The sequence below is a fragment of the Sminthopsis crassicaudata genome, chromosome 2, assembly GCF_048593235.1.
Source record: "Sminthopsis crassicaudata isolate SCR6 chromosome 2, ASM4859323v1, whole genome shotgun sequence".
Lineage (NCBI taxonomy): Eukaryota > Metazoa > Chordata > Mammalia > Dasyuromorphia > Dasyuridae > Sminthopsis > Sminthopsis crassicaudata.
In genome coordinates this window covers 462,220,524-462,493,977 of record NC_133618.1, presented here as the reverse complement: position 1 = coordinate 462,493,977, position 273,454 = coordinate 462,220,524, and the positions used below count along the sequence as shown (strand labels likewise).

The following is a 273,454-nucleotide window of genomic DNA, read 5'->3' as shown; positions in this document are numbered from 1 at the left end:
TTTCCCCCATTGTTTTCTTCTAATTTAAAAAAAAGAAAAGAAAACACAACTCATGCAGACCCCTTGTCTTGAATCACAAATATTTCTTACCCCATTCCTTCCATATTGGGTTTTTTTTCCCCCCTGAGGCTAGGGTTAAGTGACTTGCCCAGGGTCACACAGCTAGGAAGTGTCTGAGGCCAGATTTGAACTCTGAATTCAGGGCTGGTGCTCTTTCCACTGCGCCACGTAGCGGCCCCCATTCCTTCCATATTGTGACAAAGAAAAACAATTAAGCAGAAACATCTAATACAGCAAGGTGGTGCTATAGATAGAGAGCCCGCCTGGAACAGGAAGAGCCGAGTTCAAATATGACACTTTCTAGCTGTCTGCCTCAGTTTCCTCCTGTGTAAAAGGAACTGGAGAAGGGAATAGCAAAGCACTCCAAAGCTTTGCCAAGAAAACCCCAAATGGGGTTGTGAAGAGGGGGACGTGACAACATTCTGCCGCATTAGTTTTTACCACTTCTCTGAAGTGAGGAAAGAATGTGTTGTTTTTTTTTTTTAATCTACTCTAGGACCTTCACTGGTTTTTAAAAATAACTTGGGCTTTAACTTCCTTTTAGTGCTTTTTTTAAAACGTCGTATTTGTATGTGGTATTCTCTTGTTTCTGCTTTTTTCACTTTTCTTTAGCTCATACAAATCTACATCTCTCTGAATGCCTCAGAGTTTGCCTGTCATTTTCTGCTGCCTTAATAGATTTGATTTGATATTCTAAAAAGATGAACAGAAATTACACTATTCTTCCTGATTTTTCATGGTAATGCTATGTTGTAATCCTTTCTGCCTTCAGTCTTTGCAAGATGATAAACTATAGTCTCTCCTATGTATGGGTACCATCAGATCTCTATTCTGAGTCCTCTTTTCCATATGTTTTTGGTAATCTTAATTCCCATAGATTCATTGATCATCTCTATGCTAATGACTCCCATGTCTACATACCCTATCCAAGTCTGTCCTGATATCTAGTTTTATATTATTAAGTGCTGGATAATTTTGTCAAGATGTGTGATAGGATCTCAGATTCAATGATAAGAATGAAACATCTTTCCCCTTAAACCCATCCCTCCTCCTAACTTGCCTAATAAACTTTGGGACCTGATTGGATATTGGGAGTTAGGAAAAGTGAAGAGACTGCCCTTCCCCAACCATAAACAGTTCCCAGATTTCAACAGCTTCACTTCAACATTTCTCACAACTGTCCCTTTTTGGGAAAGGGTCCTGTATGTGCCAAAATGTTTGTGGCAGCCCTTTTCATAGTGGCTAGAAGCTGGAAGATGAATGGATGTCCATCAATTGGAGAATGGTTGGGTAAACTATGGTATATGAATGTTATGGAATATTATTGTTCTATAAGAAATGACCAACAGGAGAAATACAGAGAGGCTTGAGACTTACATCAACTGATGCTGAGTGAAACGAGCAGAACCAGAAGATCATTATACACTTCAACAATGATACTGTATGAGGATGTATTCTGATGGAAGTGGATTTCTTCAACATAGAGAAGAGCTAATCCAATTCCAATTGATTAATGATGGACAGAACCAGCTACATCCAGAAAAGGAACACTGGGAAATGAATGTAAACTGTTATTTTTACCTTCTGAATCCAATTCTTCCTGTGCAACAAAAAATTCGGTTCTACACACATATATTGTATCTAAATTATACTGTAATATATTTAACATATATAAGACTGCTTGCCATCTGGGGGAGGGGGTTGGGGGAGGCAGGGAAAAAATCTGAATAGAAGTAAGTGCAAGGGATAATGTTGTAAAAAATTACCCATGCATATGTACTGTCAAAAAATGTTATAATTATAAAATAAAATAAAAAATTTAAAAAAAAAAAGCATGAAAAAAAAAAACAACTGTCCCTTTTTTCATTCAATATACATTATTCAACATAATGTTATTAAGTGTCTACTTTGTGCCAGTATTTTTCTAGGTGCAAGAGAGTTTCAGTGAGTTTACATTCTATTGGGATAAAAACTACATTGACAGAGATGAATATATTTTCCAGGAAGAGGGCTATGGTGTTAGGATAAACTAATTATAGAAGATAGAAATTGATCAGAGCCTTGAAGATAGTGATGTGTATGAGATAGAAGGCATGGGAAAGAGACTGTACAAAGGCATATAGGAGATAGAATGTCCTATATAAAGAACATTAAGCAAACCCGTTTGGTGAGAACATAAAATATATATAAAGGAGAGTGGTATACAACAGGCCTGGAAAGGCAGGAGTCAAATTGTGAAAGTCTTCAAAAGTCAAAGGAGTTTGAACTTTATCCTAGTTGCAGAAGAAACTTGAAACTTCTTGAGGAGAATAGTGTAACTGTGTAGAGAGCATGAATTGGAAATGCCAGGAAATGCCTAGACTATTCTAATAGTCTAGGCAGAGATGATGGGAGTTTAAACTAGTATGGTGGCCAAATGCAAGATAGATTAAGGAATTAGAAATGGCAAAACTTGGTAAATCTATTCACCTTTTGATGAAGAGATGATGAGCCAAAGGTGAAGAATGAGATATATTTTTGGGACCTGACAAATTCGCCAATTTGTTTTGCTTGATTATTTTTTATAATCATTATGATTATAATTTGGGGGGGATGAGAGGAGAGGGGAGTTGTTCAGAAAAGGGAGATAATTATAGTGTAGCCAAGAAAGGAAAAGGTCACTCAAGCATTTTTTTTTTAAACAGAAGAGAACAGAAGAATATCTAAGAAGAAATATGGATAAGTAAAACACCTTTGAAAGTAACATATGGAATCTATTACATCCTTTTTTTTAAAAAGCATAGTACGTAAAAAGATTCTCAGTTTCACATGTAATTCCCTTTTTTCTGTTCTACTTTTTCTGTGGATCTTTGTTAAGTTCAGAATAAAAAAACACCTTTTAAAAGGATGTCTTTGGGTATCATTTTGAAAGAACAATTTCAGTAGCACTGTGAGATTGGAAGGAAGATAAGAGCTGAGAGTGAATAGTGAGTCAACATTATTATGTGAGTGTAGATTTAAAAGTATGTGTTGGTAACATGTCTATAAAAACCAAAACACATTTATCTTTTTAAAAAATTTATTAGTTTTCAATATTTATAAGACTTTGATTTCCAATTTTTTCCTCTCTCCCTCTCCATCCACCCCCATAAAGAAAACAATCTGATATAGGTTATACATACAAAGTACATTTATTTTGAAAGTGATAATTTCATACTTCAAAATGTGGAGGAACAAATATGTGGAAATTTTATTCTAGATCTGATTCTTAACAACAGGGAAACACTAATTGCCTGAGTGGCATAGTTTGACCCAGATCCTACATTTTGACAAAGCTGACTTTAAAGGGTTTAGAGGAAAGATAGAGTTCCGAAGGACTAAAATGCTACGAAGTGACCTCGTGGAGAAATGGAAGATGTTCAGGAAGGAAATTTGAAAACTGCAAAGGGAAATTATTCCATTGAAAAGGAAAAATGGAATTTGTCCAAAGAGATATATGTAACTAAATAAAGAACTCATAACTAATTTAGACTATTAAAAGAAATACGAAGGGGACAGCTAGGTGGCGCAGTGGATAGAGCACCAGCCCTGAATTCAGGAGGACCTGAGTTCAAATCTGACCTCAGACACTTAACTCTTCCTGGCTGTGTGACCCTGGGCAAGTCACTTAACCCCAGCCTAAAAAAAAAAAAAAAAAGAAATATGAAGAAGACAGAAGTAAGGCCAAGTGTCTGAGGATTAATATAACATGATAAAGTCTTATAAAAACCATCAGGATCCTAAAGCTCTGAATCAGTTGAAGCCAGCAAGGAAAGATAAATATTACCCAAAAAAAGGTGGTTTGGTTGTTTTGTTTTCTGTTTTTAAAGCTCTATTGGGAAATAAAAGAATCACAGAGACCTTTTAAGAAAACAACTGATGGATTTTTATTTTACTTCTGTCAAGAAAGATGACCTTTTTCTTAATTTCAAGATTCTATTTTAAACTTCTAAAAGTTGTTGTTTTTTTTTTTTTTTTCCCAATAAAACTATTTATTTCAATGGCCATGGTAAAGTGGAAAGAGATTTTGACTTAGCTTCAGAAAAATGGCATTTGATGCTGTAACTCTATCATCTGGCCATTAACCATGTGACCATATAGCTTCCCTAAGTCTGCTTCCCATCTGTAATTTGAGGGTGATTATAACTTCCAACCCTATCTTCCAGGACTATTTTGTCAGATGAGATTATAGATGTGAAAGCACATTATAAACTGTAATATTAATAAGCATATGTCATACAGGTAACACATTCTCAGAGGATTGTTGTGAGCCACAAAAGGGACTTGCAAAGTGATTTGCAAACCTTAAAACACTATACAAATAGTAGCTATTATTGTTATTAGAAAGAAACAAAAATTTTAAGAGCCCCAACCGTAGTATCAGAAGACTTGGAGTATAGTTCCAGTTTAGCCACTTATTAACTGCATGATTTAGTTTTTGTCACTGCTCTAGGTTTCTATTTTCTCATTTTTAAAATGAGGATGTGGTACTAGATGATCTCAAAGTTCCTTTCTAGCACTTGTATCATGTGATTCTTGTACATCCTGCTGCAATTACAGAAAATTAGTCATACTGAAACACCTACAAATACAGGATTAATGTTGTACAAATGTATATAAGTAAAAATCATCTTATGCCCTATGAAGTTGACATTTTAAAAAATTCTAGAAATGGGTCAGTCAGAATAAGTCTAGAAAAGATTATTTTAAAAGATGCCTCAAATATTTAGAATTGAAGTCCTGTCAGAGAAGTTTGATAAAAGTATGCTTAGCATAGTGTAATCTCTTGTATTTATATATGTGTGTGTGTGTATGTGCATGTGTATATTTATATACACACATATATATATTTATTTGTTTATATATTTAGAGTACATATCTTATTATATATACACATATGTATACAAATATATATTTATAAATACGGGGACTTTCAATTTCACTGGTGCAGAGATATCCTGGTAAATTAATTCCCTGTACCAATGTAGGTTAGCAACTGCTTTGCACCTCTGAATTAAAACCCCAACTGAGGTTTTAAGAACTTAGGTGATTTAACTAGAAACAGTATTTGTGTTAGAGGCAGGATTTCTTCTATATTATAAGGCTAGCTCTTCATCTAAATTATGCTGCTTTTTCTAAAATATAATAAATTTATATAATAAAAATTTATGTAAATCCTAACATGTATACAAAATATAAAATTATGAGCATAATTTGTATTTCCCTATGCTGTAAAAGTCTCAGCACATTTCTGGCTTGTCTTGTCCATATGTACGTGGATGTATGTGTAATACATTTTTTTATTTGCTCAGCATCCTGCGTAATCATAGGAATAATTCTAATTTATATAATGTTTTATGGTTACAAAGCACAATATAATCATTATCTACTGTGAGATAAATAGTATATATCTCTTTATCTCCATTTTTACCCTGAGGAAACAGATTCAGAGAAGTGATGAGACATTCTATTTTTTTTTTTAAATTTCAAAATGGGTACATGATTTATTTTTATTTATTTTTTCTTTAAATTAAAGCTTTTTATTTTCAAAACATAGATATGGATATCTTTCTTTTTAAAATTAATTTTATAATTATAACTTTTTTTTGATAGTACATATTCATGGATAATTTTTTACAACATTATCCCTTGCACTCCCTCTGTTCCAAATTTTCCCCTCCTTCCCTCTATCCCCTCCCCTAGATGGCAGGCAGTCCCATACATGTTAAATATGTTATAGTATATCTTAGATACAATATATGTGTGCAGAACCAAATTTTTTTGTTGCACAGGAAGAATTGGATTCAGAAGGTAAAAATAACCTGGGAAGAAAAACAAAAACACAAACATTTTACACTCATTTCCCAGTGTTCCTTCTCTGGGTGTAGCTGATTCTGTCCATCATTGATCAATTGGATCTGAATTAGATCTTCTCTTTGCTGAAAATATCCACTTTCATTAGAATATATCCTCATATAGTATTTTTTAAAATTAATTTTATAATTATAACATTTTTTGACAGTACATATGTATAGATTTTTTTTTTTTAAACATTATCCCTTGTACTCCCTTCTGTTCCGAATTTTTCCCCTCCTTCCCTCCACCCCCTCCCCTAGATGGCAGGCATTCCCATACATATTAAATATCTTATAGTATATCCTAGATACAATATATATGTGCAGAACCGAATTTTGTTGTTGTTGTTGTTGTTGCAAAGGAAGAATTGTATTCGGAAGGTAAAAATAATCTGCGAAGAAAAACAAAAAAAAATGCTCACCGTTTACACTCATTTCCCAGTGTTCCTTTTCTGGGTGTAGCTGATTCTGTCCATCATTGATCAATTGGAATTGGATTAGCTCTTCTCTATGTTGAAGATATCCACTTCTATCAGAATACATTCTCATACAGTATCATTGTTGAAGTGTATAACGATCTTCTGGTTCTGCTCGTTTCACTGTCTCTCCAAGCCTCTCTGTATTCCTCCTGTTGGTCATTTCTTACAGAACAATAATATCCCATAACATTCATATACCATAATTTACCCAACCATTCTCCAATTGATGGACATCCATTCATTTCCAGTTTCCAGCCACTACAAAAAGGGCTGCTACAAACATTTTGGCAGATACAGGTCCCTTTCCCTTCTTTAGTGTTTCTTTGGGATATATAAGCCCAGTAGTAGCACTGCTGCATCAAAGGGTATGCACAGTTTGATAACTTTTGGGGCACAATTCCATATTGCTCTCTAGAATGGCTGGATTCATTCACAACTCCACCAACAATGCATCAGTGTCCCAGTTTTCCACATCCCCTCCAACATTCATCATTATTTGTTTCTCTCATCTTAGCCAATCTGACAGATGTGTAATGATACCTCAGAGTTGTCTTAATTTGCATTTTTCTGATCAATAATGATTTGGAACACTTTCATATGAGTGGAAATAGTTTTAATTTCATCATCTGAAAATTGTCTGTTCATATCCTTTGACCATTTATCATTTGGAGAATGGCTTGATTTCTTATAAATTAAAGTCAATTCTCTGTATATTTCGGAGATGAGGCCTTTATCAGAACCTTTAACTGTAAAAATGTTTTCCCAATTTGTTACTTCCCTTTTAATCTTGTTTGCATTAGTTTTGTTAGTGCAATTTTTGTTTTTAATTTGATGTAATCAAAATTTTCTATTTTGTGATCAATAATGATCTCTAGTTCTCCTTTGGACACAAATTCCTTCCTCCTCCACAAGTCTGAGAGGTAAACTATCCTATGTTCCTCTGATTTATTTATGATCTTGTTCTTTATGCCTAAATCTTGAACCCATTTTGATTTTATCTTAGTATGTGGTGTTAAATGTGGGTCCATGCCTAGTTTCTGTCATACTAATTTCCAGTTTTCCCAGCAGTATTTGTCAAATAATGAATTCTTATCCCCAAAGTTGGAATCTTTGGGTTTGTCAAACACTAGATTGCTAATTTTATTCACTATCTTGCCCTGTGAACCTAACCTATTCCACTGATCAACTAGTCTATTTCTTAGCCAATACCAAATGGTTTTGGTGACTGTTGCTTTATAATATAGTTCTAGGTCAGGTACAGCTAGACCACCTTCATTTAATTTTTTTAAATTACTTCCCTTGAAATTCTCGACCTTTTGTTCTTCCATATGAATTCTGTTGTTATTTTTTCTAGATCATTAAAATAGTTTCTTGGGAGTCTAATTGGTATAGCACTAAATAAATGGGTTAGTTTAGGGAGTTTTGTCATCTTGATTATATTAGCTTGGCCTATCCAAGAGCACTTAATGTCTTTCCAATTATTTAAATCTGACTTTATTTTTGTGGCAAGTGTTATGTAATTTTGCTCATATAATTCCTGACTTTCCTTTGGTAGATATATTCCCAAATATTTTATACTATCGACAGTAATTTTGACTGGAATTTTTCTTTGTATCTCTTGCTGTTGAATTGTGTTGATAATGTATAAAAATGCTGAGGATTTATGTGGATTTATTTTGTATCCTGCAACTTTGCTAAAGTTCTGAATTATTTCTAATAGCTTTTTAGCAGAGTCTTTGGAGTTCTCTAAGTATACCATCATGTCATCTGCAAAGAGTGATAGTTTGATTTCCTCATTACCTACTCCAATTCCTTGAATCTCTTTCTCGGCTCTTATTGCTGAGGCTAGCGTTTCTAGTACTATACTGAATAGTAATGGCAATAATGGGCAACCTTGTTTCACTCCTGATCTTACAGGAAAGGTTCCAGTTTATCACCATTACATATGATGTTTACTGACGGTTTTAAATATATGCTCCTGATTATTTTAAGGAATAGTCCATTTATTCCTTTACTCTCAAGTGTTTTTAGTAGGAATGGATGTTGGATTTTGTCAAATGCTTTTTCTGCATCTATTGAGATGATCATATGGTTTTTGCTAATTTGGTTATTGATATAGTCGATTATGCTAATAGTTTTCCTAATATTGAACCAGCCCTGCATTCCTGGTATAAATCCCACTTGGTCATAGTGTATTATCCTGGGGATGATTTTCTATAGTCTTTTTGCTAATATTTTATTTAAGATTTTAGCATCAATATTCATCAGGGAAATTGGTCTATAATTTTCTTTCTCAGTTTTCAGCCTACCTGGTTTAGGTATCAGTACCATGTCTGTGTCATAAAAGGAATTTGGTAGGACTACTTCAAACCCTATTTTTTCAAATAGTTTATATAGCATTGGAGTTAGTTGTTCTTTAAATGTTTGGTAGAATTCACATGTAAATCCATCTGGTCCTGGGGATTTTTTCCTGGGGAGTTGGTTAATAGCTTGTTCTATTTCTTTTTCTGAAATGGGATTATTTAGACTACTTACTTCTTCCTCTATTAATCTAGGCAAGCTATATTCCATTTCATTTAAGTTATTGAATTTATTGGCATAAAGTTGGGCAAAGTAGCTCCTAACTATTGTTCTAATTTCCTCTTCATTAGTGGTGAGTTCTCCCTTTTCATTTTCAAGACTAACAATTTGCTTTTCCTCTTTCCTTTTTTTAATCAGATTTACTAAGGGTTTGTCTATTTTGTTGGTTTTTTCATAAAACCAATTCTTAGTTTTATTAATTAATTCAATAGTTTTTTTACTTTCAATTTTATTAATCTCACCTTTTATTTTTAGAGTTTCAAGTTTCGCGTTTGTCTGGGGATTTTTAATTTGTTCCTTTTCTAGCAATTTTAGTTGTAAGCCCAATTCGTTGACCCTCTCTTTCTCTATTTTATGCAAGTAGGCCTCTAGAGATATAAAACTTCCCCTTATTACTGCTTTGGCTGTATCCCACACATTTTGGTATGATGTCTCATTATTGTCATTTTCTTGGGTGAAGTTATTAATTATGTCTATGATTTGCTGTTTTACCCAATCATTCTTTAGTATAAGATTATTTAGTTTCCAATTATTTTTTGGTCTATTTTCCCCTGGCTTTTTATTAAGTGTAATTTTAATTGCATTGTGGTCTGAAAAGGATGCATTTACTATTTCTGCCTTACTGCATTTGATTTTGAGGTTTTTATGTCTTAGTATATGATTGTGATGAGACATTCTTAAGTTTTTGTCCTTCTTAAAGAGGATGACATCATAGATCATGTTTTGATTTGAGGATGAATCAGATTTAAATGAAGTAGAGTTGCCCAGTCTTTAGTCTTACTATTTGTTTCCGATTCGATGAAATCTGTACAAATCCCAAAACAATTTTCCTAAAGTCCAGTCCTATCATTTACTTATTCAAGAAACTTTGATGACTTCCCATTTACTCTAGGGTAAACAAACTCCTTACTTTTCCATTTTAAGTCTATCACAGGCTCAAGATTACCCTTTCATATTTATTGCATTTAACTTCATTTCACAAATCATACATTCTAGCCAATCTGGCCTATTTGCTATTTCTCAAACTCAAAACTTCATTTCTTGTCCCATGGCTTTGTAGGGACTGTCTGTCCTTCATGCCAGGATACATTCTCTCCCTCAGGTTCCCTCTTAAAATCTGTAGCTTCTTTCAAGTTTTCTATAGATATTTTTCTTGATCCCTTGGCTATCAGTGCTCTTTCCCTCCTCTCTAAATTAGCATGTATATTTATATGTGTATTTGGATTCTGTGTGTCTCAGAAATGGTGAGAGGTCACCATTAAAAAAAAAAAAAAAGCTGGAGAGATCTCTAGGAGCAAAACAAAAGTTTATTGTCCATTCTCGAAAGATCGGTGTCCCACCCGTGGAGCAGGTAATAAAAGGGAGGAGGCACCTTTCAGGATAGGTTTGACACTTAAATCCCTAACACAAATACCCCACTCACCACTGACCCTCATCCTTATTGGCTGAGGGTCTTACATTCTAAACTTGGGAGCTACCCAAGAAATTGAACTTGACCAATAAGTACATAGTAGCCCATATTTGATTGAAATAGGGAGAAAATTATGTCATGGGAGGATAGCAGGAAAGGAACTTAAGTATGCCCTTGAATCAATGCTCAAAGAGCTTTAGGCCTACTCCAACTCTGAAATAGATGAAGCCTTACTGGATTTTCACAACTGTCTTGAAAGATCTCACCTCATATTGTTCAGTTCTTTCCCCCATTAGCTTGTAAATTTTGAAAGACAAGGGCTGTATTTCATTTTATCTTTGTATCCCCAAGGCCTAGCCATACTGTCTTTCACATAATAGGTGCTTAATAAATGCATATCTGATCAGATTAGATTGGATGTTATTCCAAATAACCTGGAAGCTCAATTAAAAAAAATTAATTCTAATCTTAGAAATGAAGCGGGTTGTAGTCCCTTTAAGAAACTGTATTTCCTATTGATCTATGATTCCTTTTAGATTCCCAGCCTCTCCTGGCTGAGGCATATCCTCCCCAGACAAGTTGTCTTTCCAGGATGCCAGAGCCTTTGGTTCAATTACAAATCCTGGTCAAAAAGCATTCCTTTGAATTCCAATAGGAGATCTGGGCTTGTCCCAACCTGCATTCTGACATTGCTGATCTGCTTAGGCTTCCCAACCCTCACCAAGACACCCAATATAATAAGCTTCTATCAACTAAAATCTTTGCAGATGGACCTCTATTTTCCATAGATCTGCCATTATAGAAGTCAGTTTCTGGGTAAACTGATTTCTAGCTAACAATAAACTTTCATTTTGCAACTAATATTTGGGAATGAATGAATTATTTCACTCCTAAAACCTGTGGCCAATTTAAAGAGAATTCTTAATAACTTACTTATAGCCACTAACCTCTAGATCACCAGAAATCTAGACCACTCTAAACCTCATAAGAAAAATAAATTCTAATCTTAGAAAATACTAAATTACACAAATATTTCCGTATACATTGCTTTTCACTGTTTTGAGAGTAAGACTGCTTATAGTGTTGAGAGGATTAGTTTTAAGTCCACCTCAAATACTTAATAGCTGTGTGGTCATCAGCAAGCCACTGAACTTCTTAGATACAATGTCAGTTTCCTCATTTATAAAATGGGAATACTTCAAAGGGTTATTGTGGGATGACTGATATTTGTACATGTCAGATAAATGGCAATAACTCACCAGACATATACACATATATCTGGTGAGCTATTGTTCTTGTTAGTATATAGGCATGGCTGTGGTTTATGTGCATTTACATATGGCATAGTATATAGAGACATTGCCTTGGAGTGTGAAAGACCTAGGTTCAAGTCTTTCAGTTACATATACATATATCTGTCAGAGGTCGTGAAGAAAGTCATGGAGAAGACTTTAGTCACTTAACCTGAGTGCTCCAGGAAATCCTCATAAATTCTAAAAATTGAGCAAAAATGGCTATACCTGGAATTCCCTACATAAATCACAAACATGGACCAAAAAATACACATATAATTAGATTATCTGAATATACAGCGTCTTGGAAAAATAGAGTATAGGACTAGCGGAATAAAGGAGATAATGTGCTAACATCATCTTTTTATTATATTACATTATAAGATAGGCCTTAGAAGCTTTGACTAGAGACAACATGGAGATAAATAATTCTATCCTAGGAGTCAGCAAACCTGTTCATCTTTAACTACTAGCTTGCTCTATATCCTTATACCAGGGCACTTCTGCCCAAAGTCCAGGAGTCTGCAATGAATCAAACTGTGTCTCAATAATTTTAATTTTCTTAGTCATTAGTTGTTTTTTCTTACCAATTGCTATACCTCATACTAACAAACTTTTTTTTTTTGAGTGTCATTTCCTCCTTATTTGTAATTCTCTATGATTTTGTAAAAACAAAATAAAGAATTGAGGCAATTATTTACATAGTTGCATAGATACTTGTATATGGATATAATTCAGGAAAAATATTGCATTTGGCTTATTACATATATCTCTCTCCATATAACTTTTTATAGATATAACTTTAATGTTGTATGATATGGTAACTTTTGTACCAGTTTTGAGGTTTCTTTGATATGCAAGACTGGGCAATATGTCCATGTATTTGGTATTTTGCCACCAGGTAAAAGAAAGAACTGGAACTAGATATTTCTGCTTTCAGCCCAAAGGGACACACCAGTGAAAAGATTACATAGTTCCAATTAGTGTTCTTTCCAAGCCAACTCTATATGGTAGCCTGGGACATTCAGGAATGGGGAAAAACAGAATGCTAATTAAAACTTAAAAATGTTCCCCCCAAAGAAATGGGACTACATACCTTCAGATATGATGCTTACCCTTCCAGATTGCATCACTATGATAATGCTAATTCTAAGGAACACTGTCTGTAGATGTTCAAAACTGATTTTATTTTGCTTTATATAAGTCCTTACATATATTAAGCTTTCTATCTTTTAGCTCTGAATTAAAAAATGAATGGTTAACAGAAGCATACAAGTCACATTTAACAGTGTAAAAGCTAATCAAAGAAGACTTAAATTCTTTATATTGCTTTAACAATTCTAGAATTAGGAAATAAGGACTGGTCTTTGTTTTTATTACTTGGATAAAAGAAGGATCATCTAGACACCACAGAGAAGTCTTAAGAAATGATATTAAAGACATGTATAACCAAAATAGGGTACGGGGTTATCATTAATTGAGAACAGGGAGTAACAGATAGTGTTGCATTGTCCTTGAAATATTAATAAACATAGGGGAAAATGTCCAGTATATTGAGTGGTTCCTTTTTGTAAGATTTATGGAAAGACACAGAATCACAGTGGATAAAGAGATCCCAGGACTGTGGTTCTAGAGGTGGAAGGAATCCCAGAGATCATCTAGTCCAGTCCCTCCTCATTTTACAGCTAAGTTCACTGAGGCCCCCAGAGATTAAGTGACTTGTTAAAAGGTCACAGATCACACAAGTAGTAAGCATCTGAGGTTAAATTTGAATCCACAGCCATTAATTCAAAAGCCAGTTTCTACTTTACAATGCTTGTACCACAGCAGAGTGCCCATATCAGTAAGATCAACAGATTCACTGCTGAATCAAAGGATAGAATCTATATTAATATATTATTATGATATAAAATGGTATTCAAAATCCTAGCCCCCTCCTACTTTTCTAGTCTTCTTTTACATTACTTCTGGACATATACTCTATGATCCAGTAACAGTCGTCTCCTGGCTGTTCCAAAAAGGACATCTCATATTTTGGTTGCAGGATTTTCTCTGTGCCCTATTCCCAGTATGCTCTCCTTTCTTCTCTCTGGCCTCCCTGACACTCATTAAGTTCCAACTAAAATCCTGTCTTCTTATAGGAAGACTTCCCCAATCCCTCTTAAGTCCAGTGGTTTTCTTATTTCCTATTAATTCTGTATTGTGCTTTGTATAAATTTGTTTATATGTTGTCTCCCCCATTAGAATGTAAGCTCTTTTAGGAAAGTGAATGTCTTTTCCCTTTTTGTAGCACAATGCCTGATACATAGTATGTCTATAATATTTATTGACTAATTGGTGGTGTAGTTAATACAGTCCCCCTCATCAGGCAGGTTGAAGTCATTTTGGAGAGGCAGATAATTTATAATGGAAATGCTTTGCTCCCCAAGTAGGATTGTGTGGCAATATTCCATAACTGATTCCACTCTTCTAACCTTATGGTGAGGAATCGGACTTTTGACTGATAATCAAAACTATTTAGTCTTCTTTTATATAATTCAAATAACAGTGAAGTTCATGATTTATTGCTTACTCCATCCTCTCCTGGAATTATTGTACATTCCCATTTTGAGAAATAGTAATTTCCTCCCCTTTTTTCCCCATTTCTTCTCCATTAAATTCTTCAGTCCCTTGAGGACTGGAACTGTATTTTGCCTCTTTTTGTGTCCCCCAGCAATTAGTAAAGAGTCTGGCACATAGTAGACACTTAATTAATATTTATTGATTGGCTGACTGACTAGTATGTTTCTTTTCCCCTTTCTTTTCTTAAAGTCAGCAAGATAAAACAAAACCACACCAAGCTTTGTGTTTATTTTTCTTTATTTCTCTGTGACCCTTTGAAGACAGTGGAATTCTCAAGGGATACTTGATTCTTCTCCCTTTATTAGAATGTGAGAACTTTATCATTATTTGGTTTCTTCTAATTGATCATTTGTAATTTATCTTTTAAGGTTTCTCTTTGTCTTCTATCTACACATTTAAAAGATTCTACCAGCTCTGGGCTTTTTAATCAGGATGAGTTTACTAGGCTTTCTCTTTGGTCTCCTTGATCATAGTTTTCATTTGGTGCCTTTTTAGATTTTTACTAAGGTATTTGTGGAAAAGTTGGGCACCTCTAGGATCTTTCACATTGTCATGTAAAGTAGAAGTCTATCACACTATAAATTTTCAAGGTTTGGCTTCAAGGGAGAATTTATCTCCTACTATATAATTAAGACACTTATTTCTACCTAATTAAATTATTTTTTGGTGGTTGGGGAGAGTTTTAGGAGATGGTAAGGGAATTTAGGATTCTATATGTTTTAAAAGAATCAACCTAATTCTTTAGATGAATTTCAACTATTTTGACAAACAGGTATTGGTGAAGTAGTCATGCAACTGCTTCCTAGTAGGGGTTGTGGTAATTTGAAATACAAAATCAATTAAAAAAAATCAAGAGAAGACACCCAAAGAGTGCCAAAAGAACATCACCAATAGTAAAGATTTGCGATTAATCTTCCATCTATTATGACAATATTAGAGCTTCATGTATGTAGAATTCTAACAGCTGTGCTTTCTTAGTAGAGGCATGTACTTTTTGACTGCTTTTTTTTTTGTTTGATATAACACAGACGGGAGAATGTTAAACGAGCAAACGGCTCTACTATTTTATATTAAACATTTGGGCACGTCTAGCACAATTTATTTGGCTGAACACAGTCTGAAGTTTATACATTTATTACTTTTTGCTTGATAAATTATTTCTTGTCAGCTCCATTCCATGTTAGCCAGTGATGGGGTAGGGGAAGAGACAGAAAAAAGAAAAACAAAACCCAACAACTAGTCCATCATAACTCAGCTCCAACATACCTTAGCAGTCTTATATATTTTTTTTCTCCTTGATGCACGCTGTGTTACAGACTGTTCTTGCCATTCCTCACAGACAACATCTCATCTTGTTTCCTTTACAACAACCACCCCAATATACAGAAGGCCCTCCTTCCTCCCCTCTGCCTCTTAGCTTGCTTCAAAGTGAAACCCAGCTTCTATATTTGATTTGGCTTAATTCTCCAGCTGCTAGTGTCTATGTTTCCAAATTATCTTATATTTGTTTTTTGTAATTGGCAAATGGGCTTAGATCTCCTAGTAAAAGGAATACTTCTTGAAGGCAGGGACCATATAATTTTTGTGTTTATATTTCTAGTGTATAGCTTAGTCCTTGATCCACATGATCTGCTTAATAAATACATATACATATATACAACCCAAATAGAGGTACTTATACATAAAGACACACACACACACACACACACACACACACACACACACACACACACAATTTACATGGAGAGGCATAGCAGATGACAGAAAGAACATTGTGGTAATGAAATTAGAATATTGTTGGCATGATTTTAAGTGGAAGGCTTTTTTTCTTTTAGCAATATCTTTTCAGCATCTGAAAAGGACCCAAAGGATTAAGTCTCACTTTTTCCTTTAGAATGAGCTGTTCTTTTGAACTTGTTCATCAACAGCATGTGACATATACACATACAGAACGCCATATACTCGAGAGCTCAGTGACTATCTAGTCATAGGTAGTTTATCTATGCTACCAAATGCCATATGAAAAAATGCTCTGTCACTAATAAGAGAAATGTAAATTTAAAAATAATTCTGAGGCTCCACAGCCATCAGATAGGCAAAGATGACAAAAAAGGAAAATGAAGGAAATATGGGAAAAGGGGTATTTTAATGCTTTCTTAGTGGAATTATGACCTTATTTATCCATTCAAGAAAGCAATTCAGAGCCATAACCCCCTAAATAACTAAATCATACTTATCTATTAATTCAGTTATACTACTACTTAAGCTTATACTCCATTGAAAGAACAAAATGACATGTGTGTATTTATATAAATTTATAGTGGCACTTTTTGTGGCAGCAAAGAACCGGAAACAAAGTGGATGCCCATAATTGAGAAATACTTGAACAAATTGTGGTATATGAATTAAAGGGAATATTATTGCATTGTAAGAAATGATGAAAAAGACAGATTCTGAGAAATATTAGAAGGCTTGTGTGAACCTGGCCTCCTCAACATTTCTATGCCTTCTCTGTATAATATTACTTATAATCTTGCTATCATTCTGTCTTATACTCTACCCCTGGGATGCTATTAGCTATAGCTCTAGGAACTACTTCATGTCTTTTTGTCAGTAAGCCTACATCTACTGTCTCCTGGATTTTGTTATTAATTGCTACATAGAAATAATATAGATTTTTGTGCATTTATTTTGCACTCTGCTACTTTACTAAATTTATTGCTTCAATTAGTTTCTTTGCTGCTTCTCATTTTTTCCCCTAAGCAAATCATCATGCAGTCTGCAAATTGGGATAATTTTGTCTTCTCTCTAAATATATTTATACCTTTAATTTCTTTCTCTTGGCATTGCTATCACTAGCAATTTTACTTTTAGAAAAATATCAGATAACAATGGGAAAGGGATCACTCTAGATTTATTCCTTTACTAATTTTTGAAAGCTTCCTATGTTTCTCCATTTCATAACATGAAAGCTACATACACATATACATATACATACAATTTTTATGATATTAACATAGATCTAAGCTTATGCTTTATAAGTTTCTTTTCTTTCTTTTCTTTTTTTTTAAAGCATAAATGAGTGTTGTACTTTGTCAAAGGCTTTTTCTGCATCTATTGGCTTAGGATGTTTTTTAATATGATTAATTATATCATTTTCCTATTTTTGAACCACTCTTGTATTCCTGGAACAAATTCTACTTGGATATATTGTGTTTTTCTTAAGACTGTATAAAGTTACATATTTTCACCTATAAGAAAAAATAACTGACTGATCGAGTCCAACTACTCATTTTATAGATCAGGGAATTGAAGCTTCTTGACTACAAAGACTTTAAAAAAATTGATAAATAGTATTGTTGCGTTTTTACCTTGTAATACATGGAAGCTCAAATTCCTTCTCTTTTCTACTTAAAAATAAAATATTAGCTTTGTTGAATTGATTGATTTCATTGTCATAAATTTCTATTTCCTGAAAATCTTGGCAAAAATAGCTTGGTTTTAACTGGACTATCTTGTGCAACTCAGTTTAATAATTTTACAGATTTGTTTTTGAAAGAAATATAACTAAGCTATGATTTGTCTAGGAGATTATCCTTGTCATTTTTCTTTTGAATTTCCCTGAGGAATTAAAAAAACAATTATACATGTACAGAACAAATTCAAGTCAATTAAAATTTATTAAGCACATCTTATATGATGAGCACTTTGCTATGTTCTGGAGGAGAAATATAGCTTAAATAAGACAAAGTTATGTGAAGTAGTGTTTGATGTCCAAAGAATGAAGAGCATTGCTAACTGAGAGGATTCATGGATGAAATAAACTTTGAATTGTTTTTTTTTTCCTGAGGCTGGGGTTAAATGACTTGCCCAGGGTCACACAGCTAGGAAATGTTAAGTGTCTCAGACCAGATTTGAACTCGGGTCCTCCTGAATTCAGGGCTGGTGCTCTATCCACTGTGCCACCTAGCTGCCCCTGAATTGGGTTTTTAAAAGAACTGAAATTTAAGAATTGTTTAAAGAACTAGCCTGTATCAATTGACACATTGCATTTTTTTTAAATCAATAAGGCAAAAAAGGTATAGTAGGATGAAAATTTTTTGCATCAATTTATGCACATGATCTTTCTAATTATAAATTGGAATACAAAAGGTGGAGTAGAGGTGATTGCAGACAAAGGGCATTCTAACCATAGCTATCAGAGTAAGCAAAGGAATGGAGACAGGAAATTACAACATATAGTTTATGAGAGACAACCAGTAGTCCTGTTTAGCTGGAAAACTGAGAACACTAAGAAGAATAGAGTGATAAGTAGTATAATTATCTTTCAGAAGAAATGCCAGTATGACTTAACAATCCCACTCACTTCCTGGGGATATTGTAGAAAAGATTCTTAGTTAGGGATGAGTTGGACTCAGTGGTCTCTTAGTTACCTTATTGCTTTCAGATTTTATGAATTAGAGAAATTAGTTTGAAAAGGATATAACAGATCATCTACTAGTCCAATGCTCTGTATTAAGTACTTGTTCCTTTTATAATATCCCAAAGAAGTAACTATCTAGTCTTTGTATGAAAATCTCCAGTAATAGGAAACTCACTAGGGCTTTTTTTTTTTTCATTTTAATAGCATTTTATTTTTCCAAATAGATGCAATGTTGGTTTTCAACATTCACTTGTGCAAAACCTTGTGTTTCAATTTTTTCTTCCTCTTTCCATCCCTTTCCCATCCCGAAGACAACAAGCAATCCAAGATAGCTCAAACACATGCAATTCTTCTAAACATATTTCCATATTTGTCATGCTAAATAAGAAAAATCAGATCAAGAAGGAAAAAAAACACATGAGAAACAGAAAAAAAAACCAAGCAAACAATAACAAAAAGGTGAAAATAACTATGCTTTGATTCATATATAGTCTCCATACTTCTCTCCCTGGATGTGGATGGCATTTTCCATCACAAATCTATTGTATTTGCCTTGAGTTATCTAATTGTTGAAAAGAGGCAAGTCTATCACAGTTGATCATCACATAATCTTGGTGTTAGTGTACAGTGATCTCCTGGTTCTGCTCACTTCACTTAGCATCAATTTCTATAAGTCTTTCTAGGCTTTTCTGAAATCAGACTGCTCATCATTTCATAAAGAATACTAATATTCCATAACCACAACCTATTCAAAAATTCCCCAACTGTTGGGCATCCACTCAGTTTCCAGTTTCTTGCCACTACAAAAAGGGCTGCCACAAACATTTTTGCACATGTGGGTCCTTTTCCCTTTTTTATAGCCTTTTATTGACAAAATATATGCATGGGTAATTTTTTAACATTGTCCCTTGCACTCATTTCTGTTCCAACTTTTCTCCTCCCTCCCTCCACCTCCTCCCCTAGATGGTAGGCAGTCTCATACATGTTAAACATGTTAAAGTATATCTTAAATACAATATATATCTACAATCCATACAATTCTCTTATTGCACAGGAAAAATAAGATTCAGAAAAGTAAAAATAATCTGGGAAGAAAAACAAAAATGCAAGTAGTCCACATTCATTTCCCAGTGTTCTTTCTCTGGATGTTGCTGGTTCTGTCCATCATTGATCAATTGGAACTGAATTGGATCTTCTCATTGTTGAAGATATCCACTTCCATCAGAATACATCCTCATACAGTATTGTTGTTGAAGTGTATAATGCTAATTTCTGCTCATTTCACTTAGCATCAGTTCATGTAAGTCTCTCCAACCCTCTCTCATCCTACTGGTCATTTCTTATAGAGCAATAATATTCCATAACATTCACATACCACAATTTACCCAACCATTCTCCAATTGATGGGCATCCATTCAATTTCCAGTTTCTTGCCACCACAAAAAGGGCTGCCACAAACATTTTGGCACATACAAACTCAGTAGAGAAACTGCTGCTTCAAAGAGTATGCGCAGTTTTATTGCTCTTTAGGCATAATTCCAAATTGCTCTCCAGAATGGTTGGATCATTTCACAACTACATCAATAATGTATCAATTATTCATTATTATTAATAATGAATTAATTTGCATTTCTTAATCAATCTCACTACTGTATTAAAAGAAATATAGTTTAATTACTTTTCTATATATTTTTAAAAATAAACCTGTAGCTTCATTGGTATAGAAATTAAAAGAACAAATGCAACACTCATGTATTCATTCCTAGTTTCAGAAAAACTCAGGGGAAGGTATGAACTCTATTAGAGGGTAGAGTCCATTCTATATCCTGGGATAAGGAAGAAGTGAAAGAAATTTGCCTTGACCCAACAGTAGTTCAGTGGAGGACTTTCAACTGGTTAAGTCAGCAAGTTGACAGTGTCCTGTTGTTGCTCCTTTCTGCCAGCCAGGTAAGGCTGTGCTAACTTGCTTAATAAAATCGAATTGTCCAATGCTAGAACAATAGTTCCCTGGCTAGAAAAAAACAATAGCAGTAGCAGTAGCAGTGGCCTCAGCAAATGACAGCCAAAGAGCTAAAGAAGAAGAAATAAGAGCAAAAGTGAATAGAATTTTAGCTGATAAAATCTATAACTATACAGCATGGGTCCTGAAGGCTGGGAACCAAAGTGGATATGAGGTACAGATGAGAGGCCAGTGGATGGATGGGTAGACAGACCATGTAGCAGAAGGATTGTATAATTGCAGATAGATAGACTTCTGAATCATCTAGGCCACATGCTTCAGGCAGAACTCTTGTTAATCAAACCTACATATCTGACTGGCCAACATATAAATGGACAGCTTGGGCAACAAGATTGAAAACTTTTGGACCCTAAAATGGAAAAAAACCCCAACATTTAATTTCTTGAACTCTTAATTTGAAAAAAATTCTAATTTAGGATGAAAGATTTGAATTGGAAGGGCCCTTAGAAAATCTAATCCAACAACTTTTTATAGATTAGGAAACTGAGAACCATCAATTCAAATGTGTGCTATGAAAGCAAGCACAATTCTAAACTCCAGAAAGATCTGAAGTCCAGTAGAAGGCTAGGGATAGTCTTTCTACATTTTGTTTTGCTCAGATTATATACTAATATTTTGTTCAGTTCTTGGCATCATATTTAAGAAAAAACATGAACAAGCAAGAGCACATTTAGAAGACAGTGACCAGAAAGGGGAAGAGGCTGAATACTATGTCATTCAAAAAATGATTCATGGAATTGGGGATACTTAGTCTAGAAAAGAGAAGATGTAGGGTCATTGAAATGACATAAAAGATGTCTAGCTTTAGGATCAATGGAAGAGGAAAAAAAATTCTGACAATTAGAACAGTTCAAAGTGGAAATGAACTATCTTGTGGGAAAGTAGTTGCTTTCCCTGTATGTCTTCAAGCTGAAGCTAGATGATAGCTGTTGGAGTTGGTGTAGAAAGGACTCCTAGAAAGGTACAAATTTAAGACTAGAAGACCCTGTGGTCCTTTCCAGATCTGAGATGTGGCTAGATGATTCCTAAAATCTCTTTTAGGTTTATGTCTTATGAATCTACGGTCTAACATTCCTTCTTCTAAAGACTTTCCATCTTTCACAATCTCCAATTCTTTTAATTCTTTTTTATACCCAAAATAGGAGTCACACAGTGGTTTTTCTTTAAACCTGTCTTCTATTCACTTGCCTTGATTTTTACTTTGCTCATTGGCTCCAAAGGAGAATAATAAATGCATACCACTCCTTCAATACCTCTTTCTTTTCTCAATAATATGGGCTAGAACTATTAAAACCTAACAGAAAATATGTCTACAAATGGATCTAAACTATTTTAACTTCCATGGATAAGAAGCCTGTGTCTGACTTTGATTAAATCTATTTGGTACCAACTTTCTCAGCCAAAATAAAGTTTCCCAAATCAAATATTCATTCATAGGATCATAGTATTATATTTAGAACGAAAGGAGTGTTGGAAATCATGAGTCCAATCTCTCTATTTTACTGATTAGGAAACAATCCTTGAGAGGTTAATTGACTTATCTGAAGTCATATAGAGAGTAAAGTGACAGAGGTAGGATTTGAACCCAGGTATCTTCCTGACTCCAAAACCAACATTATCCACTACACCTATTCCATCATTGATACTAAAATGAATTTATGATTTAACAACTATTTTCCAAGCCTCTGCTCACTTTATTTTTGTCCTCACATTCTTCTCCCAGAAGTCTTCAAACTTAAATCTTTCTGGTAGCAATCTAAAAGTTTCTTATATTTAAAACCAAATTGATTCTGATAATAGCAACATTTATGGAGTGTTTTACATATGTTAGTTATCTCTTCGGATCCTCATAACAACTGAGGGAAATAGTTGCTGTTGTTATCTTTATTTTACAGATGAAACAGGCTTATAGAGGTTAAATGACTTGTTTAGGGATACACAACCAGCAAATGTGTGAGGCAGAATTCCAACTCAGGTCTTCCTAACCCCAAGTCCAGCACGTTATCCATTGTGCCACACTAGGTAGAATGACAAGAAAAAATAAAAAACAATTCACATGACATGAAGAGAATGCCTTGATTTTGAATATCTCTAAAAGCAAAAAAAGTTTCAAAGATGTGAAATATACAGTAGTTGACCTGTCATTTCTATTCTTTCAACAGATAAGTTGTTTTGGCACCAAAAATAATTAAGAATTTTATAAATCAAACTGGTGAATAAACAGAAACATCTGATACTATCATCTCTATAAAAGTTGGCAAAGGACTTAGTTTCTTGTCTTCCATTGTGAATCTATCTCTAGAAAATAAGTTCCAGAACTCCACAATTGTAATAGTATGTATTCAGAGGATAGCTTTTCATTTTACATATACAAAATATTTCAATAACATCTAATTTTGCTAAAGAAGTACAAATATCAAATGGGGCTAATGATGGAGCAATATAAATGAATTTTAAAGTATACTTTGAAAATAGAAAATGTTACTGGAGTACAAAGTTATTAGAAACTTGCATTCAAAATTAAATCACCAACAACTGGAACTATTTCAGTATACAGTGGTAAGCAAGGCAGAAGTAACTTTAACACTCATTTGCCCAGAAAATAGAAACTTATATTTGTTGAACATATTACCTTCACAATTAGCCTCTCATAATTATTTCTTATTTCACCTCCACAACAAGCCTAGGAGGAAGTATATCATAATTACCATTTTATAGATGTAGAAACTGAAGCTCAGCAAGATGATACAAAAGGAAAGAGAGCTGTAGTTCAGAATCAGAGCATTTGGGTTCGAATTCTATATTTAATTTAATTCTATTTAATTAATTAATTAAATTAATTCTATTTAATTTTTCTAAATTTCAGTTCCTCATCTATAAAATAACAGGATTGGACGAGAGGCTCTAAATTCCCTCTCAAATCTATATCTTTGAATCTATATGGTATCGTGAAGGTAATAAGCATCAGAGCAAGTAGTAGGATCTAGGTCCCTTGATTTCTAGTTCAGTGCTCTTTCCACTATTCCATCAAGCTTCTTGTTATAATTACTATTAAAACATATACATTCTAAAATTGTATTTTATTTTTTCCATTTATATGTAAAGAAAATTTTTGGCATTCATTTTCTGAAAAATTTTGAGTATCAAATTTTTCTCCTTCCTTTCCCTTTCTACCTCTTCCCAAGACAGCCAGCAAACTCATATAGGTTATATATGTACAATAATGTAAAACCAAAACATACACGTTTTTAAAAAGTCTTTGAGGATTCTTTTTTTATTTTCCATATTTTTAAAAATCAAAAAATACAGCCCATAGATTTATCTGGAAAAGGAAATTCAGTTTCACATATACAAACTACACACACACACACACACACACACACACACATACATATATACATATATGTATATATGTATAAGTTGTATCTAATCATTTTACAAAAGAGAAAAGAATGCCATTTACTACAAGAATGGCTATCCCTTCATTCAATCAGATAAGCCTGTTTATTCTTCTGGATGAGTCAAACACAGTGTTAAACAATCTTTTCTCAGTGGAAAAAAAAATATACAGCAATTCAAAACCTTCAATTTAGAATTTTGATTTAATTTACTGATTATTTCCAGAAACTCTCATTTTTATAAGTAAACATTGTAAGATAACTTTAGAGCTTCGCTTGAAGTTTGTGTTTTACTTTAAAAATAAAAACAACTTGGACTTCCTGTGTGAGAAAGCTAGCCACTAGATGGTGTAAGAGCAATTCATGAAGAACTTGTATTAATTTATGATGGACTATGGTCTACATATATTAAGGTCAGGAGTTTTTAACCTTTTGCTGTTTTGTCTAAAACCAAAAAACCAATCCTTTGGCAATGTGATGAAATGCATAGACTCCTCAGAAAAAGAAAAGCCTTTAAATGTTGAAATAAAAATGCAATTTCCTCCCCATCCAATTTCATTTCCCTCCTGAAATCTATTCAAAAACCTCAAGTCAAGAACTCTTGGTTTAAAGAGTACTTAAGCATGCCTATGAAAATAGTATCTATTCATTTCAGTGAGAGAAAGTTTAATGAAGATATTAGTTGAATTTCTTGTTTGTTTTTGTTTCTTAATTAAATAAGTATAAAATACAATGGAAGTGTCATTTTTAAGAATATCATAATAATAAGAAAAATAACATTGAATTTTAAGGATTACAACCTCCACAAAATTGTATTCTGATCCCTCTTTGTGGCATGGAAGCTACCTTTAGTTCTCAAAGGCAAAATAATTTTTTAGTGTCAAAATTCAGGCATTTTCCAACATGCTGGAAAGTCTTTTGATATAGTTCTGGCAGCAGACTGAATCTGCTTTCTGAGGACCAGCCTAGCTAGATATGGAGAACATCAGCTCAACAGACTGGTCATTTGGTGATGATTGCTTTAGCCATGGTAATCCATGAAACAAAGAAAAATACAAAATGATGCTTCCACATTAGCAAGAGAAATAGCTAAGTGTGAAAGAAGGGGCAGATGGTTCTAAAGAATCTATTTGTTTTTTTAATCTATCTATAATCTTTAATTTATCTAAAATTGAGAGTCTCATTCATTAAGGAATACACATATTAATGAAGGCTATAAAGAGAAAATAAGGAAGTTCATTTTCCTTCCCTTCACTCAGTGTGTTAGATAGAATTTCTGTGGTGAATTTGTGGGAACACAAGGACAATTTTGGTCAGACATGGGTGGTTTGTAATCTGCATGGTTGAAGATCACATGCACATTCACATAATTGAGATCACAATTACACATGAATAGGCTTATATTTTATTCTGAAAACAACTTCATGAGAAAGGTATTTTTAGTATGTCCATTTTATAGACCATGAAATTCAGTTTCAAGATAGGCTAAATGTTTTATTTAGTTTTGCAGAAGTAGCAATTGAGACAAGATTCTGGAACCTCAAAAATCCAGTACTTGACTGAACTCTCTCTATTGCTTCTCTAGGTAGTACTGACACTCATTATTAAATTATACTTACTAAAACAACAACAACAACAAAAAACAACCTCATGCTTTTGTATCTGGAATTCATCTTGTAATTCTTAATATGAAACTAAACATATATTCCATATCTCTAATCTAACTATTTCCAGCTCAACATTCCATCTTCTACTTTCCTACCTTCATTCGCAGTCTCTCTGGAGATGAAAACCATAAAACCATAGTGTAAAGCACTAATTATCAAGACTATCTGGTACTAGCTTAGAAAAAGAAAGGTAGATCAATGGAATAGAGTAGACATACAATTTATAGCAGCAAATAAATATAATAATGTATTTGACAAGTGTAAGGACTTAAGATTTTGGGATAAGAATTCATTATCTGATAAAAATTTTTTGGAAATAAGGCAGAAACTGGACATAGACCAATATCTTAAACCATTTTCCAAGATAAAGTCAAAATGAATACATATTCTAGATATAAAGAGAGATTTAACTAGAAAATTGGAAGAACATGGAACATATCAGTCTTTTGGATATGCAAACAATTTATGAATAAAAAAGAGAGAAAATAGTGTGAAGTATAAGATGGATACTTTTGATTACATTAAACTAAAAAAGTTTTGTACAAATAAAGCAATAGCTAAGATCAGAAGGAAAGCAGAAAAATGGAAGAAATTTTTCTAGAAAGTTTATCATAGAGAGGTCTCATATCTCAAATATATAAAGAATTTTGTCAAATCCACAAGAATACAAACTATTCCTCAATTGATACATGGTCAAAAGTTATGAATAGGCAATTTCCCAACGAAGAAATCAAAACAATTTATAGTCATATGAAAAAATGCTTTAAATCATCATTGATTGAAGAAATGCAAATTTTAAAAGATCTTTGAGACATCATTTTATACCTACTAACTTTGGTTAATATGATAGAAGGGAAAAGCAATAAATGTTGAAGAGGATACAGAAAAATTGGGAGACATTCATTGTTGGTAGAATTGTGAACTTATTCATCCATTCTGAAGAGCAATTGGGAATTATGCCCAAGTTATTAAACTACTTATACCCTTGGACCCAGCTATACCACTATTTGGTCTGTTTTCAGAGATGATTGGGAAAAAAGTAAAAGAACCAATGTGTTCTAACTATGTTCTAAAATCTTTATAGCAGCTCTTTGTGATTGCAAAGAATCATAAACTGCAGAGATGCTCATTAATTGAGGAATGACTGAATAAGTTGTGGAATGTGATTGGAATGGAATATTATAAAAATTGGAATGCTATAAAAATGATGAGCTCAGTAATTTTGGAAAAACTTGCATGAAATAATAAATAGCAAAATGAGCAGAACCACAAAAATGTTGCTTAAAGTAATAGCAATATTGTTTTAAGAGCCACTTTGAGCAAATAAGTTATTTGATTATTACAAATATGCAAATTAACTATAAAGGATATATGAAGAAAAATGTTATCTGCATCTAGAGAAAGAACTGATAAATAGAAGAATGTATAGAACAATGTACATAGATGTATATATAAGAGGGTAAAATATAAATAGAAAAATAATTGCCAATCATCTCCTGAAAAAGACTGCCAAATGAAAACTCTCAGGAATATTATACACAAATTCCAAAAGAAATATTGCAGGCAGCCAGAAAGAAACAATTCAAATGCCATATAGCCACAGTTGATCACACAAGATTTAGCATCTACCACTATAAAGGAGTAGAGGGCTTAAAATAAGATATTCTAGAACCCAAGACAAACATTACCTGCTCAGCAAAACTGAATATAATCCTATAGGGAGAAAATGGATATTTAATGACAGAAGATTTTTAAGCATTCCTGATGAAAAGGCCAGAGCTGAATAGAAAATTTGACATTAAAACACAGGATTCAAGAGAAACATAAAAAGGCAAACATGAAAGAAATTATAGAGGGTTTAATAAAGTTAAATTATCTCTTTTCCTAAATGGGAAGATGATATATATATATATATATATATATATATATATATATATACATATATATATATATATATATATATATATAATCTTTAAGAACTTTTATGAATATTAGGGCAGTTAGAAGGAGTCTATAAAGGAAGAGGGCATAGATGTAACTATCATATTGAAATGATCTCAAATGAAGAATGGAAAGGTGTGAAAGAGGGATACCTTGGGAGAAGGGAGACATGAAGAAACAATGGGAAAAATTATGTTATGAAAAAGATGCACAAAGGGAAGAGTTTTTAAAATGGAAGGGAAAATGGAGGTAGCAACATTTGAATCTTATTCTCTTTGTAACCCTTCAAAAAGAGTTATCTTTCTATCTTAAGTATCTATGTTCTTTTGAATGGACTTATAATGTGCTACACAGAGGAAAGGGCAAAGGAGAGGAGGAAAGGAAACAAGCATTTATAAGTCTTACTATGTGCCAGATATTTTACAAATATTATTCAATTTAATCTTTACAGTAACTCTGTGGGGTAGGTGCTATTATGATTTCCATTTAACATTTGAGGAAACCGAGGCAGACAAAAGTTAAGTGATTTGCCCAAAATTGTATAAATGTAAATATATGAAGCTGGATTTTGAACTCAGGTCTTTTCAACTACAAGTCCAGTATTTTATCTATTCTTATCACCTGCCTGCCTCAGGATGGCCCCAGAAGAAAAAAAAATGTTATCAGAGTTTTAATAATAGTCTAGGCAGAGTTTTTAGGTTTGCTATCTTTGGCTCTGAAGAGGAGAGCTGGACCAGTAACTTCTCAGAAGGTTTTCAACTCATTATAAGAACTAAACCTGTCAACACAATATAAGAAATTCCAAGCAATTAGACTTATTCAAAAGTGAAATGGATTATGTTTATAATGATCTGCCTATAAATAGAGATTTTAAAACAAAGAGACTAATTGATCATTGATTCTTGCACTGGGTGAGTGGATAGGACAGTTGGGTTAGATAATTTCAGGGATACTTTTAACTCAGATTCTGTAATTTAAAAATAAAACCTTCTAAATAAAATGTAAAATCTTTAAAGTAAAAGGGATCACTTCCTAACTATATATATAGTCCATATGATATATATATGTATATATATAACTATAATGCTACCGACTGATGCAAGCTTAATATATGAGAAATCATTTGAGTATCAAAATATAGTCAAATATGTATTTTGCTAAATATTATGTGAGGACTCAGGGCAGCTAGGTGGTACAGTGCAGAGTTCACTGTCCCTGAAATCAGGAGGATCTATGTTCAAATCCAATCCCAGATACTTAATACTTACTAGCTGTGTGACCCTAGGCAAGTCACTTAACTCCAATTGCCTTATCCCCCTCCCCAAAAATGTGATTACATTGGTTGATGACATTCCTGTGTCATAAGGAAACTCAAATTTCTGTTCTTTTCTACTTAAAATGCAAATATTAGCCTTGCTGATTTGAGTGCCTTCTCCATCATAGAGGTCTTTTCCCGAAAATGATTGCAAAGCTAATCTATTTGTTTTAACTTGCTCCACCTTACGCAACACAGCTTAATCATTCTACAGATTTGTTTTTGAAAGTAAAGTGAACATTGTCAGACAGCTTAAAGATTTTCCTATAACCATTCACATAATACTGTGTAATGTAAGGCATTTTCTGTCTTTGCTGACTAGGGGCTTCAGGTAAGACTTTATGTAGGAGGTGTCATTTTAATTAGGCCCTAAAGAATGTCAAAATCTAACACAGAGGATTGGGAGATGTAAGGTCTGAGGATCAGTGTAAGTCAAAGTAAAGAGGCAGAAAAACATGTGGAGAAGCAAAAAGCCCAGTTTGGTGGAAGGTAACAGTATAACCTCATTATTTAAAAAAAAATACTGGGATATATCTAATTTTAAAAAATTTGAATCTGTGATTTCATTGGTATATAGAACTTCCAGGGAGGAAATTCCTTATACCAACTTATATCAGTAACTATTCTGCAATATATCATTTTAGCGTATTGCATGGGGCAAGTTTATCTACTCAGGATTAGACAGTTAGTATGTGTCAGAGGTGGGAACTGAAGTCAGGTTTTATGATTATGATATGTATTCTGAGATGAGAGTGTCCAAGTGACCAGTGAGATTGCAAATCCATTAATTGGAGTTCTCAGGGGGTTAGCAAGATTGAGAGATCCATTGTGGCCATCTCAGGTCCTACTCATGACTGTAATCCTGAAACCAATTGTAGTAGTAGCCAAATGCAGTAAACAGACCAAAAAGTGGCCCTGAGGAATGATATACTTGAACCAGCCAAAAAGGAGCCACCCAGTTGAGAAAAGAAAGTGACCTATTTATCAGCTTTTCCACCTCTCAGATTAACATTATTTGTACTCTGCATCGTGGTGAAGAATATGTTAAAAACCACTTTGAGTCTATTCTCCCCAGTGGACTATGTGGAAGGAAAAATATATTTCCTGGTTTGGAAGAATATTGTTGTTTTTGGTTTTTGCTATACTCTCTCAGTAAATATCCCTTTGTAAAAGCTAATTATACCAATCAATTGATTGATATCAGGTTGTTAACTGATTAAATGGTATTGGGAAGGACTTGGTAAGGGCTTATGAGAAAAAATAAACTCAGAGTGTTTTCTATCAATCAGTTCCTAACAACCTTTATTCCAGTTCTTCTGAATTCCTCATTGATTATGCAATGTAGTCAGCTTGCATTTATTATGAACTTTTCAATTGTCCTCTGTAGAATACTCATTTTTAGTTCTTCAAAGGTAGTGATGTCACACTACTATATAGCAACAATGATAAAATGTTTATATTTAAAAAGATGAACCATTTTTTGCTGTTATGGAAAGTTTGGCATCAGTAAAAGTGTTTTGCAATTTCTCCTTAGTAGTCCAACTCACTCTTCTTTCTAGTTTAACTCTGAGCCCATCTCATTGTCCATCTTTATCATCTGTTCTGTATATGCCTACTTAGATGGTCACACTTTGTAGAGTATCCATTCAGATGCTAAAATATGGACAATAGTCACTTCATCCATTTGATTTCCGCTGTATGAATGGGTGAGTCAGATTTCTCTGAGTGATTACAAATCTCTTCCATTAGACTTTTCAATGTCTGGAGACTTGATACAACATGTCATCCACAAAAAGGAGCATCTAGAGAACTTTACAAACCACAGGAATCCCTCAGAATTGTGGAGTCTGTGCTGGATCTACTCCATCTTTTTGTGAGCATAAGTCTTTTTCTTTTACATCATTTTATAATGTGCATTATCAATCTTAAATCAATGCAGGTTGTCATAAAAATAATTTTATTTATTTAAAATTTTAAAATAATTAGACCCTAACATTAAAGTAATTTTTGAGAAATAAGTTTGAAATCAAATCAATTAGAATTTAGTAATCCCTTGCCTAATTTCAGGCCAGGTGCTGAGTACCGGGAACACAAAGAGCTCACATTCCAATATAAACAACATTAGAGGAGAAACAACATGGATATAGATGATATAGATAGATTGATAGATTGCATATTGTCCTCCATAAAGACTATTTCTCCTTTCTGTTCTGATTGGCCATAAAACTATTTACTTCACTAGATTTGGTTATATGCTTATTTTAGCTGGGGATGTGGTGTGGGTTTAGGAAAAAACCAATAGCCATACATGTTCAATGCTGGCCTTAGGCATTAATACAGTATTTGAATGAGGGGCTCCCTCAGCAACTTTTCAGCCCTTTGAGTGTGACCACTTTCCAAAATGACCTAAAATTAAGAACCAGAGAGAGATTTTTTAATGTGAACCTTCATCCCCAGACAAGCTATATACAACACAAATGACATATATGTATATACTTACACATATACATACACATACACACATATCATTATTAATCTACTTTGCATCTGCTGCCTTGCCTGTTCCAACTCCCCAGAACAAGGCACCAGTCCCAGGATAAACTCATTACTTCTAAACTCACCAGCCTGGTACAGCTAAGTCCTTTGTTTCTTCTTCCCACTCCCCAACTAGACTTCACCTCTCAAATTATCAAAGCTTGACTCATCATCACCCTCACAGACCAGTCCAAAACAGACCAGTCTTCGCAGAAGTAAAGCCTAGGTCTAATTTTGATCCAGTCTCCTTAGTACTAGATTTTTTTGTTTTAAGGTCTTTCTTCCACACAAAATAAAGTTTCTCAAACTGGAAATTCCATCAGCCCTCCTAATGTTACCTTTGGACATCAAATCAGTTCATGTGGAAGTTTAAGAATCCTCTTGGAGAGTTTTCTCTCTCACATTAATAATTAACCCAATGAATGAGGTCTCAAACACTAGCAGCAGAATTGAGTCAAATCCAGGTTGAGGCACTCTCATGAAGAGCAGCACCAATGGTTTTCTGTTACTCACCAGTATGGACATTTTAAGAATAGTCTGCATTTTAGTCTGCTTTGGAAAAAGCTGGGGACAGGAGCAGACGTAAGTAAAAATAATGCATATTGATTTGAAATGCTACTTGATGGTGAAACCTGGGTTCCAGGTCCAACCTTGCTACTAACTCTTTAATTGTGACCAAGAACAAGCTGCTTCATATGTTTCATTTTAATTTATTAATTATATAGAGTCTGAGATGATCATTATCCTTCTAGCTTTAGATTTCTATGATTTTGTCCTGAGCCAACAAGCAAAACTAACATATTTATAGAAGTAGAAGATTTGTCTTGGTGAATGAGGGGGAAGTATAGAAAGAAGAGATGGGATTTATGGGCTGAATGTTGACTATGAACCTCAGGTATGGTGGGTTGTCATTAAAAATATATATACTCTCCTTGCATAGAGAGGGATAGGTGGAAGAGAAGATAACCTGAAGCATGAATTAGAGTTCAATTGCTACACTCTAGATACAATTTTTGTATAGCAGTAAATTAAAATTTATTTTTTTCAGAATATTTTAAACAATTGTATAATGTCCTTTAATAATAACTAGGATCCTTATTTGAGGTAGTTAAAAAAATCCCAAGTCATTATATTTAATTAAAAATAAGTTTTTATTGATGTCTTAGTTTTTATGTTGTTTGCAATAATGCTTCCCCATCCTCATCTAGAGAATTATCTCAGGTAATGATTTTTTTTAAAGAAAAAAAGGAAGGGGGGGAATCAGTATGACTGATTAGTACACTGAAAATGAAATTGTAAAAACTAGAACTGGAAAGTTCTATATTTCAATGTTTTTTAAGGATATGATGCAAAGTCACACAAAATCTATTTCCATATGAACTATGTTGCAAAAGAAAAAATATGATACAAAACAAGAAAAGTTTTAAAAATATGTTTATTTATACTCAGAATTAAGACAATATATTGATTTTAAATATTTCTAATATTTAAAAAAAATCAGAAGCTTGGACTATACAGAAATTGACCCATTTGTTCTATTGTTCTAACAGATACATCATTGCAGCAGCAAAAGTATTTCATGTTGGAGCATCTGAAAATGTTGTAATTCAAGCTCATGGATACACAGAAGCATTTGACGCTACCATCTCCATTAAAAGCTTTCCAGATAAAAGATTCACTTATTCCTCTGCAAAAGTGAATTTATCCCCAGAAAACAAGTTCCAGAACTCTGCATCCTTAATTGTATGTCTTCAAAGAATAGTTTGTCTACTTTTACAAATATAGAGTGAAAAGCAATTTGACATAGAAGGAGGAGTGCTTGTCTAGGAGACAAAAGAGCTAATTTTAGTCTCACATCCAACACCTTTGTGGGCAAATGATTTAAAGTCTCCAAGCTTAAATTTTCTAATCTATAAAATTGATATGATAATACTATATTACTTATCTTCCAGGATTGTTATTGAGAAAACCATTTTGTAAACTTTAAAATGCTATAACAATAACAATATTTATTTAACATTTATTTAATTAAGCATTTATATAACATTTTAAAGTTTATATAACATTTTAAAGCATTAATAAGCATTTATATAACATTTTAAAGTTAGTAAAGTACTTTTCAAAATCTCATTTTATCCTCACAACAACAATGAGAAGTGGATGTTGTTATTATCCTATTTTACAGATGAGGAAACTGAAGTAGATAGAGGTTAAATGACTTCTTCGGGTCATATAACTAGTAGGCATTTGGAGCTGGATTTTAATTCAGATGTTTGAAATTCCAGGTCTAGTCTCTATAAACTCAACTCCTCTATAAAAATGTTTGTTTAAAAATCAAATTCTGACATGGTTTTAATATTGACACTTGCAAAGAGAAAATTTGTATTTCCATTTGAGATCACTAAATAATTTAAGAAACATGCCATGTAACAACTTATTCTTACATGTCTAAAATAGACTTTCAAAATGATAATTGCATCTTATATAGAAAAAACCTAAATGGATTTTAAAATCTAATTGAGAACTAGAACATATCCATAAAATATGAAGATGACAGACATTAGAATTTAAAATTCAATGCTAATATTTATATAGTACTTTACATAGTAAACATTTTACTTTTATTATCTCAATAAGTATAACCATTTCAAGGTAATACAATAATTGTGGAGATAATTTATTTCTATTTACTTTGAGAAGAATAAGAATTCACATGTATATAATTCAAGTTGCCATCAGACTTTCGAAAATGCATGATTCCTTTTGAGTCAAGTAGATGATGATGATGATTAGATAATAATTGTTATTGTTATTATTATTATTCTATATGAGAAGTAAACTGAAGTTATAGATGTAACCTTTTCAAAGTCTTATAACTAGGAGCTGACTGAGTCAATACTGATTTCTGATGACTATTCTCTTTTTTAGCGCTGTACCTTTCTAGTACTCTTCAAAGTAACACATATATAAAGGTGTTTAAAGAGTCTTTAACCACTTTGATATTATTTTACATTCTCTCTTAACACTTCTATTTCAGATTCAGCCAAGAGATTTATCTAGCAGAGGAAATACCGTTTCTTATGTATATTTAGAAGTTGTTTCTCCCCACTTTACAAGAGAGAAAAGAATACCTTTAACCTATGAGAATGGATTTCTGTTCATTCAGACAGACAAGCCCATTTATACTCCTGATCAGTCAGGTAAAATACCAACTATTCTTTTCTGCCTAGAAAACAATTACATCATTCTTAAAAACTCTTCATTACTCATAGTTCCTTTAGTTTTCATACAAATTAGTCTTATGAGGTCACTGTTTTCATTCTTGATAACTCACAGACTTTCTAAAAGTCAGGAAATGGATTTCAAGGGATGCAAGTCTTAGCTAAACCTGAAAAAGAAAATCCTTTTCAATACATTTTGCAAAAGATTATCTAAATTCCAGCTTTGTAAATTGTAGTTCATGATCCCATATAAGGTCTTGTAACAGAATGTGGGGAGTCACAACATTATGATTTATTATCGTAAATTTTTTATAAACCTAATTTTTATACCTATATATCTGGGCTTATGTAAACATTTCTCAGGCAAAAAGGGGTGGTGAGTGGAAAAAATTTAAGAAGTCCTGAATTTCTAACCCATCTAACCCTGAAGCTTTCAAATGATGAATTCACTCCTTTTGGAACTCATCTGACTTTTAAATGGCTCATATTGTTTAAACAAAACAAAAACAAAACTTCCTTTCTTTATCCTTAGTTCAGCTCTCTGGGATCAAGTAGAACCAATGTATAACTCTTCCATATAATACTTCAAATATTTAAAGACAACAGTATTGTCCATCTCCCCTTTCTCCAGTATCTTTTCTTCTTTTAACTAAAAACCATAGCCTACAATGACATCATCATCAGTATTCTCTCCATGGAGGTCCCATTACTTTTTTTTTTTTCCCCCCCCTGAGGCTGGGGCTAAGTGACTTGCCCAGGGTCACACAGCTAGGAAGTGTTAAGTGTCTGAGATCAAATTGAACTCGGGTCCTCCTGAATTCAAGGCTGGTGCTCTATCCATTGCGCCACCTAGCTGCCCCAAACCAGGAGTTCTTAACCTAGGATTTATGGACTTTAAAAAATATGTTTTGAAAATTGGATTTCAATTTAATTGGTTTCCTTTGTCATCCTTCATATTTTATAAATATAAGAATTTAAAAACATGATTATGAGAAAGGACCCATAAATTTTACCAGATTGCCAAAAGGCCCATGACATATAAAAGGTTAAGAATTCCTGACTCAAATAATTCTGTGACAATATTTATTTCAAATAGTTTTTATTTGCTTATATAGAGAAAAAGAAAGGGTAGATTTTTCAATGAGAGCACTTACTTGTTTTCTAAACAAAATATTCATGCTCATATCTTGAAATTGACTCCTGAAAGGTAGTGATAAAACATGTGTTACACCAAGTGTCAACCTCATACATACCCTGATGTGTATTTGCAAAAGTTTTTGCAATATTTTGCTTATTAGATATGCTTTTCAAAATCTATTCAAGTCAAATTTTGATCAAATATATTTTAAATGAAATAAGTTATATATTTGAGGAAATTTAAAAAAAATCTTTCAGAGATCTTTTTTTTCCTTTCCTTTTCTTTTTTTTGAGCATTGATCTTTCCACTGCTTTTAAGTAGGAATATGTAGTTAAAATAGGCAGATGCCTACATAATATGGTTTCCAGGAAACCCCCAAAGTTCCCTCTATCCCCATATCTGATACCATGTGGGGAATTTAGAATTCCCAGAACATGAACAAGATAGTGCAAAACTTGATAAAAACTTTAATATTATGATTAAATTGCTTACTCTAGGATCTTTTCTCACTTCCCCTTATTTTTCTATTGAGTAAAATATATTACTCTGTCCAACTATGTGTGTATACTCTTCCCTCCTTTGATTAGTTTAGAGAAGAATACTGTTCAAGTATCATTTCCCCCATACCCTTCTTTTTTCTTGTATAGATTTCTACTTGGATACTCTAAAAAAAATGAGGTATTTCCTTATCATTTGGGAGAATCTTTATTCAATGTGAGTGATCAAATTGTCATTCCTAATTTATCTATTTTTACGGTTTTTTCATTGAACTTTTTTTTTCTCAGAATCAATTGTATTTTGAGATTGAAAACTTTAGAAATCAAGCAATCCTAGAATTGTGGTTTTGATGGTTATATTAAATAGAGTTCGACATACTTTGTAATGTGCAAATTATTCTTGCAGTAAAGATAAGAGTTTATTCCTTGAATGAAGAATTGAAGCCAGCTCGGAGAGAAACGACCTTAACTTTTATAGTGAGTATACTTGTGTAAATAATTTAGCAATATCTTTTTCAGAAACAAGAATAGGGTGGAGGCTTCTGTGACTAAACTTGATCAAAAGCCATTCAATTTTGAAAAACCTTTCATTAAAGCATTTATTATACACAGATATACAAGTCACTAAGCTTATAAGCTATTAAAAGTAATAAGACTCATAATCAACAAACCTTTACTGGGCACTTTCTAGAGGCCAAGCATTTGGATAAGTTCTGAAAATATAAAATAAGACACAAAAATGGTCCTTGCTTTAAATAAGCGCCTAATCTAATGGGGAAGACAATATGCAAATAATTATGGACATACCAGATATATAATGTAAATGGAAGATAATCATAGAATGAAGAGACTAGTAAGATCTTTCGCAGAAGGTAGTATTTGAAGTCTTGAAGGAGACCAGGGAAGCCTGAAGGTAGGAATAAGTAGAAAGAACATTTCAGATATAAGGGACAGCCAGTAAAAAAAAAAATTAGAATTGAAAGATAGAGTATGAAGTATAAGTAATAGAAACCACTGTAGCTGGATCTTACGGTTGAAGGAAATAAATATAAAAAGTCTGGCAAGATAGGAAAGACTCAGTTGTAAAGAGCATTAAATATAAAACAGCATTTTAAATTTGATTTTGGAGGTAACAGAGAATCAATGGAGCTTATCAATTAGGGAATTGACACAGATAGACCTAGGTTTTAGGAAAATCATTTTAGTAGTTTACTGGGGTGTGGGTGTGAGTGAGACTGGAGGTAGGGAAACCAACCAAAAGGTAATTTCAATAATCCACATATAAGGTAATAAAGGTTGTACCAGGGTGTATGAGAGAAGAGATCTTATATGAAAAAGAGCATAAAAGTAGAAATGACAAGATAAGGCAATTGATTGACAATGTGAGGTGACTGTGAAAGAGGAGTTAAAGAGGATACCAACATTTTAAGCCTGGGTGACTGGGAGAATTATGATGCCCTTAATATTAAAAGGGAAATTTTTGAAAGAGGGAAGAATTTGGAAGGAAAGATAATTTCTATTTTGGATATGTTGAGATTGAAATGTCTATAAGACATTCAGTTTGAGATTTCCAGAAGGCAGCTGAAAATGTAGCAGTGAACCTAAGGAAAAAGATTAGAGTTAGATATGGGAATCATCAATCTGCAAGCTAACTGAATTTATTGGAGCTTCTGAGATCATCAAGTGAGATAGATGGAAAAGGAAAGAGGTTCTAGAACACAGGTTGAAGGAACATCTACAATTAGCTGATATGATCTGGATGAAGATTTAATGAAGGAACTGGAAAAAGTAAAACCAAGAGAGAGCAGTCACCAAAACCTTGAGAGGAAAAAGTATCCAGGAGGAGTGAGTGATTAACAGTGCTAAATGCATTTAGTCAAGATAAGGATTTAGATTAGTAATTCTCAAAGTGTGGTACTTGGACTCCTCAGGATGCTTGGGACGCTTGCAAGGGATCTGCAAGGTCAAAACTATTTTCATAATAATCCTAAGACATGATTAGCCTAATAAAAATCACCTCTCTTTTCCAACTACATATCTGTGTGGGCTGGATTTTTTTTTCACATATTTCAACTAAATCAATATATGATAATGGATTAAATGAAGATTCAGACATGAGACTCCATGGTCTTTTATTAAACCACACATTAAAAAAAAAGTTGTAAAATATATGTCAAATAAAGCCATTCTTTCTAAATTACTTTAGGGGGAAGATGAAGTTATTTTTCATAAAACATGCTATTTATATCAATAGAATGGGTTTATTATTGTTTTAAATGAATTAATAAATGTTTTTTAAAATACCAGTTTTGATTTCTAATACAATAAATAACCTCCACAAAAAGACTCCTTGAGGTCCTCAATATTTTTAAAGAATATAAAGGCATCATGAGATTAAAAAAATCTGAGAATTTCTGATATAAAGGAAACCATTAAATTTAACACTTAAAAGATCATTGGTAAATTTGGAGAAAAGAGGTTCATTTGAATGGTAAGGATTTAGCCAGATTGCAGAGAAGAAAAGTTGTTAAGAAAAAAGTGAGAAGAAGAGAACTGGGGACACATACTGTAGACAAATTACTCAATTAGTTTTGTCATAGGAAGTAAGAAGGATATAAGATGATAGCTAGAAGGAAAGTCAGATCAAATGAGGATTTTATAAGAATGGGGGATATGTGGACAAGTTTGTAGGTATCAAGGAAGGAGCCAGTATATAGGAACAGATTGATGATAGAGAATAGAGATGAAAGAGGGAGAAATTTACTGGAGATGGGAAGATATGGGATCAAGGATGAATATAAAGGAGTTTATCTTGAGAAAAAGAAGGGCTATCTCTCCATATTGTGAGTGAGAAGGTAGTAGGGATGATGCTTGAATGATGTAGAGAAGGGGAAAAGAGGAAAGTCTCTGTGAATGACCTCAAATTTTTTAGTGAAGTATAAGACAAGAGCTCGCCTAGGGAGACAGAGTACTGTGGGAAGATGGAAGTAAGATGAAAATATTTGGAACAGCTTTTATGGTGAATGAGATAGAGAAATTATTAAGTAAGTTGCAAAAAGTTTTGTTTGCTTTGCTGAGCATATATATATATATATATATATATATATATATATATATATATATACATGAACATATATGCATAAATGTGTAGAATTAGTCTGTATTCTTCTTATTATTCAGTTCTATTCATCAGAACATGAATATGAGTGAAGGTGGTAGAAGGGAAGAACAATTCATAGTTTAATTTTGACACATGGTAAAAGAGGGATCCAATGGATCCCAGAGAAAACAATGTAGAGGTCACTTGGTCCACTTGGTCCACAGGAGGATGGTATAGTTAGGGAAGAGTGATGTCTTATTAAAAGGTATAGGGACTGGATGTCAAGTTGATGAAGATGTTTAGAAATGACAAGGGAAAGATGAAATGATAAAGATTATCATGAGATAAAAAAATTTCAGAGTTCGCAATTGTAAAAGTAGAACACTTGTGGATGATAGCAAGATCAAGACTCTGACCTCGACCTGTGGTGATCGAGGTAGATTGTGGTCATGAAAATGAAGTAGCTTGAGAAATTTGTAGGTTGGAGAGTTTAAGGGAATATCAGTATGTATATTGATGTTCTCTCATATGATGGCATGCCTTGTGATAGAAAGAAATATTGTGAGCCAGTCACTCAGCCCCGATCAGCTAAATCTGGGGCCACTGTGCTCAGTTCTTTGTTTCGTTTTAGGAAAGACATTGATCAGATGGAAAAAGTGAAATAGGGATGATTGCAACAGTGAATGGCTTCAAGTCCATGCCATAAAAGGAGTGAACAGAAGAATTAGGGAGAATAGAAGATTTAGGGAAGATAGGATAGCATTTTTTTCCCAATTAGTTTTACAGTCACTTGCAAGAGGAATTAAACTTGTCATCTTTGTCTTCAAAGAGCAAAATTATTAGGATGATTGGAAGTTGCAAAGAGGAAAATGTGGATTAATGTGAGGGATAATGTGTTCACAGCTGCCTAAAATCAGAATGGTTTTCAACAGGAGGCACTTGGTTTATCTTTCCTAGAAGTATTTAACTGAAGACTGCATGACTATTTGTTGGGCTTTTTAAAAGAGGGCATCAGGGACTAGTTGGACCAGATAACCTTGAAGATTCCTTCCGATTCTATTTCTTCCAGTGCTATGATTCTGTGATCCAGTAGCCTTTTATAGAGTTTCATAGATTTGTGGATTATTAGAATAGGAAATCTGAAAGATCATATAAGTCAAACACTCTGAAGATCAAAAAAATAAAAATAAAAACTGATACAAAATATAAGTGACTTGTCCAAAACCACACAGGTAGTCAATGAAAAAACAGGGATTCAAATCCAGGACTTGTGATTCTTTTCCCAATACTCTTTGCACTGTACCATTTCCTCATATTCCCAAGAGAAGACATTGACCCTTACTGTCATAGACAATGCTTGTTAGCTCAAAGTGCATGGTTTAATACCAATTTAAATAGCCACTGTACTAATGGGAGGGGCACTATTTTCAAAGTTAGTTGAACTAAATCTGTGATCTCTATTGGAAAGAATCAGTTATCTAGTTAGATCTAGACAGTATGACATAATGGCAAGAAAATTGGACTTTGGAGTTAAAGAGCTAGAAACTAATGAGAAGTTCGTCAATTAGTGAGCAAAATGTGGAAGGCTATAAAAATTCTCTCCATGATTTCCTCTGGTACTGTTTAAGAGTCTGAACTAGGGTCTTAAACATAATCGTATTTATTCCCTTTCCATGATCTGAAGGTTTGGTCACATTGTGCCACATCCAAAGAACTGAGAGAACAAGGAGGAGGAAGTTTGGGGGAGATAACTACAGGCAAATGAGTGTGTGTAGAGTGCTTATTCTTTTCTCTAACATGCACTTTCTCTAATGGTTCAATAAACTATGTTGCTAGACATAGTACAATATGTTTAAAACATTCATATTATGACTATTGAATCATGACCAGAGGTAGGAAACCTTATATATGAGGTAAACCCTTTGGAATTCCAGATTTCATATTATTGATATCTGAGCAATAATTCATATCACGCCCCTAGTTAATTTCTGAACCTAACTTGGATCATTCAAGGATAAAGGGGATTGTCAACAGTATCAAATCCTTCAAAAAGCTAGAAATAGAAGTAGAATAAGAACTAAGAAAAAATATAATCAGATTGACCATTTAGGTGGTAATCTTTAAAAGAACAATTTCAATAGAATGCATCAGGTTGCAAATGACTGAGGACTGAATTTGTCTGAAGGAATCAAATTGATCTTTGGAGACAGAATACTTTTTGTTAATATCCCTATGAGATGTAGAAAAACACATATGCTTTAAAAATTTTAATCAAGCTAGTAATTATTAAATCATGGTCATTTACAATAAAAATAATTTAAAATTTTATGATTAAGTAAAAATAAGGAAATATACAATTTTAAGTTCAAGCTTGAAAATAAATAAAAGTTTTTGTTCTTTGAGGTTGTAATAAAGTTTTTTTTTTCTTAATCCAAAGGATCCAGAAGGAGCAGAAGTTGAAATCCTTGAAGAAAATGATTATGTTGGCATTGTTTCTTTTCCTGATTTCAAGATTCCATCAAATCCGAAGTATTTTAAAATCTTTCTAAATAAAATGGTTTCTTTAACAGTGTGCAGTAATATTGGAAAAAGTATTAGACTTATGAATGAGAAAAATGGAAGCACATAATCGATTACTTACTACCCATAGGGGCCTCTTGCAAATTATTTAGCCTCTCTGAACTTCAGTAACCTCATTTGTAAAATGAGAATAACAATACTTGACCTGCCTCTTTCTCTAAGACATCATATTTTCAAATAAGATAATAGATGTGAAAATACCTTGTAGACTCTAAATGTGCTATCGCTGGTAGAGGCAGCTATGTGCTTAATAGACAGAGCACTGGACTTGGAATTAGGGAGATCCAAATTCACAATTATTAGATATGTAAATTTGGACAAATCATTTAACCTCTGTTTGCTTCAGGTTCCTCATGTGAAGACATTCCTCATCATAAAAATGAGGATAATAATGGCACCCACCTCCCAGAAAGTTGTAAGAAACAAATAAGATAGTAATAGTCCAGGTCTTGGCACATAATAGGTCTTTACTTTTCTCTTTATTCCCCCATATAAGTATTAAGTATTTCAGGCTATTTTGCTTGTTTGGATCTATGACTTTATGTAGGGGGTCCCTATGAGAAAGCTTGCTCTAACGATGGAGATCTATAATTGACATCCTGGCCCACTGAGTCAGTGTGGGGGAAATGATAAAGTTCCTCTATGAGGCAAGGAATCCGAAGTTCAAATTTTGCTCATATATACACAGGTTGTACAATCTACAGAAAGTGACTTAACTCTTAGGTTCTTAAGTTGTAGTTATTTTTACATAATTATACTTTAGTTAAAATGGATGTGTTCTCATGTAGCTTGGTATCAGAAGTTGTTGCTGTTCAGTTGCATCTAACGCTTCACGACCCCGTTTGGGGTTTTCTTGGCAAAGATCCTATTGTGCCATTTTGTTCCCCAGCTCATTTTACAGATGAAGAAACTGAGGCCAGCAGGGGTAAGTAACCTGCCAGGCTCACATAGCGAGGAAGTGTCTGAGGCCAGACTTGAACCAGGAAAGATGAGTCTTCCTGACTCCTGGCCTGGAGCTTTATCTATTGTGGCATCTAGCTGCCCTAAGTATCAGAAGATCTGAATTCAAGTTTCACTGGCCATTTTTTGCTGTGTGATCTTGGATAAATCCTTCACTTTTCTAGAGGTCACATGTAAGTTTCCTCATATAAAATGAAGGCGTTCACCTAGCCGATCCCCTCACATCCAGCTCTAATATTTTGTGATTCTTGTGCCCATCATATTACAGAAAGTTAGTCATGTAGAGCCACCTAGAGGGGACACAAAGATAGCGTGGCACAAACACACGTAAAACTACCTTAGGCTGGCCCTAGCAAGCTGACATTTTTTTTGAAAACCATGACTAATAAAAGTCAGTATCCTGGCAAAAACTACAGCTTGCCTTTCCAACTCTCCTTTCCTAAGGGTGTATTTGAGCCCAGAGAAGTGTGTTTGGAAAAGGATTTTTTAAAAAGGTGCTTCAGAATATATTTTTTTAATCAAAGTCTTAGAATCATTCCAGTGTAGGAACAGATGCCTAATATGCCATGATTAGTCTATAAGGTATGTTCTCTGTTTCTTCCAAACCATTGTTTGGAAATATACAGAAAATAGGTGCTGGGATAGAGGGAGAGGAAGGAGAAAGGAAAAGAGAGACATTGAAGAGAGAGGGGAAAAATGAGAGAAGGTGAGAGGGAGGGAGAGAGAAGGAAGGAAAAAGAAAGGGAGAGAGAAAGACAGACAGACCTAGACAGAGAGAGAGAGGGAGGAAAAGAGGGAGAAGGAGATGGAGAGACAGAGGCAGAAGGAGAGGGAGAGAGAGAGAGGGCAGTAAGCCCTAACACTCACTATTATTAATTGAGCAGGTATCATAGTAACAATCTCTGTGACTTACACAACCCTTTAAAAATTATTTAATAAATCATAAATGGTTTTTGCTCTAAGATGATAGGAGGGGTGCCCTACTAGAAGAAAATCAGAGATCCTGTGTACATACACATATATAATATATACATATTATGTATTAGATGCACTTACATATGTGATATATTATCTATTAGGATTAGGAAAAATCCCTTTACTAATGCAAGTCTGCATTGTGTTTACAATTTATAGTCTTAGAGAGCTGTTTAATCATGGAAGTTTAACTGACTTGCCCATTCAGACAACTAGCTCCAAGGCTGATTCTCTATTATGTTATGTTGTTTCACATATATCTAATATGTATGTAAGTATGTAATCTTTTTACATTTACATAGTTTTTAACATTAGAAAATCCATTTTTTAACTTTATTTTTATAATCCTGTGACCCTGGGCATGAACCCAATTCATTAGGATATCTACCCAGAGAATTTTTTTTTTCAGTTAAAAAAATGAATCTTTATTAAGCATAAAATCATAAAGGACATTTTAATTCATCAAACAAAATAAAGACACTAAATTGAATTTTAATAATTGGCATATAATATGTTTAATACAATATGAGATGTTTAATAATTTTTTGAGATGTTAAAGTGTGCTTGGGCATATTGGTTATGTCCTATACCAACAACTATGGTTGCACTTATGAAAATTTTATTTTTCCCCTTTTATAAGAGAAGTGAAACTCAGAAAGATGAAGTGATTTAAGTGGCAGAGGTTCATGATACACAGAGAAATTGGTTTACAAGATGAAGGGCCTTCTTGGAGTACTAGAGAGGTGACCTCATTCTTTCTAGCAATATGTCCAGTCTACACCAAAGGACTCCTTAAGTCCTAAAATCTATATTTTATATTAATTTTTGAGTTTCTTTTTACCTTTAAAATTTGAGGTTTTATGCTCTAATATTTTCTATGTAAGGAATTTTCTAGTTCTAATGTTCTAAGTGCTAACATTTTATGATTATCTTCAGTTTTACTAAGCTGTGTTCAGTGCTCTAAATTCTATTCCTGCTCTAGTGTTTTAACAGTACTAGCCAAATGTGATTTTGTGGAAGTTGGAGGTAAGGGGACAGGAAAGAGTGTTAAATTTTTTTTTTTTTTTGCCTCAGTCCAGCAGAGGGTGCTGGAGTTTCACAGAGTATTCTGAGATTTTCACAACCCTCTCCCCTGTCCCTCCCAGTTTTGGAAATTTGTTGGTGGAGGTAGAGTGGGGTGATAAAGGTCTGGTAGGGAGAGGAGAGCTGGGGGTTTGGTAGAGAGTGTGAAGAAAACTGCAGAATAAAGAGATACTTGGATACTTTGATAATTGTACAGTTCTTTGAAAATAAAGAACACTATCTAAATAATAAAGGTCCATAGTCCAATAATTTCACATAAGGTCTAAATGATCGATTTCTCACAATTCCAGAATTTCACCATTTGGCAAACAGTGTTCTATATCAAGTGTTTTGGGCAACAGCATTATTTATTTTCTAAAGTTTATAATTAATTGTTGAAGTTAGACTTCAAGATTGGCCCACTAATAAAATTTTATTCAATTCAATACACATTTGAGAAGACATTGCTAGGAAACAATGCTACTAGAAAATGAACTTGATTATCTGCAGCTTTTTCTTCTTCCGAAAAATGAATATTTTATTTATTTATTTACTAACTATATTAGCCTCAGAAATAGGTATTGAATAGTTGAACTCTTAATTGTTGAATGAAGCCTGTACTAGTTGAGAAAGGGAATTTGAGACTGTATAAAATTCAATCTCTTGCTTTTAGAGGAACTTGTCTGATAGAATAAGGTAAACTCTTCATATAACAATTATTTGTTATAATAAACCATAACAAATGGAAAGAAGCTATTACTAGTGACATAAATGCAGTACCTTGCAAACACTGTGCTTTCTGAGTTAAATTGAATAAAAAAAAGAAAATATAAATTTCAATAATATGGATTTAATCTCACATAAACTCATTATCACACTCAGTATTATTGCAACTAAGTGGAAGATACAAAATATACGTGTGAAATGTATGGTCATATTGATTTTAAGTTAATTTTTTCCCATCTAAAAATAAAGTGTTTGATATCTTCTGGGTCAAGATGAGAACTATTATTAATTGATGACAACTTTTAAGTAATTTTGACTATTTTGTTTCCTAGATATGGAGTGTGGACAATTAAAGCCAAATACAAAGAAGACTTTACAACATTAGGCCTTACATATTTTGAAATTAAGGAATATGGTAATTTCCAGCAATTGCTGAGATTTTTTATTGTGTTTTAAGGATTTCTTTTAAAATGGTTTGTCTTCCATAAATTGTAAAATAGTAAGCTACTTTGAAAAAAGAAGCAGGAATAATTATAATAATGACAAATCATATGTTTAAAGTAGCATGTTATGGACTAGGAATCAGGATTCCTGGGTTATATAGTTCTTAGTCTGGCACCAACTTTGTAATCTTGGGGGAACTATTTTAACTTTTTAAGTCTCTTATTTAATCTTTACTAAATAAAGATTATTTATTTAATAATCTTTAATAATTAATCTTATTTTTAAAGAATAAACCTTTTCTAATTTTCTAATTTCTATTCTAAATTTTGCTGTAAGGAATAATGAATCAATGTCATTTCATCAAATGGGAGGAATATTAAGAAGCAAATTTTTCCTATCTTAATAGTCCATCCAGCTATACCAAAAAGCTTTGTGCTTTTAAAATAATATTTCAATTATTTTATTCTTTCTTCATTTTTTATTTTCAGTGATGCCACGCTTTTCTGTATCAATAGAACCAGAAAAGAACTTCATTAGCTACAAAGAATTTGAAGACTTCAGTATTACTATAAAAGCTATGTAAGTGAATCAATTTTCAAATTTACCATTTTTTTTAGTATATAATCCTGTGACCCTTTGTTTTGTTTTAAAAAACGGTCGCAGTACAGTACATTTATTAGTACATATTGACAGAAAATATATGATGACAAAAGGAACAAGGATTCAGTAATATTTTTTTAAAAATTTGAATTTTATTGGTCACTATCTACATAGATTTGAAAACTATTAATGTACTATGTAAGATATTATTTATTCTGTCTGCGGAAAGTATGTTTGCTTCAGAGTTCACCAAACTGTTGAGACCATTCATGGAGGGTTTCTTCTTCTCTCATCCCCATCTTCCCTTTGCCATGTCCCCTATTATCTCCTCTTTCACTCTATCTCTAATGAAGTAGTGGCCTTTCTACTTGCCAACGTCACCTCCACTATATGTACTCTTGATCAAGATAAGGCTTGATCTTATCCCCTCTTCTCAGCAGTTTTCCTCCATCTTTCCTTATCTACTGGCTCCTTTCCTGCTACCTACAAACAAATAGATGTCTCCCCCATCCTTAAAAAAATCCTCATTAGTTTCTACCATGCCAATCAGCTATCATTCTTTATCTCTCTTCTCTTTTTCAGCTGAACTTGAAAAAGTCATGTATACTCAGTGCTATCACTTCCTTTCTTTTCATTATTTATCAAACCCTCAGCAATCTGACTTCCATCATTTAACTGAAATTGTCCACTCCAGAATTACCAGTGTCCACGAGGATATATCTTCAATGGTGTCTTCTATATAGGCAGAAAGGGAAAGAAATAACAGTGCTCTCTAAGCATCACTTGTCAGTTTATATGGCCAACTAATATATTATAGCACAGTGGCCAGGTGAAGTCTTGGACTTCTGATTTCATTAGTTGGGAGATATGATTGGATCATAGTATCATAAAGTTAGTTGATTGATTCCTTTCTTGATATGACAGGAGTATATAAGTGAAGGCATAACAAACACAAAGTAATATATATGAGATCTGGGAGTTCATTAATACAAATATGGAGGACCTTGAATGAAGACTAAGATGAATAAACTCTTTCTCCCAATGAAGGTTAGCTCCTTCTCTGAAACTTATACTTGTGGAAAGTTACTACTAAGGACACTGGAAAGTGAAGATCACATAGTTCAGGGTTACATAACCAGAATATGTCAGAGGCAAATCTTAAATCTGGCTTTATTACTAATTGTCCATTCCCTTTGCCAAACAGTGTATAAATTCACATTTATATAGCATTTTGAAGTTTAACCATACTAGCTAAAATTAATATAAAGGATCTAAAGTATACATAATGCTTTACTTTTTCACAATATACCTGAGAGATAAATAGCATTTATGATATACTATTTCCACCATTTTATAGACCAAGGCTTAGAGAGATGGATCTCTTTGCCTGGAGTCAATCAGTGAACAAGTAATTGTGTCAAAAATCCAGGCTCAATGGGAAGGAAGAAGTTCTCTTCATTCATTCACCAGTCAGGATTCTCTAAACTAGGTCTGAATCCTTTTGTGCAATCTTGGGCACATTGAGCTTGGATGGCTCAGTGAAGAGAGTATGGCTAGATTCCAATTAGTGCAAATAATGAATCTTATTAAGTGAGCACATATATTCAGAAAGAGCTGAATTCTAATCTTGCCTCAGATACTTTATAAATAACTTAATCTTTCTTGAGCCCCATTTCTTGTTCTATAAAATTGAAGACTTCTAAAGTCTCTTTCAGCTTTAAATCTATGATCTTATGAACTCTTGGCCTGGATTTTCTTATCTATTGAATAGAGAAAATAATCTCTGCTTTACCTATAACTCAATCTATTGTAAGGATCAAAACTTGATATAAAATTAAATATAGTTTTATTTTATATGAAAATCATTATGATAACTTTTAAGTGGTTTAATTATGTTATCATTTGACAGCTATTTTTATAATAAGAAGGTCTCTGAGGGAGATGTTTATATCAATTTTGGAATAAAAGAAAGTTTAGAAGAAGATAAGAAAGAAATGTTGCATAAATCAATGCAGCAGGCACAGGTAAGATTCTACAATGATATTTTCACAAAATGAAATGTATATTTATTTGTTATACATATTTTTATATATAGGCATGGGTATGGTCTTTATACATGTAATCATATACATAGGATAATAGAGTTTTAGAGGTATTAGAATGGAATGACAGGGGTGTTTGAATAATACTGTAACAAACATGAGATCATAGATGAAGGCTATAGAAAATCATTTAGACAACTGTGGAGGTCCTCGAATGATAACTGTAAGATGCAAGGAAAACTGGAAACAACTGAGTTAGGATATCTGAATTGTAGTTCTGATCCAGATTTTAATTTGCTAGTGTGATTCTGTCCAAATTACTTCCCTTTTCTAGGTCCAAATTCTGTGTATTAGACTAGATTACCAAGATGACCCTTTCAGGTATAAAATTCTATGATCCTTATAAAAGAGAAATTAAGGCAATTTTCAGATAATTCTAGATAATTCTACTTAGAATAAGCCTTCATGAGACTGGTTTTTCACAAATTGTCTCCCATGCAAATGAAAAAATTATACAAAATTGATAGATACGAGGACAGAGTTAATTTTTCTCCATGATCTAATTATTGATATTGTCAGACATGAAACAGAAGGACATAAGATTACTAAAGGTGTTTATCACTGTCATGGAAAATGACTCAGGCAAGTCAAAGGAAAAAGCCATATGCTTTAACTGATGCAGTCCTTCAGATTCTCCCTTTTTCAGATATCCTTGACCAAATTAATCCCCCCAAAACTGCAAGGTCTTCTTTATGTCATTAATGGGCAGTATAAAAAGACTATTGTAACAATCCATATAGAAGACAAAAAAATGTAGAAGAAGGGTACCTATTATTAAGACTATAATATGTAGTTGGATTGACAACATATTGAGTTAATCTACAAATACACATGTCTTAGTCTTAGACATTATAGATAGAGATTGAAGTGGACTCAGAGTTGATAGGAAGAAGAGAGTAAGCTAGATTGCATTTTGTTAGTGTGTAGTGCTCTTGAAGTTCCTAAGATGCTCTCTGAAACAAAACCTGATCTTTTAGTACCACTATGTTTCTGGGAATGTTAAATCACTACAAAATAAGAGTAATATAACATCAAAAGAATCAGAATTATAGGTAGGTACGTAGAACTCATAAATTGGCTATAGAATATAGAAATGAGGGACTGCTAAGGATTTGTTAACAAGTGGCTTAAAATTTGCTCTTTAGGAAATTTTTGATAAGAAAAAGAAAGCAGGTCTCATAAGAAGTGAGGGATGATGAACAGATGGGCAGACTGAGTGGTGTTCCTGTACCTGTGGAAAGTTAAAAGATAAAGAAGAAGGGATCTACTGTAATAGGCAAATTTCCTTTTTTTATTCATGAAATAATGACAAGAATTGGTTGCAAGCCACATCATTGAGATGAGATCACATGTCCATGGAAGTATCAATGTGTTCTTATCATTTATATTTTTAAGAAGCTTTACGTTTGAATATTATAGACAAATCAGACTTAATTATGTATTCACTTTTCCACTTTTTTTTGCTAATGTAGACTTGATCAGTACTTGAAAAAGGAACTACTTTAATTTTCTGTGATATTAACCTTACATTATAGGTTTCTTAAATTTATTCAGTTGCCCCTCAGAACCATTCGATTTCAAAAACAATATCCTAGATTTGCTACACTGTCACTTGGCAGAAAACAGTTATTGAATTTTGGATTCATATTTTAAATAGAAAACAGCAGCTTTGTGGCATCAATTTCAGTTGGGGGAAGGGCACAGGGTCTTTCTTAGCTAACAAAGCAGAATAGTGTGGAGTTGCATCAAGGCATATAGTCTGGTAAGAAGCCAGTATGAGGGCAAAGCTGAATATTAAATAAGTAAAACTTCCACATACACTCACCATATAGAACTGGGGCAGTATTCCTTAATGTTTACCTCTATGTATTGTATTATCATATGACTGCTAATTGTGCTAAAGGCTGCTCAAGATGGACTCTTATTTACCTTTATAATTATATATATTTATATGTACATATAAATATGTATATAATATAATATAAATTTATCTGTGTAATAATATATATGTTACCTTTATAATGTGGCAAATGTTACACACTTTTGGTCTCTTGAAAAACAGATGATAAATGGAATCACAGAAGTCACATTTAACAGTAAAAAGGCAATTGAAGAATTATCGTATCGAAGCCTGGAAGACTTGAATAATAAATACCTGTATGTGACTGTTATAGTCCTGGAGTCAACAGGTAAGAGTTTGACATTTTGTGCCAGAATGAGTGACTGTGGTTAAATATTTGGATATCACATAGGAGTGGCATAAAGCATGACATCAAGGTCAAGAAAAGTCTGTTATGTATTGAGAACAAGCTCTAACAGAATAGTAGAAGAAAGTGTGCTTGTACCCAGAAAATAGTAAGATTTATGTGTTGGGTAAAACTCTCTGTAGGATTTATGAAGAAGAATTTTACAGAATGATTAAGAGAATTTGATTATGAATTGCTCTTGTTCTGAAGGGATTCCAGATGCATAAAATATTAGCATCTATCAATAAACTATAAACATCAATTATATGTGTATATATGCTTACATGAATAAAAGAGAAACAGTATGAACAGATGCTACATTTCTATTATTATTTTATAAATTCAAGAGTCCCAAGATGACATGATTGAAAGGTAGAAGGTGATCTTAAAGATGATCCAGGTTAATCCTCTACTTAGGGACATAAAGATATTGAGGCTCAGAGAAGTACCCAAAAGTACCCAAAGTCATTGAGATAGTAAGTAGTAGAGCCAAGATTCTAAGTAATCTGACTTTAAATCCCTTGTTCTTCCCATGACATTACTCCGTGATCTCTTCAAAATGACACAATTGGTTAGTGGTAGAGCTGTGTTCCAGAAACAACTGTGGCAAAAGTTAGGTTTAATAGAATAAGGAATGCATTTACATAGTATATAGTATTTGTAATATAATAAGCCCTTAAATGCCTGTTGACTGGTTGGATTACATGCTTTCTCTGTAGCTTATAATTAGGTTTTGAAAAATTGGATTTCTGTATCTTTAATATGAAAGAATTGAAGTTGTTCTTTTAGGACTTTTCCAGCTGTAATATTCTATTTTTTAACATTATGCATTCTAAGGTTCCTTCTAACACTAACATGTCAGGTTCTGTGTTCTTACATTCTATGTTCTAAGTTCCCTTCTAGCTTTAGCATACCAATTCTCACTGTCCTTTATTTCACATCATAGGATAAGATCTCTTCTAGTTGTAAGCTAGAAATGTCTTCCCCCACAATCCACACCCCTGCCACTTGTTCCTAAAAGCAATGCATTTTAACTTATGTAAATCAATCAATAAATAGGCATTCATTAATCACCTACTATATGCCAATCATTATGATAAACAGCAGTGATACAAATACATAAGGGAAACAGACCCTACCATCATGAGCTTAAGTTATGAGAGAACCAATACATACATATATGTGTATATAAGCAATATTTTTAAAAATACAAGAGAATCACAGGAAAGAAGACACTGGTAGTTGTGGGAATCAGGAAAGACCAGAAATAATATACAGTTTGAGCTGAATTTTGAAGAAAACTAAAGATATCAAGAGAAAAAGAAAGAGGCGAAGTGGAACTGCATTTCCCAGTATGAGAGACAAGTGCAAGGATGCAGAGATGGGAATTGAAATATCATGTAGAAGGAACAAGTGGGTAAGTTTAGTTGGACTGCAGATTCTGTAGAAGAGAGTTCTGGGTAGTAAGACTAAAAAAAGTAAGAAAAAGCAGTATTGTAAAGAATTATAGATATCAAACAGAGGAGTTTATATTTGATCTTAGAGATACTAGAGCCTCAGTAGAGTTTTTGAATAGGAAGAGGCAGAAAGAGTCATAAGGCAACATTGTAGAGGGCTGGAACTCTGGAGAAGTATATTTGAAACAAGGTGTTAACTCAGTGGAATTGATAAAATGATGGTTCTCTAGTTCACACATATTCAGTGTGCTGTAATGATGTAATTATACTAGGGTATATAAGAGCTAAGAAGGATTGGAAATGAGATGTTCTGTCTTTGACCATCCTCCTGGTGGCTCTCATGCCTCCTGCACTTCTCCACTAAGATCAAAACTGGGCCAGAATAAAGACTCTAGATTCTATTCCTGACCATTCTTGTGGGATCTATCTTGCTGAGACCAAGGCCTGTCAGAAGGACCTCCAGAAAGCTAGCCCAAACATTACACAACACCAATTAAGAGAACATTTAAAGTAGTCTAAGACAGAGGTGCTGAAAGCTTGAACTAGAAGGTGGTTGTGTGAATAGAAGGAAAGATGAGATATGGGGACAGAAATGACAGGTTTGGCCAACTAATTTGGATATGTGGGATAAGTGAGAGTGAGGAGTTGAGGGTGATTTTAAACTCCAAAGATTAGTAAGAAGTGATAACCTAAGCAGTAATAGAGAAATGTAGTAGAATTATGAGTTTTGCCATAAAGATAAAATTAAGAATGTAGAGAGGAAGAAAGAAGGCAGCCAAGGACAGAGCCTTGGAATATACCCACAGTTAGTGGTTGTAACATGGATAAAGAATCAATGAGGAGTCTGAAAAGAAATAGTCAGACAAGCAGGGGAATCATGAGAGAAAAGTGTTATAAGAATCCAGAAAGAAGAAAATAGCTAATAATCACTATCAGATGCTGAAGAGAAATCAAGAAGGATAAAGATTAAGACATCATTACATTTGACAATTAAGAGATAATTGGTAACTTTGGACAGAAAGCATTTTCAGTTGAGAAATTACAAGCCAGATTGTAGATAGTTTAGAAGAGAGTGAGAGGAGAGGAGATGGAGGTACCAAATTAAGTAAAGATGATTTTTTTAGAGAGTTTACCTGAAAAATGGAGGAGAGATATAGAATAATAATAAGCAGGAACAGTGGGACTCAAATGAGTTGTTTTTTTTTTTTTTCAAAAAATGGAGAAACTTGGGCATGTTTTTTATACAACAGAAAAGGAATCACTAGCTAGGGGATGATTGGATAATAAAGGGGATAGGGATGATTGTAAAGACAATCTGCTATAGAGAATAGATGAATACATATAAAGGGTTTAGTCTTAGTCAGGAGAAGAGCCACTTCTTCCTCAGGTCAGAAGTAAAGGAAAAAAATAATTGGGGATATTTTCAAGTAGTAATGAAATGACAAAGAGGAAAAAAAGAGATGTTGAAGCAATTGGTCCAAATTTCTTAAATAAAGCATGAGTCAAGGACTTCAGCTGAGAAAGCCTTGGGCAGTGGTCTATGAAAGACTTTTCTTATTACTCCACTAAAACTGTCCTTGTTAGGAATACCTGTTAGTTTTTCCTAATCAAATCTAGTGACCATTTATCTGATCTTCTTTGTATTCCTAGGATGAATTAGTTTTCTGTGTTTATATCCTTTCTTTTTAATTCCTAATTCTTTTCCCTTGAAGGAAAAAAAAAATACATCTTATAATTCTTCTGCCACCCCGTCACAGAGTCTTAGATATAGTAGGTGCTCAATTAATGTTTGTTAATAGTTATTGTTACACAATTAATTTAATACTATTGGTCACCTTTTCAAGAAAAGGGTTGATCTCTCTCTATCCTATTTGTATTATTTCCTTTCTAAACCCACCCATGCAAGTTTACTCTTTGACTCTGTTCTTTCATTTTTAATTTCATTATTCAGAGAGCTCATTTATCCTCCTTGCTTCAATGATCTATATGTCACTAACTCCTATATTTACATTTTCAGGCATTAATTTTTCATCATTTTTCTCTGAAGAAAAGATACTTGAATGACTTGAAATTTATCATGTCATATTTAGATAATTGCAAGTAGCTTGTCCACCTCAATTATCTTCCACTGCAGTCTATCTCCAACTCAGTCATCAGAATGATTTTTTTCTGAAGCCTAGCTCTAACCATATCATACCCACCCTATATCTGCAATAAACTCCAGTGCCTTCCTTTCACCTTTAGGGTGAAATAAAGAATCCTCTTTTTGTCATTCATAACTTATCCACTCCATACCTTATACTCCTCTTTCTCCCAATCCCCTTTATACTCTGATCCAGTGATCCTGGCCTCTTTGTTGTCCCTCAAATAAGACACTCCATCTCCCTACTCTGAGCATATTTACTGAAATCATTTCCTCCATTGTGGTTTTGGGATGCAGAAATGCAGAACCAACAAAAATAGATCGGTGTTTCAGACTCCCCACCAAAGTGATAGGGTTTAGAGTGTGACCCCAAAAATGTTGGATTATAAGCCAAAGTCACAGGTTATCTCAAAATAATTTATAAGTTTAGATCTTCTCCAAAACAAGAGACAAAGATTTTATTATGCTGCTAACAGCAGGTTAAATCCTTCAGGGTTTTTAGTAAGGAAAGGAGATTTTTAGCAATTAACAAGAGGAAAGACAAGTTCCCTAGCAGAACTCATAATTAACTAGAAGGAAGGCGACCATTAAGAAGGAAACTACCTTTAAGGTGTGACAAGTTCCTAATAAACCTTTTTTTTTTTTTTTTTTTTTTTTTTTGTAGTTGTTTTGTTTTGACTCCATAAAGGCAGGTTAATCCTAAAAAGGATTTAAAAAGTAGGGATTATGCCATTGACTGGCGGTTAAATTCCTAAAAAAGTTTAACAAGCATACTAACCCTAAAAAGGAGGTAGCCATGATAAGGAGAAAGATGTCATAAAATGGGAATTAAACCACTGATTGGCAGGCTAACCCTAAAAACAAGTTAGAATCTTAATAGGCATTAGTGGGGGAATTGCAGTAGAGTAGGTCCTTTTATAGAGGAAATATAACCTTAGGAGTGACATCATATCTTGTCTTTTGAATTGGATACAGTAACAGGGATGGTGGTTTTGTCAATGCAAAGAATTCAGCCAAGAATTCTACCAAAGACCTCAACCAAATGTGTGAGACTAATAAAAATCCATTTAAAGAGCAAAAGACCCAATTAAGATCAAAAGAGCAAGACAATCAGTGCTCCTCCCTTCTTACTTTAGGGAGCAACTTAGGTGTGTAGAATATGGGCTTTCTCTTCATTGTGCCATTCCCTGTGATCTTGCTGCTGTCAAAGATCTGAGATTCTACCCTCATCACCCTCATGCCTACAACTTTCTTTCTCTTCATATGTGCCAGACTTCCCTGGATTTCCCTGGGATTCTTCAAATCTCAACTTCAGCTAGGACTTCTAAGAGAAGCCAGTCTCTCAATCTTAGTGCCTTCTCTGACATTTTCCCTATCTTAGCGTGTATGAGTATAGTTGCTTACGTGTTGTTTCCCCCATTAAACTATGAACTCCTTGAGAGCAGAGACTATATTTTGCTTTTCTTTGTATCCTCAAATGTTAGCACAATGCCCGGCACATAGTAAGCATTTAATGAATATTTATTGAATGACTGATTGTCATTTTCTTCTAAAACTACACCTCTTCTTCCTCGTCTGTTAAAAGCACTACCACTCAGTATGTATTATTTATTTTGCTTGGACGTTAACTTGGAAATGTTTCATTGGTTGTTTCATTCCATTGGTTGGAATCCAGTTGTTTTACACATGTGCTTTCTCAGCTGAACAGTAAAGTTGTTGAGGACAGGAAACTTGTCTTCTGCTTTCCTCATTCATTCAGCTAAATAGTTAATGAATATTTATTAAGTGCTTATTCTCTCAACATTGTGTTGAGTGCATTGAGAGGGATACAAGAAAATAAACACATATGCCCTGCACTGATGGAACTTAAATGACATGACCAAAAAATGGCTGGATTTTTAGTCAAAGATCTAAGTCCAAATCCCAGCTCTGTTATTTATGGTGTGTATGATCTTGGTCTAGTTAATTAACTATTCCTAACTTTAATTTCAACTTTTAAGTGTGGGGATTGAGCTGGAACTAAGGACTCTTCCAATTCCAGATATATGTTCTTATCATTCAGTTGACCAATCAGACAATCAAACATTTATTAAATATCCACTATGTATCAGGAAATATTCTCAATGCTACTATCTTACATCCTATTGGTCCTCTATTCTATGAATAAAAATAATATATACTGAAACAGCTTTGATGCAAAGACTGAATCAAAAAGTCCCAGAAAAGAGGTACAATATACTACATTAATTGAGCAATTCAATAAGCATTTATTGTTGATGATATACAAAACATTGTGTTAAGCTAAGGATACCAAGACAAAAAAAAAAAAAAAAAAAAAAAAAGAAGCAATCCCTGGCCTCCTAGAACTTACATTCTACTAGGGCTCTACAATATGTAAGTAAAATCTGGCATGTGGGTTATGGAAAACTTCATGAAAAGATATGACATTAGAAATGGGTCTTGCCAAACATTGGAGGGGATGTGGGAAAACCGGGGCACTAATATATTGTTGTGGAGTTGTGAATGGATCCAACCATTCTGGAGAGCAATTTGGAACTATGCTCAAAAAGTTATCAAACTGTGCATACCCTTTGACCCAGCAATGTTATTACTGTGCCTATATCCCAAAGAGATCTTAAAGAAGGGAAAGAGACTCACATGGGCAAAAAATTGGAAACTAAATGGATGCCCATCAGTTGGAAAATGTCTGAATAAGTTGTGGTACATGAATGTTATGGAATATTATTGTTCTATAAGAAATGATCAGGAGGATAATTTTAGAAAGTCCTGGAGAGACTTTCATGTACTGATGCTGAGTGAAATGAGCAGAATTAGGAGATCATTGCACATGACAACATTATATGATGATCAATTATGATGAATGTGAGTTTTTCCAACAATGAGATGATTGATGCCAGTTCCAATGATTTTGTGATGAAGAGAGCCATCTACACCCAGAGAGAGGATTGTAGGAACTGAATGTGGATCACAACATAACAATCTCACTCTTTTTGTTAGTTTGCTTGCATTTTGTTTTCCTACTCATTTACTTTCTTTTTTTGATCTGATTTCTCTTATGCAACAAGATAATTGTATAAATATGTTTATACATATTGGATTCAACATATATTTTAACATGTTTAACATATAATTAATTGCTTGCCATCTAGGGAAGGAGGTGGGAGGGAAGGAGGAGAAAATCTGAAACACAAGGCCATGCAAGGGTCAGTGTTGTCAAATTATCCAGGCATATGTTTTAAAAATAAAAAGCTCAAAAAAAAGAAAATGTTTTGCATGACTGCATATGTATATTGAATTATTTTCACTCTCAATGAGGGAGCTGGGGCAGGAGAAAGGGAGAGAATCTGGTATTCAAAGTTTTAAAAATGAATGTTAAAAATGTTTTTTACATGTAACAGGGAAAATAAAATATTAAATAAAGAAAGAAAAGGGAAAAAAGAAATGGGTCTTGCACTAATCATAATGTATACTATAAAGTCATACATTTAATAAGTGCTTAATAACTGTACAAAGTGGTTGATTGGTTGAACAAATGACTAAATGACCAAATAACTGAACCATATACATATAGAAAATAAAGAGAGATAGAGGGAATATCTAGGAAGATCATTCCACTCCATTATACATTATAAAAACATTCAAAGGATGGGAAATAATATTATTTATAAATGCTTATTGATTGATTATTAGGCGGATTTTATGAAGAAGCTGAAATACCTGGAATTAAATATGTCCTGTCTCCTTATGAATTGAATTTGATTGCTACTCCTCTTTTCTTGAAACCTGGGATACCATTTCCCATCAAGGTAAGATGATTTTTTAATAGATAGTTGTAAAAATATGTAAATGTACCTCCTTCTACCTTGATGTGGAAGGCATTGAAAGGGGGGATGAAATAGGAAAAATGAGGCAAGAACATAAGAAATAAAGAGTTTATAAAATAGCTAATTATCTTCTACACAGCGTTTTGTTGTTTGGTGGGTTTTAAGTCTTGTCTGACTCTTTATGTTCCCATTTGGGGTTTTCTTGTCAAAGATACTAGAGTGGTTTGGCATTTCCTTCCCTAGGTTATTTTACAGCTGAGGAAACTAAGGCAAAAAGGTTTAAGTGATTTGCCATGTTCACTCAGCCAGTAAGTGTCTGAGGCCAGATTTGAACTCATGAAGATAGGTCTTCCTGACTCCAGATCTGACAGTCTATCCACTGCATCATCTAAGTGGCCCTCTGCACAAAATATTTATGTGTGTGTGTGTGTGTGTGTGTGTGTGTGTGTGTGTGTATATATATATATAATATATATTATATATATGTGTGTGTGTATACACACATATATGCATGCATATAATGCATGTATATACACACAAAGACACATATACACAATAGTACAATATTCACATATACACAAAGGCAGCACGTATATGCACATAAATACATGCATACTTACATAACACATACACCTACCTTCTAAATGGGATCGGACTAGACGTGGAGCAAGAAGAGAACAAGGAATACTACTAGTTCTGTGTTCTCTAGGACAGGGAAGGGAGAAAGCCTTTATTTACTATAGGAATGGGAAAACTCTGGCCCAGATCCAGCAGCCCCTGAAGCAAATACTAAGAAACAGCATCAGATATGCTGGCAGTTATAAAAATTCCATATCCTTTAAAAGTCTTTAGCAGTCAGTTCCTATAAAGCCATTAAGGTGGAAATGCTTTCAGAAAAAGTACAAAATTTATCTTTCTTCTGTCTTTTCTGTTTCTGTCTTCCCACATATTTCTCTGAAAGTGTCTTTTGAATGTTTCTTTCCTTGTACATGTCTTGCCACACACATATATTTGTATATATTGTCTGCAGGCCTCTTTGTCCCTTTGTGTAACTTTCTGTGTCTTTTAGTCTCTTCTATGTTTCACTACTTGTTTCTCTCACCATGTCTGGCTCTGTCTTGCCTTTCTCTATTTCTCTGTCTGTCTGCCATTCTTTCTTCCTCTCTTCTTCTTCCCTTTGTCCCTTTCCTTTAAATGCTCAGGATATCGAGCTGGCATTTTTATGAATTGAATTTAATTTATTGGCTATAATGTTGTAGAGAATTAGGTGGCACAGTGGGCAGATTACTGGTTCCTAGAGTCATGAAGACCTGAGTTCAAATATGGCCTTCGGTATTAGCTATGTGTTACCCTGGGAAAGTCCTTTAATCTCTGTCTGCTTCAGTTATTTCAACTATAAAGCAGGGATAATTTACAGCACCTACTTCCCAGAGTTGTTGGAAAGAACAAATTAGATAATATTTGCAAAGCACTTAGCACAGTGCTTGACACAGTAGCTCTTAATAAATATTTATTTCCTTTCTTATATTCCCAATCTGTGGGTCACACAGCTAGGAAGTGTTAAGTGTCTGAGGTCAAATTTGAACTTGGGTCCTCCTAAATTCAAGGCGGGTGCTCTATCCACTTCGCCACCTAGCTGCCCTGACCCAGTCTTCATTTTAAAAATAGATGGGTAGAATGTTTTATATTTTTACTCTCTAACAACTCATCTAGTACCTCCCCCCCAAAAATCTTCCTTATACTAAATTGGGGTTTTTCTGAGTTTCTCCCATTTTTTAAAAAGAATGGTAGATTGGGTCTCAATTTCTCATAAAAAGTTTTATACATTTATTCTAGTTGAGTCCTTAGCCCTTTCATGGAAATTTAGTGCATATTTACGAGGGAGTAAGATAGAAGGGGGAAAAAAAACTTTAATTGTTATAATTTTGTCTCCCAGGGATTTCATTCTCCCTATTAATCAAGACTAAATTGGGTAAAAGAAAGACTGCTGCTGTCAAGTATCACAGCTGCTTATCTACTGATCCTCTAGTCTACTCTTTTCTTAGTGTGAAAGTCATGTCATATGGTGACAATAAGTATTTATTAATGCCCACTATGTATCAGCACTGAACTAAGTGCTGAGGCTAAAAACAGTTCCTGCTCTCTAGCTTTCAATCTAATAGAGAAGACAGCAAGCAAATAACCAAGTGAATCAAGGAGAATGATCATAAGTGAAAAAAGTAGAGAGAAAATTAGATGAGTAGTCAAGAGATAGGGGTTCTAATTCTTCAAGCAATTTATTGGCATTTTTTGTGTTCCATCTTCTTAACCTATAACACACAGGGAAGACGTTGGACTAGATGGCCTTTAAATTTCCTTCCAGTCTTACCAAATTGTGAAATATTATTGTGATTTCCTGGAGTTCTCAAAACAGACTGTCTATTTAAGAAGGATTAACTAATTAATTTCTCCTGTTATAAGTTAAGGAGTCTTCTATTTAATCAAATAGTGAGCATTTTGCCCCATGAAATAGGAAGATAGCAGAATAGTTAGAGAACTAATGGTTCTGTATGCTTTAAAAGAAATAGTATCTCTTCAACTGGGTTTTGGTCCTTCTGGTACACAGGTTCAGGTGAAGGATCCACTCAACCAGTTTGTAGGAGGGGTTGTGATAACCCTGAATGCAAAAGCAATTGATGAAAATCAGGAAGAGACGCAAAGAGAGCCCCAGAAAAGTACCACTAATCAAAATAATGGAGTAGCTTTGTTTGTGGTTAATCTTCCATCTCAAGTGACAGCGCTGGAGTTTAACGTGAGTAGAATTCTCCTAACGGTTGTGCTTTCTAGTACAGTATGTACTTTCTGACTGTGTGTTTTGGCTGGTGTGCAAAACAGATGGGAAATTTTTATACATGAGTCAAGTGAACAGCTCTGCAATTTTACATTAAACATGTGGGAATGGGAGCCACAGTTTAGTTGGCTGAACAAATCTTAAGGGGTATAAATTCATCAAATGTACTTGGTAAATAATTTCTCCTCTTGCCATCCCCTGTCCTTACAAGCCTCAGAAGAAGTCTGATGAAATGGTGGTTATGAAGAGTGGAGTTTTAAATTCTAAAATGTTAAATTCTAAGTAGTAGTCTCTATTTTCCCCCATTATTATTTCCCTTATTATGATGGGATGGGGAAGAGGGAGAAAGTCTAAAATGATCTTTCTCTCTCCTCTCCTTTCCTTTTCCCTTTTCTTCCCTCTTCTCCCCCTCTTCCCCCTCTTTTCCTTATTTCTCTTGCTCTCTGGGACCAGTAGCAGCTAGCTTATAAAAGTAATTGTTAAATTTTCAGTGAGAGCATTTACCACTCATAAATCAGCAAATGCTACAAAATTAGGACTTGATTTATTTTTTTCATTAATTGTTTCATCTTAACAAAGTGATGGAGAAAATGTCAATAAGACAGATTAAATTTAAAAGTGTATGGCAGGTAGTAGACATGGTCACTTCCATAGACAATAGAAAATATATAAAATTCTGGGAAAAATTCTTTTTTTATTATAGCTTTTTATTTACAAGATATATGCATGGGTAATGTTTCAGTATTGATAATTGCAAAACCTTTTGTTCTAATTTTTTCCCCTGCTTCCCTCCACCCCCTCCCCCAGATGACAGGTTGACCAATACATATTAAATATGTTAAAGTATATGTTAAATACAATATATGTATACATGTCCATACAGTTATTTTGCTGCACAAGAAGAATTGGACTTTGAAATAGTATACAATTAACATGTGAAAGAAATCAAAAATGCAGGCAGACAAAATAGAGGGATTGGGAATTCTATGTAGTGGTTCACACTCATTTCCCAGAGTTCTTTCGCTGGGTATAGCTGATTCAATTCATCACTGTTCTATTGGAACTGGTTTGGTTCACCTCATTGTTGAAGAGGGCCACGTCCATCAGAATTGATCATCATATAGTATTATTGTTGAAGTATATAATGATCTCCTGGTCCTGCTCATTTCACTCAGCATCAGTTCATGTAAGTCTCTCTAGGCCTTCTAAAATCATCCTGTTGGCTGTTTCTTACAGAACAATAGTATTCCATAATATTCATATACCACAATTTATTCAGCCATTCTCCAATTGATGGGCATCCACTCATTTTCCAGTTTCTGGACACTACAAAGAGGGCTTTCTGGGCAAAATTCAAAGCACTATAGAGATGTCAGTTATTATTAGTTATTATTATTATTCTTTTGCTTACCAAGGCAAATGTTGATCTGGCTACTCTCTCTTACTCTGTGGAGCTTTATTTATTTATTTATTTATTTTTAATACACATTGCTTTATGAATCATGTTGGGAGAGAAAAGTCAGAACAAAAAAGAAAAACCATGAGAGAAGGGGAAAAACAGAAGAAAGAAGTGAACATAACATGCATTGATTTATATTCAAATTCTATAGTTCTTTTTCTGGATACATTACCTTCATATACCACAACTTGTTCAGCTATTCCCCAATTGATGAACAGCTACTCATTTTCCAATTCTTTGCACCACAAAAAGAACTGTAACAAACATTTTTGCACATGTGGGTCCTTTTCCCTCCTTTATGATTTCCCTGGGATACAGGCCCAGTAATGACATTGCTGGGTCAAAGAGTATGCACAGTTTTGATAATCCTTTGGGCATAGTTCCAGATTATTTTCCAAAATGGGTTGGATTACTTCACATCTTCACCAACAATTCAGTATTGTCCCAGTTTTCCCACATCCCCTCCAACATTTATCATTATCTTTTCCTGTCACCTTAGCCAATCTGAGATGGTAGCTCATAATTGCTTTAATGTCCATTTCTCTAATCAATAGTGATTTAAGCATTTTTATGTGACTATAGATAGCTTCAATTTCATGATCTAAAATTGTCTATTTATACCCTTTGACCATTTATCAATTGGGGAATGACTTGTATTCTTATAAATTTGACATAGTTCTCTATATATTTTAGAAATGAGACATTTATCAGAAACACTGGCTGTAAAGATTTTCCCCCACCTTTGTATTTTCCACTTTTAATCTTGTTTCTATTGGTTTTGCTTATGCAAAATCTTTTTGATTTAATGTAATCAAAGTTATCCATTTTGCCTTTCATAATGTTCTCTAGTTCTTTGGTCTCTGTGGGGTTTAATAAATGGCATGACCATGTTTCCTTTGCCAATGCTGAAGAACCATAGGACCATAAAGTCATAGAGTTAGAGAAGAAGAAAAATTATAAAAACTTCAATCCAAAGGTTTTAAATTTTTTTGCATATTATACACACCTTTAACATTCTGGTGAAGCCTATGAACTTCTTAGAATAATGTATTTGATTATAAATGAAGCCAATTATACTATGATATAATTGTTAAGATATTTTCTAAAAATATACAAATTTATAGAAGTCAAGTTAAGAACCATTAATCTAGTTCCCCTTGATTTTTTTTAATAGATGAGGCCCAGAAAAGTTAAATGATTTGTCTTAAGTCCTAAGGCTAAGTAATGAAGCCAGTGTCAAATTCAGATCCTCTAACTCTACAAATAATCACCTATATGTCCATCTCACATGCCCCAAGAATAGGAGTCTCCAATTTAAGATCATAGCACCATAGATTGAAAGCTGGAAAGGACCTTGGAGGTCATTAAGTCTGATCTCTTCATTTTAAAGATGAGTAACTTGAGGCATAGGTAGCAGAGTGATACAGTGGATAGAGCATCAGGCCTGGAGTCAGGAAGATTTGAATTCAAATGTGGCCTCAGATATTAGCTGTGTGACTATTAAGTCACTTAATCATTTGCAAAATGGGTACAGATTGGAGAAATAAATTAGCAAACTTTACTTTCTTTGCTGTACAACTCGACAGCAATAACCACCTACTGCACAGAAGTTAAAAGACTCTTACCCAGGGGCACACTGCTAGTACTGTCTGAGGAAGGGTTTGAATCCAACTCTTTTTGACTAGTACCCTATCAATTTCACCATAATATGCTCCTTTTGACAGTTTGCCAAACTTTATTCTAGGAATTTCTCTTTTTCACTCTCACCTGTTGATGATTTAGATTTCTTGGGCCTCATATTATATTTTTTTCCTCTTCTTTTTTTGGCCTTTGTGAAGTTACTTAATATTACAGTTAGCCCAGCTTTTAAAACAATGAAACTGTTATTTCTCCTCTTTCATATGAGGTGTTGCAAAATCTAAAAATTTAATCAGATATAAATGCTTGCTTAAAAAAATAGATTGGTAGAAAACAGTGATATCACATAGTCTTTTCTCCTTCATATTTTTTCAAATAACAAGTATTTTTAATTACTCTGTCCTTTTTACTGCCCCCAACCTCTGTACTGGACAGAAAAAAACAAAAATAAAAACCATATAGTCTGGCAAACCAAATACTTATGTTAAACATATCCATTAATGTCTGTATCTATCTCTCTGAAGTTTAATTTCATCACTTCTCAGTCAGGAAGTAAGTGGTATGTTTCATCTTTACTCTTTTAGACCCATAATTTATCATTGCATAGATTAGAGTTTTCTCCGTCTTTCTCTCTGTGGATCTATATAGATCTAGATATGCAGCTATAACTATATCTAGGTATCTATCTATCTATCTATAGATTAAAATAATTTTAATCATTTTGCAGAATGTAAGATGAGTCCATGTAAATTATCAACATTCCTTTCTCTATATATCTAGATCTATATGAATAAAACATATATGTAGACATCTATATGTGTATATAAAGAGCTGTATCTAGACAGATCTAGATCTAGAGGGGCAATTTGGTTGAAATTATGAATTCAATTAATTTTAATTGACTCTCTAAATACATCATCATACCATTTGTAAAAAGCAATAATTTTGTGTTCCTCTTGCCTATGGTTTCTTCAATTTCTTTTTCTTGGTTGACTCCTATTGCTAGCATTTCTAGTACTACATTAAATGGTAGGAGTGAAAATGATCGTTTTTGCTTTACCCCAATCTTATTGGAAAAGCCTTTTCCTCCTACTACATATAATATTTGAAATGAAATTTAGAGAGATATTATTAATTACATTGAAAAAAAAGGTCCACTTATTCCTATGGTTTTTAGAATTTTAATAGAAACAAGTTTGGGGTTTGTCAAAAGCTTTTTTCAGTATCTATTAATATAATCATATGGTTTTTATTATTTATTTTATTAGCATGGTTTATTATATTTCTGGACTTCTTTATATTGAACCAAATCTGAATTCCTGTCATAAAATTAGCCAGTCATATTGTATCATTTTTCTAAACTGTTATTTTAGCCTACTTGCAAAATTTTATTGGAACTTTTATTATTGCTAAGTTTATTTCTACTTGTTGCTGAATTTAATTATTTGCTAATATTTTATTGAAAAACTTTATATTAGTATTCATTAGAGTTTTCTTTCTTGATTTGTCTCTTTTGATTTCATTATTAAAATCATATTTGTATCATAGAAAGAGATTGGTAGGAGTTCTGTTTTTCTTACTATTGCAGTTTAAGTATTCCTAGCACTTAGTCCTGCACCTATCACATAATAGGCATTTAATAAATATTTATTGACTGACTAATAGCATTGGAATTAATTATTTCTTGAATATTTCATAGAATTCATTTGTTAAGTCATCTGGTCTTATAGTATTTTTCCCCTTTAGGGCTTTATTTATGATTTCTTCAAGGTTTGTTTTTTTCTTTCTTTCTTTCAGTTATGTTATTTGCATAGTCTATTTTTAATTTTGTTAATTTAACTATTTCCTTAAAAACATATTATTTTCTCTATGTGCTTAGTTTTATTCTTTTTCAGTTGTTGCAAGTTCTCCTTTCTCATTTTTGGAATGAAAATTTTGTTTTTTCTAAATTTATTTTACATCTCATTGTAACGTTCTCATTTGTCTCTTTTCTCCTTTATTAGATCAGAACTGAAGACCCTAATCTTGCAGAAGAAAACCAAGCTTTCAAAGAATATAGAGCAGTTGCATATTCATCCCTTAGTAAAAGTTACCTTTATATTGACTGGACAGAGAATTTCAAACCTTTACTTGTGGGAGACCACTTAAGCATTACTGTTAAACCTAAAAGTCCATATATTGACAAAATAACCTTCTATAATTATTTGGTAAGTATAGTAAATTTCTATTTACCTCCATAGTACATTTCATTACGTTGTTTAGTAATAGTTTTAAAATGGTCCATTATTGGTAAATAGCTTGACTAACTTTTTATCCTACTTTGTCTGATCTGGACCCAGGACCTCTTTGTGTGAGAAGTTACATGGTGATTTAGTCAATTATGTATCAGTAATAATATTGGGCACTTACTTTTGCCCTAACATTTCTTAGTCTCAAAAATCTTACTGTTTCAATGATAAGAATACCACAAAAGGAATTGATACACACTTTTACTACAATAATTACAATGGTAATTAAGAGAACCTGAGTTCATGTAATACATTTAGTGAACCTATCTCTTGGTCATCTCTATTTTAAAAACAAATTAACAAAGGCTGACTCTAACATTTGAACAATTTTACATGAATGGCAAACCTCACTCCAAAAATTTTCATCTTTGTCTTGTTTTTCTTTTAGGTTTTATCAAAGGGCAAAATAATTAATTATGGGACCAAAAAGAGGATTGAACATTTATCTTATCAAAGTCTAAACATTCCAGTAACTCAGGACATGATTCCTTCAGCCCGGCTTCTTGTCTACTACCTTGTAACAGGAGAAGATAGGGCAGAATTAGTAGCTGATTCAGTCTGGTTAGATGTGGAAGAAAAATGTGGCAATAACCTTCAGGTAAGTATTTCTAAGTTTATTTTCTTCAGGAGCCAGCTGTCCACCTCAGTGACCATATGTGTGTTGATATGGATCTCTTTAAAAAATAATGTTTTCTTGTTTCAAATTACCTTTCAGATTCAGCTGTCAAGAAATGAAAACAAATTTACTCCTGGACAAATTGTCTCGCTTAACTTGGTAACACGAGAAAGTTCATGGGTTGCCTTGTCAGCCATGGATATGGCTATCTATGGAATGAAAGGAAAACTCAAGAAATCCATGGATATGAAAAGAGTAATGTATTATAATGCATCATTCACAGGATTGCAGTGTGGCTTAGGACTGTGTTTCAGAAATAATATACTAGTAATAATTCTTATTAAAAACAATGGTGATTAGCATTTATATAGTGCTTTAAAGCTGGTGGAGCCTTTTGCAAGTATTATTTTATTATTTTATTTCATATTCACAGTAACCTAGGAAGGTCTGTAACCTTTTACAGAAGAGGAAACAAATAATGTCTAAGACCAGATTTGAACCTAGATTTTCCTGATTCCAGGTTCAGTGTATCCACTGCACTACTTCTTGTGGAGTCCTTAACATGAAATCATATAATTGAAAAGAACCTGAGATATCATTTAGTCAAGTCATCTACTAAATGTAGGAGTCTGCCCAAGAATTAAGGAAAGATACCTGATAATAAAGTGAGACTTTGGGGGATATCCAATGTAAATGACAATTTAGACAATTTTATGTAAATCATGTAAGTAGATTTATTTGGCCTGAGATATCCTGTTGGTATTTTTACATTGATTAAATTAATCAAGCATTTCTCAAAATTCTATTTTTTTGTGACTTATGTTGACATATATGTTGGGCTTTCCCCAGAAAAAAATTTGCCCTGAAAAAGAACTAAAATACATCCTTAACTGGAAAAAAACCTGAAAATTGTTATTATTATTGTTTATTTAGAAAAGTGATAAATATCATTTTTGCCAATTTCCATTAATTTGATTTCAAGGTATTTTTACATGCTCTATTTAAGTAAATCATCTATTGGACTAAATAAGGTATTTACTAATTCTAGTTTTTTAAACAAACATATTATTTCGTTATTTCCCCAACTCAAAATGTAAATCAACAAATTGTAAGAGAAGTATATTCTCTTTTAGACTAGGGTTTTTACATCAGCCTGAGAGATGATGTAGCAATGGAATGGGAACTAGGGAAGATTTTAGAGTAGAGATGTATTCTGGAAGCTTCTTTTGGGGCAGGGCTCTGGACCTGTTGTTTCATCGTTGTGAAGAACTCCTAATATAAAAACCTATTCTGATGATGTAGCAAATAGGCAACTCATCTATAATTTATAGACCTAGAGAATTGCATGGGGAAATTGATGGGTTAAATTATTTGCCCAGGGTCACACATCTAGTTTGTGTTAGAAATTTGTCTTAAAACCAAATTTTCCTAATGATTGGACCAAATTATTATTCACTTTATAATGCTGCCTCGATGCTGCAAAGGAGGCATTATGGCTATAGAATTTTCCCTAAAATAGCTATTTACCTTATGGCTTTGAGAAGGAATTAATTACCCAAATTAGATTAAGATTCTTTCCAGGACTAAAATTCTGTGGTGTATGTTATGTTATACTACTTTATGACCCACAATTATCTTTAGTTATAATATTTTATTTTTTATAATTTATTATTTAGAAACAGTGTAAATCCCTCAAACGTTAGAAATTCTTGTCTTCAAAATTAAGGAGAACTTTTGGAAATGGTAGTTTTGTTCTATTAACTGACTAATTCAGTTAAAGGCAGGTCTGTGGAAATCATCTTAAGATATATAATACTTTTCTTCAGATTTACTGGTTTATTGAACAAGGAAGACAGTGTCACTAATTATAGAGTATGGGAAAGATCTAAAAAGATCAGAAAGGTAGGAAAGGAGCATGCTATAAAGTTAAACATAGGATTATATGAATCCTAGAAGCAATTTTAGAAATCGTTTTTCAGTCAGATCTGATTCTTTGTGACTGCATTCAGGATTTTCTTGGCAGAATTCCTGGCTATTTCCTTGTCTAGAAGGATGAAGGGATTTCCCAGGGGTCACACAATAAGTGTCTGAGACCAGATTTGAACTCAGGGTCTTCCTTTCTCTAAGCCCAGGACTCTATCCACTGTACAACCCAGGTGTCCTCCCAGAAGTAACAGGGAGGCACTAGAGTTTATTGAATAAGGCAATGATATAGTCAGACATGGGCTTTAGGAAACTTTGGAGAGAGACGAGGCAGGAAGTTTAACCAGAAGGCTATTGAAATAGTGTAGGCATGAGGTAATGAGGGTCTACACCAGGGAAGTTGCAGTGTTAAGAGGAGAAAAGGAAGTAAAGAAAAAAAAACTCTGTTGCCCGTCTTTCCTTAAAAATTTCTTAGGACATTTTGGATCTTTCCTTAACCCCTGTCACACTCCTTGTGTTATATTTATCTGTTTACATATTGTATCTCCCCTCCATCTCCCACCTAGCCAGTGTCAAAGCTCCTTGAAGGCTGGGCCTAGGTAACTTTTCATCTTTGGCTCCTCCATGCCAAGAAAAAGGCCTGACAGAGCAAGAGCTAAAAAATGTTAGTTGAAACTAAAAGTGTCAGAAATTACTCAGTCTTTTACATTTTTCAAGATCTAGTGGGAATACAGACATGAGTACAAATTCTGACTCTGATGCCCTTTAGCCCCATAACAGCAAACAATGCAATTTGTCTAGCTGAGTTTCCATTTTTCTTCATATGTAAAGTGCAGATTTCTCTTCATGAGTTATTGTGAGAAAAGGGTTTTGTGATTTTTTAATGTCCCTGACACTATAGAGGGATTTATTTTTTATATTTCTATTTTTGGATCTTATATAAATAGAAATTATTTTTGTTCTGTCCAGAAGCCCTGAGGGTCTTCCCCTCCTAGTTTGATTTTATTTGTGTGTGTGTGTGTGTGTGTGTGTGTGTGTGTGTGTGTGTGTGTAGGCCATATTTTGCCTCATTTCTTACCTAGCCTAAAATCACTGAATGGTGTTATCTCAGACAAACTGAGACCTAGGAAAGATTTTAGTTTTAAAAAGTCAAGAGCTCCCACTGCATCAGGGATCATCTCCAGTCTTCCCACTCAGTCTTACCACTGGATTCAGATGAACTTGCAGGAGAGAGTGAGATTTTAAGCCTTTAGGATCTCATGTGAATAAATATATTTGCTATGAGGCTTTAGGAGACAATGAAAAAAAAGTACACTGGCCTGGAAGTCAGAATATCTAGATTCTGATTCTAGCTTTGAATCAGACTGTCTAGTTATACAGGATATCCCAAGAATCTTAGTTCAGTTTTAAGTTTGAAAAACTAATTAAGTTCATTCTACTATCTTAATATATACTATCTTAACTTTATTTGTATTTATATTACATTGATATATTATTATAAAATATTCAGTTATTAAAGCTTAATAAAGCTTTAAAATAAATTAAGATTCTAGGGATACTCTGTGTTATCTTAAATAAGACATTTCAATTCTCTGTACCTCAGTTTTCATCTCTGGAAAATGGATTAGATGATTTCAGAGGTTCCTTACAGTTCTAACTTTTCAGAATCTATGAAATTCCCCCTATTAAAATGATTCTGCCTTCCTATTATAGGTAATGAGAATTTTTGAAAAAAGTGACTTGGGATGTGGTGCTGGTGGAGGTCAGGACAGTGCACATGTGTTTCATTTAGCAGGACTTACATTTCTCACCAATGCTAATGCAAAAGAATCACAAGAAGATGGTAATGTGTTCATAATATTTTCTATTATTACATTTGGATTTATCTTATTTTTAATAAACTATAATTTTGTTGTTTTGTTGTTTGATGATAATGGAGAAAAGGAAGAATTTCATAAACAACTGGTTAATGCAAGTAGAAATATTTAAGCTGGAGAAGAGCAAATCAAGGAAGGGAGGGACATAGTAGTTGTCTTCTAGTATTTAATAAACCATCATATGGAAGAGAGATTGCTTGAACTGACAGCACAGAATAAGGAATAGTAGGGTAGAAGATTAAAAAGCACATTTTAGCTGTATAAAGAAAAACTTCTCTGACAGGGCAATTCAAAAAGCAAAATCAGCCGACTTGGGAGGTAGAGGATACCCTTTATTGGGAACATTTTATGCAAAAATTAGATATACCCTTATTGGAGATATTGTATAAGAGTTTCCTATCCTGCCGTGTACTGGAACCAATGAACTCTTAGGTCTCTCTTCCTGGCAGGGGTATACTGGTCAGTGATTAAGAACTGATTCTCTTGGAGGGAAAAAGTACCCTTGACCCAATTTTAAGTTTAATTTGTATTATTAACATTTTATCTATCCCCTTTATAAAGCTAGATAATCAACAAACAAATATATCAAGCCCTGGTTTGAAGTTTTTGTCATTTTTGAGGTATAAAAATGTACACGTTGTAAGTTTAACATTCTACTTTTGAGAGTTGGTTCAACTTGGCTTCAGCCAATTCTTAACAGACTGTGACATGATTATAGCAGCAAGTAAACAAATAAATGAATGAATGAACAAATAAATAAATGAAAAACAAAATACAATTCTTACCCTAGACTTAAGTATTTTTTCTGCAGCGAGACAGACTGTTTATGATGAAAAATAAATCTTAACCTGAAATATTTAATGTGATTTTAAAATAAAGATAATTTCATGGAAAATATATGTAAATTTTTATCATTCCTTTCTTCCCTCCCTCCCCTTTTCAAAAAACAGATAAGCCTTGTAAGGAAATATTAAGACCAAGAAGAGATCTGAAAGAAGAAATTGATAAAAAAGGTACTCTGAAAATTTTGTTTGCTTACAAAACATATATGGTTGTGTAATTTAGGAAACAATACATTTTAAAATGATATTCCCCCCCCACTTCCTTTTTTACAAAATAAAAAGTAAGATTCACTAGAAACTGTCAGAACATTTCCCCCTATGGTATTTACATGTATTTAGGATGGATTAACTAATTAATATACTTGGATTCCTCTTTACTTATAATGGCCTTTTATATAATCAATATTAGATAATAATTAATTAAGAATTTACTTTAACAAAAGTGCTATGTTGGGTGCTGGGAAGATGCAGAGATAAATAAGATGTGTCTCTATCATTTAAGAGTTTATAATGTAGTAAGGGCCAAAAGATACTGTCATATAATATAAATGAAATTATTATTAGTTTATAAGAGCTATATAAAGTGATAGGGTATATCAGAAAATCTACTTCTTGGATCTGGAATAAATAGCTCTAGATCACTGTCCACAGCTTTACAAAGTTTAGGTTTTGCTCATCTCAAAAATTTTCTTTCTTCCTTTGTAGCTAGATAATTATTAAATCCAACTATCCATCAGTGCAAGTTTAAGGATCTTCATTTTATATTATGGGGTTAAGATTTAGGGAAGTTAAATAACTTGTAACAAAAGTATAGCCATATGCTAGTAAGTTGCACATACTGACATATGCCATTAACAAATAAATGGCATAACTCAAATTAACAACAGTCTCCATTTTGTATAATATGAGCTAGTTTGGAGAGCTCTCTCCAGAAGAATGGATATGATGAATTAATACTCTGAGACATACTATACCACCCTTCCCCATACTAGATGGAAAGTTCAGAAAATCTATTTTTGTGTGTGTGTGCTAATTTTTTTCTCTTTAATCCAATTTATTTGAAAAAAAAAAGTAAGAAAAAAGAAAAACAGAAAAAGAATACAAAACAAAATAAAGCAAAACAAAAGAGAACATTGACATGTGCTCAGCAGAACATCAGGGAGGATTCAAAATATATCACAACAAATGATCAGATCCAGAAAGTATATATACATATATATATGTTAGTAGAAGAAATTATATTCATGAATGTCCATTTTTTCTTTACTTCCTTGTAAATTGTTCTTTGTTGTTTCCTGCACACCTTATTTACTTTATTCTTTTTCCCCCCTTTCATTCCTCCCACCACCCCCAAGCAAGTTACAGTTAAGAAAAGATATTTTTATGTATATATATGTAAGTATATACATGTATACACACATTCACACACACACCCATACACAGACATATCTTCCCTATCCATGCTCATTTTTTAATTAAATTTTTCTTTATAATTTGCCTTACTATTACTTAATCTTCCCCTACCCAAGGATCCTTCCCTTGTCTTCTTCCCTTACCGTTTGCTTTTCCATTGACTCATCTATCCCCTCTTATAACTTTATAGATTTTGGAGGTTGCTATACCCTTTGTGACATATATATATATATATATATATATATATATATATATATATATATATATATATATATATATTCATACACACACACACATATATAAATATATATACACATATATGTAATGTTGCCTATTGAACCCATTCCTGATGTGAGTAAATTTTTAGAACTATGAGCCCTCCTCCTCTTCTAATACCTTTGTGCCTATTCTTCTTCCAGCCTTCTTTTGAGCTACCCTATTGTTGATGTGAATCTTATATATACATTTCCCGTGTAAAAAGAACAATTTGTCCATGTTTAAACAGTTTGTGCATGTTGATTTCCTTAAAATTGATCTTTGATATTGGCTCATATGTTAAATTTTCTGGTAAGTTTGGGTTTAGTTCTTGATAGAAAGTCCTGAAAAGCTGAAAGTTTGTTGAATGTCCACTTTTTTCTCATTCAAAATTATGGATAATTTTGCTGAATATGATATTTTTGGTTGCAGGCCTAGTTCTTTTGATTGTTGGCAGATACGATTCTAGAATATGATTTTGCAGTCTTTTATTGTAGTTGCTGATAAGTCTTGTTCAAATCTAGTTGTAGCTCCAGCATATTTGAATTTTTTTTCTTGTTTCTTGCAAAATTTTCTCTTTGATCTGGGGGTTTCAAAATTTGGCAATAATATTCCTTTATGTTTTTCACAAAAGATCTCTTTGAGGTGGTGATTGGTGGATTTTTCCTATTTCTACTTTCCCCTTATATTTTATCACTCCAGGACAATTTTCTTGGATTATTTCCTGCATTATTGTGTCAAGGTTTTCTTTCTGACAGTTCAATTATTATTATATTTTCTCTTCTTGTTCTGTTTTTTTCCCTTATGTTTCACATTCTGTTCTATTTTCTTATTCTTTATATTTTGCATTTTTATTTCTTGGTCTCTGCTAGCTTCACTGACTTCCCCTTGTCCAATTCTATTTTTCAAAGAATTTGAATATTTGAGACTGCACCTCCTTTCCTAGTTGGTTAACTTTTTTTTTTCACAATCCTCTTTTTTTTCTTGGATTTTTTTTTTTTTTTTAGTTTTTCTTCAGTGTCTTTCATTTGATTTTAAAATTCTTTCTTGAGTTCTATAAATTCTTTCTAGGGAGGGAGCCATTTCACGTTACTCTTTGGGGTAGCTTTTTTACTAAAGTAAAATCCGCTGAACATGAACCCTGGTCTTCCATTTTCCTATAATATATTTCAATGGTGGAGTTCTTCCTTTTCCAATTCATTTTTTAAAATAAGAGGTATTAATTTAAGGACCTCTAATCAGCCTCTTCTTTGACCAAGATCCCCCAAGCAAGAACTCCACACTTCTGCAAGTTACAAGTTACAGAAGTAACCAGTTGCGTCTGTACATGGATGCTTCACACTCACCTGGTGCTGGTTCCTTCTTGCCCAGGGCCACATCTTTGCAGCATTGATGGGCCTGGGTTTCCTAATCAGTGGAGGTTCCCTCAGTTTTCCCTGGACTCAGATCCTGACTCTACAAACAATCCAGGAGGTGAAAGTTTCTGTGGCCCCAGTCACACTCTGCCAGGTTAAAAACTTGAAGACACAAAGTACCCTCTGCCCCTCAGCAATAACTGGCCTGTGGAATCCTCACGCCTCTGAGAGTTCTTTATTGCTCTTCTACTTTAAGTAAAGATGTCTGGCTAAGGGTGGGAAGGGATCAGACAGCTTTCCCCTCACTTCTGGATATTCTCAAATGATCCATAGTTGTTCTTGCTTTACCCCCTTCTAGCCAGTACCCTTAAGCTGTCTTTTTGATGATTCTTTGAATGTTCAAGGTTAATGTCACCAGCATGTTAAGGGAGACAGTGGACAGTGGAAGGTCCTAGGGTAGAAAAGTGGAGAATGGGAGGATCACATGGTATGATTTGCCCTGAGCCAAAATCCCTAAGGGCAACTCTGTTTATGTTTGACATATGTTTTTCTGATAAGAAACAAATATGTATAGCAGTTTAATTAAAAATATATTGAGAAGACCTCAGTAAGAATGTGTCTGTTATTGATTACAGCTGCTCAGTACAAAAACATCCGTATTAAGTCATGCTGCTACGATGGTGCACATAAAAGCCATGAGACCTGTGAACAACGGCTTGCCAGAGTTAAAGAGGGAAAATTTTGCATTGAAGCTTTCAAATCTTGCTGTCTTTTGGCATCAAAAATGCGGTCTGAATCCGATCATAAAAATTTGATACTGGGAAGAATTTGTAAGTTCAAAAACTGTGTACTAATTTTAAACTCAGAGTTGAGCATTAAAATGTCACAAAGATAAAAATGATGATGATAATTCTAATAACAGTTAAACTAATGCAGACCTAAGAAATATAAATGATAACTTATTTCTACATAAATCACAATGTAGTCAAAAACTTTTGCAAACATCTTATGTAATTTGTTTTTTGAATAAACTGAAAGATAGAGAGATTTTTATTATTTCCATTTTACAGATGAAGAAAATAAGGTTCAAAATGGAAACTCTTGGATGGAGTTAAAATGATTGTTTAGTGTTGTTCATCTAGTAAACGGCATTGTGAAAATATAAAGTCCTGTTAAAGGACAAATGATTACACTGTCTGACCACCACCACCATAACTCAGGTCACTTAAATAACAAAAAAACTTGTAGCACCTATACAAGAAGGCAGGAGAAAATGGAAGAGTTTCAGAGATTTAGTTTCATAGATTTAGAAAACTTAGACCTGGAAAGAACCTCAGAATTGTCCAATCTATTTTCCAGATGTGGAAACAGGTCCAGAGTTCCAAAGTGTCTTGTCTAAAGTAATACAGGCTGTCCAAACTTATTTATCTATGATTCATTCCATTTCTAAAAGTCTATGATATACGTTTTAAGCTAGACCATTCTTTAACTCAAGGTTCTTTCCAGCTCTAACATCCTATCTTTTTGGGTGTGATTTATTATTTGGATAAAATACCATGAACTTAGGTATCTCAACAATGCCAGAATACTAGAAAATCCTACACTCAAAATTAAGGTGAAAAAAAGATTATGCTTATGAGAATGACTTCTTGGAACTAGCAATTTTATATTATTAAGTAGCTGATACAGTTAAAGGGAGATCTACAGAAATCATTTTAAGAATTCTATTCCACATGACAACTCTCATTAATTGTTCATGAAGAGAATTCTTGAATACTTTTCAGTAATTGTCCTTTTGCTTTCTTGAGATTCCAAGCCTTAGAGGTCTCCTATAAATAACTTCACTTAATTTGAAGCTTCAGGGTAAAAGAAAAAAAAAGTAAACTGACCTGGGAATCAGGAAATCTACATTTTAATTTTAGCCTTGCTACTAAGGAGTTAAATGGATGTCCCAAAAGTCTTAGTGCAGTTTTAAGCTTTAATAAATGAAAAGGAAGAGGGAGAGTGTACTAAGGCATGGAGATAGGAAATGAAAATAGGTTAGTTTGATTAGAAACTAGACTATGTTAAGAAGTCAGTGAATATGGAAAAAATTGAATGTTAGTTAGGCAGATAGTAGTTAAAGGGACAAGTTTCTGGAGTAGATAGAAGGGGATAGAATTAGGATTACAGTTAGCCTTTTCAAGAAAAGGGGCCATCTCTTCCATCAAGACTGGAACAAAGGAAGAGGAATGGGAGATGATGTTGAGCAGTTTTGAGATACAGAATTGGAGAGACAAGGGTATTTATAATGAGCGGCCTCCTTTTGAGAGTTAAATTATGAAGGGTGGGCCTTGGCTAAAGAGAAAAGTATTTTGCCAACAATATGAGGAAAATAGTGCTAGAATCATTCCAAGTATATGTGAATGCATTTATTCCAATTTCAAAATTATTCTATTTTTAAAAATTCCAGATACTATTGGAAAAGGAATTTGATTTATAGTGCATGTCTTTTAGAAATTTAAGTCATATCCTATTTTGATACTAAGTGAATGACTCAAATTACAGAAAAGACTAAGGATTAAGACTAAAAATTGATGTCTATTTTTGATATATTAATCTGTTTTTACTTATTTTAAATATACACTTATTTAGATATTAAGGCTTTAATGGAGATTGGCAAACCAGAAATTCGAAGCTATTTTCCTGAAAGTTGGTTATGGGAAGTCTATAATGTTCGTTTAAGGTACTGTAATATTTTGATTTTACTCTTGGAAATATTGTAAGGATGCTAAGTATATTGGGCAAAAATTTGGAAATTTGTCACCTTAAAGAACATATCAACAATTCTATTGAGAATAAAAAGCAACATTCCCATTCTAGTGTGCTTTCTTAAAAATGTATAATTTTGAGCAGCTAGATGATATAGCATCAGCTCTGGAGTCAGGAGCTCTTAAATTCAAGTCTGACTTCAGACGCTAGTTATGTGACCCTGGGCAAGTCATTTAATCCTGATTACTCCCCTCTTCACTGCAGTACATACTATGCCATTTGCCTCCTTAAATTGATGGCAGAAAGTAAGACAGAAGTAAGATTTCTTCATTCTTCATCTTTTCCTCATTCAACAACACTGACATTTATCTTTGCATTTCCAATGCCAGCTCTTCATAATTCAGATAAAAGGAGGGAATTTCCCTATGAAGAAATAAGTCGTATACAATTTCATTTAACCAAGATAAAAGGAAGATATTATATTAATTGATTTTTCTTGTTCACTCAGGTTTAATTGGGAAATTCAGTCTTTTATCCCAGTGATTGAGAATATGACCAAAATATAACATTCCCTTTTCCCTGCCTTTAGCAAGTAGAATATAGTAAACATTCTTTAATATTAATTTGATTATTGAGAATCTCAAACCATTCTTCTGAATAAGAAGAACACATTATAAACCATACTGGAATTTAAGGTAGAGAAAATATAGGAGAGTTCGGCTATATTTTGAAACTAGAACATGACCTAAAAGTTTTTTTCCTTTTAAAAATAAATCTTTGATATGAAGTTGTCTATTTATAATTTGTTCTTATCCTAATAGCAGAAGGTAGCAAATTTCTAGGAACTTGACAATTTTAGCTAGTTGGGTTATAGTTAAGTTTCTATTCTATAGGAATTTCATAAAATATTTGAACCTTCAGGTACAGGTTTCCATTGACCCTACCTGATTCTCTAACTACCTGGGAGATTCAAGCTATTGGCATTTCAGACAAAGGTAATCAACTTTATCTAATTTACTTCAAACCTGAGGTATGATTTTGTTATCTCATTGAATTTCAATTTCCTCTTGGATAGTAATAACTGACAATATACCACATAACAATTATTTTAAAAGTAATTTTCATGGTAATGATAATCATTTTCAATAAAAATTCAAATAAACCAATGAATAAAATAATTTCTTAAACAATAAAATACAAATTATTTGGCAAAAGTAAAACATATATATTTTGCATATGTATGTATATGCACATGTACATATGTGTACATTTATGTACATATATGTATAATTTAAAAATTACTTTTAAAATACTTCTATGTTTCTTTTCTCTATCTTTTGAGTCTATGTCCTTATCAGATTAATTATGTGTTTGTTTTTTTTAATAATCTTAGCCAGGAGCAAAGATGTTCTGAATCAACTTTCTTCATTTTTTACATACTTTATGTTTATAAAGCACTTTATATACACTATCTTATTAGATTTTCATAACAAGTTGGCAGGGATCAGTATTACTATTTTATGGAAGAAAAAACTCAAATAAAGGTTAAAATGACTCTCCCAAGGTCAATTATTAAGTATTAAGGCTGAGATCTGGACTTTTAAAATTATATTCCTCGCAACTTGATACTTTCAAGAACTTGTGAATTAGAAATCTTTCTTCTATTTGAACCTTATATTTTTATGACACTGATGATGACCACAATATCCCAATTCAAGTAATGTGGAAATTTATAAAATAGGTGTCATCAAATAAAAATCTCAGGGATATGGGAACAATAGAGGGAGAAACATGGCCTGACCTCTCTCCTTAAATGTTAAAGACAGCCACATGCCACAGTAGAAAGTTCCATTTCATAGTGAGAAAGACCTTAGTTCAAATTCTTCCTTAAGCACTTATATTTCCATTGGATTGCAAATAATTACTATGTTTTACATAATTTTAACTTCAAATAATGCAACTCTGAATACATGCAATCTCTTCAGGGGATTTGTTGTTCACACTAATCAAGACCTGACTGTAGTTATAATTGCTGGTTGAAATTGCTTAATTTTTTTAAACCTCTGTTTCTTTGTCTATAAAATTGGGATAATTATAGTACCTATCAGAGGGCTGTTGGGAAGATCAAATGAGATAACACTTAAAGTGCTTTGCAAAATTTAAAGTGCTATTAAAATGTTTACTATTATTATTATTAAAATGAACTATCTGCATGATAATAAAGCTGCTATGTGTTCTTTTTGGTTTCTTAGGTATATGTGTTGCCAACCCTCTCCAGGTAAAAGTATTGAAAGATGTCTTCTTGGAGATGAATATTCCCTATTCTGTGGTGAGAGGGGAACAAATTCAAATGAAGGGAACAGTTTACAACTACAAAAGTTCTGAAACGAAGGTGAGTAGGGATTATAACTATAGATGAAAAGACACATAAGAAACAATCTTTCAAGCCTGTGAGAATTTGGGAGCCTAGGTCTTCTCCTTTCCTACACTTTCTATCTACTCCAAATAATTTTATTTTTGAGGTCTTTGGAAAAGTGATATACTTTGGGTGGGGGAAACAGTGTAAAGGGTGCCCTATATACTTTTTCAAAAGAAAAGAAGTTCAGATGATATTATCCTTATCCCTAGCCTTGTCTCTAATCATATTCCCCAAATTCCTTTTGAAGTAGCACCTCTCTGACACAAATATCTTTAACTATCTTCAACTCCAGTGTTTCAGACAGTCTCTAGAAGGGAAAAAGCATTTGACCTGGAATCAGGGAAAGTGGGTTTGAATTCTGGTTTTGCCACTTAACTAACTTTATGCTCTCAGACAATAAATTTAATCCCTTTGGGCCTCAGGATTTGTTTTGTTTTTCCACCTCTAGTAAAAAAAAAAAAAAAAAAAAAAGAATGGGTTAAGTCATATGATTTCTAAATTCCTGAGCTTCAATTTCAGGATATAAAATGGTGACCCCCCCAAAATAGTCATTGTGAAAATCAAATGAGATAAGAGAATAGATAGCATGTTATAAGCTAGATATAAACTAGATTCTACAAATGGTTGTTATTCTTTGGGTTTGATTTTTGTGTTCTAGGTTCTAGTCTGAACTCTAGTTATGACTATCTGGCTCAATGATCTTGAGTAAATCATTCTGTCCCTCTAGGCCTCTGCTTCTCCATCCACAGAATTTCAGAGTTGAAAGAGATGTCAGTAAGCCTCTAAGCTACCCCACATACATGACAAATGAGAAACTCAATTTATAGATGATGAAACTCAAGAAAAGAGAAGGGAATTGAATTGTTTAAGGCTACAGAATGAGTAAGCGTCAGAGCTTGACCTCAAACTCAAGTCTTCATTTTAAGCCTAATATCCTTTGCTCAATACTACCCAGTATGCTCTATGTAGCAGGTTCTCAGTGAATATTTATGGAATTGGACCGAGTTGAATTGGATAACTTTAATACAAATTTTTAATATTTAAATTTTTTATTTTGGACTTAACAAACACCTCCCAAAATGAGCATTCCCATTTATAAAGTAGAACACAAAAGAGGATTTCACATGAAACTGTGAACCTCTATTCCATACCACTTATTTTTAAAATATCTACAAAATTAATTCAATTCAGTACTTCCAGAGTTGTCTTGCTTGCCTCTACTTCCTTCTGAACTTTCATCTCATTGACTCTGTGTATTTTCTCAACTGTTTCAGTGATTCTCCTCTTTTTTTTCCTTGTCTTCTTTTGTAGGTATTCCATTGCCACAGTCTTTTCCCCTTCATCTTGAATCCATCACTTCTCTATAAAGAGATGGGTAACAAACCTCATTCTAGGTTCCCATAGGAATGTGGTCAGTTGCTGCTTTGACCAGAATTCTTCAAGTTGTCTTGCTTTATGATGTTGATGTCATATATAAACTTCTTCTGTTTTTATGCCCTTCACTCTATATCAGTTCAAACTCACCAGATTCTACCTTTCATAATTTCTCACATAATAATATTTCATTACTGAATAAGTAATAATAGTGAATAATAGTGCTATAAAATTAGTTAGACCATGGGCTCATCACATATCAGGGGTTCTCAAACTACACAGCCTGTGGGCCAGATGCGACCCACTGAGGATGTTTATGTGGCCCTCTGGGTTATGGCAAATGGGCTGAGGGGCGGAGACAGAGTGTGAGGTTTTGTTTTTACTGTAGTCCGGCCCTCCAACAGTCTGAGGGGCAGTGAACTGGCCCCTATTTAAAAAGTTTGAGGACCACTGAGTCATAGATACTGTAAGCAGCAGAAAGAATTCTTGTGTTAGTATGAAATATTCTGATTAGCAGTTTAATATAATTTCTAATCTTTGATATTTCAGTTCTGTGTTCAAATATCTGTGGGTGAAGGAATCTGTCTGGGTGGAAGTTCCTCATCTCATCAGCAAGGGATAAAACATACTCCATGTCTTCTGAAAAATATAGAAGGTTCTTCTATCCAGTTAGTTATGTTTGATATTCTACCATTAGAATTGGGCCTTCATACTATCAACTTCACACTCAACACTCTATATGGAAAAGAAATCTTGGTGAAAACCTTACGAGTGGTGGTAAGGAACATGGTTGTATTTTTTAAACATTTTTAAACCTTGAAATATTTATGTTAGTTTATAATTTATGACATGTTATCTAATGTTATATAGTATGGATATTATCCATTAATATTTTCTTTATTGGTGAGGCAATTAGGGTTAAATGATTTGCCCAGGGTCACACAGTTAGTAGGTATTAAGTGTTTGGGGCTGAATTCAAACTCAGGTCCTCTTGATTTCAGGGTTGGTACTTTACTGTACCATGTAGCTGTTCTGTATTATTAATATTTTCAAAATGATTTTGTTTCTGTGATGTAATTTTAGACATCAAAACTCTTTAAAATTTGCAGGATTGTTACTTCCATTTGACAAATTAAGAAACTGAGGCTCAATGAGGTCAGATAGCTTACTCAAAAACCACACAGTGATTCCTACCTACTGAATTTGATTAAGATTCTGACATGAGAAAGGACAGAGATTATAGACCTAGAGTTAATTACTATCCCTGCTCCTAATGACTTGTATTCCAGTTAATTGCTCAGACTGTTTTCTCATGTGTAAAACTAAAGGGTTGGACTCAATTAGGCCAATCCACACACCTGGCAAAGGATATCTATCTTCATTTTCTATATGAGGAAGTTGAGAACTTAACAAATACTTTCCCTCAGCAAAGAGTATTTTCTTATATAAAGGAGAACACAAAAAGAGGATTATACATGAAACAATTATACATGAATCATACAGCTTGCTTTTAAAAATATATATGATGCATTCAGCATTTTAATTTATTATAGGAATCACAGACAGACAGGATGGATCTCTAAGGTCTTTCCCATCTCTAAGTTCTATTGCCCTATTAGAATATAGAGGAGATACCCTTTCTCCCTTTGCACAATGAGAAGTCCACTCCTCTGACCCTGAGCCCTGTGGGGTTCTTTCTTGTCTGTTTATTATAGTCACCCACAAACTTACCTCTTTAGTCATCTGTGGGCATAGGGACAGGATCAGTTGGAAAAATGTAACAACATGAATAGTTATAGAAATGCATTGAATCAGTGGACAATTTCATCAGGAAGCCTTTATTTATATTAAACAGACATTTGTGTCCCTATAATTTGTACTTCATTGATTCAAGCTCTACCCTCCTACAGTCCCTTTCTCCCTCAAATATTTGAAGACATAAATCATAACTAACATAAGTCTTCTATTCTTCAGGCTAAATGTCCATTGATTTTAAAAATTCTTCCAGATTAAAACATAATATATATTCAATTTTTTCTTAAATACGTTTTATATTGCTATTTTTCAGCCAGAAGGCATCAAAAGGGAGAGTTATGCTGGTTTCACACTGGATCCCCAAGGAGTATATGGTATGCATAGTGTTTTGTACTTTACCTTGTATCATCATATAGAAATACAATGTAAACAATTCATACTGTTATTAATGACATTAAGTGATCATTGATATTATTGATAATTCACAATGTCATAGAATAATAATGACAAGTGTTTTCTTCACAGCAATTAAATATTTTTCAAATACTTATGCAGAGTATTATATTAAGTTCTGAGAGACAAAATGTGATATAGACCTTGCTTGCATGGAATTTATAGTCAAACAGATTTATAAAATGCCAATGTAAAGATAATACACAATGTTCCATGGACACATCAGATAGTCACAAAACAAAATACTGTGTGAGGTCTATAGGAAAAAGTTATTAATTAAATACTTAAACCTACCTGCCTCAGTTTCCTCATCTGTCAAATGAGCCAGAGAAAGAAATGGTAAACCAGTCCAGTATTCATCTTGTCAAGAAAATCCCAAATGGGGTCATGAAGAGACATGACCGAAAAATTACTGAACAAAGGCTACAACAGGTAAAGAGAGAGAAAAGCATGCCAGGGAAAGGCATGGAGCCAGAACATCTCAGTGAATGTTCAGAGAGCCACAAGAATACATGGAAAGAAGGAAATAAGCATTTATTAAGTGCTTAGTATATACGTATTATTAGTCCCATCTTATAGTTGAGGAGGTTAAGTAACTTTCCCTGACATGGCTAAGAAGTATCAGAAGTTAGATTTAAAGCTTTGTTTGGGAGGCTCCGAAGGATAATGTGGGAGAGGAGAGGTATTAGACTGATACCAAACTGAAGGTCTACAGGGCCGTTGTGCTGACCTCATTGTCATATGCCTGTGAAACCTGGACCGTCTCCCAGCGCCATGCCAGGAACCTGAATGTCTTCTATTTGAATTGTCCTAGGAAGATTCTGAAGATCACTGGGGATGATAAGCTCCTAAGGTTCTTTCTCAAACTAAAGTTCCAACTCTGCTGCAGAGAGCACAGCTCTGCCAGGCTGGCCACACTGTTCCAATGCCCAATGTGCGTTTGCCAAAAAATATTATTTTATGGAGGACTCACACAGGGTGAGGGCTCACAAGGTGGTCAGAAAAAGTGATACAAGGACACGCTCAAGGCCTCTCTTAAGAACTGTGCAATCGATTGTATGACACGGGAGACACTGGCACCGAACCGCCCAGCATGGCGTACCCTCATCAGAGAGATGCTGGGCTCTGTGAGCAAAGCAGAATGGAACCAGCCCAGAAGAAATGTGAAATGCCCAAAGTTAGAGAAGCTAGCCCAAATGTTCATGGGGAATTTTTGTGTCCAACCTGTGGCTGAGCATTCCAAGTTTAGACTCTAACAGTGATTCTATCTTGGTCCTCTTCAAGAATGAAGGACAGGGCTCCGTCACTGTACTACCTGGCTAACTCCACAAGAATATGAAAGGAGAATGAGGAAGTGGAGTCACAAAAATAAAGAGGAGTAACTTTTTCCTTTTTTTTTTTTTTTTTTTTCTATCTTCAGAGTTCCGCATAGTGCCGGCATATTATTCAGCTGTGTTCAACTCTTGGTAACCCTATGGACTATGTCCCAGGGTTTTTTTTTTTTTTTTTTTTTGTAAAGATAGTAGAGTGATTTGTCATATCCTTCTCCAGTGTGTCCCCATTTCAAAAATGAAGAAGTAAGACAAATAGGGGTCAAGTGTTTGCCCAGAGTCACAAAAGTGCTAAGTATTTGAGCCTAGATTTGAATTCAAATCATCCTGATTCCAGGCCCACTAAATAAATAATTACTATATACCAGGTACTATAATAAACACTGGAGATACCAAAAAAATAAAATCCATTTTAATAAGAATTGTCAACGGGAAGCTAGGTGGCATAGAGGATAGAGCTTTGGGTCTGGAGTCAGGAAGACCTGACTTCAGTTCTACCCTCAGTAAAATGAGGATAGTAATAGCATTGTCCTTTTAGGGTTTTGTGAGGCTCAAATAAGATATCAATTATAAAGTGCTTAGCACAAAGCCTGGCACATAGTAAGTGCTATATAACTGCAATGTTAATATCCCAGAACATGGTGGTAAGCTATGAGACCCAAAGAATAAGCTTAAATGTAGAGAGGCTCATACCCAAATGCTTGACCAGCAGGAAAAGGTTTTTGATAACTTCCTGGGGAATAGAGGAGTCAATGTGAATTGGTGGTTCTTGAGAGCAACTGTGTACAAAGTATTCTATATGTTCAAGAGATAGAGTGAGGGAAGAAGGGATGGAGGTTAAAAGGGAGGCAGGAAAGAGAGAAAGAAGGGAAGAAGGAAGGAAGGAAGGAAGGAAAGAAAGAAGGGAAGGAAGGAAGGAAGAAAGGAAGGAAATTGTTCAACAGAAATTGTCATTGGAAGCACATTGGAAGTTGATTAATTTTTCTATATCTGTATTGGTAATGTGCTTTTCACACCCATCATGCACCTCTGCATTTCCCTCTGAATGATCTTCAACTTTGATTCTCCAGAGGTTGTGGTACTCCATGACTCATAGCCATTTGATTTGGTAGAGGAAAATGTCTAGAGGTTCTCTTTCCATAAGGTATCTGTCATTTATTTGTCAAAGTCACAGAAAATTTTCAATATAGTGGAAAGCACACTAGATTTAGTCAAATAAGCTAAGTTCAAAATTACTAACTATATTTCTTTGGGCAAGTCATTTAAGGGAAAGGGAAGAAGCATTCATATAAGACCTAATATGCGCTAGGCATTAATTGGTGTGAATTCATTTTGCTTCAGAAAAAAAGTTTTATAAATACAATAACTTTCTTCCTCACAATAAGGTAGCAAGAGGATAAATGTTAACTAAGAAATTGAGAATCCTGTTTTAAGACTCTGGCAAAGCCAAGAAATTATATCTGCATGCACTTCAGGGGAACAAGACATGACATAGTGAATATGGATGTTTTAGGCATAGAAACAAAGCAGAAACAAAACCTATTTTCTGCCCCATGTCCAAATGCTAAACGATCTCTCATTGCTCTCTTACAGAAATCTCCTCCAAATTCTCCATTTTGGAGCAGTTCTTGGATTTAGTTCTGATAAATTTTATTTTTTTGGTCTCATGGAATTATCTCAAATCCCAGAGAACCAATTTGTCATTTGCTTCCCCTCCTCTTTTAGCACTCTGTCTTCTATACTGATATTATAGTTTGCAACTTCCCTGAACTCCTCCATCTTCATTATTCTGCGTGTGAATGAACATCTGGACTTCCACACTAGGAATGATTTTTCATTTCTGAGCAAATCTCACCAGGGAGGTTAGGATTATAAAAATAATCCATGCCTGTTTCCTTATTTTCAGCCTTCCCAGATGGTAATTTCTTTTCCTTCTAAACATTAAAGCCATTTTTTAAAATGTTAAAGCTGTTAGGGTATTGTTATTGTTGTTTTAATTGTGAAAGTTCATAATGCCCTCATCTTGAGATACTGTCTTTCCAGAAATTTTAACTCTTATTTTTACATAGAGGATACTATGTCCACATATTCAGCTCTACTCTTTCTCCTGACCTCCAAATCCACATCTATTAACTGCCTTTTGAAGTTAGATGTCCCATTGGCATTTCAAATACATGTTTACAACAGAACTCATAATCTTCCCCCCAAAACCTACCCTTACTTCAAACTTCTCTATTTCTATAGTAGATACTACATCCTTTTAGTCACCCAACTTTATAATTGCCAAGTTATTCTTAAGTCTTCCCTGTTCCCCCAAATCCAAAAAGTTGGGCCTATTAATTCCTTTCCTTTAATGTCTCACACCCATCCTATCTCATCAGTCACACAAACATTAGCCAAGTTCAATTCCTCATCACCTCTTGCCTGAATAAATGCTATCTTCCTAATTGGTCTTCTTGATTCTAGACTCTCACCTCTCTAATCTATCTTTTCCACAACTTCCTAAGGCATTCATCTAACTGCAAAGTCATTGCTCTACTCACAGCCTTCAGTGGATTTTTATTGTCTTTGGTATAAAATGCAAATGATTCAATCTGGAATTTAAAGGTCTCATTTATTTCACATTACTTTTCCTTCACAAATTATTTGTATCTAACCAAATTGAACTACCAATTGTTCCCCAAACTGGATCGTCCACTCCATTCATTCTGCAAGAATAAATAATTAAATAAATAATATTCTTAAATAATAAGGCACTGTGCTAGGTTCTAGGAATACACAATTAAAAATGAAACAGTACACTCTTAATAATAAGCTTACATTCTTCTGGGAGGAAATAATATATATACAGATAAATCAATGCAAAGTATATACAAAGCAAATTTAAAAAAATACATAGTGATTTACATGGGGAAGGGATCAATATCTGGGCAAAGTAGGGAAGTAGGGGGGAGATAAAAAATCAGGAGGTTAGGAGATTAACAGGGGGAATTGAAAGAAGCTAGAGACTTCTATCTAGATAAAGATAAATTTGGGCTGTGTAGTCATGAAGGCAGAAAATGGAATGAGACACACAATCAGGAGTGTACAGAAACTTCTTGGTCAAGGTTATAAAAGCCAATTGTTTAATTTTCAATGTGACCAATTATACTTTGGACATCAGCAAACACTACAAATCAGAACTTGGTTTGTTGCTTTTTTGATTATCTAGAATTAAGAAAGCAATGGGGAAAATGTTAATAATGCAAGTTAAGCTTAAAAGTTTGTTGTGCATATTTTTTGACAGGGGAATTTAGTTGTTAAATATTTGCTAGGCTACTGCTGCATAAAGAAGTATAAATTATCAAGTTTGGCTGGACCATAGAGTATATGAAAGAAGATGAAATCAATTTGGAAAGATAATTGGAGTCAGATTGTGAAGGACTTTGAATGCCAAAGAGAAGTTTGTACTGACAGTTGGGAGCTACAAAAGTTTCTTAGATAGGGGAATGACACAGTTAGATAGACCTGGGGAGCCCAGTTGGGGGTCATCTTCTTTGGGGGAAGTTCTTTCATTCATTTTGTTTTCTACTATAGGTAGAGGGGGGGTTGGATTACTAAACACCAATCCAAGGAAGAGATCACATGGTCACAGGGAGCCAACTACTTCTCAAAAATCTGAGGAAGTTAAGCTTAAGGAGATTCGGGCACAGAAGGACTGAGTTGGAAAGACGAATATAGATGTCATTTTTACAGAAATATTCCCTATCCACCTGTCACTGTGGCAAAGGCATTCTGAAAGAGAAATGAATAATTCTAATTCCACTGTGAATATTCAAAAGAATTAAGAAGTGGACAGAGGGCTAGTGTCATTCTTGAGAATACACTTGCAAAAGGCTTGGAGCTTTCAGACTAGGGTATTATATGTGGTCAGAAGTGTAAGCTTGGGAGACCATGTATGTAAATAAGAGTTGTTAAGGTCTAGGTGGATGTGGTGATCTACACCTATAATCCCAATTATCTGGGAAACTGAGGCTGAAGATTGTTGGGCTGGAGAGTTTTAGAACTGAAATGGACTATGCTAATTAGGTCTCTGTACTAATTTGGCATTAATATGGTGAAATCCCTAGATGTGAAGAGCTACCAGGTTATCTAAAACAAGGTAAACTTTCCCAGGTCAGAAATGGAGCAGGTCAAAACTCAAATGTTGATCAGTAGTAGGATTTGGCCATGAGTAGCACTTGCCTGTCCAACCTAAATCAAATGGAGAGATTCCATGATTTAAAAAAAACCACAAAAACCTTGAGATTTAATTGTGAGAATCCTGGTGCCTTAATCCCATGCTCTACTCCCTGCCACATGTGCGCACACACACACACACACACACACATGCCACAAATTATTACAACATTGATAAAAGATGTCCAGATTAGATTTTGCTAGTACAAACTATTTGAACCATTAACAGATCTGAATTTACCTCCAAAGCTGTTTTAGAAATAAAATTTTTAGTGTGGGATACAAGGCTCTGAAGAAGAGGACAAAGGGGCTTGAAATTCACCAAGTCAAGAAACAAATCCCAAGAAAATAAAATCCAAGAGGACATTCAGGACTGACATCCTAAATTAGAGCAAAGGACCAAAGGATTCAGCATAATTGATCATGAAGGAAGTCAACTAGTTAAAATTGCATGACTGTGACATAGTTTTGTTTTGTTGTTGTTGTTGTTGTTTTTTATAAAATATCACTAACAAAAGTCTATTTTGTAATTCTTCAAAATCATAAAATCTTGAAGTTCGAAGGACCTCAGAAGTCATTTGACTTCATATATGTTAACAAATATATTTCTATCCTTTAATAAGAATATAACATTTTGAGAGGAGGGGCATCCAGACTTTACTTGAAGACTTTTAGGAAAGAATAACCCAGGAACTCACAAGACATCTCATTTTCCTTTTGGATAGTTGTCATGATTAGAAACTCACATCTTCTGGCTTCTGGCCCTATGATTTGTCATTGCCTCATGTGATCTCTCTTACAGAAATCTCACACATATGAACTTTCTGGTATTCAAAAGGTTAGAAGACCTTTAACCATGCCCTTTTTTGTTTCTCTTTTCTCACTGGCTTTGTATCTGGTTTAAGAGGAGGATCATTTTTTGCCATAGACTGATCAGCCTATGCTGTCCTGCTTCTCCTTGTTCCTTTGTCAACCCAATCTCCTTATTTTGTCCTATAAGCTATATCTCAGGAGGGGGCTATTCTCCCTAAGAAATTTCCAAATGGAACACTTGTTAAAACGCTCTACAACTGGAAGATGAACTATTTCCTTGTGTAAAATTGAAGAAAGGCTCTATTTGCTCTCTGGTCATGTTTACCTGTTGTTACTAGTTCTACTCTTCAGGACCAAATAGAATAAGTCTAGTCTTCCTTTCAGCTGATGGATTTTCAAATAGTTGAACAAAGTGATCATTTTCCTCTTCTCCTCTCCAAGAGAAACATTCTTAATACCTTTATTTGATCCACATTGAGCAAGATCCCAACGTTATTCACTTTATTGGTTTCTTTTCCCTGGATTCTCTCTAACTTATCAATTTCCTTCCTAAAGCATATTACATAAAATTCCAAATGCTGTTATATCAGAACAAAGAATAGCAGAACTAGCATCTCCCTTTCTCTGGAACTTTATTCCTCTTATAATACCATTTAATACTGAATTATCTTTTCCCCCTGTCATATTACTGTGATATGGCACAAAGTAGTTTAATGGCATCAAACCAAGATCTTTCTCAATACCTTATGGTCTGAAATTTGTGGCATTGTGAGAAGAAAGCTTGAGCAATGATCACATTGGACTAACACAGATCACTATAGGGGGTCCTAGGATGTTGTTAACACATCAAATTTGTAGTATACTAAAACTTCCTGATCTTTTATACATGAACGGTTGTTACCTATCCATAACTACCCTAATTCAATATCATTCACGAACAAAAAAAAAATCTTATTCTAAAACTTTAATAATCAAAATTTCACTTTGGCTATATGTGTGGTAAAAGTGTAGTTTATATTGAATTATCTTTTGCAATGTAAGAGAAAAGTAGAATATAATTAAATCCATAGATAATCTCTAAATCCAATTTCTGCCATTAGCTTCATCTTTTCTCTCCCTCTTTTCCCTGCATATTTTGCAATCCACCTTTAAGTATCATAGTTTCTAGGAAGCAGTAAACTTGACTGCCTTCTTTTTTTTCTGCTTCTACATGATGGTGAAGGTGGAGGTGCTAATATTAAGCAAATAGATCATGGAACAACAGAAAGGAGAGAGGAGAGGAGCTTTCCCTAAGAGTCATCCATAATCCCAAACTTTCCATTTCAGGTTCCATTAGCAGACGAAAAGAGTTCCAGTACAAGGTACCATTAGATGTGGTGCCGAAAACAAAAATAGAACGTACTGTGAGTGTAAAAGGTAAATTGAATATTGTCAGTGACTGTCCATTTCTGTTCTCTGTCACTCTGTCTCTGTCTCTTTCAAAAATGGTATTATATTGGTAAAGCCTTTTCCATATTCTCACATATATCATTTCATGTGAGCCTCCAACAACCAATAAGGCAGGTAAGTCAGGAATTGTTACATCCATTTTATGGATGAAAAAACTGAGCCTTGAAAAAGGTAAGTGAAGTAGCTTTCCAAGGTCACACAGCTGCTAAATAATAAAGTTTTAGCTGGAACTCACATCTTCTGGCTTCTGGCCCTATGATTTGTCATTGCCTCATGTGATCTCTCTTACAGAAATCTCACACAAATGAACTTTCTGGTATTCTAAAGGTTAGAAGACCTTCAACCATGCCCCTTTTTTGTTTCTCTTTTCTCACTGGCTTTGTATTTGGTTTAAGAGGAGAATCATTTTTGTCATAGACTGATCAGCCTATGCTGTCCTGCTTCTCCTTGTTCCTTTGTCAACTCAATCTCCTTATTTTGTCCTATAAGCTATATCTCAGGAGGGGGCTATTCTCCCTAAGAAATTTCCAAATGGAACACTTGTTAAAACGCTCTACAACTGGAAGATGAACTATTTCCTTGTATAAAATTGAAGAAAGGAAGTCCTTCCTGGCTTTATATAAACCTGTTGTCCAAGGTTCTGTATTCCCTGGCATTGTCACAAACTGGAAACCTCTCTCCCTCCCTTCCTCCTTCCTTCTCTCTCTCTCTCTCTCTCTCTGTCTCTGTCTCTGTCTCTGTCTCTCTCTCTCTGTCTCTGTCTCTCTCTCTCTGTGTCTCTCTCTCTCTCTCTCTCTCTCTCTCTCTCTCTCTCTCTCTCTCTCTGTGTCTCTCTGTCTCTGTCTCTGTCTCTCTGTCTCTGTCTCTGTCTCTGTCTCTCTCTCTCTGTCTCTCTCTCTCTCTCTGTCTCTCTGTCTCTGTCTCTCTCTCTGTCTCTCTGTCTCTCTGTCTCTCTGTCTCTGTCTCTCTCTCTGTCTCTCTCTCTCTCTGTCTCTCTCTCTGTCTCTCTGTCTCTCTGTCTCTCTGTCTCTCTCTCTCTCTCTGTCTCTCTCTCTCTGTCTCTGTCTCTCTCTCTCTGTCTCTCTCTCTCTCTCTCTGTCTCTCTCTCTCTCTCTCTCTCTCTCTCTCTCTCTCTCTCTCTCTCTCTCTGTTTGTAGGCAAAGATGGAGATATTGGTGGTAATAAAATGTTTTGATGACCTCTTTGTTTCCATATCCCTGATTAGTGAATCTTGACATGACAAATCATTTATAGATAAGAATGGTGTTGGGAAATGACCTTTCTTCTTATAAAATGAAGGAAAAAAATCGATGCTCTTTTTCTCTTTACAAGCTGCTATGCAACAGTTGGGCAGTAAGAAAAAGCAGTGATATCTAAATTTGTTTTTTTTGTGGGGGAATATTTGGATTGACAGGAGCTCTTATTGGTGAGGTGATTTCTGCAGCCCTGACTCCCGAAGGTATCTCTGCTCTAAACCATCTCCCAAAAGGGAGTGCAGAAGCAGAGCTAATGAGCATCATTCCCGTATTCTACGTTTATCAATACCTGGAAGATGGAGATAATTGGAACATCCTTGGTGCCAGTCATGTAACTGAAAAAGAGAATATGAAGAAGAAAATGAAAGAAGGTAGATATGAGCTTTATGTTACTTATGTAAAAATCTTCATGAATTGCAAATGTTGAATTTTTAGATTATAAAAGAAAAATGTAAACTAGCCAGAAATTTAGAATAGCTAAATCAAATTCCTTCCACTAAAACTAGTAAAGCTAGAAGTAACCCAAGGTTTTCTAAGACCTTTATAGCAGTCTTTGAGTAGTGAGCTAGTGAACTAGAATAGTTTGTCCAAGGATCAACCTAGGTAAATTCAGAGATTATCCACCAATTGGCCACCAGGTTATGAATTTTTTAGCTATATCACCTCTTATTATGAATTATTTCAAAAATAGTAATTAGTGGAGGGAGTAGCCTTACTAATGAAATTATAGACTCATGAAGAATTGAAACATCTAATAAATTAATAATAAACAATCTAGTCTGAAAGTTATTAGATCCTTTAAGCAACACCAAAAGAAATAATAATAACTAGTAATTAGGGATTTATGGTTACAATTGTATCCAGATCCATTTTCTCATTTGATCCTCACAATAGCAATAAGAAGTAGTTAGTGCAATTATTACTATCTCTCTCATTGTGTCAGGGGGCTGCTGGTGGCATAGTGAATAGAGAGCTCAACCTGGAGTTAGGAAGACCTGAATTCAACTATGGCTGCAAACATTTACTAGCTCTATGCCCCTGGATAAGCCACTTAACTGTTTGCCTCAGTTTCTCATCTGTAAGATGAGCTGAATAAAGAAATGGCAAACCACTCTAATATTTTTGCCAAGAAAATTCCTCAAAGCATTATGAAGTCTGATGTGACTGAAAAACACCTGGACAACAATATCATTGTATAGATGAGGAGGTTGAGAGTCAGAGAAGTAGTGTAGTTAGCTCAAAATCAATCAGGCTATGTAAAAATCACTACCTAATGAATAGTGGTACCAGAAACAAAACTCAGCTCTTCTGATTTCTAGCTGTCTATGCTTTCCATTACAATTTGTCAATTAGTATTGACCTATTTTGTGAGTGCTATATTAATACTCAATAAAAAGCCTTCCAATAGCAAACCACATTTTAACTAAAATTAAGAGGCGAACTATATTAAATACATAAAGTTCTCTACAAGCTGACCTGACACCAGTTCTTTTTCAATTTATTTTTGACAAGTCACTTGCATTGCAAATCCTACAAAACACATTCTTTATGTTTAGACTTTCATACTTGATTTGGTAAATCCCTTTTCTTTCATGTTAGTCATTAGAACATCCACAGTAAATAAAGTCAATGCAATTTATGGTAAATGCTGAAGGAAGCTTACAGTTCCCAGAGAGTAATAAAACACTCTAAAGATCAATTCAAGCCAGTGAAACACTATGTTCTTGTTTTGCCTCTTAGGAATTGTAAGTATCCTGTCTTATAGAAATATAGACTACTCCTATAGCATGTGGAAGGGTGGAGATTCTAGTACTTGGTAAGTCAATATTTCTAATGTACTGATGTTTCCTACAATAACTCATTCATTTTTTAATAATCAGACATATATTCAATGGGATTTTTTTGTTTGCAATTTGCTGTTTTTATTTTTAAAATATTTTTATTTCATTGTTCTTTTTATTATTTGTTGCTTTTCTAAAGTGTTTTTTTTCCCATTGCTTGTCTAATTCATTTTTTTCTCTTTCATTGATATAAGTTTTTAGACAAATAAATTTTATTCTAATGATTGCTTTAGGTACATCCCAAAAGTTTCACTATGTTGTTTCATTGTTGTCATTTTCTTTGATGAAATTATCTATTGATTTTATGTTTGGATCTTTGACCTATATATTCTTTAAGATTATATTATTTTATCTCTATTTAAATTTGAATCTTTTCTTTAATTGCACTTTGTTGATTGTAAGTTTTATGATGTTATATTTAGTATATCTGTTATTCTATATTTGCTTATAAGATTTTCTAACACATGATCAATTTTTGATATACAGCTGAGGAAATATGTGTATTTCTTTAAATTCACATTCAAGAACTACCAAGAGATATCCAATTTTTCAAAATTTTTGTTCTGGCTCTTAATTTCTTGCCTACTTTTTTTTTTTTTTTTTTTTTTTTTTAGGATTTGTCAAAATTCTGAAAAGTGCATTATGAAATCCCCAATGATTTTAATTTTACTGTTTATTTCTCCATGAAATTTGATTAGTTTTTTCTTTTATGTTTATATTTAAATATTATGTCTTCAGTTCATATATGTTACGCATTGATATTTCATTGTCAATGGTACTTTTAAACGAAATATAGTTTCCTTGCTTATCTCTTTTAACCATGTATATTTTTACTGTTGCCTTGTCAGATATCATGGTTGCCAATCTTTGCTTTTCTTAATTAATCTGAGTCATAATAAATTCTATTTCAATCTTTCATTTTAATACTCATTGAGTGATTATTTCAAGTAATTTTCTTATAAGTAACATTGTTAAATTCTGTTTTTTAATCCATCCTACTGCCCTTTTCCATTTTATGGGTGAGTTAATCCCACAAATAATCAAGTTTGTAATTGTACATTGTATTTTCATTCTATATCATATCCTTTTATAATTTCCCTCTTCTTTTCTTCATTTCCCCCTTTACAAAGAAAAAAGAGGGTAGTGAAAGATAAAAGATGTGATTACCACTAGCAATCTATAGTTGAAGTAGTCTTATCTCACTTTTCTGTACCTTTTTTCTTCATTCAGCCTAGACCTTGATCACTGTCTCCAACACTTTTCTTCTTTCCTTTTAATTTTCATATTATGTTCCAACTTTCAAAGTTTTTTGTTTTTTGTCTTTCTTATATCTATTCCTTTCTCAATAATATGCTCTCTCTCTCTCTCTCTCTCTCTCTTCTATAGTTGAAGTAGTCTTATCTCACTTTTCTGTACCTTTTTTCTTCATTCAGCCTAGACCTTGATCACTGTCTCCAACACTTTTCTTCTTTCCTTTTAATTTTCATATTATGTTCCAACTTTCAAAGTTTTTTGTTTTTTGTCTTTCTTATATCTATTCCTTTCTCAATAATATGCTCTCTCTCTCTCTCTCTCTCTCTCTCTCTCTCTCTCTCTCTGTCTCTGTCTCTCTCTCTCTCTCTGTCTCTGTCTCTGTCTCTCTGTCTCTCTCTCTCTGTCTCTCTCTCTCTCTCTCTCTCTCTCTCTCTCTCTCTGTCTCTCTCTCTCTCTCTCTGTCTCTCTCTGTCTCTCTCTCTGTCTCTCTCTCTCTCTCTCTGTCTCTCTCTCTCTCTCTCTCTCTCTCTCTCTCTCTCTCTCTCTCTTTTGTTTTGTTTTTCTGAGGCTGGGGTTAAGTGACTTGCCCAGGGTCACACAGCTAGGAAGTGTTAAGTGTCTGAGACCAGATTTGAACTCCGGTTCTCCTGAATTCAGGGCTGGTGCTCTATCCACTGTGCCACCTAGCTGTCCCCGATATGCTCTCTCTTAACCCTTCCCCATTTTTTGTCTGCACATGTTTATCAATTGAATTTAATATGTTCTATGCCAATTTTTTTTATAGTTCTTCTTTGCTCAGTTCAGATAATATTGAAGTTAATGAGGTGCTCACTATCCCCCTTCCTTCATAGTTTGTATATTTTTCCAATTATTGGAAATATTAAATTACTTCCTTTTCTTCCTTATTTCTTGTATGGTCTATTTCTTTCCACCTAACTTTTCTTTTCTCTTTTATAACCTCAAAAACATAACAGAATCATATCTACATTCTGTATATTTTTTTCTCCACTACCTCTGTGACTTTTGAACATAGTAAATTTATGAAGGGACATTTTGCTTCTTATTTCCTTGTTAGAATATAAGCATTTAATCTTTATTTAGCTCCTTCCAATTACTCAGATGTTTTTACCTCTCCAAGTTTTTCTTGTCTTTTGTGTATGCTATTTCAAGTATCTACCCAGTTTAGATCTTTTCATAAGAAATGTTTGAAACTCCTCTATTCATGTAGGTAGGTCATGCAGTGGATAGAGCATGGAATCAGGATGATCTGAATTTAAATTTTGTACTTTTAATGGCTGTGTGATTCCTTAGCAAGTAACTTTTTTCAGCTTCAATTTTCTTATTTATAAAATGAGTGTAATGATAGCACTTACCTCACAGAGTTATTGTAAATATCAAATTAGACGTGTAAAGCAATTTGCAAATCTCAAAGCATTATATAAATACTAAATGATATTAATATTCGGTTAAAGATTCATTTTTTCCCTCCAAAGGATTATATTTTTCTTGGTAAGTCTTTTTCTTTTACATTTTAAGATGTCATATCACAAAATAACTTCTTATTTATGGAGTTTGCAGCATATATGATCTTGATTGTGATCTCTTGATTCTTGGTTTCTTTATTTTTTGCTTCTTTTGTTATTTTTACTTTGTCCTACTCTGGATTTTGTCTGTACAACCCTGGGTGTTGTCAATGTGAGATTTCTTTCAGAAAGTGACTGGCAAATTTTATTTTCATTTAGACTTCTGATTCTAATAGATTTGGATAGTTTTCTCTTGTGGTTTCTTCATAATCTGGTAGTAAGGTTTTTGTTTGGTCATGATTTTTAAGAAGTCTGATAATTTTAAAATTATTTCTCTTCATCTAGTTTTCTGGGTAAGTTGTTTTTGTTAATAAGTACTTTACATATCATTTTAATGTTTTAGTTTTCATTCTAATATTTCTTGTGGTCTTACGAGATTATTGATTTCTGTTTGCTTTATCCTAATTTTTTGGTAAGGCTTCCCTCTTTGTATAGTATTCTCATTTCAATTTTTTTTCCTTAAGAGCTCTAATTTTGTTATCAATTGCTTCATTTCTTCCAGTCACTTTTGAAATCTTTGTAGCTATACATTTCATTTTCCCTTGAGGTTCTACTTGGATTTATGTGTATTAATTCTCTTTTTTCGGGGGGGTTTAGTTCTTGGGATTTTCATAATCTATAGTATATCTTCTCACATTTAGAATTTTCTTCCATTTACTAATATCTCTAGCCTCAATTCTTAGATTGAAATTTTGTGCCTGCTTAGGCTCCAGTCCCTGTTGCATTCCTGTATGATGTAGTCAGACTCTGGTTCTGTCTCCTCTTCAGTCTGCATGCTGTTATAGTTCTGGATGGGTTGGAGGAATCTGATCTTGTCTTTTGTAATTCCTAGCTTCTTATGCATATGAGTTTTGGCTTCAACTTTATTTTTGTCTCTTTCTCTTTGCATAATCCCCAATCAGGAACTGGTTCCATCCTTTTCTAAGTCTAGAAAGTTCCAATTTTAGTGTTCATGGAAAAGGATAATAGCATATGGAGATGGAAGTGATTTTGGAGGTCCACTTGTTCACCTCCTCCCTCCCTTTACAGTTGAAGAAAATGAAGTCCATAAGAGTTAAGCATTCTGACAAAGACTGAACTGTCACTTAAGACAATTTAAACTTTCATCCTCAAACTCAAGATCCCGTGCTTATTCCACTAAACCAGTAACCTCCAAAGTGGAGGCCATGGCCTGACCCCAGAGAAGCCTCATAATGACCCCTGGATAAGATGATCAGCTAGTCAGAGGATGAACAACTATACTAGCTCCTGTTACAGTTTGATGCTCTCCTTCTCTTCTCCCTCCCCTCTCTGGGCCAGTGTTGGTTCCTCAGGACAGTGATAACCTAACTGGGAACCAGGCACTCATTGTACAGGCAAAATTCTCTTTTTCCTTCTGCTCATAGATTATGTTGTGGCTTCTTCACATGATTTGATTCTCAATGATTCTCATTTGCTAGTGAATAAGAATCTTCTCCTCCTACCCTTCCACATGCTTTTCATTTTTTTTTTTTTTTTTGCTGAGAAAGAGTGGTAGCACAGAATGACTGGTGTGTATAGGTTACAGCCTACATCCCAGATTTCCTTACATTTTTATTCCCTAAAATCCATCCCTCTTCCTAACTTTCCTATTATGATGAATGGCACCATGAAAGAGTATGCAGAGGAAATACAATGTATATTTTGTACTAATTCCATTTTCAAGTAAATTTAGTAGCTTTAATCATAAGAATGGCCCTCATAGAGCAGTTCTATTGTAATGTCTGTTTTTGTACATTACTCATAAGCTAGGATTTTTCTTGAATGATGAAATTGTACTGCAGACTGACAATAACAATAATCAAACTTACAATAATAATAATTCACATAAAACATAGGTCTTTGAGGTTTGGAAAGTGCTTGCCTTGCGATAGCTTATTAAGGATAGGAATACAATTGTAGCACTATATAGAGAAGCAATTTGGAGGAATGTAGAATGAACATAGGGACATGGAGTGTGAATTCTATTCCTGATGCCTATTAGACAAGTCACTCTCTAAGTCTGTTTTCTCAATTGCAAAATCAGGTTAGCTGTCTGATTTCAAGACCATTGCTGCTTTTTGTTAAACTATGGCATGTTCTTTTTCCTCTAAACTCCAACATATTTTTTGAAAATATGAATTATTACTTTAACATGCCATCAAAATTATCTGCATATATTACTTGGAATGAAATTTTGAAAGGAAACTTTGAATAAAAATATTAGAATAAAGAATTTTTAAAAATTAGAATGAAGATGGGAAAGATCTAATCTAACCCCTTAATCTTATAGATTGGGAAACTAAAACTTGGTTTAAGGCATCTCTGCTATTATTTTTATTTAGGATAAAGCTTCATTATAGACAGAATTTGTAACTTTTTAGCTTAATTTTTTTTGTTTTAGGTTCCTTTCCAGATCTGTGTAATATCTCACAATTTTTACTTATTCTTTCCTCCCTCCCTCCAACTTTCCATCCCTCCTTTTTTTTCCTTCCTTCCTTCCTTCCTTCTTTCTTTTATATTATAATGTACACACACACACACACACACACACACACACACACACACACACACGTGCACACATTTACATCTAGGATTTCACTGGCATAAGGAATTCCTGGGTAAGGAAACTCTCTTTACCATGTGTTTGCTAGTCTTAAAGAATTGTCTCAATATTTACTGTCATATTACTACTCAACCAGTAGAATGATGGGATACATGAGATAACTTGAACTGAGCTCTTTCTGGCTTCAAGATCAGTCTACTATATGCTATGCCTTATTGCTTTTCAACTCTCTAATAGAGTTTTAGTCAATATGTATATCCATTTTTGATCTCATGATCTTATTTTGCATCATTTTTTCCAAAAAAAAATCCCTCTGGGGGCAGCTAGGTGGTGCAGTGGATACAGCACCAGCCCTGAATTCAGGAAGACCTGAGTTCAAATCTGATCTATTTTACCTTTCTTTGCCATTTAGTTTTCTTTGTTTCTGACAGGTTCACAGCTCTTGCTTTAAGAATATTTGGACAAGTAAATAAATATATACCACAGGACAGAAATTCAGTTTGCAATTCATTATTTTGGTTAATTGAGCAATGTCAGTTGGAAAATGGATCTTTCAAGGACGATTCTGATTATCAACCACTAAAATTACTGGTAAGGAAGCCAAACACATGAGTGGCAATTATTTCTGTTAATAAATCTAAATCCAGTTCTTTGGTTCATATTAGAGAATATCATAAAAAGAAAAAGGAAAATACTTTGTCCTCTTAGAAATTTCTTCTATCTGCAGGAATATGGGCTGTTAAAAGTAATCCTTTACAGCTACTCTTACATCCCATTATTTCTATGCAGGGGTTGGTAGTGAGGGTGAAAGCACACTGCTTCTCTCCTACAATTGCTATTCCTTATCTCAAAATATCCAGAGAGAAAAATCACTTTGGCCTAAAGTTAGTGCCTTTTGTATGCACACTCATTTCTGGCTTAGCAGCCTGTCAAAGGACTTTTTATTCCTCCAGCAGTAAGAGGACAAGAAATAGTCACAGAATATCTGCATTTGCACTAAAGAGTTGGCCCCTTCCTTCAGGCACACAGAGAAGCTGGCTCATTGAATGTGCATGCCTCCGTGTCTGGACCCTCATCAGCCTGTTATATAATGACTTGATAATTTATAAACAAATTTCATAAATAGCAGAGTCCACAAATACTACACTTTACCTGAGGTGGCTGAGAAAACCAAACTGTAAGATTTTAGTTGATTAGAGATATTGGACACTAGAGCTCCAAGTTATGAACAAGGCCTCCCTGAGAATGGAGCTTAGTAGCTCATGTTGATCTAAGCCTTCCTAGTTCACACAACACTTTCCCCACCCTGGGAGGCAGTCACATTGCAGCATTGTCACCATCCTGTGCTACAAGAGGAAACTGAGGCTCAAGTGACTTACTAATAATCACATACCCTGACAATGGCAGAGCCCAGACTCAAACCAGGTCTTTGGATTTCAAATCCAGGGCCCTTTCTACTCCATTCATTACTTAGCACTCTAGACGATTAACTCTGAACACTTTGGATATTCAAAATTGAGACTTTCTAAACCACAAGGTCTCAAGTTGAAAGTCTCAAAAATTGAAACTTTCTAAAGTCACAAGGGGCTCCAGAATACAATACAGATTAGACCTTTGGTTTTATTGGTACGAGAACTCTCTCTAGTAATGCAGGATTGCACCTTTTCTACAATTTATAGTCTTAGAAAGTTGACTAGAGGTTAGGATTACAAAGCCTGCTGTATGTTATTTGCAGAACTTGAACCCAGGTCTTCTTGATTGTGAAGTCCTCTCTATCCACTCTACCTGGTTTCTTCTCTCCAAATCATCTTTGAAGGGATTGTGGTGTATGCTAGTAGAGGAATTGTTCATACTTGGTACCATGATAAATATTTTGATATTTTAAGATTTTATTTTATTTTGAATTTAAGAAATAAAAAAAGCATTTCCATAACATAATAGAATAGAAAAAAAGAGATGATTTCACATGAATTTGAAAATCTATTATGGACGACTTGCTATTCCTTTTAAATATACAAAGTTATTATCTAACTTTTTTTTCCTCTCTATCCTGCCATGACTACCATTAGACAGATGCATATATACATATATATGTAAAATCATACTATACCTACTTCTGTTTATCAGTTCTTCTCTGGAGACAGTGTCTTCCTTCATAGATCCTTTGTAGTTAATTTGGGCATTATTTATAATAGTCAAAATTACTTAGTCACTCAAAAGTTGTTCTCAAAAGAATATTGCTATTGTTGTACACAATGTTCTTTCTCTGCTCTGAAAGTCTTCATTATTTCATGAAAGTCTATTCATGTTTTTCTAAAATCATCACACTCATCATCTCTTATAGCACAGTTGTATTTCATTACAATCACACAACACAACTTATTCAGCCATTCTCCAATCAACAGGCATCCCCACAACTTCTAGCTACCATAAACATTTTAGAACATACAGGTTCTTATCCTTTGGCAACAAAGCCAGAAGTGGTATTGATGAGTGAAAGGGCAATTCAATAACTCCTTGGGCATTACTCTAGATTGTGTTTCAAAATGGCCTGGTCAGTTCACAATTGCACCAACAGTGAATTAGTGCCCCGATTTTTCCACATCCCCTTCAACATTTGTTACTTTCCCTTTCAATCACTTCAGCCAATTTGATAGATGTAAAATGATATCTTAAGGAGTTTTAATTTGCATTTATCTAATCAGCAGATTAGATTTAGAGCATCTTTTCATATTACTATAAATTGTTTTGATTTCTTCATTGGAAAACTGCCTTTTTATATCCTTTGACCATTTTTCAATGAGAAAATTACTTGTATTCTTATAGATAGACAAAGTTCTTTATATGTTTGATGAGATATGAGACCTTTCTATGAGAAATTGTCTATACAATTTGTTCCCCAAAATTGCACAAAAAACTGTAAAACTGTACATACCCTTGGATCTAACAGTGTCACTGTTGGGTCTGTATTCCAATGAGATAATAAAGGAAGGAAAAGGAGCAACCTGTGCAAAAATATTTGTAGCAGTTCTTTTTGTAGTGTCAAGAAACTGGAAATTGAGTGGCTACCCATCAGTTGGGGAATAACCAAATGAGTTATAATATATGAATGTAATGAGATATTATTGCTCTATAAGAAATAATGAACAGGCTGATTTTGGAAAAGCTTGGAAAGACTTACATGAACTGATTCTGAGTGAAGTGAGCAGAACATTGTACACAGTAGCAACAAGAATATTTGATGATCAATTATGATGGATTTGGCACTTCTCAGCAATTTGGTGATTCAAGACAATTCCAATAGACTTGGGATGGAAAATGCCAGTCATATCCAGAGAGAGAACTAGGGAAATAATTGTGGATCAAAGAATAGTATGTTTTGTTTGTTCACTTTTTCTTTTTCATGGTTTCCCCCCCTTTGGTTTGATTTTTCTTATACAACATGACAAATATGGAAAAGTGTTTAAAAGGATTGTAATTATTTTACCTATGTCAGATTGCTTCCTGTCTTAGAGAGGAAGTAAATAAGGAAAGGAGGGAAAAATTTGAAATACAAAGTCTTACAAAAATGAATGCTGAAAATTATCTTTACATGTATTTGGAAATATAAGATACTATTGAGAAAAAAAAGTTTAAAAAAATTTCCCTCAATTTTTTGATTTCCTGCTGATCTTAGCTATATTTGTTTTATTTGTACAAAACATTTTTTAATTTAATGTGATCAAAACTATTCTTTCTGTCCCATATACTGCCCTCTATCTCTTGTTTATTCATAAATTGTTCAGTTGTGCACAAGTCTGATAGATAATTCTTGTAATATCTCTTTTTATATCTAGGTCATGTATCCATCCTGACCTTATCTTGGTTAATATAATAAAGAAGCTTAAAGAAGCATTCTACTTAAGTTACTTGTCACTGGTTTTTTTTTTTTTTTAGGGTACCATACCTAAAGATGAAAAAGAAAATGCTATATATCTCACAGCCTTTACTCTTATTGGAATGAGAAAGTCATTGGAAATATGTCCAACTGAAGTAAGTGGTTTTAAAATTTGTTCAAGATATAAATCACCCAAAGTTATTCTATGTGCTTAGCCCCCAAAAGACTATACATCAAATTTCTATATATATATACTGCAGGGCTCCGTCCTTGATCCAGTTCTAGCTATCATTAAAAAAAATCAATAATAGATTAAGATATTGATAGACTGCTTATCAAATTTGAAGGTCACAAAAAGTTGAGTGCAAAAGAAAATGCATTTAATGATAGACCTAGGATCCCAAAAGAGCTAGATTTCTAGAGTCCCAGATGGAAGCTAATAAGCTTTATTTTTTTTCTTCTATACCTCATGTCATAGATCTGAATGGTCTTTCTACCAATTAGGATCACAGCTCTCATCTAACATATTAGGTTAGTCTTTATGTACCATTGTGGCTGAAATATTCTTCACACTGAGGCCAATCTGGTGATAGAATAGCATGATAGCAGCTTGATAGGAAAAACTCCCAGACCTTTACTAGCAATGTCTTAACTAATCCATTTTAATCCATTTAGCATTTATTAGTGTTGGCTCTGTTCTAAGTCCTAGAAATAGAAAGATATGAAAAAACAGCTCCTACTTTCAAGAAACTTACATTCTACCCAGAATATGACATGTAAGAAAACATAGATATATGATTATTTGAGAAGGGGAAAAAAAAGCTAACAGCTAGAGGGACCATGAAGTTCTCCCATAAAATATGGAACTTTAGGGAACCAGAGATTCTAAAAGATGAAGGTAAGGAAAGAATACATTACAGGCATGGGAAATAGTAGCCTGTGTGCAAAAGCCTAGATAGAAGAAATGGGGGGGCAGCTAAGTGGAGCAATGGGTAGAGCACCAGCCCTGAATTCAGAGTTCAAATCTGGTCTCAGACACTTAACACTTCCTAGCTGTGTGACCCTGGGCAAGTCACTTAACCCCAGCCTCAGGAAAAATTAAATAAATAAATAAATAAATAGAATTTAAAAAAAAAAGAAGAAATGGGAGATCATGTCTAGGAAGCAGCAAATACACAAGATTGGATGGAACATAGAATACACACACACACACACACATATATTAATGTGAAATAATGTTGGAAAGGCATACTGGAACTAGATGGAGATTAATGTGAAATGATGTTGCAAAGGCATATTGGAACCAGAGGAGAGCCTTAAATTGCAAGTTATGGAGTTTGCATTTCTTTCCTAGAGACTAAAGGGTGTTTAACTTTTTCTCCCTCTTTTCTTTTCTTTATATTTTATTCTTTGTTGTAAGAATAGTTCCTGAGGTATGAGTAGAGAGTTAAGAGGGAAGATAAATTGGAAAATGATGATAATTTCAAAATGAAAGATTTCAATAAAAAATTCAATGGTAAGAATAAAAGGATTTCCTGTGGAGCAGTGAAGGCCTGCTGGAGATCCAATAAGAATGACTAAATAGTTTTCTCTAATAGCATTCATTAGCTTGTATGTAGGAACAGAAAAAGCACATGTGGAATATGGGATTTGGAAAGCATGCATAGCAAAAAGACAAGAATATAAGGAATTAGAGAATAAAGGTCCAAAGATAGAGCAATAAGGTAACTGGTTCATCATAGAATCAAGACTTTCAAGTGAAGCCTTAATAGGCATGATATACCGTGAGAGGTTAGAGGAATAGAATAGTGGGAAGTCACAGTGAAGGTAATGAACAGATTTAGGAGAAAGATAAGGAGAAATGGAAAAATTGTAAATTTTGGTGTGATCAAGGAATTTTTATCTTTGGCATATGATTAAGATAGAATAAAGTTGAAGGCCATGGGAACTGAGGTTAATGAACTATGAAATAAGAATGTTTCAGAAGATATATATATATATATATATATATATATACATATATATATGTATATATAAAAACCCTGAATATAAGGGCAAAAGTTGGGTAGAAAGGAAGATTAGAAATCTCTTACCAAACTTTCTGAGAAAGTGGAAAGAATAGCTTTGGGGCTGTTAGATGAAAGCAACTAGAATTTGGATAGAGTAATACAGACATATGGAACAACCTCAAAAGAGGATGCTCCTGAGTGGTGGCAGCAGGAGAGCCTGGAATTGGCAATGCGGAGCAAGTAGTAATTCGTCATGCTCAGCATTCCAGAGGTAGAAGGGGAAGGGCTCCAATGATGGAAAAAGTTACCAGGGACTTGGTGTTTTCTGGGGAAAGTTGGGTTTCAGGGAGTATAGAAATGTTCAAAGTCAATGGAAAAGGTCTAAGTTGAAGGTAAGTCTATTAATGATAGAATGAAGATTTCATCAGGCACAACTAAAAATGAAGACAGAACAGAATAGAGATTTAGGAGGCAAAGTGCTAAAGTGGATGAAGATGAAGGAAGGAAGGAAAAGGATAGCAAGAGAAGGGAGTCAGTGACTACTCCATGGGCATTTGAAGAGGAAATAGTAGGAGTCTGCCAGCCATATGAGTGAAATATGGAACATTTGATAGGCCCTCAAGGGCCAGTGACTACAGAGGATGTGCCAGTTCTCTTTCAAGTATCAAGGGAAAATAAAGGAGATTTGGTCAGGTATCTGAGTCAATAAATATTGGTAATTACACTTCCTAGAGCCTGAGCAAATTTTACATTTAGGATCAGTTTCTTTTTCTCATACTGAGATAGTAAGGGATGATGCTGAAGAACCATATTGGAAAAGATTCTTTAATTGTAGAACTATGTGTTAGACATAATGCCAGTGGTCCTCCTCCTAGATGATGTCCTTTTGATAAGAAGCATGATGTCCTAGGCTCTAGTCTCAGATAAGGTCCTGGCTGTAAGAGACTTGTTTTCTGAAGTGAATAATATCTTTGGTTCTGAGTGAGAGTCAATTTAGTAAAGACCTATCTCCTCATCCCAGTTTAGTCATCAAAGAAAACTCTACCATTTTGCATTGAATCAAGACAGAACAACAGTACTCCAGGATTTTGGTAATAAGACTCAGGAGGACTCCAAACCCCAACTTTTAACAAGGCTGGTGGTAGTTCATCCATGAAGCTTTGGCTCCCATGATAGTAGCTGGAGAAATAGTCATCCTCATGCTCCTTGTTATGGTGTTTACTCCCTGGGACTCTGGTTTTTACCTCTGTATTCTGTTTTCTGATTCATCATTCAATGAAAATTGGTTTTTTTCCCAAAGTTACCAGTGATTTCTGAATTGCTAAATAAAAAGTCTCCATGTTTCTTCATCATTAATTGTAAGAGTAGGTGGTATAAGTTGCCAGGATAATGCTGGACAATATGATTAATGTATCTTCCTCACTTGTTTTCAGAGAATCAATGAAGCGATCACCAAGGCTGAGCACTACCTCCTGGAACAAGCCACAGATGCCCAGAGCACTTTTACTTTAGCCATTACATCTTATGCCCTGGCCCTTGGGATTCCAGTTCACCCTGGTTTTCGTGCCATCTTTTCAATGTTAAAAAGAGAAGCTTTTGTTAAAGGTATAGCAATTAATATTTCCATTCCATAATTAATTATTGACTATTTCCTATGCCTGAGACCCTTCTGAGAGGAATACAGTTACAGAGTAAGGATGGTAATGGCTGGAAGTCAGGAGATTTGAGTTCATGTTCTATTTCTACAACTCTCTAGCTACATCACTTTAGTCATTTAATCTCTCTTAATGTTTTTCTTCTGGGAAACAACAATTTCTTCATAACTTAGAATCCCTAAAAACCTGTAGAATCTCATAGATTCTTGAAGAGAGAATAGAATTCTCATAGATCTCTCTTGGCTTATTGTCCCCCATCTGAAGTTATCACAGGAAAACTTCTAATATGATCACATTAAAACTCATGACTAGGCTTCTGCAAACATAGTAAAAGAGACCCTCAGCTCCAACAAAAAATTCACTCCACAAATTTCATTCGCCAAAAAACCTCAGAAGATGCAAAAGCTTCATAGCTACCATAAATAGATATAGGCAGTACACACACCCCTTACTAGCTTATTAGCTCTCCCACGAAGCAAACTGAATTGGATTTGCTACTTGGACAAACCTTTGACATTCTTGCAAGTCCCATTTTCCCACAAAGTCTCCCACACAGCTTCCCCCCCACAAAATTTATAGAGCTACCCTGTTGTTGCAGAAGGCAAATATACATGGGGGACAGCTGAACAAACAATTTCCTTCCTATTGAACTAGCATTGCCTATGTAACTTATTGACTTTTCTCTTTAAGCAGAATACTATGGAGGGGTTATGTGGATTCTTGTCTTCTTTCTTTAAGGAGTATGTTCTATCAGAAAATTTCCAAATATATACAATCCAACTCTTAAACTAGGGGCTGTCTGTGAGGCACCTCCCCCAGACTGGTGCTGCCCAGATGGTTTTCTTTTCTGGCTAGAAGGCTAGATTTCAGTATGCTGCTACCTGAGGCATTCAAAATCTCCCCTCCTCTCCACAGGAGATATGGGTCCAACACCAGCAAGTCACCATTAACTGCTCCTGGGGAGGGGGATCTATACAGGGCCATAAGTTCTCTGCCTCACCCCATCCCCCAAATGCTGCTCTATTGATGTTGGTCCGTTTTCTCAAAGTCAAGAGTACAAAAAAAGGGAATTAGTTTCCCAAGCTGTTTTTCTAGGCCACAGATAAGAATAACTGCTCTGTTAAGAATTTGTCCCTCTGAGTCTCAGCCAGACAATCAATAGGAGTTTCTTATGTCCCATCAGTAAGTAAGTCACCAGTGGATATACTCCTCAAGAGGTGAGATCTTTCAGACATACCCCGTGACATCTTCAGGATGTTGGGGGAACAAATCAAATTAATCAACCCCACTAATCAAATCCATTTATGATCTATTTTCCAAAGTTGTTGCTATGAAAGTAATTTGTAAATTATTAAAAGGATGGCATCATTATTATGCAAATAATAAAATGCCTAAGTCCTTGTCCTCATGAAGTTTATACTCTAATTTTACACATGAAATATTAGTGGAAGAAGGTGATATACAATAATTGTGCCCATACTTTGGCTTTGTTATTTCTCACTTCTTGGCTACAATTCACCCTAGGCCAATAAACTCCCTCGTTTGGTCCCTGGACTCTGCTTGCTGTCCAAACTCTTTCACAGAAAACAGAAACTTCTGCTACTGACATTCTAGGGCTGCTGAAATCAAGGGATGGACATAAGGAACTTCCCTACCTCCCCAGGGACTTTTATCTGCTCTCTCAGTAGAGACAAAGGGTTCTTAACCTTCTTGGGGCCATGAACCCTCTTACCTGTCTAGTGAAGCATATGCATCACTTAAATGCAGAAAATGAAATACATAAGATTACAAAAGATGGTATTCTATTTTATTATATCAATATACTATAATTTATTTAATCATTCCTCTATCAATGTCGCATTTTTTGTTGGCATCATAGATCAGAGATCAGAGATTTAGAACTTAGGGGAATCCCACAAGTTATCTGGTCCAGCCTCCTGAAAACTGCAACACAAATGATAAACAACTTGGCCAAGGTTACGAAGTAAAAAGTACAAAGCCAGGATTTGAATCTGGATCCTAGATGAATAGTGTAAACACTAAGCTGTATTTGGAGAGGGGAGAGATCTAAGAATTTATATTCTGTATAATGTCAGCAAATTTACTTTCCATTCATTCTTCTTAGGCAATCCACCTATTTATCGTTTTTGGAAAAATGATTTTAAAAGTAAAGATACCACTGTTCCCACAGTTACTACAGCTCAGATGGTAGAAACCACTGCATATGCTTTACTTTCCAGTCTCCTTTTGAATGATTTAAGTTATGCCAATCCCATTATCAAATGGTTGTCTGAAGAACAAAGATACGGAGGCGGGTTTTATTCCACCCAGGTAATATTTCTTAATGCTGTTTCCTTATTCGTTATGCATTTTCTTGGTCCCCTGCATATTATGGATATTCCTTTTCCATGTCTTTACTTCCAACATTTCCACCGGAAACATACAAATATGATAATTGAGTAGGCCTTTGAATAATAGGACTTTAGACTCAGAAGGGACCTTACAAATTCCTAGTTCAATCTGTTTATTTTATAGATAAGAAAACTGAGGTCTATAGAGAATTAGTGATTTACCCAACATCACACAGGAGGTAGATAAGAGAGTCAGCATGAAACCCACCTCTTCTGACCAAGATCTATAAAATTCCTTACATAGTTAACTTCTGGATCAGAATTGCTTCTCTGGGTCGGCCTGCACTGTTTGACTTTAGGGCATCACACTGACCATCTTCTCTGTGACTCATATGCCACTCAAACTTTCTTCTGGGAACATTGGATGCAACTCATCTAAATTTCCAAAAGAAAGAGTGAAAATACCTTGGTTTCTATGCAAATCCTGAGATTAACAATTCAGTTCACTTAAATAATGATTTATTATGTGATTTCCATCTACTTTTACCATATATAAATATATGTATATCATATATATTCAATATATGCATATGGAAATGATGAGATCTAAATAAGGGGTACTTAAATGAAATTGGGGTTAATTGAGGTCTAGTCGCAGGTTTGGGGCACAGGAATTCAAATAGAGCTCCCCTGCAACCCCTTTTGATTCGGCGCAAGGATATAGAGTTAAATGAGGTCTAGTGACGGGCAGAGTCCTCTGTAAAGGAATTTACAGATCCGAAAACCTAGGTTGATAAAAGAGATTTATTGTGGGGTTTGGAAGTAAGGTTAAAGTCTGGTTAGTAAAAGGTGTTAGATAAAGAACTAGAAGTTCCGGTGGACAGAGAGTCTGTAATGAAAAGCATGGTGCTAGCATGTTTTGACCCTTTGCAAAGAGATGAGTCCAGCTTAGCTCTTTTATAAGGAGAGATTTGGATAAAGGAGCCTATGGGTGAAGTCCCAGGTTGGCTCCTGCTGGGTTTCAGAGAGAGCTAGAATTTGCTAGATGGGGGTTGGGAAACCTGAGCAGATCATTAGAATGGGGGCTGAGACAGCCCAAGTTAGCTCAGATTCGATAGGGTTGGGAGAGCCTGGATATTGCCTATTGGAATTCAAAAGGGTGCTTTTGACCAGGATTTGTGAATCAAAGGTCAGCCGTGGGGGTTGGGAATCAGAAAGGAATCTTAATGAGGCCACAACCCCCATCAGAAATACTTTTATACCTAATCTTCCCCATTATGATATAAACTTCTTGAGGGCAGGGACTACTTCATGTTCATCTTTCTGTCTTTAGCACAGGGTACACAGTAGATATTTGATTAATGTATAGTTTCTTTGATTGATTCTATATAATAATACATTGAACACAATGTAGGCTTTGTTTATCCTTTGTTATTTGTTGTTTAGTCCTTTCTGTCATATCTAGTTCTTTGTGACCTGATTTGGGGTTTTCTTGGATTGCCATTTACTTCTCCAGCTCATTTTACAGATGAGGAAACTGAGGCACACAGGATTGAGTGTCTTGTCCAGAGTCACACAGTTAGCATCTGAGGCCAGATTTGAACTCAGGAAGATGAGTATTCCTCCAGGCCTGCAACTCTATCCACTTCACCACCTAACTGCCCTTTTGTTTAACTAGAAACTCTTAGTGCCAACTCTGAATTGGTTCCCAACTCCTTTGTTTGGTCACCAAATCCTTCAGCCCAGTCTCCAACCTTTCCGATATTGCTATTTGGAACCAAGATGTTTCCTAGGGGTCCACATGTATGCATTTCCTCCCCCAGAGGAAATGTGCTGGTAAATGTTCTCTGGCTCTCTGAAAAAAATTGTATACCGGACACAACTTTATGTTTCCATCACTTTTTAAAGTTTGTTCAATTAAGAAAACAATAAATTAATCTTAAATTTGTAGTGTTTGCCCACTTCCAAGATATGAATGATCACACTGAAAATTTATCAACTCTGACCTGGGCCACTTTGAGCTAACTCCAACATTTCCCTCCCCCATCCCTCCAGGGGCCCTAGATTACTCTCTGAATAGGCCAGAGATTCTTAGCTTACTTTGCTTTATTTATTCCTTTTGTCAGCCTAGCAAACCTTATGGACCTTTTCCCAAAATGATGTTTTTAAATAAAAAAAAAAGAAAGAAATACATAGGATTATAAAGGAAGCCAATTATTTTGAGATATAATTGTCAAAGACATTTTTAAAACAAAAGTCAAGTTCATAGATACTAGTTTAAGAACCCCTTCTCTTTGTCATCTATCACTCCAGTCTACCTATCTCCCACCTTCTATTTACATATTTAGCACTATCTTAGCCCACTGTCTGAAGGCTAGGGTGGTTAAATTTTCCCCTTTCTTAAGGGTTCTTTACTACCATCAAGGTAGGTGGAGGTGTAGGCTTCCTTACCTCAGACCTGGCACTCTATTCACTGTGCCACCTAGCTGACCCCCCAAAACCATATAAATACTAGCCATTATTAACTTATTAACTATGCACAGACTTGGAGTCAGGAAGACCCTCACACTTACTAATTATGTAAACCTTAGCAAGTCATTTAACCCTGCTTGCTCTAGTTTTTTCATCTGTAAAATTAACTGGAGAAGAAAATGGCAAATCATGTCTTTGCTAATAAAAACCCAAATGGGATCACAAAGAGTTGGACATGATTGAAAAATAACACAACAATAAAAATATGATACTTAAGGTTTTCAAAGTACTTTACAAATATTATTTCATTTTACCGTATAATGACTCTTGAAGGCAAATATAATTAACCCCATTTTACAGATGAGGAAACTAAAGTAAACAGGAGCTAAGTGATTTACTAAGGGCTGTTGGAGGCTGGATTTGAACTCGGGTCTTCCTGACTCCAAACCTAGTTCTGTATGAACTGTACCATCTAGCTACTATTTTGTATGGGAATAAATATCATACTGAATGGAAAGATGTTTTGTTGCTTATAAAGGATTAAAAACATTTAAGCAATTATTGCTGTTGATCATCATATATCTCTTCATTGATTTTTTTCCAGGATACAATTAATGCCATTGAGGCCCTGACTCAGCATGCACTTTTGCTTAAGAAACTTCAATTGAATATGGACATCAAGGTTTCTTACAAACATAATGGTGACTTACTCCAGTACAAAATGACAGACCAGAATTCCCTTGGGAGACCAGTGGAGGTAACTCAAAAAAAGTGTTGAGAAATTAAATTTGTTTAATAGTTTCTAACTTGACTCTAAAATTTTCATTTAAAAAAGATTATAAAACTGGTATCATAGAATCTCAGAATTGGAAAAGAATCAAAGGTTTCATTTAGGCTAAATCACACCTAAAGGGGATTCTCCTCTATAGCATCCTTGGTTATTTGTCATCAGGCTTTGGCTCAAAGATGTCAGAGGATGAGAAATTCACTTGTGTCCAAGGCAACTCATTCCACCTCTAAGCCCAAGTCTGCCTCTCTGTAATTTGTAGGTACTGCTCCTAGTAATACTGGCGCCAACTGGTCTTTTTTCCAGGTAGCAATCTTTCAAATATTTGAACATATCATATTCTTCACTATATCTCTTAGAGCTAAACATTCTCAGCTACTTCAATCAATCTTCCAATATCATGATTTCAAAGCTCTATAAACCTCCATTAGATGGCCATCATCTCTCCAGTTTTTCTATTTCCTTCCTAAAATAGAGTATCCAGAACAAAACACAATACTCCCTATATGCTCTAACAAGGGCATATCTATATAACCAGGACTATCTATCACCTTCCTGATTCTGGGCACTTCATTTCTCAGTGGGGCCTGTGATCATATTAACTTTTTAAAATTTCCATATTAAAATGTTGACTCATTTTTAGCTTATCATCCACAAAATTCTCCTCCTTCCCTCCCCCATAGATCTTTTTCATAAGAACTTTCATTTAGCTTCCCCTGACTCTTTACTTGGGGAATTGAGTTTTTTGAAACCTTTATTTGGGAAAGAGTTGCCAGATCAGCATGACATCTGTACTCTTTATTCAGGTCACTAATAAAAATATGAAATACTCCTGCAGGTAAAATAGATGGATATAGTTAACTAATGATCTTCTAGATCTAAAATTATTTGAAAGTTCAAATCTGAATACTAGGAAAATAAGGGAAACTTTTTGCTATTTGGTTCTTACTATGAGAAACAGCGTCATGTAGTAGAAAGAACATTAATCTAGAAATCAGAAAACATAAGAAATAATCTTGTATCTGCTTCCACCCTTCTGTGTGACCTTCTTTCTAAAGCCAATGACAGTTTTAATCTTTTGTAAATCATTCATGTGTGGTTATTTTCATCATGTTAGCTAGTTGCTGAACCGCATCCCAGATCTGAATGCTGTTTGTGATCATTATTTAATTTTTTTTTAATTTTGAAGGGAAAGAAAAGTTGAGCAGAGATAAAAGAGAGATTCTAAATGGCATATAGGGATAAGAAATTAAATTTATCATAAAGTTATAGCTGGAAGGGGTCTCAGAGGATGTCTAATCCAAACTACTCATTTTATAGGTGAGGAAAAATGTGAGTTGCCCAGAGTCACACACCTATCGAGTATTAAATCAAGAACATGAACTCAATTTTCTTTTATTCAAAGTGAAGCTTTTTAGCCATTATACCTGTACAGTATTTACCCATTTTAGAGTTTTATACTGTGTCCCTATAATGGCAGCTACCTTAGGGGCACTGAAAAGTGTCACATTGCTATGAATTGTGAAGCTTCTATTAGAAACCAAAAAAATTGATCTGTTTAAAAAGAAAATTTGTTATTATGCACAACAATTTAGGTTATTCTCTTAAACAGAATGAGTTGACTATGTAGGAATGCCAACATAGCCATAAGGAAGCATTTGGGTATTAGCATATTTTCTTTTTTTTCTGGCATACTCAGCAAACCAACCCCAAATAAATGTCAATATTTCAATGCAAGCATAATCATCCTGGGTATTCCCTCCATTGGTGCAGAAATCCCCTTCCATGCTCTCTCATTCTAGGTGAGTATTTTTATTATTTTTGTATAAATACTTGACAGAAAAGTCACAAATCAGACTTAAGGACTTTCCCTGGCTCTTTGTAATAGTCCCTCAAAATCATTACTAATAATCTCTCATCCATCACCTTTATTGTGTGTCTGGCCAACCTCCTGTTCCAATTATATATGACCTCAGTGATATCTTTTATGACACTTTTTAATGTCTAAATCATTGCAGGTAATTTATTGTGGCAAATTGCTTTTCCCACCACATCTTTACATTATACTTGGGCCACTGCCATTGGATTTCTTCTAAAGTATTGATATCCCATAATCTGTAGCCATATTCAATCAAGTATAATCCTGGAAGCAAACAGTGCTTTCTGTTTGAGAACCAGTGTAGTGACCTGCAGAGAAGCTAGGTGGTGCAATGTATAGAGTCCTGAGCCTGGAAGAATCATCTTCCTGAGTTCAAATCCAACTTCAAACATTAACTAGCTTTACACTGCTATGTGTGACTCTGGATAAGTTACTTTATCCTATTTGCCTTTGTTATCTTTGCCAAGAAAATCCCAAATGGGGTCATGGAGAGTTGGACATGACTGAAATGACCAAACAACAACAATATTGTAGCTAAGTGCAAAGAGATTTATCATCGAAGGGGGCCCTTTAGGTGATGTTTGGGGGGGGGGGTACAACTGAAATCAATAAGGAAAAATTATAATATGCACCCTAAATGCTACATTTATTTTCAATGTTAAATAATAAGAGCCATGCTTCTTTATCTTTTCAGATACCTTTGAATGATGACATAGTAGTCAGCACGGGATTTAGTAATGGCTTAGCCACTGTACATGTAAGTGCTTATCTTAAAAATATCAGAAAGTTAAATATTTTCTTCTGTCATTTCACACCCACTCATTACACATGAGTAGAATAATTCACCTAAGGAATTATGTCTCTACTGCCATGCTGTTAATTTTGTCTAGAGCTATGACAGCTTCCAACACAATTTTCTGTTGAAGAAAATTAATCCTAATACATGGAGAATAGTAGGCAAAAGTTCTTTCCAAATTTTGAATATTTGTGTAAATACTCACATCAGGTTTTGTATATTTATTGCTTTAAAGAGTCCTGATTTCATGTAAGCTTTTATTAACTACTGTGAAATAGTATTTCAATTTGGAATTAGAACACTTAGGTTTATATACTGATTCCCTGTATTATCTCAGGAAAGTCTTTTGACTTCTCTGGGTCTTATCCATCTATAAAATAAGAGGTTTGACTAGATGACCCTAAGGTTCCTTCCAGTTTTAAAGCTATCATCATATAATCTTATATTCAATGTGGAAATGCCCTTCCCAAAGAGGGATTGCTACTAGGGTTGGAACTGGCCTTGAGTGCGATCTTTTGCCAACACAGGCTGTGGGCCTTGGAGGCTGAAGATAGCGGCAACTGTAATTAAGGAAGTTCTTACTGTTGAGAGAGGGTAAGGGGAATGGACAATTGGTCAGAAAGAGATTACAGGGGACTTGTGTTGGCACTGGGCACAGGACAGGGTGCTGTTTGACATTTCCATTGTCCATTACCCAAGTCCAGGTCATAGTTTCAGGGTGGAGAGGAACACTTGTCCTTTCAGTTACAAGGGAACAAGGTCCTTACCTAGATAAGGAGCAGATCACAGCCCAGAAGAGCAGGGAGCTTAGCTTTCCCTAGATGACACCACTTCAGGAGCACCAAAAAAACAAAACAAAACAAAACAAAACAAAAAAAACAAAACCAAATCAAAACAAACAAACAAACAAAAACTCAGAACTAGTTATGAAAATATAAGACCAGAAAAACATAAAGCTTGGGACATTGACTACCTCCACAACTAACCTGAAGTTTAAAGCCAAGAAACAGGTTGGAAAAAAATGAGCAAACAATTAAAAAAGGACCATAAAAATCCACTTTGATGACAGGGAACTTCAAGCACAAACTCAGAAGAAAGCAATGACATGAAAATATATATAACCAATATATAGAATGGGGATTTGGTTATATTATTCCTCAGATTTCTTTCAGGAGGTCATTAGCAGATTCTTTTAATTTCTATCTTACTCTCTGGATCTAAGATATTGAGGCAGCTTTCCTTCATAATTTCTTGAAATATGATTTTTTAAAAAATCATAACTTTTGGGTAGTCCTATAATTCTTAAACTCTCCTTGATCTATTTTCTGAGTCAATTGCTTTTCCAATGAGAAAGCTCACATTTTATTATATTTTTTAATAATTTCAATTTTGTTTTATTATTTCTTGGAGTCTCACGAAGTAATTAACTTTTACTTGCCAAATTCCAATTTTTAAGGAATAAATTTCTTCACTAAGCTTTTGTAGTATTTTTTTCCATTTGGCCAATTTAACTTTTTAATGAGTTTTTTTCTACAGTGAATTATTATGTCTCTTTTACCATTAGGCCAATTTTGTTTTTAAAGGTAATGTTCAGTATTTTTATGCCTTTATTTTTTTTTAAAGCGTTAATTCTCTTTTCATACTTTTCTTGCATCTCTCTCATTTCTTTTTTCAATATTTTCTTCTACCACTCTTATCTTTTCTTTAATTCTTCCAGGAATTTTTGCTAGCATTGGGCACAATTTGCATTTTTCTTTGAGGCTTTGCTTGTAGCTGTTTTCACATTGTTGTCTTCTAAGTTTGTGCTTTGATCTTTAACTGTAATGATGGTCAAGTTATTGTGTTGTTGTTTGTTCATTTTCCTCGCCTATGTCTTGATTTTAAGTTTTAGTAGGGCTCTGTTCACTTTGGGGGGGGGAGGTAATGTATTAGGCTTCAGCCTTATTCATGCTACTGCATCCAGGGCTAATTCTGGGGGTTTGCAAACTTCCATTTCTTCCATGGTGGTGTGATCTGAGGAGAGATGTGGTCACCTGGTCTCCAGTGTGGTTTTTCCCGGAAAAGACCCCTGCTCTCCTATATTCACAAGTGCTAGTCCTCCTCTTGCTCCAGAAACTGTGATCATGGCCCTTCTTCCCTTGTTTCTGATCATAAACACTCCTTTCTATCTTGAAACTGCAAAGCCAGAAGTATTTATGGGCAATAGGGTAGCCAATCAGTACTCATTGTACTTGGTGTCAGCAAAGGTCCCCCTGACCAGTTGTCCAACCTTCTTATTGTAAGTTTCTAAAAAGTGCTTGCAGTGGCTATTAAGGGTGCACCTAACGCTATTTCTATCTCACTCTGGCCTGTGCCCACTCCAGTATTACAGACTTCTTCTGCATTTATCACAAGTTATCTTAGGCTAGAAAAATGTCTCCCTCTGACCTGTTGTTGGTTCTTTCATTCCAAAATTTGATTTGAGGCATCATTTAAAAGTTATTTGGAGGGAAATGTTAAGAGAATTCAACTAGCTCCTGATAGTCTCCCTACCATCTTGTCTCTGTCTTTTCTTTCTTTCTTTCTTTCTTTCTTTCTTTCTTTCTTTCTTTCTTTCTTTCTTTCTTTCTTTCTTTCTTTCTTTCTTTCTTTCTTTCTTTCTTTCTTTCTTTCTTTCTTTCTTTCTTTCTCTTTCTTTCTTTCTTTCTTTCTTTCTTTCTTTCTTTCTTTCTTTCTTTCTTTCTTTCTTTCTTTCTTTCTTTCTTTCTTTCTTTTCTTTCTTTTTTCTTTTTTAAATCCAATCTCTCTATTTTTTTCCTCTCTATAGATAAGGACTGTTGTTCATAATATTGGTACCTCTAAGGAACTCTGTAACTTTGAGTTGAGAATTGAATCCCAGGAGATGGAAGGTAAGTCAGTCACAAATAACTTTGAATAATTTTTGGATTTAGCACATGCAAAAATCTACCCTTACGTAAAAAAATAAACAAACCACACAACATACACACACACACCACACACACACAACACAACCACACACACACACACACACACAAGAAAAAGTACTTAAACTTTCTCAGCTTTCTTCTCCACCCTGCAGGATTGTAGATTGAAATTCCAAGTGAGCAATCCCTATAGATAAATGATTTGCCATAATCATGGATCAAGAAATAATTGATAAATAATGATCGTCTATTTAGTACTTTGATGGCTCAGCAATATCAGTGTATGATTACTTTCATTATTGCAGATTAGAATCTCTTCATACCTTCTCACTCTGTGTAATCTTTCCACAAATCATCTTCCATAGATTTAAAATATCCCCAAGGCATTAATAGTCTTGTAAGATGATGAGACATAAACACAGAAAGGTATTATAATTCATAGTATTACATGACAAGTCTCTTAGAGGATTACAAAACAAAATCCTATATGAAGTCTGAGGGGGACCAGTTATTATCAATAAAGACAGAGGTGGAGAGAAGCAAGGAAGGCTTCCTGGAAGAGGTGGCACTTAACCTGGGTTTTGATGGATGGGTAGAATTTAGTAGGTAAAGCAAGAGCATTCCAGGGTTAGGGAACAGCGCACAGTGAATAAACGCACAGACATGAGTATGAGATGATGTCAGAAAGCAGTGAGCTATTCAACCTAGTAGTCATGGTTCCTTTTACTTATTCTTTTCATGTCTTGAAAGGAATCCAAAATAGTCTCTCAATAAACATTTATTAAGCACTTACTATGTGCTAAGTACTTGGCTAAGTGCTAAAGATACAAATAGAAAAAAGAAAAACAACCCCTTCCTCAAAGAGCTTACAATCTAATGAGGGAACACAGTAAAGCTGAAAAGTGGGGATGGGGCCGTGAGGGAGGAAGAGGAAGATAACACTATCTATTGTCTCTCATCTTCACTACCTGATCAGTCCACTTCCTTTTCTGATCATACACAGAGATTATGTGATGTAGGAATTCTGTGAACTGACCTGACACAAAAATAAATGTCACTTTGCCCTTATGGGATTTACACTCTTATAGAAAGTACTTGATGGATATTGAAACCTTAACAATGGGCTTTATATAGGTGCAAAGTTCTATAAAGGTCAAATGTAGAGAAATATTGATCTTAGTTTGGACTTCTCCATTTGACTCTCCCTTATAGTCATCTCCTATCTGTCTACTGTCATAGCGTCCCAATCAGTCTTTCTGCTTTTTCCTTCTCTACCTCCTCCACAGAGCTGGTGCCAAAATTATCTTTATGAGGCATAGGCCTGACCATGTCACTCCCCTGCTCAGAAATCTCTGGGACAACATTTTACCTCTAGGATAAAATACCACCTCCACAGCTTATCATCTACAGTACTTCCCATTTGCCTCCTGCCTCCATTTCTGGCTCATTTCACATTACCAACCCTTCACACTTTCTGCATTCTAACCAAAGTGGCCTCCTTGCCACTGGCACTCTCTCTTCTACCTCTGGGCCTTTGCACAGACTCTCTGCCATCCCTGGAGCATACTCCTCACCTTCACCTCTCTCACCTTCTACTTCCTGCAGGAAGCCTCCTAGTTTTTTATGCACTTTTCCTCTTCAAATTATTTCATATTTTCATACCTGCTTATGCATTGTATCTTCCCAGTATAATGTAAACTCTTTCAGGACCTGGATCATTCTTTTTTAAATTCTTTTTCTTGCCCAAGGTCACATAGGTGGTGAATGTCAGGGGTGAAAAATGAACCCAGATGTTCTGACCCCAGAGCTGGTTTCATAATTAATCAGTCATTTAGTGAACAGCAAGTACATATTAATCACTTATTATGTAACATGTTCTGTGCTAAGGAAAGCAACCCTGCCCTCAAGGCATTCCCTCTGTAATTATGGAAAAAATATGAAGATAACTGAATATGTACAATATATAAGTGATAGTGGAAGATAGAGAGTCTGGAACAAGCACTGGAGAACAAAAAGTATTCCAATTCTCCCATAAGACCAGTGAGTCAGGAGGTATGTACTCGAAAGAGTGTAGAGGGAAACAGTATCATTAGAAGGAATTTAGGTCTCAGAGAATGCTAGAAGATGGACAAAGTGAAAAAAGGACAAAGTGAAAAAAGAAGAGTTCTAAAATAGGAAAAAAAAAGTTATGAACAAAGTAAGCATTCCAGAGAGCTCAATGGAAAGCACGGGCAGGGCTGTAATGGGACATTGGGAGAGGAGGGGTGAGGTTGATTGAAGTTGGAAATGGCGCCTGGACTTTGAACACTAGAGCTGAGAACTGAGAATCACTAACATGGGAAGACTATTGGGGGATGAGAATGGGCTAAATATTGAGGAATAAGTTCAAAAAGAGTGTAAGTAGTTAGAAAGAAATCCACTGAGGAATATAGCTGAATAGATGGCACAAGGATCTCCCTTGAAGGCCTGCCTTAAGTTCTTGTGGCTAAGACAGAAGTCAAGAGATGAGTGGTAGGTAGAATCTAATCCCAGGTTTGGTCATAAGGCTGAAGAAAACCCTGGAAAATTCAGTCTATATTCAGATATAAAAAGGGGGAAAATAGGCAAAGTTCTTATTCTTCTAGACCCATAAATTTCTATTAAACTTTATTATCATTTTCCTAACAACATAGGTTTCATATCATATAATATTTATTAAGAGACCTGAATATAAAATACAACTCAATTTAGCAAAAATTTATTAAGCACTGGCTACTATGCAAATGACCATGTTTACTTTTTGTTTCCTAAATAACTTAAGAAAATTATGTTAAATAAATCTATTGTTTTTTGTGTTAGTTGACAGCTATGGAAGATTTAGTGAATCGGGAGATAAACTCATAATAGCTTGTGCCAGGTAAGGTCAATTCCTTTCCTATAAATAGAAGTTACAGGGTTGATTTTCTCCTTTAGCCAACTATATTCTCTTCTCTATCAAAGTACTTGTAATCATGAAATATTTAAACTAAAAGAAAAGGAAACAAGTGTTTATTAAGTATTTACTATGTACCAGGTATTATGCTAAGTAAGTGCTTTACAGATATTACTTCATTTTATCCTCACAATAGTCCTGGTTCATCAGCACTGTTATTATCATCTCTATTTTATAGGAGGAAACTGAGGCAAATGGGGTTAAGTGATTTGCCCAGAGTTACACAGCTAGTAAATAACTGAGGTCAAATTTGAGCTCAAGTTTTCTTAACTCCAGTCCTAGTGCTCTAGTTGCTGAGCCACATTGCTAATGGAGAAAGGAACTATGAACTTAGAATATTACAAAGTAGAATGTGAAATATTAAACCTAAGAAACATCTCAGAAGAGAAATTGTAAGAACATAGATTATCATAATGGAAGTCTCCTAAAATGTCATGTTAGTCTAGGGTTTCTTAAATTTTTTCCTCTTGAGATCCCTTTTTGCCCAAGAAATTTTTACTCAATCCTGTCTCAAATCTGAACCAAGGTGTTTCTGACAGCATTCATGTATACACAGTGCAAAGTGCACATGTTGAATGTTCAGAATCAAAGTTGCAGTGAAGTCATGTGATGCAACCCGAGCAAATATTATTTGAAAGTGGAAAATAAATAGGAAAAAGTCAGACTTTTAGTCTGGAGAAAGATGAATATAGAAGTTAGGTATGCTGTAAGAAGTAGGGGCCAACACTACTTAAAGGTGGTTATATAATCAATATACCTAAATTGTCTTCACAGGTGATAGGTAGAATGTTAGATACATGAGAGCAGAGAAAGGTTTTTTTGTCTCTCAACCTTTGAGTCCCTTAGAATGAGGGATTCCTGGTGTAGAATTCAAACCTGACATCAAATCTGTATTGAGTGCTTACTTCCTAGGGATAAAAGGAAACAAAATGAGACAGTTCCTGCACATAGAAATATAATTTATTTTTTATATTAATTTTTATAATTATAACTTTTTTTTTGACAGTACATATGCATAGGTAATTGTTTTTTTGTTTTTTTTGTTTTTTGTTTTTTTTTTTTTTTTTTTTTACAACATTATCCCTTGTACTCCCTTCTGTTCTGAATTTTTCCCCTCCTTCTCTCCACCCCCTCCCCTAGATGGCAGGCATTCCCATACATATTAAATATCTTATAGTATATCCTAGCTACAATATATACTGCACATAGAAATATAAAAGAAATGAATAGTGATAAGAAAAAGGGTCAAGAGAGTCAAAAGCAAAATGGAATATAATGTTGAACTTGAGGATCAAGATTAGGAAAGGAGGCAAATGCAGCCATAGGAGAGAGTATGAAAGGTTAAGGGACTGGAGGATCAAGTAGATGAGGTTAAGAGAAGAAGGATATAGTGAGAAGTACAACAAGAGGTTATAGTCAGAAAAAGGAATTTCAGAATTCTGAATCCATGGGCCCTTCTAGTGATCTTGAATCCCACCCATCCTCTAATCCCTACTCCTGTAAACATCAGCTACATTCTAATTTACAGTCTTAAGTAACTGCCTGAGGATTCTGGAAGTTTAAGCAATTTGTTCTTGTGATACAATAAATGGGACAGTGAAGTGGAGCAGTAGATGGAGCACCAAACTTGGAGTCAGGAAGACCTAAGTTCAAATGCAGCTTCAGATACTTCCTAACTGTATGATCCTGGATAAGTCACTTAACCCTGTTTACTTCAGTTTCCTAATATGTAAAATAAACTAGAGTAAGAAATGGCAAACCACTCCAAGGTTTGCCAAGAAAACCACAAATGGGGTCATGAAGAATCAGAGACAATTGAATAAACACAAAACTAAAAACAAACCTACTCCAAGCATGCAACATAGGAAAGATCTGAACCCAGACTTTCTTGAGTCCAGGGCTAGCCCCCTGATCCCTTATGGCACTGTGCCTGTGCATAATAGGTGCTTAATAAATGTTTGAATGACAGCTTCCTTTCATTGCCTTGAGATTCTTTGAAGATATGGGGAAAATTATATGTTTTTATGTTTAACTCAACAAATATGTTAGAATTAAAGATTTATAAATAGGAGCCAAATAAACCATAAGATCTTAAGTAAATCCTCTCTTGGATTGTCTATTTGAGCCTCCATTTCTTCGACTGTTAAATGAGGAAAAAATCCTCCCATTGCCTACTTCATAGAATTTTCATGTGAAAGTAGTTTGCCAGCTGTTCTGCCTTCTAGAAATGTGAGTTACAAGGACCTTGATTACCAAAGAAATTTAATTGCCTATTGTGAAAATCAGGACAGGGAGCCAATAAAAATGTGATTCTTCATTATATTAAAGTGTTATCTTTTGATTTTTATGACTTTGGGACAATGTGTTCAATGAAGGCTGAGTGAATGTGGTTTTGGCTCTGACACAAAAGTTAGGTCGAGTGAATTCCAAAAGTAACTGAGCCGTTCATGTCAGAAACTCCCTTCCAGTTTCCTGATGATCTTTCTCCAGATTAAAAACACTGTCACACAAGCATTATGGCCAGAAGGACCTCTTCTGCCACTTTCTCTCTTTGTAGCTCCTCTGGCAAGTTCACAAGGAAAGAAAAGGCAGTTCTCTACCCCCTTGCCACTCTTCCTTCTCCCAGAACAAAATTGCCCTGAGGGAGGAGTCCCGCCATCTTTGGCACCAGCCCTGAAAGCTTTGAAAAGAAGGCTCCTTTTCCACAGTTTAAACATTCTCCATGGAAACCAGTCATAAGGGCTCCAGCAACCTTTTCATAGAAACTCTGCCCACAACTCCGGGGCCCCTTTTGGGTATGGCTCACAGAAGAGTTTGCATTTGTGAACTGGAACTAATTAGCTTTTCCACAAACACTTCACTCCAGCCAGGAGAGGCTGAGGTGTCCTACAGGTGTGCCTTTAAATTGTTAATTGGGAAAGGCATAGGATTGACTCTCATTAGCTAGAGAATTTACAAACTAAAATCAAATCCTTACCTTAGAGAGCCTGTCCCAACTGTCAGAGAAGGCTGGATGTCAACAACCTTGTCTTTTGACTCTGACATTTAGGCATACAATTCTTGGTTAGGAACCAGGAAAACTGTAACTCTCAGTTTTGCACCTAAGCAATTGTGTGGTACCTGAGAAAACTCATTTTGCCTCTCTGACCCTCAAGTTTTCTTATCTTTAAAATGAGTTGATAATAAAATGAACTCTAAAGTTCTTCACCATTTTAACAAGTTTAGATTTTACCTTCTAACCCTTGGAATTACTTCCAAATCTCACATTCTATGAAACATACTCTATACTCTGAGCCTTAGAGCCAGAGGCAGAGACTCCTAATCTGTGAACCATGAATCCCTGGAAGCCTGCAGAGTTACTATAAGGCATTAATCTCAGCAAATGACTAAAATAAAAAAGCAAATAAATCTAACTTCTGTAGACAGTCTAAAGAATAGATTATATCTTCTGTAGACTGAATGCCTCATATAGAAAACTTTTAAATGTATTTTGATTAATAAACTATAAATTAATTCAAAAGTGTTACTGGATTAATTTATGTTATTATGTATTTTCTCAATCATAGATTTTCTTCTTATCTTACACTTGAGGAAAATGAAGCCTAAAGACTTGCCTAAAGTCAAAGAGGTAGCATAATATAGCAGATAGAAAAACATTTTTTGTTTTGTTTCGAATACTTTGAATGCAGATCCCCTGACTCCAAATTCAGTTCTCTTTCCACTATACCACATTGCCTCCTAATTCAATAGATGACAATAGTTCAAATACCAACCTGAAGAGATCTACAAGATTTATTTTGATATTAAAAAAGAGACCTCATACCCTAATAGACAAGAATCACTGTTCCTGTCATCACTTCCACCTTTAACATACCAATTAAAATACCTTCCTACTTTATTACTTTTCTATAGTAAGATAACAATGAATCAAAATTCATTCTTTATCATAATAAAATAGTTTCATTAACTACTAGGCCTTAAAAACATTTCTTTATTTTAATTTTCAAATTTAATTTAGACATTTCCTTTATAATACTGGTTTACATTTATGCAGGGCTTTTAAATTAACAAAACATTTCACATTATCACATTAGGTTCACATAACAATCCTATGAAGTAAATTATATATGAATTATAATTTCCATTTCACATATGAAGTAACTGAGGCACATAGAAGTGAAATGAATGTCCCAGGCTCACAGGGCTCTAAGCCAGATTCAGATCTGTTGATTACAAATCCCATCCAATTTTGCCATATTACACTATAGCTTATGAAGAATGAGAATGAGTTTAAAAGTTCATAATCAAAAGGAGAGGTAGGTTTTTCATTTTCCTGAGGTAGTTTATCTACTAAAATATTTAATTTCTTATCCAATTTAGCTACAAGCTCAATGAAAAAGAATCATCATCTGGATCTTCCCATGCTGTAATGGACATAGCTTTGCCTACTGGAATTGGTGCAAATGCAGAAGACTTAAATGCTGTAAATATTGACAGAGTTTTCAGTTACATATTTTTATGGGCTATAATGTTTATAATGTATTTAATTTAATCACATTTTAAATTATTTTAAAATTCATTTTTGTTTTATTTTAATTTTTTGAATTCTCTTCCTCTGTCCTTCTCCTCCCTTCCCCATTGAAAAGGCAAGAAAAGCCTACACACCTGTCAGATTGGCTAAGATGACAGGAACAAATAATGATGAATGTTGGAGGGGATGTGGGAAAACTGGGACACTGATGCATTGTTGGTGGAGTTGTGAAAGAATCCAGCCATTCTGGAGAGCAACTTGGAACTATGCCCAAAAAGTTATCAAACTGTGCATACCCTTTGATCCAGCAGTGCTACTATTGGGCTTATATCCCAAAGAAATACTAAAGAGGGGATAGGGACCGTATGTGCCAAAATGTTTGTGGCAGCCCTTTTCGTAGTGGTTAGAAACTGGAAGATGAATGGATGCCCATCAATTGGAGAATGGTTGGGTAAATTATGGTATATGAAAGTTATGGAATATTATTGCTCTGTAAGAAATGACCAGCAGGACGAATACAGAGAGGCTTGGAGAGACTTACATCAACTGATGCTGAGTGAAATGAATAGAACCAGAAGATCACTGTACACTTCAATGTTGTATGAAGATATATTCTGACGGAAGTGGATATCTTCAACATAAAGAAGATCCAACTCACTTCCAGTTGATCAATGATGGACAGAAACAACTACACCCAGAGAAGGAACACTGGGAATTGAATGTAAACTGTTAGCACTACTGTTTATCTACCCAGGTTACTTATACCTTCAGAATCCAATACTTAACGTGCAACAAGAAAATTGGATTTACACACACATATTGTATCTAGGTTATACTGTAACACATGCAAAATGTATGGGATTGCCTGTCATCTAGGGGAGGGAATAGAGGGAAGGAAGGGAAAATTTGGAAAAATAAATACAAGGGATAATGTTATAAAAAAATTACTCATGCATTATTTACTGTCAAAAAATTTATAATTATAAAAATTAATTAAAAAAGAAAAAAAGAAAAGGCAAGAAAAGCAATACCCATTACAAAAATGTAATTACACAAAACAAATTTTTGCATTAGTCATTTCCTGAAAAATAAAAAAAAAAAAAGAGAATAAAATATGCTTCAATTTGCACTATTAGTGCTCTCTATCAGGAGATGGATAACTCTTTTCATACTAAGTCCTTTGGAACTGTGATTGGTCAGTGAATAGATCAGTATTACTAAGTCTTTCAAAACTGATTATCTTTACAATATAGTTGTTGTTTTATAAATTATTCTCCTGGTTCTGCTCTTTACTTGGAATGAGTTCATACAAGTTTTCTCAGTTTTTTCCCTAAAAACATTACCTTCATCATTTGTTACAGCATAATATTATCCCTTGAAATTCATATGCGACTACTTATTCAGCTATTCTAATGGCTGAGCATCCTCTCAGCTTCTAATTCTTTACTATTATAAAAAGAACTGTCATAAAAAATGTGGTACATATGACTTCTTTTCCCTTTAAAAAATTTTTTCTTTATGGTACTGGTCTAGTAGCAGTATTGCTGGGTTAAAGAGTATATAGTTTATTAGCTTTTTGAAGTATAGCTCCAATTTGCTTTCTAATTAGTGGGACTAGTTTATAGCTCCATCAACAATGTATTATTATACTTAACTTTCCACATCCTTTTGTCTTTTTTCCCTTTTTGTAATCCTTAGCTAGTCTGATCGATGTAAGGTGGTACAGAAGAATTATTTTTAATTTGCATTTTTCTAATTATTATTGTTCTATAGCATTTTATATGGTTTTAGATAACTTGTATTTTTTCCTTTGAAAATTGTCTATTTATATATTTTTTACTCAATTGAGAAATAGTTTTTTCTTAAATACTTTAGAATGAAATCTTTATTATAGAAGCTTACTGCAAACATTTCCCTCAACTTCTTTTAATTTTAGCTACATTGGTTTTATTTGTGCAAAAATTTTGCTTTTATGTAATTAAAATGATCAGTTTTACCTTTTGAGAATCTCATAACCTCTCATTTTATCATGAATTCTCCCTATTCATATATCAGAGGTAATTTCTTCCATGCTTCACTAATTTGCTATCATCTTTGATGTCTAAATCATGTCTAAACCCAGTTTGATTTATATTGATATGTAAGGTAAGGTGTTAGTACCTATTTTTTGCTAGACTACTTTCTTGTTTTCCCAACAACTGTTTACATTTTCAACATTTTTCTATTTCACTATGCTTGTTATTTTAAAAAAGAAATTCAGTTTTATTTTAAATTTCAAATTGTTTTCTACCCCCAACCTACTCCCTAATCATTGAGAAGGCAAGAAATAGAAAATTCATTATAAATATGAAGTCATGCAAAACAAATTTCTTTATGAACTGCAGGCTAAAACAAAACAAAACAAAACAAACAAAAACATTCTGAGTCCATATCTTCTTTATTTGAATTTGGAGAGCATTTTTTAATTATCATGAAAATTTGAAACTGTGGTGGTCATTGTGTTGATTAGTTACTCTCACAGTTGATTATCTTTACAATAATTCTGTTTCTATATAAATTGTTCCCATGGTTCTGCTCACTTCAAGTTACATCATTTGCTTTAAGACTTTTCAGGTCTTTCTGAAACTATTCCCTTTATCATTTCTTACAGCCCAATAGTATTCTATTATATTTATATAACATAACTTGTTTAATTATTCCCCAATTGATAGGCATCTTCTCAATTTTTTAGTCATTACAAAATAAACTGCTATAAAATTTTTGTATAGATGGAATTTCTGTGCTTTCTAGTGTTTTTAATAGGAATAAGTATTGCATTTTGTTGAAAGAATTTTTTTATCTATTAAGATAATAATATTTTATTGATTTTTGTCATTGAAATGGACAATTATGCTTATAGTTTTCCTAATACTGAACCTCATGATTCTTCACATAAGTCCAGGCTGGTGATTAGTATATGTATATGACCTTTGTGATATATTACTACATTCTTTTTCTCTATTTTGTTTTAAAATTTTTGCATCAAAATTTATTACAGAAATTGGTTTATAGTTTCTCTTTCTGTTTTGGCACTTTCTGATTTATATATTAAAACTATTGATTTCAATTATAGAAGAATTTAATAGGATCCTTTTTTACTTCTTTTTTTCAAACAGTTTATGTAATATTATAATTTTTTTTTTAATGTTGACAGAATTCACAAAAAATTTCATCTGGTCCTAGAGCTTTTTTCTTCGGGCACTCATAGCTTAAATTTCTTTTCTAAGATAGGATTATTAAGTATTATATTTCCTGTCTTATTAATTTTGACAATTTATATTTTGTGAATATTAACTAATTTCATTTAAATTTTCAAGTGGGTTGTGGGGCATAGATTTTAGGTGAACTAGTTTTTAATAATTGTCTTATTTCTACTTCATTGATTGTGAATTGCTTTTTAAATTTTTTATACTGAAATTTTCATTTTTTTTCTTTTTTTTCTTAATCAAATTAGCTAATGGCTTATGTATTTTTTAAAAATCTACTTTTAATTTCAATTTTTAAAAATTTTCAATTTTGTAAATTTACTTTGATATTCAGAATTTCTATTTCAGTGCTTATTTTATGTTTAATATATTGAATGTTCAAATGTTTTTTATGGTTGCACGTCCAATTTATTGATCTACCCTTTTTTTAATTGATGGAAGAATTTCAACAAATGAAATTTTACCTAAATACTGCTTTGGCTGCATCCCACAAGTTTTGGTATGTTGTCTCATTTTTGTCATTGCCTTTAATGAAGTTGTTGCTTATTTCTACAATTTGTTCTTTGGCCAGCCCATTATTTAGGATTAAATTAAATAATAGTTTTAAATATTTTTTATTATACTATAACATTAAATTATATAAATATTTTAAATATTCAATATTTAATAATTTAATATTAATTGTTTTAAAGAACTTTTGTTGAAGGTAATTTTATTACATTATGGTAGGAAAAAGAGGCATTGAATAATTCAGATTTTCTGCATTTGTTGTGAGACTTTTATGCCCTAGTATGTGGCCAATACAACAATGGGCATATTCCTTTCCATTGTCATTTAATATTTTCTGGAGATCTAATATATGTAATTTTCCCATAATTCTATTCAAGTCTTTCATTTCTTTCTTGTTTATTTTTGGTTCAATTTATTTGTGTCTGAGAGAGATAAGTTGAGGTCCCTCACTGTTATAGTTTTATTGTTTCTTTTGTAACTCATTTAACTTTTCCTTTAAGAATATAAATATGCCATTTGCTACATATATGTTTAGGATTTATATGGTCTCTTTTAGCAAAATTTAATTTCTGTTTAGCTCTTCTGATTAGTTTTATTTTTGCTTTGTCTGAGATCACAATTTGTATTACTCATATTTTACTTTAGCTGAAGCATCATAATTCTGTTCCAGCTCCTTAATTTAACTCTGAGTATCTTTCTTGTTTCAAGTGTGTTTCTTGTAAACAGGATATTGTTGAATTTGGATTTCTAATATATTCTGCTATGTTTTCCTATTTTGGGGATGAGTTCATCCCATCCACATTCACAGTTATGATTACTGTGTATTTCTTTGTCCTTCTTTTTCCTCTTTGTTGTTCCTTTAAGAGTTTAGTGGCTTCTGACTAATACCTTCCCTAATTCACTTTCTCCCTTACACTCTCTTCCCTTTCCTTCTTTTCTATTTTCTTGTTGTAAGCTGTGTTTCCGTACTTATCTGTGTATGTGTCTTTCTCCTACTTTAAGTTCAGATAAGAGTGAAATTCAAGTGCTATCCACTATATCCCATTGATCCTTTTTTTTTTTCTGCATAAACTTCTCTTTGCTCACCCTATTTATGCAAGATTTTTTTTGTCATTTTCTTCTCTTTCAGCCCTCTCTCAATGCATTCTTCTTCTTCACCTATTCCATTCTGTTTTAAATTTTTTTTTTGGTCATTTTCTTCTCTTTCAGCCCTCTCTCAATGCATTCTTCTTCTTCTTCACCTATTCCATTCTGTTTTAAAATCATCCAACCTACAATAGGATCCCACCCAGGCCCCCTGTCTAATTAGATATCCTCTATGATCTTTTATTGATTATAAAGTTCAGATTATCACCTTCCCATATAAGAATATGAACAGTTTAATGTCCTTTATTCCCGTATGATTCTTCATACATGTTTGCCTTTTTATGCTTCTCTTGATACATGTGATTCTATGTCAGATTTTCTACTCATCTCTGATCTTTTCAATAGGAATGCTTTTAGGTCCTTTATTTTATTAAAAATCTATTTCTCCTTTGTCATATTTTTACTCATTTTTGCTGAATAGGTTATTCTTGATTATAAGCATACCTCCTTTGGCTGCTAGAATATCATATTTCGTGTTTTCTGCTCTTTTATGGTAGGGGTTGCAAAATCTTATATATCTTGTTTATAGCTCCTTAAAACTTGAAGTATGATCTTGATTATGAATCCTTGATACTTGAATTCTTATTTTCTGACTGCTTGCAAAATTTTTTCTTTGACCTGAGAGCTTTTGATTTTGACTGAGAATGAATTATATTATATATAATATCTTTGATAGTTTTCATTTGGAAATTTCTTTCAGAAGGTGATTGGTGGATTCCTTTGTTTTCTACTTTGCCCTCGAATTTTAAGATATCTGAACAGCTTTCTTTTTTGATTTCCTGAAATATGATGTTTAGGCTCTTTTTTTTTAGGGGGGGGGGGCAATGGCTTTTCAGGTAGTCCATCCAATTAGCTCTTAAGTCATCTCTACTCAATCTGTTTCCTGGACAGTTGTTTTTCCTATGAAAACAGTTGACATATTTCTTTAATCTTTTGACTTTGCTTTTATTATTTCATGATGCCTTATAGAGTCATAACCTATTTAGCCAATTCTAATTTTCAAAGAATTATCTTCTTCAGTAAGATTTATTAGATCTTTTTTCTAAGGTATTACTTCTATTTTCATGTCTTTCTTCCCTAGTTTTTACTTCTTTATTCATTCTTTCCTTTACTGCTCTCATTTGATGTTTAAAATAATTTTTAAGCTCCTTCTTTCAGTCTTGCTTTAAATCTTCAAGAAATTCTTGTTTGACTTGTGTCCAAACTGCATTGATCTCTGAGATTTTGCTTTACATTTTTTTCAATTCATTCTTTTCTTCTATATTTTTGTCTTGGGCATCTCTGTCACCAAAATAGCTCTTTAAATTTGTGTTCTTTTTTAGTTTGCTCATTCTTCTGGCTACATTTTGACTTTGGACTTTGTTTCCGCATACTTCTAGAGGGTAGGGATTGTCTGGCCTGTATGTCCTTTTGCAGCTTTCATGATTGGAGGGCTTGCAAGATTTCAGTGTTCCTAAAGTGGCATAATTTGAGGGGAGGTGTGTTTACTGCTCTCCAGGTATGAGTTCTGCAAGTTTCTGCCCCATGTTTGAGTCTATTGGTTTATTTATGGTTGAGAATTTTAGCAAACTGTTGCTTGACTCAATAACTATTGGCTTGCTGATAGACCCTCTAGATTCAGAGCTACTGAATTGCTGTCTCTCGTTTGGTCTGGATCTGTTCATTATACTAATAACACAGCTAAGGCTGTGCTTCCAATCACTCCTCTTTACTTTTAACAGAGCTGCCAAATGGTATCTGTTCTTGGACTAAGTGTCTGCTTAGGGATCCTTAGACATCTCTTCTCGGTGTCCTGTTTCAGCCACCTCTCAGCCCCTGGTCACTGGAATGCTCTATACCATGTGCAATCAGGTTCAGACTTCCCCCAAATTCAATTCTTTATCCATCTCCCTAAGCGTCTCTGGGATGGAAGAATTGACTCACTGTGACTTTTTGGCTTTGCCGATCAGAATTCAGTCTGGTACATTCTATAAATCTTTATTGAAGAGGAATAGGGAGAGAACTAGACTCTACTGCTTCCTCTCCAACAACTTGGCTCCATCTTTTAAATTGTTTTTAAAGATGCCTGTTGTTTCCTAGAATTTCAGTACTTGGGTGTAGTCCCATATAAAATTGCCCAGACCAACATTATTTCACAATATTTGTTAATACATTATAACCAAAACCTCACTATAAAATTGCAATAATCCCTCAGTGATGTCATTTGGCCAATCACTCTCTTATAATAGTGTTCCTGTGGAAGTCAATTGTCCCACAAAATTATTTCACCTTGTTTTCCTGGAACCAATTAAAGATGATAGAGAGTTCTGTTCCATAAATCTAGCTGAAATTTGCTATACATGGCAGAATTCCATTTTAGATATGATTGTTTTTGTGGTCAATCTGCATGCCTAGTATGTAAAGATCTGTGTAAATGAAATGGGACTTTTTCAAAAGTCATAAAGAAAAGTTATATAGCTCTCCCTCTTCTTTAAAAGCTGAATTCTATATATTTTAAGGTTTATAAATACCTTACAAATGTTGTCTCATTTGTTCCTCACAACATTAGGAGGTAAATGGCATTATTTTTCTCACTTAAGTAGCTTGTCCAGGACTACTCAACTAATAACTAAGGTAGAATTTGAATTCAGATCTTCCTGACCTCCAATTCACTACTCTATCCATACACCATATTGTTGCCCTATAAATGATGTGCCATAACTGTATGACAAAGTAAAAGCAAGATAAAATTAAATTTATTTTCCTTCTTCCTTTAGCTTACCAATGGGGTTGATCGACTATTAACAAATTACCAAATCAAAGATGGGCATGTAATTCTGCAGCTGAATTCAGTAAGTCTTCATTTATTTTTTTATTGCTGTGATTAAGATCATGCAGCCTAAAAAGATATTTGATGATGCTAAATTTTCTGTGTGATTTCTTTAAATTCTTAAACTTGTTAAACAGATTCCTTCTGATGAATTCCTTTGTGTTCGATTCCGAGTCTTTGAACTTTTTCGGGTTGGACTCCGTAGTCCTGCTACATTCTCAGTGTATGAATACCACAGACCAGGTACCCACCTCTACTAAAAGTTTAAAATTTTCCCAAGAGTATATCTTTTGTAGTCACAGAACATAATATGTAAGAGCTAAAGGAAACATTAGAACAGAGAATGTGAGCTCTCATTAAGGATTCTTAAGAGCCACTTCCCACTCTTTTATAACAGACTTTTGATTTTAAAGTCAAAACAGGTACTTAACTTGTCAGAGTCTCAAGATGAACTAGTGGGAGTGTAAATATCAGTACCCTTATCTCCTGATTCCTCCTAGTCTCTTGTTCTGTCTACTCTATGACACCAATTCTCTTCATATCAACCATCAGTAAGAGTGTGAAGCTGATGACATTTGTGTTGAATACTGGCCCTACTCAAAAGCCCCTTCTCTATGATAGGATTTCCTTTTTTCTCTCTGCACCAGGATTCTCCCATTTCTGGGCTCCTTCTTTGCCTTCTCACTCCAAGTTGTGTGCTGGACTTCGTAACTGTTTTTCTAAACTTTCAACCAATTCAAATTAATTTGCCCTCTGCCCCATTCCTCTAGAAATTATAGTTGGAAATACATACAAGCTAAACCGCTTCTAATGTGTTAATAGTAAAGATGGAATGTTTTACACCTCTGAGAAGGTATTTGTATTTCTGGAGGTAAGTCCTGGAGGGAAAAAAAAAAAGTAAAGGAATGAATCTTTACTAGTACAACTGCAGGCATTGAGTCAACCTGATGAGGGATGTATTGGGGAGCAAGAAAGGCTTTCTTAGCCTCCTTAATAAATGCTTATTGATATCTTTTTTTTAATAGTGCCTAAAATTAGCTCCCTTCTCTTTCCCTAATCACTCAAGCAATTACATTTCAACAAATACCTCAATGCTTAGTATATGCTTTAGCATAGAAACAAGCAAGAATCAGAAAGGGCTCATCCACATGTCTCTTCTGGGGGAGCCTCAACTTGATAGGGTGGGAAATAGTCATGATCTAATGGTAATACAGGAATGTCCATACTTCTTTTCACCCTATGACAAACAACGATGCATTTCCTAGCCCATACTATTTAGGCAAAACTCAAAATATTGTCATTTAATATACTCAGAGGTCTTGTCTCAAAAACTATAGGTATGCTAGGAGATTTGAGGGTTTTATTCCATAAGAGAATGCCTAAATTCCAATTGTAACCTGCCAACTTTCCACCTTCTCCATCCCTTCCTCATCTCGAATCAGTTTCTTACTTTTTATTTACCCAGGAAAAATCCCATAGAACTCCACCAAATTCAGGATAGCCTTGGGGATTTGGGCTACATACAGCTCTAGTCCTAAGGGGCCAAAGGGATTTACTAATTACCCTCCTTTTAATTCTTTAGATCTGATCAATTCTATTTAGTCTGATTCCCAATTTCATTCTCACCCTTGTAGTTAGTATTCTCTCATTCATACATTGTGACCCTAAATATCAGTGTGTTTGAACAAGTACTTCTGCTGCTTACCCCTTTCAGATCCAAGACATTGTTGAGAATTTTTTACAAGATGATAAAAAAAGAAATCAGAATTCTTAAGTTAACTGAACAATAAAAATAGTTCTAACCTTCCTAAATCTAAGATAGTTTCATCTCAAATATTGCTCCACTCCTTTTCCATGCTTCATACCATGATCCTCCTCCTTCCTGAGATATTCCCCCCATTTCCTTAGCTTTGCTCTTTTTCTCTGAAAAGAATCAATAGCACATTGCTATATTAACATCTGTCCCATCCATAATGGTTAATTGTTCACATTTCCATAAGATTTTCCATTAAGATTCACAAAGAACTTTCTTTACTATGATCTAGTAAGACAGTTAGTACCAGTATTTTTATTCCTATTTTACAGATGAAGAATTTGAGGTTCAAAGAAATGGAGTGACTTGCCTAGGATCATATAGCTAATGCTGGAACTAGGACTCAATCAGTTTCTTCTGCCTCCAAAGTTAATGTCCTTCCTCTACATCATGCTTCTAACAAGATATGATATGCATGTCCCAGAGGATAAAAAAGCAAATGTGTTTCATCTATATTTGTACAACTTCTTAGAAGTATGCTGGAATCAGCTTGTAATGGTTCATAAAAACAATTGTTAAATTTTCATTGTGAACATTTATACTTCAAAAATCAGCAAATGCTGTAATTCAAGACTTGATTGTTTTGACTTCAGAAAGCGATGGGGAAAATGCTAATATTATAGATTAAACTTAAAAGTATGTGATGCATAACATTTTTAGAAATATGGTTTTTAAATGTTTATCAGCATACCATTGAGGAAACTCATGTCATCACATGGATTCATACTATTTTCTGGACCCTCAAATTAAAAAAGCCCTCTTTATACTCCTATCTTTCCCTCTATGATTTGGTAGGAAGTAAGAAACTTAGGTAAATATTTGAACTCTTCTCATTACCTTCTTAATTCTCTCTTTCAGATAAACAATGCACTGTATTTTATAGCCTTCTTCAGAGCAACCTGAAAAAAGTATGTGAAGGATCATTCTGTGGCTGTGTGGAAGGTAAATTCTACTTAAAGTGCTTATTTTTGTAATATTAAGGAAGGGCAAGTGAAGGAACAAACATTTATATATGACCTACTATGTGCTGGGCACTTTTCTAAGCACTCCCCCTTCCTTTGCGCAAGTTTACTTATTTATTTTTACATTTATTTTATTTTTAACTTCCAGACTAAAATAAACATTTTTATAATACATTATAGTAAAAAAGAAGATTGCTAATAAAACTACAAATTTATTCCATCAACTGGCTATCCCTTTTAAATATATAATAAAAGTTATCATCTAAATTTCTTTTTTTCCTTTTTTTTTTGTGTTCTCTTCCCTCTGTCTTGTCCTGCTCATATCCATTAGACACAAATAGGCATATACACATATATACACGTATATATTTATGCAAAATTATTCTATACATCCTTTATCAGTCCTTTCTCTGGATGCAGATAGTATCTTTCTTCATATGACTTTAATTTTTAATTTGTGTATTTGTAATAGTCAAAATGACTTGGTTGCTCAAAGTCATTCTTAAAACCATATTGCTATTACTGTATTCAATGTTCTCTTGATTTTGTTCATTTTGCTCTTCACCATTTCATGCAAGTCTTTTCCATATTTTTCTTAAGATCATTGAGCTCATCAGTTTTTGTAGCATAATAGTATTCCATCACAACCACACACCACAACTCATAAAGCCATTCCCCTATTAATAGAAATCCTTTCAATTTCCAGTTCTTTACCACCACAAAGGGCTACTATAAACATCCCATTCACACTCAGTTATCATTATTTTTTGTGAATTCCCCTCCATCTTATATTTACTCACCTTTTCTTTTCCAGCTTCTTTTTTTTTACCCCATCCCCGTTACCTTATCTTCTCTCTCCCATCCTCCTATCCCCCAACTTCACCATTCCTTCAAAACTCCTCCCCTCTCTGAGTCCCAACTTTCTCATTTCTTTACAAGTTCAGAAGACTTCTACACCTTTCCAGATATATATGCTATTGCCTCTTTAATTATATGAGAGTAAAAGTTCCAACATTACCAGTCCTTCACCCCCACTTGTTTACTCTGTTCTTCCTTTCACACCCCATTTTTATAATATAATTGCTCCCTTTTGCCTTTTACTGCCCTTGTATTTTTTTTTAATTTTAGAATCACTCCATCATACACAATCTGAACCTCTGGGCAGATTTTTAAAAAATAACAATATGGAGGATCTGAGGCTTGGGGCAACATTAATCATAATTTGGAATAAAAACTTGATTATTCTAAACATTTTTACAAATAGTATTTCATTTGATCCTTACCACAACCTTGTGAAATAGATTCTATTGTTATCCCCATTTTGTAGTTAAGAAAACTGAAGCAAACACAAATTTAATGTTTTGTCCAGGATTACAAGCTAATAAGTGTTTGAGGCCAAATTTGAATTCAAGACTGGAGATTTGAGGTCATCCTGACCAAAGTTTCTACCCATAATTTTCCATGTAACCCGGGGTTCAGAATTTATATGATAACTTTACTATATCAAGATCTCCTCAATGCTTCATTCCTGTATGAGGGGCAGAGTTGTTGAGAGCTTGGGAAAAGAGAGGTTCTATTTCTTCTGGGTTTTGATACTGAAAAAAGACACATATGATTCTAGGCTCTCTTCAGCCCCAGGAGGGAAAGAGACTCTGGGAAGAAGCCAACATGTAGGGATGCCAGATCCTTGAAGAAAGACTACAACCTAAAGTATCTTCTCTCAGCTCTCTAGAAGAATTAGAATCCCTCTTCTCCTACAAATTGTCAACAACTGTTCCCCTTATACAGGCATGAGGCACTGAGTAATCATTCTCCATCAATGAGGAGAAGCTTATGTAAATAGTTTAAATTACAGTTTACAATCCAAAAGAAAAGATATTTTCTTAGATGAATGTGGCCCATTTTGCAATTGGATATTATCAGATCCCTCTCTAAAATACTAAACAAGTAGGCACTTCCATCAATTCCAGGAAAATCCAGTCACAGAAGTTTTGAGGCACAAATCTTTCACTCTTCAGCAGATTTATCAGCCAGTCAATAGGATGTATTAAATTTTTTAAAGCATCTCTACACAGCCCAAGTCAGTGATATTATGGTAGAGGATTTAAATCTATAGAGTATGAGTGCTAAAAAGAAATTTGACAAAGAATTTTAAAGCTAGAAAGAACTTTTGAGGTGACCTAATCTGCCTTCCTTATTTTACAAAAGAAGAAACTAAATCTGAGAAGTAGTATATCTTACTAAAGGTCACAAAGAGAGTTAGTGAAGAGCTGACACTAGCACTCAATTCTTCTGCCTGTCTACGATGCTGTTGCACAGTGCTCCACACTGGAGATGCTCAGTCAGCATTTCTTGATTGTTAGTTGAGACAAGATCCCTTTGGAGTCTAATTTCCTTAATGATTGTGATTTTATTTAGCTCTTCAGACACTATTAGTGTGCAGTTTAACCAAGAATTCACCAAAGGCATGGACACTGGTAATGGGCTGAAATATTTTTCTTCCAATGCTATTTCTTGATCACGAACCCTTACTCTTTTTTACACACTCTACAATCCAGTTACACTGGACTATGCAACACTTCACCTCCGGTCTTCATGCTTTTATCTGCCTAAAATTCTCCCCTTCTTCCCATCTACTTATTGACTTCCCTGGCTTTCTTCAAGAGTTAGCTCAAATCTCAATTTCCATAGGTGGCCTTTTGTCATTTTTTCATCTGCTAGTGCCTTCCCTCTGTGATTACTATTCATTCCAAATGTATATATTTTACTGGACCTAGTTATTTGCATGTTGTCTATCTTCATAGAATGTAAATTCCTTAAGGGCAGGGAATGTTTTTGCATTTTTTGTATTCTCAGCACTTAACATAGGTCTGGCACATAGTAAGTTCTTAATAAATGCCTAATTGAATACTCCTCATTTGTTAGGATATTTTCTTCTTTTTACATCATAACATTTAGTTCTTCAAAGAATATGACTTTTCACCAAATTATCAATAAAATAATTCATTCAAAAACCTTTCAGTCTCTACAAGGTCTTAGTTAGGCCCCAGAAAAGATATAAAAGATAAAATCTCTTTGACCTCAAGGAATTTATAGTTCAGTAGGGGAGATAAATCTATGCCTAAATAACTGTTAGACAAAGTAGCATATGACAAATATATGTGGGGCAGAAGATGGTATGTACTCAGATGGGGAGACGTCAGTTCTAGCTATGAGATTCAATGAGGTCTCGTGGAGGAGTGTGATTTGAGTTGGACTTTGAAGAATGAATAGGATTTCAGCAGATAGAGAAGAAGATTGGCATTTGGAGTATAGAAAGCACTGCGAACAAAGGTACAGGAGTAGGAAAATAAGCTATGTGTGTAGGGTTAACAGTTGGTCTAGTTTGTTTAGATTAGAAAGGACATGATTGGAAGTAGTGAAAAATGAAGGTAAGAAAAATAGGATGGAGTCTTATTGGGGAGGGCCTTCAATTTTAGATAGAACGTAGACTCCAATGCAATGGAGCAATAGTCAACCATGAAAGTTATATACCTTTTAGGCCAACCCAACAAAACTTATTAAATGCCTACTATGTATAAGGTATCAGGCAAGGACCTGTTAATAATATAGCTACTTGTTCCTTCAGAAATGCTCTACTATTCTTGGTGGGAGCTCAGGAACTAAGGGATTACAAAATTGTACTGGGGTGAACATGAGCCCATGGGGAAAAAAAGCTTGTGATGTTATTGCCTCATACTGACTCTATATATTTCTTGGAAAAAAAACAACAACAATAACCAAAAAACCATACCAACAGCAGATTGTGGGCAAATGAAGAAAATGTTAGACTTAACAATCTCTGCAGATGCCAGAAAAGAGGCAGCCTGCCAAGAAGATATTGCTTATGGTAAGTCTGAGCAATAATTCACATTTCTCTAACACTTTGCATACATTATCTCATTTTATCCTCATAACTACTCTATTAAGTAGGTAGTGCAAGTGTTATCAAACCCATGATATGAGTCTAATGGCATACATTTCTGTCATTCTTTCCTTACAACAACCTGTGAGTTAGACAATGAAAATGTAATATGCCCTCATTTAACAGATTTTGAGAAAACTGAAGTCAGAGTGGTGAAATAACTTCTCTAAGATATCAAAGCTAGTATAAGCTAGGATTTAAACCCAAGCATTCTGACCTAAATCCCACTGTCTTTTCCATTATGTTGTGTGATTCATTCTACTCTCCTGTGAAAATGAAACTCAAGAATACAAAATTTGGTAGGACATTTAGAAGGACCAAAAATTAAGTACAGAAATTACATGGCTACAATATCCTATGTGTTCTTTTTTGAAGGAAAGCCATCATTTCCCAATTGTATGTCCTTCGGTAAAGAAATGTGATTTTCATTAGTAGTAATAAGGCTGACGTGCATGCACAACTGAGACACTTTATTGAATTCCTTTGGATTGCAAAGATGAAAATTTATTCCAAGAGAGCTTTTCAGAAACCACAAAGAAATAATGTTTGGGGAATGTGTGTTGCCCACTGATTCAGAAGGGTCAAAGGCAACACTGGAATTTCAATGAAAAAAAAAAAAACTTCAAACAAAAAAAGTAAAAAAAAAAATTAGAAAATAAACCTCATACACATTTATAAAAAGCAAAAACAAACAACATTCAGTTTCATTCCTCTTGCCTGCCTGAAGGTCTGGTGCATTTTAATGGAAGAATAGCATTCAGACTGGATTTTTACACAGATATACAACATGGGTGGGTTTACAGTTGCTTTTATTTGTTCTTCTTGTCCCAATAGGAAGGTTGTCCTACAATGTGAAAATACAAAGGTTTGTTAAAACATAAAATGCTAGGCCACAGAATGAAAGAGCTTCAAGGTCTCTAGTGTCCTGCTAATCCAAACCCTTCATTTTGCAGTCCTGAAGAAGGAAAGTATCTGGTTTAAAGACACACAAGTAGTCAGAAACAGAACTTTAATTAGACCTACTCTGAGTGCCTCCTGCTGACACCACATTGCCTCAAATGTTGTACTTAGCAAAGATCCTTTGCAGACTTTTAAATAAGTTAAAGAGGAAATATTGTCTTATGACAGTTACTCATTTCTTAAAATTTAGCCATATATATATGTGTGTATATATATTTTTTTTTTTTTAATTTTTTTTTTTTTTTTTTTTTTGCTGAGGCAATTGGGGTTAAATGAGTTGCCCAGGGTTACATAGCCAGGAAGTGTTAAGTGTCTGAGACCAGATTTGAACTCTGGTCCTCCTGACTTCAGAACTAGTACTCTATTCACTGTACTACCTAGCTGCCCCTTTAGCTATATAATTTAAAGCAAAAGGAAAAAAATCCAGTGTGAATTTATTTGACTTGGTTAGTTTTTTCTAAAGATAGCAGATTAACAACAAAACCAAAATTTAATTTTTCTCTTTCTTCTTATTCTTATCCTAATTCTCATCCTTCTAATGCTTATCCTAAAGAGAAATGGTCTGAAAATCCAAAAACTCTATAGATTTGTTGGACATATAAAAGAAGCAAGAAAGGGCAAGCTAGGTGGCACAATGGATAGAGCACCAGCCCTGAAGTCAGGAGGACCTGAGTTCAAATGTGGTCTCAGACACTTAACCCTTCCTAGCTGTGTGACCCTGGGCAAGTCACTAAACCCTAATTGCCTCAGCAAATAAAAAAAAGAAGCAGAAAATACCTCACATCATGAAAGCATCACCAAGTATAACTGAGGACAAAACTAAGGACCCCCCCACTTCCTTTAAGCAATGGGTTTGCATGCCTTTAAGAATTTTTAAATTTTATTTTTTATCAATTAAACATAAAGAAAAATTTTAAACATTCCTTTGAAAAATTTTTTTTGAATTCCAAATTCTGTCTTTCCCTCCTATCTACTTGAAAAAGCAAGCAATTTGATTTATATTATAATGTGAAGATTGTATAGCCTTTAGAGGAGGTTTCTTTTAAACTTCACAGTATTGGATGTATCTTTATATTTGTGATCCTAGAAAATGTAGAAAAAAATACTTGAAATTTATGAGACCCTTATTCTTATTAGCCCAAGCTAAGGTTTATCAAAAAGATAATGAAATCCACAAAAGAGAGATGTGTGTATATATCTAGGAAACTGAGTCTCTCTATGTAAGCCAAACTGATGGATCCCTGCTGACCAGCATGGAAACTTTTGGGTTTTGTTTTTCTTTTTTCAATAATATTTTATTTTTCTAATTTCATGTAAAGATAACTTTCAACATTCATTTTTTTAAGATTTTGAGTTGCAAGTTTTTCTCCTTCCTTCTTTTATCTCCCTCCTTCCCAAGACAACAAGCAATCTGATAAAGATTATGCAAGTGTAAACATTTTAAATATATTAGTTTTCCATATTAATCATCTTGTGAAAGAAAAATCAGAAAAAAGGGAAAATCCGAAAAAGAGAAAATAAACCAAAAAAAGAGGTGAAAATAGTACATTTTGCTCCAAATTTAATCTCCATAGTTCTCACTCTGGATGTGAATGGCATTTTCCATCCCAACTCTATTGGAATTGTCTTGGATTGCTGTGTTGCTAAGTCCATCATAGCTGATCATCTTGCTATTCAATCATGCTACTACTATGTATGATATTTTCCTAGTACTGCTCATTTCACTAAGCAACAGTTCATATAACTCTTTCCAGGCTTTTCTGAAATTAGCCTGCTTATTTCTAATAGAACAAATTATATTCCATTATATACATATACCACATCTTGTTCAGCCATTCCCCAACTGATGGGCATCTCCTCAATTTCCAATTCAGCAGGGGGACTTTGATCTGTTTTATTTCTAATCTGGACTAGTTCCCTTCTCCTTAGGCCTCTCTTTGGTTCTCCTCTCCCCATGTCCTAGAGGCTCACCATGTTGATGATTACAAATATCTGATCAGCTCTGGTCCTGTTGCATCTCAGAATTCCTGAGTTCAAGCAACCTGCTACTTCAGCTTCCCCAGAAGCAGGAACTGGCAGCTCCATGACACTATGGGTAGTTTGAATGCTAGAATTAGGAAGATCTGAGTTCAAATCGGAATTCAGATACTTACAAGCTATGTGACCCTGAGCATATAATTTAACCATGTTTGTCTCAGATTCCTCATTTGTAAAATGAGCTGAACAAGTATAGCAGACCACTATCTTTGCCAAGAAACTCCAAATGAGGTCATGAAAATTGGCAGCTGAAAACAACAAGCAACCACTATGTATGACTAAAGGGATATTTTAAGATCATGAGAAATATGTCCTTGGCCTTTCAATAATTAAATTTAATTCCTCAGAAACAAAGTATCCATTTTATAATTATCCTAGTTTATAGGCAATTAAGATATCTCAATATTTTTTAAAGCTTACTAAACTTCTATAATGATATATTGTTGCTTTTTCAGAGAAAGTATCTCAATTGTTTGTTTTCTTTTTCTTTTTTAGTTTATAAAGTCAAGATTTTATCCATTGCTCAAGAAAATAGTTTTGTTAAGTACACTGCGACCCTTCTGGATATTTACAAGACTGGTGAGACATATTCATTCATGCAACAAATGTTAGCTGAGTACTTGTTATACTTCTCTGCCATAGCTAAGGTTTTGCAACTGAAGCTTTCCCCAAAATTTACAGGCTATTGATGCTTGTTCTCTTTTAGCAGGTAGATACTACCTAGCTCAGCGTCTGGCTCAATAGATAGAAACGCAGGCTTCCAGATGATGAGCTTCCCCTCCTATCCCCATTTTCACCCTCCTCGGCCCCATCTCCCCAAGGACAACCTTCCTAGCAGAAGACCCCTGACCTCCTTCTATCCCCATCCTTTACAGTGGTGGGTGTTCCCAGGTGCAGTTGGCGATGCTTACCCCATGTACCGGAAGCCCTAGTTCTCATTCTTCTCCTTGGTGTAGATACTGGGAGAATTATAAAGAAAAATAAGAAGTAAATAGAATCACAGATTTTAAACTAGAAGGAATTTTCCAGATCAATTGGTACAAACCCTCTTATAGGACATTCACTTTCCTACTTTGCATTACAGGAAAAGCTCTTGCTCAGAAAAATGCTGATGTCATTTTCATTAAGAAGAACACATGTTCTAACATTGACATTAAAAAGGGGAGTCAGTATTTGATCATGGGAAAGGAAGCTCTTCAAATAAAACACAATTTCAGTTTCATGTAAGTAACTAGTGCTTGGAGTGTGGGCTCCAAAATATAACTTCCAACAGGAAGATAGTCTTCATTCTTACCTGCATGAAATCCCAGCAACTTTAGTGTTTGTTGATTTAATATGGGAAACTCTGATGTAACTACAACCCACCTTCTTTAGTATTAATAATATAGGAATTGCTGTAAATGACAAGTTCATTTTTTACAATTTTGAAAAAAAAATGTAGCAATGCCCCACTTATCTGGGATTCCATGAGAATTAAGATTAGATATCTGCAATCCTACCAATCCTGCAATCTCTTTTATAAAATGTTAAACACTTCTCCTTGCCTTATTAAATAATATGGAGAGAGCACAATTTTATTAACTGCAATGATTTAGGATCACTGCTAAGAATAACAGTTAATTCCCATGCAACAAAATGGAGGCTGTTGGTGGGAGGTAGGAACATGTTGGGGTTGATGTGTGTGAGGACTATTTCCTCAGCTGATCCACTTCATTGTTTCTTCATTTTCCTGTCTTCTCTCTTCTGTCTTCTCCCTGTGATGTCAATCTGTCTTCTGATGATTTTAATCTAACTTACCAATAACTGTATGGCTGAAGGCCTGAGCATTGTTCTAAGCCTATTCTGCTGAGGGAAATACATAAATTTGAAGACTTTTTTCTTTTATCTGAATTCTCAGATGTGTTCTGTACAATGACTGCTTCTGGGAGAGAGACTTGCTAAGTGGGATATGTAAACATTCATGTAGAAGAATGAAAGTCATCAGTCAAAGAATTTGATGTGCACAATTTGGTATTAAAGATAGAAACCCCAAAAACCAAAATACCACTTACTCTCAAGAAACTCACATGCTAATCGAGGAAACAAGAACATAGAAAACAGTATGCAGAATGAATATAAATCAATTATAAATAGCTAAATACAATGTTGTTTGAGAGAAAGATCACCAACAATTGAGTGGGTCAGCAAAGGTTTCACGCAGAATGTGCTGTTTGAGTCTTGAAGGAAGAGAGGGTTCCTTTGAGGCAGAGGCCCAGAGATGGAATCTTGTTTGAAAGGAACTATGACAACTAGGTGGTACCGTGACAAGTATAAATTCTGGAAGACTCATCTACCCGAGTTCAAATATAGCCTTAGACATTTACTAGGTATATAACCCCAGATAAGTCACAACTATGTATATCTCAGTTTTCTCATCTGTAAAACAAGCTGAAGAAGAAAATGGCAAACCACTCTAGTATCATTGCTAAGAAAATCCCCAATGGGATCACAAAAAGTCAGACATGTATGAAAAACGACTGAACAATAAGAAAGTGCAAGGAATATTGAGGAGGCCAGTTGGACTGATTTACAAGACACAGGATATCAGACAGAAGGTATGGGGTGTACAGAGAGCTAGCACCTCTGATGTGAGGCCCTTTTCATGTCCACTCAGCTATCCTTGGACTCCCCTTATTTCATTCAACTCTCATCTAAGATTCCAAGAAGCTGTAGCATGTACAGTGGCCATACTCCAGTGAAACCATCTCAACAGATGGGGCTAAACTAGTGAGGGTAACTGACAGACCTCAAACATGTCAATGAGTAAAGGGGATGTCTTCCCAAATATGAGAAGACCTCTTCTGATGGAATGGATAAATAAGAACAATTTGTTCCAGTGGCCAAGGCGGTACTTGAAACAGGTGCTGTGGATCATTTAGAGGTTGGTGAGACATTAAAGATGTCACCTACTTCATCCTGGACCATCATCAGCCTTCCTGACTTTAGTGTTACCTCTGTTCTTCAATGACTCAGGAAAAAAGAATAAGGCAGATGACTTTGTACAACTGCTTCACTCATATCCAATTATATCCAAATCACATCCAATTCAAGATATCACCCATGATGTCATTGCTCTTTAAAAATCAAGGACAATTGTTGATAAGGGACCAAAGCTCAAGGGAGAAAATGGGGCTAGAGATATCAATATTAATTAAAACCATGGGAGTTAACAAGATCTAGAAGGGGCTGAGACAGAGTGAGAAGAGAGCCCAGGGCAGAACCTTAGGAAAACCCATCATTAGAAGACATTGGAATCCAGCAGAGGAGACTGATATGATATGATAGATAGATATGAAAGCAGCCAGGAGAGAATAGTTCACAAAAGCTCAAAGAGGAAATACTGTTCAGGAGGAAAAGGTAGACAACAGTTACAAGTGCAGCACAGAGATGGCTTGATTTTTAAAAAATTCCTTTAGATTTGGAAATTAGGAGATCATTGGTAACTTTGAAGAAAGCAGTTAATGCTGAGATCAGAAAATAGATTATAAAGAGTTGAGTGAGTGAGAGTAAAAGCAGAAACAATGAGTATAGAGAGTAGCAATAGTTTGAGTATAAAACAAAGGAGATTAATAGGATGATAGTTTAAGAGGAGAGTTGGATCTAATGAGAAGGTTTTGTGGTGATTGCTTTTGAAGGATGTGGGAGACTTGGCTGTATTTGAAATCAGTGACAGAGGAACTAGTAAATAGAGAGAAGGTGAAGATTGGAGCAGAGGGGTATGTTTGAAATCTCCTGGAGAAGACAAAAGATGAGGTCAAAAGAACATGTAAATGGATTAGCCCAGGCAAGAAAGAAGGCCAACCAAATGTCAGAGGTTGGGGAAATGAAGGAAAAAGAGTAGAAAGTAATGTCAAACTTTTCTGAAAAGAAAATGAGAGAAGAATAAGTTCACATCAAATGGTCTCAATTTTCTCAATAAAATAGGCAAGGAATTCAATTGGGAAAGGAGAAGTAAAGATATGGAAGTTTTGAGAAGAAAAGATTTGGAAAAACTTTTTTCAGAAATGGATTAGGGAATCAATAAAGAGAGAATAAAGATCTTCTTGCCTCTGAAGATCGATGACATGAATTTACAAAGTATACAGCCAATACAATAGTGTGATTTCCTCCAGCTCTCTTTAATGGCATGTGGGAATGAACAGAGGAGTCAGAGGGTGGAAATGATCCATGGATGAGACTTAAATTAACATGGGATAAATGTCAATAATACAAGGAGACAAAGTACCCAAGAATATAGGAAATGTTGAGTTGAATTGGATCAAAATTGAAAATGAAGGGAGGTAAAGTCAGAGCAAGGGCAATGGCCTGAGAATATAAAGAAGGATAGAGGCCTTTTTTTAAATTAAAGCTTTTTATTTTCAAAACATATGCATAAGTAGTTTTTCAATATTAACCCTTGCAAAATCTTGTGTTCCAATTTCCCCCCTTCCCTAGAGAACAAGTAATCCAATATAGGTTAAACATGGTAAAAATATGTTAAATCCAATGCATGTATACATATTTGTGCAATTATCTTGCTTAACAAGAAAAATCAAATAAGAAAAAATGAGAAAGAAAATAAAATGCAAGCAAACAACAAAAAAAGTAAAAATGCTATGTTGTGAATTATACTGAATTCCCACAGTCCTCTCTCTGGGTATAAATCACTCTCTTCATAATAGTGGGATGGAAACCTTAATGAGGGTAAAGAATGAGTTTAAAAAGTGGGAGACATAGGAAGACATAGAATATTAAGTGATTATGGTCAGATAAGGAAATTTTGGAGTTTTAAATTAGGGAAACAGAATGGGATCTCTTATATGGGATCATATATATGACCATATCTATGTGTACCTGAAATGAATTGAAAGAGTGGGTCATGGAATTTAAGGAATAATTAACCTTGTATTTTACAACAGAAGTTGGTTGATTTTATGACAAGTTATGGCATTTTTTTCAGGTTTTTGTTTGTTTTCCTTTTTAAAATAACATTGAGAGGAATTAAGTTATTCTGGTATACACTGATCATGGTTATGGCTGACAAATGTCTTCATTTCTCTTGGCAGATACATGTATCCCTTGGACTCTCTGACATGGATTGAACATTGGCCTGTAGATGAAACTTGTTCATCATGTAAAGATTTTATAGATAAGTTAGAAGAATTTTCAGAAGACATCTTTTTAAATGGTTGTTAAAACAGTTGGATAAATCCAGCTTGGTGTGATAGCCACATTGCCTTACAAGAAAATTAAACCAGGCAGAAGGGAGGACTTGAAGTTTGTAGTTGAACCTAGAAGATACTCTTTACTTTCTCTCTAATTGGCCTGAACCCCAAGGCTGTCATCAGAGGATTGGGATAGAAGGGACAGCAAAAGAAGGCATAGCATCTCTCATACAACCCCTGGTTCCTATGTGGAGAGATCAACCCAATCAGATCCCAAACAGAGCTGGATCTTTCTTGCTTGGGTTTGTAACTTTCCAGGCCTCCTTAAAATTGTATAGTTTCACTTTTTCAAAATCGTTTACCCTAAATTCTTCAACATTCAAATCTGGAGTTAACTTAGAAAATCCCCCTCACTTCTATTTCAGGGTAATTGCTTTGATAAGATAATGATTTTAAGAGCTGCAACTTTCTACAATAACATGGCCTTGGGGAACAATGCAGAAAAATACACTCAAGTCATTGGAAACCAGAAGCAATGAATTGGATCCCTTCCTAAAATAAACTGCCTAGGAATGCTTCATTGGGCCAAAATAACAGATCTATTGAAATGTAGTATCTTACCCAAACATGCCCAGTCCTTAGACGAAAATACAGCGAAAGAGAAAAGTGATCATTAAAAAAAACTGTTCTTGGCATTTAAACTGTGCTTGAAAAAAATGTGTTATTTTTTTTTTTGCAAGCTCAGCAACATTGACGCAGATTTTGGCAGAACAAAGCAAGAACAAAGACATTGCTCTGGAGGAGGAACAAAGTTTCTAGAAAGCTAAGTGCTGGGTATCATTGATGTTTGAATATACAGTCTAAATAGGTCCAGGTCAGCTCACATATCTCCAGGGAATGTGGAGATCATCTGTCCCAAAGTCATAGAGAGTTCATTCCCTTAAGTCTGTTTTGTTAAAGTATAACCTACATTTTTACAAATGAAAATGAATGACTTTCTGAAAGTCTAAAGGCCCTTCTACCTTTGAGAGCTACCAATGCAGTAGATTCTCTCTATGTGTGATCTTGGGTGGGACACTTTCCCTCTCTGGTCTGTTTACTATATTTGATAAAGTCATTTCCCTTTCAGATCTCAAATGCCATGATAAAGGGAAACAGAATGAAAAACTTGAAAGAAATATATACATATTAATTTAATCCTTCTTAAGTATTAATTTCCTCCATTGTAAAAGGGAAGAAAAATAGAAAGGAGTTTCAATTAACATAGCTTCCTTCCACCTCTAATGATCTCATGTAACTAGTACCATCCACCTATGAAACTGCATTTTCTTTCACCTAGCAATACCACTATATCCCAAAGAAATCAAAGAAAATAAAACAGACCTCTATATACAAAAAATATTTATAGCACCTCTTTTTTTGAGGGTGGCAAAGAATTGGAAACTGAGGGATTGCCTCTTGGAGAGTGGCTAAACAAATTGTAACATATGATTGTGATGGAGTACTACCATGCCATAAGAAATAGAGAGGAAATGATTTCATTTTTTAAAATGGCAAGACCTATGTGAACTGATGCAAAGTGAAGTGAGTAGAATCAGGACATCATGATTCACTATAACACCTTAGTATTCTAATGATGATCAACTGTAAAAAGTGTGACTATTCCGATCCAATGATAGTTGCTCCAGATTTTGCATGATTCACACAGACAATTGATATCATGTTGCTTATCTTTTAAGGGAAGGGAAGGGGTGGGAAGGAGGGAGAGAATTTGAAACCCAAAATTTAAAAATAATGTTAAAAATAAATAAATAGCATGTTCAAAAAAGGGAGTAGAGGGAAAAGCTGGGGAGGGGGGAAAGACAAGCACTACCAAAGTATTTTGGCAAATGTCCAATTTATGAACATCCATGACATAAAAGTTACCATTGAATGCTAGACATTTCCCAAAGTTCTTGGTAGACCAAATACCAGAAGAGTCTTTAGATTCCTGGATCATCTAATTCTTCTTTTTCCATCTCTCTGTTTATTCAAAAGTCATAAATAGAAGTCCCCTCAAGAGCAAAAAAATCAAATCTAGAAATATCTGATCACATATGTGGGTGAATAGGAGGACAGCTAGCATAACTATAATATGGGGTATAAGTCTCCCTTCTCAAAGAAATAGTGTTAGAAATAGTAGGTTCCAAGTTAATCCACAAGTACCTATTTTTATTTTTTATATTTCAGTATCATTGTGGATGAAATAAACTTTTGTAGTTTCTTTCCTTTCTCCATGCCTAAGGCCACAATAACAAGATGGCATTCTGACCCCTTTAGATGTTTCAGCATGACTTTAGCAACTTCAACAATAAGTATTCTCTCCCTCTGAATTCCCACAGATGGGCCCATTACTTATTTTACCCTTATCACACACTATGTTGCATTGTGATCTTCATATGACCTTTCTCTAATTCTATTAATATTCATGGATTGCCACCAAGCTGTTCATTTGTTGTTTTATTAAAACATGATGATTTCTCCTCCAATCAGTCAACAAGCATTAGTTAAGCACTTACTATGGGTCACACATAGTCTTAATTACATCAATCCCTTCTTGAATTCCAGTCTACCACTGGAAATCTGTTGTAGACTACTCATTGTCCAATCTCCATATTTCCATCACCCATTTAGTCACCAATTGAGAATCACACATCCAACAGTACCAAGAAATAGGGTCATTCTCAGTCCTGCCTCTCTGCATCAAGGAGTATAATCTTCCACAGACTTGAATTGCATACACACACACACACACACACACACACACACACACACACACACATTCTGAAACCAATTTATTTTTTCCATTTGAGAAATATAGCTTTACTATTTTTTTATTTTCTCCCTCTCCCACATCTCTTCCTCTAAATGATAAGTAATCCAATATATGTTAAACATGTAAAAAATGTGTGTGAAATCAATTTATTGAGACATCAGTCATGATATAGAAAAATTGATATAGAAAGGAAGGAGGCAAGCATGTATTATAATCACCTACTATGTTCTAGGTATTATACTAAGTACTTTATAAACCTACTATTTGATCCTCATAGAACCCTGGGAGGTAGGTATGTTATTTCCCCTGTTTTACAATTGAGGAAACTGAGTCAGAGTTTAAGTAATTCAACCAGAATTTCATAGATAATCTAGTAAGTAAGTATCTGAGACTAGATGTTGATTCAGATCTTCCTAACTTCAGGACTAGCTATTTCAAGTTAAACTGAGTTCTTTTTGCTACTGATCTAAGAATGCCTAAACAGCCTGATTAGGCTTCTCATTGTTTATTTCCCTATAATGGATACATGCTCAAACTTTTTTTCCCCAAGGGTATAATACATCAAATCCCTAAAACACCAGTGTTGATAAAGTCAGATTGATTTCCTTCCTAATAAGAACCTGACGACAGTGGAAGTGAACTTTGCTTTCCCAATTGAACTCAAGTCCAGCTGGTCATCTGTCACAGAATAGGTAATTGGTGGACTCCATGTTAATTAAAAGTGGTGAAACCATCTGCTTAGGAGACCCCATTAAGTTGACAAATTATCTTCCATCTCAAGAACTATAAGCCCTTGTCAGATATTCTCTCATGAGCTCTTCAAGGAAAAGCAATATTCTTCTTTTAAGATAAGAGATGCTGGGGAAAGAGCAAAGTCTGGGCAGGTAAAGTGAAAAGTTGGCAACAAAGCCCTCACCTCAATCCTCAGGGATCCCATAAAGCTTATTACTGAAGAAGATTTAGTTAGGAGGGCAATTTATGTAGTGGAAAGAATGCTAGACTTGAGGTCAAGATATCTGTTTTAGAATTCTGACTAATATTATTAGTTAGCTCTGTGGATTTGAGAACACCATTGAAACTCTAAGCCTCATTTCCCTGTTGGGGAAAATAGATAGGATATACTATGCCAAATCTTTAATATCTATATTCATTCACTCATTAAACTAGCTTTAATTAAGCACCTATTGTATATAAAGCACTTTGCTAGTTTCAGAGGGAGATAGAGAGTTTAAGACAGGCATGGTTCCTGACCACATGCAGCTTGCTCTAATGGGAATATCAGTTACCAACATAATTATGTTGCACAGTTTCCACAAGGCTCATTCAATTCATCCATTTAATAAGGTTTAATAAATACCTACAGGGCTCCTAGAGGGTATAAGTCTCAATGCTATGAATTTGAGAAACAAGCCCTTCTCAAGTCCCTCCCCACTCTAATCCATTCTCCGTTCATCCATTAAATCAATTTTACTAAAGCACTGGTCTGATTGAGTTACCCCCCTCAATCCCCCTCAATGGCTCCCTATTACCTCCAGGAACAAATACAAAATGCTCTGTTTGGCATTCAAGACCCTTATATCTTAATCTTCACAACATACTTTTTTATGTAGTGACACTGGTCTCCTGGCTATTCTACAAACAAGACTGTTCTGACTCTGGACTTTTTCCTCTGATTGTTCCCCTTGTCTGGAATGATCTCTACTCTACTACTGACCTCCCTGACTTCCTTTTAAATTTCACCTAAAATCTTACCTTTTAAGGGAAGCCTTCTCTACCCTCTCTTAATTCCAGCACTTTCCTTCTGTTAATTATTTCCTACTTACCTTGTATACAGCTTGCTTTATGTGTGTAAATATATGTATATATTCATGTATAAGTATATATATATATTTATGTGTGTATGTATATGTTGTCTCTCCTGTTAGATTGCAAACACCTTGAAGAGAGGAACAACCTTTCACCTCTTTTTGAATCCCCAGCATTTAGTCCACATAATAAGTATTTAACAAATGTTTGCTGAATTGAAATCTTGCCTATTAACATAGTCACTTACTCAATCTGGGCCTCATTTTTTAATCTATACATTGAATATGTCAGATTAGACAATCTCTAAGAACCCTATGAACTCTGAAATCACAGATTGTTAAATCATTCTGGCCTGTTTTATAATCTCCAAAATGAGAAGGTTAGACTACATATGATTTCTAATTTCTCTTCCACCCTAGTGTTGGAGAGAAAACTGAAGCCTGAGAGATAAAATAATTTGCCCAAAGTCACTGACTGAGCTGAGATTAAAACTGAGTTTTCCTGATCTCAAGTTCATGGAGCCTTTTATTAGACTACTTCTTACTAAACTATTCCTGAATTTTTTATATCTCCCCTGGAGTTCAGGGAATGGACAGTTATTTGTGAGTCAGGGAAGCAGAGAGGAATGCGTATTTAGAAGGAAGAAGTAGGGCACTTGGGATAATTTACTTTTAGAGGAGAAGAATAGTCAAGACTGTCCAGGAATGGTTTTTATTAGTGCTGTTGTTGTTGTTTTTCAAGTAGAACTTGACAGAAGAAACCAGACCTCATGGAAGGAAAACAGTTTGAGGTTGTGGTGTTTTGTTTTAACCAGACAGGGAAAACTGCAGCAGAGCCTGAAGATGTTGTTTTGAGAAGAAGCAAAAGTGAAGAGAAAGAAGATCTGCCCCACTGAGGTTGGGCATTGGGAAGGGGGTGATGGTGATGGCTATGAATTCTTTAGTCATTCATCATCCTCCCTTCCTTAAAGTCAAAACACAAAACATGACCGGGAAGACTAAAGGAGAGGGAGGTTGAAGAGGAAAATACATGAGAACTGCCAATCATCAGTTTATGACATTTGAATTGTTTTTAATTGAATGGGGGAGAAACAATAAGATTGATTTTTCTTTGCTTATCTTGTTCTTCTGAGAGAACTATCCTCCTTAAGTTGTCTTCATATATTCTAATTCCAAGATCAATATGTTTTGCTTATATAGTTATCATATTTTCTTTTATTCTTAATGTTTTTTTTTGCTATGGTTCTTCTAGATTGTCTTTTACTTCTATGTATTTGAATTCCCAATCACTTATTTTCTCTTTTGTTTCTTTAGTAATATTTGCCATCATGATTTCAAGATTTTTTTATTCTGCCTATTATTTCCTCTGTGCAAGTCATAGATTCTGTTTTTGCAATTCTTATTTCTCTTTTGAACCATTAAAAAAAATTCAGCTGTTTCCATGCTCTCTTGAAAATCCATAGAGCCCTTTGGCTCCTCAGTTATTGGTTAATTTATCCTTTGCCTTGAAATATTTATTCAGTGATGTTTGGACTCATTTAGATAACTTGGAATCCATGTTTCCTTCTGTTATTAACTTTTTCCTTGTTAGTTTAAATGAGTTTCATTCCTCTTGATATCTTTGGCGATTTGATTTCCCCATCAAATATAGATCATAATAACGATGGTATTTATTTATGTTACAGGATTATTGTGAAAAAGGTAATTAATAAATTTTAAAGTTTCATAGACATGAGTTATTTTTGATTGTCAGGTGAGCTGAGAACAAGATCCTATTCAAAAGAGGTAAAGATCAGGTCTCATGAGACATGATAAATTTTCAGGACTTAAGGAGTAGGAGGTAGAGGTAGGGTCAGTTGATAGGGTCAAAAACCAGCTTCCCCAAAGCTACCTTTGTACACTGGGAGGAGGAGCCTACAAAGTGGAAGACATGGAAACTTGCCTGAGAGATGCATTGGATGCACATTATAATCATAGGTGACATTTTTAGTGTTTTAAATTTCTCTTGCTACATTCCTGTGAGGTAGATTGAATAGTCATATTATTAATGTAGTATGTGAAGATTTCTCACATGTGGGACCCAACAATACTACCTCAAATTTGAGGCTTTCTATGGGTCAACACCTACTCAAACCCATGGCTAACCATTTCCCACTAATGCATTTATTTTTTCTCAGCCAACAAAAAAACCATATTCAAAAACAAATAACATTTAATCAGACAGCAGAGCAAATTAAATGACAAGAACATATCCCCTTTCCATATATACATGTCTTAGTCTCCCATATCACCAGGGGAGCACCACATGGAAAGAACACAGATAACAAAGGAAGACACATGAAGGGTTTGCATATACAGAATACCTAGCAAGGAAAATTTTATAAATAGGATATAAGACATCATCAGGAACTGATGTGATAAGGGCATGAGAAAATGCTTATATAGTGTTGGAGTTAATTGTTCTTATTTAAATCTTTGGTGGAATTCACTTATAAATCTATCTGATCTTGGTCTCTACTCCCTTCACACCACTCCAGGAGTTCATTTATAATTTGTTCAACTTATTTTTCTAAGATAGAATTCCATTTCTTGTTGTGTTAATCTGGGTGATTTAAATGTTTGTAACTATTCAGCCATTTCATTAAATTATCAGTTTTATTAGCATATATTGGGCAAAATAGTTCCTAATAGTTCATTTCATTTCTTCTTGATTGGTTATAAATTCAACTTTTTTCATTTTTTATTCTGTTAATTTAGTTTTCTTTCTATAGGTAACCTACATCTTCATATATCCACATAAGGAACAGTGTGTTACAGATATGTGTATATGTGTATATACATATGTATGTATCTCTACATATGTATGTATATGTATATATACATACATATATATATAATTTGCCTCTCTCTTCACACCCACACACAATTGATACTGATAAAACAAGTTCTATCCTGTACTCTTCATACTCTTCACAAGTTTTACCCCTGTATTCTTTTTTTTTTTTTTTTACCCCTGTATTCTTTACAGAAACTTCTCCATGACAGTGACAAATGTCTTTGGGGAGCATATATCTCTCTGTTTTATAGTACTATTAATGATCAGAACATTATCAAACAAAGTAATCTCTAACTTTATATTTTGCAAAGAATCTAATACAATTCTATCATATGCATAAGCAACATTTTGTTGGAGGGAAGTCTTTGAGGTGAAGATTTGCCCTTATGGAACTAACAGCTTTTTTATAGACTACATACTTAAGCAAAATGAGTCTATATCCTCTACCTCTTGTTCAATTTTAGAAAAGATGTGAATTTGCATGTATTATCACTTGCAAAAACCTTCCTAATCTTTTCTAATACCTTCACCAGGGATGCCTTCTATAAATATGGAGATTATTTTTTTTTATTTAAATTTTTCATAGTTTTTATTTACCAGATATATGCATGGGTAATTTTACAACATTGACAATTGCCAAACCTTTTGTTCTAATTTTTCCCCTCCTTCTCCCCAGCCTGCAGATGGCAGGTTGACCAATACATGTTAAATATGTTAAAGTATAAATTAAATACAATATATATATATATATATATATATATATATATATATATATATATATACATGTCAAAACAGTTGTTTTGCTGTACAAAAATAATCAGACTTTGAAATAGTATACAATTAACCTGTGAAGGAAATCAAAAATGCAAGCTGACAAAAATAGAGGGATTGGGAATTCTATGTAGTGGTTCATAGTCATCTCCCAGAATTCTTTCGCTGGGTGTAGCTGGTTCAGTTTATTACTGCTCCATTGGAATTCATTTGGTTCATCTCATTGTTGAAGATGGCCACATCCATCAGAATTGATCATCATATAGTATTGTTGTTGAAATATACAACTATCTCTTGGTCCTGATCATTTCACTCAGCATCAGTTCATGTAAGTTTCATGGAGATTATTTTCATAAAAAATTTATGTAGATGAGAAAGTGGATGTAGGCTACCAATTATTAATGATCTCTCCATTGCCTTCTTTCCTTCCTTCCTTCCTTTCTATTAGAAGATCAGGGTGTTTTTCATGTTTTGGGGATCTACTTCTCCAGTATTTACTCCCTTACCATGTTTAAACTTCATCATTTCTGGCATGAACTTTTGCTGTATACTTGTTCCGATCTAACTGCTTTTTCCATGTTTGTTTTCTTGGTCCCACTTTCTCAAAAAGCACATCTGGTACCCTATTGTTAGGATCCAAATGTGATGGCTCCACTCTTCTTGATGCTGAAAATTTTTTGTTATAAAAATTTTTATAATTTTTATAAATTTTTTTGTTGGTATAACCATATGCTAAGCATTGCATAGAGATACTAACCTCTTTCCTAGAATTCGCCAATTTAGTGACATGGGAACCTAATCTCCTGAGTGACATTTGTGGGAAGAAGATAAAAGAAAAGTATCCATCTTACCAATTTTCACTGAAAGAGCTGAAAAGTGTCTGAGCTCCAGGCCTGTAGGTGAATGGCAGTAAAGCTATGGGATTAGCCAGCCAGCCATCTGAGAGCCAAAGTGAAGATGGTGAGACAAACAAACAAACACTCACACACACACACACACACACACACACACACACACACACACACACAAATTATATATATATATATATATATATATATATATATATATATATATATATATATATATATATCAAATCCTTAATAACTTCCTTTCCCCTTCCTCGGTTCCTGGCAGGAAAGTCACCCTCCATTTATGGTCTGAATTGTCCCATTCTTGTTCTCCCTTCCTGAAGACAGAAAAACTAAACAAAGGAGCCAATTCTGTGCCTCATTGCAAGTAGCTCAGGCAGCTGTTCTCTAAAAAACAAATTATTTCAATTGCTTACCATTGTTATTATTATTTATAAACCTATTCCCCTATTATGTAAATGGAAAAAATTAGATCATCGCTAAATTCTTATGTGACATGATTCATGATCACAGCACAGAGAGGTTTAGGAGAAGGGGCTCCTTTTGCCCTTTAAGACAGAAAGATATCCCCCCATAAGCAACATGTGGTAGTAGTATATTTTTACTAGAGAGAAAAAATGAATTAATTGATAATAAAGCACACTGTACTTGACCCCTCCAACTAAAATGACCTACTAGGGAGACTTTAAATGTCAGACAGACAGAGCACTGGAAAGGTGCAGCACAGTCACTTTAGGCTGGACAGATTGCACGTCTTTAAACCAGACCTCACTTGTGGGGCAAGATAAATGTGCATTTTTATACTACATAGAACTGGAAACTATAACAAAGAGTGCCCGGGGCCTAGTGGCTCCTATTTGCCTTTGTGAGCATTTTAAGGAATTCAGTAATACTAAATTCTAAACGTCTTTTTATTTTTTATATTTTAAATGCCTTTTTTAAAATTATCTTTTGTTTTTAGATAGTCTACCTTTCCCCCATTTCTTTATCCTACTTCCTCACACCTCTCAGAGAGTCATCCTATATACTACTATAGTGTATTTGTGGTTTTTTACTTCATGGTACTATGATGTTCATGGACCAGAGTTTATTCTATCACACTACAATGATTAACAACTACTTTGTTTCCAAAACTTTGCTACCACCAAAAAAATGCTACTATAAATATTTTACTGTTCATAGAAGCTCTCTTTTATCAATGACCTCCTTGGAGCAAATGCTTAGCAGAAGAGTTTTTATTTTTAATTTACTGTTAACTTATTTTAAATATTTCTTTTTCAATTTTGAGTTCCAAATTCTCTCCCTCCCTCCTCTACCCACTGAGAAAGCAAGCAAAATGATATCAATACAGAAATCATGCAAAACATATTTCCATTTTAGCCATATCATAAGAAAAAGCAAAGAAAAAGAAAGGAAGGAAGAAAGGAAGGAAGAAGAGAGGGGGAGGGAGGGAGGGAAGAAGGAAGGAAGGAAGGAAGGAAGGAAGGAAGGAAGGAAGGAAGGAAGGAAGGAAGGAAGGAAGGAAGGAAGGAAGGAAGGAAGGAAGGAAGGAAGGAAGGAAGGAAAAAAAAGAAATTATGCTTCAATTTGCACTTAGAGTTCCTATGTTAAATTAGGCAATCAAACTCTGCATACCTTTTGATCCAGCAATAGTACTACTGGGTCTGTATTTCAAAGAGATCACAAAAAAGAAGAAAAGATATACACGTACAAAAACATTTATAACAGCACTTTTTGTGGTGGCAAAGAATTAGAAATTGAAAAAAAAATGCCTATCAATTGAAGAATGGCTGAACAAGTTGTAGTATATGGTTCTGATGGGATATTATTGTGTGATAAAAAATTAACAATCAGGATTTTTCAGAAAAATCTGGAAAGACTAACATGAACTGATGCTGCATGAAGTATGCAGAACCAGGAGAACATTGTACACAGTAACAGCAACATTATACAATGATTAGCCACAATAGTTTTAGCTCTTCTCAACAATGATCCAAGACAATTGCAAAAGATGGAAAATTCTATCCATATCCAGAGAAAGAACTATGGAATTTGCATACAGATTAAAGCCTACTACTTTCACTTTTTCTTGTTTTTTTGCTTTGTTTTGTTTTTCATAGTTTTTAGCCTTTTGTTCTCTTTCTTCTTTCACAAGGTAGAAATATGCTTAACATGTATCAGATTGCTTCCCATCTTGGAGAGAAAGGTGGAAGGGGGAAAGAAGAAAAATCTGAAACTCAAAATCTTATACAAACTGAATGCTGAAAATATCTTCATATGCAATTGGAAAAAATAGAATATTATTTACAAATAAAAGTCTTGAGTTCCAAATTCTCTCTCTCCCTGCCTCTCTGCCCCCTTCCCTGATATGGTAAGCAATCTGATGTGGCTGATCTGTGTGCAATCATGTAAGACATTTCCATATTAGTCATTTTGTACAAGAAGACTTGGATTTTAAAAAATGAAAGAAAGTGAAAAATAGCATACCTCAGTCTGTATTCAGACAGTATCAGTTCTTTCTCTAGAGATGGATATCATGTTTCATCTTGAGTCCCTTGGGATTATTTGGATCATTGTATTGTTGACAATAGCTAAGTTATTCACAGTTCTTCATTGTACAATATTGCTGTTACTATGTACAATATTCTCCTGGTTTGTTCTCTTCACTTCTTTTGTATCTCTTTTTTCCATTTAGCCAATTCTGCTTTAAATGAGTTCTTTTTTAAATGAATTTTTATGCCTCTTAAGTCAATTTTGTTTTTTAAGTTCATATTTTCTTTTATATTTTTGGGGCCTCTTTCACCAAGCTGTTAATTCTCTTTTCATATTTTTTTTTGCATTTTTTCCTTTATTTTCCTAGTTTTTCCTCTAATACTCTGTAACTCAGGAATTCTTTTTGGCTTTGGTTCACTTAGCACTTTCTCTTTTAGGCTTTGTAGGTATTTATACAATGTTGTCTTCTTCTAAGTTCATGTTTTCTTTTTTCTTGCTACTGTAGCAGCTTTTTTTTATGACCAAGTTCTTCTTTTGTGATTTGAACATTTTCCCCAGTCTATTTTTTTACTTTCACATTTATGTTAGCGAGTTCTGAGGGTCTGTAAATATTGATGTTTCCAAGGTGGTGTGATCCAGGAAGAGGTATAGTCTACTTTCTTGGTCTATACTCTAGTCTTTAGTTAGGAAGGAACCCTGCTTCCCTAAAGCCACAAATGCCAGTGCTCTTGGCCTTGGAATTGTGACCAGGTTCCTTGCTCCCCTGAAATTAAAAGTACTAATGCTCCTCTCTGCCTTCGAATTGTGACCTCTATTCCCTTTTGATTGATCAAAAGCACTCCTCTCTGCCCTAGAACTGCCTATGAACAATAGAGTTGCCAATCAATACCAGCTGCACTTATTGCCGGAAAAGGGTTCCATAAAATCTTGTTCCAACCAGTTGCCTGATCCTCTTACTATCTCTGAGCTGAGCCGTCCTGAAGCTACTGTTGTAGATATTGCAGCCACTTTTAAGGCTCATTGTTTCTGTCACCTTATGCATTCTGGTCTGGTCCTCTACCCCGATGTTATAAAACTCTCCTGCTGACTTCTAGTCTTGGACTGGAAATATGTCTCATTCCTACTTTTGATTGAGTCTGCCACTCAACTGAGGTATTGTTTAAAAGATGTTTGGAGGAGAATGTTGGAGAGTTCAGTTAGATTGTTGTCTGTATTCAGCCATCTTGATTGACTGAATCCTCTAGTCTTCTCTATACAGAGGAATTGGATGCCCTTCCTGTTAAAGTGCCATGTACAGGTCTGCCATACTGCCTTCCAGGCATTCCCATGCTACTTAGGAGAAAGAACTCACATGTCTATTTATTGTCTTTTCAGTATGACCCTTAGTTGAATTTCTCACCACATTTTCATTAAACATCCTTTTTCTTTTATTGTTCTTGTTAGAAGGAAAAAAATATTGTTCATAATCTTAATCTTACTCTGGAAGCTAGCATTGCCCTTGGCTGCTATATCTCTCTGACTGGCTAGGTGATCAAATATTTTTACATACACACACATACATGTATATATAAAACTTCTTTACAAAATTGTTATGGTAAATATTAATATTGTCTTCCTTAATTCATTTCTCATTTTGAGGACATAAATAACTTGCTTTAAAAAGTAGCACAAAAAATGATTATCTCTCCACATTATGCCCATTTTAAAGATGAAAAAGCTAAAGTTCAGAGTTGTAAAGAGATTTACCTAAAACTATATGGATAGTAATAACAACAAGAGTAACAGTAATAACAATAGCAATAACTACAATAATATTGTTAGTTGTTCTTTGATCTCCAAGAGGACCATGATATCAGGAAAGTGATATTATGACATGCAAGTGAACTAGATTTAATGGAGAAAGGCCTGTGCAAGAGCACCTGCCTCACTTTCCCCTCCTAAAGCCATCTGAATCCAATGTCAAGATATAGATTAAGAAGGCTGAAGATGGCCCTGGATGCAGTGGGAGACTATGGCCTTTTTAAAGTAAGGTCTTCAACAGGTCTCAGTTTGATTGAAGCAAAACCCATTCAGTGATTAAGGCTAAGTAGCAATTGAGACAAGAATCACCTCTTTCACCTAATTCCACAAAATAATAATAATAATAATAATAATCTAAATAATTAAATATATCTGGGAGGGGAAGACAATAGCAATAACAATAATGATAATAGCAGGGCATGAATGCATAGTATACACCTGTAATCTCAACTCTGTGAAGGTAAGAAGAGAATTTTCCTTCATGGAGCATATATCTGGGCTACACTGCTGAGATTCTGAAATGGTATGTCTTGGAACCTCCCTCACCACCCCCCTGAGCTTTCATTGCTTGGGTCCTTTTCAGCCTGATAGGTCTAATCTGTATGCTGAATTACATAAAATAGTGCTCTGTTACTGTCTGTTTTATATCCAGAGGCATTCAAATCACCTAGTGTTCCAGACTCCATGTCCCAACAAGAAAAGTCCAAAGATTCCCAGAAAATAATTTTGAAATGGGGCACTCATGAATATTCCCCAAGCTCCATACCACTCCCTACTCACCTCCACCCATCATTCTCTGCCCAGTATGTGGAGCTCCCTCATTCAGAATATATTGCATTAATCAGAGGCCTCTTCTCTTTTCCCTGATTCTTACAAAACTAGCATGTCAAAGAGCTGCTTAAAAAGAATGGTAGCTATAACAGAGCTATAGTTTTATCCTAAAAGTCAGCAAAGCAGCAACCACTTTGAAAAAATTATCTCAATTTATGTTCATTGATACTGGCATTCACTGGTTAACTTCCATGAAATATCTTTCATATCCCTTTTGCTTTCAAGGGTCCTTGTTTGGGATCACCCCATTTCTGTAGAGCAGGGTGTCTTAGCCAGGGATCAGTGAAATTTTAAAAATTTGATTGCTGCATCTCAATACAATTGAGTAATTCTATGGATATTATTTGAAAACATTCTGAATAGGAATTCATAGAAGTCACTAGTCTTTCAGAAGTAACTATGACACAAAAAGGATTAAGAAAACCCTTGCTCTACAGAGATATTATTGCCACCAACTTCTGTCCACCCACTCCCATCAAAAGGACAGAAGAAAAGCTCTCAGTTGAACACTCTTAATCAGCTCCTCATTGGTTTTCTCAGGGCTAAAGAAGCCAGGACCAAATAAGTTATACATGAAAAATTGTGGTTTGTAAGATCCAGGGGATGGTTTTTTTGTTTTGTTTTTGAGAAGATTTAAATTTTCAATTCTCAAACACATCTGTAATCTTGTCAACATAAATAAGTATTCCCTCCAATAAGAAAGAACATTCCTACCTGTCCATCCTGCATTATTTTGTCCATATTCTCCTAGAAGTTTGCCAAGGGAGCTCCATCCAACATGCTAAAGGCCTTACTCATTTCACTTAACATCCCAAGAATACCCATGAAGCACACAGGTTATTAATTATTGCTCACTTTTAACACACGATCCACCCATTTTTCTTTTTTCTCTTTTGCATTTCTTTTATTCCTCTACAATTACTCACTTACAATATGTGGCAACCTACTTACACTTTCTATGTGCCTGTCCATATCCTTAGGTCATATTCATTTTCAATTATTTGGAGGCTAGGATGTTCTATGTCTCTTCATCAATGTTTTTAGAAAATATAAACATATTTTTTATGGAATAAACTTTCAATAAAACCCAATGTAGGAATCCTCCCAAGCATTCTTGCCAAAATAAGTTGCCAATCTCTGCTTAAACCTCATTTCCTCCTCTCCAGTTATGAGACATTCGCTATTGATTGTTAGAGCAACCCATTTCATTTTTGGACAGCTCTAGTTGACAGGAAATTTTTCCATACATTAAGCCAAAATCTGATTACTCTTTTCTTCCTTCCATGCACTCCACTATTCTTATGCCAGCCTATGGAGACCAAACATAACAAGTCTAATCATTCTTAAACATGACAACTATTTAAATACTTGTAGACAACTATCATATCCTTCCTAAGTTTTCCCATCACTAGGCTAAATCATCCTCAGTTCTTCTAACCAGCCCTTAGTATACTAAGGGTTCTCAGATATTCCACTATCCTGCTACCATCCTAGTTCAGGCCCACATAATCATTGATCTCCCTGCTTCAAGTCTCTTCTCAATCTGGGACATCCTCCATTCACCTGTCAAAATGATCACAGGATTGATCATGTCCCCCCTTTCCCTATATTCAGTGATCCCTTATTACTTCCAGGATCAAATAGAAAATCATCTTTCTCATTCAAAGTCCTTCATTACCTGGCCTGCTGTACTTCCCCTTTGTTTATTCTGTGATTTTCGGTCACAATGGCCTCCTTACTATTCCTTAAATATGATATTCCATTTACCAACTCTAGGCATCTTCACTGTCTATAGGGCCTTCATATATGGAATTCTCTCATCATTTCTGCCTCCTAGCTTCCCTGACTTCCTTAAGCCTCAGTTAAGATACCTCCTTTTACAAGATAGAGATCCCTCTTTCTATTATCTCCAATTTTCCTGTCTATAACTTGTTTGTACATAGTTTTTTGTATGTCCAGTATTTTTGCCAAGAAAACACCAAATGGGGTCACCTTCTCTAATGAGGGCACATCAAGCTGGGCAGTCCTGTGGCAGTGTGTCCCATGTCATACAATCAATTCTAAAGCTTTTAAGAGAGAGCTTGAGGATGTCCTTTTATTGCTTTTTTCTTACTATTTTGTGAGTGCTTGCCCTATGTGAATTCTCCATTAAATAGTCTTTTTGGAAAGTTTATATTTGACATTTGAACAATGTGCCAGCCCAACAAAATTGTGCTCTCTGTGGTAAAGTTAGAATGCTTGGCAGTGTCTGGTATCTTATCTTGCCAGGTGATTTTCAGAATCTTCCTAAAACAATTCAAATGAAAGCAATTAAGTTGTTAGAATGAAGGAGTAATGATCTCTAAAGTTCCTTCCATCTCTAAATCTAGATATTCATGAACAAGAGTAAATCACTGAAATATAAACTGAACACAAATGTATATGGAAACCCAAAAGGGAAAGGACCATCAGAGTGGACAATGCCAATAAAGGAAAGCTTTCTAGAAGTCACTGCACTTTTTAAAAATTAACTCTATTCAATTTTCTAAGATTGTAAATGTGAAAAAAGGTACTGCTTTAGAGGGAGTTTCCTAGCCTGATAGTTCCTTATGTCAATGCAATCAAAGATTGATTTCTTATCCCTTATAAAGGACTAGGTACTAGGGAATTGGGAAAAAAGAAATAGACCTTGGTTTCAAGTATTTTATATTCTTTTAGGGGAGAGTCTATCATTGTTTTCTGAGAGGCAGTATAACATAGGGAGGGGCATATATTGAATTATTTGGAGTCACAAAAATCTAGGGTTTAGATCTTAACTCAGTGTCAGAAATATATTGGGGTCATTCTCAAAACTGTCATTTGCATTTTAGAAATCAGTTAATTCTACAAAATAGATTTTGATTTATTATCTTATTGATTGTATAGTTCTAAGAAAGTGTTGGAGGAAATGTTAATAATAAAGAATAAATTTTAAAATGTAGCCGCAAACATTTTTCTGAATGAACCAGTTACTAAACATTTACCAGCTCAAAAAGTAAAATAAAATGAGTCCTATTCTTGCTTTCTGATCCTACATCACAGTCATTTTTTGACCCAGGACTCTTTCCCTCCCTCAAACCCAGCACTGAACCCTCTCCATTAACAAAGAACAGCTAAGCATAAACAACAAATACAATAACCTTATCTGATACATAACTATTGCCCCACAAACTCTCCTCCATCCCGTCTTCTGTTTGTATAGAAGAGAAAGAGAAATGGCTCATTAAGTATTCTGCAAAACTAAGATTTTGCTCATTACAATGACTCAGAGTTTGGCTTCCTTTTAGAGTTCTTTTCATTTATATTACTGAAATCATTGTATATATTATTCAGCCTCTCATGTTTCTCTGAATTTCTTATATTCATCATTTCTCATAGCACAATAATTTTCCATTATAACTGTATATTATGCTATATTCAAAAATTCCCTCATCAATGGGGTCTCATTTTGTTTCCAGACTTAAGCAGTCATCAAAAGTGTTCTTACCAATATTTGACACATGATGTGGTAAGCTGGGATCTGAAGAGAATGACACAGTTTGGTAAAGAGAAAAAGGTGTGTTCAGGTGCAGAGATATTATCTTTTTAGATATACAAACACACTCAGCATAAAGTATGAAGTCTCTCACCAGGATTACATTTTTCAATACAATAACACAATTTACCAAACATTTATTGAAACCTGCTAGTACAGATCACCCTACCTCAGACTGTGGGAAATAAAAAATTTAGAGAAGACAAGTCTCCTCTCAGAGCCAACAATCTAACAGGTGATAAGACATAAACACAAATCCTGAAAACATATAATAATAAAATGCATCAGAGATTTATAAAATAAAGTATAAATTGGATTATAAAAGGAAAGATCATTCCATTATCTACAGAGGGAGAATTAGAGAAGATTCCCTGTGGGAGATAGCCTATAGTTGGATTTTAAAGGATTAGTAGTAATTCAACAGGCAAAGAAAGGGAAGAGGTACATTCCAGGTATATAGAATAACAGAAAGGATATGCTGAGAGCATGGAAGAGAAGAAAATGGGATAAGTCCTGAATCATAGGGTAGTGCCAGATGGTGGAGGACTTTGAATGCCAATTTTGACAGAATAGCAGCATTCATCATTATAAGGAAACCTCAGTGCTAAGATACAAAACCTTGCTTAACATAATCCTCAGCCTAATTATTGCCCAGGATAAAAATCAGAAAGTCAGAAACAATCTAAGCTCATGCCTCATCAGTATTAATTACTCTGGGAGTTATTTTGGTTAATATCCCATTTAGGGAATTATTCCTATTGAACCCACTACTTACCCTATGGATGTTTGCTCTACATCTTCCTACAAAATCAATTCATGAATTAAATGGTTGGGGGGGGGGAGAATTTTATGAGCAAATATTTAGTGACTATAAGCTCTATAAAGTTATAGAATAGTCTAAGTAAGGCTGTTTGCAGCCCAACAAAGTACTTTCTACACATGAGACAAGATGGTATAGTACCAAGTTCTAGACCTTAAATCAGGAAGAAGTGGGTTCAAATTTACCTCTGGTAGCTCCTTAGTTAGGTGATATCTTTCTGAGCCTCTATTTCCTCATCTCATAGGGTTGCTGTGAGAATGTGAACCTACTATTTTCTAAGCTTTAAAACAGTATATAAATAATTTATCAGATGTTTAATCTGTTGACCTTTGAACAAATCATTATTTTTAAACTCAGAAGAAATATTAGTATTTGCTAATTGCAACAATTTTATGCTTTGGGTGTCTATTCTAGAAACTAAGTTTGACTGAGTATCATCAATCTACTTACACTTTCTAATACTTAACACAGGAAACAAGCTATAGCAGATTAGTGTTATCACCAGGAACCAGTTTGCTATCAACCCACCTATAGCAATAGACCATTGAATTCACCAAATGGTTGGTAAACACTGGAAAACTTCCCTTGGATCCATAGGGGTTGTGTAAGACTGCATAAATCCTAGAATTTAACACTCCCAAAGTGGAAGCAAGACTCTGAGATCTAGATAAAATGTCGCTGACAGAAGAATGGACCGTTGCTGATTATTTCCATTGGTTCTCAGTCTGAACTAAGGATATCAAGACAAGATATGTTCCTCACTTAGTTCCCACAGTCCACATAAAGCCTGTGGAGATGAAGTCTACTGACTCCTAAATTCATCCAAAAAGATTATTCATTCTTATAAACCACAAAACTGATTTATTATCATTCTGGGAAATACAAAGTCCCTGATTAAGTGACCTAAAGTCAGTTGTCCTGGTTCCTAGTTTTGAAGCCTTTGCCACATAATAGGAACTAAGTCAATGACATTGATAAGACTCCTTTTTTAAAAAGTTTTTTGATTTTTGTTATTACCATATTAATCATGTTGTAAAAGAAAACTCAGACACTAAGGAAAAAGAATACAACAAATACAAAATGAAAAAAAATGCATTGATTTGCATTCAGAACCCATTGTTATTTCTCTGGAGGTATCATGCATTTTTTGAAATTGACTTGAATCTGGAGGAACATGGGATGGTTTACCTCTCGGACTTGTGGAGGAGGAAGGAGTTTGTGTCCAATGGAGAACTAGAGACCATTACTGATCAAAAAATAGAAAATTTTGATTACACCAAATTAAAAAGTTTCTGCACAAACAAAACTAATGCAAACAAGATTAGAAGGGAAGTAACAAATTGGGAAAACATTTTTACAGTTAAAGGTTCTAATAAAGGCCTCATCTCCAAAATATACAGAGAATTGACTTTAATTTATAAGAAATCAAGCCATTCTCCAACTGATAAATGGTCAAAGGATATGAATAGACAATTTTCAGACGATGAAATTAAAACTATTTCTACTCATATGAAAGAGTGTTCCAAATCACTATTGATCAGAGAAATGCAAATTAAGACAACTCTGAGATATCATTATACACCTGTCAGATTGGCTAAGATGACAGGAACAAATAACGATGAATGTTGGAGGGGATGTGGGAAAACTGGGACACTGATGCATTGTTGGTGGAGTTGTGAAAGAATCCAACCATTCTGGAGAGCAATCTGGAATTATGCCCAAAAAGTTATCAAAATGTGCATACCCTTTGACCCAGCAGTGCTACTACTGGGTTTATATCCCAAGGAAATACTAAAGAAGGGAAAGGGACCTGTATGTGCCAAAATGTTTGTGGCAGCCCTTTTCATAGTGGCTAGAAACTGGAAAATGAATGGATGTCCATCAATTGGAGAATGGTTGGGTAAATTATGGTATATGAATGTTATGGAATATTATTGCTCTATAAGAAATGACCAACAGGAGGAATACAGAGAGGCTTGGAGAGACTTACATCAACTGATGCTGAGTGAAACAAGCAGAACTAGGGGATCATTATACCCTTCAATAATGATACTGTATGAGGATGTATTCTGATGGAAGTGGATATCTTCAACATAGAGAAGAGCTAATCCAATTCCAATTGATCAGTGATGGACAGAATCAGCTACACCCAGAAAAGGAACACTGGGAAATGAGTGTAAACTGTGAGCATTTTTGTTTTGTTTTGTTTTGTTTTGTTTTGTTTTGTTTTGTTTTCTTTCTCTTCCCAGATTATTTTTACCTTGCGAATGCAATCCTTCCTTTGCAACAACAACAACAAAATTCGGTTCTGCACATATATATTGTACCTAGGATATATTATAAGATATTTAATATGTATGGGAATGCCTGCCATCTAGGGGAGGGGGTGGAGGGAAGAAGGGGAAAAATTCGGAACAGAAGGGAGTACAAGGGATAATGTTGTAAAAAAAAATTACCTATGCATATGTACTGTCAAAGAAAATGTTATAATTATAAAAATTAATAAAAAACAAAATAAAACAAAAAATAAATAAAATAAAATAAAATACCAAAAAAAGATACTATTTGTGTCATAGAATAAAAAAAAAAAGAAATTGACTTGAATCATTGTAATGCTGATAAGAGCTAAATCATTCACAGCTGAACATCATACAATATTGCTGTGTATACAGTCGCACTGTATACACTGTTCTCCTGATTCTGCTTATTTCATTTTATTTCAGTTCATATAAGTCTTTCCAGGTTTTTCTGAAATCATCTTGCTCATCATTTCCTATAGCACAATAATATTCCATTATAATCATATAAACAACCTGTTCAGCCATTCTTCAATTGATGGGCATCTTCTCAATTTGAAATTCTTTGCCACCCCAAAAAAGCTGCTATCAACATTTTTTGTACACATAGGTACTTCCCCCCCCCCTTTTTTTTTATCTCTTTAGGATGTAAACCTAGCAATAGCATTGCTGTACATTCTCCCCCTTTGAACCTAGAGGCTTTGGAGCTACAAACTGTGAAGAGTTTTATTATAGAATGATAACTTTAGAACCAGAAGTGTCTTTAGAGGTTTAACTCCCTCCTTTTAAAGATGAGAAAACTGAATCAAACTGAATCGCATAGAGATGAAGCGAGCTGCCCCAAATCACAAAAGTTCTTTGGCTCCAGGGCTCATTTTATGATAATAACTTGTTTCTCCTTAGAGTAGCATACAATTTAATTTTCCATGATATGTTTTTGTGAATGATGATCCTAACTACATTTTTTCATATGATGATAGCTGTGGCTATCAACAAAGTAAACACTTATTTAATGTCTAGTCTTTGCAAGACCATAGGGATACAAAGATCAAAAAAAGTCTACCATTAAGGAATTTATATTCTCTTGGGTAAAGACATTATGGGCCCTGGCTTCCCAGACTGATTGATACACTAGGGATTGGGCTGTGGAAGAGCCCAACTCTTATTCCACATGAGTCACTGGAGAGATAAACAGCAGCACAGGAAGGAACAGTTTTTCATTGAAGGACTAAGCTGGGTCCATTTTCTTCTTCCTCATTCTTTCTGGCAGCCCATTAGCCAGTTATATACTCTAGTCTAGCCAATATGGATACAAGATGCTCTTCCTGCTTTTCCTGAATGGAGTCCATCTGGGAAAGCTGCATCTCCATGACTATCCAGCTGTTGAAAAGCAGCTTTGATGCTTTTATGTTGCAGTTGTTTCAAGCCAAAGTAATTGTAGCTGGGACTCAAGAGGACTTATTGTTTCAAGAATGAAATAGCAAACAGTTGCTCAACTGTTTCACCCTAGCTATTATCAGTGGTTGAATTCTCTCTCAAAGGATAAGGGTTATATCATGGAAGTCAGCAAACATTTATTAAGTATCTTCTGTATACTGTTATGTGCTATTACATCTGGGGGAAAGGGAGTAGGCGGGATTTGGACTAAAGAGGTATAATTGACAAGGAGGGAGATCTTAGTTCAATAAAAAAGAATTCTTTAATAACTGAGCTGTCCTAAAATGAAGTGGGCTGCCTTTATAGGTGGTGAGTCCTTGCCACTAAATGTGTTTGAACAAAGACCAAATGATTACTTGTTAGGGATACTATAGACTTTATTCTTGCACTGGGTAAGAGGTTAGACCAACCAACCTCTGAGGGACTATTGAATTTTGAGATTCTGTGATTTTCCTCCTGAGATCCCAGACACTAAATTAATTTTTGGTTGCTGAATGGTCTGACAGCCATATAAAGAAGGAAAGGGGAATGCAGAAGAGGAAAAAGAGGATTGGGAACAAGCAGCTGAACACAGATTTCCAAACCATAAATCCCCATTTCCTGAGATTAAAAAAAAACAAACTTCGGCCTTTTGTACTCTTTTTGTCCTCCAGCAGCTCCCAAGTTGAGAGAGAGAGAGAGAGAGAGAGAGAGAGAGAGAGAGAGAGAGAGAGAGAGAGAGAGAAACATATTCTCTTTTCTGGTGTTGTGTTTTATTAATTTAAGATAAAGAAACCTGAGCAGGATGCATAAGGAAGTTATTGGCAGGACAAGAACTGGAATATGGAATGTAAAATTCTGGCACTAGAAGTCACCTTAGGAAATACCAATCTAACACTCAGTCAACAAGTATCTGAATGCTTACTCTCTGCAGGATCTGTGCTAAGCATTGAGAGAGAAAAAACCTGAGGGATAGAATATGAAACTGTCAAAAAGTAGAATTGGAAGGGACTTAGAAGTCATCCAGGTATTTAACAATAGCAGAAAGACTTAGAGAGTGATAGTGGCTTGTCCAATGTCACACAACAATCACTGGTAGAATCTAAACTAAACTACTTGTTTAGTTTGTCTTGTAAGTCCCACTACATCATAATTCCATAGAGAGAACCCTACTGTCTGTCTCTAAGTAAGCACTAAGACTCAGGAAGCAGGGTTTTTTCCATGGCCCTAGCCACTTATCTCCATTTCCACAGAATGTATTCTTCATGTTGGTTTCTTTTGTCTCCAGGTTAGAGCTCAGATACAAGGGTCAGCTGAGTATTTCTGACTGAGGGATATTTGAAGTGACAGGTGCAGAGGAGAGGCAATTGGCTAGTAACTAGTTCCCATTCACATAGCTCTTTATTATTTCTAGGTACTTTTAGTTTTTGAAGTATTCCCCTAAAAGTCCTATAAGGGAGATAGAATGAATAAGAAACGGAGACTCAAAGCAGTGTCTCACATTCCATTGAGACTTTGCTTAGGAACATTTACAGAGAGAGAAGAGTGAAAGGGGAGAGAGAAGAGAGAAGAGGAAGGGGAGAGGCACACAGAAGAGAACAGAACAGAATAGAAGAGAGGGGAGAGAGGCACACAAAGCGAAGAGAACAGAAGAGAAGAGGGGGAAGAGACAGGGGAAGGAAGGAGAGGGAAAGGGAAAGAAATATTCATTAAAGAACCATTCATCAATCAATTAAGTGCCTGCTGAATGACAGGTATTGTAATACTTATACAAGTATATACACTTAGCATCTTATCCAGGTTAACAGCTAGGTGTGGGGAGCAGGGAAGAAGAGGTAAAGGATGGGGAAGTAGAAACAGGGAGAGGAAAGATAATCCTCTCAATTCAGACTTATGGGTAAAGTTCCCTATGGGCAGCTGTGAATTCACATTCTCAAATCCCTCAGGAGCCCCCAGCTGCAGCCTTATCCATGAGTGTCAGCTAGCCTAACCCTTGCATTTTAGAGATAAATAAATTGAGCCCTTAAAGACTGCTTGTCTGTAGTCATAAAATGAGTAAGTGATAGAGACAAGATGTAAGTCTTCCAGATAAAGTCCACAGCTCTTGCCATACCACATACCACAACTCAAAGAATTATAGACACAAATATAGTCAGACAGACATTAACATACAGATACACATACATAAATACAGGAGCTTGCATACATTCACACACAAGTACAGACCTGTTTCATTTGCACAGTTCATTTGTTACTGAGTATAGTGTGAAGGAGTTAATAGTGTGAATTTTGTCATCCATCAGAAAGCCTGAGGAAAGGAAGGGGACATTCCTCTGCATTTTCATTAGCGATTTCAGTTACTGAGTGTGTCAAGGAGACCTGGTCTGAAGCCAGCTGGCCAGGCTCTGGTAGTGACTGTCTATTGGTGAAACGTGCTCTCGATCTCCTTTCTAACTCACACATGGAAATCTGCCAGGCCAAGATTTCCCCCCCCCTACCTCCTATTCCACAAAAACCCACCTCTTGGAGTTTCCTCTCTTTGTAATTTATGATCATATTTTAGAAAGTTTCCTCCCTCTCACCATAGTAATTTTGTTCTGGAACTTTCTCTAGCTTGGGAGGCTTTATCCTTTCTCTACTGCCAGTTCATTCCCAAGACCCCTGGGTCCAACTCTAAGGGAATAAGTTTTAAGTTTCTACTGAATATTAACCTTGGATCCAAATCTGAGAAGCAACCACAGTTTCCCTGGAAAACATGGACATGGAGTAACTCCCACATCTTATGGGGAAAGAACACTGACAACGCAGTTCCAGCAAATCCAAAAATGATGATTGTAATCCTAAGGACCTACTTAACTCTCAGCACCAGTGTAAACATGGATGCCCAGGAGCCCAGGAAAGTAAAGGGGATTAAGTCTAGGTTAACTAGATTTCCCAAACTGATTTCTACAGTTCTGGTGGGTAGGACCTCCTCATGAATATGGAAATTAGACTGGATTTTTTTTTTTTTTTTTTTTTTTAGATTTCCAGGATTTAGAGCTTAAAAGGACTTTCTATCCCCTTATTAACAAATGAGGCAAGTGAAGCTCAGAGAGTGGAAATAATCTAATTACATTACATCAAACTTGGTCCCTCAAGTTTCCTCCCACCCTATCAACTGATAATTGGATTTCATATTTCATGGGAAAAAAAACTGTAAAGTGCTCCCTCTTTGCTTTTCCTCCTCACCTCAAATTACTCATTGCAACCATCTCCCCCTTCACCCCAGTCTTAAATGAAGAGGTGACCCTTTGCCTTGCCAAGGCAAACCCCTTTTTATTCATAAATGATCCCATTCCATCCCATCTTCTCCAGAAGATTGTCACCTTTTTCATCCTCAACTTTCTTCAATATATTCCTCTCTACTGGATGCTTCTATCCCATCCTCATAAAAGCCTCACTTGATCAGTCCATCCCCACTTGCTATCATCTCATATGATGAGATGTTTATGACTAAACATTTGGTACTTTCACTTCCTCTATTCTCACTCTTTTCTTAAATCTCTACAGTCAACTTCCAAACTCAGCACTCAATTGAAACTACTCTTTCCAGAGTTATTGATGATCTCATATCACTAGAAGGATTGGAATTTAAGAATACATCAAAGGATCAAACTGTATTAATTGACTGCTTTTTTATCCATAAGGCAAAGAAAATAGATAGCAGAATGAAATACTTATTTCACAATAAAATGATATGTTTGTAGCTATTTGTGCTTACAATGCATTTGCACAGTTAAGAGATTTTTATTAAATAGATTTCATTGTAATCACTTATTTAGGAATTATGTTTTGCATACTTATTCATCCTGCATTTGTTATGAGTGAGCTTTTTGCAAATGATAGTCTTGCCCTGTTTATAGCACTACTTTGATTGGAAGATCATACTTGACTTCAAATGTTGCCACTCTTAACTTTTGATTTACTAGTTAGACAATCTATAGGAAGCTCCTCGTGTCCCTTTTGGGGCATTCTCAAGAGCTATTTGAATCACAAATTTCTTGATAGATTATCAAGCTGTTGATGAGAGCCCTATCTAGAAAATGGTTAAAAAAAATCCATAAGCCATCTCCTGCTTTCCTCTTTAAGTGAGTAACACCTTGTCGTTTGGTCAAGAACATCAACTCTTAACCTTATTTTTATTGCAGAGTAGGATAGTATCCAGCTTTCACTTTGAGTTGTCCTTGGCTGGAGTCTGGACATCTGGAAGGAGGGATCGCACAATAGTTATTATAGATTTGGATCTCTTACAGTAGTATGAAGTCACTGCAGGCTTCTTCGTTGATTTCAAAACCAGACTTTTATGCAGTGGCCTTCATTCATGTCTTAGCTATTTCCTGAGGTTCTCGGTGGTTCTGAGGAATTGCCCCAACTACATACCCTTGCTCTGTAAATCTCAAAGAAAGATCAAAGGATATAAAATAATTGTCCCAGATTATAATATGGGGCAGCTAGGTGGCACAGTAGATAGGATGCCAGACCTGAGTTCAAATTTGACCTCAGATACTTTTTTTTTCCTTTTTTCTGAGGCTGGGGTTAAGTGACTTTCCCAGGGTCACACAGCTAGGAAGTGTTAAGTGTCTGAGACCAGATTTGAACTCAGGTCCTCCTGACTTCATGGCTGGTGCTCTATCCACCGCGCCACCTAGCTGCCCCCTGACCTCAGATACTTACTAATTAGGTAACTCTGGGTGAGTCACTTCACCCTGTTTGCCTCAGTTTACTCATCTGCCAAATGAGATAGCGAAGGAAGTGACAAACCACTCCAGTATCTTTGCCAAGAAAACCCCAAATGGGGTCATTAAGAGATTGATACAATTGAAAAATGACTAAGCAACAGGTTATATTATACCTTTTGTTAAGTCGTGATATCATGAGCTTCAGCATTATATATCTATATGTATACTAGTATCATTGCTCCTAGTATCATTTTTTTTCTAAAATAAGGGAATCCACTGTACATGTATCTGTTTTCAGTGTCTACTGCCATCCAATTTGAGGATTCATTTGTCTTCCTTAATTGACATAAATTATTTTGCAAGACAGAAATTGATCAACTATAATATATAATATTTTATTTTTATTTATTTATATTTAATATTTTATATAAATAACAATTTATATAATGTTATATAAAATGTATGGCATCATTATAATATATTACATATAACACATTATTTTTATACATAACAGTATATGCAAAACAATAACATTGCACAATTTTATTGGATGAAGGACCTCCTAGGAGCTATTCTCTGTGCTTTTTATTGGATGTTTTTTCCCCACTAATAATGTCATAAATGACAATAAGACTAATTTAGTTTTCTAATTAATATCATGTAACAGAGTAGTCAGCATTGCCTGTTCCCTCAGCATTTGTATGTCTCTGAATGTTTCTAAGCATTGATTCACTAAAATGCAAAATCAATGCAAAGAGAAGAAATGAAATTTTTCTTCATGACATAGGGTTGTAGACCATATCATGGGGACACATCAAAGTATACTAATTAATATTTAGTTGTTGCAAGTTCTGAGAAGCAGCAATAGCAGTAGTGGACTTTCAGACATTATAGCTCTTCATCTCTTGTTGTGAACTTGAGTCCAAAGAGAAAGTACAATTATTGTTCATCACTTTTTAGACTGTCAACTGCAGAAAGATCTTCAGTGACAGATTCATAGCCTTCAGAATCAGATGAGGAATACTCTTTCTCTTATTACATAATTGCAATTGTATCACTTGGGTCATCAAATTCATTATCTAGTTCATTATTGGATGAATCAGATGAAATATATTTTAGTAGTTCTAAAATATGTCCATGGGAAAGTTTTTCAGATATTTTATCAGTCAGAATGCAAAGATTATATTATCATGATGACAAAATTATAAATTCTGAAAAACAGAAAAATAAAAAAGTTAATAAAATAATGCACAATATTCACAAAAATAAAATTCTATTTAATCCTATAAATACATTTTCCACTACATTTTATAAATGTTTGGTGAATTCTACCTATATTCCGAGGAGAAAAGACTAAAATGAGCAAAGAAATAACCCAATAGAAATAGTTGTGAGAACATTTCCTCTTATTTACAACAAACAATAAATAAAGCCAAATCTAATAATCTTTTCTCGATACTCAACCTTTTTGACCTCTCTGCAGCCTTTGACACTGTCAATCACCCTTTTCTCCTTAATGTGTTTCTCTCTCTCCAGGTTTTCATGACACTGTTTTCTCAAGATTCTCCTCTTGCCTATCTGTCCACTTCTTTTCAGCCTTGCTTACTGGATCTTCATCCACTAATCATGGGTGTTCCTTAAAGATCTTTCTTGAACTCTTTTTTTTTCTCCTTCATCACACTATTTCACTAGGTGATCTCATCAGTTTCATTGAATTCAATTATTATTTACCTAGATGATTCTTATATTTATTTATGCAGACCCACTCTCCTGACCTCCAGACTTATATCTTCCTTTTGGAAGTATTGAACTAGATGCCCCATATGCAACTTAAACTTAATGTGTCCAAAACTAAACTTATCATCTTTTCTTCTCCCACAAGTTCCTTCTCCCTTTTAAACATTCCATTTCCTGCCACAGGCACCACCACCCTCCTGGTCACCCAGGCTCATAACCTAGATGTCATCCATAATTCTTCATTCCATCTCATTCTTTATATCTAATCTGTTTCCAAGTTCTGTTGATTCTACCTCAGTAGAATCTCACATACACACCTTTCTTTCCTCTGACACTGACTGCTACCACATTGATTTAGGCATTCATCATCTTATATCACGATTCCTACCCTAAGCTTATAGTTGGTCTCCTTACCTCAAATTTCACCCTAATCCATTTCATCCCTCACTTAGCTGTCAAATTAGTATTCCTAAAACACAGTTCTGACCATATTAACTTTATCCTATTCAAATAGTGACTCCTTTTCAACTCCCAGTTCATATATAAAATCCTTCATTTGGCATTCAAAGTCTTTCATCACCTGCCCAGCTTCTATCTTTCCAGACTCCTCACTTTCCTTGTGATTGTGAGAGTGACTTTTTTTGTCATTCCTTGAACAATACAGTCCATCCCCTAATTGACTGTCTCCCATATCTGGCACTCTCTCCCTCCTCATTTCCTTTGTTAATAAAATCCTACTTTCTTCAAGACATTTTCCCCAGCCTCCCTCAATGCCAGTGCTGTCCCTCTATTGATTATCTCAAACTTATACAGTTTGTTTGTACATAGGTGTTTACAAATGGTTTCCTTGTGGACACCTTGAGAGCAGGGACTCCTTTTTAATGCTAGAATTTAGCACAATGTCTGCTTAATTACTTAATTAAAGCGTATTGGTTTTGTGACAAGATGAGAGACAATAGGTATGGAGTATTGCAAAAACTATCAGACTTAGGTGATGCATTAATTAATTTCATTGAACTGCTTTTTTTCTCTTTGCTTTTTAATTCTTAATCTAAGGAAGATATCTCTAGGTTAGGAGAAAAGATACATATTTAGAAATGAATTTTAAATTAAGGCAAATATCCAAAGAAAAACTGAAAAAATCAAACAAAGAAAAAGTAGTTCTTCATATTCAATCAAAATCTCCTTCCTCTTTCTTTTGTTTAAAAATATTATTTGTTATATACAGAATAGCTTTCTGGGAGGCAAAAGGAGAAGGATACTGGGGAAAATTATAGTGATTAAAAAAACAAAACATGGGGCAGCTAGGTGGCGAAGTGGATAGAGCACCAGCCCTGAATTCAGTAGGACCCGATTTCAAATCTGGTCTCAGACACTTAACACTGTGTGACCCTGGGCAATCACTTAACCCCAGCCTCAGAAAAAGAAAAAAAAATATATCAATAAAAATCTTATTTTTAAAAGTAGAACTAAATAATAATAATATATTCCACTACACTCTTTTTTCCTTTCAAGAAGCTTTTGTTATCTTTCTGGATCCACAACCCCTCCCTTCCCATACACAAATACTTCTTATACCCACCAGACCTAATTGTTTGCCTGAAAGGAGACAAGGAGGTCCATCTCTAATATGGATGGATTTCAAAGTCTGGTTGTTCTTCTTTATTAAATGTGTGTGTGTGTGTGTTAATAATTTCTCAGTAACAAAAATGTCAAAGCATGTTTAGTTCACTGGAATGTGCACAAACTCCAAGACAGCCCTCAGGCACTGGGGTAAGGCGACAGAGGCTGCCTGTCCTGGGTGGCCCCAGACTCAATGTTCTCCATACTTTACCAAAATCCTCAACACTCTTTCCTTCCCAAGAGGCAGAATCAAAGATTTTGGCCCCTGGAAAAATGTTTTCAGGCATGAGGGGAACACAGGAAATTATCTAAAATAGACAGCCTCTGATATGGCTCTGGAGCCCTCCTTTCCCCTTATCCTTCAGCTATGAGAACTAAAGAACTATATATGTTAGAATCAAGAGGGACCTTAGAAACTATCTCCTGCTCCCCCAGGTTACAGAGGTCAAACTTAAAGGCCAAGAAGAGGGAGTCACATGTCCAGGTTGTTTCCTAACACTCTACTGTCTCCTGATGTTCCCCCAGATTACTTCTACTATTTTGCTGCCTCTGCAGATTTTGAAAATTTCTAGTCAGCCTATGACTCAATACCAATTGGACTTCCTCAGGGGAAGATTGCTTCCCAATGCCAATCTCCTGGCTAGGATCAGGGTAAGGAATCACCAGGAAAGAGAAAAGCATGAAAACTACCTAAAAATCATAGGATTTAGAGATGGAAAGGATTGTAGATGTAATTAAACTTCATTGCCTCTGATCTCATTTTATAGATGTTATTATTGCTCATCTTTCATTTTTAGAGGACCAATGACATCACAAGATGATGGCTTGACTTGCTCATGAATTGGCTTTAAGTGAGGCAGAAGTGCACAAAGTTTCCCCTCCTGAGTCACCAAAGTTCAATGCTAGGACAAAAATCAAGACTACTGGCAATGACCTGGGATGCAGAGGATAACTCTGGCATCTTCAATGTCTGGCCAATCTCTAAGCACTCCCCAGCACCTGCTTCAGCTGCCTTCTCTGGGACAAATTGTTCCATCTGCCCTTCTGATAAAGGAAGTCTTCATGTGCTCCTAATTCATCAGTGAGCTTGAAGCCTGTCAGTAATCCTCAACCTGGTTTAGTCTGTCTGACAAGAAGGTTTTACTGGAATGTCTCTGCTCTTATGCTCCATCTTCTTGGAGTCACAGATGAAAGTTAGGTGGCAAGTGGACACCAAAGTTAGATAAGCAGCCATGAAAAAGGCTCAGCAAGCCCTCATACCAGAAGTGCTGAACACCCCATAGAACCTATAAAGAACATAAGGAAATAGGGGGCCAGAGAAGAGAAGATGAGGTCACACGGGTGAATGAGGATCTGGACACAGATCTGCCAACTTTAGGTGTCTCAATCCTGTGTGTCTTGAGTGGTTCATGGTAGTTATCCCCCATCCAGCCTTATCCTAGACGATTGCAGGTCCTCCTGTGGCCAAGATAAAATAAATTAAGTGCTTACCCTGTGCTAGGCCTGTGCTTAGAATGCAAATACAAGCACAGAGAGAGAGAGAGAGAGAGAGAGAGAGAGAGAGAGAGAGAGAGAGAGAGAGAGAGAGAGAGAGTATATTTTAATGGCAGAAGATAACATGGAAAGGAGAGTGTAAAACAGTCAGAGTCAGATAGCTGGATTAAAAGTGACATGGCAGACCTAAGTATTTCTGCAGATAATGCTTCTGGCCAGGGACTCAACAAATGAGCTGATCAATTTCCTTTATAGCTTCCTAGAGATGATTTTAAAAAGCAGATTTGGAAAAGTATTTTGCACTGAACTTGGAGTCTGAGGACGTGGGTTCAAATATTGGCTCTAGGATGACTATTGTAGGCCCAAAGCCAAGTTACTAGACCACTCTGGGCCTCAGTTTCCTCATTTGTATAATGAAGAGGTTGGGTTAGATGGCCTCACTTAAATGTATGAACCTTATGCAAAAAATCTTTTTTTGAATATTGATGTCCAAGAACAGCAAGTGTAGCAGGTTGGCAAATGACACTATTTTACCAGCGCATAGAACTAATTAGTCAATATAGAATCACAAAATATATTTGAAAGTGACTTCAGCAATTAACTAGTCCGGCCCATACCTGAGCAGCAACTCCTTCTCTAGCAGCCCTGGCCAATGAATGGTGTCTGAGTCTCTACCTCTAGACTGCCCGTGATAGGGAACTCCATGCCTCCTAAAGAAGTCCAGTCTTCAGGCAAATCCACCTCCTTGCAGGTCCCCTCCTTGGCTCCCTGTTTGGCCCTCGGAGCCAGGCAAAACAAGTCTCTCCCTTTTCCGCAGAACACACTAAGTGCTTGAAGACAGCTCTAGTTCTCAGCCCATCCTCCCCAATCTCTTCTCCGATTAGGCATTTCCAGCACTTTTAATACACACATAAAATGGTGACAAAATACGGGGCAGAGTGAAGCACCGTCCGGCTGGGAAAACCGGGTTCAAGTTCTGGCTATTTCATTCAGTTCTTTTGTGGGTAAACCACGTTCCTCCTTTGGGCCCGGGACTCCTCACTGATAAATGGGAGATGATAGTGATTGTCTGTTTCCTTCTCGGGGTTGTTGCCAACTCCAGTGATGGGAATAAAAAGGAAAACGGCTCGTAAAATGTGACCCACTTAAGGGAATCCCAATGGGCAGACAGACAGATAGATAATCGACTCTAACAATACAAGTTGGGATTACTCTTAGCACGGAAAAGGCATCATTGATTTCACAAAGGCTCGCCATAAGGAGGTCCTAATAAGGCGCCCCCTCATTTGCACCGGAGAGTTAACACCTGGCGGGTATAAAACGGCGCCTCGGAAGCGGGGAGGCTGAGGGCCGGTCCGGACTGCCCAGCGCGCCTGGAGGAGCGCCACAGCGCCCTTCACGTCCAAGCGCCGGTTTCCTCCCTTGCAGGTAGAAGCAGTGGGACGGGACCCTCTGCAAGGTCCCCGGCTTTCCCTTCCGAAGCGTCTCCCCAGGGCCCTCTTCCTCTCGCCTCCTCCGGGCGGAGCCTGAGGCCCGGCAGAGGGCGCTGCGGGAGAGCCCTTCCAAGGAGTTGGGGGAGGGGGAGGGAGAGTCAGCCAGCGCTGGAGTGGAAAATATGAGACCAAACTGCTGCTTTTATGAGTCCCAGACTTTGAAAAGAAAAAGTGCTGAGCTGTCTTCCTGAAGCGGATAGAATGGGACCCGGCAGCTGCCCAGTCATTTCCAGGAAACCGTCAGCTAAAGTGCTGGCAAATATTCGGGGGAAAGCGCCTGGAGTCCCAGCCCAGTCTTTGCTGCGCCGCGGGCTCTGCGGGTGTGTTTATGTGTGCTTCAGCCGGGGCGTGCGTGCGTGCGTGCACGGACTTGTGTGCAGTGCGAGCGCCCGTGTGCACACGTGCAGAGGAGGGGCGGCTGTGCTCGGCGTGCTGTGCATTCTGGGCCGGTGCTTGTGGACGGCCGGTGCCTCTACGTGTGTGCGCGTGCAGATGTCGGGCTCGGTGCGGAACAGATCGTGCACATGCATATCAGCAGTGTATATAAATAGACATGCATTTATGTGTCTGAGCATTCAGGGTATGGAAATCATTATGCATATTTGTGTGAGAAAAAGTATTTGAATCAATATCTGATGCACTTTCAACTCCTCCACAAGGCTCTCCATTAGCTGTCTGCATGTGGGGATGTGAGCACACAGGCTCGTGTAGCACACGGCAGTGCGCGCCATGCGGGACCTTGCCTCGGAGAACCTCCTGGCACGAAGGGCGCGTGTCCACTGTGAGGGTCGCTCACTTACCTGACTCACTGGTCACCCGAGTGGGTCTCGGGCCCTGGAGAAGCTGGCCTTTCCCTGGGGTCACAACACAAGCACCGGCTCAGGCTTACAGCTGGGCTCCCACAATGGCGCGTGTGCGATGGCATCTCTGGAGAATGTAGAGAACACCGCCTCGCCGCGGGGGATGGGCCCACACTCGTGACCGCGGCCCTACCCGCCGTGGCCCATGAGGGAAGGCGGATGTAGGACACCGCGGTGTCCGGCGCTCCTTTAACAAGTGACTGCGCCCTCTGGGCCCTGCCTGCGGAGTGCGGAGCAGACACAGGTTCCAGGCGTGGGCCCTTCTCCCCTCCCTCCCGTCACTGTTCGGCTGCCTCGTGCGTCCGAAGTTAACCCGGTGACGTCTCTTTGCCTCTCCGCTGCCCCCTGACTTTTAGGCCGCGGCCTGTTTCACACGTGGCCCACGGCCTCACTTCCGGCAGACAGGTCTTTTGGGGACAATGTAGGAAAATCTCTTTCTTGGTTCACGCGAGCACTTGGGGGAGGCCATGATTATTTCATGCTTCCTTCTCCCGCTTGCCCCAGTGTGCTTATGACGGCATAAAGGCCCTTCCTACAGTTTCCAAGGCTCAGAAAGTCAGTCATTGTCTTACATGTTTCTGTGGGTAGCTGGGTGGGTTCGTGCAAGTCACTTAAACTCAATTTGTTCTTCTGTGAAACAGGCACAACGATCACCATTTGCACTACTGCTTCACTTGGCTCTCTTAAAGAAGAGTGCCTTGGCAACCTTAAATTCTGCTGAATTAATCAAGATGTTATTTGGGGACTCCAAAGGCGAGTCTTCCATCTGATTTCCCCACACTCATCACAGTGGATTTCTTTTCTTTTCTTTTTTCACAGTGGCTTTTAATTAATCAAAAAGTATTTATTAAGTGCCTATTGTGTGTAAGACTATTTCATTATGCTAGTATGTAAATATGGCAAACAGAGTGCTTTCTATCTGCAACATTCTAGGACGCTATGGAGCTATGTGCTTGTTTCCTTTCTTTTTTTACGACTGCCCCAGAGCCCAAATAGACCCCAAAAGTAAGCCTTTTCTATGTCTTGCAGAGATTTCTGCAGCCTAAGTCCCGAGCAAGATTTTGAGCGGGCAATGTCAGCTATTGTTATTTCTCCCTCTCAATACTCACGCTCCAGGCCGATTCATTCAGCAAAAGTGTATTCAGCGCCTAGCCTGTTCTATACAAGTTCGGGATCCTGAGATGACTACGACTTGCTCCCAGATCTCCTAGTAACAAGGATAAGACGGAGATGCAAATAACTTCAATAGAAAGTAGGCTGTAATGTGTGCATAGAAAAGATACAAACTAAAGACTACAAATATGCAGAAGAAAGAGAAGTTCTGAGTGAACGGGAGGGGAGGAGTGAGGAATAAAGCTCAAAGAAGCTTTCTTAAGGGAGATAATGAGCCTTGAAGGATAGGTTAAAGTTCAAGAACTAGAGGTGGGAAAAGAGATTCTAGGTATGGAGAATGACAGTAGCAAAGGTGTAAAGCCTCCCCCCACCAAAAAAAAAAAAAATGTTTGGAGACAAACTGGACAACTTTCCAAATTATCAACTTACTATGTAAGGTAATAACTTCTGGAAGTATCCAGGTAGACACTTGATTGTCAGAGGTGCTACAAAGACAATGCCTGCAATGAATATGAGGATGGACTGATGAGAGACCAGAGGGTAATAATGGAAAGGGCCTTGGATTTAGAATCAAATTCCATGGATCCAAATCCCCATTCTTCTGTTTATTAATAGTATGACCTTTTGTAAGTCAAGAATTCTTAGCCTCAGTTTTTCTACCTGTAAAATGAGTGGATTGGACTCAATTACTTTTATGATGTCTTCCAGCTCTAAATTTATGATCATCTGATTTCTAAAGGCCATTTCAGCTCTGAGAAAGATCCCAAATCTAGTCCCCCCCCCCTTCACATACAAAGGTTTCTCATAGAATGTAGACCATGAGATGGAGCCCCTTTTCAATCATCCTAAATAAGTGCCTCACCTAGCATAGAAGAGAGAAATATTTGATCATCAGGCAGCTCACCATAGCCACAATGGCATCTTAATCTCTTTATAAACCACATCCTGTTTTTGGTTTACTAAGTTTATGAGGAGGGGGAGAGTGGGAGGAAATTTACCAGAGGAAACAGTTTAATTTTGGAAAGTACCAAAAACTCATGTTGAATTTCTCAACATAATTTGGGGGGTCCATAAAATAGAGGGGGGTAAAATAGGAGAGCATCAAAGAGTTCAAAGGAGGCATGACTTATAGAATAAAAACTGATCACCAGAACCTAAGTTTGATTCAGCAGAGACAGTGAAACTCTTAGGATGTCCCTCTAAAGACATGTAATTCACATGTCTATAGAGTATTAACATTTACAAAGGTTTTTCCTCATAATAATCCTATGAAGTGTGTAGTATAGGCAGCTATCATTATTCCCATTCTACAGATGAGGAGCTGAAGTGATTTGCACAGAATCCCCCAACAAATAAGATTCAGAACCAAAACTTGAATTCAGATCTCCTGATTATAAGAATCTTGACTAAAGGTCTCTTTGCACTCTACCACTGATTGCCAGTGTCGGAGAGCATAAGACCCACCCTCTTGGGTTGGCATAAAATGTAAGGATCTAAAGACTGAAGAACCAAAGCAATTGAGGAAGATGCAAGTTTGGTTTCCAAACCCTAGCTTTTTTAGGTATCCCAAAAGGGTCCAAACAGATTTACAACGTGTTATGTTATATTTATAAGAATAACTTATTTGAACAAGCAGAACCATAGAGAAAAAGAAATAGCTAATCAAAAAAATTAATTTCTATGGTTAGAATCTTAGATCTTGGTAGGATGAATATTTTGATTTGGCAACTTTCTATGTACTCCTCATATCTTGCCACTGAGTGATAATCTACTTCAATTCTTATTAAAATGTAATCATCTTACCACCTCATACCTCTCAGACTGGCTAAGATGACAGTAAAAGATCATGATAAATGTTGAAAGGGATATGGGAAAACTAGGACACTAATACACTGTTGGTGGAGTTGTGAACTGATCCAACCATTCTGAAGAGCAATTTGGAATTATGTCCAAAGAGTTATCAAACTCTGCATATCCTTTGAACCAGCAGTGTCTCTACCAGGTCTATATCCCAAAGAGATCTTTAAAAAGGGAGAAAGACCTACTTGTGCAAAAATGTTTATGGCAGCCCTTTTTATAGTGGCAAGGAACTGGAAACTGAGTGGATGCCCATCAGTTGGAGAATGGCTGCATAATTTATGGTATATGAATGTTATGGAATATTATTGTTCTATAAGAAATGATGAGCAGGCTGATTTTAGAAAATCCCAGAAAGATTTACTTGAACTGATGCTAAGTGAAGTGAGCAGAATCAAGAGATTCAGCAACAAGATTAGGTGATCAACTGTGATGGACTTAGCTCTTTTCAACAATAAAGTGATTCAAAGCAATTCCAATAGATTTGGAAAGAGCCAAATACATCTAAAGAGAGAACTATGGAGACTGAATATGGATCAAAGCATAGTATTTTCATCTTTTTTGTTGTTGTTGACTAATTGGCTATTTTATAGTACATGAGGATTAGGCTAGAATCAGGTATTTTGAGGTTTGTGAACTTATTCTTTTAAAAATATTCTTATAACTGCATTTCAACATAATTAGTAGACCACTTTGGCCAAAATCAGAATGTTTGATTGGGGAGTAAAATGAAATCCACTGAATTATAGTCAAGAGGATCCAGATTGTTCAAGGATTTAGAAACCAGTCTGAAAATTTTGTATTCCATTTAGAAGAAAAATATAGTTAGGGGACAGGAAGCCTGGGGTATTGGATAGCAAAATATATGGGAAGAAGGCAGGGGCTAGGGTAGAGTGGAGGGGGAAAGTAAGGTGTAAGACTGGAAAGAGAAAATTATGAAAGCTTTTGAATGATAACCAGAGGATTTTATATTTGATCTTAGGGCTTGAGAAGAGTCACTGAAAGTTTCTAGGGAGGGAGAATCATGGTCAGTCTTGTATCATTTTCATTTATGGTTGTCTGGAGGATCATTTGAAAAAAGATGATTTTCAAACTATTAAGTTATGTATTCTAACATCCGGTGTTCTAAGGTTCTTTCTAACTCTAACTAACATTCAATGTTTTAATATTCTATGTACTTATGCCCATTTCTAGGTCTAACGTTCTATGATTTTGTGATCTTGACATTCTGTAAATGGGTTATTTATAGCTATATCTTAAGAGTCATTCAGGAGTGAATATTAGCAAGTTTGTTTCTGGGAAAAAAGAGGACGGGAGGAAGAAAGGGAGGGGAGGAAGAGAAAGAGAAAAAGAAGAAAGAAGGAAAAAATAAAGAAGGGGAAAAGAAGGAAAAAGAGAAAGGGAAAGAAAGGAAAAGTGAAAAATGTAGAAAGAAAGAAAAAAGGAAAAATGGAAAGGAAGACAGAAATAAGGAATAAGGAAAGAATGAAAAACAGGAAGAAAGAAAGACAGAGAGACAGAAAGGAAGGAAAGAAGAAAGAATGGAAGACACAAAGAAAGGAAGAAGAAGAAGAAGAAGAAGAAGAAGAAGAAGAAGAAGAAGAAGAAGAAGAGAGAGAGAGAGAGAGAGAGAGAGAGAGAGAGAGAGAGAGAGAGAGAGAGAGAATGGAAAAGAGAGAAAGGAAAAAAAGTGTGATCAGCTGGCAATCTGTTTATGTTCTGGGAAAGATACACCATCCAGACCCCTGTAAACAGTTTTTATTTGATTTGGTTTGATGAATGTTTTTCATCTCTATTGGATGCTGAAAGAACCCAGGACTTTTGGAATACCAATTGGATTCTCTCAGAGCTATTTTCTTCCCTGTTCCTATGAGAAATGGAAATGGTCAAGGTATTTTGGTGGCCTTCCAACATCTATTGCCTTGCACACTAATGAGAATTGAAGACATCATTATAGTTCCAGAAAGAAGATGTGTTTGTTTCTTGTTTCCAAAAGAAACATGGAATAGAGATCATTTATCCTGGCTTTTCTTTTTTTTTTTTTTTTTTTTTTTTTTTTACAAAGCAGACAACATTCCCAATTAAATGATAGATTTCAGAGGCAAGTACAATTGTATTCCTTAACCCAATGATTTCCCAGATCTGATGAATCCACATCTTCAATCTACTCCCATGATTTCAACAAGTTATTCATATTATTTATATTTCTTTTTAAAAGCCTCCACAATAGTCTTCCTCAAGGGACTGTAAGAGATGTATTGGACCCCTGAATTTAAAGGATCATAGAGTTATAATTGGAAGTGATCTTAGAGGTCTTACATAGTGCTTGTGTTTGTATGGTAAGTAAAGTATTGAACTTAGAGACAGGAAGACCTAAATTCAAATTCTGTTTCAAGTGTTTACTATCTTGGTAATCCAGTAAGTCACAGCCTCTCACTAGGTCACTGTTTTCTCATCTGCAATTCAGAGATAAGAGAACCTCTTACTTAGGGTTGTTGTGAAATGAGATTACACATGTAAAATGCTTTGCAAACCAAGTGCTAGGTCTTGCTAACGAGACCATTTTTAAGATTTGCAAATACTTTATATATATTATCTCAAAGGCTATGAATGAAGAGCTCTAGGTGGGCTAGCTCAAGAAAAGGCTTCATAAACTGTCCTCCAAGATCAACCTTGTGTTAAAAGAAACTGAAATCAAGCTGAATTTATTTAGCCACACTGTCATGATAACCATAAAGGTTGAGGGAGGGAATAGGGTAAGAGGTACCTATCTGCCTAGCCAATAGGAAGGTTCATACCAATGAAACCAAGTTTCCTTGGAAGTATTGAAAAACAGTTTTGTGGGAAGAGATCAGGCACTGGAGTCGGACCATCCAGGTTAGATTTCTTCATTCATTCTTTAAACAACCAGTTATAAAAATGACTGGAATAAACTTCAGAATGTTTGTCATGGCTAGAAGAGACCTTAAACATTTGCTGGTACAAAGCATTTTACAGATGAGGAAACTGAAGTCCAAAGAGTGGAAATAATTTTGTCCAAGATCACAGGGTTAAAAAACACCAGAACCCTGGCTACTAATCTGAGATCTTCACTGCAGTTCTCAGTCAAAAGGTTAGGTATTTAACATTTATAAAGACCCTACCACGGTATTCTAGGCATTGCGCTAAGAGTAAGGGAGACACTGTCCGGGAAAAAGCAGAACCTGCTCTTTAAGAGCTCACAGTCTAATGGAGAATTCAGCAAGCAAACAAGCAAGTACAAACAAGACAGACACGGGATAAACTGGAGATCGATTCAGAAGGAAGTAACTAATAGATTAAGAAAGACTTGTCGCCCACAGTGGAACTTTAGCGGAGACTTGAAGAAAGCCAGAAGCAATTTCATTCCGTGGGGGCACACACAGCCGCAGCAAAGCATAAGGGGTAATTCTCTGGGGGGTCTCAGAGTTGCTAGCAACTAATAGAGGCAACCCCTCCTCCACATCCCCAGTGTCTCCCGAGGGTCCCACCTGGCTCAGCCTCCCCCTTTTAAGGCCGCACCCTCCCGGAAGAGAGTTGGGGTATGGGGGAAGGGGAAGGTCCACCGGGGAATCCGCCAGGAACTGACAGACAGATGCTGAGATACAAATACTCCAGGTAAGCTCGATCCCAGTCGGGGCAAAGGGTTGGGAAAACAGCAACCTCGGTCCCCCTCCTTAGTGTTCTCAAGGCCACTTCACCACAGCTGCCCTTCACTTCTACCGCTCAGATTGAGCACGACTTCCCTCCACTTCCCCCTCAACTTCCCTCTTACATATGGACTCTCGTGGTCGCGCCGAGAGACTACACCTGGACCCATATTCTCTGGTTGAAGACTCCTCCTACACATCTGGATTTCTGCCTCACTTACTTGATTTCCCTCGTCACTGAACATCTGGTCTCCTTTCGCCCACTGTCGAGCCTCTCTCCCCTTTCCAGATAATGTCTGAGTGACCTTAATCTTTGACCCTACGACATTCTTGAGTCTGATCTCCTGAGCTACCCCACTGTCGATGTGGATTAGGTCAGTTTTTGACAGGTGGTCAGGACCTCCCAAACTGCCAAATGATGTAGGGTGAAATAAAACTAGTTGGTTTTTCGAATTGCTTGTAAGAACACCCTGTTCACATGATCATAAATTTGCCTAATTATAATACCCCCTTCTTACCCAACTCCCTCAGAATCTTATTTTTCAGAAGCATAAATTTAACTTTTTTGAAATGGAAGGAAGACTGTAAGTTGATTGAGAGGGAAATCAAGGTGAGGAGGAGAGAGAAATTTGGCCAAAATCCCAGAGAAAACTTGTGCTAGAACTGAACTCACAATCTCCTTACTACCAACTCAGTGCTCTCTCCCCTGTGCCACAGGAGTCTCTTGTTGTTCATCACAGTTCTTACATTGTTAGAGGTTTTCCTTATGATTTGATACATTTTAATACATACATTACTTAAATACAAAATGTCCCCAAAATTTTAGTGCAATTTAACCTTTGATAGCCATGAGAGTATTGAAGCTTTAATGGCTTTGAACTTCACTAAAGACTTTGGGAATATCTTGTATGCAGACTTCACTTTTCACACTCTCATTAATCAGTAATTTGTCTTATTTGTTACATGGTCATTTTTCATGTTTTCAGACACTTCATTTGGCAAACCTTATTAAGGTTTTTAAGTGTGTACCTTGTGTAAAGCCTCTGTCCTAGATGGATAGAAAGATGAAATCTGACAACAATCTCTGGTCATTAGGAGTTGACTTGAGCCTGGGAAATAGCAGGGCAGCTTAGAAGAGTAGTCATCTTACTTTAGAAGGAGGCACTATAGACAGGCTTTGCTGTTGTTTAGTTCTTTTTCAGTTGTGTCTGATTCTTTGTGACCCTATTGCCAAAGATAATGGAGTAGTTTGCCATTTCCTTCAGCTCATTTTACAAATCAGAAAACTGAGGTAAACAGGATTCAGCATGTTGCTCAGGGTCACACAGCTAGTAAGAGCCTGAGGCTGGGTTTGTACAACTCTTCCTGACTCCAGACCCAGAGTTCCATCTATTGTGCCACCTAGCTGCCCACAGGACAAAATAGTAAGACCTGATTATAAGAGGACCAATAAAATTAAATTAATACATCACCTCTGTCAGCAGATTGAGAGAGGATGTTTCAACATAATCTGTCATTTAAATTTTTAAATAGAACATAGAATGTTAGATCACTAAGGTGCTTTAGTACATATAATTTTAGAATATGGAACATCAGTGAAGGAAGGCCCTGACTAAGAAGTAAGCAAGCATCTGTTCAGAGCTCCTCAATCAGTGGGCATAAATAGATCAGATTCTCTCTGGGAAAAATTGCTAGGCCAGACTGAAGACTATCAGGTAGATACACTAGACCAATATTTCTCAACACTGTCACCTACCTCTTCCCTAGATGGGTTGGGTCAATGGACCTGGGTAATTCCATCTCAGAAGAGTTGCTGTGGGTCCAGAACAAACTGGACCATCTCAAAACTATGTCTCTTTTAAACTAGAATGGGAGGGAAGCACCTCCTTCACCTTTGTGTAGATATTTTCCCTCCCCCACTTTGTGAAAAACATTCAAAAACAATATACTCATCCTCTAAGGTTTTCTTACATTTTTGATGGAAAAAAATTAAAGATTTTAATCCAAAAAAACAAAGTAAGCAACCAAAGAAGAAAGTGTTCCAGCCAAACTGGACAATTAGCTAGATCTTGAACTTGACATGCTATCTCCTGTGTGGTACAAAGCCTTTCTCCATGTCTAGAATACTCCTGCTTCATCTTTTTCTTTCAGAATCTTTATCTTTCTTCAAGGCTTAGTACAGGTTCCATCCCTACTAAGAAACCCATCTTGATCTCCCTTCCTAAGTTGGTAATGGCAGATTCCTCCCCAAATTTTCCCAATGCACTTTACAATCTTGTATTCCATTTATCTGCACACATTTTATATCCATATCTCTTTCATTTCCTGTAGAATGTAAGCTCCTTGAAAGCGGAAAATGGTTACTTGTATGTCCATCACCTAACATAGTGTTTGTGCTTAATAAATGTTTGTTTAATTGAACTTTAAAAAAAAGAATGTTAGCCTTTTGAGATATGAGAGGCAAGACAAAATGTCATTGTGGGAAGAGACGGTAATTACAGTAGAGAATGTCAAAGTTGGGAAGGCTCTCATGACACAGAATATTAGAAGTGAAAGAGACCTTAAATAGAGAATAACTGTCAGATTTAGAAAGGACTGAGAAAACAGAAAGTTAGAATTTGAATGTTAAGCACTAGATCTAGAAGGGACTTTAGAATACAGTCAGTCATAGAATCACTATTTTAAAATATTCTCACTGCCATCTTCCCACTAGTGAGATCAGCATTTGGCTGGAAAGTTCTCTTGGGCTATCTACTGGCTGGTTACAGGGAGTTCTGGCCTGATGCTCTCTGGGACTTTCTTAGCCCAGCTCCTGCTCAGGGGAAATGATTCTGCTGAAGCAAGGAGGAGCTCTGGTTGAGGTTCTCAGATGGTATGACATGGTTCCAAAAGTCTATGACAAATTTCTTTGTTTTTTTTTTTTTTTCTCCTCAGAAGAAGCCTGGACTTTTTTTTTTTCTTTTTTTAACCATTACAATTCAATGTCCAGGGGACTTTTCCACCCAGCAGAGTAAAATTTCTTACTCATACTCATTCAGACTCCCCTCCCCCTATGACATTTCACCCTTGGCTAGGACTCATCAAGTGGCTGAATAAAGACACGAGCATTCACCTCACAAGAGAGAAGGTGACAGGAATCATTTCTCTTCCAAGTACCTCCTTTCCTGCTCCCTGGAACCAGTGGGAATCAGAGGACTTGTCTCCATTTTCTAAGAGTTCTTCAGATGGCAGAGAATGCTACTGATACTGTCCTTGTGGGCCCCCACCTCACCCCTGATGAAAATGAATTCCCCTTTGGATACCCTACCAGTATCTGCCAGAGCACCCCTGAGCCAAAGTACTTATGCTGTGGTTGTCACAATGTTCTGAAGAAGGCCCTGCAGACCCTCTGTGGTCACCGCTACTGTTCTGCCTGCCTCTCCTGGATAGTGAGGTGAGGGGGGAGGGGAAGGGAAGGAGGGAGGATGAACTGGCTGGTCTGTCTTTCTATATGTCTTTCCAGGAAGCTGGAAATCAGGGGAAGAGAAGAAAATGGACTGGCTTAAAGTTTTGACAGAGAAAATCCTTGAAAGAGATATCTTAGTCTCCTTGCCCTATTCTATATACAGATGCTTAAAACCAATGTTGTAGTTTAACATTCTATGTTCAGTATTCCAACAAACATTCTTTGTCCTTCAGCTACTTTTAGCTCTGACATTCTATGTTCTAACATTTTATATTCTTAAGTCTTTTCCAGCTCCATAATCTATGAAACACAAATGTGTCTGAGAAAGGGAACTCAATGACTTTAATTCATATCCAGATATAAATGTCTGATATCAGCTGAAATCAGAGCTGAAGTCAAGAGATTTGTGTTTTAATTCTGGCTTTGCCACATACTGTGTGACCATGAGCAAGTTATTCCAATTGACTGAGCCTATTGTCTCATATTTTAGTTTTGATATTCTGTAAGTTAACATTCAATGCTTCAAGGTTCCTCCTAGCTCTAATGGTCCATTTTCTAAGGTTTTTTTGTACTCTAAAATTCTTCATTCTTCTGTTACTCTAAACTCTAACATTCTGTATTTCTATAATTCTGTAGAATGATTAACAATCAGTCGATTCTATGCTCTGTGTTGAGTTTAAATTATCAAGTTGAATAATAATAATAATAATAATAACTAACATTTATATAATGCTTATTATGTGCCAGGCACTGCACTAAGCATTTTATAATTATAATCTCATTTGATCCTAGCAACCCCATAGTGCCTTTCGGCTCAAGTTTGGTCTTGCTTTGTAGCTTTGGTACTTCTAACTCTTGCTGAGGACAGGAGCTGGAGTGGTAGCCCATCTTTATTTGTTCCAGAGGATAATTTCCAGTTTTTCTAATTTGCAAACAGAATAGGTAATGAGGGACAAGCTGTCAATGTATAAACCAAACCTGCTGACTATATTTTGCCAGGATCAGCAAGAACCCTATCTGTTCAAGATGCAAAGAGGAGAATCCTCAGACTGTGGGTGATGAAAGTTTCTTATCCGAGGAAAAGGTATGCTTGTGTGAGAAAAAATTCCTATGCTACCTTTGTCTTGTATGGTGAAGGGTTTGAAACAGGCCTTCCTTATCCAAAAAGTCCCTCTCTGAAGTCAGAGTGCCTAAAATAACACTATTCCTTTGGTAATCAAAGGTGTTTTTTGTCTCTTATTAAAATACAAAGCCCTCTGGAAGGGGAACACCTTATCAAAAATGAATATTTAGTGAAGAACAAAGAATTTGTGGGAATGGCCCACAGTACTGGTTTCCTGAAAGGGAGGGGGAGAAAGTACAAAGGGAGAAGTGAGCACTGAAAGGCAGATGAGAGATTTACAATTTTTCTTGAAGGGAACTTTTCAATATGTTTATTTGCCTCAAGAGCAGGAAGTCTTTTGAGATAATCTATTCCAAACTCTTCATTTTACAGATGGGAAAACTGAGGTCAAGAGAAGTGACATGACCTTCTTTCTTTTCACTGCCCTCCCCTATACACATTTTAGAGTTCATTCCCCCACTTTGGGCTAGAATGTTATAGCCTGTCTGGAATATAGCTTCTTGTATAAAAGGGTAAGCAATGTTCAGGCTATCCCAGAGGAAGGTCAGATTAGTTAACTGTGGAGCTTAGCAGTAAGTGGGACAGAGGACTGACAGAATCAAGAGTAAAATATGAGTCTCCCAATTCTTACTCTAGTGCTATTTTTTGCCATATCAAACTGCCTCAATGTTCTAGTGCTCTGGATTGCCTTCTTAGGTCTTGTTATTTCAAGGCCTCCACTAGATGATGTTTTTCTTGTGTAAAATTATCCCCATGTTTAGGACCAACAGACTAGTAATGTACTATTCTTATCAGATAACCAGTTACATTTTGACAAGGGCCTCTAGTGCATTATCCCTCAAAGGTAACACTAGTGGGGGAAGCCCAGGCACTGTAGTCAGAGTAGTAAGAGAGATATTTTGATTGTGGGGGTGAGGAAGAAGGGGGCAGTTTTTAAAAACAGAATACAAATTACACTCAAGTCCATCATTCTGGTTAGGATGAGTATAAAGGAAACCAATGGTGCAGTCTTAGTCACAGACCCTATGGGGAAGTACCAGGGATTTCTCTGACCTCGGACCCAAGCCTGTAGTTAGGTGAGACATTTAAGGATTTGAAGGCAACATTTTACATAATGGGTATTTCTTTGTCTCTAGTCTGTCCCTTGGAATAAGATGCAAGATGGAGATCATGTCCTCCAGTTACCTCATTTGATGGAAGAGAAAAACTGAGGTTTAAAAGGGTTAAGTGACTTGCTCAATGATACTCTGATAAAAAGAAGTTGGAGCAATCTTTAAAGCCATGGCTGTCTAACAGTCCAGCTCTTCCCAGCTCTTCTCTTACATGGCTGATATAACACCAAATATTATTTAGGTACCAATGATGTGCTTTAGGAGAAGCACCAAAAGTTGGAGTTTGGTCATGTAAAGAATTCACAGTGGCCATTCTCTTTGGCAAAAGATAGATTTATTTAGGGGAATAGATTACGGACAAAATGATGGAATATAATAGAAATAGAGTTGGGAGAGCATAGAAAGAAGTTTTAATAGAAAATGATGGAAAAGGCAAGTTCCCTAGTGGAATATGCCATTTACCAGGGGAAAGGAAATAGCTCATGAGGTTCAGGCTAAATCCTGAAGATTTAGCTAGGTGTAAAGCAGAAAAGTGAGGTCTGGAAAGACACCACAAAGCATAGTGGGGTTAGAGGTACCATGTGGCATAGGAGAGGGATTAGGAGAAAGATACCACAAAGCAGAGTGCCCTGTCAAACTGACTCAAAGGAGGGCTATAGTGAAATCACAGCCCAGTAATTTATAGAGAAAATTTAACTTCAGGAACTTGCCATAACTTGGATTTCTGACAGGATTACTTCCAGAGGGTGGGACCAGGGAGCTAAAATGACCTCGGTTCTCAGAGCCTTCTTCCTTGTCTCCCCCAGGGAATACTGTTTTTAATCAATCCTTCAGTTTCTCTCGGCCAACTGCACTCATTCAGGACCTTTTTATTCTTATCACAACATCAAAGCACAGAAAAGTCCTCATACATGTGGCCCAGACTAATTGCTTTGTGAAAAGACAGAGCTGGCCAGCTGGTTATCAGTTTGTCCTTATCCTCTTATCTCATTAAGCTAATTCTACTCTAAAGTGTACTTAGGATTCATGAGGTGATTGGTTGAACAGAGCACACAGACATGAGAGGATTAATTTTAGACTTTGGTAGAAGCTTCATTTGTCTGAAATGATGTTCTAGTAGCTAATAGGGTGTGGTGTACCTTGTGCAGAGATGTGGCCAGGCTTTTTTTCCCAAGTTAGTTCTTATAGCTCATGTATCTGGGACATGTGACTATTTTTCTTCCTTCTCTCCCCTTTTTTGTGTGACTCACAAAAAAAATAATGTGATATATTGGAAAGATCACAGGATTTAGAGTTAGAAAACATAGATTCAAAACCTTTGCCATTTGCTACCTCTGTACTTTTGAGCAAGTTACTTTCCCTCTGTTCTTTGATTTAGAAATAGAAAATAAAAGAGTTCGAGTAGATCAAAGATCCATAACCTGTGATCTGAGCTTTTAAAAATTATATTTTGATAACTATTTCAACAGAATTGGTTTCCTTTGTAATTCTATGTATTTTATTTTAAGTATTTAAAAATATTATGAAAAGGAGACAATAGACTTCCCCACACTGTCAAAGGAGCCCATTATATTCACAAAAATGTTAAGAACTCCTTGACTAAAATTGATCATTTCATTTGTGTTCAATTCTTTTTGCCCTTATTTGGTGTTTTCTTGGCAAAGAGAATGGGGAGAGGTTTGCCATTTCCTTTTCCAGCTTATTTTACAGATGAGGAAAGTGAAGTAAACAGGATTAGATGACTTGTCCAGAGTCATATGTAAAGTGTCACATTTAAAGGCCACATTTGAACTTATTGAATGCAGGGAAAATGTATCAATTTTAGGTGACAACTAAAAATCAGTTTGTAAACTAGAAGAATAAAATGGTCATTCTTTGATCATGGACCCTTAAAGGAGAGTAAGTGACCTAGTGAATACAGTACTAGAACTAACGTAGAGATAATGTAAATTCAAATCTTCCCTCACATAATTTCCTAGCTGTGTAATCCTGTGCAAGCCACTTCAATTCTATATCTCTCAACTGTAAAATGCAGATAATTACAGAACCTACCTTTTAGGATTTTTATAAATATTCAATGAGATAATATTTGTAAAGCATTTAGCACAGTACTTGGCATATAGTTGGTGCTGTATAAATGCTTATTCCCTTCCTTCATCACAGGTAAGAGAACAAATGGCCCCAGAGAAAGGAAAGGGAAAGTGATAGGGAAACTGTAAGAGAAAGAATTCCTCTAGAACAGAAGAGGAACTACAATTAGTCAGAGTATCTCTTTTCAGAAGTTTTAAAAACCAAGGTAGTCAGGGAAAGATTATCACATCCTAGAAGCAAGGGTTTATTTAGAGTGAGAGGAGAACTTTAAACACAGATTATAATTATGTTAGAACTGAAAGAACATACAATGTTACAACTAGAAAATAACTTAGAAAACTGAATGTCAGAGCCAGAAGAAGCATAGAATACACAATGTTAGACATAGAACAAAAGAGCTAGAAAGGCCTTTAAAGTAGAATGACAGAGCTTCAAAAGAGCTTAGAACCCAGAATGTCAGTGCTGGATGACAGCTTAGAATATGGAATGTTAGAATATAGAATATCAGTTTTGAAAGGGAATCTGGGAGGGAGTTCATTTTATAATAGAAAACCTGAATCCTCCAAGTGAAGTGGTTTGTCCTGGCTCATTGAGAGAGATTACTTCAAAGTCATGAGGAGAACCTCTCTCTCAATTTTCCTTCCACTTCACCAGGCTGCTTTATAGAGGATAGGAGCATTTAGCCAGATCCAAAGAATAGGTGGGATTTTGCTGGGCACAGGGGAATAAGATTGAATTTTCTGGGGTCCAGAGGGAACAGCATCAGTGAAGGTGCACAGCCCTTCTGGAGACCCTTTGCCTTAACTCCATGGAGGCTTCCAAAAAGGAGAAGTTCTTAAAGCCCTTGGCAGTTCCTAACAAGGTAAACAACTCTGGAGAGACAAATTCTCCAGCATGGAGCCTACACTCTCTCCATTCTCTTTGGGGACAGGTACCGTTGCTAAGTATGTACAAAAGCAGTATTGATACTCTCTTTACTTTATAATACTAGTATTCATGAAGGCAACAGTGCTACCTAAGCAAGGCAGTCCTGGCCAACCCCCTCCAGCAGACCCTGAAACTGTAGCCTGCTACAGCACTGCTGAGAACACACTGGGAGCCCCTGATTCCGAATAACCTAGACAGAAGGACAAGTGTTTTCTGTATGTTCTCATCAGGGGGTTGTTGGCGTGGATGTGTTTGTATGTAGGTGTTTACGCCTTAGAAAGTCCACCTAGATTTTTATTTTTAGTGATTTCCAAGTATCTGAGACAGTTCGTGGCATTGACCACAAAACTCCATTGATGCCTCTTTGGCAGTTCATAGAAGCCTGAGGTCCTTTCTTCTAGGACCTTCTAAGAGACCTGTGTACTTAAGCTTTTTGAACCCCAGTGATTTCATGGAAGGTTAGAGGTAGAAGAGTCCTCAGAGATCAACTGGTTTAGCCTCTCATTTTACAGGGGAAGACACTGAAGCCCCAAAAGAAGGCACAATTCATAAGGGTAATAAGTGTTGGATCTGGAACCCAAACTCATCAAACCATGCTGTTTCCTTTGGTAATACTGACTAAGGCAACAATAACAACCCCAATGGCAATGATAACTGCCTCTTAAGTTTACAATGCATTTTATACACAGTATCTGTCTAAAATTCAGAGAGTCATTATAGTAATGGAAAGATAATTGATTTTGAAATCAGACAAATCTCAGCTTGGTACTTACAGAGTGATCCAAAGCAAGGGGTTTCATGTGATAATATCTATACTGTTTATCTCACAGAAATGTGAGGAAAAGTCTTTGTAAACTTTAAAAGGCTTTAGAAATGTGAGTTATTGTTGTAATCTAAAATTTGGAAAAGTATGTAAAAAGCTCAGAATTTACCTATTTGAAGTGTCTTCCCAGTAGGATGCAATCGTATTAAGGACAGGAATTATATATATGGTGTTTTTAGCTCTCCAGCACTTAGTCCTGTGCCATGTATATCAGCAAGAACTTAAAAATGTTTGCTGAACTGAACTTTAAATTGCTGAACTGAGATAAGTAGCATAATTATTATTTCCCCCATTTTACAAAGAAGGAAACTGAAATTCTTGCACACTGTCACATGGCAGTGTCTACACTAGAGCTCAAGCTTTTCTGACTTTAGATTCTGTGCCCTCCCTGCCCTGCTGGGAACTGAATGTATGTCCTTCACCCTGCCTTGCTTCCTCATCAGGGTTCTGATAAGTAGTCAATGTCATAATAAATACAGAGGTGTTTTAAAGAATGTAAGTGTTCTATCATTGCAAAAAGGTTATAATTCTTGGGATTGCTGTTACTTCTCTCTATTCTCCAGGCTTTTATTGACGCTGCCATTAATAAGGAGATCTCTGAGCTTAGTGTGCATTGTGTGATTTCTGGGTGCGGCTGGACTGGTCTCATGAAGAATTTTGAGGTCAGTAATATGTGTGGGTGGTTGGTTCAGCGTCATCTCAGAATCCCAGGGTCTCAGAACAGAAAGGGATCTCAGAGATAATCTAATTCAGCTCATTCCTAAGAGAATTCTCATCTACTGTGGGCTAGTAACTACTTCCAGCCTTTTCTTGAAGACCTCTTATCTCCTCAGGCATCTCATTTCACCTTTCATGTGCTTCCTGTTCTCCCAGGAGAACTGTCTGTCAGTGAAAATAACTAGCATTTGCATAACTCTTTAGGGTTAGCAAAATGTTTTACACACTTATAAGTAAGTATTATTTCATCTGATTATCACATCAACCCTTGAAGGTGCTATTATTAGCTTCATTTTACAGAAGAAAAAGGTGAAGTTAACAAAATTTCAGGGATTTGGCCAAGGATATATAGGTTAGAAAGTGTTGAGGGCAGGGTCTCAACTCAAGTCTTTCTAACTTCAAGTATGGCACAACATTCTACTCAATATGCCATCTAGCCACCCTCAGAGAAACTCCTGCATGCCAGAAGCTGGCAAAGGAAAAAAAAAAAAAAAACAGGGTAAGAGGAAGGCTTGATTTGTAAATCTCACCTCAGACACTTACAGTATAACCCTGGATATGTTAACCTTTCTGAGCTTTGTTTTCTTCTGGAAAATTGAGAGGCTGGGCTTAATAACCTCAAAGTTCCCCCACCCCCAACTTTAAATGATTCTATGGGAATTCTTTTTCCTTGGCAAAGGGAAGCTTCTTTTTGGCTCTGAGTAGATGTATCTGCACATTAATTTATCTAACCTGAAGAGTTCTGGGAAAGTTCACTTGAGTACAGACATGGATCACGTCAGAGGCGGTATCCCTCCTTGGAAGCCCTCCCTTTCCCACCATTAAGTCAGAGATTGAAGTCCCCTATTCCAAATAATCATCCCTAGTGCAAAGCTTCTCCCTTCAATCTCCCTCATGAGTATACATACAGCCTCTCTTTGACCATTTCCAGGGACACAGAGCTCACCTATTTCACAAATCATTCTATTTGCTTTTTACAGGTCTAAATATTAGCAAGTTCTTCCTTAATCTTAAGGACTGACATTCTAAGAGGAAATGTAAAGCCAGTATTCATATTAACATGCCATATATAGTAGGGGTACTTGTGATAAGCTTTCCATCAAATCATACCATATAAATAAAAACACTAGACTGAATTATCTCTTATCAATTAGAATTATCTATCAATTAACAATCATTTTGAAAACACTTAATTAGGTATCAGGTACTGTACTAGGAATTCAAAGACAAATATAGTGTCTGGCCTTAAGGAGCTTATATTCTATCAGAAAGACAGCAAACACATATAAATGTTATTTAATCATTCCAATCATATTGATTCTCCTTGAACCCATGTGGAATTTTCTTAGCAAAGGTACCATTTATTTCTCAGCTTATTTTATAGATCAGGAAACTGAGTTAAACAGGGTTAAGTGATTTGCCCGGGATCACACAGCTAGTAAGTGTCTGAGGTTGCATTTAAACTCAGTTCTTTCTAACTCTAGACAAGAGTTCTATCTACTATGTCACCTAACTGCCATGCACATATGAAATATATATATATACACACACATACACACACATACACACAGGTAAATAGAAACAAGCCAACTTTGAACTGAAGGCACAGCTCTTGCAATAGGAGGTACTTAAACTGAGTCTTGAAGGAAATTATATATCCCAAAAGGTGTAAGAAGGAGGGAGATCTTTATAGACTTGGAAAATAACTGGTGCAAAGTTCCAGAGAATGTGTTATATGAAAAACAGAAAAGAAAAACAGATATAGCTAGACTATGGACCTCCTGGAGATTTGTTAAACATTTCTATGTTTAACAAATCTAAAAAGGTAGTAGCTAGACTGTGAGGGGCTTTAAATGCAAAACAAAGGAGTTTATATTTGATCCTGGAGAACCACTAGAATTTACGGAGGTAGCTAGGTGGTGCAGTGGACAGTGTGCTAGACAGCAAATCAAAAGAAGCTGATTCAATCTGATCTCAGATACTTATCAGCTGTGTGATCCTGGACATGTCACTTAATCTCTCTGTCTAACTTTTTCTTATCTGTGAAATGGGTCTAATGATAGTGTCTACCTCCTAGGGTGGTTTTGGGGATCAAACAAGACAATATTTGTAAACTGCTTTGTAAAGTTTAATATGCTGTTATTATTAATTACTATAAAGTGACATAATCAAACCTACAATATTCACTTTTCTAACTATGGAAATGAATTGGAGTAGGGAAAGATAAAAACAAGGATACTAGTTAGGAGACTACTTTGACAATCCAGACAAGCTAACAGTGAAGGTCTGGGGGTGGCTGCATGAGTGGAAAGGGGGCATATGTGGGAAATGTTGTGAAGCTAGAAAGGATAAAATGGCACCATTTTTCTAATTACCTAGGTTGGTAACCATGGTATCAGCACTAGCTAGTTGTATGACTTTGAGCAAATTAATCCCTCTCTGTACCTCAGTTTCCTCATAGATATAAAAAAAAAAAATTATGGACTAGAATATTTTTAAGATCCCTTCCAGTTCTAAAATCTGTGTTCTGATATTCTATGTTCTAAGGTTTTGCTCAGCTTTTGCTATTTTGTGGTTCATATTCTAAATGAGATGAGCCATGATAATCTCCTCCTCTTTTAAAAATGCTTAGCTCTTCTACTAGTCCCCCACCCCTCAGCCTGATGTTGCCACCTACATTTTTTTTTCTATTTATTGGCACCTGTGGTTTCCTGTTTGAAAAGGTAAAAGGCCAAACCTTCTTGCTCAGAAATCAAGCTCTTCTGCACTTTGATCTAATAAGCCACAAACACAGTCCCCATGGACATTTCCCCTGCATTATGCTCCAGGCCACTTACAAGAAGGGCAATACTCATAGATAGCTGAAGATGAAATGTGTAGTGCATTAGAGAGCATGGTCTCAGCAAGACCCAAGGAGTAGGGAAGAGAAGATGGGGTCCATTGGAGTATTTTGTTCTAGATAAAGGCTAGAATTTTTAAGGTTTGATTTAGATCCCTTCCTAAAGATCATAATGATTTGAATCAAAAACCCAGTCATTCTCCAAAGAAGGCTACTATATTGATCTTCCTAATGCACATGTTACTTCCATCCTGAAAAATCTTTAATGGCCATTAAAGATTGGCTCCTTCCTACCTAGAAATTAAAAATCACTCTATCCTTCTTTCCTTTTTCTCTTTTTCTTTTAATGATTCCATAAACTCTTTTTTTTTTTTTTTAACAAACACACATTTGACTTACTCTTTTCCCCCTAGAAATTTGACCAAAGAACTCTAAATATATCTCAGGATGTGAAAAAAACAAAAATTTCAGCATTTCCTCCCCTCCTCTTGGTTCTGGAGATCTTGGACTAGAAAGGACCTTAGAGATTGTCTAGTTAAGCCTACTATTTTATAGAGGAAGAAACTTGGCCCAGAAAGGTATAGGATTATAGACTGAAATATTAGATTAAGAGGCCGATTCCATTTTAGAGATGAACTAAGTATTGTATGGAAGTGAAGACACTTGGCCCAAAGTCACACAGTTAATGTCAATTAGGATTTGAAGCCAGCTTCCTTCAATCTAGAATCATCATTCTGCCTCCCCTATGGGAAGATGGATTTCCTTTGCTCAAGATCACACAGAAGTACTTTCAGAGCCAGGACCAGAAATCAGGTCTCCTGGCTCCCCTCTCTCTCATACAACACTCTACTTCACACCTGTCAGGTACTTTCCAAAATGTGTCACTGTTGTTTCTGAAGGCCTATGGTATAAAAAGAAATAAATTCACTTATTTCCTAGCCATGTGGCCTTGAGCAAATACCCTCTTCAATTTTCTTCAGTCTCATTATCTGTAAATGAAGGTTTGGATTACCTCATCTCTAACCTCCTTTCCAATCTCAGTTCTGCAATCCTATGATTCTGTTGCCTACCAAATAAAACTCCAATTCTTCTTCTGCCTTGCAAAGCTCTCCCCAGTCTGGTGCCAGCCACCTTTTCCAGCCTCATGTCATTTCTGTCACTCACTCTAGACTCAGTGTAGATTTGAATTTCGCTGGCATTCTGGATATGGATCAAGCTCTCCTGCTGGGATTCCAGCGGGTCTTTCAGTAGAGATAGGTTTCAGGCACTTCACCTGAAGCAGTGGCAGTGATTTTTTGAGCGTACAAAAGGTGCCTTCAGAATTCTGTGCCGTGCCTTGGGGCATTAGTGCTGCTCACGTGGCCTGCTTCCCTCTGGAGGAAGGTTCCCCGGATCCGCTTCCACTTGCACCTACATCTGTCTTCACTACCTGGCAGGATTGGCTGAGACAGAACAGATTGCCTGCTTCTGCTCAAGCCCCACCCCCTCTGACCGCCCTCCTTCTCTGGCCCCCGGTTGGAACAGCTGTTTTGAGCTTCCTGCTGTTTTCGGCTCCTGCGTTGGGAACAGCATGTCCCTGGAAGGGGGAGCTGAGCCCTGGGGGAGGCACCCAAACATGGTTTTCCTGCGAGTTAAACTGGGCTGGATTCCATATCCTTACCCACTTTGCTTAATTGTCCACAGAGCTTTTTCCTTATTCCACTTTTGAAAGAGAACAGCGTTGCTATGGATTAGCTCAAATTAAAAGCCTATAAAATATTTGGTTCCTTCTTCTTCATCTCCACCCCTTCCATTTAAATCTGCCCCATAGCTCATTGTCCACAAATATTTACGGAGGGCCCACTATGGGTACAACCATATGTTGGGCATTATGGGGGAGAGAAGAAAGATGTGAAAATCCAGGCCCCTCCCTTCCAGGAGTTTACAAACTAGTCAGGGAGACAAGACATGGAGAATTAAACAATGCCAGGCAAACAGTATAATCTGGTACTAAATGAGTGACATAGTAAGCATTAGGGAGTTCCAAGAAGCTCAGTGGGGGGCATGGCTGGTCAGGGCATACTGCACAGACAATGTGGCGTTTGAGCTGGGTTCTCTAGTGCTTGGATGGACTGAGAAGAGAAGAGGTGGAAGAGAGCATTATGGGAGGAGGCCCTCCTCTCCCCTCCCGTAAAAGGACTCAACATCTCTAGAATTCCCATCAGATTTGAAAGCACTTTTTCAAGTATCTCTTATTTGATTTTCACAATGGGCCTGTGAGATAGATAGGGCAGAGACTGTTATTCTGATTTTAGAGATTTACAAATTCCTAGATCTTTCTGGAGAACCAAAGCCTTGAGCATCCAGACATCTATGTTTTAAAGAATATGAAATCAGAAAAAGACCTTAGCTTGTCTGTTTACTAGTAATAGCTAGCATTTATATGGCATGATAAAATTTGCAAAGCATTTTACAAAACAGTGGATCCACGTAATAATCCTGTAAGGCAGGCACTAATATTACCCATAATTTACAAATGGGGAAACTGAGGCCAGCAAGATAAGGCCACACAGCCACTAATTGTCTGTGGTAGGATTTAAATACAGTCTTCCTGACTCCAAGTCCACTGAGTCACCTAGGTACATCTAAGAAGATTTCTGATCTTTCAACAAGTCCCTTTTCCAGCTTTGGGCCTTATTTATAAAAGAGGAATCGATCTAGATGATTGTTGTTGTTATTCAGTCATTTCAGTCATATCTGACTTTATGACCCCATTGTCTTGGCAAAGACACTGGAGTGGCTGGACATTTTCTTCTGCTCATTTTATATATATATATATACATAGAGAGAGAGAGAGTGATATGTATAGATATAGATATAGATATATAAGATTATATAATATATAAGTGATTTGCCCAATTATATAGCTAGTAAGTATCTAAGGCCAGATTTGAAGATGATTACTAATATCTTATCCATTTACTAGATGATTGCTATCTTAAGTCATTTTCTATGATGGTTAGGACTCTTTTTAAATAGTATATTAGCAGCCCTGTTTATGTTGGATGAAAAAAAGCAACAAATAAACTAAAGATGGGGGGGGGGGGCGAGCTTAAAGATCATAATTTTCTTTTCCACAATCCCTCTAGTAAAATGGTCTCATTACAGTTTCCTTTTCATCTATGAACAGACACATGAATGTGGAGGAATCTCTTTGAAGGACCACAAGCAGACTGTGACCAAGATCAGCACAGAAGAGAAGGTAGTTAAGACTATGGAGATGACTTTTTCTCTTCCTAAGCCTAGGGCTGGGAACTCAGGAGCATTTGCTTAGACTTTGTAGGACTGTCTCCAGCTTTCTGCAACCATTTCTGGAGGGAAAGTTTCATAATGATTGGTCTTATGCTTATGAGATGCCTGGAATTTCCAAAAATGTAAAAATAGTAGCTCTCTTTGGTGATTGCCACAGACTGGGGAGGATTTGTAAGAAAATTACCCAGATGATGGAACTTTGTTTTTTTCCAGGATGGCTTGGTGCCAATTGAGGTCCAGGGAATGTGCTCCTTTGCAGACATTGGCTGTTCCTTCAAGGTAGGCATAATTTTGAACTTGAGTTCAACAGAAGAACAGATGGGCTAAACAAATAGCACTGAATCCCAGGCCTCCCCACCTCTTCCTCCCATCCTTCTTTCACCAGAATGATCTGAAAGAACAGCTTTGATAATGAAGAACCTTCTTTAATGAAGAACCTTTTTTGATTATTTCCCATTAACCACAAAATGACCATATTTTATCCTTCCATTTCTTTCTTCTTTTGAAGTAGTTCTATAAAATCTTTCTTTGAAGCCATAATTAGCCCAATCTCTTCTAGAATTTTGGGAGGGCTTTCCCAAACATCTGTCAGGGTATCATAATAAAATCCCTCTTCTGGGAGGCAGCACATTGGATATTTGAAAGCTATGCTTATGTCTTCCCTAAAACATCCCTGATTCCTTCAAACGGTCCTTATGCAAAGTTACAAATTCCTTAATATTTCCAGCAGATTTGGAGTTGAGTGTTGTTGCTGTGATTAATACAGACTGAGAGCATCTGGGTTCAGACTCCAGCTCTGCTACCTGCTACTTGGGTGACTTTTGATAATGTCATTTAGCTTTTCTGAGCCTCAGTTTCCTTATCTATTGCTCCTTTAGGGTTTTTGTAATTATGACACTCCACTTCATCAGTATCCTTAAAATGTGGTACCTAAAACTAAACTCAGGTGATAGAGAATACTCCAAATGTTGAGTTTATATAGTGTCAGTGTTGGTTTGCTGTCTAAAAGATCCCATGTGACATCACTATTTTGTTCTAATTCTCTCATTTTCTGTAGTTTTTGAAAGATCTTTTAAATATTGAAAACCTTTTATCTATTTCCGATGCAGTGTTCTGTATTTAACATTTCTAAAATAGAACATCAGAGTATGTCATTTCCCCTTCATTCAGACACTCTTCTACCTGTTTGATGAGCTCCCCCCTCCCACTACAATCAGAACCCCTTCTCTTTGTAACTTTGGGGGTATACCCAGGTTATTGAGCTACCTCTGCCCTTAGGGATTAAAGCAGCAAGCTTAGGGATCTCCCTGATGGGAGCTGTTTCTCAGCCTTCTCTACCCTCCTCACCGGGAGCACTTCCCTCCTTTCTCTCAACAGGGTAGCCAGGAAATGGTGAAAGAGCATGAGGTTTCCTCACTTCCAGAGCACCTGAGGCTGCTGTTAGAGCTTGTGAGCCAAGTGAAGGCCCACAATAGAGAGAAAAAGGTCTCAGGTTTTAGCCACGCCAAGCCAAGTGGGAAGCCCCTGGAGAGAAACCTGTCGGACCTACAGCTCCAAGGAGCCGTGGAGATCAATGGTGACTTGGAGGCTGACTGCTTCCGGGCTGCCTCCTCTGACTCTGAGGAGGAGCTGGCCCTTCAGAGGTTCATGAAGGAGAAGCTGTTGGCTGAGCTGCAAGAGAAGCTGCTCGTGTTTGAGAACATTGTGACTGTCCTGAACAAGGAGGTGGAGGTCTCCCACCTGGCCATCGTTGCCTCCGTGCACCAGAGTGGACTGACCCAGGACCTGATCCTGAGCTTGGAGCAGCGGGTAAGAGTCTGGCCCTGCAGCTGGGCCAGCCAGAGTCAGACTAGAAGAGCAGACCCAGTTCATTTGTGCCAGACACAAAAACATTACTGGGTGCCAACCACTGAGATGAGAGACCTGGATTTATAATCTAGTGGGGGAGATAAGATATGGAAAGAAGTAACAATTGTGTGTGTGTGTGTGTGTGTGTGTGTGTGTGTGTGTGTGTGTGTATGCATGTACATGACTGTGTGGATAACATTTTTATGTTTATATAGTATATACTACTATATAATATATTATTAAATTAAATTATTTAACCCTTTTGGACCTCAGTAACATCATCTGTAAAATGAGGGGAAGGAACTAAATGATCTCTAAGATCCATTCCAGATAGAAAACTAAAATCTTCATGTGATATAATTCTTATTACTTTAATTACATATAGTAAGTCTTCTCTTATCCCCTTAGTTGGCAACCCTATCTCCTCCTTTTCTCTAACCCTGACTTTACATAGTACTTTCTTTTGGACAATTCTAAAGCACTTATCATGTAATATCATGTATAATAGTTATGCTTTAACTTCCATTAGAGTGGGGAAAGAGGCATATTTTATCTAAACTTTTATCTCCTCTAGTCCATAGCATAGGACTCTGACCAAGTGTACAATTTATAAATAGCTATTGAATGCTGTTGGAATATGAGAGGCAAAAGTCCTGGACTTGAAATCTGGAAAAACCTGGGTTCACATCAAAAACTAGTTATATAACTTTGGGCAAATCAGTTTCCTTATCTATAAAATGGGTCCTGTAAAACTGCTATATAAATATGAGTTGTCATAATATGTGTTATGCTATTTGTATAATTGAGGCATATGGCATAAAGAGCCAGACTCAATCAGGAGTTATAAGCCCAACCTCTGATATATTCTGGCTTTGTGTCCCTAGGAAGGGATATCACTTTACCTCTCAGTGTCCCAGATAATTCCCTTAAACATTCTATACAAGCTGCCTCTCTGAATTGATAAAGAGATTTTCCTTAGAGTTTCCTACACCAATAAAATCAAAGGTCTAGATTCCCCAAATATTACATGATAGCTAATAGCTGGAAGGATGCATAGTAGTTGAGTAGTTGGTAGTAAAGCACTTTTCAAGTCTTAAAGTACCATAGAAATGGATGTTCCCACCATGAGACAAATTAGACTCTGTTTTTCAGAATGATAGCACCACATGGATCTATAATGCCTGAAGGTTTACTGAAAACTTTTCCCACAGAATTATTTCAAGGTATAGAGTAAAGATATTATTATCCCCATTTTGTGGGTGAGAACATCGAGTCCCAGAGCCAAGAATCACAAAGCTAAAAAGTAGCAAAGAGTAGCCTAAACAGAGGCTAGAATGAGTATTTTTTCTATTCTACTTCTAATAACTCATATTTCCTCAATACTTCACATTTTATTACAAAGCTCTTTTTTTCATAATAACCCTGCAGGTATCATTTCCCCCAATTTTCACAAGGCAGCTAGGACTCAGAAGCTTAATTAAGACATGTCCATGGTCATATAACTAGAGAGGGATAATGCTTGAACCTAGGTATTTTAACTTACAAGTGGAAATTTTTCCCCACCATAGTTTGCTGACATCTTTATATAATGATCTCAAGAAGCCGTGGGGCTCATCAGATGATGAATAATATTGAAATACTCTCAAAGTTTCAGAGGTTGATCTAGGATGGGATATCTACATTCCAGGTCATAGATTTGCAACAGACCCTGGCCCAGAAAGATTTAGCACTAACCAAATTGGAGCAGAGCCTTCATCTCCTGGAGGAGGCTTCCTATGATGGCGTCTACCTATGGAAAATCACCAATTTCACCAGGAGATGTCATGAGTCTGCATGTGGAAGGATGATCAGTCAGTTCTCACCAGGTAATAAATTCATTATTTTTAGAACAAAGGACACAGAGATACATCTATCTATCAATGTTTTTAACAAAAGTAAGGGCTCACCTTCCCACAGTGTTTTAGAGTTTTCAAAGTGCTTTCTCTACAACAACCCTATAGGTAGATGATACAAATATTATTATACAAATGAAAAAACTGAGATCCAGAGGCAGTAAATGATTTCCTCAAAAGGGATGGAGACTCAACTCAAATCTAAATCTTCTGATTCTGAAACACCATATACTGCTTTATCAATAATAAATAGAACCAAGGAAGTATCTCTGAAATATTTTCTTAACATATTTGGAGATGTCCATGATAGCATTAACTAGAAAGTACAGACATAATAAAGAACATGATTGTGTTTTTCATTGGGAATATACTTGGGATTTTGGGAGGGAGAAGGAAGAAGAGATAATACTTAGCTAATAAGTTTGCCCAAGAGTAAAAATTATCCCATTAGGAATATGGTTAATGAAATACTCTATCTACACTGTCCCTTGAGCACTTTAAATTCAGTGTCCAAAACCAAACTCAGTATAAACCTCCATAATTCCCCTGTACTGTATAATTTTTAAAAAATCTATTCCTTCTTTTCATTCCTTCTTTGTGATGTCATCCTCCCAAACATCCTGGGTTAACACTTGAGTCATTTCTAATGCCTCTTTCTTTTGCTTTGTGTCACATTCAGCCATTTGCCAAGTTTTACTGATCGGTCTCCCCCACTCTTCTATTCATCCACTTTAGTTTAGACTCCCTTTATGTCTCACCTGGACTATCGCAATAGTTTTCTGACCTCCCCATTTCTAGCCCCTGCCCCTTCCAATCTATCTCATATACTACTGCTAGATTAATCTGCCTAACATGAGACTCTGATTTCCTAACTGAATTATCTTGGTCTAGATCTTTTGTTTTTATCACACCATCTCTTTCAACTGCATATCTCTTCCTTTCCTGTCTAGGAAGCCATCCCTTATAACAAAGATAAAAAAGAGAGAGAGAGAGAGAGAGAGAGAGAGAGAGAGAGAGAGAGAGAGAGAGAGAGAGAGAGAGAGAGAGAGAGAGAAAACAATTCAGCAAAAGCTGAAAAAGATACCAACCAAGTCTGACAATACATGCGATACTTTATACCCATGGCATCCCATTTAAGAAAGAAAGTGAAAGATTCATTTTCTAAATTCTTCAGCACAAACTTCTTGGTCATTATAATTATAAAATTCTAGTTTCATGCTTTTGTTGTTTTCATTGATGTCGTTGTGTTTATTGTTTTCCTGGTTCTGCTAATTTCATAATTTCTGATAACATTAGCAATATTCATTACAGTATAAATTTTAAATAATAGTACTACCTCCAAGAGCCAAAGAATCACAGAATTTCATATTATGTACTGTACCATACTTTGTCTATCCCCTAAACAGTATATCTTGGTTGAATGTTTAGATTTACAGACATTTAGAACTAGAATTCTAGAAGCTTGGAGGATCATTTAATCCAGATCTTCCATCCTAGATAATTTATATATTATGATTGTACTTGTACTATGGACAAATGTTTCCTCATCTGTAAACCATCCATAATAACACTTTCACTGCTCATCTCACAGGACTATTGCAAGAGAAGCAATTTGTATTTTGTGGATGAAAAAACTGAGGTGGTAGGGAAGAGATGATTTACACATCTAATTAATGGAAGAACCAGAGTTTTGGGACCCTTACCCTATTGTCCTTCCTACTACACCCTCCTGCTTTTCATACACCTGCTTTCTAAATATAATTGTGTATATATGTATGAGTATATATGCACAAACATATATGTCTGTATATTTATTGAGTGTGTGGAGGGTTTTTCTGTTTTTCTTTAAAACTAGGGAAAATATTAAGCACCAGGAAACCTTAGTTTTAAACATGCCCTACTGCTGTTATATACAAATATATATATACATATATATATATATATATATACATATATGTATATATATATATATGTATATATATATATATGGGGGGGTGTTTGTGTATATGTTTGTATATGCATGTGTGTGCACATGTACAGAAATCTTTTAGTTTATATACATGTGCTGATGAGTATACATGAATATATGAGTTTGAATGTGTGTATGTATATGTATGATCATATGACAATATAGCTAGAACTAAAAGAGTTCATCTCAGAGCAATCTAGTCCAACCTCCTTATTTTTAAATGGAGAAGCTGAGACCCAGAGGGGTAAGGGACTTGCCCACTTCTATACAAGTATAGTTGTAGCAGAAGAATTCAAAGTTGGGTCCTTTGAATCTAAATTCAGGACACTTTCCACTGCTCCATACTTCATATATGTGTATTTTTGTATATAAATGTATATGAGGGAGTCAGTATGCACATGTGTGTCTGTAGTTTTGCTGAGAAAACTAAGGGCAGTTCCAAGCTCCAAGCGCCAAGCAGCTCTCCATGAGCAGGGACAGTACAGCTTTAGACAAGACCTAGCTCTAATCCCCCCTTAACATGCAGCTTTTTAGATTGAGGTTTGCCAAAAACGGAAAAGACAGACTGTGCTTCCTGCTATTCAAAAACTAGAGAGAAAAGGTGAGTCAAACCTTCACCTGGGTCTCTCCTCTGGCCTCCTCCTTCACCAAGCTCACCAAAGTGTCTTTTAGAAGTAAAAAAGGCCCCCAGCCCTCCAAAAACTGCTATTTACAGTGACATCTGTTGGAATGTTACTATAACCCACGTCCAAGAGGCCCCATGCTGGCTCTCTCCTGGGCTAGGGTAACAGCCTCCTTTCCAATCCATTTTTCATATAACTGCCAAAGTAATCTTTCTAATTGTAGGTCTAGCCACATCACTCCTTTTCTCAAAAACCTTTAGTGGTTCTCAGGAGTCTGTCATAGAGAAATTCCTTAGCTGAGCCTTTAAGACCCTAAGATGCCCTCTTTTTTTGTCTGGATCTCTCCTTTCCCCCATCACACTGCTTACTTGTATATGTGCCACACCATAGCATCCCTCCCCTCCTCAATTAGATTGTAGGCTTCTCAACAACCAGGATCTAATTTCTGTATCCCTGCCCCCAAGAAATACAGATAAATTAATGAGACCCAAGTTTGAATCCTTCTGCTATAATTATACCTGAACATAATATATCTTATGTATTGTGTATTATATCTGTGCTTAATAAATGTTTGCTTAGTGGTACAGTGGACAGAGCTCTGAACTTAAAATCAAGAAGACACTTCCTAGGAGGATGATCTGAGCAAGCCTCTTCTTCTCTTTTCATATTTCCTTTTCTATAAAATGGGAATAATAACATTCCTCAGGATTGTTGTAGAGATCAAACGAGATAAAGCACTTTGTAAAACTTAAAGTACTATGTCAATATTAGCTATTATGAGAATTAATTTGAATTTGTCACGGGAGAATATTTGAGTATTCCTTGAAGGCATATGGGAAAACTAAGCATCCACAGAACTAACCCCACACTCCTTTGTTGATTTCAGCTTTTTATACTGCTCGCTATGGCTATAAATTATGCCTTCGGATCTACTTCAATGGAGATGGGACAGGAAAAGGGACACATCTTTCACTCTTTATTGTGGTCATGAAAGGAGAATATGATGCTCTCCTGGAGTGGCCTTTCCGAAATAAGGCAAGTGGCTTAAAAAGAGGGAGGGTCTGGAAGCTAGATAACCCAGGTTCTGTTATTTGTTCTCTGTGCCAGCTGGTTGCTTAGCCAGATCACTTAACCTTTATGAACCTCAAGGGATATACTGGTGAAATGGGGGTGGGCAATGGCTTCCCAGTTATAGGCAAGCTTAGACCATATGATCTTGAAATCCCTTCCAGGTCTCAATTCTTCGATTCTATGTGTTTTAAGCCCAAGCAATGATCTCACATTTAATTTGTGTATCTAAGCTACCTGGACTTGGTGCTGTGAGGGATGGAGAAGAAACAGCCTCAGACTTATCTTAATTAGATAAGTCTTCTAATTAGTTCAATAACTAATTAGAGAGAATAATGTAGGATAAGTGCCCAAGGAACAACACAGATAGTTGGTGGAAGGAGAGAGAAAATCACTCTGAGTGGTCTCAACAGACTTCACAATTTTAATTTAATTACACAGAATACATAAGATTTGGATAAGCTACAAGAAGATGGAAAAGAATAAGGTCCCCCTGAGCCTTAACTCCTCTTGCAGTGAGCCTAGTTTTTAGCCAGTTCTCAGGGTGGGCCCGGGGACTCTAATAGAGGGTCCTATGACCTTTCTCCATCATTCTTCAGGTCACATTCATGCTGCTGGACCAGAACAACAGAGAGCATGTTATCGATTCCTTTCACCCAGACCTGACTTCAGGCTCCTTCCAGAGGCCTCAGGGGGAAAGCAACATAGCCAGTGGCCGCCCTATGTTCTTCCCGCTGAACAAACTACAGTCCCCCAAACATGCCTATGTGAAAGATGACACAGTTTTCCTCAAGTGTGTCATAGAAACAAACTCATGAAGCTGGGAGAGGGAGGCCCAGGCCTTGGAGGAACGCTAGGAGAAGAAGACCCTTAAACAGAAGCCTTCCCTGGTGGAAAGAAGCTTAGAGACCAGCGGTCCTGTGCTGATCTCTTCTTCTTCAGCATTCCAGAAGCAGCCATCAAGGCTCTGCTCAAACACTTGCAGTGACAGAGAACTCACTACTTCTGACGAATCAGCTCCCCATTGCTGGACAGCTCTGTTACTAGAACCTTCTTCCCTAAACCTCCTTCCTAGGGACTTCCAAGCACTGCTCTTAGTTCTTCTTGAGCCGCACAGAACAAGTTTACTACAACTTAAAAGAAAGAGGGTTTGGTACAAGTCAAAAAGTCCAAAAACCTGGGTTCAAGCCCCTATTACATTACCCAACACCTGTGTTATCATGGGCAGAAATGAGTGAACTTCTGAACCTCAACTTGCTCACAGCTCTGCCCTCACCCCACAAGAACTGTTTGGGGTCCAGTGACCCAACTCCTGTCCATAGGATTGTTGGGATAGGAGTATTATCCCCACCTCATCCTCATCCCCCTGTCCAAATTCATGGTCTGTGTGTGCTCTTTTAAGCAATCGGCTACTACTTTATGTCAGCTCAATGCACTTTGGTAGTTTCTGTCCCTTGTCTGGTGGCCTGCTTGACAGGAGAGAGACAGAGACAGAAACAGACAGAGAGAGACAGAGAGAGAGAACACATTTATTAAGTGCTTACTGGAGAGGATGACCAGAGAGTGAGTTAGGGTAAGACTCCTTCCAGTCCAAGGAAATAATAGGGTAATGGAAATGGCATTTCTCAGAAGATAAGCAAACCTCAATTCTAGTATCTACTTTGTCAATAACAGAATTATTCTGAAGAAAATGCTTTCTTAATGCTAAAGTGATGGAGCAATGTGAGTTTTAATTACAACCAGGTCCTAACTGATTGAAATAGTGAATCCCATGAAGTGGTCTCATCATTTGAAGTGCACATTTCCATTGGCCTCGACTCTATGACCACATTCTAATTTTGAAAATTGAATATATGCAACCACTTCATGGAATTTGTTATTTACACTAATTGGGACCTAGCTGTATGTATAACAGACAATCCATTGATATAGAGGGTGGCTCACACATCATGAAGTCTGGGAATTCTATAAGGATCCCCTATCTAGAAGACCATGATAAAGAACAATTGGAAAGAGGATAAAAAAGGATGTAGAGAAGGAAAACTGAAAGGGATGGAATAGATTAGGCTCATAGTGAGATTTTTCATGAAAGTAAAAAAACAATAGAAGGATCATTTGAGGACAAACAAAATCCATCAGAAACCATCAGAACTCATTTAACCAAGGTAGAACTGCCAGCTGGGGACAGGTTAGGAAACATTTCTGATAGGGTAATTATAACCCATTGTGATAATAATGTTTTCCAAAAGCATGTGATAACACATATAACGTGTTTTGCAAACCTTGGAACACTATATGAAGTTAATTATTTTTATTATTATAATTTTGTTTGTCCCTCATGAAACCTCTTGAGGGAAGCTGGTCAGAGATGCGTCTTAAATGATTATCCTCATTTTATAGAAGGGGAAGCAGACTCAGAGAAATTGAGGGACATGCCTCTGTCATGTTGTGCATATCTGGTCATTGTCCGAGCTGGAACTTGAACACAGTCCTATTTTTTTGCCTTTAAGTCTAAAGATCTTTCCATTACAATATGAGTAGATACTTAGAAAAATTAGTCTAGTAGCAAGACCCTCCCTAAAAGCCAAATCATGCCTTGTATATCACCAATCTTCCCCCAACAAGTGTGTCCCAGTGAAATCAGGTTATAGCACATCCCCAGAATATTCCTGAAACAGTCATCAGAGAAAAACCTAAGGAGAGCATCTAGACAGATGCTGGAAGAGTTATTTATTTTGAAGCTGATCAGATTTTAATTGGAAGCACCCATATACCTCTATTAACCCCCTTCCTGCTTAAATGACATAAGCAGGAAGCAATGTTAGACAATCTCTCCTTATTGATTAAAGGGGAGTCAAAAACTGTATAAGAGCCTCAGAACTTTTTTTTTTTTTTTTTTAACTACAGCTGGTAGAATCCTTCCTTCCTGTTATTGGATGCCTGCCTAAATTATAGCCAAGTCACTGCTAATTAAAAGAAAGAAAGCCTGCAGTCCAGAGAAATTCTCAATTCTCAATATTCTGTATCACATTCCAGAAGATTATGTTGACTTCCTGCTTTTTCTTTTATGTTAGAGGTACAGCTTTTTTCCTTTCATCCACGAACAGAAAGGTCAGATACATAAGCAAAATATTTTTTTCTGGGCTTTGATTTTATGAGGAAAAAAAAAGTAAACCAATTTACCAGTAACACTGGCTAATTCAAAAGATCAGCTTTTTAGAACCATTAAATAGAACTAGAAGAGACTTTAGATTGAAGATTTGAATACCACCAAACCTTAGAACTAGGTGGAATCTTAAAAGATTATATAGGCTAACCCATCTAATTTTACAGGTGAATGGATCTCTGTCTCTAGATGATCCTGGATGTGCTGACACTATAATTATTCTTGTGACTCCACACCCCTGGGGCTGACATACAGGATCCTAATCAGCAATAAGGATGGGGGCAAGATGGTATTATTTCTAGCCCAAGAAATGGTAAAATCAAAGAAATAAAGATCTGACATATCACTTGAAAAGTTTATCGTAATTGAATGAACAGACTCTGGGGCTGGGGGGGAGATTCTAAGCAGGAAGAGAAGGGGAGCCTCTTTTGTGGAAATCATGTCTGTGGCAGGGGGCATAATATAAAGCAAACTCTACTGCAGCTGCTTTTTGGCACAAGTTGGCCCTGATTTTTGGTTGATGCTCCCCAGCTCCACCCCACCCCCAATTCCATCATAAACACATAGTTATACTGGCAACTGCCAAGAAAGCCTGATTCTAAAAAAAAAATTAAAAACTCAGCCTATATTCACGTGGCAAGGAGTCAGCTTTCCGTAACATTCCAAAGAGGGATGGATGTTGCAATAGCCTGAGCTGGGATGTTTTCTTCTTTCTCTTCAGTGATTTCTTTGACTTTCTAGGGGGGTTGTGGAGTCCTGGATTGGGTCGACCCTCTCCTGAGCTGAATCCCTCCTCTCTCCCCCCAACCCCCATCAACAACTTACAGAGAGAGTGAACTAGGTCAAGATGGGCTCTTTCTCTACCTCCTCCTTTCCTCCCTTTTTGTTACTCATTTGATTTAAGTGATTGATTGCTCAAGTTATTCTAGTAGCAGGGGAAAATGAAGGCCGATTGTCAGGGTCCCAGATTTTTTTGTTTTTGTTTTTCCACCTCTGGCTCATTCCTTTTCAAAGACTAGGCCTGAAGTAGATATTTGTGGAGTTGATGATATACATTCCAATTATTCTCTTTCCCGGCCTCCTTAGCATAAAGTATTCTCTAGGGCAACCCCAAAAGAAATGATAGATAGATAGATAGATAGATAGATAGATAGATAGATAGAAGAGCCCAAATGTATGTGATACAGCATTAGACTGGGAATTAGAAAGACTGTGCTAGTTTTGGTTCTGACAATATCTATTATTCTGAGAGTTGCACAACTCATTTACTTCTCTGAACCTTAATTTCTGTCAAATGATAGGCTGAACTTAATGTTCCTTCTAGCTCTAACATCCTGTGTCCTATGATCTATACTCTCTAACATTCCATGTTTTAAGAAGCCTTCCAGCTCTAACATTTGATGTCCCATGATCTAATATTCTGTACTCTAAAGTCACTCCACCTCTCATGTTCTGTGATTCTATAATTCTGTGACCCATTGCAATTGGTTTTGTATTTCTCTCCTACCCCACAGAGGGCAACACTCTCCATCTGGCAATAAATTACCCCCAGACAGCGTTAATAGGATCCACTTGTTAGACAAGCCACTGGCTCCCAAGTCTAGGGCAATCCTGCAGTAAACATTCACTCAGCTGTAGCTGTGGACTTGGGTGTGCACATGTACTACATGGAGAGGCAGCTGCAGCTCCACTGACCAGCTGTGAACCAGAAAAAGGGAGGGGGTGGTGGAGAAGAAATCACCATGAGAGAACTTTTGGGGAAAGACTCCTGCACCCTAGTTTGTAGCAATTAGGATTCCTAGGAATCCAGATTATTAATTTGTAGAGATAATAATTATATCAACACTTTACATCGTACAGTACTTTACAGATAACAGAACTTTTTTATACATTAGCTCATTTAATCCTCAGACTCTTGTGAAGTCTGCTACTAAATCACTGTATGTTGAAAGCAAGTTACTTCCCTCTTTGTAACTGTTAACCTAGATGTTCTCTAAGGCTATCTCTAAGAGGCTCAATTTGCTCCAGGCTCTAAACATCCTGTTTTAATGTTACAAAGTCTCTTAAAGTAAGAACGAACATTTCATAAAATCCTAAGGTAGATGGAAATAGCAGGGGTCATCCAGCCTGACGCCTTCTATATTATTTGTTTTAAGATTCTATATTCTAAGCTATAGTAATCAATGTCCTTTGTTTTAATAGTCTATATTCTAAGATCTCTTTTTGCTCCAATATTTTGTTTTAAGAGGTCAAATTTGCCCTAGGCTCTAAATGAGGAGTTTAAAAGATACAGTGGAAAGAAACAGCAATATAATGGAAAGAACTCTTTTGTCTATATTCTTGTTCTAACATCCTATTTTAATATTATAAGGTCTCTTAAAGTAAGAGCTAACATAAAATCCTAAAGTAAGTAGAGATAGCAAAGATCATCCAGTTTGACTCATTCTATATTATTTGGTTCAATATTCTATATTCTAAGCTGTAGTAATTGATGTACTTTTTTTTAGTAGTCTATATTCTAAGATCCTTTCATGCTCCAACATTTTATGTTTTAAATTTAGAGGGAGAAAGGATTTTCTCCCTCTAAAACTCTATGCTTGAATAGCCAGCATCCTAGAGCAAGTAGGTGACAGTGGACAGAACATGTACCCTGAAGTCAGGAGGACCTAAATTACAATGTGACTTCAGACACTGTGTTACCCTGGACAAGTCATTTAACCCTGGTTGCCTCAAAAAGAAAAGAAAAGAAACATTCAGTCTTCTAAGATGAGAAGTGCTAACATTCTCCACTTCTATTGGTTATAGTCTATGATTCTCCCTTTCCACACTTCATACATATATGCATATATGCAAACCCAGAGGTCTTTTAGGGTTGACTTGATACAATATGCTATTGAAACATTTGTTCCTGAAACAGATAATCATTTCTGGGAAGTATGGGAAAGATTTTAGAGAAGGCGTACCAGGGAAACTTTCTCTTTCCCCAATACCTTATGTCCCCACTCTTCAAACATACCCTGATCCTCCAAGCCTTTGGCAGTGTCCAGGCAGGATCCAGTATCCAGTGTGAATTCCAAAAGCATGTCAGGCCAAGGTAAGGATATTAATAGAGAAATGAGCCGCCATTAGTAACATAAATAATTCCATAACTTTGTTGTACTGATTTTCCCCTTCAGTCAGCAAGGCTTAGCCTAAGACAGGAGAAAGAATAAAGCAATCACATCTTTTGACTTTTGAGGGATATTTTGAATATATGCTCTGAATGAATCCTAGAGTGTCACAGCTGGAAGGTGTCTTAAAACCTATCTGGCAAGGAGATGCAATATAAAATGTTAGAGTTGACAAGGCCTTAGAATAAAGAATGTCAAAGCTAGAAGAGACCTTCCATATCTTAGCAGTTTTTGATACTGACCCTCCCCCTGAATTTTTTCTCCTATCGTGGCTTCCCTAAAACTGGCTCTTTTCTAGTCTCCCACCTATCTGATCATTCCTTTTAGTTATCTCTGTTGGTTTTTTCCAATGCCTCTCCCCCAACTCTGTTCTAATACCCCATAAGTATAAGAAGCTACCAAAATTGTAACTTTGGTCTCCTTTTCTTTCCTCATGACACCTAGTTGCCCCCAGGACACTAAATGTTAAACCATAGTTTTAGAGCTGGAAAGGATTTTCTTAAAACATAAAATGTTGGAGCAAGAAGGGATTTTAGAATACAGACATTGAAACAAAGTCACCTTTTTGGTGACTTCATCAGCATTTCTCTACAGATGACTTACAAATCTAAATGTCAAATCCTCATTTATTTCATAAATTCTGATTCCTTGTTATCATTTCTGCCTGATGAACATCTCTAGACTGTTACATAGATATCTTAAGTTAAACATCCATACTGGAGTTCATCTTCTTTCTCTCAAAAGCCAGCCTCTTTTCCAAACTTCCCTACAAATAACCAAGTTAGCTTCATTCTTCCAGGCACACAACTTTGAAATCAGTCTTCCATGTTCTCCCTTCTTCCCTCCTATTCAATCAATTAACATCTTTGATTTCATCTCCTAATCATTCATAAAGCCATCTAGCTCAGGTCTTATCACTGTCTCCTAAAGTATTGCAATAACTTCCTAATTGATCTCCCTAAACCACTCACTCCTCCTACCCCATTTAGCTCCTCAAATAACAGTGAAAATTATTTTTAAAAAAGATTTGTAAATGTGAAAATGTGTTTAGAAGAATCACACATGTTTAACCTATATGGGATTACTCGCTGTCTAGGGGAGGTTGGGTGGGGTGAAGGGAGGGAGGAAGAAAAAATTTGGAACACAAGGTTTTGCAAGGGTAAATGTTGAAAACTATCTTTTGTTGTTGTTGTTGTTGTTGACTTGCCTGGGGTCACACAGCTAGGAAGTGTTAAGTGTCTGAGGCAAGATTTGAACTCAGGTCGTCCTGACTTCAGGGCTGGTACTTTATTCACTACACCAGCTAGCTGCTCCCAAAACTATCTTTCCATGTATTTTGAAAATAAAAGGTCTTATTAAAAAAAAACCAATACAGATCTGACTATATCATTCCTCTATTCAAAATTCTTTAATGGAACCCTATTATCTCTGAAACAAATTTCTCAGTGTGGTGCTTAAGACCTCCATAATCTAGCTCCAAACTACCTTTCTAGACTTATTCCCTATTACTCTTCCACATTCCAGTCAAACAGAACTACTAACTGTTCTCCAAGAAAGCCAGACTGGGTGACTGCATCTTCCACCTCCATCATCAGCATGAGTCACTCCCCATATCTGAAGTACATTCCCATTCCCTCCTCTTGGCTTCTGAGAATCCTCATCTTTAATTCTCAGCTCAGGTGCCAGCACTTCTGCGAAGCTCCCTGAGATTTTCCCTTAGCCCCACTTCTGGCAGATGCTAATTCTAGCTTCATTCTCTAATTACTTTGTACTTAATCTGTGTATGTGCTATCCACCCACTCCCACCCCCATTAGGAAATGAGATGTTTCTTCTTTGTTTAAATGTCCCAGTGCCTAGCACAGTGCTTTGTATATAGTAATTGCTTCTTAAATATGTTTGTTTAATGAACTATTAGAACATAAGATGTTAGAATGGGAAAGGATTTTGGAACAGGTAATGTTAGAAAAACCCTCATTTTTGCACATGAGTAAATTGAACTCCAGACAAAGGCAAGTGACTTGTCCAAGTCATCAAATTGAATTTGTAGAAGAATTGGGGCTAGAATCCAGTTCCTCTTCTGCCCAATATAGTGCCTTTTCTCCAAAGCAGAGCCCTGAAAACAAGTTTCAGAAGTGCCTGTAAAACTCATTCATAGTGGAAGGGAGTGGATGGAGCAGAGAAAGGGTTAATTGCTTAGCTGCCAGTTTCTAGGAAACTGCTGAAAGTCCAACTTATAAAAAGAAGAACCTGCCTTTGGCTGCTTTTCAGGCTTTTCTCCACTCTGGAGTGGGGGAAGGAAAAAGAGAAAAAGCGGGAACAGAGATTCTTGGGAAATTCACCATCTGCCTGCCGGGCCCCAGCTCCTGGTCAGGATCCAAAGTGGGGCCTAGGGCCAAGGCTTGAGAAGCAAAGTGGAAGGACGGGTGTGTCAGTCATCTGTCCCATCTCAGCAGGAACACAGACACCATGAACTACTCAAGTCTAACCAGCCGCAGAATCATTGCCTCAGTGGCACATCTGTCTGGGGCGTTGTAGTTGCCAAAGCCTTTCATATCTCATTTGCTCAGGAGGCAGATGTGGAGCAAGGAAAAAAAACACTGGATGTAAAATCCAAAGACCTCACTTTGAGATCCCATTCCAACACATATGGGCTTTAGGACCCTTCTTTCTTAGCCTAATTTTCCTTCTCCAAATAAAATAAGAAGCAAATACTATTTCCTTTACAGAGCTATGATGAGAAAATTAAAATTTCAAGAATAATAATACTCTTTAGCTCACATAATGCTCCTTAGCTTACTTAGTTGTAAGGAAAGTGATTTGTAAACTTGATGGTGCTATTACTTATCTATCTACCTTTATCTATGTATCCTGCATGTCAATGCCCGTATATAATATATGTATATATAGAATAATATCAGCAATAGTAATTTATTTATATATATTTATATTATACATTCACACACATATCTATGCATATATTTTGTTGATATTATTAGTCCTATTTTAGAGGTAAGAAAATTGAGCTTAGTGAGAAGTGACTTGCCCCAAAACATATTGCTGATTAGTGTCAGAATCAGGAATGAGTGTCAATTCTTAGACCACCTTTTTTAGTGTTCTTTCCACCATGCCATATTGCAAGATAGAATTCTAGGAGTTTTTGCCCCCAAACAGAAATCACCAGATAATTCAACTCCTGGCCTGATTTTCCCTTCTGTGACCTTGCTGAAAGTCCAACTTGCCCACAGATCCTTGCTCTCCTTGCTTGTCTCCTGGCCCCTGATCCTGAGATGGGGCACAGAAAAGGGAGATGCAGTTTAGACTTCAGTCCTGAGAGTCTATCAGGGAACACAGAGAGCAGGGGTGGCTTCTGTGCACAGCACATCTGCCTGGACCCACACCCACAGTTGGGCCAAGACATGCCTCTGTGAGACGTGGTGTTTATTTTTAGCAGCTCTACTGACTGCTTCCCAATAACTGGCTCAGGGACTCCCCAGGCTTGGCCTGTGCCCTCGGGGCTTCCCTATCTGCCAAGACTCCAGTGTCTCCAGGTGCTGGAGCTGCCTGATCAATATGGCAATTATGTCATAGTCACATGCTGTGATTTATGTCATCTCCACACAGCTGGAAGAATATTTAGTCTCCCACACAGACCTGACCAAGAAAAGTAATTTAAACAAAAAGAAAAAAAAATAGAGTTTGTTAAAGGGGTGGAAGGTGGGGGAAAGACAGAACCAGAACTACAAGCCCATGTATTTAATGTTATCAAAAATAAAAGCTCATAATTCTTTTACGGTCTTATAGTTTACAAAACCCTTTCCCCACAAATGCTAAGTACCTATTGTCTCCATTTTCTGGATAAGGAAACTGAAGGCAAAAAAGAGATGAGCTGACTGTTTCAAAGTCACAAAAATAAGAATCAGCAATAGTCAAGAGTTAATTCAACTCTTCTGACTCCTAGACCAGTATCCTTTCCTTTTGACTCATTTCCTCAGTATTATTCTAGTAACAAAGACAAATGTATTAAAGCAGCATACTTTACTGTTAGAAAGCTGATTATCAGAAGTGTACAATATCTAAATACCCAGATGATGGGTAGAATCCAGATTTCCTGACCTCCAAATCAGTGCATATCAGAATTAGAGTTAATTCCTTCTCAGAGTTACTAAATGAAGAATCATCCTGGAAAGATAAAATCTTGCTCTCCCTCCACACCTGCAATATTGTCCCCCAAATAGACACTTCTGTTCTGTTCCAGTGCTAATATTCTAATATTCTATGAGATTGCTCTCAAATCTGTTATTCTTTACCCTTAACTATAACTTTTCCAACTCCTCTTTCTATCATTTCCTGACAACATAGTTTATTTGTACTGTTCTTTGAAGTTCTTCCTTAGTTATGCATTGCAGCGGGCTTATGATCACCCTGCATCTCTCCATTTGCCTGGTGTTGTATTCATTTTCAATTATTTGAATAGTGTTACCTGACTTACAACTTATATGCTAACAATGATAGAATATTTATATATTCAAAAGATGGGCCATTATGAGAAAACACCTTATCCCACTCCTTTGCAGAAGTGAGGGACCATAGGTGTAGAGTGCTGTACATAATGTTGGATTTTTTTAATATGTTAGTTTAGTTTAACTTTTTCCACTTTTTATTATTTTTTTAATAGTTTTTATTTACCAGATATATGCATGGGTAATTTTACACCATTGACAATTGCCAAACCTTTTGTTCTAATTTTTCACTTCCTGCCCCTCCCCCCACAGATGGCAGGTTGACCGATACATGTTAACTATGTTAAAGTATAAATTAAATACAATATATGTATACATGTCCAAACAGTTGTTTTGCTGTACAAAAAGAATCGGACTTTGAAATAGTGTACAATTAGCCTGTGAAGGAAATCAAAAATGCAGGTGGACAAAAATAGAGGGATTGGGAATTCTATGTAGTGGTTCATAGTCATCTCCCAGAGTTCTTTCTCTGGGTGTAGCTGGTTCAGTTCATTACTGCTCTATTGGAACTGATTTGGTTCATCTCATGTCGAAGAGAGCCACGTCCATCAGAATTGGTCATCATATAGTATTGTTGTTGAAGTATACAATGATCTCCTGGTCCTGCTCATTTCACTCATCATCAGTTCATGTAAGTCTCTCCAGGCCTCTCTGAAATCATCCTGTTGGTCATTTCTTACAGAACAATAATATTCTATAATATTCATATACCACAATTTATTCAGCCATTCTCCAATTGATGGGCATCCACTCAGTTTTCAGTTTCTGGCCACTACAAAGAGGGCTGCCACAAACAGGTCCCTTCCCCTTCTTTAAGATCTCTTTGGATATATCTGCTTTGTATTATTAATTATAAAGGATGACTTTCTGAGGGGGTTGAATGATATCTATGTGATATAAAAACAAAAGATATAAATAAACATTTTAATGAGTTGTATCTGGGAAAAGTTTGGAACCATTAAGGAAAGTTTATTTTTCTACAAGACGATCTATATCAATCTCTCTAATTTAGTTCTGGATCCAACCCATTGTCCACTTGTATTATTTGCCATCTATATCTATATGCAAAAACATAGATGTGTGTGTGTATACCTCCTGATGGATAAGACCAATAGACGCTCTTCATATACTTTTTCTCTCTTGTATACATATGTACATGGCTAAGTCAAACTCTTTTGAGTTATTACAATCTCTTACAAGGGACTTTACAATATTTTAGGACTTAATGCAACTAGTATAATGTTATCTGCAAATAGGGGCAACTGGACAATCTTACCATCTGCCGGATTCCTTCTTCAACCTACATTCTGCATTGTATCTTCTCTATCACATTAACAAACTGTCAGTTAGCATCCTTTCCCCTATTTTATCCTTTTGTTTATGATCAGGGAGTTATCTGTTGTTACATCTTTCAGTGAACTTCGAATGATTCCAATGTATAGAGCTATACAAGGCTACCATCCAACTAAGGCTTCTTCCCCTCCCAGATGGGCCTTGAAAGCTCCAAATAGTTATTACTTCACTGAGGTTTGGGTTCTGACTTTACTAAGAGACTTTTGTATCTGAAGTAGATGGTGCATTCATCAAAGTATCATTGTTTTAAATAAATGCAAAATTTTAAAAAAGAGAAAAAGAAACTCTTCCAACAAATCTTCCTTGAGACACAGCTGGTTTGGAAAAGGGAATTACTTAGCCGACCCAGTTTGTTGCAGTGATCTGAGATACTTAAAGTTCAAGTCATCATAAGAACAATACTTTCTTCTCAGTCTCTGTAGATATATCTTTTGGGACCAAGCCACCGGAGTGAAAGGAGAGAGAAAAGAAGGAGTTGCTGATAAAGATGTGGAAAACAGTTTTGGAATGGTACAGAGCAGCAAAAAATAGAGAAAGGCCTGGAGGGGAAAAATAATAAGGTGTTTGTTGCTAACTTGATGTTCAAGCTTGAGCAAATCATTTCTACCATCTGGGTCTCAGTATCTCTACATATAAGGAGAAAAACATTATTTCTAAATTATTTTCTAGCTTTAGAATTCTAAGATCTATTTTATGACATAACAGAAGATAGAAAGAAACTTTAGTGCAGGACAGGTAGAAATCTGACATAAGAAGTAGATTCCTGGCTCACATTACCTTAACTAAGTACTATGTTCTTGCCTCTCCTTCAAAAAAGCAGAATATCCTGAAAAGGATAGGGGCCTGGCATACTCCCCTTCTCTAGAAGGTCTTCAATTCTCCAACTCCACCTACTCAAATTCTTTCTGCCTATCCTTCAAGATCTAGCACAAGCTCCAAGTCCCGTTAGTAAGGGGAGGCACTGTGCAGCTCATAGCCTCGTAAATTAATGAATGTTAGAGCTGAAAAGTATTTAGAACATAGAACATAAGAGCTGAAGAGGGTCTTAAAATATAAAATGTCAAAAAATAAAATGTTAAGACTAAAAGGAGTTTTAGTTCTTAGATTTTTAGAAATTAGAATGTAAAAACCAGAAATAACCTTAGGGTATGCCATGTAAAAATATAAAACATGGGCTATTAGAGCTGAAAGGGATTTAGAATGTATAGAACACACAGACTAAGACACTTGGGACAGACACAGCTTCTTCCACCCTGGCTCTACAGCATGGGGAACACTGGATAGCATGATGATGCCCATATGGATGCATTGAGTGAGTGGTGGTTGCATTCCAAACATAAAGATGTTTCCTGGGCTGGGGTTCCTGGAAGGAATGGTTGATATGAAACTGTAAGTCTTCAATTGGCAGAGCCCATTGCATTAGGTTTGATAAGAGAGCTGTTTGTGTTACAGAGTAAGGGAGCCAACACAAACAAGACCAGAGTAGTGCCCTCAGAGAAAATGCTTACCCTTGAGAAGGTGAAGAAACTGAGTTTAATCATCTAAGCCATAACAGCACAGACCACATGAGGCTAGATGAGCTAGAGAAGTCAGGATGGAGGAAAGGGGGTTTTATTTTTTCATATTTCTGCTACCTAAGTATCCAAGGGGGTAGATAAGGTGGTCAAAATCACAATGGCTTTGTTATATTTGCTAGCCAGAAATTGTATATCAAACCACCAAAGGGTGCTCATTAAAAGGGTACCTTCGGTGGGTACCCACTACTAAATGAGTCATAAGTTCATTACCTTGGCATTCAAGACTGTCTACAAAACTGTCCCATGTTACTTCTTCAGCTTTATTTCCCACTGCTCTTCTCTAGCAATAGTCTACTCCCTACCGTCCAACATGTACATTCCTGCTTCTATGACTGTTTATTTTTTTTCATGCCTTTGCATTTGTCCATATTCTATCCATATTTCAAAGGCTAGATTGGATTTTTCTAGCTTCTCCCAGGAAAGCTTCACAGTGGCTGTGCACAATAATCTCTTTGGCCTCTGAAATTTAGTATTGTTCCTTTATTGATTTGTGAAATCTCTATGACTACATCTGTTTATACATCTGTGTCTTATCTCTCCAACTAGACTATAAATTCCTTCAGGGCAGAGATACAGGTCAGGGATCATTCTTTCAGCAGCAGCAGCACCAGCAGAATCAGCATCAGCATCAGCATCACCACTATTACTGGATAACCAGTGAGTTAGTCTATGGACACATACACATCACACACACACACACACACACACACACACACATTTTTTTTTAAATCAAGGACTGTAATTTCACTGGCATGGGAAATTTCCTTGTATGGAAACTTCTTCCATTGGTGTAAACTAGCAATTCATCTGTAATTTCTAATATTAGTGAACTGTATGGAGCATTGAAACATCAAGTGACTTAGCTACAGCCATCTAGATAATAATATGTGTCAGGAATACCAGTGCCTTCCTAACACTAGGTGTCTATCCACTATGCCCAACAGTAACTCTATATATTTATATGTATTTATATACATATTTATTTATAGGTATAATGTATTTATATGTATATTTATATATTTTATGTATATATTTGTATGCATTTATTTATTAGTATATTTATATGTGTAATATAAGGACTAACCAATGAGAGTCCAATCTTCAAACATTCATTATCTGTTCCATCTAGGGTCAAGCGATATATTGGGGATCCACCTGCCCCCCATTTCAGAGTATATGTATAATCACTTACTTTGTGATATAGATAGGGATGGGGAAAGTAGGCTGCTGGAGCTATCTCTCTCCCTACTTGGAACCTGACAGCATGCCTCACCTCAATGACTACCAGAAAAGACAATCAAATTTGATATGTTCATGTCTTTTTGTATGCATACTTAGTTCTGGCTCAATAGTAAATACTGGAACCTGAGTAGCTCTAAGCCAGTAGTATCAAATTCAAATGTGAATAGGGATCACTAATCATACATAAGGATCCCTGTGGGGCACATATTGAATTAATTTTAAAATGTAATATTGTCTATGTTTTATTTTATTTTTATTTTGTTAAATATGTCTCAATTACATTTTAAGCTGATCTGGGCAGTACTAGGGAATGTTGTAGACTGCTGTTGCTTGACACTTCTGGTCTAAGCAATAGATACCACTGTACTTTAAAGTTAAGCTCAGAATCATTGTATGAGAGAGAGAGAGAGAGAGAGAGAGAGAGAGAGAGAGAGAGAGAGAGAGAGAGAGAGAGAGAGAGAGAGAGAGAGAGAGAGAGGAGAAGAAGAAGAAGAAGAGAAGAAGAAGAAGAAGAAGAAGAAGAAGAAGAAGAAGAAGAAGAAGAAGAAGAAGAAGAAGAAGAAGAAGAAGAAGAAGGAGGAGGAGGAGGAGGAGGAGGAGGAGGAGGAGGAGGAGGAGGAGGAGGAGAGGAGGAGGAGGAGGAGGAGGAGGAGGAGGAGGAGGAGGAGGAGGAGGAGGAGGAGGAGGAGGAGGAGGAGGAGGAGGAGGAGGAGGAGGAGGAGGAGGAGGAGGAGGAGGAGGAGGAGGAGGAGGAGGAGGAGGAGGAGGAGGAGGAGGAGGAGGAGGAGGAGGAGAAGAGAAAGAGAGAGATAGAGACAGAAACAGAGAGAGACAGAGAGAGAGAGACAGAGAGAGAGTCAGAGAGAGTCAGAGAAAAAGAGAGACAGATAGACAGACAGACAGAAACAGAGAGAGACACACAGAGAGAGACAGAGGGACAGAGAGAGAGAGACAGAGAGAGACAGAGACAGAGACAGAGAGAGAGAGACAGAGAGAGAGAGAGAGACAGAGAGAGAGAGAGAGAGAGAGAGAGAGAGAGAGAGAGAGAGAGAGAGAGAGAGAGAGAGAGAGAGAGAGAAAGCCCAGTATGAGGAATAGGAAGCAGATGGGAGAGACTGTTTCTGTAACTATTGTTTTTGCCATCCTTTTTCAATAAATCTTTTTTCTAAAAATGAATAGAGCTCTAGTGGTTGTTCGATAATTAGTCTATACAAAAGGGGACTCATTAGCAAACTACTAGAAACTGCAATTCCTCAGGTTCACTCTCCTCACTGAAGGAAGAAGCAAATCTCTAAGGACACAACTAGACAGTGTGAGTGAGAGTTGGAAGGATGATGTGAAGGAAGTGCTACATGTTATTCTAAGATACCCCCACCGAATCTAATACTATCTATCACATGTTTTAATATTCCTCCTTTTTTATTCTTTTTTTTAAACAAAAAGAAGGATTAGATTTAATTCAATAAACATTAAGAGCCTACTTTGTATAGGCTGCAAAGTTCTGGGGGCTACAAGGACTAAAAAGGGGAAACAATCCCTCCTGGCCTCAAGAACTTTGTGTTCTAAAGAGGAAAGTATATGTGAAGGCAAGAGAAATGGCAAAAAAAAATTAGAGAGACAGAAAAGACAAAAGGAAAAACTATTGATTTTGAGACTAAAGACCTGGAGTCAAAATTTACCTTGTTAATTACTGTTTTTTGTGACCTCATACAAATCATTTCAGTTCTTGGAGCCTCTTTTTCCTCATCTGTAAGAAATAAATAATTTGGACCAAATTGCCTCTAAATTCCCCTTTCAGCCCTCAATCTATGAATCTGTCAGTAACTCAGAAGGATATTGAAATATTCCATCACTTCTACTATTTATCACTCAGATGTATAAAAAGATAATAATAAGTTACAAATGTTTTACACATATCATCTCATTTGGAATGCACAACAACCTACACAGGTAGGTTTTCCGGACATCATTATCCCTATTTTACATATGAACAGATTCAGAAAAGTTAGTTGGTTTGTCAAATATTCCTTGTTCTAAGACTCCTTCCATCTTATATGTTGACTCAGTGCCTAGATGAAAACCTCCAATATATGGGGGGGGAGTAGACAAAGAAGAGTTAAAGGGCCTCCTAATGACATAAATTCAACCCCTGTTACCATCTCCTTGAATTGTCCAGGGCAAGAGGTGGAAGACAAACTTGCTTCCAGTGTGAGAACAGGACCAAAAGAGGAAGAAAAGAAAGCTTTGACCTGTATATTACTGGGCAGAATTGGCCCTATGCCCAGATATGAACGGTTCTAGCTAAATTCATAGATAACAACTCTCCAATTCCCTCCAAAGATCTGAGAATATAAACTGTGAAAGGAAAGGTTATGATCATAGATTAAGAACTGAGAGAAACCTCTGAGGTCATGTAGTCCAATACCTTCATTTTTACAGAATAGAACACTGAGATTAAAAGCCTTGCCTGGTGTGAGAGTAGGAATTAAAGACAGCTAGATGGTGCAGTGGACAGGAGGCTTGTTGTCTAGAAGACCTTATTTCAAAACTGACCTCTAATACTTAACTGTCTGTGTGACCTTAGATAAATCATTTCACCCCTGTTGGCTTCAGTTTCCTCATTGTAAAATAAACAGGAGAAGAAAAGGGCAAACCACTCCAGTATCTTTGCCAATCCCCAAATGGGATTATAGTCAGAAACAATTAAAGCAATAATAACAAAAGCCATACCATACTGCCTTAGTCTTATCTGAGTGAAGAAATGAGGTACACAAATTGTATTTGTATAATCATGACTCACAAATCATAGACTCTCAAAACTGGAAAAGCTTAAATATTACCTAATCCAAAGCTCTACCAATACAGGAATTTCTTTCAATTCATGATAGAATTGTGAGTCACTGAAATTTTGGTTATAGAAACATTTTTCAAGGCTCTTTCTGGGAATAAAAAAACTCAGAGGCATGATGCTTGTGGTTTTAAGAAGCCTCATTATTTGATGGTACTATTTAGTTAGGTCATTTGGTTGGAGCACCTGTTGGTAGTCCATTGTTTACTTTTTAAAATTTCACCATAATGACTAAAAAGCTAAGCTATGCAAAGATGAAAAGGTCAATGGACCTGAGTTGAAGTTTAGGCTGCACCATTAACTCCATCTTTCTAAACTTACTTAAACACCATGGATTCTTTGAGTGTCAGTTTCCTCATTCAATATAATATAAATTCTTTGGTACCTTCGTGGCAGACACTGTATTTGTATCCCCAGTACTACCACAGTGCCTAACAGATAGTAGGCACTTAGTAAATTCTGGTTAATTAATTATAATTAGAGGTGGAAAAGACCACTGGGATCATAGTCCAACAACTTCATTTTACAAATAAGGAAAAAGCTAAACTGATAAGGGGCTGTATGTAAGATTCAGGAATCTGGGAAGAGGGCTAAATTTGTATTATTCCCAATGAGGTGTTAGGAGCTCTTACCCAATTGATAATGGCAAAAAAAATTTATGAACAATTTCCAGGTGAAGAAATTAAAGCCATTTCTAGTCATATGAAAAAATGCTCTAAATCACTATTGATTAGAGAAATGCAAATTAAGACAATTCTGAGGCACCACTTCATACCTCTCAAATTGGCTAAAATGATGGGGAAAAATAATAATAAATATTGGAAAAAATATATATGGCCCAAAAGGCCATCAAACTCTGCATACCCTTTGATCCATCAGTGTCTCCCCTAAGTCTCTATCCCAAAGAGATTATAAAAAGAGGAAAGACCTATTTTTGAAAAAAATTATTTATAGCAACCCTTTTTGTAGTATCAAGGAACTGGAAACTGAGTGGATGCCCATCAGTTGAGGAGTGGCTGAATAAGTTATATGAATATAATGGAATATTATTGTCCTATAAAAATGATGAATAGGTTGATTTCAGAAAAGCCTGGAAAGACTTACATGAAATGATGCTAAGTGAAGTGAGTAGAACCAAGAGAACATGGAATACATCAACAAGATTATGTTATGATCAACTGTGATAGACTTGGTTCTTTTCCACAGAAGGTGATTCAAGGTAATTCCAACAGACTTGTGATGGAAAGAGCCATCCACATCCTGAGAGAATACTATGGAGATTGAGTGTGTGGATCACAGCATGATATTTTCACACTTGTTATTGTTGTTTGTTTGCTTTTTTCCTTCTCTCATTTTTCTCCTTTGTGATTTGATTTTTCTTATGCAGCATGATGTTTAGAAGAACTGCACATGCTTAATCTATATTGGATTGCTTGCTGTCAAGGGAAGAGGGGAGATGGGAAGAGAGAGAGAAAATTTTGGAATACAAGGTTTTGAAAGGGTGAATGTTAAAAACTAACTTTGTATGTATTTTGAAAAATAAAAAGTTATTATAAATTTGTTAAAAATCAGGTGTTAGGGAGGCACATTTACTCCTTTTCTTATTGACTCCCCAAACCAAACCCTATTCCCATTATCAGGACTCTAAAATGAAGGGATTGAACTAGACATAATCCAAGGCTCTGTAGGAGTCACTGGAGGTTCAGGTCCTAGTTACTAGCTATGTGACACTGGTAGATTACTTTTCCTTTCTAAATCTCAATTTTCTAGGCAGCTAGGTGGAGCTGTGGCTAGAGCAATCTCCTCTTTCCTTCCCCCCACCTTCTCCCCAGGAAGACCTGAGTTCAAATTTGACTCCCACCCTGTAAATCATTTAGCTCTGATTGCCTCCCAATAAATAAATCTTACTTTTCTTATTTATGAAACAATACTTTACTATCTAACAGGACTGCTGGGAAATAATAATTTACATTTAGTTTAAGGTTTACAAAACCCTTGATTTCACTTGGACCTTGCAATCACCTCCTTAAGTAAGTATTGCACACATCATTCATATTTTCCAAGTAAGAAAACTGAGACTGGGAAAGGTTATTTGACTTTCCTACAGCAATCTAGCTAGTTAGTGTATGATTCCTGTCTCTGATTTAGGTAACCAAGTCTATTTCTCCCCTTTATACCAAGCTGAGATAATGCCTATAAAACATGTTGTAAACTTTGAAGCACCATACAAATGTAAGTTATTATTACATAATAATAGTTATATAAATTCAAGTTAATATTTTTCCAGAACTTTTTTTAATGAACACTTAAGGGAAAAGAATAAAAATTAGTTAACCAGAAATGCAAGAGGGGTTTTATATTTGTGTCTCCATATTTGGGAATTAGCTTCAAAGAGAACTTTCTTTTTTTTTTTTAATAAATAATAATAAACATCTTTTCCTACTTTTCCAAGAGCTTTCAAACTGGAGAGCATATGACTTACAACTACCCTGTAAGATACACAGTGGGCAGGGACTACGATTCTTAATTGGCAGATAAGACAGCTGGGGCCCAGAAAGGTAAAGTGACTTGCTGAGGAAGTAAGTCTGCACTGGTTTCATGGCAGGAAGTCCTCTAGTCAGTGCAAGAGCCCAGCCAGAATTCTTAGTCCAATGTCCTTTCCACCACACTAAACTGTCTCTGAACATGTCTGTATTTTAACAAGGGGCCTTCTATTCCTTAAATTATAGAAATGAATGGTGGGAATTAGAGGGATATGAAAGAAATGATGGTGGAGATATTATTAGAGGGAGTTCCTTGCAAGGCCCCTCAAACCACAACATGTATCTAGAATATCAGAATGTTATATCATGAAGGGAGCTGAATGAATGCAGTTTAAAATAGAATGTGAGAGCTGGAAAAGATTTTAGAACATAAAATGTTAGGAAATAGAACATAGAATGGTAGAATTGGAAGGATATAGATTGTCTTATTCTTCAAATTTAAACTTATAAGTCCCCCTCTTCTATGAAGCTCTTCTCACTTAAATGTCTCTAGGATTTCTCTTTTGTTCTTATCTTACTCTCATATATTATATATTGAACTGAATATTCCTCCCTATTAGGTCATGAGCTCCTTAAGACCAAGGTCTGTGTTCTATGCTGGTAACCCAGGACCTTACAAGTAGTAAGTATTAAATAAACATTTACTGAATTTCATTGAATTGGGAGGGCCCAGAATATTTAGTCCAATCCCCTTATATTTACTGATGTGGACACTGAAGGTCATGAAAGGAAAGTGGATTGTCTGGAAGTCATAGAGAACTTTTGCTCAGAAGACAGCCTCCGCCTGTATAGGAGGCCAGCTCATGGATTCATACACCACATTGGTTGAGGGACTTACTTTCCATACTTTCCCACAGAAGCCACAGGTAAAGGTGTTTATATCCTAGTTGTGCTGAGGAAGGCCATATGCTCTTTAATGAGGCAATGCCTGGCCCTTGCAACCAAGAATTTTTTAAATGGTGTTAACAACCAGGCTTTGTGGTAGGATTTTTAAACTATCAACACCTCATTGGTGACAAGGATCATAAACTGATTCATAAATTTAGGCTATGAAATCTGAGCCAATTTAGTGGTCACCTGCCTGCAGAAGAAAATGAAATGTTTCTATTATTTTATTTATATTTGTGATACCTTTGTAAAGCGCTTCATGTTTCATGTTTTCCTGCTTGAAACTTAACTAGTATCCTTTAAGCAAAATAATATCCTATGAAACAGGGACTGTATAAAGAGGAAAGAGGATTTATGCAACAATTGACATTTCCCTGTCTGGGCCACCCAGTTTCCTCCTCTGCCATCCTTTAGATGTATAGCTCTCTATGTGAAAAGTTTAAAAAATGATATCAAGAAAAGACATTTCATGTGCCATATGCAGCCCACGATGCAATAATGGCAGGCTTAGTAATGTAAACTTTGGATCAATAACAAGAAGCAAATGTTGGCCAGTAACATTGTCAGCTTTGCTAGGTCTAAGGACACATGTTATTTTGGCAACACTGCTGTAAGTAGCAAAATATTATTACTCCTTTGGGAGCCAGTTGAAACAATGTTATTTTTGTGTTGCTGACAATGACATATTGTTTGATGTGAGTTTGTTCCTAAAAAAGATGAAGAAGATTGTTTAGAGAATGATATAGATACAGAAATGTTGAATTGAGGATCTCTGAACCCAGGAGATTATGTTCTTTGAGGACAAGAGCAATTTAATTTTTACCTTTATAACCTTACATTAAGCACAGGGTCTTACATGTAGTAGGTACTTAATAAACATTTGCTAAATTAAATTTTAATATTAAAATAGCATAGGAAATGAATTTTGTATGTATTGAGGGAGGTTATCTGGATGTTCATCGGGAGGTCTCTGGCGTCAAGAGAAAATGGATCAAAAAAAAAGGAAAAAATTATAAAATGTTAGAAATACACAGCAATGCCACAGGTGTAAGGGACCTTAGAAACATAAGAATCATGCTGTCGTAGAAATAGTGAGAGGTTTGATTTCAGAAGACTTGGGTTCATTATATGATCTTTTTATTTTTAGTTGTGTGATCATTATCAAGTCACTTATTTCCATTTCTTTGAGACTCAGTTTCTTTATCTGTCAAATGGGTATAATTAATAATTGTATTTGTGGGGGGATATGGGGAATGAAATTTGCAAAATTTAAAGTTATGGAAATATAAATTATTGTAGAATATTAGAAATGAAGCTGACCATAGAATGCGACCTTCCTTCTTTTATAAATGGGGAAATTAAAACAGAGAAGTCAAGTAACTTGGCCACAATCACCTGGCTAGAAATGACAATTAGAGATATGATTTAAGCTTAGTCTCCCATCTTGTAGATCAAGCACTCTTCCCCATTCTTCCAAGTTTCCACCTTGCTAACCTTAGGTTGGGTGTGATTCATCCATATGCCAAACTAGGAAGGGTGATAGAAAGGGAAAGTCTCCTGAATCTTTTGGTGTCCTACTCCCTAGCATTTCATTCATTAAATTGTTCAGTAAACATTTGAACCCTTTTCATGTACAGAATCTTCTCATCTTGCTTTTATGCCTTTCTTTAACTTCTCCTCAGGCTTCTACTCTTCCTGTTCCCCTAATTTTCCCTGCATTCCAAGCATTATAGAGCAAGTTTCACATTAGAAAGAGCACTAGACTTGGGACAATACCACCTGGGGTTCCAGTCTAGCTCCTCTTTTTAGTGTGTCGGTTATAAGCTATTACAACTAGAGAGTTCCCTAGAAATCTTTTAGTCCAATCCATTCATTTGGACCTACAGTTGCAGGTTTACAAAGTGAATTTCAGTAGCAGAACCAAGGAAGGAACCTAATCTTCCACTCCCGTTTTCAGTCCTTTTCCCACTAAACTATCTCTTATTTTATCCAAGTAGCTTTCCTTATCTGGGCCTCAGTTTCCACATTTATAAAATAAGTCTTGGATTATGTGCTTTATCCCCAAGTCCACTCAAATTCTGATATCCTAGTACTCTAAATCTCCCAGTCCCATAATCCCCTTAGCTCTTTTCTCAATAATTCTCTTTTCTTCGTTCTTTCCACCCCACTCCCACCCCCTTCCCCGCACCTGTAAGGAAGAACACTGCCAATACTACAAATTCAGGATTTAGGGGGAGGGATTCCAGAGCGGATAAGAAGTGTCACTGCTCTGGAGTGAAGCCTTAACTACCATTAGGGACTAGTTGAGGGGCGGGGGACACAGCGTTCTACGAATAGGATGGAGAAGGTTAGGGGAAAGGGTTGGCCAGAGATGTCAGATATGGTCCAGGAGGCTTTGAGGCGAGAGAGGCAGGTGGAAACCACAGAGTGTGTGGCTGTGCCTGAGCTTTGTAGCTGAAGGTCCGAGTCTTGGAGTCGGAAGTGCATGTCAGTAATTAGTTGTATGACTTTGGACAAGTCACTTGTATCTGAAAGCTTCTGACTCCTCTTTTTTTTTTTCTTTTTTTTAAACACGGAATAATATTTGTCTACCGGCTGCAATCATCGAGCTCGAGTGAGGAAAATGTCTTTGGGGCTTATATAAATGGTGCCATGTAAGGACTGTGCCAACTCGAGGAGAGTATAGCGGTCGTGTCTCCTCCGGGGCTCCTCATACTTCTAGCCCCGTCAAGGGCGGGCACTCGTGGGTGGTTGCGCTCGTGGGAGACAAGTGGTCAGGAAGTCCCCGAGCGGTTCTCCACTCGGGTTGGGCACGTGTGTGTGTGTGTGTGTGTGTGTGTGTGTGTGTGTGTGTGTGTGTGTGTGTGTGTGTAGAAGGAAGGGTAAGGGAAGGGCAAAGAGCAGGAGTGGGAGCGGGGGAGGGACGCTGCCCCTTTAAGCGCTGCCTGGGGAGCCGACTGGGGGGGTGGGGGCGCCTCCGGGTGGGCGGCCGGGAGGCGGCGCGGCTCTGAGGCCCCGGGGCCCCGGCCCCACTTCCTGGCCGACGGCCTCCAATGGTGAGCCGGGGGATGCCCGTGTTAATTACATAAGCAGAACGTAAATAATTCGCGGGAAAAAAAAGCGAAAAAGATGGCGACCCGCATCCCTCTGTCCCCGGCTTGAGTCGGACTTCAGCTTCTTCCACTGGAGTATGGCCGGGACTCTCTGCCCCTTGAGAGACTGACAGACGGACGGAGGGACGGACAGACAGACGGAGGGGACAGACGGACCTGGAAGTCCTAGACCTCTCACCTTCCCCACCCTACTCCTTGTAGCTTCCAAGCCGGAGCCTCTCTCCATCAGTCCCCAGCCCTCTCCTCCAATGCGCCTGGTGGCCAGACTCCAAGTGGGACCGCCGGACCGACGCACAGTCTCGGGGTAAGGACGGCGCCCTTTCCCTGCCATGCCCTGCCCCGCCCTTGCCCTGTCCTACTCTCCGGGTCCCTTGAGAGACTAAAGCTGCTGGGAGAGAGGTGGGGAGGGGGGCTTCTTTCCGTCAGGCACCCCTCTTCTTAATCTCCATCCTCCCGCTTTTCTTTTCAAAAATCTCTACAGAGTTGTGGAGTGGGTCTGTTTTTAGGGAGAAGGGGGAAAGAGGATGAAGGGTTGGTTGAGGGTCATTTGCTTTTCAGATCTCCAAGCGCAATATGGCCAAAGGAAACTAGGGAGCCAGGGTTCTACTCTTAGGGTGAAGTGGAAGCAAGAGAAAAAAAGGGCACAGTAGAAATCTTGTTAAATGCTTTCCCCGAGTCCCGTCCTCCCCAACCGCCTCACGGAAGACTAGCGGGCGCGGGTGGGCAATCAGGGCGAGCCAGGATGGGAATGGAGGGAGGAAAGGGGGAAACGATTGTTATTTTGAGCACGTTGGCAGTACTTGGGCAACGACTCGGGATTGCGGGATAGTTGGAGGGAGTTCGTGGGATGGGGTGGGGCGGGGGCAGTTGCATAGATGCTCAGGATAGCATTTGGTTGTCTCTGGGAGAACTAGAAACGTAATTTCTTAAAGAAATTTTTAAATAAAAAAAATAAAAATTATGAAATGCTTTAAGGGGCCTCTCTCTTTATGAATCATCCCGTCCCTCCCCTCTTCTCCCCTTCCCTCCCTCTTCTCCGGGGGCCCCAGACACCAGTTTGACTCAGATTTGAACTGGACAGAGTGTGTAACCCACAAAAATGCATTTTATTTTGAATGTGTTTGAATCAGCCAATCAGAGCCCTTGGGGGCCCGGCTCCGAAAAGTCGAGGCAGCCGAGACCGAGGTGTTGGGGGCAGGGGACGCCTGGTGTGATTTGGGAGGGGGAACATTTCTGTTTGTATAAAATAGGAAGACTCCCCAGTCTACGGAGACTGGAGGTGGTGGGGGGTGGCCCGCGCCTCTTTTCCTCCCCTCCCCCTCCCAATCGTGTTCCCTTTGCTGCACTTGCCGGCTCCTAGGGGGAGGAGGGAGGAGGGAGGAGGGAGGCGGGAGCCTGGATCCTGGGGTAGGAAGTGTCAGTTTGTGAACCTGCAGCAGGAGCCGGGGGCTAGTGAGAGGCACCGGATCCCCGACTCGAACCGAGCGGGAACCGAGTGTGCCCCACCCCTTTCCCTGGCCCCAGTTGACTCATGCTGCTGTATCCATCCAAAAGGTGGAGAGTTAGAGGCGTCATTCAGACTGTTTCCCCCTCACTCAGGGGCCCCCATCCCTAAAGAGCCACATCCCGGTCTCGGATTCTGGGCAACCCAAAGCCACAGATAGACTTTTCCCCCTTCTTCTATGGGAGGCTTGACTCTCTCTGCTCCCATCCCCTTCTCTTTGTGGGGAGGAAAAGTCAGATTCAGCAGCAAGAGCTCAATCCCCAACCTCGACTATCTCACTCAAGTTTCTATTCCTGTCTGTGAAGAGTTCGACGCACAACAGGAGTGAAAAGCAGTGAATATTCCTGCAAAGCATGTACCATCTTTTTGGAACTAGGTACTTACTAGAGGAGCAGGACAGAATGTGTGAGTTTAGAATTTCTCTCTCTTCTTGGAGCTCAGTTTGACACACCGACCCTATTCCACCCCACTCCAACTGATCGGACTCCCGGTGAGATTTCCCTGAACTCTTTACGTAGTGTCTGTCCCTACTAGGCTATTCTCGAAGTCCCACTGGGGAAAAGAGAGGCTGAGGGAGAGAGTTGAACAGCTGTTCTGACACCTGGTTTTTGGTCCTGGAAGTGAAGGGCTTTCACGTTCTTCTAGGATGTGTGACCGATCTCTGCTTTCAGTCAGAGAAGAGTCTAGTGAACTGAAGAGAATTAGAACTGGAATGTTTTCTTCTTACTGGGGACTTTTTATGATTCCTACCCCCAATCAGTTTGCTCTCTAACTTATATTTATATTTGTGTATCGCTTATGCTCCTCCTCTAGAATGCAAGCTCATTGAGGGTAGGGACTATTTTTTGTTTGTTTGTTTGTTTTGGTCTTCCCAGCGCCAAGTGCTGCAGTATCCATCCAAAAGGTGTATAGAGGTCTCACTCAGACTGTTTTTCTCTGACTCAGGGGCCCCCATCCCTAAAGAGCCACACCCCACACTTGAAAGTGGGAGGGGTAGGAGGGGGAGTCGATTTGGATTTCGAGGAGGATAAACTTTTTACCTTTGTCGGCTACACCTGCTTTGCAATTTACAGAGTTTCCAGGGACATTAAGATCAAATGACTTGTCTTAAGGTCTCAGGCAGTAAGTGCTGGAAGTAGCTTTGGAATCTAAGTGTCTTACACTTAATTAATGCGGAATTGAAGTGGGGGGAATCTGAGTAATGTAGGAAAGTTGAAAAACATTGATCAATCATCCTGGGAATTTGGTGGGAATTAGGTTGGATGTATTCTCTAAGTGTTGAGATTATAAAATGTTTAATCCTTAATTGCTCCAAGATATAGGTTATGCAAAAATTTTTATCACATTTTTAAATATGAAGAACTTGAAACACAGAGATGAAGTGACTTACTTGCTCAGCCTGAAGAATTTGATTCTCCCTCTTCTACCCTTTCAACCAGTCTGAATCCTTCCCTCTCTCACAGCGGGAAATTAGATTTCTAACATGACTTTATAATTCTATTTACTCTTCCCATTTGGAAGGTAAACGAAATTAAGGAGCATATTTAATGGAAATATTTCATGTATCTGAACCTCTTCATTAATAATTAATAATAACCTTTCCCCTTAGGTGGCTACGCCTGGAGTCAAGAAAATCTGAGTTCAAATCCAGTCTCTTAGACTTAGTAGCTGTATAAACTTGAATGAGTCATTTAACCCGTTTCCTTAACTGAAAAATGAAAATAATAAAAGCACAGTACCTCATAAGGTTATTGTATCAGATGAGCTAATATTAGCATGGAACCTGGTGCATAGTAGGTGATATATATTGTGAAGCTCATTTTGTAACTTTTTAAGGCACTTCTGGGTATCATAAATCTGTGTGAGTGAGTATACGTGTCTTGCTAGCATACACACTGTTCTGTAGTATTGAACTTACAGTTGAGGTGATCAGATTTCAAATCTCTTCTCTGACACTAGCTGGTTGACTGTGGGGAAAAGCCAGTTCTCTAAAAGGCTCATTTTCTTCATGACCCCATTTGGGGTTTTCTTGACAAAGATAATAGAGTAGTTTATAATTTCCTTCTCCAGCTCATTTTACAGATGAAGAAACTGAGGGAAACAAGGTTAAGTAACTTGCCCAGAGTCACTTACTAGCTGTATCTGAGGTCAGATTTGAACTCAAGAAGATGTCTTCCTGGGGGCAGCTAGGTGGTGCAGTGGATAGAGCACCAGCCTTGAATTCAGGAGGACCCGAGTTCAAATGTGGTCTCAGACACTTAACACTTCCTAGCTGTGTGACCCTGGGCAAGTCACTTAACCTCAGCCTCAGGAAAAAAAAATGTCTTCCTGTCTCCAAGTTAGCACTTTATGTACTGGACCACCTAGCAGCACGCTTGCACACGTACATATTTAAATGAAGGCAAATTTATATTACCCTAGGCATAGGGAAGCATAGATTAAAAATCATGTAATAAGAATTTATAACCCTTTAGTGAGTATAAGACATATAGTTCAATGAGTAGTGTGGAGGAAGTAGCATGTGATAGAAGCCAAAGATAATGGTATTCATGCTCTTGTATGCTTTTAGAGACACTTTATGGTATAGTGGATGGAATACCCGATTGTAGTCAGAAAAACCTGGGTGACATTTGCTACTCTTAGGGTCTTCTGAGCCTTAGGTATCCCTAATAAAGTCTCTATTAAAGGGGTTTCTTGACTGAGGAGAATTCCAGTGAAATTATAGGTCTTTAACACAATATCAACCTTTAAAGCTGAAAGACCAAATTATTTCTTTACAAAAACCCTGTGAAGCAAGTTGTGTAGTATCTCTGTTTTAAAGATGAGGAAAATGAGATTCGGAAAAGATAAGTAACTTGTTCAAAATCATGTAGTCCAAGTGCTATAGGAAAGAGAAGGGAAACAGGAAGTGGCTTCTCCTAAAATGAGTCTTGAATAAAAAGTATTTCAGCAGACATCAATAAGTTTAATCTAAACATGAGAATTGACCTTCACAAATGCCAGAAGCTTAGAGAGAGTATGATGAAATCAAGAATTGTGACAGATCCTATGACTTCATGGATATAGGAAATACTCTCCTTTAATGCAGGCTGATACTTTCTCTGCGATTTATAATCTCAGAGAATTGTCCACTGAGAGGCAAAGGGATTTGCCCAGGATTACACAGCCAGTATGTGGGAGAGGCAGGCCTTCCTGGTTTTAAGACCAGCAGTATATGGATTCTGCCACTATATCTCTCTAAGATCAGAGAACTGCTAGTATAGTTTGATTAGGAGGTAGATTATATTCCAGGGAGTAGAATGACATAAAAGTAGAAAACTAGGTTGTGGCCAGGTAAAAGATTTCTTACTTCTTCTCTGTAACCTTGAGCCCCAGATGAACCATAGTCATCTTTCATTTTTGAAAGATTGTTAATATTGCTTAAAGACATTTCTGCAGCGCTTCTAATTCTGAGAACAATTGAGTTGACTATAAAACCCTTCCCCAATATTGCTGTTGACCTGGGAAACCTATATCTAATGTCTCTCTAGGTAGCAAAGAATCAATTCACCCACAAATATTGAGATTTCTTATAAAGTTGTTTGATGACAAGAAAAATCAACAAACCAATTTAAAACATCCTGTTGCTAGGGAACATTCATAGGTGATGACATTAATATTTGCTATTGAGCTTATAGTCTAGTTAATCAGGATTCTTAAGCTAGAATATAGCACTTATTTAGTTAATATTTTGATAACTTTCAATATAATTGGTTTTATTTGTAATCTTATATATTTCTGTGATATAATCCATAAATTTCATCAGATTGTCAAAGGATCCCTATCACAAAAAGTTAAGAAACACTGGTTAATGTAATGGGAAACAGTTTAATAATATATAGCTCTTGCAAATTTGCTCTGTGTGACATATTAAAAATGCAAATTGTGTTAATTTATATTTTTCTTATTAGTTATTAGAATATGCTTGTTAATAATTTCTAATTCTTTTGAGAACTATTATTCATATTTATTTATCCATTTGAGAATGATTTTTGTTACATATTTGATTTTCCAATAAATCTTGGAAGCCAAACCTTTATCAGAGATAATTTGATGTAATTGAAAAATTTTTACCATTTCTATACTTATCCTTATTATATGAGAAGTTTTTACTCCAGGTGACTTATATTCTAAAGTCTATTGAATACTGGATCATTTATCATTATCTAGGTTGAAGATTTTAATTTTTAAATTTCCATTTCATTATAAAGTTAATGATAATTATAAAGTGCTACTTTTTAGTATATATGTTTCTAAAAATGGGTAAATTAAATGAGTCCTTTATAACTAGAAAAAAAAAATATATATATATATATATATACATATATATATATATATATATATATATATATATATATATATATATATATATATATATATATATATATATATATATAGCTCTTGGCACATAGTAAGCACTTAGGCTAGTTGACTGACTGATTATGACATGCACTAGATATGCTATAAGAGTTCAGAGAAGAAGGAGATTAGTACAGCTTGGTAGGGAGATCAGCAGTCCCCTTCTTTCTTCTGATATTACCATCTTTGTTTAGACCTTCATCATCTTATACCTAGACTATTGCAATTGCCTGTTGATCTCCCTGACCCAAATCTCTCCCCATTCCAGGCTATTACCCATTTAGCTATCAAATAATCTTCCTAAAGCATGGAATTGATCATGTTACATACCCTATCCTTTACTCAATAAACTCCAATGACTTCTTTTTAACTCCAGGATCAAATATAAAATCTTCTGGTTTTTAATACCCTTCATAATCTTGCCCTTTCTTTCTAGTTTTCTTATACTTTACACCCCTCCATGTAACTCCATAATCTTGAGACACTGGCCTTCTTACTATGCCTCACATAAGACACTCCATTTCCAGATTCCAGTACATTTTTCTTGGCTGTCCTCCAGAACTGGAATTCTCCTCCTCTTGACTTCCCTGGCTTTCTTCAAGTTCCAGTTAAAAATTTCACCTTCTATAAGAAATCTCTTCCAGTCCTCTTCTATACCAGTGCCTTTTTTCTGTAAATAACTCTATTTTATCCTGTATATTCCTTATTTATACATAGTTGTGTTATATGTTGTTTTCCTCTTCTCTTAGATTGTAAGCTCCTTAAGGAGAGGAACTGTTTTTTGCTTTTCTTTGTACTTCCAATGCTTAAAGTGCTGGCATATAGTAGGTGCTTAATAAAAGCTTGCTGATTTGACTTGACTAAGACACCACATTAGAAGTCAGACCTGTATTTTAACTGGAACTTCCTTGATCATTTATTTATTTTTTTCTTTTTTTATTGTTTTTTTCCTAGTTATACATATACACGAATTGTTTTTAATACACATTTCCTTATGAATTATGTTGGGAGAGAAAAATCAGAACAAAAGGGGAAAAATAATGAGGGGAAAAACAGAAGGAAAAGAAAAAAAGTGAACATAACATATTAATTTACATTCAGTCTTCACTTTATTAACAATTTAGTATATGACTTTGGGAGAGTCATGCTGCCCTCTCAAGATAGTTAAAGAATTTTAAAGTTGGAATGGACCTTTGAGATCCTCTGGTCCAAACTCCTTATTAATAGATGGCAAACTGAGATACATCCTGAGAGGAGAAGTGGCTGGTCCAAAGTCACACAGAAATTTAATGACAATTGCAATCTTGTTTTTCTGACTTTTTAATCCAGTTTTTTAATAGCCTACCATGTGGTTGTCTGATCTTTCTCCAAAGTTCCTTTTAGAATTTTTGTAAACATTTCATTGAAGAGATAAGATATGAGCTAGAACTTGAAGGACTGGTAGACTCTGGGTTATTGAAGACGTCTGAATATTTATTTGCCCTTTGGTAATTTTATAACTAATAGCTAATTTAAAGTGGGATAACAGTGGGATAATAACCTCTGAAGAGAGGTTTCAGAGTCCTAGAGTTGGTTTTCATAAAATAATACATTTTAAAATCAAGAAAAGGGACAAGACAAAAATGTTACTTAATCAAGATCCTAGTGAAACATAAGTTACTCAGTTTTCTTTTCTCCAGGTGAATCCTAAAGGGAAATTGAGGTCTCTGTCCAAAACCTCTGCTCCAACTCTTTTTTTTCCCCGTAGAAAAGGCTAAGTGTATATTCAACTAGGGATGTGGTTTTCTAGGCACTAAGGAATTTTGTGTTAAACATTATAGAGTGAAAGTGTTATCTTTGTTCTTTTAATCCTAGAGGTGGTCAAAACTGATGGAGAACCTCTCTTTGGAGCCAGAGATCCAAGATGACCGTGGGTCACCCAGGGCAGCGGGTGCTCCCACAAAGCCCAGAAACAACTTCAAAGACTTGATGGTCAAGCTGACCGAGGGACAGTATGTGCTGTGCAGATGGACAGATGGACTGTATTATCTTGGAAAGATTAAAAGGGTAAAACTTGGCACACTAGGATCTCTAATTCCCCAGGCTCAGAGCCCAGTCCCTCAGCATCAGATTCTGAGCTCCAAAACCAGACAGGGGAGAGGATTGCTGAGAAAATAATTAAATCATTAAAATTATTGACAGTTGCTTATTATCCTCGAGTGACTCACGTAGCTGGGAGAGGAACAAGATTGAACAAATCTAGGTTGTATATAGGTTTGTAGGATTTAGAACTAGAAGGGACATTAGAGGTCATTTAGTCCAACCCTCTGTATTGTTTTGTTTTTTCCTTTTCTGGTGCTCAGGGAAGTAAAGTGACTTTTTCAAAGTCACACAGGTGGTAAGTAGAGGTTGGGAGTCTAAACTAATTTTTCTAAGTAAATCGAAGTCTTTTTATACTATATATCTTCTTAAAATTCTCTGGCATAAATTTTGGCTAAGAAGGGAAAGATCCCAAGAGGAAGATGGAGGCTTGAATGTCTGGGAGGGGACTCCAGCATTCATTATTCCTCAGAAAGTCTTTGTGAAAACTACTCTATACTCTTGACAACCTTCTCCTTTAATAAAAATGTGGCTCAACAGTGGGTAAAAGTATGGGAGAAAGATGAACTGGAAAGTTGTATTAATTGAGGGTGATATATCTGAGAGATATTTTGTATTTGCTTTGGGTTCTTGATAAATCTTTCTAAAGAACAAGACAAATTCTAAGTGTAAACAGGGCCCCCATCTTGGAAAAATTAAAACATCTACTCAGCAGATTCAGTTTGATATAGTCAAGTGTCGGGGCACAGATTGGGAGAACCTGGTTCTCCATCTAGCCTTTCCTGCTGTGTGTCCTTGGACAACCCACTGGCCTTATTTTCCTTGTCTATAAAATAAGGGGGTTAGCTCTGAAGTTTGAGAACTCTTTTGAATCTATCTTTGATGAGTCTTAGCAACATGGACATGGCAGGGTCACCCAGAAATCATTTCCATCATTCTTATGCTTCTTCTAAAAGAAGCATTTCACTTCAGATTTCTGGATGTCTATTTTTTTTAATAATTATTCTCATGGAAGGCATCCCTGCCTGCTCTTCCCTACACTTACTTATTTAGTAAATTCTTCATCAGGAAACATGCTTTGAGAGCTAACTTATAAGTGAGAACTAATTTTCAACTAGGCCCTTAAGGTAATCTTTTTAGCCTGTATATTAACCCTATTAAAAACCAATGGCAGATTCAGCAGAGCATACTGAAAAGTGCACAAAATCTAGAGCCATAAAACCAGGATAAAGTTCTTAATCTGCTATTAACTCCTTTTAATATTCTTGTCAAATATTTTCCCTTTTTGCCTTCAATTTCTTCATCTATAAAATAAAAAGAAGTTAGACCAAATGAAGTCTTATGAAATCTTGTCCAGCTCTAATCTATTAAGACTATCATTCACAATTCTTTCACTACTTATTCTCCATCTGGATTGAAGCATCAGAAGCCAGCTTGATTAGGCTACACATGATTTCTGGTGGATAATACATTGAACAGTTGTCAGATAATTGCCTCTTTGGATCAGTCTTTCTCTGATGGGTCCTGATGAAGAGCATGAGCCTGAAGGGATGGGACATCCGCAGGACATATTCAGAGAAAGGAGAAAAAAAGAAGAGGATTATCCAAACCTGGTCATTTAGGAAGGGCAAGCTTTGATGAATCCAGAGCTAGGAAAAGACTTGAATCCTTCTGGGATTCTAAAACCATTTCTGCTGATTTCTAACTCTTTGACATTGGGCCAGGTCATAACCTCTTAGAGATCATCACGAGGAGTTAAATACATATAAGTTACTATTATTAAAGGGCTCAGGGAGATCTGGATTCAAATATTGCCTCTCATTCATACCAGCTGTGTAGCCATGGGCTTCATTTAACCAGTCAGTATTCCAGGCAAAAGTCTCTAATATTATAAATAAAAGAAGAGTCTCAATCTGTATTAGAGGAAATTTTATAAATCAAGGTCCCTCTGCCAGTGAAATCACAAATCCAGACATCATTATCGGCATCATAAGGCCAAGTGTGAAAGCAGAAGATGACCCAAGAGCACCTTGGGTGTACTTGACAGTTTTGCTTGGGGCTAAATCTGATGGGTGAGGGCCCTCACTTCTAGTCCCCTTTCTAACCATAGGTCAGCAGTTCCAAGCAAAGCTGCCTCGTGACTTTTGAAGATAATTCCAAGTACTGGGTCTTATGGAAGGATATCCAACATGGTGAGTAACCTGAAAGCTTGGGTCATAGTACCTGGACTTCCTTTCTGGATAGATTTCCTAGGATTTTCACTAGGATTTCTCTCTTCCATGTGTTCTTTGCCTATTTCCTCCCAGCTTGATACCTTGTTTAATCCCTAGGTTCTTTAGGTTTCAGAATCATAAAACATATAAAGGTATAGCCAGAAGGAATCTTAAACATCTAATCCATCATCACCCTTCTCTCCTTTACAGGTTGAGCAAACTAAGGCTTAGTGCTAAGCATGATATAGTAGTAAAAATAATGATAATAATCCTTTTAGTATCATCAAGGAATTTGGAGTTAGAAGGAGGAGAAGAAAAGATGGATGACTAGATAGGAATTCTGAGTGAGATACATCCTCATTTCATAGGGAGCAATAGTGTTGAAAAGGAAGTAGTCATGGGCTTTGTCAATTTTAGGCTGGAAGAACTGATCAACTTCACTGAGGCACATAGAGCTCATCCTTCATTCATTCATTCATTCATTCATTCATTCATTCATTCATTCATCATGTACTTGCTGAGTGCTAATTATTAATTCAGTTCACCATGAAGAGGATCCATACACCATATAACTTGACAATTTAGTCTTCCATTGGGGATCTAGATGGTAGGAATGGGAAGAAAGAATGTAGCAAAAATCCTTTAATTCAGATATTGTCTGATATTACTCAAGGTGCATGAAGTCTGAATATAGACAGAATGTTAAGACAGGAAAGAATCCAAAAAAGGAGCTCTTCCAATCCTCATAGGGGTGACATAGAAAAAGCCTTAGATATGAAATTCAGAAGATCTAGATTTGAATTCTTGGTCTACAACTTACCACTTTATGTGTGTAATTACTTATGTAATCTTGAATGTCAGTTCTCTCTTGATTCTCTCTTCGTAAATGTAAGAGTTAGAATAAATTCTCATTGAGATTCTCTCTAGATTGGATTCTATGATTCCTTCTATTTTTCAGTGGAGAAAATTGAAACTTGAAGAGGAATAAGTTATCCAAGGAGAAGGCAAGTGAGAGCTAGAGACAGACCTTGTTGTTGAGTCATTTTTCAGCCATGTCATGATCCCATTTGGAGTTTTCTTGGCAAAGATATTGGAGTAGTTGCCATTTCCTTCTCCAGTTCATTTTACAGATGAGGAAACTAAGGCAAACAGGGTTAAATGACTTGCTGAGGTTCACACTAAAACTAGTAAGTGTCTGAGGTAAAATTTAATCTTAAGTAGTACTTCTCACTCCAGATGTAGCTCTCTATCATCAACCCCAATACCCTGATTCCTCAGTCAGATCTCTTTGTTCTAGCCCATTCTGTTCCTAGCTAGCCACTCACTATCACCCTGAGAATTGTATGACTTCCATACAATTAGAAGACAATACCTCCTAATTAGGACCAAAGCAAAATAAAATAAACTGAACCTGAGCCACAAGTTAGTTTTTATTTAATTTTTTGCAATTTTTTTTGGGGGGAGGGTGAGACAATTAGAGTTAAACAGCTTACCCAAGAGCGCACAATTAGTAACTGTTAAGTGTATGAGTGGATTTAAACTCAGGTTCTCCTGATTTCAGGGCCAGTGCTCTATCCATCACACCATCTAGTTACTCCTACAGACTAGTTTTTAGAAGGTCCAGTCAGAACAGATACCCTGTTCCATGAGAACATGGGCTTTATATTCTCCCTAAGAAACAAATGTTACTCAGCTCTGGGGGAAAAAAAAGACAGACTAAAAAAGTATTGTTCTCTTCATATGACTGTAGTTTTTGGAACTAGAGGAAATCTTATACATAATCTAGTCCAATTCTTTCATTATACAAATAAAAAAAACTGAAGTTAAAAGAAAGGCAAAATTTCAAGATAATTTGGACAATACTTTTGTGGATTTTTTTTTTAAAGGCAAAAACTTTGGTAGGGTAGGATGGTATAGAAGGGGTAGAGTCAAGGACTGGAAATAAAGATTTTTTTTCTGGAGTTGAGTAATATCTCACTTAACACTAATTATGTGCTCTTGGGTAAATTGTTTAATTCCCAGTTGTCTCTCTCTCCCCCCCAAAAATTGTAAAAATAAATAAATAAATAAACTATTTAATGGTAGGCCTGGGACAACAAGCCAGATCTCTAGTAGTTGCTTAAAGAATCACAGGATTTAGAAATAGAAAAGATCTTAGAGATGATCTAGTTCACCCTAATAATGAAGAAATTAGGGTATTTTCCCTGAGTTGCTTTTATAGTTAGCAATTTATAGGAACCAGCAGATCAGTAAACATAGCGTAATGCCCTCAGAATCTGAAGGAATCTTGACTCATATCCTCCTGAAAAGATTCTCAGCTCACTGGGGGTCTTAAAATTCCCTAGCTTCCTGGCAGAGGGCCAGTCTCCTCTTGCCTTCCTTATTGTCTCAGGCCTGGGCTTACCGTTAGATGAACAAATGAGTGTTCATTCTTCCACTGTGAAAGCTAACCGGGGATGTGATGACTTGGAGCCAGTTGACTTTATTTCTAGTCCTGGCTCTGCTATTTATAAGTTATGTGACCTGAACCAGTCCCTTCCATTTCTCTAACACTTACATTCATTTCATTTTGCAGGTGAAAAACTAAATGCTGATACTGGTCTGCTTCATTTTTCTCTTTGTAATTCCAGTATTTGCACAAGAAATACGCTTAGAATAACTTTTTTAACCTGAACAGAGACAATAAATTTAAGAGTTGGAAAGGACCTTAGAGGCCATCTGTTCTGACCCCGCCCCCCATTTTAAGGAGGAGGAAACTGAGGTCCAGAGGGGTTTAATGATTAGCCCTAAGGACACACAGGTAGTAATGGTAGAAAGGGGATTAAAAACTCAGGGAATCTGAGTCAATCCTTTCTACTGTTCCATGCTGGTTATATCCAATCATCTCTAAGTCCCTAAATTAGAATTTGCTCTAACATTTCGTCTTTTAAGGTCCCTTGGAACATAGAGGGGAGAGGCTTTGTCCTTCATTTCCTGACTCTTCACTGTTATTTTCTCTTCTAGCTGGTGTTCCAGGCGAAGAGCCCAAATGCAACATCTGTCTGGGAAAAACATCTGGACCCCTGAATGAGATTCTCATCTGTGGAAAGTGTGGTCTTGGTGAGTGACAGTGCTGGGATCAGACTGAGGTCAAATCTGCCTTTGTTCAGGGTAGAAGCAGCTCTCCCTATGGCTCTGCCATTCTTTTCCAACTTTGTCCCAAGACTCCTAGTTCACACTTGACCTTGCCTTTGCTGGGCAGTTGCCTAGCACAGAATGGGGAACATTTAGTAGATGTTCAACCCAAGGCATGTTAAAGCCCATCTTTGAACCTTAGTTTCCTCGTATGTAAAATGGTTCTAATAATATCAGCATTACTGTCTCACAATACTATTGTGAGAACAGAGCTCTGTAAGCCTTAAGTGGCTACATAAATGTGCACCATCACAATTGATGACTCTACCCCTGAAGGGGAAGGCAGAAAAGGATTTGAAGAAGGAGATGAAGGGTGAAAAAAGTTGACAAAATGATAAACGTCACATTTCTATAGTGTATAAAACACTTTTCTCTGGGCAGTCCTGCCGAGGAGGTAGTGCACGTATTTTCCCATTCTACAAAGAAGGAACTTGAAGTTAAAAGGTAAATCATCCTTAGGTCACACAGTAAATAAGTGTCAGAGACAAGGATTCAGTGTCCCTTTGATACCTAGATCTGCCTCATGTACGACCGAGGCTGCCATGGTTAGTTCTGCTCATTTGCTCCTGCTTTTCCTTTTGGGGTAAAACCTCCAACTCACCAAATAGGGCCCCCGTGCTGAGGCCCCAGGGCAAGACCTGCCCCTCCAAGAGTCCTGCTATCAGCCTGGCAACATGGTCCCACATCCTCTCCTCTGGAAGGTATTGAAAGCTGTGGCCAACCTGCCGATGTTACTTAAGAAAGAGGAACTCAGCCTCACGTCTGCTGCCCCAAGCAAGAGCTAGGGCATAAGTTGGTTCTTCCCTTGCCATTCTCTGTGGCTGGCTGCTCTTAAGCAGAAGGTGTCACCCAAGTAGTAGCCAGATCCCTCAAAACCCCAGTTTTTTAAGAACGAGGCTTTCCTCAGCTAGACCTGGAGAGGGTGTTAAGTCTGAGGAATGAGAAAGAACACCTAGACACAGTCTGGTGACTCCGTGTGTATATGCACATGAGATTATGTATATGAGTGTATGTGTATGTGCACATGTGAGTACAAAGGGATTGTGTAAATCTGTGCTGGGGGAGGTGTTTGGGAGGGCAGCACACAGGAGGAAGTATGGATAAGGAGGAGATAACCATTGACTTAATTTTCCTCCTCTTGGAAGAAAGCTGCTTACCCACTGCTCAGAAATGGGGTGGGATGAGTAATTCTTGCCTTATGTTGAGAGAAGCCCCAGATTTGGGCATCTGGAGCTTCCCCTCCCAGAATGGGGACTTCCCTCCACGAGGAGCTGCAAGCTTCTGCATTATTTCCCTGAGGTCACCTTCTGTATTTGCCCCCCGCCACAGGTTACCATCAGCAATGCCATATCCCCATTGCAAGCAGCACCGAAGGGCCTCTGCTAACACCCTGGTTCTGCCGCCGCTGCATCTTCGCTCTGGCTGTGCGGGTGAGCCCTCAGATCTAAGTCTGATTCTTAGCATCCCCCTCCCAGACCATCTGTCCTTGGAATCAGAGACTCCTTTTGTGGGTGAGGAATGTCTGGCCCATTCCAGCTGCCAGTCATTGGCCACATTGTGGTTATCCATGGACCTATGTTCATGCAGGAGATCCCTAGTGCTGTGTAGTTTCTTATGAATGTGGTGCCCACAGATGGCTGGACTACACCATCCTCTGCAGGATGCTTTTCCTGGTTTTCCCAACTGCTAGTGCCCTCCCTCTGAGACTACCTCCCATTGCATGCTCACAGTTGTTTGCATGTTTTCTCCTCCATTAGAATGTGAGCTTTTGAGGGCAGGGACCTGGTCTTTGCCTTTCGGCACTTTCCCAGCCCTCGGCAGTATCTGTCACATGGCAAAATCCTTACAAATGTTTGGTACCTGACTGTCCAGCGACTGACCGTTCCACATGTTGGCCGTTGACACCCTGCTAGGGAGGCTCTGGGTTCTCTCAGAACCTCCTGGAGCCCTTGGAATGACTTGCATGCCTTCTCCTCCTCCTCTCCCCAGAAAGGTGGAGCGCTGAAGAAGGGAGCCATTGCCAAGACCTTGCAAGCCGTGAAAATGGTACTCTCCTACAAGCCTGAAGAGCTAGACTGGGACTCCCCGCATCGGACCAACCAGCAGCAGTGTTACTGCTACTGCGGAGGTCCTGGAGAGTAAGGGCCTGGCCATCTTCCCGGTCAGGAAAGCTGGGTTCTTGGGAGCGGGGAGGGGACCGTGGAGAAGACTGGCCAAAAGCATTACTTGGCTGAGCCTGCATTACAGGTGTTGGCCCCAAAGATTAGTGGCTAATGATGGCTGACATCCCAGGAGGTTCTACTGTTCTTTGTCCTGGCGGGACCCTCTCCTGAATAATCCCTGCTAAGCTAGACTATCCACAGAGAAGAACAACTAGGTTGGGTCAAAGACAGAAGCAGGTTTACAAACCTTGTGACATAAGGAACAGGAAGACCAGATCAATAGAAAACTAACGAACATCTGGAACAGAAAGATGGCAGGGTTTGACCAAGGGAAAGGACAGTGGACCAGTCTGTGTCTGTGCTTGGAGAACAAGACCAGGGGCATTTCCAGGCTCTCTTTTCTCCCCATCAGACCTTGCTGGCTCTTTTTCCAAGTTAGGTTTTTTTCATGGTTGGAGAGAAATGGGAATGGGATTTATCTCTGTAGACCTTAGCTCTGCAAGGATAGGATAACTAGAACTAGTTGTTGAAGAAGAAAATTTAACAAATGAATCTAATAAGCATTAATTGATCATTCACAGATATAAGAGAGGTCTGTACTGAAGAGGTAGAATGTCTAGGATGTAGGAATCTAAAATAAGGCAGAACTGAGTTTGAATCCTATTTCTGACCCTAATTGTGTGCACATTGACAAATCACTTCTGAACCTCGTTTCTTCATTTATAAAATAAGGATAATGATCATTAATACCTAAAGCATCTCCTTATAGTCTTGTGAGGCTCAAGTGATCCAGAATAAACCAAGGGAGTCTTAAAGCATTATATGATTTCAGTTTGTGTTGTTTCCCTTGTTAAGTAGCAGCTTGTGTGGGACTGGTACAAAGCACAAATGGAAAATCCAGATTAAACCCCTAGAAACCTTACCTCACAAGACACTGCAGTTTCAAACTTCAGATCATATTCTAACCTCTACAGAAGAAAAATGAAAAAGATTGAAGATGAAGAAATATGGATTGTAGAACTTGCTCTACTACTCATTCTGTGACTCTAGGCAATTCAGTTCCTTTTTCTGGGTGTCTGTTTACCCATCTATCAAATGGGGCTAACAATACTTGCCCTACCTAGCTCCTAGGGGTATCATGAAAATAAGATGAAATGAAAAATGATTTTTAAAAGCATACAGCCAGTTAAGGTATTAGCTTGTAACAGTCATTATTATCCTTTTAAGAAAATTGCTTTGGCTATTCCTATGGATATGTATCTCTTTGATATGAATTTTAGGTACAAAAGTTTTCCAGTATAGGTTGGGCGTGTATTACCCCAAAAAGAAGAGATTAAGAAAAGGAAGGAGAGGAAGAAGGAAAGAAGGTTTTTCCTGCCCTCACAGCCTCGCTTTTCCTTCCTTCCTTCCTATTCCCCTCTCCCAATCTCAATTTATTTTAGAGGGAAAAAGCTAAAAAGCTAAAGCTGACATGGGCTTCTTCTCTTCCTAGATGGTACCTAAGAATGCTTCAGTGTTACAGGTGTAGGCAATGGTTTCATGAGGCCTGTACCCAGTGCTTGAATGAGCCCATGATGTTTGGAGACAGGTACATTTTTCTTAAGTGATCTCTGCTTGCCCCACTGAGACTATGTGTGATAAATGTGCCCTCATTTAAATTTTGTATGCTTCATTATCTGGACTCTTATGTCTATGTATGCAACTCCCTTTGCTTTTCTCACATATTGTATGTGTTTATTTCTGTTTGTACTTTGTGTGTGTGTGTGTCTGTGCTGTGCTATATATATGCATATCTAATTCTCGGTATATGTGGGTGATTATCTTTTTGTGTGATTATTTGTCGTGTTGCATCACTAAACATGGACTAATCTCTTTGTGTCCCTACTCAGCGCCCAGTGTTTTAATGTTCATGTTTATTTAATTTAATATCAGAAACTGGCATTTAATCTCAGAGACTGAGTGAGAGCTGACTGTGAGGAGGGCCATTAAGTTAATGCATAGGATTTCTTGACTCCTTGAGTATATCATGGTGAAGTTTCCAGAGGAAGACCACTCTGCCTTTTCCCTTTTATCCATCCAAGTCCATTTAAATTAACTCCAGCCTTCTCGTCTCAAAAGTCTATGAGGGCATTGACTGGATTTCTGGGCACCCCTGAAACTGCGCACCAAATGCTCAGAAACTCAGGGACTTTCAGAAACATGAAGCAGAGGATAAACTGAAGGATTTTGAAGAACCAGTCAGTTAACTGGTATGTATCAAGTGCCTACTGTGTGCCAGGCACATGCTAAGTGCTGGGAATTCAAAAAAGGAGGAAAAAACAATCACTTCCCTCAAGGAACTCAATCTCATGTGGAAGACAGCATACCATTAACTATATACGTATCAATTTTATACAGAATATATTGTGGCTTGTCTGTCTTAGAGGGAGAATACTAAGATTGAGGAGGTCTACTTCTGACAGAAGGTAGGACTTTAGATGAGACTTAAAGAAAGCTAGGCAGTAGAGATGAGGAAGGAGAGTATTCCAAGTCAGAGAGGACTGAGTCATTCTTGGATGCCCAGTTCTGCTACTCAGAGCTTTCTCAGCTGTCCCTGACCCCTTCTCTCCCTTTTTCTTGCAGGTTCTATGTGTTCTTCTGCTCGGTGTGTAACCAGGGTCCAGAATATATTAAGAGGCTACCTCTAAGATGGTGAGAGTAGGGTGAAGTTGGGGAGGCCTCATCTTTTGTCCTTCTTTGCCTCAGTTTCCTCACTTATAAAGTAGGGATAATAATAGTACTTAACCTCCCAATGCCAGCTATTATTGTTCTTATAACTTGAGAGTCTTGGCCCTTCTTGGATCAATTTGGTTTTGTCCCTCCCAGAAAAAAATATATAATTTGTTCTTTTCCACTTGTCCCCATATTTGACCCTCTTCATTGTAAGCCCCTAATCCAGCTATGATGCTCCTATTAACCAAACTAGGTGTAGAGCATGAAACATTTCTCCCAGTCTCTCTAGGAGTGAGGCAGAAGGCCTAGAATACGTCAGTTCTAAACCTTTTCCTTCTATCCTCAGGGTGGATGTTGTTCACCTTGCCCTCTATAACTTGGGGGTACAAAGCAAAAAGAAATATTTTGATTTTGAAGAAATCCTAGCCTTTGTCAATCACCATTGGGATCTCCTTCAGCTTGGCAAGGTACTGGGGCTGGGGGGATGGGAAAGAGAAGGCAGGCAATGACTGTGATGGGGACAGAGAATAAAGAAGGAAATAAAATTAATGCTGGGAATCAGTTTGCTGAAGATGGATAGACCTAAGGAGAGAAAATGTCAGAGATATAAAAGAACATCTTTTCCAACCAGCTCATAAAAGAAAGAAGCTGAAGCCCATTAAGGGGACCTGACTAGCAAAATCACAAAGCTCACTAGAACCAAATCTCAAATTCTTAGTCCAAGATTCTTTCCATTGTAAGTTTAACTGAAAAAAAAGGTGTAAAATCCAAAAGACTGTTAATGATGGTGCCATTTTCAGAAAATGGGCCTGCTAACCCATCTCCGCCTGGCTAGAACTCTAGTGATCTGTGGGAAAGTTAGGAATGGAAAGGGAAGGGGAAAGGGGGCAAGCCAAGTAGAATTTGGGCAGTTCGGGGAACTGACTGCTTTAGTTTGAGATCTATGAGTTCTGGGGGAATACTGAGGCAATGCTGCTCTCTACTGGTGAAACTGTGAATAACATTTTGATAATAGCCTATTATGTTCTTCCATCTTTTAATTAGTTTTGAGACACATGAAATATTTGGGAATTTGCCATTGATCCTCACACTGTTGCTGGGCTCAGAGGGGCTCAGTGATTTGCTCAGGTCCACACAGCTGAGCCAGCACTTCAGCTCAGGTCTCTTGACTTGAAATCCTGGATTAAATACTTAAAATTACATCTTCTTAGTATTTTCCAAAATTCGTTGTAATCCAATTGGATCCTCCAAGCAGCTGTGTAGCATAAAGGAAGCAAAGATCGTTGGCCCTGTTTTACAGACAGAAGGTCACAGCTCTTAGACATTAAAGCCTAGAGAGCCCAGTCGCCCCATTTTCACAGATTGGGACATTGAAGCTCCAAGGGAGGCAGTGACTTATCTGAAGTCTGCACTGCACTGATACCAAATGCAGAACTTAGGACTCAGATTCTGATCTCCGGAAGCCCAACTTCTCTCCCCTTTTTGGTGCTGTGTCTGACAAAAGACACTGTTTTTGTTGACCAAAACCCTGAGGGAGGCTAGAAAGTCCTCCCTAGTTTAAAGTATTCCAGGAACCCTGAGCTTGCCTAAAAGTTGAGGCTGGGGTGGTGTGTAGGGAGGCTGCTTGAAGCAGTGGAGGACAAACAGCCTGACCCTGGTCCAGAGACTTTGCAGTTAGCTGAAGGCTAAAGCTCACACTTCTCCTTATGGTCCATTATTGTTTAATTTTTGCCTTTGTGTCCCTAGCACCTAGAGCAATGCCTGACACTTAGTAGATGCTTAATGTGTAATTCAATTCCTTCCTCAGCTGACCAGTACCCCAGTGACAGAGCGAGGACCCCATCTCCTTAATGCACTGAACAGCTACAAAAGCAGGTGAGCCGGGCACAGGACTTGGAGAGACAGAAAGATGGCTGAGTTCAGATCCCAATGTCTGGGCTCCTCTAACCCAGGGGCTCTTTTGTCCTACCTCCCCACTTTTGATCATGCTGTGTCTCTCCCTCCTTCCTACCCAAGTCTTCTAGAACACTCCATGCCAACAAAAATGCCCTCCTTTCTGACTATATAAATTCAAAGTCCACAATGATCTCAGGGAAATAGAATGTGAAAACTAAAAAAAGACCTTGGACCATGGAGAATGTTCTGAGATTACTCAGATATCATTTAGGGCCTAACTCTTCTTTTTGTAGACGATAATGATGATAATTCACATGTCTGTAGCATTTTCTGAACAACAATCCTCATTGGTGGGTGAGGTCTAAAAGGGAGCAGGCTGAATCATTCAGCAGTGCTTTTAGCGACCTGAGCTTCTCCCTGAAACAAAGGGTCAGCTTTTTAATGTCCATTTCAGTGATGCTCTAGGGCTGCAAGTCATGGGACGTTACAGGCTTTGGAGAAATTCAGCTGAGGGTTGTACAGAAGATTGTAAGTGGAAAGGCACATGTTAAACCTGAGCAATTTGAACCTTCTGCACAGCCAGGAGTTAGGCAAGCAGTGGAAAGGTGCCATTAGGAAGACAATGCAATCAGGAAGTGTGGCAAGAATAAGGGATAGTGGGCAGCTTGTATGTTTTCTTGAAACTACATTAGGAAAGTTAGAGTCCATGTTTCCTTTCCCCAAACCAAGTCCAACTGGGTGGAATGTCTATAAATATATCATGAATAAGGATCAGAAGACACATATGAATTGTGATTTCTATTGACAGTAATGTGATATAGTGGATAGAATTCTATCTAGTGGATGGAACACCTGGAGTCATAAAGACTGAATTCAAAATTTAATTTCAGATGTTTCTTAGTTGTCACTTAATTTCTGTTTGCCTCAGTTTCCTCATCTGTAAATTACCAATAATAATAGCACTTCCCTTTCAGGGTTATGATGAGGATCAAAAAAGATATTTGTAAAGTACCATGTAAAACTATGTAAATTTAATTATATGCTAATTATAGTTGGAAGTATCCATAATAGTAAAATCACAGATCATTCAATCAACTACTATTTCTTAAGCATCTGCTTACAGTAGGCAAGAGTGATCCTTCAAAATCACGAAGTATACTTTTTCAGGTTTACAAAGTACTTTGTTTAAACAGCTCTTGGTCTATTAGCTATAACAAATACCATTAATGTCCTCATTTTACAGGTTGGCAAACTGAGGCTTAGAGAGATTAAGTAATTTGCCTGCTGTCACACAAGTGACAGATAATAAGCACCCAGCCCAGTTCTGACTTTGTCTAGTTTTTTCTTCATCATACCAGGCCTTTTTTCCCAATCGGACCTTGATTCTTATAATCATGGGATCCTGGAATTTATCTAATCCAGCTTCCTGACTGATGCTAAAGTGCACAAGACTTCAGATGAGCCATTCAGCCTTTGAGCAGACACTTGTAGGGAGGAGGAATCCACGGCATCAGGAGGCAGCCAGGTGCCTTCATATGCTTCCTCATGGTGGACCCACATTTTATGGAACTTCACCCCTTTAGTTCTATCTCTGCCCTTGGGACTACAAGACACATAGATTGTACTTGGGGCCCGTATAACATCTTTTGGCCTTTGGGAGGCAGCATGGCCCGGTGGAAAGATCAGTGGATTTGTAGTCCAAGAACCTGGGTTAGAATTCTAGTCATGGCCCCTTGTATATCTCTGACATTAGACAAGTCACTTAAACAATCTCTAACAATGCATCAGTGTCCCAGTTTTCCCACATCCCCTCCAACTTTCATCATTATCTTTTCCTTAGCCAATCTGAGAGGTATAAGGTGGTACCTCAGAGTTGTCTTAATTTGCATCTCTTATCAATAATGATTTAGAGCATTTTTTCATATGACCAGAAATGGTTTTAAATTCTTCATCTGAAAATTGTCTCTTCATATCCTTTGACCATTTATTAATTGGAGGATGGCTTATATTCTTATAAATTTGAAGTAATTCTCTATATATTTTAGAAATGAGGCCTTTATCAGAACCTTTGGATATAAAAAGTTTACTGCTTCCCTTCTAATCTTGTCTGCATTGGTTTTATTTGTACAAAAACTTTTTAACTTAATATAATCAAAATTATCCATTTTGCATTCCATAACATACTCTAGTTCTTTTATTTGCACAAATTCTTTTCTTATCATTTAAACTCTCTAGGCCTTTGCTTACACATCTGCAAAATGGCATGGTTAGACTAGATGATCTCTAAGGTCCTTCCAATCCTAAATCTATGGCTTTATTTATATTATCTTGATTTGTTTCTCTTACTTTTAGCACAATACTTGGTGCATTGTAAATGCTTATCTCCAATCCTTCAGTCCTCCTTACATTCTGAGTGTTCTAGTCTGTTTAAAGGGCACAGCTTTTTCTCCTTTCTGCTCTCTAGGATAGAGCTCAAATTCTTGATAAATGTAACAAAGTGAACATTAGATGAGTGGAAGAGTGAAGGCAGTGATACCAGTTTCCTTATGCACTTGTTTTGTTTCTGGAGCTGCCTAAGACAATATTATTTAACCTCAAAATCTTCTGGGAAGATTCTAGCCTGAGGAGGCAGGTAGTTTAGTAATATCAATCAGTTTTTCAAAAAAAAAAAAAAATTGCCTACTATGTCTAAGATACTGGGGATACAAAGATGAGAAATTAGATAATCCCTGCCATCAAGAAGTATACTTTCTAATAAGGAAAATGTAACAAAGACATAAAGTAAGAAATATTAATACTATTAGTTTTATATATCTATAAAATAGGTATGCAAATCAAACATTTGTAGATAATAAATCCTAAAGAAATTTTTAAATTTAAATAAAATTAAATTTCAAAATTACATTAAATATTTTAAAAGATTCCTTGGCACATATGTATAATTTTACCATTTATAAAAGATAAAAGCAAATTTTCATACTAATGAGATGGATGTACTTGTTTATTCTTACATTAAGAATTAAATCTTGGCAAAATATTTGATGCCTTTTACCATTGCCAAATTTTTCATGACCCACATATTCAGTTACTTGGCCACTTATGGAGACGTAATCCACAATTTAAGAACCTTTGGATATAAAAAGTTTACTGCTTCCCTTCTAATCTTGTCTGTATTGGTTTTATTTGTACAAAACCTTTTTAACTTAATATAATCAAAATTATCCATTTTGCATTCCATAATGTATTCTAGTTCTTTTATTTGTCTTTTATCCATAATATTCTAAGGCAAAGAATCTTAACATTTTTTTGTCATGGTCTTTTTTTTTTGGCAGACTAGAAAATCCTGCAGACTCCTCAGAACAGTATTTTTTTTTTAATGCATAAAATAAAACATAAAATCCTTTTGAAATGTAATTATCAAGATTTTTTTTTTAATAAGTTCATAGAACCCAGGTTGGAAACCCTGTTCTATATACAGAGTGATCCTTAAAAAAATATTTGTTCTATTTTATTCCTGAATTGAAAGAGTGGAAGAGAAAGAACAATGAAAAGTAATGCAATCCCCAGTTACCTGGGAACTTGAGACTACCTCATGCTTTTTATAGTTCATTAAGTATATTATATCTTTCTGGACCAGAGTATGTTTGGGGCTAGACTAGAACCTAACATGTGACCCCAGAGATAAGAAACTGTGATAAGCCCTGAAGCATTTCCTAGGCTCTTTGCCCACTCTTTTCCCCCATTCCCTTCCCTCCTTCTTCCCTACCTTCAACCCCCATCCATTTGCCTTAGAGAATAGTTTTATAAACCTAGTAGGTGCTTAAAGAAATGCTGGTTATATTTCATATGTTGTATTAGGTTTCTCTGTGGCAAGGAGATCAAGAAGAAGAAATGTATCTTCCGACTAAGGATCAGAGTCCCTCCCAACCCACCTGGTAAACTACTGCCAGACAAAGTGGTGGCTCTGAAGGAAAATGGCGGCACTTCCTCTGACCTACAGAAGAGAGGGAAGAGCAAGTACCAAACTAAGCATAGGTCAGTGCCTTGGTAGGGCTCCCCACACAGGCCCTGGGGGCTGGAGCTGCAGCAGTGACTTGGCATTTCTGCCCTGAGATCTCAGCCTGAGAAGACAGGGAAGTACAGTAGCACTGAACTTCCCCTCTCTCCCCAGCCCTGGTTCTTTCATCCTGGCCTCTGCCCCTGCACCATGACCTCAGTCCTCATCCTAGTTGTGTCAGAATTTTAAGAGCTTCTTAGTCCCTTTAATCCCTATGTTCCAAACTTTCTCATGACCCCTGTTAGTCCCTATTTTCCACATACCTCTGATCCTGATGCCAGTCGTTGTTTTCTCTTACCCTTCTAATCACAGCATCTCCATGACTCCAACCTTCCATAGTGCCATGCTCCCATCCTTTCCCACTGCTAAAATCTTGTAATCCCAGCCCTTCACCCCTTATCCCCACCAGTGACCCAAGTCCTGATTCCTTCCCTTCTCCATGGCCTTAGCCCTGTCCCCTTCTGGCTAGTACTCCCTTCTCCCTACAGTATGTGAAGAGCTGGATCTCTGCCCTGGCCTCCTCTTTCTTGGATGTCCAGTTGCTCAGTATCCCCCCATTAGACTCCCATTCCTTTCCCCTCTTCCCCAAGATGATGGGGAAGAGAGGGGAGGCTGACACACTCTTTCTCTTTCTCCCTTTTCTGTGTCCACAGTTCGATGCCTCATGAACAGCAGAAAAGGCGAGTTGTTAGAAGAAAAAGATCAAAATTTTTGTTGGAAGATGCTATTCCCAGTGTTAGTTTCTCACTGTCTGTCTTACTCTCCACACTTTTACTTCTCTGGGTCTGTACAAACCAGCAAAATTTTATTAAAAAAGGAATATGCCTTCTCTTCCTCCCATCCTAATTTTGGTGGCCATATATAACTTGTCCTTTATGGGAAAAAATTCCAGTACCTTTGGTAAGAATAAAGCCCCCTCCATTTATACAGTGCTCCATACTTCTCCAAACACATACACATCAATCACTCATTAGATCCTCATAAAAACTTGTACAGTGATATAAAAAGAGACAGGGATATGCAGTCAGAAGGCCTGAGTTAAAATTCTGACTCTGCCACTCGTTGATACCATAGACCAAGCAAACCACTTCCTCTCTCTAAACTTTGATTTCCTCATCCATAAAATGAGCATTTTTGACTAAATGGACTAACTATTTAGGACTATTTGAACTCTTAATTCTGAAAGTATGTCTGAGAAGTATGACAAGAATTATTATTCATATTATGTGGATGAAGAAATGGAAGCCTAGAGAAGGTAAATAATATATACAAGGTCACCTAGTGGACCATTGACAGTCTGGCATATAAACCAAGCCGGGGCTCTTTCCACTGTATCGTTTTCAGAACAAGTTACCTCTAATGCTATCCCTGAACTCTGGCATTCACGACCAGGGACCAGACTTAAGGAACAGGACATCATCTTCCCCTACCAATTTCAGAGGACAGGGCACCTGGAGACCAAGTGGTCCTGTGCATTCCTAGAGGCCTATTAAGTCAAAGTTAGATTGGGTGGGGGAAAATAACAGTGATGAGCAGGCTAGGTTTGCCCACTCTGAGAGGAACTTGGAATGCTCCTGGCCTTAAGGGGCTATTGGGTCACGATATTAAGAGAATTATTGAGCAACTAGGGAGCTCCTGACCTTCTTCAAGTATGTAGGAGAAAGGGACCTGGACTTGGATTCAAGTACTGTCTCTGCTACTTATATTTTTGTGACAGTCAAGATATTTAATCTCCCTAAAAAAGTCTCTTCCATTCTTAATCTGGTACTTTGTCTCTGAGAGCTGCTCATCTATTTAACAAACAGTCTCTGCCTGTTAAATGCAGAACCCGGTTCCTTAAATCTGGTCTCTAGTTCCCGTAGAGAGATAAAGAGGCTGAAGATAGGGTCTCTGCCCCTGTGGTGCTACAGCCTCAGAGGAAACATGATAAGTTTATCTGGGAAAGGTCATTGGAGGGCAACTAAGAGCCCCATGTTTCTATAGCAATTTTACAAAAAGCCTATCACAGTATTCCAGGGTAGTAATCCCATTAGAGATAAGAAAACTCAGATCTCAGGATGCCCAAGGTCACAGAGCTACTGAATGATAGGATTTGAACTTGTGTTTTCTGACTCAAAGTCTAACCTTTTCACAAACAAAAATAGCTCGAGCCAGTCCTATACTAAGTACTGGCCACAGTAAGAACTCACATTTCTCCAGTATTTTTAAAGTTTACAACATGCTTTTCTCTGCAATAACCCAATGAGATGGGGAATAGTATTCCTTGATTTGCAGATGAGGGAACTGAGACCAGAGCCTCAGCCCTAATCTAGGCATTTCAGAGCATGCAAGAGATGATGAGGATATGCTTCCTGCCCTCCTAGGGTTTATGCCACTATTGGTGTTCAGGGCTCTGACAGGTCTTTTTGGAGGGGGGAGGGTTGGAAGAGAAGAGGAAGGCTTTCTGAAAGAGGGTAGGGGAAGGGTATAGACTATATGCCAGAAATTCAGTGACTTTGTTTATCTTCTGTGCCCTTAGAGTGACTTCACCTCAGCCTGGAGCACCAATCACCACCTGGCCAGCATATTTGATTTCACTCTAGATGAGATTCAGAGTTTAAAAAGGTAATTGAGGCTAATCCCCATTTCCTAGTTTTGAGTGCACCAGATGGTAGTGGAGACAGTAGAGAGGAAGGGAAGGTGTTCCCAGTGTCCTTGCAAAAAACAGGGAGCTAAAGATCAAAGGATTTAGAGCTGGAAGGAAACTGGAAGATTACCTAGTCTCATGTCCTCATTCTAAAGATGAGAACACTAAAGGCTGTAAAGGAATGTGACCTGCCAATGTCACACAGCCGACAAGAGGCAATGCTGAAATTCTAGGTCTTCTCTTTCCAAATCATGTGTTTTTTCCACTGTCATGTTTCTATAAGGGGTGGAGGTAAGGGGCGGGGAGGAGTAACTGTTTCAGTGGAGAAGAGGGAGGTAAATTGGAGTTACAGAAGCCACACAAGATTTGGGAGTTAGAAGACTTGCTAATTTATGATTTTTGGCTAGTCAGTTCCTCTCAGTAGGGTTCAGCCTTCCCTTCTGTAAGAAGATGAAGATGGACAAGATGATCTTTAAAGATGCCTAAATTATGTTTCCTGAGTGATTCTGGATATAATGTTCTATAATCTAGTTGGGGCATGCCCCAGCTGCCGTGGTCTGGCTAACCTGAAAGAGTTAAGCTCTTGCTTGGAAGAACAGTGTTACCTCTCTCCCCCTTCTCTCTTTCAGTGCCAGCTCAGGCCAAACCTTTTTCTCAGATGTGGACTCCACTGACGCTGCCAGCACGTCTGGCTCAGCCTCTACCAGCCTGTCCTATGAGTCCAGGTGAGCAACATGAGGAGCCACTCTGGCAATGGTCCCAAGCCCTGGCTTTACCCTAGCACTGATTCCATGGATCTGGGCTCTCTCTATTCTAATATTCTCTGCTCTAAGGTCCTGTCCTTCCCTAATACTTTAATAGACATCCCTCCCTTCAGTCCAGTTCACTTGCATGTTATGGTACCACTTTCCTGCTGTCACATCCTCTTCTAGAACAAAGGACAAACAAGAAGTCCCAGGGTGGGGCTAAATGTCTTGTGGGGTGGGCAGTGGTTAAACAGGCTTGGCTTCTAAATGGAGTAAGTTTGCATTATGTGCCCCTCAACTACTCAGTCATAACCCTCCACACCCCAGTTTGATTTACCCAGCTCCCCATTTAGAAGTCCCATCATCACCTTCTGCCCCTCCTGGACAGGCGAACTGTGGGCAGCCGGAAGAGGAAGTTGGCAGCCAAAGCATACACATCCTTAGGGGCGAAGCGACGGGCAGCAGAGCCTGGTGGGCGCTGCACCTCAGACAGCAGTGCTGAAGGGGGCTCGGGCCCTGAGAGACCCGATGATGGCATTGATAGCCACACTTTTGAGAGCATCAGTGAGGACGATTCCTCCCTTTCTCACCTCAAGTCCTCCATCACTAACTATTTTGGTGCAGCTGGGCGGCTGGCATGTGGTGAAAAGTACCAAGTCCTTGCTCGAAGGGTGACCCCTGAAGGAAAGGTCCAGTACCTGGTGGAATGGGAGGGGACTACCCCTTATTAACCCAATGTTGGAGATGGGGGGGAAGAGCATGAAGACAGTCTTTAGAGTCTTGTTAACCAAAGGAGAGAAGAGGGAAGTCTATCCCAGGGGCCTTCTAAGCTCTTGGGCTTCTCTCTATCCCCAGGGGTTTCAAGGGAGATGGGAATATATTTGATGCTCAGCTCTGGATTCCATGCCTTTTTGAAGGCCAAGATAAAACCCCTGGAGCAGAAGCTCCCATAGTGTTTGACTGAGCTCCTAGCTAGGACTGACTTCTCTCTTCTCATATTCTCTCCTTTTTGTGTCTTTTTAAAAAAGATTTCTCTGCCTCTTGTGTTTTTGTCTTCTTTTTTACTCTTTCTTAATATCTGTCCATATTTTTTTCTGCATCTTTGTCTTTACCTATGTCCAGGTATTTCTATTCTGTGATGTGTCTGCCTTTGTCTTTTTTTTTTTTGTCTGTCTTTCCTTATCTATTCCTCTCCATCTCATCTCTCCACCTTCTCCCAAGCTATATTATTTTAGTAACTAAATATATTCAGAGGGCAGCTGCTACATGCCCTTTTCTGAGCTTGGGCAAAATGTTCTTGTGGTATCAGAGTGCCTTAGCACAGTGGGGAATTACAAGGGAGGCAGGGAGGAGGGAGTTCATCTTTGAAGGAGACCCTCCTGCTAACTCTCTCCTGCAACTGTATTTTCACTGCCTATGTCCCTCCACCTAGTATGAATATGGATTCCATTATTGGAGTAAAGATGGGATTGAAAATAGGTAGGAGAAAGACACCAATGCAATCTCGTATTGTCCAACTTGTGGAATGGAGGAATTCCTCTATTGAATGAGAGGCTTGCATCCCCACTATACCTACCCAAAATGAACAACGGAGTTATTTCTTTCCGTTGTATTTATTTTTGACCTTAATGGAATGGCATTTAACTTTGAAGAATGTCTATTTCGCTCTTTACATAATTAAAACTTCCCTTTTTTCTCCCCAAACTTTGCTGTGAAACTGAGATAGAAATCACTTGCTCACTAAGGGCTTTTTAAATTGGGAGCCCTGGATCAAGGAAAGGGGAAAGACAATTACTTGACCAAAGGCAGTGTCCCAAACCCAGCTTCTTCCCTTCCTGGGATCCTACTCAGATTCCCTCCTTCCTTGCGGCAGTCAGATGGGTTCATTAATCACAGCCTTTTCTGGGACAACTCCTAGATCTCAAAGACCTCTTGACCTCAGTTTCTTCAGCAGTAAAATGAAATTGCATGGCCTCTCGGGTTCCTTCCAGCTTTTAGCTATATGATACAGGTTTGAATCCTGTATCTATTATTTATATTCTGTGTGATCTTGGGTAAGTCATGAAATCTCTCTGAGCCTTCTGTTCCCTTCTGTTTCTAAATCTTCTGCTAAGTATGACTTGCTCAACATTACAAAAATAGTAAGAACCAGAGCTGGGGTTTGAACCCATATCTTCTGACTTCAAAGGCAGTATGCTCTCTGTTCTCTACAACTTTCTGGATCGATTGTATGTTTGTGTATGGAACCCTCCCAGCGATCCAATGGATGTCAAGCTAATAGCCTAAAGGTGACAGTAGGGCTGGCTACATACACTTCATCCAGATAAGATATTCCCCTCCCCTGAAACTTTGACAATCATTTTCCCAGGAAACCTAGTTCTTGCAGGCTCTTGAGATTTGAGGGGATAAGGAATGGGGAGTGAGGGTGGGAAATAAATAAGCCTCCTGAGACTGAGAAAGTGTCTTGAAGAAAGCCGCTACCACAAAAAAAAAAAAAGCTGTAACCAAGCTGGAGGCTTCCTGTCTACCTCTTCCCCACACTTCTCCCCAGAAGAGGAATCACTCATGTTGGAGGAAAGTGGGAACTTCCTGATGTTGCTGCTTTTAAGAATAATCAAAAACAATCCACAGAGAAAGAAAAATAGCTGCACGTTGCTCTTCATAGCATAGAATGCTCATCAGCTCTACCAAATTCTGTTTGGGGAAATTGGGGGTGGAGATGGGAAGCAGGGTCTGAAGCACTTATGTAGACTTATGTCTCTAAATGGGGCTGGCCTTGGAAAACTTCAAGGTCAGGGATGGAATGAAGGACAGCAATGGAAAGTGGCCAAACAAGTGTTTAAGTGGTCTTAAGATAGTTCCATTATTTTACCTTACTAGACCCCAAGCCTTATTCTCTGTCTTCATGCCTTATAAAGAGCATTTATGGTCCCAGTGAGGGACTTAAATTGATACTTGCAAACCTCAGAACTGACAGTGCCTTTCAAATTGAATTCCCTACCCCACTAATCCCCTCCAAAATAAAAGTGCCAACATTCCACTTACTTTCCCCTTCAACCAGAAAAATTGTATTCTCTGAGTAGTCATGACTCCAGCCTTTGTGAGTGTCCACTCAGATACTGCTAAGTGGTCTTTGCACCCCAAGAAACTAGCCATGTGTCTAGAGTAGAAGCTTCTCCCAACTGACTCAGCAGGCATTCACCAATTAAAGCAAATACCCACTTAAATGGAACCTAGCTCCAGCTCTAGACTGAGCTAATGGTTCCTTTAAGATACTTGGGTGAAGGAGCAGGGTGTTCTATAGGGCTGTTTGAAAGTTCTGTGGGGGTTCTGAGGTGGGAGGTGGTGGTGGAGTAAATGGGCCTCCTTTAGTTGGTTCCAGGCCCTACCTAAGAATGACTCAGCTCTGAGCTGGGTCCTACACTGTCACTGAGGACACTGGTCAAGCTGGGACCTTAGGACAGGTAACCTTTTAAAGGTATTATCCCCTCACTCTCTGGCTAGGGTTGCCTTTGAATTGTGGGATAAAGGAGTAACTAAAAGTATGGGAAGGATGGGCATCAGTTCCTAGCTGTTCACAATACAATTCCCTGGCAATCCCAAGAGCCAAGTGATCTGGGGAGAAAATTGTGCAGCTGTTCCAGATGTGTAGACATCGTCCCATACTTTGGGCCTCCCCCCCCAAGTCGCCAAATGTGGGTGGTTAAAAATCTCCCACTAAGGGACTCTACTCAACTGACAAGTGCACTTCCCACCTCTGGGAGTCTCTTGGGTCCTGGCCTGGACACACAGAAGCCTCCTTCAGCCCTTTAAAGGGGCTGGACCCAACTTTGGAATTCTCATTGGACTCCTGAGGGTATTCATTAGTTGTAATAGATCCTGTAAAGACACTCTTGTGCACCTTTAAAAAAGATTTATGGTTCCAAGTTGCTGCTTTTAATAACCAACATTTTATATTAAAGTTGTAATTAATGTTTGATGTACAATTAAAATCTCCCCTTGTAAAATCACATGCTTTTTTCCACATCAGTCATTAGGCAAGGGATCACCTTGCTGAAGAAAAACAAAGTAACTGACTTCTTGGTTGTAGCCCTACTGATGCTGAAGAAAAGTAACCTAAGTTCTTAATACCATCACCAATAACGCCTCCAATCTAATTGTTTATGGTTTATAAAATACTATCCTGGCAAACCTATGAGATAAGCAGTGTAAGTTGTTATTCCCTTTTTATAGATGAGAAAATTGAAGCCCAGAAAGTAAAATAATAGGAAATATCACCTAGCTGGTCATTATCAAAAGAAAAAACCCAAACATACATTGTCTAACTTGGAGTCCAGGATGAACAAATCTGCTTTTTTTTTTTTTTTTTTGGTCTCTTATCTTTTACCCCCCCATCCCTCAGCATTATTTTAGTATTAAATATTAATTTAGTAGTTGCATATGTTCAAGAGGGTATCTAGCAGAAAATCTAGCCTGGTGGGAAGTGTTCTTGTCTTAAGAATTAGGTCTTAAAGTACCTCAAAAATGTGGAGTCACAGGACAATGGGAGTCCTAGTGAAATGAATGAATATCAGCTTTAGATTCAGCAAGTCATCTTACTTTTTGCCTCCATTTTCCCATTTGTAAAAATAAATAGATTGAAGGAGTTCTACATTTAAATTCTATCTGGTAACTCTTAACCCTGAGCCAAGCTCACTCTTCAACATGTGGTGTATCTTTGGGCAGTCTGCTAAAAAGACCCAAGAATAATGGAAGGAAGATTCAAGATCACTGAGCTAGAGACATCCAAAGCCATCTAGTTCAGTCATCCCATTTTGCCCAGTGTCATAGTCCTTTCCCCATTGCACCATCTCCTTCCAGTGATGGTCTTCCATTACCTTTTCTGACCACTCTCTCCCCTAGCTAAGCACTCTATTCCCAGTGCAATAAGTCTTTCAGTGAAACACTCAGAGCAGGAAGCAAAGCCCTGTGGACACAAAGGAAGAACAAAGTGAAGTAAAAAATAAAGTAGTGAATAAAGAAATCTAGCAATGGCGATAAGACTGATACGTGTGGATCAATTTAACAGTGCAAGACAATTACAAATGCAATATATTGCACAAAATAGATGCTTAGTTAGCAAACTAGAGAGCAAGTGTATGTTAAAATGTCTCAGCTTGGTGCAATAAAGCATAAGATCATTGCAGGCTGCCATGGTCAAGGAAAGTTTCCTGAATGAAGTGACACTTGAGTTGGATTTTGAAAGATAGGTGATGATGTTTACCATAAATTGGACTACTTGTCATCTAGGGTAAAATGTGGGTAAGGGGGGAGTTGGAAGACAAGGTCAATGTTGAAAAATTGTCCATACATATGTTTTAAAAAATAAAAAGCTTTAATTTAAAAAAAGAGAAAGAAAGGTGATGTTTAGATAGGAGAGAACATCCCACAACAGGAGATCCAGATGAGCCTTGAAGATTCTGTGTAGAAGGCAGCAAGGAGATAAGAGGAAGAAAGACAACTAGGAAGTAGCAAAAATAAAGCAAAACTGAACTCTGTACTTAAATGGGCTTTTCCAAGGATGTGCAGTTCTTTTTCCTGGGTCTCCAGACTTCAGATTTTTGAAGATTTTCTCACTCCACCATCTCTCACTTATCTCTCTTCTACCTCTGCTTCTCCCTTATCTTCTCTCCCAGCTCCCTATTGCCTCTTACCAGAAGTTGTATTCCTGATATTTTATATTAAGCTACTGTCTGCCAGTATCTGGGCCATAAAGAACAGAGGCAGGATTTCTCAGAAATTGACATTGGTCATTAATTTTGACATTAAGCTACTCACTCTTTTAATATTTAATCATAGAGAAGAAGAGGAAGCTTTTCTTTTTTCTTTTCTTTTTTGCAATTTAATAGTACTTTCCCCCAATTGCATGTAAAGATAGATTTCAACATTCATCTTGGTAAAATTTTGAACTTTGAATTTTTCTCCCTTCTTTCATTTCTCCCCCAGGTAGCAAGCAATCAGATATAGGTTTTATATATACACAAATGCATCATTTCCACATTGGTTATGTTGTGAAAAAAGACTCAACAAAAGGAAAAAAACACAAGAAAGAAAAAGTGAAAATGATATGCTTTAATCTGCATTCAGACTCCATAATAATTTTTCTGGAGGTGGTCAGCATTTTCCATCATGAGTCTTTGGAATTGTCTAGGGTTACTGCAAGAGCCAAATTTATTATAATTGATCATTGCATTATGTTGCTATCATTGTGTACAGTGTTCCATGGTTCTGCTCACTTGAACAGCATCAGTTCATTTAAGTTTTTCCAGATTTTTCTAAAATCTACCTATTCATTGCACTATATTCATATCCCATGACTAGTTCAGCCATTCTCCAATTGATGGACATCCCTCAATTTCCAATTCTTTGCCACCACAAAAAAAAGAATTGCTGTAAATATTTTTGTACATACTGGTCCTTTTCCCTTTTTATGATCTCTTTTGGATACAAACCTAGTAGGAGTGTTGCTTGGTCAAAGAATATACAATTTTATAGTCTTTTGGGCATAGTTCCAATTGTTCTCCAGAATAGTTAAACTAGTTTCCAACTCAACCAATCATGTTTTCAGTGTTTCAATTTTACTACATTTTTTTCAAACATTTATCACTTTACTTTTCTGTCATATTAGCTCATCTGGAAGATATTAAGTAGTACCTCAGAATTGTTTTAATTTGAATTTCTCAAATTAATAGTGATTTTTTTTTCTGTGACTATAGATAACTTTAATTTCTTCATCAGAAAGCTGTCTTCATATTCTTTGATCATTTATCAATTGGGAAATTATTTGTATTTTTATAAATTTGATTAATTCCTCTATATTTAAAAAATGAACCCTTTATCAGAAATATTGGCTGTAAAAATTGTTCTTCAGCTTTCTTTCTAATCTTAGTTCCATTTCTTTTGTTTATACAAAACCTTTTTTTATTAAATGTGATCAAAATTATCCATTTTTCATTTCATAATGCTCTCATTCCTTTTTCTTTCTTAAACAAATCCCCTTCATTTCCAAATATTTTCTCCCCACTCTAACACACCATCAGTGAACTATCAGAATAAAAAAGATTGGTCTGGAAAAGGGAAGGAAAGCAATTTTTCAAAACTAACGAACAGATCAATAATGTCTGAAATTATATTCAATATTTCACACCTATGGTCACCCCTGCCAAAAAAAAAAAAGGGAGGAGTAGAAAAGTGCATTTTATTTTGTTTTACAACATTATCCCTTGTATTCATTTTTCCAAATTATCCCCTCCTTCCCTCTTCTCCCTCCCCTAGATGACAGGCAATCCCATACATTTTACATGTGTTACAGTATAACCTAGATACAATATATGTGTGCAAATCCAATTTTCTTGTTGCACATTAAGTATTGGATTCCGAAGGTATAAGTAACCTGGGTAGATAGACAGTAGTGCTAACAATTTACATTCACTTTCCAGTGTTCCTTCTCTGGGTGTAGTTGTTTCTGTCCATCATTGATCAACTGGAAGTGAGTTAGATCTTCTTTATGTTGAAGATATCCACTTCCATCAGAATACATCTTCATACAGCATTGAAGTGTACAGCGATCTTCTGGTTCTATTCATTTCACTCAGCATCAGTTGATGTAAGTCTCTCCAAACCTCTCTGTATTCATCCTGC

General features: G+C 36.4%; 3 protein-coding genes and 1 long non-coding RNA gene across 12 annotated transcripts; 3 read left to right on the top strand and 1 right to left on the bottom strand.

Annotated features, from left to right (window-relative positions):
* Positions 1–32,067: 32,067 nt before the first annotated feature.
* C5 (complement C5) lies at positions 32,068–149,850 on the top strand. Of its 4 annotated transcripts, none has more exons than XM_074292942.1 (41): positions 32,068–32,198; positions 33,167–33,359; positions 34,654–34,816; positions 36,879–36,949; positions 42,010–42,101; positions 46,208–46,290; positions 46,808–46,898; positions 48,829–48,943; positions 51,084–51,210; positions 58,579–58,694; positions 61,318–61,503; positions 66,643–66,846; positions 67,316–67,525; positions 67,643–67,798; positions 71,180–71,309; positions 72,294–72,356; positions 75,844–76,038; positions 77,843–77,933; positions 78,881–78,954; positions 80,212–80,351; positions 82,302–82,529; positions 83,821–83,881; positions 91,649–91,738; positions 93,186–93,398; positions 94,768–94,843; positions 100,700–100,859; positions 104,205–104,300; positions 107,588–107,759; positions 109,935–110,140; positions 113,237–113,389; positions 115,993–116,055; positions 118,901–118,982; positions 121,857–121,914; positions 126,370–126,472; positions 134,178–134,252; positions 134,368–134,473; positions 136,902–136,985; positions 140,853–140,894; positions 144,462–144,545; positions 145,051–145,189; positions 149,051–149,850. In XM_074292942.1, the coding sequence occupies exons 1-41, from the start codon at positions 32,095–32,097 to the stop codon at positions 149,178–149,180; spliced, it is 5,025 nt and encodes a 1,674-aa protein (XP_074149043.1). In that variant the 5' UTR covers positions 32,068–32,094; the 3' UTR covers positions 149,181–149,850. The 4 variants fall into 4 exon arrangements, with proteins under 4 accessions (XP_074149043.1, XP_074149042.1, XP_074149044.1 ...); XM_074292941.1 differs by having other exon boundaries at positions 140,805–140,894; XM_074292943.1 differs by lacking the exon at positions 82,302–82,529 and having other exon boundaries at positions 140,805–140,894.
* LOC141557386 (uncharacterized) lies at positions 141,684–183,410 on the bottom strand. The gene is made up of 3 exons (XR_012486776.1): positions 183,321–183,410; positions 144,878–144,925; positions 141,684–141,813 (listed from the first exon to the last, which is right to left on the bottom strand). It is a non-coding gene; the product is annotated as an uncharacterized LOC141557386 (long non-coding RNA).
* Positions 183,411–189,187: 5,777 nt separating this feature from the next.
* TRAF1 (TNF receptor associated factor 1) lies at positions 189,188–217,300 on the top strand. Of its 5 annotated transcripts, none has more exons than XM_074292927.1 (10): positions 189,922–189,986; positions 193,093–193,451; positions 194,463–194,547; positions 200,103–200,201; positions 206,265–206,336; positions 206,600–206,665; positions 207,764–208,195; positions 209,922–210,099; positions 213,605–213,753; positions 214,386–217,300. In XM_074292927.1, exons 2-10 carry the CDS (start codon positions 193,243–193,245, stop codon positions 214,602–214,604), a joined length of 1,509 nt encoding a protein of 502 aa, XP_074149028.1. In that variant the 5' UTR covers positions 189,922–189,986; positions 193,093–193,242; the 3' UTR covers positions 214,605–217,300. The 5 variants fall into 5 exon arrangements, with proteins under 5 accessions (XP_074149032.1, XP_074149028.1, XP_074149031.1 ...); XM_074292929.1 differs by having other exon boundaries at positions 189,934–189,986; positions 193,172–193,451; XM_074292931.1 differs by lacking the exon at positions 193,093–193,451 and having other exon boundaries at positions 189,188–189,986.
* Positions 217,301–238,192: 20,892 nt separating this feature from the next.
* Positions 238,193–267,478, top strand: PHF19 (PHD finger protein 19). Of its 2 annotated transcripts, XM_074292924.1 has the most exons (15): positions 238,193–238,511; positions 245,964–246,155; positions 248,299–248,380; positions 251,405–251,500; positions 252,905–253,005; positions 253,565–253,713; positions 255,230–255,325; positions 256,360–256,428; positions 256,796–256,916; positions 258,257–258,324; positions 262,204–262,380; positions 263,056–263,137; positions 264,921–265,006; positions 265,658–265,753; positions 266,163–267,478. In XM_074292924.1, exons 2-15 carry the CDS (start codon positions 245,979–245,981, stop codon positions 266,503–266,505), a joined length of 1,743 nt encoding a protein of 580 aa, XP_074149025.1. In that variant the 5' UTR covers positions 238,193–238,511; positions 245,964–245,978; the 3' UTR covers positions 266,506–267,478. The 2 variants fall into 2 exon arrangements, with proteins under 2 accessions (XP_074149025.1, XP_074149027.1); XM_074292926.1 differs by lacking the exons at positions 238,193–238,511; positions 245,964–246,155; positions 248,299–248,380; positions 251,405–251,500 and adding an exon at positions 251,872–252,019.
* The last annotated feature ends 5,976 nt before the right edge of the window (positions 267,479–273,454 follow it).

Bases quoted from the DNA above. Each gene is read 5' to 3' on its own strand.
- TRAF1 (XM_074292927.1), top strand. From the start codon at position 193,243: ATGGCAGAGAATGCTACTGATACTGTCCTTGTGGGCCCCCACCTCACC. The intron at 193,452-194,462 runs GTGAGGGGGGAG...ATATTTTGCCAG, and splicing joins TGCCTCTCCTGGATAGTGAG to GATCAGCAAGAACCCTATCT. The intron at 200,202-206,264 runs GTCAGTAATATG...ATCTATGAACAG, and splicing joins GTCTCATGAAGAATTTTGAG to ACACATGAATGTGGAGGAAT.
- PHF19 (XM_074292924.1), top strand. From the start codon at position 245,979: ATGGAGAACCTCTCTTTGGAGCCAGAGATCCAAGATGACCGTGGGTCA. The intron at 248,381-251,404 runs GTGAGTAACCTG...TTTCTCTTCTAG, and splicing joins ATGGAAGGATATCCAACATG to CTGGTGTTCCAGGCGAAGAG. The intron at 258,325-262,203 runs GTGAGCCGGGCA...ATGTTGTATTAG, and splicing joins CTGAACAGCTACAAAAGCAG to GTTTCTCTGTGGCAAGGAGA.
- C5 (XM_074292941.1), top strand. From the start codon at position 32,095: ATGAAGAGCAGCACCAATGGTTTTCTGTTACTCACCAGTATGGACATT. The intron at 118,983-121,856 runs GTAAGTCAGTCA...TTTTTGTGTTAG, and splicing joins TGAATCCCAGGAGATGGAAG to TTGACAGCTATGGAAGATTT. The intron at 140,895-144,461 runs GTAAGTCTGAGC...TTTCTTTTTTAG, and splicing joins CCAAGAAGATATTGCTTATG to TTTATAAAGTCAAGATTTTA.